Consider the following 288,358-nt stretch of genomic DNA (forward strand, 5'->3'; position numbering starts at 1 on the left):
CATTCCTGCCATCCTAGGTATCAGTCTGGTGAATCTTCGCTGCACTCCCTCCATGGCAAGAACATCCTTCCTCAGATAAGGCGACCAAAACTGCACACAATACTCAAGATGTGGTCTCACCAAGGCCCTGTACAACTGCAGTAAGACATCACTGCTCCTGTACTCGAATCCTCTCGCTATGAAGGCCAACATACCATTTGCCTTCTTAACCGCCTGCTGCACCTGCATGCTTACCTTCAGCGACTGGTGCACAAGGACACCCAGGTCTCGTTGCACATCCCCTTCTCCCAATCTATTGCTGTTCAGATAATAATCTGCCTTCCTGTTTCTGCCACCGAAGTGGATAACCTCGCATTTATCCACATTATACGCCATTTGCCATGCATCTGCCCAATCACCCAACCTGTCCAAATCATACTGGAGTTTCTTGGCATCCTCCTCACAGCACACACGCCCACCCAGCTTTGTGTCGTCTGCAAACTTGGAGATATTACGTCAGCGGACGAAATCTCGGCGGGAATCGCGGAGCGGTGGCAGTACAAAAGGCTCCAAGAGACCAGGTAGGCCTCAGAGCGTCAGCGGGCGAAATCTCGGCGGGAATCACGGAGCGGTGGCAGTACAAAAGGCTCCAAGAGACCAGGTAGGCCTCAGAGCGTCAGCGGGCGAAATCTCAGCGGGAATCGCAGAGCGGTGGCAGTACAAAATGCTCCCAGAGACCAGGTAGGCCTCAGAGCGTCAGCGGGCAAAATCTCAGCGGGAATCGCGGAGCGCCAACTATAAAAAGGCCCCAGAGGCTCAGGTAGGCCTCAGAGTTTACCAATCTCCAATCTCAGAGGGAAGAAGTAAAAAGTAATCTAAGTGTGACGTCACCAGAAAGCAGGTAAGTGATTGGTTGGTGTTGTGTCTCCTTGTGTTCTTATACTATAAATAATACAGACACTTTTAGCTCATTTTAGTTACTGCTTTTACTTGCTGTATTGCTGCTTTGTTTCTGTGCTGCCGCATGGTGTGGAGTGATACAAGATGTCCGACGCTGCACTGTGCACTGCCCGTGCACAGTGTTCCACATAGCAATATAACTACACCATACCAAAGTAGTTCCATACCAAAGTAGTTCCATTTAACGATGTGATACTATAACAATGTAACATCCCTCTTTCTCAAAAAACTAAAACATGAAATTTAACAATTTAAATTAACAAATATTATATCTAAACTATTATCATCAACTACAAAGAATCGTGAGTTTTTTTTTATTCGCGATATCGCTCAGGTGGTTGGATGTTGTCCCTCCACCTTGTGGATTTGGTGGTGACCATTCCTCTCTGCGGTGTTTTGGTGTGTTCCGCTCTCGTTGTTGTTGTTGCTGTCGCCTTTGGAGTTGGAGTGTGCATGCTCATGGTTGTTTGATTTGTAGCGCTTGTTTCTGGTGTTGTACTGCTTGTGGTAGCTGGTGTTGTCAATGTTGCTGATGTTGTCTGCTGCTTATCCAGTTCAGGTGAAGGTCTGATGTGGAGTCTGTTCCGTCTGTATTGGTTACCAGGTTCAGTCTCTACGAAGTAGGATCTTGGAGTATCAGCTTTTCCAATGACCTTGGCTGGATTCCAGGTTTTCAACACCGGGTCTTGCACATGCACTGATTGTCCATTCAGCAATTCTGGTAGCGTCTTTGCATGTTTATCATAATGTTTGCTTCCTACGATTTGTGCTTCTGCCAGCTTCTGTCTGAAGTCCTCCTGGTCCTGGGGAGGATGTATTTTTGCTGGTAGTGCTGTCTTAAACTTCCTCCCATTCAGCAATTCCTAGGTGATTTCATGTCTGCTTTCAGTGGTGTTGATCTGAGTGATAGGAGGGCAAGGTCTTGGTCTTCCCCCACCTCACTACTTTTGATGAGAGTTCTCTTGACAGTCTGGATCTGTCTTTCGATGAACCCGTGTCCCCTTGGGAAATGTGGGGATGAGGTTACTATTTTGAACCCATACTTTTCTGCCAGAGCTCTGAATTCACTCGATGTGAACTGGGTTCCATTGTCACAGATTACCTTTTCCGGGATTCCTTGTTCAGCAAACAAGCTCTTTGCAATCCTGGTGGTAGTTGTGGCTCTCAAGTCTTTCATCCTTCTCACAAAAGGAAACTTGGAATAGTAATCTGCCACTATGAGATACCATTCTTGATTGCATATGAAGAGATCTGCCCCAACAGTGTGCCATGGTCTTGACGGTATTTCACTAGGTATCATCTCCTCTTTCTGTTGTGCATTTCTGTATTTCTGGCATATACCACATGCAGAGACCATCTGTTCGATATTTTTGTACATGCCTATCCAGTATACAGCTGATCTGGCTCTCAGCTTGCATTTCTCCATTCCCATGTGGCCTTCATGTATGAGATGGAGAAGTTGTGTCTGCATCGTCTTTGGCACGATGATCCTCGATCCAGCAAGGAGAATACCGTCTTCTACTGCAATATCGTCTTTAATCGTCCAGTATTGACGAATTGTCGCCTGTACCTGCTGGATTCTCTCCGGCCACCCCTGTATTACTTGTTGTGTGAGCAGTTGCAATTCCTCGGCCTAGAAATTGAGTTTGCGCCGCGCCAGGGCTTTAGCGCCGGAAGTTAGCGCCGGCGCTAAGTCCCTTTGCGTGCGCCAAAAATTCAGTAGCGCCGCGCCCAAACGGCTGCCGGTGCTACTGAAGGGTTTTAGCGCCTGAAAACTGGCACAACGCGCCGCATTGCGGCGCTATTCCGGCGCTGCGGCACCCGCTGCGGTGCGGCAGGCTCGGGAAGTGCAGGCCTCCTCCTTCCGTTAAGGAGGAGCTGCCTGCACCCGGCCGCGGCCCGCGCAAATCTCTTCAAAAATGAGCCCGGCACCTCGGACAAGTGCCGGGCTTGCATCTGTTCCGGGGGGGGGGGGGGAGAAGTCCGGGGAGGGAGCTGCGGGCAGGCGGCCGGCGGGAAAGCGGCCGGCCGCCGCGCCTCCTTAAAGCGCCGGCGCAGACTCCGGCAACACTCGTTTGCCGGAGTCTTAGTTACGGCTGCCACTGGCGAGGCGGCCGCAACTGAATTTCGGCTTGGGGCCGGGTTACCACGGCAACCGGGACGCTGCGCACACCGATGACGTCATCGGTGCCGGCGCAGCGCTACCGGTCTACTGCCGCGGAAGGGCCCCAGGCAATTTAGGAACCGGCGCCAATTGCAGCGCTAGGCCCTCTAGCGCCGCAAAATCGGTGCTAAGGGCACTGAATTTCTAGGCCCTCATCTTTGCTAGTCTCATCTCTGATTTGACTGAGCTTTGTAGGGGTAACATTCACTAGGTGGTGGATTTTTACTGTTAGGCCCTCCACCTCGTGTTTCTCATATGGTGACAATCGAGACAACGCATCTGCTAGCACCATTTCCTTTCCTGGCTTATATTCAAGCGTGAAGTCATAGCTTTGGATCCTTAGAAGTAGTCTTTGCAGCCTTGCGGGTGCTTTGCACAGATTCTTCTTATAGATCTGTTCTAGTGGACGATGGTCACTCTCTATTGTAAATCGCCTGCCATACAGGTATGTATGGAATTTCTCGCATCCGTATACTACTGCTAATAGTTCTCTTTCTATGTTGGCGTATCTCGTCTCGGCTGACGTCAAGGCCTTTGATGCGAAAGCTATCGGCTTTCCTTCCTGCACCAGAGCTGCCCCATGTCCTCTGGTAGAAGCGTCTACTTGCAGAGTGACTGGTTTTCTTCTGTCATAATATGACAGGCTTGTTTCTTTGCACAACAGTTCTTTAAGTTGTTTGAAATTCCTTTCGTGTGATTCAGACCACTGGTATTCAGCATCTTCTTTCAATAGCTCTCTGAGATTTGTTGTATGTTCCGACATGTTTGGGATGAAAGAACTCATGTATTGGACCAAGCTGAGGTAACTCCTCAGCTCTTTCTTATCTTTGGGTGGTTTCATTTCAGCAATTGCCGCAATCTTCTCTGGACTTGGCTTGACTCCCTCTGGTGTATAAATCATACCGAAGAATTGGCATTCCTTGACTTTAACTATGCACTTAACTGCATTTAACTTGATGCCAGCCTTTCTGGTATGCTCCATGGCCTCATGTAGGTGCATATCATGGTCTCTTTCATCTGCTCCATAGATCTGAATATCATCAGCTATTCCTATAGCTCCTTCACAGCCTCTGTATGTCTCGTCTATTTTCTGTTGAAAGATATCTTGACTGACCTTTAACCCGAATGGTAGCCTCAGGAATTTGTAACGCCCAAATGGTGTGTTGAATGTTGTCAGTGTTGTTGATTCCACATCCAACTTCACGTTCCAATATCCATTTCTGGCATCTAGTTTTGAGAAAACCTTGGCTCCTGCCAGTGATGGCGTAATCTTCTCTAGCGTTGGGGTGGGATAGTGGTCCCTCTTTATCGCCTGGTTTAGATCTTTGGGGTCCAAACATATTCTGAGACGCCCGTTTGGCTTTTCTCGTACCACAATTGAGTTTACCCAGTCTGTGGGTTCAGTGACCTTTACGATCACTCTCTTTTCTTCCATCTCCTTTAGCTCTCTTTCAAGCTTTGTCTTCAGCTCGATGGGTACTTTTCGTGGAGCATGGATAACGGGCTTTACCTCTGGATCGATGGTGATGTGGTATTGGAAATCTCCAAAACATCCCACTGTATCATCGAAACATTCCGGATACATGTCTATCAAGTCTTTTTTACTCTTGATTTGTGGGCGGTTCTCCAGTGGGGTGTTGCTGTCTATCTTCAGTGACGTTTCCGTCAGCTCGTGATGCACTGAGATCAATCTTAACTTCTCGCAGCTGTTTAATCCCAGGATCGCTGGCCCCTCAGTGTCGGTGACATAGAACATGCAGTTGATGTTCTTTCTTTTATGTGTCCCTTTGATAAAGGTTATTCCGAGTTGTTTAATCTCACTCCCCCCGTATGCTGTCAGCGTGACATTACTTGCCTTTAAACAACCATTTTTCAGGTAGCCATCTTCTCTCAGGTTTTCGGGAAAGATCTGCTGGTACAGTCTCAATGGGAGAATGTTGCTCTGAGTCCCTATGTCCAGCTTCAACTTTGAGTTGATGGTTGTGGGCCGACCTTTGACTTTTTTTTATTTGGATGATGGTGTGCAATTCTCTCCTCAGAGTATTTTCCACTCTGGACATCTCGTGAAGCTGTATCTTTATGGTTTCGATGTTTAGTGCATTGTCATGATCATCATCATCATCCTGCTCATCCATGGCATGGATATTGTGTATCTTTCTCTGGTTCTGCTGTCCGCCTTTGTTTTTGATGTATGTTCCTTCTTTCTTCGTTCTACACCTCTTTTCCCAGTGGTTTAGTTTGCCACATGCATTGCAGCTTGTTCCATATGCTGGACATTTCCTCTTGTCTGTGTAATCGTGCGGTCTTCCACAGTTTCTGCACGTTTCCCCCATTGTCATGTGCATGTCTTTGTGTGTTGTACTTTTCTCTCACTGCATCCACTCTGTTGTCCGTCTCAGAAGCCGTCCGCATGTCAGCCGTTTGAGAAATCAGCATTTTCATTTGCTGCTTCATGGCTTCATGAGCTCTCGCAGTATCTATAGCCTCAGTTATTCCGAGCTTTTCTTTTCCTATCAGGGCTTTTTGTACCCCTACATGCACTGACCCCCATATCAGCTGGTCCACAAGCCTTTCCTCCATTTCCTTAAATTTACACTTGCTGGCTTCATTTCTCAGCCTTGTCAGGAAATTGTCAGCTGTTTCACCGGGTTCCAGTCTTAGACTCTGGAATTTGTATCTGTGTATACGGTGATTGGATTTAGGCTCTAGATGGTTGCTGAATTTATCAAAAATTGTCGCAGGGTTTTCTTTTTCCTCTTCAGCCAAACTCCAGCTATTATACAAATCGAGGCCTTTTTCTCCTGTCCACAACAGAATGTAACTAACCTTTTCCTCATTGGTAGTACCCTTCAGGAAGCTTTTGAATGTAAGCTCACATTTCTGTTTGAACTTGCGGAATGCTTCTACTATATCGTCGGCTTCCCAGTTCATGAGGGGTTGCATTTGCACAGTCAGTGCAGCGGCAGCCGTCATTTTACTTTCCCGTACGATTCAATCTCAATCAACACAGACACCGGAACTCACAATCAGCTCATAAAATCACTTTTCGTCTTATTCGTAGTTCGTTTAGCACAATTTGTACTCACTTATATCGCTGCCACCATGTTGTGTCTCCTTGTGTTCTTATACTATAAATAATACAGACACTTATAGCTCATTTTAGTTACTGCTTTTACTTGCTGTATTGCTGCTTTGTTTCTGTGCTGCCGCATGGTGTGGAGTGATACAAGATGTCCGACGCTGCACTGTGCACTGCCCGTGCACAGTGTTCCACATAGCAATATAACTACACCATACCAAAGTAGTTCCATACCAAAGTAGTTCCATTTAACGATGTGATACTATAACAATGTAACAGTTGGTGAGTATTTCTCTGTTTATAAACTCTAACTCTGTGGTTTATAGTTTCTAAAGTCTCTGTGGTGTAGCGGGGGCAGTTTATAAACCATGGCCCTCAGATATACTATTTAACAGTAGTGTAATTGGTGGGATTGATTTGATTTAATTTAATTGCAATTAATTAAAGGGTAAGTCATGGCAGGAGAGCCCGGCCCCATTGTATGCTCCTCCTGTGCTATGTGGGAACTCAGGGACACTTCCTGTGTCCCTGACAACTATGTGTGCAGAAAGTGTGTCCAGCTGCAGCTACTGGCAGACCGCATTGCAGCGCTGGAGCTGCGATTGGATTCATACTGGACCATTCGCGAGGCTGAAGAGATCGTGAATAGCACGTTTGATCAGTTGGTCACACCGCAGGCAAAGGTTGGACAGGCAGAAAGGGAATGGGTGACCAACAGACAGAGTACTAGGCACAGGCAGGTAGTGCAGGGGTCCCCTGTGGACATCCCCCTCTCAAACAGATACACCACTTTGAGTACTGTTGGGGGGGGTGGCTTACCAGAGGAAGGCAGCAGCAGCCAACTTCCTGGCACCAGGGGTGGCTCTGCTGCACAGGATGGGAGGAAAAAGAGGGGGAGAGCTATAGTAATAGGGGATTCTATTGTATGGGGAATAGATAGGCATTTCTGCGGCCGCAAACGAGACTCCAGGATGGTGTGTTGCCTCCCTGGTGCAAGGGTCAAGGATGTCTCAGAGCGGCTGCAGAACATCTTGGAAGGGGAGGGTGAACAGCCAGTTGTCGTGGTACATATAGGTACCAACGATATAGGTAAAAAGCTGGATGAGGTCCTAAAAGCGGAATATAGGGAGTTAGGAGGTAAATTTTAAAAAAGGACCTCAAAGGTAGTAATCTCAGGATTGCTACCAGTGCCACATGCTAGTCAGAGTAGAAATAGAAGGATATTTCAGATGAATATGTGGCTAGAGGAATGGTGCAAGGGGGAGGGATTCAAATTCCTGCAACATTGGAACTGGTTCTGGGGGAGGTGGGACCAGTTCAAACTGGACGGTTTGCACCTGGGCAGGGTCAGGACTGATGTCCTACGGGGAGTGTTTGCTAGTGCTGTGGGGGAGGGTTTAAACTAAAATGGCAGGGGGTTGGGAACCTGAGCAAGGGGACAGAGGAAAGGGAAACAAGGATAAAAGCAAATGAAAGGAAGGAGAAAAACAAAAGTGGCAGTCAGAGAAATCAATGGTTTAAATCAACCATGGCCACAGTAAATAATTATTCTAATAGGTGTAAGAGTGTTAAAAAAACAAGCCTGAAGGCTTTGTGTCTTAATGCGAGGAGCATTTGTAATAAGGTGGATGAATTGGCTGCGCAAATAGAGGTAAACGAATATGATTTGATTGGAATTACGGAAACATGGTTTCAGGGTGGCCAAGGCTGGGAACTCAACATCCAGGGGTATTCAATATTCAGGAAAGATAGGCAAAAAGGAGAAGGAGGTGGGGTAGCATTGCTGGTCAAAGAAGGGATTAACACAATTGTAAGGAAGGATATTAGCTCTGATGATGTGGAATCTGTATGGGTAGAACTGAGAAATACCAAGGGGCAGAAAACGTTAGTGGGAGTGGTATATAGACCTCCAAACAGTAATGCGAAAGTTGGGGACGGCATTAAAAGGGAAATTAGAGAAGCGTGCAATAAGGGCACAGCAGTCATCATGGGTGACTTTAATCTACATATAGATTGGGCTAACCAAATTAGTAACAATACTGTGGAGGAGGAATTCCTGGAGTCTTTAAGGGATGGTTTCCTGGACCAATATGTCGAGGAACCAACCAGAGATCAGGCCATCTTAGACTGGGTATTATGTAACGAGAAAGGATTAATTAGCAATCTTGTTGTACGAGGCCCCTTGGGTCGGAGCGATCATAATATGATTGAATTCTTCATTAAGATGGAGAATGAAGTAGTCGACTCAGAGACTAGGGTCCTAAATTTAAATAAAGGAAACTACGATGGTCTGAGGCGCGAGTTGGGTAGGATTGATTGGGGAATGTCACTCAAAGGGTTGACGGTGGATAGGAAATGGCAAACATTCAAAGACTGCATGGATGAACTACAGAATTTGTTCATCCCAGTTTGGCATAAAAATAAAACAAAAAAGGTGACTCAACCGTGGCTAACAAGGGAAATTAGGGACAGCATAAGATCCAAGGAGAGGACATATAAATTGGCCAGAAAAAACAGTAAACCTGAGGATTGGGAGCTGTTTAGGATTCAACAAATGAGGACAAAGGGATTAATTAAGAAAGGGAAAATAGAATATGAGAGTAAGCTTGTAGGGAACATAAAAAATGACTGTAAAAGCTTTTATAGATATGTGAAGAGAAAAAGATTGGTGAAGTCAAGCGTAGGTCCCTTGCAGTCAGAATCAGGGGAATTTATAATGAGGAACAAAGAAATGACAGACCAATTAAATACATATTTTGGTTCTGTCTTCACAAAGGAGGACACAAATAACCTCACAGAGATGTTGGGGAACATAGGGTCTGATGAAAGGGAGGAACTGAAAGAAATCAGTATTTGTAGGGAAATGGTGTTAGGGGATTTGATGGGATTGAAGGCCGATAAATCCCCAGGGCCTGATAATCTACATCCTAGGGTACTTAAGGAAGTGGCCCTAGAAATAGTTGATGCTTTGCTGATCATCTTCCAGCATTCGATGGAATCTGGAACAGTACCCATGGATTGGAGGGTAGCTAATGTTACCCCACTATTGAAAAAAGGTGGCAGAGAGAAAACAGGGAATTACAGAGCGGTAAGCCTGACATCGGTAGTGGGGAAAATGCTAGAGTCCATTATAAAAGATGTAATAGCAGAGCACTTGGAAAACAGTAACAGGTACGGACAAAGTCAACATGGATTTACAAAAGGTAAATCGTGCTTGACTAATCTACTGGAATTTTTTGAGGATGTAACTGGTAAAATAGATAAGGGAGAACCAGTGGATGTGGTGTATTTGGACTTTCAGAAGGCTTTTGATAAGGTCCCGCATAAGAGATTAGTGTGTAAAGTTAAGGCACATGGGATTGGGGGCAAGGTATTGACTTGGATAGAGAACTGGTTGGCAGAAAGAAAGCAAAGAGTTGGAATAAACGGGTCTTTTTCTGAGTGGCAAGCAGTGACTAGTGGGGTACCGCAGGGATCGGTCCTTGGGCCCCAGCTATTCACAATATATATTAATGATCTAGACAAGGGAACTAGATGTAATATCTCCAAATTTGCAGATGACACAAAGCTGGGTGGGCGTGTGTGCTGTGGGGAGGATGCCGAGAAACTCCAGGATGATTTGGATAGGTTGGGTGATTGGGCAAAAGCATGGCAGATGCAATATAACGTGGATAAATGCGAGGTTATCCACTTTGGTGGCAAAAACAGGAAGGCAGATTATTATCTGAATGGCAATAGATTGGGAGAAGGGGAAGTGCAACGAGACCTGGGTGTCCTTGTGCACCAGTCGCTGAAGGTATGCTTGCAGGTGCAGCAGGCAGTTTAGAAGGCAAATGGCATGTTGGCCTTCGTAGCGAGAGGGTTTGAGTACAGGAACAAGGATGTCTTGCTGCAGTTGTACAGGGCCTTGGTGAGACCATATCTTGAGTATTGTGTGCAGTTTTGGTCACCTTATCTGAGGAAGGATGTTCTTGCCATGTAAGGAGTTCAGCGAAGATTCACCAGGCGGATACCTGGGATGGCAGGAATGACGTACGAGGAGAGATTGGGTCGATTGGGCTTGTACTCGCTGGAGTTTAGAAGAATGAGAGGGGATCTCATTGAAACTTATAAAATTCTGACAGGACTGGACAGACTAGATGCAGGAAGGATGTTCCCGATGGTCGGGGAGTCCAGAACCAGGGGTCACATTCTAAGGATAAGGGGTAGGCCATTTAGGACAGAGATGAGGAGGAATTTCTTCACCCAGAGAGTGGTGAACCTGTGGAATTCTCTACCACAGAAGGCAGTAGAGGCCAATACATTAAATAGATTCAAGAAGGAGTTGGATATATTTCTTAAGGCTAAAGGGATCAAGGGGTATGAGGATAAAGCAGGGACCGGGTACTGAATTTGGATGATCAGCCATGATCTCATTGAATGGCGGAGCAGGCTCGAGGGGCCGAATGGTCTACTCCTGCTCCTATCTTCTATGTTTCTATCTAGTGCCCTTGTCTAGATCATTAATATATATTGTGAATAGCTGGGGTCATAGGAACGATCCCTGCGGTACCACACTAGTCACTGCCTGCCACTTGGAAAAAGACCCATTTATTCCAACTCTTTGCTTCCTGTCTGCCAACCAGTTCTCTATCCAAGTCAGTACCTTACCCCCAGTCCCATGTGCCTTAACTTTACACGCTAATCTCTTATGCGGGACCTTATTGAAAGCCTTCTGAAACTCCAAATACACCACATCCACTGGTTCTCCCTTATCTATTCTACCAGTTACATCCTCAAAAAATTCCAGTAGATTAGTCAAGCACGATTTACCTTTTGTAAATCCATGTTGACTTTGTCCGATCTTGTCGCTGTTTTCCAAGTGCTCTGCTATTACATCTTTTATAATGGACTCTAGCATTTTCCCCACTACCGATGTCAGGCTTACCGGTCTATAATTCCCTGTTTTCTCCCTACCACCTTTTTTGAACAGTGGGGTAACATTAGCTACCCTCCAATCCATGGGAACTGTTCCAGAATCTATAGAATTTTGGAAGATGACCAGCAATGCATCTACTATTTCTAGGGCCACTTCCTTAAGTACCCTAGGATGTAGATTATCAGGCCCTGGAGATTTATTGGCCTTCAATCCCCTCAATTTCCCTAAGACCATTTCCCAGAAATACTGATTTCATTCAGTTCCTCCCTCTCATTAGACCCTATGTTCTCCGACATCTCTGGGAGGTTATTTGTGTCCTCCTTTGTGAAGACAGAACCAAAGTATGTATTTAATTTGTCTGCCATTTCCTTGTACCCCATTATAAATTCCCCTGATTCTGACTGCAAGGGACCTATGCTTGACTTCACCAATCTTTTTCTCTTCACATATCTATAAAAGTTTTTACAGTCAGTTTTTTTTTGTTTCTTACTAATAAAACTTTAAATAATCCTTAGTAAATCAAATTAAAATTTGGTTATGCAATCCAATTATGCACTCCAGTCCCCGCGGCGCCCACCGGTCACGGAAGTGCTCGAGCGTGCCGGCGGACACCGCGTGCTCCATCTCCAGGGCCACCCGGGCGCGAACATGGCCGCGGAAGAGAGGGAGGTACAGTCAGTTTTTATGTTCTCTGCAAGCTTACTCTCATACTTTATTTTCCCCCTCTTAATTAATCCCTTTGTCCTCCTTTGCTGAATCCTAAACTGCTCCCAATCCTCAGGTTTACTGCTTTTTCTGGCCAATTTATATGTTCCCTCCCTAAACCTCTCCACCTCTCTATCCTCCTTTAAGACACTCCTTAAAACCTAACTCTGTGACCAAGCTTTTGGTTATCTGCCCTAATATCTCCTTATGTGGCTTGGTGTCAAATTTTGTTTGATAACGCTCCTGGGCAGCACCTTGGGACGTTTTACTATGTTAAAGGCGCTATATAAATACAACTTGTTGCTGTTCAGCCGTGGCTCAGTGGGTAGCATACTCAGCCTCTGAATCAGAAGGTTGTGGGTTCAAGTCCCACTCTCAGGGAGTTGAGCACATAAATCTAGCCTGGCACTCCAGTGCAGTGCTAATGGAAGCACTACACTGTCGGAGGGGCAGTACTGAGGGAGCGCTGCACTGTCGGAGGGGCAGTACTGAGGGAGCGCCGCGCTGTCGGAGGGGCAGTACTGAGGGAGCGCCGCGCTGTCGGAGGGGCAGTACTGAGGGAGCGCCGCGCTGTCGGAGGGGCAGTACTGAGGGAGCGCCGCGCTGTCGGAGGGGCAGTACTGAGGGAGTGCCGCACTGTCGGAGGAGCAGTACTGAGGGATCGCCGCACTGTCGGAGGGGCAGTACTGAGGGAGTGCCGCACTGTCGGAGGGGCAGTACTGAGGGATCGCCGCACTGTCGGAGGGGCAGTACTGAGGGATCGCCGCACTGTCGGAGGGGCAGTACTGAGGGAGCACCGCACTGTCGGAGGGGCAGTGCTGAGGGAGTGCTGCACTGTCGGAGGTGATTTCTTTCATATGAGACGTTAAACCGAGGCCCCGTCTGCCCTCTCAGGTGGACGTAAAAGACCCCATGGCACTATTTCGAAGAAGAGCAGGGGAGTTCGCCCAGGTGTCCTGGCCAATATTTATCCCTCAAGCAACATAACAAAACCAGATCATCTGGTCATTATCACATTGCTATTCATGGGAGCTTGCTGTGCGCAAATGAGCTACCGTGTTGCCCGGATTAGAAATCTGAAATAAAAACAGAAAATGCTGGAAACACTCAGCAGGTCCGGCAGCATCTGTGGAGAGAGAAACAGAGTTAACGCTTCAGGTCTGGGACCCTTCGTCACAACTTGGTGGATTGTGGACTGACGGTGGGCGGGGCCCTGGCTCCTGTTATTGCCCAATCACAGGGAAGTAGCCAATCAGAAGGCGAGTTCTCCAGTTTGATATTTTGATTGGTCCGCGACAGAGTCATGTGACGTCACCATGCGACTACGTAAATACGTCACGGGTTGACTGCCTCGGCTTCTCGGAACGGCGGCGATGGATGAGGACACGGAGCGAGCGGCAGGCGGCAGGCCGGCAACCGAGGACCCGGGGCCCGCCACCCCGGCAGCCGAGGGCCCGGGGCCCGCCACCCCGCCGTCCCCCGCGCAGTCCCCGGCCCCGGGCAGCCAGCGGCTGCTGTTTGTCGATGACCTGGTGTCCGGCACCTACAAGGGGGCCCTGCGGCACGGCATCGTGGGCCTGATTCACGGCGAGGTGAGCAGCGGCGAGAGCTCGGACACGGAGGAGGAGGGCGCGGGCCGCGAGCGGCCTCTCAAGAAGGGCTACGTCCGCGTGCAGTGGTACCCGGAGGGCGGCAAACAGGACGTGAAGGAGATCAAGGTGGGTCCGGGCGGGGTGGAGAGGCCCCGGGGCGGGTCCGGGCGGGGTGGAGAGGCCCCGGGGCGGGGCAGGGATTGATGCCCCGGGGCGGGTCCGGGCGGGGCAGAGGTTGCTCTCTTCACTGGCGAGATGGATTCTGTGGGGCTTCATGTCTGTTGGGGGGTTAATGTCCTTCAGGGATTGAGCGGCGAATGCTGATACTTGCACTGCACTCCCTGAATGATTGATTGGGGCTGTTTGGTCTGACACAGATGCCCTCTGAGCGATGTGGGCATGGAGAGGTTTCTGCTCGGAGGGGAGGAAGGGGTTGCTGTCCCCTGATTCTGGTGCGGGGAGTGGGGTTATCGTGTTGTCCTGGCTGTGTCGTAAGAAATGCGTTGTACATAGTTATCTCGGACGTAGATGGGAGTTGGGCTAATGATGCTAACTGGCCAATTTTCTGTAACAAGAATTGCATGGTGCAATAACGTGCGAGTAATATTGACTCGATCAGCTGGGTAACGGGAATGTCATCACCGGTTACCGTGCAATCTATCTCTACACCTTCCTGCTTTTCGCTGTGACCCTATTTCTCTCATTACTTGTGTCTCTTGTAAAGTATTTTCAATTCACGAGGCATATTTTTATTGCAGCTGTGTCATTTGGGCTAATGCATCCTACTGTCTGCCTGAAAGCAGAGGATTGGGTTTCCTTGTATTTGTGATTGGCCAGTGCATTGCAGTGAATCGAAGGGAAATGCAGGAGAGGGTTTGGGCTATAGCAGAGGCTGCAGCAGTGCCTTTTGTATGTGGGAAGTGGAGTGTTAGTCTGGCATTCTGATGTTACTGGCCTTTCAACAAGCCCCTCCATGTCTGGTGTTCGCCGCACATCTTTCAATCCTTATTGGTGCTTTGCAAGAAATGTGATTAGAGTTTAACCTAAAGCTTCCATTTGTATTTAGCATTTTGATGTCCTTGTAAGCCTTGCTTCTCTGCATTCCCATTAATCCTGAAATTTATGCACAACTTTGTTTGTTGCTGCTGTTTCACTAGATTTTGATAAATCAGAACAAGAAATTACATGACCGAAAGAGGCCATTCAGATTATGCTGGTGCTAGTTCTTCAGCTGGTGCTATCTAATCCAATTTCGCTACATCTTTGTCTTCCTTTTTCAAATACTTACCTAGTTCAACTTTAAATGATGTAGCCTGTCTCACTACTGGATTGTGGTAAAGCATTACATATTCTGATAACCTCTGGAAAAAAATTCCCCATACTTTACCCTTCACCCCTTTAATAATAGTGAGTCTACACATGCTTCATTGATTTAGCATCTCCAAATCCCTCCATCAACATCCTGGGGGGTCACCATTGACCAGAAACTCAACTGGTCCAGCTACATAAATGCAATGGCTACTAGAGCAGGTCAGAGGCTGGATATTCTGCAGCAAGTGACTCACCTCCTGACTCCCCAAAGCCTTTTCACCACCTACAAGACCGAAGTCAGGAGTATGATGGAATACTCTCTACTTGTCTGCATGCCAGTAACACTCGAAGCTTGACACCATCCAGGACAAAGCAGTCCGCTTGATTGGCAGCCCATCCGCCCCCTTAAACAGCCACTCCCTCCGCCAACGTCACACTGGCTGCAGTGTGTACTATCTACAAGATGCACTGCAGCAACTCACCAAGGTTTCTTTGACAGTCTCTCTCAAACTCCTGACCACCACCACCACTACCAAAGAAGGACATGGGCAGCAGTTGCATGGGAACACCATCACCGCCAAGGGCCCCTAAAATCGCACACCATCCTGACTTGGAAATATATCGCCGATCCTTCATCGCTAGGTCATAGGTCGGGAGTTCTAGGACTAACAGCCCTGGGAGTATCTTCACCACATGGACTGTAACAGTTCAAGAAGGCGGCCCATCACCACCTTCTCAAAGACAACTAGGGATGGGAACTCGATGCCGGCCTTTCCAGCAATGCCCACATCCCAAGAATTAATCTTTCACTATTTACCCTTGAAGAAAACCTTTCATAATTGAGAACACCTCTATTGGATAGCCTCCTCCCAAACCTTCTCTGTTCCAATGAAAAATAGCATCAATTTTTTAAAACCTTTCTTCAGTAAATAGGACCTCATTCTGGTGAAACGAGAAGCTGTTCCCTTTCCCAGAACTGCATGCTCTCGAGTGTTGCTGTTTAGACTTTGTTTCCTTTCACTTTTTAAATATATCACTTCACATTTCTCTGAATTGAACTGCAGTGTTGCCTATCTAGGTGCTGCACTAACCTGTTTCACTGGTCCTGTATTCTCACGCTTCTTTGTTTGCCCTGCCCCATATTTGATATCAGCATTCCAACACATCCCTGGGGGACACCACTGCTTGCGTTCGTCAATTCTGAAAAACACCCATTTACTCCTATCTTTTGATTTCTGTACCCTTCCCATCTCTCTCTCCATGCTGCTCATTTTTTATTATGTGCATTAATTTTTTAATGAGACTCTTGTGTGGCTTTTTATCAGATGCCTATGAAAATCCATACATGCAACATCAGCCACATTCCACAACCCCTGATCTCCTCAAAACATGGGCAAATTTGTCTAGTGCAACTTGTCCTTTTACACATCCATGCTGAATTACCTGTTGTCTTTCTTGTGTTCCCCAATTTCATCCCGTATAATTTGGAAATTTATTCACATTTGCATACAGCTAGCTGCCTTGTAATTGTCTAGCTTGTCCCTTTTTCCTTTTTTGAACACCGATTTCCTTTTATTTTGACTGCCAGTCTGCTGTCACACTCTGTTTTAGTTTTCCTAATCTGTGTTTCTATTAATTTGCAATGCTCCAGTCCTTTGGCACAATTCTCACCTCGAGTTTTGGAAAACATCTGGGATGGATACCATCTGAGATTGAAGACTTTCTGCTTTTAGGACCATTAACCTATTTAACCATTTCCTTTTGAATATTTATCTCCAGTAGGGGTACTTTCATGCCATCCTACAGTCTCTCTTTCACCATTCTCTGTAAAACTAACACCATATCGGGCACCTCTGCTGTTCCCTCAATCTCAGTACACGATTATACCCCTTATTTCGCTATCCTTTTACTTGCATGCTGATAAAAGCCTGGTTATTTCCTTTTTATCTTGACTACCAGTCTACTGTCACATTCTTTTAGTTTTCTTAATCTGTATTTCTATTAATTTTCCCGTTTATAACATGGTGCTAATGTTGCTTCCTGGCGCGCCTGGTTTGATGGTGTAGTGCTGGCTTGGTACTGTCAGAGTAGACATTAAGTGCTGCTGCTGAAGTCCTTGTGCTGGATATGTAAACTAAATTCTGAATTTCAGCAGGACAAGAGCAATACAGTTATTCCTTTAGCATCTCCATTAGCAAGGAGTCCTTGATATATTTGACTTAGTGTAACACTCTAAGATAAAAGCTTTGAAAATTCACACTGTGCCTTGAATGAAGATGACACTGCATCAGACGTATGTAAATGTATTTTGTGCACTACATTCCCTTTGCAATAATGGAGATAGTGCCAGGAGTGATGTAATGGGAAGTGCTCAGTCTATCTTGTAGTATCATCTTGATTGAGAGTTACTACTTGGAATGCTGATATTCTCTCCCTAAACCTCTCCACCTTCGGCCACGTTTTTGGCCACTGGTCCTAATATCTCCTCCTTTGCCTTGGTGTCAATTTTTGTCTGACTACGCTCTTGTGAAGCGCATTGGGATGGTTTTACTACATTAAAGGCACGGTGTAAATGTTGATCTGACTTGTGCTGTCCAAATTCCCTGTGTTCCCACACATTCTCTCATGAAAACTACAGACGCCCAAGTATTGAGGCGTGTATACGACAGGGTAACAGCATATCATGTTGTCCATTGTTGCATTCCCAGTTCAGTGCCGCTTGCTGGAGATCACGGGCTTAGCAATCTTGCACCATTTCAGGAAATATTCAAGAGTTAGGAAATAATGGCATTCAGTAAAAAGCAACATTTTGGGATAACAGTTTAAAGGCCCACTCCTGTGATACTCTTTAATGTAATCTGTTAAATTTTTAATTGCATTGCTGATTTCATTACTTAGAGTTTAATGTAATAGAGGTGGGACTTGTACAAGTCGGACGGTTTACACCTGAACCAGAGGGGAACCAATATCCTTGCGGGGAGGTTTGCTAGCACTGCTGGGGGGGGTTTAAACTAATTCGGCAGGGGGATGGGATACAGAGTGGAGCTATAGTAGGGGGTGATGTACAGCCAAATAAGGAGGAAAAAACAAGTCAGCAGGGAAGGCAAAAGGGAATATGGCAGGGCTGGAAGGCATTTATTTTAATGCAAGGAGTCTTGCAAATAAGGTGGATGAACTGAAGTTGTTGAACACATGGGAGTACGATATTGTTGCTATCACGGAGACATGGTTGAGGGAGGGTCAGGACTGGCAGCTAAATATTCCGGGGTATAGAATCTTCAGGCGAGACAGAGGGGGGTGTTGCAATATTAATTAAGGAGTCAATTACTGCTGTAAGGAGGGATGATATATTAGCGGGTTCCTCAAATGAGGCCATATGGGTAGAACTTAAAAACAAAAAGGGGGCAAGCACTTTGCTGGGAGTGTACTACAGGCCCCCAAACAGTCAGGGGGAGATAGAGGAACAGATATGTAGGCAAATCTCAGAGAAGTGCGAAAATAATAGGGTAATAATAGTGGGGGATTTCAACTTCCCCAATATAAATTGGGATAGTCAGAGTGTGAAAGGCTTAGAGGGTGCAGAATTCTTTAAGTGCATCCAGGAGAGCTTTTTGAGCCAACATGTAGAAAGTCCTACAAGAGAGGGGGCGGTACTGGACCTAATTCTAGGGAATGTAGCCGGGCAAGTGGTGGAAGTGTCAGTAGGAGAGCATTTTGGCGACAGTGACCATAATTCGGTGAGATTTAAGGTGGTCATGGAAAAAGACAAAGACGGCCCGGAAATAAGGGTTCTAAATTGGGGGAAGGCCGATTTTAATATGATAAGGCAGGATCTGGCCAAAGTGGACTGGGAGCAGCTACTTATAGGAAAATCCACATCAAAACAGTGGGAGACGTTCAGAAGGGAAATAGAGAGAGTACAACGCCAACATGTTCCTGTAAAGGTCAAGGGTGGGACCAACAAGCAAAGGGAACCTTGGATGACAAGGGATATACAAAAATGCATTAGAAATAAAAGGGGGGCTTTTGGCAGTTACAAAAGACTAAAGACGGAAGAAGCCCTAGAGGAGTATAAAAAGTGCAGGGGCATACTTAAAAAAAGAAATTAGGAGGGCGAGGAGGGGCCATGAAATAACACTGGCGAGCAAAATAAAGGAAAATCCTAAGATGCTTTATAAGTATATTAAGGGCAAGAGGATAACCAGGGAAAGGGTAGGGCCCATTAGGGACCAAAGTGGCAAGCTGTGTGTAGAGCCAGATGAAGTAGGTGGGGTTTTAAATGAATTTTTTGCCTCAGTGTTCACTATGGAGAAGGACGATGTAGACATAGAAGTCGGGCAAGGGGACTGTGACATACTTGAACATATTAGCATCGAGAGGGAGGAGGTACTAGCGGTTTTAGCAGGCCAAAAAGTGGATAAATCCCCAGGCCCGGACGAGATGTATCCCAGGCTGTTGTGTGAGGCAAAGGAGGAGATTGCAGGGGCTCTGACACAAATTTTCAGAACCTCTCTGGCCACAGGGGATGTACCAGAGGACTGGAGAACAGCTAATGTAGTACCATTATTCAAGAAGGGTAGCAGGGATAAACCAGGGAATTACAGGCCAGTGAGCCTAACATCTGTGGTAGGGAAATTATTGGAAAAAATTCTGAGGGACAAAATTAGTCTCCACTTGGAGAGGCAAGGATTAATCGGGGATAGTCAGCATGGCTTTGTCAAGGGTAAATCATGTCTGACCAATCTGATTGAATTTTTCGAGGGGGTGACTAGGTGTGTGGATGAGGGAAATGCTGTGGATGTGGTTTACATGGACTTCAGTAAAGCTTTTGACAAGGTCCCGCATAGGAGACTGGTCAAGAAGGTAAGAGCCCATGGGATCCAGGGGGCCTTGGCGCGTTGGATCCTAAACTGGCTGAGTGGCAGGAGGCAGAGGGTGATGGTCGAAGGTTGCTTTTGTGACTGGAAGCCTGTGTCCAGTGGGGTACCTCAGGGATCGGTGCTGGGTCCCTTGCTGTTTGTGATCTACATTAATGATTTGGATGAGAATGTAAAGGGTATGATCAGTAAGTTTGCGGATGACACGAAAATTGGTGGGGTGGTAAATTGCGAGGAGGAAAGCCTCAGGCTACAGGACAATATTAACGGGTTGGTCAGATGGGCGGAAAAGTGGCAAATGGAATTTAACCCGGAAAAGTGCGAGGTGATGCATTTTGGACGGACAAATAAGGCAAGGGAATACACAATGAGTGGTAGGACCCTAGGAAGTACAGAGGGTCAGAGGGACCTTGGTGTACATGTACATAGATCCCTGAAGGCAGCGGAACAGGTAGATAAGGTGGTTAAAAAGGCTTATGGGATACTTGCCTTCATTAGCAGAGGCATAGAATATAAGAGCAGGGAGGTTATGATGGAGCTGTACAAAACGCTGGTGAGGCCACAGCTGGAGTACTGTGTGCAGTTCTGGTCGCCTCACTATAGGAAGGATGTGATTGCTTTGGAGAGGGTGCAGAGAAGATTCACCAGGATGTTACCTGGGATGGAGCGCCTCAGCTATGAAGAAAGACTAAACAGGCTGGGGTTGTTTTCCTTGGAGCAGAGAAGGCTGAGGGGGGACCTGATTGAGGTGTACAAAATAATGAGGGGCATAGATAGGGTAGATAAAGAGGAACTTTTCCCCTTAGTGGGGGGGTCAATAACAAGGGGGCATAGATTCAGGGTAAGGGGCAGGAGATTTAGAGGGGATTTGAGGAGGAACTTTTTCACCCAGAGGGTGGTTGGAATGTGGAACTCAATGCCTGAAAGGGTGGTAGAGGCAGGAACCCTCACAACATTCAAGAAGCATTTGGATGAGCACTTGAAATGCCATTGCATACAAGGCTATGGACCAAATGCTGGAAAATGGGATTAGACTGGACAGGGAGGGATGGGCGGCGCAGACACGATGGGCCGAAGGGCCTCTTTCTGTGCTGTAAAACTCTATGACTCTATGAAATGTTTGTCCCCTTTCTGTACTTATAGGATAGGTTTGTGGAATAGTTTCCAAAAAATAACTACAGGTTTAAAAAAAAATCTAAATCACATTTTAAATCTCAGAATTGCTTGATTTGCAAATACTGTATGTGGAATTAATGGTCACTAAACTGTAATGCTCTGGGCCTTAGTCTACTAAAATAGCATCCTGTCCTCAAATGGGAAGTACAATGCATTCCTAGGACCCCAGCTATTCACAATATATATTAATGATCTAGACAAGGGAACTAGATGTGATATCTCCAAGTTTGCAGACGACGCAAAGCTGGGTGGGCGTGTGTGCTGTGAGGAGAATGCTGAGAAACTCCAGTATGATTTGGACAGGTTGGGTGATTGGGCAGAAGCAGTAAAATGTGGATGAATGTGAGGTTATCCACTTTGGTGGCAAAAACAGGAAGGCAGATTATTATCTGAACAGCAATAGACTGGGAGAAGGGGAAGTGCAACGAGACCTGGGTGTCCTTGTGCACCAGTCGCTGAAGGCAAGCATGCAGGTGCAGCAGGCGGTTAAGAAGGCAAATGATATGTTGGCCTTTGTAGCGAGAGGGTTTGAGTACAGGAACAAGGATGTCTTGCTGCAGTTGTAGAGGGCCTTGGTGAGACCACACCTTGCGTATTGTCTGCAGTTTTGGTCGTCTTATCTGAGGAAGGATGTTCTTGCCATGGAGGGAGTGCAGCGGAGATTCACCAGACTGATACCTGGGATGGCAGGAATGACGTATGAGGAGAGATTGGGTCGATTGGGCTTATACTCGCTGGAGTTTAGAAGAATGAGAGGGGATCTCATTGAAACTTATAAAATTCTAACAGGACTAGACAGACTAGATGCAGGAAGGATGTTCCTGATGGCGGGGGAGTCCAGAACCAGGGGTCACAGTCTAAAGATAAGGGATAAGCCATTTAGGACGGAGATGAGGAGGAATTTCTTCACTGAGAGTGGTGAGCCTGTGGAATTCTCTACCACAGAAGGCAGTTGAGGCCAATTCATTAAATATATTCAAGAAAGAGTTGGATATATTTTTTAAGGCTAAAGGGATATGGGGAGAAGGCAGGGACAGGGTACTGAGTTTGGATGATCAGTCATGATCACATTGAATGGCGGAGCAGGCTCGAGGGGCCAAATGGCCTACTCCTGCTCCTATCTTCTATGTTTAAAACTGTTGCTAATTCTTTGCTAATGTGATTTTCTGGCTGCGGACTCTATCTTGTCTGTACAACTGATGTGACCTGGTATTGTCTTAGTGAATGGGAGTCTGTCTGATTGCTGACTTGTTCCAGCAGCTTCTCGTATTGGTCTTTTCCCAACATGCATTCTGTTAAAGGCACCTGTGTCACTCACTAACACTTGGCCTACTTGCCTGATGAACCCCTAAACACATCCGTTTTTGAAAGTAACAGCCGTATACAGAATTGTTTAAAGTTTATATTCTAGAGAGCAAGATCATCTTAAACGGGTTAAGTGGTCATTTCCAAAGTAGTGGTGAGCATCCTTTCGTGACACTTTTGATGATGCCAATTTGAGACCCTGGCAGTGTCTGCCCAGCCCAGCAAGCACTGGGTTACCAGAACATTCACACAGAATCACAGAATCCCCACAGTGCAGATAGAGGCCATTTCGGCCCATCGAGCCTGCACCGACACATATCCCACCCTAGCCCCGTAACCCCACGTATTTAATCCCCTAACACTAAGGGTCAATTTATCTTAGCCAAATCAACCTAAACCGCACATCTTTGGACTGGGAGGAAACCGGAGCACCCGGAGGAAACCCACGCAGACACGGGGAGAATGTGCAAACTCCACACAGACAGTCGCCCGAGGCCGGATTTGAACCCGGGTCCCCGGTGCTGTGAGGCAACAGTGCTAACCACTATGCCACTGTGCCCCCCTTTTCTAGTGTTTGAGGAAAATTGCCAAACTGTTTGAGTATGTAATGCAGGTGCATACGGTGTAGGTGCTTCTTTGGAATTGCAGCCTTGTTCTAGAGATTGGGATGTATAAGGTACACTGAAATGAAGAATAGCATCATAGATGAAACCTGCCTTTAAATAGTGTCTGTGGTGCTGGGTTCACATTCTTTCATTTGTTGCTTTGCTTTTCACCATTGCAGTATCTTTGGTTTAAGCAATGAAACAACTGTTTGATTATGGGTGGAGATGGTGCGTGTCTTGCTGTATTTTGCCGTGTGCTGATGACCCAGCCCTGCTGCATTGTGGAGTGCTGCTGAGCAGATGTGCCACTATTATGCAGTGCAGGCTGGGGGAGGAGCCTCTCGTTCATGCCAGCAATCCCCCACTGTCTGTTGCTGGATGCTGCACTTACAGCTGCCGCAAGCAAAGGCATCCGACGTTTCTCATCTTGACTAAATGGCTTAGTTTATTCAATTGACATTTTCTTTGATCTTGTGCTATAGCAACGCCACATGCAGTTAGACTGAAGCTTTGTGTAACGGGACCCTTGGTGAAACACAGCTATCAAGTGCTATGTGACCCTGTTAAGCTACAGTGTGATGAATTAAAGAATCCAGTAAGACTGTAAAACATGGACAGATCTTGTAACAGTAATGCTTGTAGTACATGTGTAATAAAGGTGGTGATGCATAGGTTGAGTCTGCTATAGTGCTTAGAACATATATTGTGTGGAATCGTCCCCCATTCTGCAAAGTTCTTTATTAAACAACGTCGAATATTGTTCCAAAACTTAATTTGCCTGCAGCCATTTTCACCATTGCAGTCCACTCCGATCAATAAATACCCGATCGAACTGTATTGGGCTGATGATTTTAGCTCCTCCTTTTATCCATAGTTTATAGAAGCCTGTTATAAGCATCTTTGTTATAAACTTGAGGCATAAGGTCATGCAACAGGGGTAAGTTTTGATGTGCTGTATTGAATCCTATATTATCATTCAGTATCATCCAGAATAATGGAGGGGGAGTTGGCAGCACTGCCCCCAAGTAAAGGTGTGGGGGGATATAAACAGACAATGCTGGAAAGACTCAGCCGGTCAGACAGCATCTGTGGAGAGAGAAACAGAGTTAACATTTAGATTTCAGATTTCCAGCATCTGCAGTGTTTTGCCTTTTGTGTTAATGGAGTGGAGGGGTTGGTAGCTGAGTCACTGGGTAATGGAGTGGGGCTACGGGACGGGTGGGGGGAGGGGGCTTCATTGGGGAGGATGTTCCCGATGATGGGTGAAACTAGAACCAGGGGGCATAGTCTTAGAATAAGGGGCTGCTCTTTCAAAACTGAGATGAGGAGGAACTACTTCACTCAGAGGGTGGTAGGTCCATGGAATATGCTGCCCCAAAAAGCTGTAGAAGCTACATCATTACATAAATTTAAAACAGAAAGAGACAGTTTCCTAGAAGTAAAGGGTTACGGGGAGCGAGCAGGAATTTGGACATGAGTCTAGGTTCGGATCGGTCATGGCCCTGTGGGTAGCGGAGCGGGCCCAGGGGCCGTGTAGCCTGATCCTGCTCCTATTTCGTGTGTCTAATTCTGTTAGATTCAGGAGATGGTTCTGTGATAGTGGATTGGCGGTTAGGATCAGATCAGCCATGATCTTATTGAATGGCGGAGCAGGCTCGAGGGGCCGATTGGCCTACTCCTGCTCCTATTTCTTATGTTATTGTGTGGGGGGAAGGGGGCTGTGTGTGAAAGATCAATTACTGAAAGAGAAAGACGATGGAAAGCAGCTAACTTTTTTGAACCCTTTTGTCTGAATGGTATTCAATAAAACATTTTCCATTTTCTACGTGGCTGCGAAGATGCATTAGGTTAGCCTGATTTTTTTTTTCCCTGAACAACTATTTTTGGGGATTGAGGGCTTAATGCTGAAGTAATGCTGCATTGCACTTTATTGACTGACTGAAGTTGACAATACTTATATTTGTCATGAATTACTTCCTCTCAATTACACGCTGCTTATTAGCTGCAATCCAAGACTGCAGACGTATTGTAGCCTGTTCAGTTGCTCCTGTTTGCATTAGATGGGAGGCAAAATTTTGCAGGAGCATTCTATCATTTTGTTTTATAAAGCTCCTGTGAAGTGCCTTGTGACTTAAAGGCACTGTATAAATACAAGCAGTTGTTAACATGCACACAAGGTCTGCTGCTAAAGGGCAGCTATGTGTAATTTAGTTTGTCCCCTTAAGGTCATAAGATGAAATTGCTCTGCCCTCCTGGGTAAGTTAGTGTCTCATTGTCCTTTGCTGATCATCTCGGTCAAATAGAGGTCAGACTGGTATTTTAATTGGAAGTGTGACTCATAGCTAAGTTTCTTATGGGAAAGTTTCTCTATTGAAATGATTGGTCTACATGACACCTGAAGTGTGATGAGCATGTCTGTGTAAATGAATCTGATCATGTGGAACCCTGAAGTCTGAGTAACTTGGCACTGGCGCTGTCTGTATTGTACACTGAGCTGCGCACTAAGATGATGCCATTGTGATGTGAAGTTTATTGAACCATAAATGTAATGTTAACTGTCCAGTTACAACATGCTGCTTGGAGGAGAATAGATTTAAAAAAAAATTCATTCATGGGTTTGCTTAGCTCTGTCTATAACATGCTGCTTCTGCATTTTAGCATGCATGTAGTCCTGTGTTGCAGCTTCCCCAGGTTGGCACTGCATTTTTAGGTACACCTGGTGCTGCTCCTGGCATGCTCTTCTACACTTGACTATAGTATTTACTTGAACACTCGAGTTAAATCTACAACATCCTTTAATGTCCTTTATGGAAGGAAATCTGCCACCCTTACCCGATCTGGCCTATGTGTGACTCCAGACCCACAGCAATATGGTTGACTCTTAACTGTCCTCTGAAATGGCCTAGCAAGCCACTTAGTTGTAAAAAAAAAACCGCTATGAAAAACAATAAGAATAGAACCTGACGGACCACCTGGCACCGGCACACCCAGCCCAGTCGATCCTGCAAACTCCTCCTCACCAACATCTGGGGACTTGTGCCAAAATTGGGAGAGCTGTCCCACGAGCTAGTCATACTCACAATCATACCTTTCAGCCAATGTCCCAAACTCCTCCATCACCATCCCTGGGTATGTCCTGTTCCACTGGCAGGACAGACCCACCAGGGGTGGTGGCACCGTGGTATACAAGGGAAGGTGTGACCCTGGGAGGCCTCCGCATTGACTCCGGACCCTGTGAAGTCTCATGGCTTCAGGTCAAGCATGGCAAAGGAAACCTGCTGATTATCACCTACTGCCCTCCTTCAGCTGATGAATCAGTATTCCTCCATGTTGAACACCACTTGGAAGAAGCACTAAGTAGCAAGGGCACAGAAAGTACTCCGGGTGGGGGACTTCAATGTCCATCACCAAGAGTGGCTCGGTAGCACCACTACTGGCTGAGTCCTGAAGGACATAGCTGCCAGTCTGGGCCTGCAACAGGTGGTGAGAAAACCGACACGAGGGAAAAAACCTACTTGACCTCGTACACAACAATCTACCTGTCGCAGATGCATCTGTCCATGACAGCATTGGTAGCAGTGACCATCGCAGGGTCCTTTTGGAGACCTGGTAGCAGTGACCACTGCAGGGTCCTTGTGGAGACAAAGTCCCGTCTTCACAGTGAGGACACCCTCCACCGTGTTGTGTGGCACTACCACCGTGCTAAATGGGATAGATTCAGAACAGATCTAGCGGCTCAAAACTGGGCATTCATGAGCCGCTGTGGGCCATCAGCAGCAGAATTGTATTCCACCACAAATTTTAATCTCATGGCTTGGCATATCCCTCACTCTACCATTACCATCTAGCCAGATGACCTACCATTACCATCTAGCCAGACGACCAACCCTGGTTCAATGAGGAGTGTAGAAGAGGATGACTGGAGCAGCACCAGGCGTACCTAAAAATGAGGTGCCAACCCGGGGAAGCTGCAGCACAGGACTACATGCATACTAAACAGCGGAAGCAGCATTCTATAGGCAGAGCCAAGCGATCCCCCAGCCAACGGATCAGATCATAGCTCTGCAGTCCTGCCACATCCAGTCGTGAATGGTGGTGGACCATTAAACAACTGCGGGAGGATGAGGAGGCTCCATGCACATCCCTATCCTCAATGATGACGGAGCCCAGCACGCGAGTGCAAAAGACAAGGCTGAAGTGTTTGCAACCATCTTCAGCCAGAAGTGCCGAGTGGATGATCCATATCGGCCTCCTCCTGAGGTCCCCACCATCACAGAAGCCAGCCTTCAGCCAATTCAATTCACACTAATATCAAGAAACGGCTGAGTGCATTGGATACAGCAAAGACTATGGGCCCTGACAATATTCTGGCTGTCATGCTGAAGACTTGTACTCCAGAACTAGCTGTGCCTCTAGCCAAGCGTACAGCTACAACACTGGCATCTACCAGACCATGTAGCAAACTGACCAGGTATGTCCTAACCACAAGAAACAGGATAAATCCACTCTGGCCAATTACCACCCCATCAGTCTACTCTCAATCATCAGCCAAGTGATGGAAGGTGTTGTCGACAGTGCTATCAAGTGGCACTTAACCTGCTCATGTGCTCAGTTTGGGTTCAGCCAGGATGACTGCTCCAGACACAAGTGTCAGGCAATGACTATCTCCAAAAAGAGTGTCTAACCACCACCCCTTGACATTCAACGGCATTACCATCGCCTGATCCCCCACCATCAACATCCTGGGGGTCACCATTGACCAAAAACTTAACTGGACCAGCCACATAAATACTGTGGCTCCAAGAGCAGGTCAAAGGCTGGGCATTTTGCGGCAAGTGTCTCACCTCTTGACTCCCCAAAGTCATTCCACTATATACAAGGCACAAGTCAGGAGTGTCATGGAATACTTGCCACTTGCCTGGATGAGTGCAGCTCCAACACCACTCTGGAAGCTGAACACCATCCATGATGAAGCAGCCCGCTTGATTGGCACCCCATCCACCACTGGGGCACCATGGCTGCAGTGTGTATCATCTACAAGATGCACTGCAGCAACTTGCCAAGGCTTCTTCGACAGCATCTCCCAAGCCTGCGACCTCTACCACTTAGAAGGACAAGGGCAGCAGGCGCATGGGAACACCTCCAAGTCACACACCATCCTGACTTGGAAATATATCGACGTTCCTTCATCGTCGCTGGGCCAAAATCTTGGAACTCCCTCCCGAACAGCACTGTGGGAGTACCTTCACCACATGGACTGCAGCGGCTCACCACCATCTTCTCAAGGGCAATTAGGGATGGGCAATAAATGCTGGCCTTGCCAGCGATGCCCACATCCCAGGAATGAATAAAAAAAATCATACAGCGCAGATGGTGGTCATTCGCCCCATTGTACCCGTGCTGGCTCTTTGAAAGAGCTATCCAATTTGTCCCATTCGCATGCTTTTTCCCCATAGCCCTGTACATTTTTTCCCTTCAAGTATATATCCAATCCCTGTTGGAAAGTTACTATTGTATCTGCTTCCACCACCTTTTCAGGCAGTGCATTCCGGATCATAACTCACCATTAAAAAAAAAGTCTCCATCTTCCCTCTTGTTCTTTAGCCAATCACATTAAATCTGTCTCTTCTGGGTACCGACCCACAAGAACATAAGCAGGAGTCGGCCATTCGGCCCCTCAAGCCAGCTCTACCATTCAATAAGATCATGGCCGATCTTCGACATCAACTCCACTTTCCTGCCCGATCCCCATATCCCTTGATTCCCCTAGATTCCAAAAATCTATCTTATCTCGGCCTTGAATATACTCAACGACTGAGCATCAACAGTCCTTTGGGGCAGAGAATTCCAGAGATTCACGACCCTCAGTGAAGAAATTCCTCGTCATCTCAGTTTTAAAAGGCCGACCCCTTATCCTAAGACTATGCCCCCTAGTTCTGGACTCTCGAGCCACGGGAAACAATCTCTCAGCATCTACCCTGTCAATCCCCCTCAGAATCTGGGATGTTTCAATGATATTATGTCTCATTCTTCTAAACTTCAGAAAGTATAGGCCCAATCTACTCTCTCCATAGGACAGCTCCCTCATCCCAGGAATTAATTTAGTGAACCTTCACTGCTAAGCTTGAATAAAGGAGACTATGAAGGTATGAGAGCAGAATTGAGTAGTGGACTGGGAAAATAGATTAAAGGGTAAGACGATACATGATCAGTGGTGTACATTTAAGGAGTTATTTTACAACTTCCAAAAAGTATATATTCCACTGAGAAGAAAAGGGTGTAAAAGAAAAGACAGCCATCCGTGGCTAAGTAAAGAAATTAAGGATAGTATTCAACTAAAAACAAGGGCATACAAGGTAGCCAAATCTAGTGGGAGGGTAGAGGATTGGGAAAACTTTAAAAGGCAGCAAAAAATAACAAAAAGATTGATTAAGAAAGGGAAGATAGATTATGAAAGTAAATTAGCAAAAAATATAAAAACAGATAGTTAGAGTTTTTAGTTATATAAAAAGAAAAAGGGTGGCTAAAGTAAATGTTGGTCCCTTAGAGGATGAGACCGGGAAATTAATGGTGGGAAATATGGAGATGGCAAAAACACTGAATATTTTACATCAGTCTTTACAGTAGAAGACACTAAGAATATCCCAACACTGGACAAACAGGGGGCTAAAAGGGGGGGAGGAGCTAAACACGATCAAAATCACTAAGGAAGTGGTACTCGGTAAAATAATGGGACTCAAGGCGGATAAATCACCTGGACCTGATGGCTTACATCCTAGGGTCTTGAGGGAAGTGGCGGTAGGGATTGTGGATGCATTGGTAATTTTCCAAAACTCCCTGGACTCGGCAATGGTCCCGGCAGACTGGAAAACTGCTAATGTAACACCCTTATTTAAAAAGGGCAGTAGACAGAAGGCTGGAAACTATAGACCGGTTAGCCTAACATCTGTGGTAGGTAAAATTTTGGAGTCCATTATTAAGGAGACAGTAACAGGACATTTGGATAATCATAATTTAATAGGACAAAGTCAGCATGGTTTTATGAAGGGGAAGTCATGTTTGACAAATTTGCTGGAGTTCTTTGAGGAAGTAACATATAGGGTGGATAAAGGGGAACCAGTGGACGTAGTGTATTTAGACTTCCAAAAGGCATTTGACAAGGTTGCACACAAAAGATTATTGCTTAAGATAAAAAATCACGGGATTGGGGGTAATATTCTGGCATGGATAGAGGATTGGCTATCTAACAAGGCAGAGAGTTGGGATAAATGGTTCATTCTCAGACTGGCAATCAGTAACTAGTGGTGTTCCGCAGGGGTCAGTGCTGGGTCCCCAACTCTTTACAATCTATATTAACGATTTGGAGGAGGGGACCGAGTGTAACATATCAAAGTTTGCAGATGATACTAAGATGGGGGGGAAAGTAGTGAGTGAGGAGGACATAAAAAACCTGCAAGGGGACATAGACAGGCTAAGTAAGTGGGCAGAGATTTGGCAGATGGAATACAATACTGGAAAGTGTGAGGTTATGCACTTTGGCAGGAAAAATCGTAGAGCAAGTTATTATCTTGATGGCAAGAAACTGGAAAGTACTGAAGTACAAAGGGATCTGGGGGTCCTGGTGCACGAAACTCAAAAGGTTAGTATGCAGGTGCAGCAAGTGATTAAGAAGGCCAATGGAATGTTGGCTTTCATTGCTAGGGGGATAGAATATAAAAATAGGGAGGTATTGCTTCAGTTGTACAAGGTATTGGTGAGACCGCACCTGGAATACTACGTACAGTTTTGGTGTCCATACTTAAGAAAGGACATACTTGCTCTCGAGTCAGTACAAAGAAGGTTCACTCGGTTAATCCCGGGGATGAGGGGATGGACATATGAGGAGAGGTTGAGTAGATTGGGACTCTACTCATTGGAGTTCAGAAGAATGAGAGGCGATCTTATTGAAGCATATAAGATTGTGAAGGGGTTGGATCGGGTGGATGCAGGGAAGATGTTCCCGATGATGGGTGAAACTAGAACTAGGGGGCAGAGTCTTAGAATAAGGGGCTGCTCTTTCAAAACTGAGATGAGGAGGAACTACTTCACTGAGGGTGGTAGGTCCATGGAATATGCTGCCCCAAAAAACTGTAGAAGCTACATTACATAAATTTAAAACAGAAATAGACAGTTTCCTTGAAGTAAAGGGAATTAAGGGTTACGGGGAGCGGGCAGGAATTTGGACATGAGTCTAGGCTCGGATCGGTCATGGCCCTGTGGGTAGCGGAGTGGGCCCAGGGGCCGTGTAGCCTGATCCTGCTCCTATTTCGTGTGTCTAATTCTGTTAGATGCAGGAGATGGTTCTGTGATAGTAGATTGGCGGTTAGGATCAGATCAGCCATGATCTTATTGAATGGCGGAGCAGGCTCGAGGGGCCGATTGGCCGACTCCTGCTCCTATTTCTTATGTTCTTATGTTCATTGCACCGCCTCTAAGGCAAATATGCCTTTCCTCAGATTAGGAGACCAAAACTCTGCGCAGTACGCCAGGTGTGGTCACGCCAAAGCCCAATACAATTGTCAAGACTCCCTTATTCTTGTGCTCCAAACCCCTTGCAATAAAGGCCAACATGCCATTTACCTTCCTTATTGCTTGCTGTACCTACATGCTAGCCCTGTGTTTCTTGTACTAGGATGCCTAAATCTCTCTCAACACCAACATTTAATAGTATCTAACCATTTAAAAAAGATTGTTTTCCTATTCTTCCTACCAAGTTGAATAACCTCACATTTCCCCACATTATACTCCATCTGCCACCTTATTGCCCACTCAGTTAACCTGTTTATATCCCTTTGCAGGTTCTTTGTGTCCTCACAGCTTACTTTCCCACCTAGCTTTGTATCGTCAGCAAACCTGGATGCATTGCACTCGGTCCCTTCATCCAAGTCATTAATGTAGATGATAAATATCTGAGGCCTTCCTGCCAGTGGAAACAGTGTCGCCCTATCTACTCTATCAAAACCCCTCATAATCTTCAACACCTCTGAAATCTCCTCTTCACCACCTCCGCTCTAAGGAGAACAGCCCAGCTTCTCCAGTCTCCAGCAGGGAATGCATGCTATTTAGTTAGCACACCAGGGGATTCTTGCAGTAGGTGAATCAATGCAGAGAAGTGTGAGGCGATACATTTTGGTAGGAAGAATGAGAAGAGACCATACATACCAAATGGTACAATTTTACAGGGGGTGCAAGAACAAAGACCTGGGGGTGCTTGAGGTTATCAACGCAGTTAATAAAGCATATGGGATCTTGGGCTTTATAAATAGAGGCAGAGAACACAAAAGCCAGGTGGTTATACTAAACGTATGTAAAACACTAGTTCGGCCCCAGCTGGAGTATTATGCCCAATTCTGGGCACCACACTGTAAGAAGATCGTGATGGCTACAGAAGAGATTTACTAGAATGGTTCCAGAGATGGGGAATACAGTTACGTGGATAGACTAGAGAGACTGGGGTTGTCCTCGGAGTGGAGATTTGATAGAGTAAGTAAAGAAAAAATGTTTCCAATGGCTTAAGGGTCGATAATGAGACACAGATTTAAGGTGATTGGCAAAAGATCCAGAGGCGACATGAGGTTAAAAAGTTTTTTACGCGATATGTGGTTAGGATTTGGAATGCAATGCCTGATAGTGCGGTGGGTACAGGTTCAGTAGTAGCCTTCAAAAAGGAATTGGATAAATACTTGAAGGAGAAAAAATTGCAGGGATCTGGGGAAAGAGTGGGAAGTGGGACTAACTGGATTGCTCTACGAAAGAGCTGGCACAGACTCGATGAGGAATGGCAGCCTCCTGTGCTGTACTATTCTGTGATGTTATGAAATGTATTTCTGAAGAAACAGAAAACACTGGAAAAACTCAGCAGGCCAGGCAACATCCGTGGAGAGAAAGAGTTAACGCTTCAGGTCGAAACCCTTCAGAACTGAGAAAAAAGCAGGAAATAAGATAGATTGAAAAGCAGGTTAGGGGGCTGGGAAATTGGGGAGGGGATGAAAGAACAAAAGGGAAGGTCTGAGAGGTGAAGAGATGTTAAGATATTCAAGGTGAGATGAGATGGTAATCGGACAAGTAAAGCGACAAAGGATGTTGATTCATCCGTACACATGGCAGGTTCCACATATATGCTCTGCCTCACCACCACCTCTCTCGACCCCTCCACTGTCTCTAATTTGTCACACTGCCTGTCTGACATCCAGTACTGGCAGAGCAGAAATTTCCTCCAACGAAATATTGCTTAGACCGACATCATTGTCTTCCGTCCCTGCCGCAAACAACATTCCCTAGCCACCGACGCCATCCTTCTCCCTGGCAACTGCCAGAGGCTGAACCTTAGTGTTGTATTTGACCCTGCGATGAGCTTCCGACCACACATCTCCATCACCAAGACTGCCTACTTCCACCAACAGAACATCGCCCGACTCTGCCCCTGCCTCAGCTCATCTGCTGGAACTCTCATCCTTGCCTTTGTTACCTCTAGACTTGACTATTCCAACACTCTCCTGGCCAGCGTTCCAGCTTCCACCCTCATAAGCTGGAGCTCATTGAAAACTCCGCCAGTGTCCTAACTCACACCGAGTCCCGTTCACCCCTCACCCCTGTGCTCACTGCCCCGTGTCCTAACTCGCACCCTGTCCCGTTCACCCATCACCCCCTGTGCTCACTGCCCCGTGTCCTAACTCACACCCAGTCCCGTTCACCCATCACCCCCTGTGCTCACTGCCCCGTGTCCTAACTCACACCCAGTCCCGTTCACCCATCACCCCCTGTGCTCACTGCCCCGTGTCCTAACTCGCACCCAGTCCCGTTCACCCATCACCCCCTGTGCTCACCGCCCCGTGTCCTAACTCTCACCCAGTCCCGTTCACCCATCACCCCCTGTGCTCACCGCCCCGTGTCCTAACTCACACCCAGTCCCGTTCACCCATCACCCCCTTGGCTCACTGCCCCGTGTCCTAACTCTCACCCAGTCCCGTTCACCCATCACCCCCTGTGCTCACTGCCCCGTGTCCTAACTCGCACCCAGTCCCCTTCACCCATCACCCCCTGTGCTCACTGCCCGTGTCCTAACTCACACCCAGTCCCGTTCACCCATCACCCCCCTGTGCTCACTGCCCCGTGTCCTAACTCACACCTAGTCCTGTTCACCCATCACCCCCGTGCTCACTGCCCCGTGTCCTAACTCTCACCCAGTCCCGTTCACCCATCACCCCCTTGGCTCACTGCCCCGTGTCCTAACTCACACCCAGTCCCGTTCACCCATCACCCCCTGTGCTCACTGCCCCGTGTCCTAACTCACACCTAGTCCTGTTCACCCATCACCCCCGTGCTCACTGCCCCGTGTCCTAACTCTCACCCAGTCCCGTTCACCCATCACCCCCTTGGCTCACTGCCCCGTGTCCTAACTCACACCCAGTCCCGTTCACCCATCACCCCCTGTGCTCACTGCCCCGTGTCCTAACTCGCACCCAGTCCCGTTCACCCATCACCCCCTGTGCTCACTGCCCCGTGTCCTAACTCTCACCCAGTCCTGTTCACCCATCACCCCCTGTGCTCACTGCCCCCTGTCCTAACTCGCACCAAGTCCCATTCACCCATCGCCCCTGTGGTCGCTGACCTACATAGGAGTAGGACTACATGCATGCTAAAAAGCAGAAGCAGCATGCTATAAACAGGGCTAAACGGTCCCACAATCAATGGATCAGATCAAAGCTCTGCAGTCCTGCCACATCCAGTTGTGAATGGTGGTGGGCCATTAAACAACTAACGGGCGGAGGAGGCTCCATGAATATCCCCATCCTCAACGAAGGTGGAGCCCAGGACGTGAGTGCAAAAGACAAGCTGAAGTGTTTGCAACCATCTTCAGCCAGAAGTGCCGAGTGGATGATCCATATCGGCCTCCTCCTGAGGTCTCCACCATCATAGAAGCCAGTCTTCAGCCAATTCGATTCACTTTACGTGATATCAAGAAACTGCTGAGCGCACTGGGCGTAGCAAAGGCTATGGGCTCTGACAACATCCTGACTATTGTGCTCCAGAACAAGCCACGCCTCTAGCCAAGCTGTTCCAGTACAGCTACAACACTGGCATCTATCCGACCATGTGGAAAACTGCCCAGGTATGTCCTGTCCACAAAAAGCAGGACAAATCCAACCCGGCCAATTACTGCCACATCAGTCTACTCTCAATCATCAGTAAAGTGATGGAAGGTGTCATCGAAAGTGCTATCAAGCGACACTTACCAATAACCTGCTCACTGATGCCCAGTTTGGGTTCCGCCAAGACCACTCTGCTCCCAACCTCATTACAGCCTTGATCCAAACATCGACAAAGGAGCTGAGTTCTAGAGGTGAGGGTGACTGCCCTTGACATCAAGGCAGCATTTGACCGAGTGTGGCATCAAGGAGCCCTAGTAAAACTGAAATTGGTGGGAATCGGGGAAAACGCTCCACTGGCTGGAGTTAAACCTAGCACAAAGCAAGATGATTGTTGTGGTTGGAGGTCAATCATCACAGCCCCAGGACATCGCTGCAGGAGTTCCTCAGGGCAGTGTCCTAGGCCCAACCATCTTCAGCTGCTTCATCAATGACCTTCCCTCCAACAGAAGGTCAGAAGTGGGAATGTTCGCTGATGACTGCAGTGTTCAGCGCCATTCACAACTCCACAGATAATGAAGCCGTCCATGCCTGCATGCAACAAGACCTGGACGACGTTCAGGCTTGGGCTGATAAGTGGCAGGTAACATTCGCGCCACAGAAGTGTCGGGCAATGACTATCTCCAACAAGCGAGAGTCTAACCACCTCCATTTGACATTCAACGGTATTACCATTAGCGAATCCTCCACCATCAACATCCTGGGGGGTGTCACCATTGACCAGAAACTTAACTGGACCAGTGATGCGCTATCAATTACTGAGAAAAGACTGGAAGTTAAGAGAATAACAAAAAGGCTTTTATTAGCTAAAGAACGAAGGCATGCCTCTAGTGGTCGACCGGTCCTGTGTGCCTGGGGAACTGCAGAGCAGCCGCCTTTATACCAGGGCATATGGGTGGAGCCAGGGGCGGAGCCAGCTGAGGCATGCACAGACAGGTACAACAATGGGCAAGAGTGAACAACAGTGAAGTGAACAACAGTGGAGTGAACAACAGTGGTTTACCACATTCACCCCTTGCTTAAAAAATGAGTCCGACGGGGTGAAGTGTATTAAAAGTTCGTATAATTAAGTCTTTCTGGGGGGTCTTGTATGCCGTCGTGATCGTCGTGGCGACGGCTGAAGTGCAGCTTCCGACGCTGAGTCCCGCGTGGGCTGGAGCACTGGCGTGTCGTCCTCATGGGTGTTGAGTTGGTTGGTGATCAATGGCGGGCCACGGCGTGCCGTCTACAGGGGTTAGGTATGGGTCTGTTGCCGCCGGTGCATTGTGGGTAGCGGTGATGTTGGTTTCAGGGGCCCCCGAGGGTGCGAGGTCTCGTATGGAGACTGTGTCCTCCCGCCCGTCCGGGTACGCAATGTAAGCATACTGGGGGTTGGCGTGGAGGAGGTCGACCCTCTCGACCAGGGGGTCCATTTTATGGGTCCTCACGTGTCTTCTCAGTAGGACTGGCCCTGGGGACGTCGGCCATGGCGGTAGCGATGTCCCCGATGTGGACTTCCTTGGGAAGACAAACATTTTCTCATGAGGGGTGGCGTTAGTGGTCGTGCAGAGTAGTGACCGAATAGAGTGGAGCGCATCGGGGAGCACATCCTGCCAGCGGGAGGTCGGAAGGCTCCTAGACTTTAAGGCTAGCAGGGCAGCCTTCCAAACTAACAACAGAAAATGCTGGAAAAACTCAGCAGGTCAGGCAACATCCGTGGAGAGAAATTTGAGTTGACGTTTCAGGTTTGACCCTTCTTCAAAACTGGAGAGAAAAGGAACTAGATCGAAGGCAGGGCTGCGATCGGACAAAAGAATAAAAGAACCAAAAGAAGTAAAAGAGATTAGAAGCTAGACGAGATGGTAATAGGCTGGGATTAGGTGTAAAGTGTACTGGCAGGGCAAAAGATAGCTGCCAGGTGTGAGAGAGAAACAAAAGGAAAGGGCGGGGGGAGGAAAGGAGTGGAAAAATATAAGTAAAAATAGAATAGGGGCCGAGGTTATGATCTGAAATTGTTGAACTCGATATTGAGACCGGAAGGCTGCAGAGTGCCTAATCGGAAGATGAGGTGCTGTTCCTCGAGTTTACGTTGAGCTTCCGTGGAACAGTACAAGAGGCCAAGGACGGTGAGGTCCGAGTGGGAATGGAGCGGTGAATTGAAATGACAGGCGACCGGAAGCTCGGGGTCACCCTTACGGGCTGAACGGAGGTGTTCCGCAAAGCGGTCACCCAATCTGCGTTTGGTCTCCCCAATGTAGAGGAGACCGCATCGTGAGCAGCGAATACAGTATACTAGATTGCGAGAAGTACAAGTAAATCGCTGTTTCACCTGGAAGGGGTGTTTGGGGCCCTGGACAGTGGGGAGGGGGGAGGTATAGGGGCAGGTGTTACACCTCCTCCGCTTGCACGGGAAGGTGCCAGGCGAAGGGGAAGGGCTGTTTGGGGTGATAGAGGAGTGGACTAGGGTGTCTCGGAGAGAGCGGTCCCTGCGGAATGCTGAAAGGGGAGGGGAGGGGAAGATACGTTTGGTGGTGGGATCACTTTGGAGGTAGCGGAAATGCCGGAGGATGATCCGTTGAATGTGGAGGCTGGTGGGGTGAAAGGTGAGGACAAGGGGAACCCTATCGTGGTTCCGGGAGGGAGGGGCAGGGGTGAGGGCAGAGGTGCGGGAGATAGAACTGACACGGTCGAAGGCAGTGTCCACCACGGTAGAGGGGAATCCTCGGTTGCGGAAAAAGGAAGACATGTCTGAAGCACTGGTGTGGAAGGTGGCATCGTCGGAGCAGATACGGCGGAGGCGGAGAAACTGGGAGAATGGAATAGAGTCCTTACAGGAAGCGGGGTGGGAGGAAGTGTAGTCCAGGTAGCTGTGGGAGTCAGTGGGCTTGTAGTAAATATTGGTGGATAACCTATCCCCAGAGATGGAGACGGAGAAGTCGAGGAAGGGAAGGGAAGAGTCAGAGATGGACCATGTGAAGGTGAGGGAAGGGTGGAAATTGGACAGAGGCCCGACCAGTCCCCATCCACCACGACCCTCCTCCGCCTGGCTGAACTTGTTCTCACATTGAACAACTTCTCCTTTAACTCCACTCATTTCCTCCAAATCAAAGGCGTTGCCATGGGTACCCGCATGGGTCCTAGCTATGCCTGCCTTTTCGTGGGCTATGTGGAACAATCTTTGTTCCAGTCCTACTCGGGTCCCCTCCCTCACCTCTTTTTCCGATACATTGATGACTGTATCGGTGCCGTTTCCTGCTCTCGCCCCGAACTTGACAATTTCATTCACTTTGCCTCCAATTTCCACCCTTCCCTCACCTTCACATGGTCCATCTCTGACTCTTCCCTTCCCTTCCTCGACTTCTCCGTCTCCATCTCTGGGGATAGGTTATCGACCAATATTTACTACAAGCCCACTGACTCCCACAGCTACCTGGACTACACTTCCTCCCACCCCGCTTCCTGTAAGGACTCTATTCCATTCTCCCAGTTTCTCCGCCTCCGCCGTATCTGCTCCGACGATGCCACCTTCCACACCAGTGCTTCAGACATGTCTTCCTTTTTCCGCAACCGAGGATTCCCCTCTACCGTGGTGGACACTGCCCTCGACCGTGTCAGTTCTATCTCCCGCACCTCTGCCCTCACCCCTGCCCCTCCCTCCCGGAACCACGATAGGGTTCCCCTTGTCCTCACCTTTCACCCCACCAGCCTCCACATTCAACGGATCATCCTCCGGCATTTCCGCTACCTCCAAAGTGATCCCACCACCAAACGTATCTTCCCCTCCCCTCCCCTTTCAGCATTCCGCAGGGACCGCTCTCTCCGAGACACCCTAGTCCACTCCTCTATCACCCCAAACAGCCCTTCCCCTTCGCCTGGCACCTTCCCGTGCAAGCGGAGGAGGTGTAACACCTGCCCCTATACCTCCCCCCTCCCCGCTGTCCAGGGCCCCAAACACCCCTTCCAGGTGAAACAGCGATTTACTTGTACTTCTCGCAATCTAGTATACTGTATTCGCTGCTCACGATGCGGTCTCCTCTACATTGGGGAGACCAAACGCAGATTGGGTGACCGCTTTGCGGAACACCTCCGTTCAGCCCGTAAGGGTGACCCCGAGCTTCCGGTCGCCTGTCATTTCAATTCACCGCTCCATTCCCACTCGGACCTCACCGTCCTTGGCCTCTTGTACTGTTCCACGGAAGCTCAACGTAAACTCGAGGAACAGCACCTCATCTTCCGATTAGGCACTCTGCAGCCTTCCGGTCTCAATATCGAGTTCAACAATTTCAGATCATAACCTCGGCCCCTATTTCATTTTTACTTATATTTTTCCACTCCTTTCCTTCCCCCCCCCCTTTCCTTTTGTTTCTCTCTCACACCTGGCAGCTATCTTTTGCCCTGCCAGTACACTTTACACCTAATCACAGCCTATTACCATCTCGTCTAGCTTCTAATCTCTTTTACTTCTTTTGGTTCTTTTATTCTTTTGTCCGATCGCAGCCCTGCCTTCGATCTAGTTCCTTTTCTCTCCAGTTTTGAAGAAGGGTCAAACCCGAAACGTCAACTCAAATTTCTCTCCACGGATGTTGCCTGACCTGCTGAGTTTTTCCAGCATTTTCTGTTATTTCGGATTTCCAACATCTGCAGTATTTTGCTATCAGCCTTCCAAACTGTCGCGTTCTCTTTCTACCTGTCCGTTCCCCTGGGGGTTGTAGCTGGTGGTCCTGCTCGTGGCAATACCTCTCACGAGCAGGTACTGGTGGAGTTCGTCGCTCATAAACGATGAGCCCCGGTCGCTATGGATATAGCTGGGGAAACCGAACAAGGCGAAGAGGTCATTCAGGCATTCAATGACCGTAGCACTGGTCATGTCTGGGCAGGGGATGGCAAACGGAAAACGGGAGTACTCGTCGATGATAGTGAGGAAGTACACATTGCGGTCAGAGGAGGGGAGGGGCCCTTTAAAATCGACGCTCAGGCGCTCAAAGGGGCGAGTGGCTTTTATCAGGTGTGCTCTGTCTGGCCTATAAAAGTGCGGTTTGCACTCGGCACAGACTTGGCAGTTCCTGGTCATGGTCCTGACCTCCTCGATGGAGTAAGGCAGGTTGCGGGCCTTGATGAAATGGAAGAACCTGGTGACCCCCGGGTGGCAGAGGTCATTGTGGAGGGCCCGCAGTCTATCAACCTGTGCGTTGGCACATGTACCTCGCGATAGAGCATCCGGGAGCTCATTGAGTTTCCCGGGCCGGTACAAGATATCGTAATTGTAGGTAGAAAGTTCAATTCTCCACCTCAAAATCTTGTCGTTTTTGATTTTGCCCCTCTGCTTGTTATTAAACATAAAAGCAACTGAACGCTGGTCAGTGAGTAGGGTGAATCGTTTTCCGGCCAGGTAATGCCTCCAATGTCGCACAGCTTCCACAATGGCCTGGGCCTCCTTTTCGACAGAGGAGTGTCTGATTTCGGAGCCTTGGAGGGTTCGTGAAAAGAAGGCCACGGGCCTTCCCGCCTGGTTAAGGGTAGCAGCCAGGGCAAAGTCGGACGCATCGCTCTCCACCTGGAAGGGGATGGACTCGTCCACCGCGTGCATGGTGGCTTTAGCAATGTCCTCTTTGATACGGTGGAAGGCTAAGCAGGCCTCTGCCGCCAGGGGAAAAGAGGTGGACTTGATAAGTGGATGGGCTTTGTCCGCATAATTAGGGACCCACTGGGCGTAGTAGGAGAAAAACCCCAGGCATCTCTTCAGGGCCTTGAGGCAGTGGGGCAGGGGAAGGTCCATAAGGGGACGCATCCGGTCGGGGTCGGGGCCGATGACTCAGTGTTCCACAACACAGCCAAGGATAGCGAGGCGGGTTGTGCGGAATATGCACTTCTCGTTATACGTAAGGTTTAGGAGTTGGGCAGTGCGGAGGAATTTGTCGAGATTGGCGTCATGGTCCTGCAGGTCATGGCCGCAGATGGTCACATTGTCCAGGTAGGGAAAAGTGGCCTGCAACGCATTCTGGTCGATCATCCGGTCCATCTCCCTTTGGAAAACGGAGATCCCGTTGGTGACGCCGAAGGGAACCCGAAGGAAGTGGTAGAGGCGGCCGTTTGCCTCGAAGGCAGTATACTGGCGGTCCTCATAGCGGATAGGGAGTTGGTGATATGCTGACTTAAGGTCAATGGTGGAGAATATGCGTTATTGTGCGATCTGATTGACCATGTCAGATATGCGGGGGAGCGGGTATGCGTCCAGTTGGGTATATCGATTAATTGTTTGGCTGTAGTCAATGACCAGGCGCTGCTTCTCGCCGGTCTTGACGACCACAACCTGGGCTCGCCAGGGGCTGGTGCTAGCTTCAATAATCCCCTCCTTCAGGAGCCGCTCCACCTCAGATTTAATAAAAACTCTGTCACCAGCACTGTATCGCCTGCTTTTGGTGGTGATGGGCTTAGTCGTGGGCGAGGTTAGCGAACAACGGGGGGGGGGGGTGACTTTAAGCGTGGAGAGGTTGCAAAAGGTGCGCGGCGGGCAATTTGAAAACTGCTGGTTGCAGACTGAGAGTGGGGGAAGGGGTCCACCGTACGCCATCGTGACACTCTTAAGGTGGCATTGAAAATCCAACCCCAGTAGAACGGCAGCGCAGAGATGGGGCAGGACAAGCAGTTTAAAGTTTCTGTACTCTGTGCCCCTCACCGAAAGGGTCACCACGCAGTAGCCGCCGACGTCCGCTGAATGGGACTTGGAGGCCATAGAGACCCGGTGGCGCGCTGGCAGGACCGGGAGAGAGTAACGCCGCACCGTGTCGGGGTGGATAAAGCTCTCCGTGCTCCCGCAGTCGAAGAGGCAGGTCGTGGCGCGGCCGTTTACCTTAATGTCCATCATGGACCTGGCTAGTTGGTGAGGTCTAGATTGGTCCAGTGTAACTGAGGCCAGCGTAGGGTCAGGCGTGTCGCTGCAGTCATCAGGTGAGGCGGTGGGTGAGTCGGGGGCCCGTTGCAAAAATGGCGGCTGGAACGGATCACCCATGGTCGAAGGCGTCCAAGATGGCGGCGCCCATGATCCACACGCGGCTGGAGGCGTACAAGATGGCGGCCCACACGCGGCACTGCTGGAGTTTGGGGTAGGTTTAGCCTTGCAGGCGCTGGCGTAGTGCCCTTTCTTCCCACAACCAGAGCAAGTAGCGTTTTTCGCCGGGCAGCGCGCTCTGGGGTGTTTGGCTTGGCCACAGAAGTAACACTTCGGGCCCCGGGACATCGCTGCAGAAGTTGGGCCGGTGACGGGGGTGGCGCGGCGCCGGGTGGCGGTCCTACCGTGTCCCAGGATGGCGGTGCCCGCGCCATCCACGATGCGGCCGCGTGGTCAGGGGAGTAGGCGTCTAGCGAGAGTGCGAGGGCCGTGGCCGCCTTCAGGTCGAGTTCGCCCTGCTCCAATAGTCTCTGCCGGGTGTAGTTGGACCTGAGGCCCGCGACGAAGGCGTCCCGGACAAGTTCCTCCGTGTACACTCTTTACATTTGCAGGCCCGGCCGAGCACCTTCAGCGCCCGTAGGTATACCTCCATCGATTCCCCGGGTTGCTGTTTGCAGGACCCCAGGAGGTGCCTGGTGTAAACCTCATTTACCGGGCGTGCGTACTGTTCTTTAAGGAGGTCGAGAGCACCCTTGTAGGTAGTCGCATCTTGGATGAGCGAATAAGCTTGGTGGTTCACCTTGGAGGTCAGAACTCTTAGTTTGTCGCCATCTTTTTGAGCAGTTTCGACAGAGGCTTCTAGGAAAAATTCGAAGCATCGCAGCCAGTGTGCGAACTTGGTAGATGAATCCGCCTCTTGAGGGCCTAGTTCCAGGCGTGCTGGTTTGAGGATTTGCTCCATCGAAAAAAAAGTTTAGCTAATAAAATTGATGCGCTATCAATTACTGAGAAAAGACTGGAAGTTAAGAGTAACAAACAGGCTTTTATTAGCTAAAGAACAAAGGCATGCCTCTAGTGGTCGACCGGTCCTGAATGCCTGGGGAACTGCAGAGCAGCCGCCTTTATACCAGGGCATATGGGTGGAGCCAGCTGAGGCATGCACAGACAGGTACAACAATGGGCAAGAGTGAACAACAGTGAAGTGAACAACAGTGGAGTGAACAACAGTGGTTTACCACAACCAGCCACATAAATACTGTGGCTACAAAAGCAGGTCAGAGGCTGGGTATTCTGCGGTGAGTGTCTCGCCTCCTGACTCCCCAAAGCCTTTCCACCATCTACAAGGCACAAGTAAGGAGTGTGATGGAATACTCTCCACTTGTTTGGATGAGTGCAGCTCCAACAACACAAGCTTGACACCATCCAGGACAAAGCAGCCCGCTTGATTGGCACCCCAAACACCACCTTAAACATTCACTTCCTCCACCACCGGCGTACCGTGGCTGCAGTGTGTACCATCTACAAGGTGCACTGCAGCAACTCACTAAGGCTTCTTCAGTAGCACCTCCCAAACCCGCAACCTCTTCCACCTAGAAGGACAAGGGCAGCAGGCACATGGGAACACCACCACCTCCAGGTTCCCCCTCCAAGTCACACACCGTCCTGACTAAGTATATCGCCGATCCTTCATCGTCGCTGGGTCAAAAAACCTGGAACTCCCTCCCTAACTGGGAGTACCTTCACATGGACTGCAGCGGTTGAAGAAGGCAGCTCACCGCCACCTTCTCGAGGGCAATTAGGGATGGGCAATAAATGCTGGCCTTGCCAGCGACGCCCACATCCCATAAACAGATTTTAAAAAGTCATTCAGGTCCTCGAGCCTTTTCTGCCTTGGGTCCCGGTCCAGCAATGCATTGATTTTAACATTCCCATTACCACCCATGGCCTCGCCTCTCCCTATCTCTAACCCCCTCCAGCCTTACAAACCTCAAAACTCTATGTTCCTTCAACTCTGCCCTCTTGTTCATCCCCCACTTCCTTCATCATCGCCTTTGCTTTGGTGTCTTGGCCCTAAACTCTAGAATTCCCTTCCTAAACCTCTCCTTTAAAGCCCACCTCCTTGAAGGAAAGACTGACTTGCATTTATACACAGTATACCAAATAATGGATGTTAATGTAAATTTAACAATTAAAGTAGTACCTCATTGGGGTACATTCTCCTAGTTCTAACTATAGCTGTTGCTGTATTTAGAGATGTAATCTTGTACTGTGAAATAATAACTGTTAGTGATGCAAATCTCTAGCCTGCATTAATCCTGAACTATACTAACCCATTCATTCCACAAACAAGGTTATAGGTTTTGTTATTTGTTCGATGAGCATGAATTGTCAAAAGGGAGGTTAGACCTGATGGACATGCTGTGCTCTGTTAACATTGAAGGGCTTCAGATACCCTGGGTGGGATGAAATTCAAATGGTGAAACTTACACTGTGGTGTGAATGAATGATGCTGATGGAGCAGGACAGTCTGTGCAAGCTGGTACATAAAATCTGAATGTGCAGCAGATTTCATTGTCGGTGAGTGTTTGGTTAACTGCATGTGCTCAAAATGTGTTTGTGTCAATAGATAAGTAAAATCTAGAATTCTTCTGTTAATAGCTATTCAATCCTTTTGGAGACTGCCATGTTGCAAGAATATACAAAAAGTATCTGTCAGCAGAGTGGAAAATGATGTGGCTGAAACCAATTGCTGATGTATACCTGGTACCATATCCTGTTTAATCGGGACATGTTTAATGTTGGGTAGAGTAGTGTTGGAGAAAATAGGTTTCCAACATAATGGTGCTTTTTAGATGCAGCATTAATGAAGCTGGAAATGATGGGAAGACATGGCTGAATGTGTACGTCACCTAGCGGTCTGAATGGGTAGATAGCCCCACTGACTTACTGCCCTTTGAGGTGAGGCAAGATCATCCGCCAATACCCATTGTATTCCTTGTTTTCATTGGTAAGATTTGAGTGTTTTATCCGAAACACCATAATTCGTTCCAATAATTCTAGGTATCTTGTGCAGTCCACTTGCCATCTTGAACAATGGGCTAAAGTGTCTGGTCTCTTTCTTCCCCACTCCCTTTTGCCCCCATTATAGTTTGCATGCCTTCATGGAATCTCTATTTTTAAATAATAATGCCTCAGCCCAATTGCTGATTTTTATCAGTGCTTGGGAGTTCTGCTGGATCCCAACTTTTGCCTTGATACAGTTCAGGATGGTACTAAGTGAGGAGAGATTGGGTCGATTGGGCTTACACTCGCTGGAGTTTAGAAGAATGAGAGGGGATCTCATTGAAACTTATAAAATTCTGACAGGACTGGACAGACTGGATGCAGGAAGGATGTTCCCGATGGTCGGGGAGTCCAGAACCAGGGGTCACAGTCTAAGGATAAAGGGGTAAGCCATTTAGGATAGATGAGGAATTTCTTCACCCAGAGAGTGGTGAACCTGTGGAATTCTCTACCACAGAAGGCAGTAGAGGCCAATTCATTCTTAAATATATTCAAGAAGGAGTTGGATATATTTCTTCAGGCTAATGGGATCAAGGGATATGGGGCGAAGGCAGGGACAGGGTACTGAATTTGGATGATCAGCCATGATCTCATTGAATGGCGGAGCAGGCTGAACTAATGCAAGAGATGCAAATTGTATTGCCGATTACACCTCGAAACAATCTTGGCAGTTCCTCTGAAAACTAAACATTTTTAAATTAAGTTTCTTGAAATATTTCACTCTTTGCTGACTGTGAACAGCACACCAGAGTTTACTGATGCTGTTGTGCTCGTACAACCAATTATAGCCCCACAATTCAATAGAACAGACATGTTCTTTCAATTGAAAATAATCTCCTGTAACTGCTATGGGGTGTGATGCTTGATTTGGGGAAGCTGATTTTCTATTGCCTACTAACTGGCAAATGGCATTGTGGATGAGAAAGGATGGTGTATTCCAACGTTCCCCTGGCTGGCCTCCCACCTTGCACTCTCTGTAAACTTCAGCTCATCCAAAACTCTGCTGCCCGTGTCCTAACCCGCACCACGTCCTGTTCACCCATCACCCCTGTGCTCACTGCCCGTGTCCTAACCCGCACCACGTCCTGCTCACCCATCACCCCTGTGCTCACTGCCCGTGTCCTAACCCGCACCACGTCCTGTTCACCCATCACCCCTGTGCTCACTGCCCGTGTCCTAACCCGCACCACGTCCTGTTCACCCATCACCCCTGTGCTCACTGCCCGTGTCCTAACCCGCACCACGTCCTGCTCACCCATCACCCCTGTGCTCACTGCCCGTGTCCTAACCCGCACCACGTCCTGTTCACCCATCACCCCTGTGCTCACTGCCCGTGTCCTAACCCGCACCACGTCCTGCTCACCCATCACCCCTGTGCTTGCTGACCTACATTGGCTCCCGGTCCAGCAACACCTCGATTTTTAAAATTCTCACCCTTGTTTTCCAATGTCTCGATGGTCTCGCCCCTCAGCTCTGTCAGTGTCGGCTGTGGTTCAGTTGGTAGCACTCTCACCCCTTGGGTTGTGGGTTCAAGTCCCACTTCAGGGACTTGAGCACATAAAGCTAGGCTGACACTCCAGTGCAGAGTTGAGGAATCGAGTCATCATAGTTATACAGCACAGAAAGAGGCCCATCGTGTCCGCGCCGTCCATCAAGCCCTGTCTATTCTAATCCCATTTTCCAGCACTTGGTCCGTAGCCTTGTGTGCTATGGCGTTTCAAGTGCTCATCTAAATGCTTCTTGAATGTTGAGGGTTCCTACCTCTACCACCCTTTCAGGCAGTGAGTTCCAGATTCCAACCACCCTCTGGGTGAAAAAGTTTTCCCTCAAATCCCCTCTTAAACCCCCTGCCCCTTGCCTTGAAACTATGCCCCCTGGTTATTGACCCCTCTACTAAGGGGAAAAGTTCCTTTCTATCTACCCTATCTATGCCCCTCATAATTTTGTACATCTCAATCAGGTCCCCCCATAGCTTTCTCTGCTCTAAGGAAAACAACTCCAGCCTGTCCAGTCTTTCTTCATAGCTGAAGCGCTCCAGCTCCAGCCCAGGTAACATCCTGGTGAATCTCCTCTGCACCCTCTCCAATGCAATCACATCCTTCCTATAGTGTGGCGACCAGAACTGCACACAGTACTCCAACTGTGGCCTAACTAGCGTTTTGTACAGCTCCATCATAACCTCCCTGCTCTTGCCTTCATTAGCCGAGGCATAGAATATAAGTATCCCATATGCCTTTTTAACCACCTTATCCACCTGTCCTGCTGCCTTCAGGGATCTATGTACATACACACCAAGGTCCCTCTGATCTTCTGTCCTTCCTAGGGTCCTACCATTCATTGTGTATTCCCTTGCCTTGTTAGTCCTCCCAAAATGCATCACCTCACACTTTTCAGGGTTAAATTCCATTTGCCACCGTTCTGCCCATCTAACCATCCCATCTATCGTCCTGTAGCCTGAGGCTTCCCTCCTTGCTATTTACCACTCCACCAATTTTCATGTCATCTGCGAACTAACTGATCATACCTCCTACATTCATATCTAAATCATTCATGTACACTACAAACAGCAAAGGACCCAGCACCGATCCCTGCGGTACACCACTGGACACAGACTTCCAGTCACAAAAACAACCTTTGACCATCACCCTCTGCCTCCTGCCACGAAGCCAATTTTGGATCCAATGTGCCAAATTGCCCTGGATCCCATGGGCTCTTACCTTCTTGACCAGTGCCCCATGTGGGACTTTGTCAAAAGCCTTACTGAAGTCCATGTAGACGACATCAACTGCACTTCCCTCATCCACACACCTAGTCACCCCCTCTCAAAATTCAATCAAATTGGTCAGACAAGATCTCTCCCTGACAAAGCCATGCTGACTATCCTTGATTAATCCCTGCCTCTCCAAGTGGAGACTAATTCTGTTGCTCGGAATTTTTTCTAATAATTTCCCTACCACTGATAGGCTCACTGGCCTGTAATTCCCTGGTTTATCCCTACTGCCTTTCATGAACAATGGTACTACGTTAGCTGTTCTCCGGCCCTCTGGTAACCCCCTGTGGCCAGAGGTTCTGAAAATTTGTGTCCAAGCCCCTGCAATCGCCTCCCTTGCCTCACACAGCAGCCTGGGATACATCCCATTAAGGCCTGGGGATTTATCCACTGTTACGCCCGCTAAAACCGCTAGTACCTCTTCCCCCTCAATACTAATTTGTTCAAGTATATCACAATCCCCCTGCCTGATTTCTATGCCTACATCGTCCTTCTCCACAGTGAACACAAATGCTGCAAAAATATTCATTTAAAACCTCACCCACATCTTCTGGCTCTACACACAGATTGCCACTTTGGTCCCTAATGGGCCCTTCTCTTTCCCTGGTTATCCTCATGCCCTTAATCTATATATATAAATCGGCACATTTCTGTCTGTCATTCTGTCTGTCATTCTGTCTGTCATTCTGTCTGTCATTCTGTCTGTCATTCTGTCTGTCATTCTGTCTGTCATTCTGTCTGTCATTCTGTCTGTCATTCTGTCTGTCATTCTGTCTGTCATTCTGTCTGTCATTCTGTCTGTCATTCTGTCTGTCATTCTGTCTGTCATTCTGTCTGTCATTCTGTCTGTCATTCTGTCTGTCATTCTGTCTGTCATTCTGTCTGTCATTCTGTCTGTCATTCTGTCTGTCATTCTGTCTGTCATTCTGTCTGTCATTCTGTCTGTCATTCTGTCTGTCATTCTGTCTGTCATTCTGTCTGTCATTCTCTCTGTCATTCTCTCTGTCATTCTCTCTGTCATTCTCTCTGTCATTCTCTCTGTCATTCTCTCTGTCATTCTCTCTGTCATTCTCTCTGTCATTCTCTCTGTCATTCTCTCTGTCATTCTCTCTGTCATTCTCTCTGTCATTCTCTCTGTCATTCTCTCTGTCATTCTCTCTGTCATTCTCTCTGTCATTCTCTCTGTCATTCTCTCTGTCATTCTCTCTGTCATTCTCTCTGTCATTCTCTCTGTCATTCTCTCTGTCATTCTCTCTGTCATTCTCTCTGTCATTCTCTCTGTCATTCTCTCTGTCATTCTCTCTGTCATTCTCTCTGTCATTCTCTCTGTCATTCTCTCTGTCATTCTCTCTGTCATTCTCTCTGTCATTCTCTCTGTCATTCTCTCTGTCATTCTCTCTGTCATTCTCTCTGTCATTCTCTCTGTCATTCTCTCTGTCATTCTCTCTGTCATTCTCTCTGTCATTCTCTCTGTCATTCTCTCTGTCATTCTCTCTGTCATTCTCTCTGTCATTCTCTCTGTCATTCTCTCTGTCATTCTCTCTGTCATTCTCTCTGTCATTCTCTCTGTCATTCTCTCTGTCATTCTCTCTGTCATTCTCTCTGTCATTCTCTCTGTCATTCTCTCTGTCATTCTCTCTGTCATTCTCTCTGTCATTCTCTCTGTCATTCTCTCTGTCATTCTCTCTGTCATTCTCTCTGTCATTCTCTCTGTCATTCTCTCTGTCATTCTCTCTGTCATTCTCTCTGTCATTCTCTCTGTCCACTTGAAAGTTATAGGGCGTACCTACGCGCGCGTTACCTCCAAAGAAAGCTTGCGCTTCCGAGACGGTTTTAAGCGTATTTACGTTTCGGCCGGGCTAAAATCGCGCCCGCGGTATCCCAAAAACCTTCAACGTTCCGCTCATTAGCATCTCATTATCCGCTCATTAGCGACAGTGACCTCGAGCTCGACCAATCGTGTTCCGCCGGGCCAATCGGTGCGTGTGTGGCTGGGCTTTATCGTTCTGAACCGAGGTGAGTTGCCGCCATCTTGATTCCAAACTTTTCCTTTTTCCCGCTTTCTGCATCTTTAAAAAAAAACGTTGCTTTTAAAACACATTGTTTTTTTAAAAAATGATTTAGAAAGTAATTAACTTATCTAATCTCATTAATTTTCCTACCTTTCCCCGTTTTTCCAGGTAGGCCTAGAAGCCTCGGCGTCTCCTCCGCACCCACGCCCGAGCTAGGCACCTCCTGGCCCCACTCGAAGGCTGGAGGGCCGAGCCTCAGCCCAGCGCCGCTAGGGTGCGCGCGCAGCAGGAGCTGAGACGCGGCGTCTCTCTCTGGCTTGGCCGGGGGGCGGGGCTTGCTGAGCGTCAAGCGTCACCCTTGCAACCGGCCCCCCCGGCCGTCTCGCACAGCCGCAATCGGCGGTCTTCCGCTCGGGCCGGGGGGGGGGGGGGGCCCTCCCCCTCCCCCGCCCTCCCTTCCCCTCCCCCGCCCGCCCCCCCTGAAAAAGCCTCGGCACCGCCGGGCACTTCAGCTAGTCTATATATATATAAACGACCTCTGTCTGTCTGTCCTCTATACATTTGCAAGTTATAGAGCGTACCTACACGCGCGTCAAGTCAAAAGAAAGCTTACGATTACGGACCGGTCATAGGCGTATTTACGTTTCAGCCGGACAAAAATTGCACCCGCGGTATCCAAAAAACGTTCAACATTCCGCTCATTAGCATCTCATTAGCGATAGAGTGACATCGAGGTCGACCAATCGTACGGCGGGTTCCTGGCGCGTGCGGCCGGGCCCTCCTACGGTCGAGTGACGGGACGATTGACCAATCCTACGCTTCGGTGACCTGACGGTCGACCAATCGGTGCGTGTGTGGGTGGGCCTTATCGTTCTGAACCGAGGTGAGTCGCTGCCATCTTGATTCCAAACTTTTCCTTTTTTCCCGCTTTCTGCGTCTTTAAAAAAAAGAAAAAAAACCTTGCTTTTAAAACACACATTCTTTTTAAAAAAAAAAAGTTAATTACTTTCTAAATCTTTTATCTAATCTCATTAATTTTCCTACCTTTCCCCGTTTTTCCAGGTAGGCCTCGAAGCCTCGGCCTCTCCTCCGCACCCACGCCCGAGCTAGGCACCTCCCGGCCCCAGTCAACAAGCGGCCCCCGATCGCCGCCATCTTTGTGAAGGCTGCAGGGGCAGGCCTCAGCCGAGCGCCGCTACCGCCGCCATCTTAGTAAAGGCGGGTGCGGCGGCGTCTAACTCGCCCCCCCCCCCCACAGTCTGTCTGTCTCTCCCCCCTCCCCCCGCGCCTCCTGAATGCGCGGGGGAAGAGGCCCGGGGCACCGTGGCCGCTTTCGGAGACTTCAACTCCGTGACAGGTGAGGAGGGCCTTTGAAGGTGAATTGAAGGTGTTGAGGGAGGGGCAGGACTGGCAGCTCAATATTCTGGGGTATAGAACCTTCAGGCGAGACAGATGGGGGGATGTCACAATATTAATCAAGGAGTCAATTACTGCTGTAAGGAGGGATGATATCTTAGCAGGTTCCTCTAATGAGGCCATATGGGTACAACTTAAAAACAAAAAGGGGGCAAGCACGTTGCTGGGAATGTACTATAGGCCCCCAAACAGTCGGGGAGATAGAGGAACAGATATGTAGGCAAATCTCAGAAATAATAGGGGATTTCAACTTCCCCAATATTAACTGGGATAGTCAGAGTGTGAAAGGCTTAGAGGGTGCAGAATTCTTAAAGTTCATCCAGGAGAGCTTTTTGAGCCAGCACGTAGAAAGTCCTACAAGAGAGGGGGTGGTACTGGACCTAATTCTAGGGAATGTAGCCAGGCAAGTGGTAGAAGTGTCAGTAGGAGAGCATTTTGGTGACAGTGACCATAATTCGGTGCGATTTAAGGTAGTCATGGAAAAGGACAAAGATGGACCGGAAATAAAGGTTCTAAATTGGGGGAAGGCCGATTTTAATATAATGCAGGATCTGGACAAAGTGGACTGGGATCAGATACTTGTAGGAAAATCCACATCAGAGCAGTGGGAGTCTTTCAGAAATAAAATAGAGTACAACGCCAACATGTTCCCGTAAAGGTCAAGGGTGGGACCAACAATCCCAGGGAACCCTGGATGTCAAGGGATATACAAGAATGGATTAGGAAAAAAAGGGAGGCTTTTGGCAGATACAAAGGACTAAAAACAGTGGAAGCCCTAGAGGAGTATAGAAAGCGCAGGGAGGTACTTAAAGAAATTAGGAGATCGAAGAGGGGGCATGAAAAACACTGGCAGCCAAAATACAGGAAAATCTCAAGGTGTTTTATTATTATTATTAAGGGCAAGAGGATAACCAGGGAAAGAGTAGGGCCAATTAGGGACCAAAGTGACAATCTGTGTGTAGAGCTGGAAGATGTAGGTGAGGTTTTAAATGCATATTTTGCATCTGTGTTCACTATGGAGAAGGACAACGTAGGCATAGAAATCAGGCAGGGGGATTGTGATATACTTGAACAAATTAGTATTGAGAGGGAGGAAGTACTAGCGGTTTTAACAAGTTGAAAAGTGGATAAATCCCCAAGCCCAGGCTGCTGTGAGGCAAGGGAGGAGATTGCAGGGGCTCTGACACAAATTGAACCTCTCTGGCCACAGGGGAGGTGCCAGAGGACTGGAGGACAGCTAACGTAATACCATTATTCAAGAAGGGTAGTAGGGATAAACCAGGGAATTACAGGCCGGTGAGCCTAACATCAGTGGTAGGGAAATTATTGGAAAAAATTCTGAGACAGAATTAGTCTCCACTTGGAGAGGCAAGGATTAATCAAGAATAGTCAGCATGGCTTTGTCAGGGGGCGATCATGTCTAACCAATTTGATTGAATTTTTCGAGGGGGTGACTAGGTGTGTGGATGAGGGAAGTGCAGTTGATGTAGTCTACATTGACTTCAGTAAGGCTTTTGACAGTCCCGCATGGGAGACTGGTCAAGAAGGTAAGAGCCCATGGGATCCAGGGCAATTTGGCACATTGGATCCAAAATTGGCTTAGTGGCAGAAGGTGATGGTCGATGGTTGTTTTTGTGACTGGAAGCCTGTGTCCAGTGGTGTACTGCAGGGATCGGTGCTGGGTCCTTTGTTGTTTGTAGTGTACATGAATGATTTAGATGTGAATGTAGGAGGTATGATCAGTAAGTTCGCAGATGACATGAAAATTGTTGGCGTGGTAAATAGCGAGGAGGGAAGCCTCAGGCTACAGGATGATATAGATGGGTTGGTCAGATGGGCAGAACAGTGGCAAATGGAATTTAACCCTGAAAAGTGTGAGGTGATGCATTTTGGGAGGACTAACAAGGCAAGGGAATACACAATGAATGGTAGGACCCTAGGAAGGACAGGATCAGAGGGACCTTGGTGTGCATGTACATAGATCCCTGAAGGCAGCAGGACAGGTAGATAAGGTGGTTAAAAAGGCATATGGGATACTTGCCTTCATTAACCGAGGCATAGAATATAAGAGCAGGGAGGTTATGATGAAGCTGTACAAAACGCTAGTTAGGCCACAGCTGGAGTACTGTGTGCAGTTCTGGTCGCCACACTATAGGAGGGATGTGATTGCATTGCAGAGGAGATTCACCAGGATGTTACCTGGTCTGGAGTGCTTCAGCTATGAAGAGAGACTGGACAGGCTGGGGTTGTTTTCCTTAGAGCAGAGAAGGCTGAGGGGGGACCTGATTGAGGTGTACAAAATTATGAGGGGCATAGATAGGGTAGATAGAAAGGAACTTTTCCCTTTAGTAGAGGGGTCAATAACCAGGGGGCATAGTTTCAAGATAAGCAGGAGGTTTAGAGGGGATTGGAAGAAAATCTTTTTCACCCAGAGGGTGGTTGGAATCTGGAACTCACTGCCTGAAAGGGTGGTAGAGGCAAGAACCCTCAACATTCAAGAAGCATTTAGATGAGCACTTGAAACGCCATAGCAAACAAGGCTACGGACCAAGTGCTGGAAAATGGGATTAGAATAGACAGGACTTGATGGCCGGTGTGGTCATGATGGGCCGAAGGGCCTCTTTCTGTGCTGTACACGAAACTCTTGTTTAAACGACACCTAAATATCCAAAATTCTCTATTAACTGGCAAAATTCATACTCCAATAACAACACCAATAACCAGAAATGTTGCCGAGTCTGAGTCTCCCGTGGTGGCTGAGTCAGTCAGTGGGGGTAGTTCTCCAAACTGCCACTATTCGGCTTCTTGGCGCTGTCGGAAGTCCGAACACCTCAATAACAGGAGCCTGACTCCTGCGCTGCCGGATGTCTCTTCCGATCCGCCAATTACTGTATACTGCACATTTCTTGATTTTCTAAATTTTTGTTTGTTAAAAATAGCCTTGATAGATAACCTTCTCAGTCATCCGGAATTTTTATATTCCGGCACCATCCCGGTCCCGTCGGTGCCGGATAACAAAGAGTTTCCTGTATAACTCTGACTCTAATATTAAGTGCCCAGTCCTCACTGTTATTAAACCACGTTTCCATTACTGCCACAACATCATATTGCCACACAGCTAATTGTGCTTGTAGCTCACCAACCTTATTCACCACACTTTGTGCGTTTACGTACATGCATTCTAAACCCATTGTTGAATTTTTCGTAGTCATCCTTAGTCTGCTCCTATCTAATATGGTACTACTTCCGCCTCCAGCACTACCTTCCTCTCCAGTACCATCCAACACACTCACTCTTCCATGCACCCCATTCCTCCCTTCCACTCGTACATGTTGGTGACCATCCCCCTGCCAAGTTAGTTTAAACCCCCCCTCCTGAAAAGCACTAGCAAACCTCCCCGCAAGAATATTGGTCCTGGCTCTGTTGAGGTCCCGTACAGGTCCCGCTTTCCCCAGAAATGGTCCCAATGCCTCAGGAATCTAAAGCCCTCCCTCCTGCCACTCATTCATCTGTTCTATCCTCCTATTCTTGTACTCACTAGCATGTGGCATTGGGAGTAATCCGGAGAATACTACTTTTTGAGGTCCTACTTTTTAATCCCTGCTAGCTCCCTATATGCTGCCTGCAGGACCTAATCCCTCTTTTTGCCTGTGTCGTTGGTACCGATATGGACAACGACTTCTGGCTGTTCAACCCCCCCCCCCCCCCCCCCCCACCACCTGTGTCCTGCAGCCACTCAGTGACATCTTTGACCCTTGCACCAGGGAGGCAACATACCATCCTGGAATCACGTCTGCATCCACAGAAATGCCTGTCTGTTCCCCTAACCAATGAATCCCCAATCACTATTGTTCTTCCACTCTTCTTCCTCCCCCCCCCCCCCCCCCCCCCCAGTGCAGCTGAGCCACCCGTGGTGCCGGGGCCTTGGCTCTGGCTGCTCTCCCCAGAGGAGCCATCACCCCCACCAGTTTCCAGAACTGTGAACCGGCTAGCGAGCGAGATGCACTCTGGGGATTCCTGCCCTACCTGCCTTGTCCTCCTCCTCTGTCTGGTGGTCACCCATTCCCTCTCTGCCTGCACATTCTGAGGCTGTGGGGTGACCACTCCTAGAAATGTACTTTCCAAGTATTTCTCAGTCTCGTAGATGCACTGTAGTGACTCCAGCTACTGCTCAAGCTCCGAAACCCGGAGCTCGAGTTGCTGCAGTTGGTGACACTTCCTGCACACGTGGTCGTCCAGGCCGCAAGAAGCACCCTGGATATCCCACATGACACAGGATGTTCAAATCACGGGACTGAGCTACCCTGCCATGCCTCTATTTACCAGACTATGGAGGTAATTTAGCAGAAATAAACTTAAAACACTCAACAGCTACCCACCAATCAGCACCTCCCTCTATTAGATAGGCTAGGAACTACTTAGCAGAAATATACTGAAAACAAGAACAAAAAAAAACTTACCACAAATACTCACCCTATACTCACCTTGAGCTCCCTTGTGCCAGCGACACCTTTGAATTCTGACGTCACTCCTTCGTTGCCGACTGTCTCCCTTGCAGGTAGTCCGCTCGCTCAGGCTTATGACCTACAACCTGGCACCAGGGAGGCATCACACCATTTGGGACTCATGGTCACTGCTGCAAAAAGGCCGTGTATCCCTTTAATAACTGAATCTCCCACCACTGACACTCGCCTATTCTGTTTTTCTCTTTGTTCCTCTGGTCCACACTGCTACGCTGTTGCTTCTGGTTCCCCTCCCTGTATCTCCAATCTTGTACCCATCACAGACTCCGATGTACGAGGTTTCCTGCTCCTCTCTGCTTTCCCTTCCTGGTCTACAACTGTTGCCTGTTTCTTCAGCTCATGACTCCTCTCTGCCTTTTGAATATTTACTTTCCTTGTTGCAGGTTTCCTGGGTGATGTGTTTGGTTAATTACTCTCAGAAGAAGAGAAATGCTTATGTTAAAGTACTAAGGCAGCAATTGCTCGTCACTCGATCAGAATTTGGGGTTTTCTGCTTGCAATGTACTGGTTTCAATTGGTCTTTACCAACAGCTTGTCAACTTTGTTCAAGGACTGATTCTGGGATGAGAACATGTAGTGTTTATGCATTAGGTTAAAGTAGAGGCTAAATTTTTATTACCAGTTCATTTCTAGCGTTATCTGGAGTGAATGCTCCATCTTTCTTTTCCACTCCCCTCACATGGCACTGACCTGTAATGTTTGCTGTTACACTTGCATTGCACATAATTAATCACTTTAGATAAATGCTCACCTTAGCTGCATTGCTGCGTGATATCCAGAGTTGCCAAGTGAGACGTGATTTTGAATGAAAATAAAGACCAACTCGCGATCTCAAGACTTGACTCTTAAACAAAAAAAGTTGTGATTTTTTTTTTTTCGACTTCAGGGCGTTTGCCAAAAATACACTGTACTCACTTTCACCATCCAAACAGCAATTTGACCTCCACTTCCGGCCACCATCTCCTTACCCTGGCCGTGCATGCGAAGTGGTAAATGCAGCAGCCCTGCATATGTTTGTCTGCTTTCTCGGCCTGTATGCAGTGTGTTAGCAGATTAGTGGCACTGGAGCTGGACAGCAGCCCTTGAAGGAGCAGGTAGCACAAGCGAGGAGGGCTTCAGTGAAACGGTTCGGTGCTTCGCTTAAGTTCGAGATCGCAAATGCCATGCTCCTCGGTGCCCGGTATTTGGCACTTTGAGCCGCAGGCGATTGGGCCACGCTCTCGGCAGGGACCCGGTTTTTTTTATAACATGGGCGGGGGGGCGCCTCTGAAGCAAGAGGCCCGAGGATCAATAGAAATTGGTCCTGGGGGCGAGCTGCCGCCACTGGTTGTGCCTCCTGTCTCCATGGGAGGGTGTTGTTCATTATTTTTCCCAAACTTATCTTTGGTTGGCAGCTGCAGTGACTGCATTGCGTGGTGGTTGTGTTAGGCACCGGGTGAAGGGTGGTGATAACGGGTAGGATTTTTAAAAAGGTTTTTTGTAAAGCACTTTCAGATGCATTAATATAGTTTTTGTCAAGAGCGGTGACCTGTTGAAGATTAAATAAAGCCACTAATGAGGTTTATATACCAACTGTCTGTCAGTCTATATTGCTTTATGTTTTGGGGGGGGGGGGGGGTGGGGGGAAGCAACTCATAATTTCTTACCAAATCTCATTATTTTTAAAGTGTCTCATGATTTGAGATGGTGAGTTTGGCATTACTGTATCTACCTTCTTGAGGGCAGTTAGGGATGGCAATAAATGCTGGCCATGCCAGCAACGCCCACATCCCATAAACGAATAAAATAATTTAAAAAATTCCATTGGCTGTCATTGCCGGCTCAAAGGCGGTGCATTGTTTTGGTCAGTTTTATTGGCTTGAAATGTGATTTCTGTAATGCAGTATGGATTAATCTGTACAGGTTCAGTTACACGTGATGTTCAGTGCAGTAAATTTCTTTAGTTTTTCCTTTATAGCTGAAACTAGAAGACCGCTCGCTGATGCCTCGTGACTTGGTGCGGTGTATGGGCCCAAATGCTGTAAGTTTCTTGTCGTGTGCATCATATTGTTTTCTCCAGTGCGGCCTGGAGCATTACTAACCTCCTTCCTCTTGCAGGTGTTCACATAAGGACATAAGACCAGGAGTCGGCCATACGGCCCCTCGAGCCTGCTCCGCCATTCAATAAGATCATGGCTGATCATCGACTTCAACTCTACTTTCCCGCCCGATCTCCATATCCCTTGATTCCTGGATCACTGGGTCTGCTTCTGGGGAGGGTGGGACCTGTACAAGTCGGACGGATTGCACCTGAACCGGAACGGGACCAACATCCTTGCGGGGAGGTTTGCTAGTACTGTTGGGGGGGGGGGGGGGAAGTTTAAACTAACTTGGCAGGGCGATGGGATACGGAGTGGAGCTATAGGGGGTGATGCACAGCCAAATATAGAGGAAAAACCAAGTCAGCCTGGAAGGCAGCAAATATGTAACGGCACAAGGGAGTATGGCAAGGCTGGATGGTATTTATTTTAATGCAAGGAGTCTTGCGAGTAAGGCAGATGAATTGAAGGTATGATATTGTTGCTATCACAGACATGGTTGAGGGAGGGGCAGGACTGGCAGCTTAATATTCTGGGGTATAGAACCTTCAGGCGAGACAGAGGGGGGTGTAAAAGAGGAGGGGGTGTTGCACTATTAATCAAGGAGTCAATTACTGCTGTAAGGAGGGATGATATCTTAGCAGGTTCCTCTAATGAGGCCATATGGGTAGAACTTAAAAACAAAAAGGGGGCAAGCACTTTGTTGGGAGTGTACTCTAGGCCCGTGTCAGGGGGAGATAGAGGAACAGATATGTAGGCAAATCTCAGAAGTGTACAAATAATAGGGGATTTCAACCTCCCCAATATTAACTGGGATAGTCAAAGAGTGTGAAAGGCTTAGAGGGTGAGGAATTCTTAAGTGCATCCAGGAGAGCTTTTTGAGCCAGCATGTAGAAAGTCCTACAAGAGAGGGGGTGGTACTGGACCTAATTCTAGGGAATGTAGCCAGGCAAGTGGTAGAAGTGTCAGTAGGAGAGCATTTTGGTGACAGTGACCATAATTTGGTGAGATTTAAGGTAGTCATGGAAAAGAACAAAGATGGACCGGAAAGAAAGGTTCTAATTGGGGGAAGGCCGATTTTAATATGATAAGGCAGGATCTGGCCAAAGTGGACTGGGATCAGATACTTGTAGGAAAATCCACATCGGAGCAGTGGGAGTCTTTCAGAAAGAAAATAGAGTACAACGCCAACGTGTTCCCGTAAAGGTCCAGGGTGGGACCAACAATCCCAGGGAACCCTGGATGTCAAGGGATATACAAGAATAGATTAGGGGAAAAAAGGGAGGCTTTTGGCAGATACAAAGGACTAAACAGTGGAAGCCCTAGAGGAGTATAGAAAGTGCAGGGGGGTACTTAAAAAAAAAAAAAAAAAAAAAAAAAAAAAAAAAATTAGGAGATCGAAGAGGGGGCATGAAAAAGCACTGGCGGGCAAAATAAAGGAAAATCCCATGGTGTTTTATAAGTATATTAAGGGCAAAAGGTTAACCAGGGAAAGAGTAGGGACCAAAGTGGCAATCTGTGTGTAGAGCCAGAAGTAGGTGATGTTTTAAATGAATATTTTGCATCTGTGTTCACTATGGAGAAGGACGATGTAGGCATAGAAATCAGGCAGGGGGATTGAGATATACTTGAACAAATTAGTATTGAGAGGGAGGAGGTACGTACTAGCAGTTTTAGCGGGCTTAAAAGTGGATAAATTCCCAGGCCCACAAGATGTATCCCACTGTGTGAGGCAAGAGAGGAGATTGCAGGGGCTCTGACACAAATTTTCAGAACCTCTCTGGCCACAGGGGAGGTGCCAGAGGACAGCTAACGTACCATTATTCAAGAAGGGTAGTAGGGATAAACCAGGGAATTACAGGCCAGTGAGCCTAACATCAGTGGTAGGGAAATTATTGGAAAAAATTCTGAAGGCCAGAATTAGTCTCTACTTGGAGAGGCAAGGATAGCCAGCATGGCTTTGTCGGGGAGATCATGTCTAACCAATTTGATTGAATTTTGAGAGGGGGTGACTAGGTGTGTGGATGAGGGAAGTGCAGGGAATTTTGGTATATTGCAACCAATGCAGCCATTTCTTTTAAGACCCTGGGATGCAGGCCATCTGGTCCAGGGGACTTGTCATCTTTTAGTCCCATTATTTTACCAACTACTAGTTCCATAGTGATTGTCTTTAGTTCCCCCCTCCCTGTGGCCCCTTGATTATCCATTATTGGGATGTTGTTAGTGCCTTCTACCGTGAAGACTGATACAAAATATTTGTTCAGAGTCTCTGCCATTTCCCCGTTCCACATTATTCATTCCCCAGTCTCCTCCTCTAAGGGACCAACGTTTACTTCAGCTACCCTCATCCGATAGTCCAATTCTGGCTAATGAGAAGTTAAAGATGGTCTTAGAGTAAAGGAAGAGGCTTTAATGTGGCCAAAGAGTAGTAAGCTTGAGGATTGGGAGGATCTTGGAATTCAGTAAAGGAGGGTTCGATGAGGGTAGTGCATTTGATGTAGTCGACATGGATTTTAGCAAGGCCTTTGGCAAGGTCCCACATGGCAGGTTGGTCAAAAAAGTAAAAGCTCATGTGATTCAAGAAAGTGGCAAGTTGGAAGCAAAGTGTAATGGTTGGGTGTTTCTGTGACTGGAAGGCTGTTTCCAGTGGGGCTCGACAGGGTGCAGTACTAGGTCCCTTGCTTTTTGTGGTATAAACCAATGATTTAGACTTCAATGTAAGGGGCATGATGCAGATGATACAAAAATTGGCCGTGTGGTTGATAGTGAAGGAAGATAGTTGTGGACTCCAGGAAGGTATCAATGGGCTGGCAGGTGGGCAGAAAAATGGCAAATGGGAGCTGGGAAGTGGGATTAGGCTGGATAGCTCTTCGTTGGCCGGCGCAGACACGATGTGCGAAATGGCCTCTTTCCGTGCTGTAACTTTCTATCTATGAAATGGCCTCCTGTGCCGTAGATTTCTATGGTTCCTTGGCCTAGAAATTGATCGAGGAAAAAATAGAATGAGAGTAAACTACAGGAGAAGTTATAATGGGGAGAGTAAGGAAACTGCATACAGTAAAGAAATACTCAAAATTTCCAGAAATAGTCGGGAACCAAGGGTGAGAGTGAGGAACTTAAAGAAATTAGTATTAGTGAAGAAATAGTACCAGAGAAATTAATGGAACTAAAAGCCGCCAAATCCCCTGGACCTGATGGCCTACATCCTGGGGTTTTAAGAGGTGGCTACAGAGATAGTGGATGCATTGGTTTTGATCTTCCAGAATTCCCCAGATTCTAGAACGGTCCCCACGGATTGGAAGGTAGCAAATGTAATCCTGCTATTCAAGAAAGGTAGGAGAGAGAGAGAAAACGGGGAACTATAGACCAGTTAGCCTGATATCTATGATTAGGGATGTGGTAACAAGGCACTTAGAAAATCATACAGGTTGAGCACCCAAAATCGGGAATCCGGACTCCAGGACGATTGGTGGCAGGGTCGTCTGGAATCCGTAAAAATGTTCCGGAATCCGGATACCCTGTTTCCGCTGCCAGCCGGGCCCAGGCATTTCCGGACTCAATGTGTTTCTGATGTCCGAAGTCCAGAAATGCCCGAGCCCAGGTTGCAATATTTCCAGACTTCGGACATCAGAAACACGTTCTGAAGTCCGGAAAAACCCGAAAACCGGCTCTGCCTCGGTCCCGAGGTCGCCGGATTCGGGACATTCAACCTGTAATAGATTGAGCAGAGTCAACTTGGATTTATGAAGGGAAATTTTGTTTGGCAAATTTGTTTTTTGAGGTTGTAACTAGCAGGGTAGATCAGGGGGAACCAGTGGATGTAATATATTTGGATTTTCAGAAAGTATTCAACAAGGTGCCACACAGGTTATTACACAAAATTAGGGCTCATGGAATTGGGGGTAATATATTAGCATGGATTGCGGATTGGTTAACGGACAGAAAACAGAGTAGGAATAAACGGGTCATTTTCGGGCTGGCAGCCTGTAACTAGTAGGGTACCGCAAGGATCAGTGATTGGGCTTCAGCTATTTGCAATCTATATTAATGACTTGGATGAGGGGACCGAGTGTAATCTATCCAAGTTTGCTGACTATGCAAAGCTAGGTGGGAAAGTAAGTTGCGAGGAGGATGCAGAGAGGCTGCAAAGGGATATAGACAGGTTAATTGAGTGGGCAAGAACATTGCAGATGGAATATACTGTAATGTGAAGTGTGATGTTATCCACTTTGGTAGGAAAAATAAAAACAGAATTTTTTTAAAATGATGAGATTGGGAAATGTTGGTATTCATGGACCTGAGTGTCCTTGTACACGAATCACTCTGTTAACATGCAGGTGCAGCAAGCAATTAGGAAAGCAAATGGTATTTTAGCCTTTATTACAAAGGGATTGGAGTATAAGAGTAAAGAAGTCTGTCTTACAATTATATAAGGCCTTGGTGAGACCACACCTAGAGTACTGTGTAAAGTCTTGGTATCGTCACCTAAGGAAGGATATACTTGCCTTAGAGGGAGTGCAACAAAGGTTCACCAGACTGATTCCTGGGATGGGGGGATTGTCCTATGAGGAGAGATTGAGGAAACTAGGCCTATATTCCCTAGAATTTAGAAGAATAAGAGGTGATCTCGTTGAAACATAAAATTCCTACAGGGCTTGAACGGATGTTTCCCCTGGCTGGGGAGTCTAGAATAAGGGGTCAGCCATTTAGGACTGAGATGAGAACATTTCTTCACTCAAAGGGTTGTGAATCTTTGGAATTCTCTATCCCAGAGGGCTGTGGATTCCCAGTCGTTGAGTATATTCAAGCCAGAGATGGATAGATTTTTGGATAATAATCAACTTTATTGTCATTGTTAGTGCACAAGTGCAGTACAACGAAATGTAGGCTTGCGGCTCCCGAGAGTGTACATTTAGATTAAGACATTTAAACATATTAAGGGATATGGGGATAGTGTGGGAAGATGGAGTTGCGTTAGAACATGAATGGCGGAGCAGGCTCGAAGGGTCGAATGGCTTAATCCTGCTCCTATTTCTTGTGTTATTTTGAAAACGTGTACTAGACACGGGCACGATGGGCCAAATGGCCTCCTTCGGTGCTGTATCATTCTGATTCTAGACTGGAAGGTCCCATGTTTGATCCCTGGTCTGTACCGAGTGAATTGATTTGCTCTGAGACGGGGATAGGACATTATAACCAGCCTTAGTGTTGATGGGCTACAGAAGGAAATCCTGTGGCAGGACCCCACTCCTGATCACTATGAAGACTCTCTGGTTTGCAAAGGGTCCATTTTCTTCTTACTCTGAAACTTTCCAGTTGTGGAGCTAGTAGTGTTAGGCTTAATTAATTTGCAATGCTAGGATTAGCTGCCTTCCTGAAAACACAAACTGGGCTTGTAAGCATTGCATGATTTTTATTTTTATGAAATGAGATCATTGAAATAGCAGTTAATGTTTTCTCATGTTGCTCATTATGGCTTCTGTTCGATTGCAGAGATCTGCACCCAGCATGACTAAACATTTTGGACAAATAAAATGTTACAATGGTGTGGACTTTATTCAATCTGTGTCTGCATCTTTTATAGGATAATCAGTGTGGAACAGTGATTGATGTGAATATGGAGTGCACCTTGAAGATTCTGGGAACAAATTACATTCTTCACCCGGTCAACAGCAGAGACTTGCAGCATATTTGGGTGCGTGATTGGGCAGCTGTGAGATTTTTTTTTTTGGTGCTAATATTTGTGTTGCTTTGTATTTCTAGAAATGAGGATTTCCCCTCACACTGCTTTTAGGAGGAAGCTTTTCAGATAATTGTTTCGCCTGTGGGTAGAACAGCCCTTCACTTAATAACTAGGCGCGTGCAAGAAGTCATTAGTTGTGATGTATAATGTTGAATTGATGCAGCACAATATGTTTAAATTTACAGTGTGAATTATATTAAATTCACAGCACCAAAACAGGCCATTTGGCCCAGTTGGTCTATGCCGGTGTTTATGCTCCTTCAGGAAATAATGTCAACCATTCTGTTTAGTTTACTGATTATTTTAGATTCACATTATGATTTTCTTCATCTTTTATCTGAAATAGATGGCTTGGGCAAGAATTTTAATGTATCAAACTTTGTTTCTTGTTCCATTAAACAAAAATATATTTGCATTTTACAGAAAAATGTCCAGGAATCAAAATAGCAAAGCCGGTGTCTGTGGGTTCTGAAGAGCCTTTCCGCAAACTGAGCCAGCGTTCTGATTTCCATTCCGATTGGCCGTTAACCTTTGAATGAACTCATCCAATGTTTCCTCATCTGTTAAACTTTGTAGCCTTAAGGAGCATACACTGACATTAGCAGAATTATATATGCACATTGAAATGTCACCGTGTGAAACTTTCCACCCTTTTCTCACTTGATTAAACTCACTTAATCCATTTCTTCAGCTGATTTCTCGAAGGTAAGTGTCACTGTTGCCATTCTTCTGGAATCTCCCCATTCCATTTCTAGGAGACATCCACAGAACCACGCTGTTTGGAGCTGCTAAAGTTAGGCCTGTGGCCCAATGCTGGTTATCCCCCACTGCAGTCTTGCTGCACCACTCCAACCTCTGCACACCGTGTTGAGCCAAGCAGAGTCCTGCCCAATGGCCCAACCCAAACATCTGCCTCTGCGATTGTCCTGAGCCCCAAAGCTCAGCCCCAGTGGAACAAAGCTGTGTTACTGGAATGCATTTAGAATTCCTTCAGCACCAAGTGCTTCTTAAAAAAAATCCTGTGCAGGAGAAGAAAATATAGGGAAGGCTGTATAAGATGTATACTGCTGCCAGTGCATTTTTAAATAATGGAGTTCCTGCCCCTCTCCCCACGGTCTTCATCTGGACCTTGAGGTCCCAGTCCCACTGTCAAACACTGTTTTGTTGAGGAAGGGAAAGATTGCTTGTTTCTCAGCAATGATCTGGGGGAATGGTGTTCATCATCTCACTACCCCAAGCCACTGCTCCAAAAATGCTTTGAAGAATTATTTTTCCTCCCCCCCCCCCCCCCCCCCCAACCCCCCACAAAACTGCCATGAACACCAGCATCACCCCTCCAGCCACTGCCACTTTGACTTATCGGTGCCTGCCCCCACCCCTGAGAAATCCCTCTTCATTGTGCTTTAGTCATGAACGTTTCACAACCATTCTCTCCCTCCCCTTATATTCTCTCACTTAGCAACCCTTCTTTCCCCCCTGCCCCCAAAGTGCACCCTCACCCCCAGAACCATTCTAATTGCTTCCAAACCCACATCTTCCTCTCCCATTGGAGGAACTTTTCTTAAATGTGTATTTTTCTCTGCCTCTTCCTCCTCCTGAACCTATAGTTTTTAGTTTTGTGGAGCTTCTAGTCATGATCAGTCAGAGCCCCTTCTCTGCTGTTTCATATAGCACCGAAGGAGGTCATTCGGTCCATTGTGCCTGTCGGCTCTTTGAACGCGCTATCCCCTGCTCTTTACCCACAGCCCTGCAAATGTTTTCCTTTTCTGCTCTAACTTTAATCTTTCTGGTCTTGCGCTGCAGGCATTTCTTATGCTGTTTGTGTAGCCCCTTCCTGCTAACCCCAGTGCTTGCAAATTCCAAGACCCCTCGGTGCTGTCACTGAGTTTGCAGAAGCTATGCCACGAGCTGAACATCTGTTTGTATGCGAACGCATGCTTTCGTATAACATTGGTGACCCAGCAAATTACTTTTGGAATGCACAATTGTTTCTCTGTTGCAAAATGCATTTAAAAAAAAAAAACAGGTTTTAATGCTAAGCCAGAGCTGACTCCTTATTTAAATGTAACTATTTAATACCAAATGTTCTTTCTCAGCCATTTGTCTATGGTGACTACATAGCCTTCGATTGCTGGCTAGGAAAAGTTGACAACATCGTGGCCCAGCTTATCTTAAAACTATCAAATGGAGCCAGGTATCACTTCATCCGTTTCATTTGAATTGCGTACATTATATGGGGGTGTAAAATGGGACTATGGGAAGAGTGACTTGTCCCTGGATTTGATTTTATAATGAGCCTAATTACTTACTAGAAATGTTATCCAGTTAGTTCTGAGCTGTGCCGACAGTAACGTCAGATTCAATCTCTGGTCTGTGCTGTATTTGCAGCTCTCGACTGGGGTAGCAATAGAAATATTTCAGGTTTCCTGCTCCTAATCTGTAGCCAATGACCCATTCTGGTCAAGTGCACGTGTGAATATCTGACTTGACTGATGTCAATAGAATAGAACCACTTTAATCAATTAAAAGTTAATTCTCAGGATATAGGCATCACTTGCAAGGCCAGCATATATTGCCCCTCCTTGCCCATCCCTAGTTGCCCTTGAGAAAGTGATGAGCCTTCTTGAACCGCTGCAGTCCGTGTGATGAAGGTGCTCTCTCAGTGCTGTTAGGTAGTAAGTTGAACTAAGTATTGGAGGGCATCCGGCACTTACTGAACACAGCAAGGAGTTTGATCCCTTTGGCAGTGAGAAGGGAGAATTTTTGCAAATTTTTTTTTTTTTTAAAGTTGCACTATTTTCTGTTTAAAACGGCACACTTTGAGGAGCTCCGATGTATCTAGTAGCCTATGAACTTCCAATTGTATATCTTTGACACCATGCTATCACTGTCCTGGAGGTGTGAATAAATGTTTCACTTAGTGGGATTTTTATCTTTCCTTTCAATTAACCCTTAAAATGTGGGAGGTTGAGGAAATCTATTTTCTATAATTCCCCACTCAATGCAGCAGAGTTGCATGTCGCATAATCAAAGACTGTAAGATGTGGGAAATACTTTACAGAAATATTTAGAATTTGTAACCAACAAACTTGCATTTCTGTAGTGCCTTTCATGATCTCAGGGCATCCCAAAGCACTTCACAGCCAGTGAAATACTTCTGACGTGTAGTTACTGTTGTAATGTAGGAAACATGGCAACCAATTTGCACACAGCAAGATCCCACAAGCAGTAATAAGATAAATGACCAGATAATCTGTTAGTGATGTTGGTTGAGGGTTAAGTATTGGCCAGGATACTGGAGAGAACTCCCCTGTTCTTCAAAATAATGCCGTGGGATCTTTTACATCCATCTGAGGGGGCAGACGGGGCCCTCGTAACGTCTCAACGGAAAGACGAAATCACCGACCGTGCATCTTTCCCTCAGTACAGTACTACACTGGGAGTGTCAGCCTGGATTATGGGCTTGAATCTCGAGTGGGACATGAACTCACGACCTTCTGACTCAGAGGCAAGAGTGCTACCCACTGAGCCACAACTGGTGCTTGTTATGTTTTTATATCTGATTTATTCTGTTTTACTTCCTCTTCCCCACCACCCCATGTTGCCAGTATCTCCTGCCTTTAACTGTACAACATTTACAAATACACCAATATACTGTGTTGCCATATTTTTAGATCGGGTATATTGTGTGGGTCCCCCTTGTACCAATACAGTCCATGCTGAATGTATTGAATGACAGTCTTTTCCTCTCTCAGGTGTTCAATGAGTACCAGTGATGGCAGTAAGCTGATTGATCTTTGTCCCCATGTCAGCGACTCGGTAAGTTTGTAGTTGTCGCCTGTATGGGCAGTGGGAATGCTCATGCTAACATGTTTATTAGACAAAATTTTGTGGATTTGATGGTTTCTAAATGAATATTGACAAACTAGTGAGCTTAACCAGCATCGAGAAGTGTTTGTGATTAGAGTGGTTGTGTACGTGTATTTTAATTCTTTTGCTGCCCATGCCTTCTAACAATTTACCCCCTTCCCTTAAGCCTGAAAACTTGTAGGTTCTTGAATTCCCACATCTGGAGGATTGGTAAAGATTGTTCTCTAGTTGGTCATATTTTCCCAGTCTGGAGCAGTCTTTTTCAGTTGTCTAGGCCCAAGAATTTTAAAGATCTGGAGTCCAAAGCTGTTGAAGTTGTCTTTGTGCATGGAACTTGTGTGCCAGAGCGAAGGAGCTCCAGGCTGCTTTATGGACTCCCTACTCCCTCCCCAATTTGAATTTAAATGGAGCTCTTACGAAGGCGAAGCTACAGCTCCCATTCTAATGGGATGTTCTGGTAATTCTCAGCCAATATGTCCCCTAAGTCCATGTTAATTCTTTATAATGTGTACAAGTTATCATTACATTAATCCCACTTGGGAGTTTGCAAAGAATGGCCCAGGGTTTATTACGCTTTTCACATCCCTTTTTATATCTGATGATCTGGAATTGGTATCCTGATGGTTTCGTGGATTCCAGTGCACTGGGCTCAGCTGGTCTGTGATTGAATTTTGCCCAGTGTGTCACCTGTCGCAGACCCACAAACGCACGTGAGTGGGCTTCATGTCTCTCTCAGCATTAACGATGATTAGTCCTTGCTGCCTTCAGGTAGTAAATAAGTTGCCAACTTTTAGCCTCCTCTTTAAACTTCTTAGGCCTCGAGGGTTTGAAAAAGCAGTGCCGTCTTGTGGATTTAGAGCAATGAGAGTGTAGCTGTTTTGCATTAATCAGGTTTCCGCTGTTGCGTCCTCCCTCCCAGAAAGTTTAAAAAGCTGAAGCTGAAGTTTTCAAACTTCCAGACATGGAAGTGGCCAAAGAAGAAAAAGCAGCGGAGGAGACCACTGTAGAGAGATGGAGCAGACCAAGGGGCTGTGTTTGTCAATAGAGCGGACCGGGGGTGGGTTGGGGGTGCAGTTTATGGCAATAGAGCAGTCCAGGGGTTGGGGGGGGTGGCAGTGTATGTGTGGTAAACCACTGTTATTGTTTTCACTGTCGTTCACTACTGTTATCGTTATTGCACATTGTTACCTCTTGCTACTCACTGTACCAATGCATGCCTCAGCTGGCTCCGCCTACATGACCTGGTATAAAGGTGGCTGCCCGGCAACCCACTTCCTTCTTGGAACCAGTCGTCCACGAGAGGCATGCTCTGTTCTTTAGTTAATAAAAACCTTTTCATTACTTTCCTAATTCATCGCCTTTTATGGAGTAATTGATAAGCGTATCAATTTTATTAACTAAAAGTAAAATGTCCGGAACTGAGCAGCAACAACAGCAGGCGTTGCTGCGAGCCCTCAGACCAGCAGGCGTTGCTGCGAGCCCTCAGACCAGCATGCCTGGACCTCGACCCTCAAGCGGCGGGTTCATCTACCAATTTCGAACACTGGCTGAGCTGCTTTGAATCCTTCCTAGAAGCCTCTGCCGTGACATTGGAGGAGAACAAATTAAAAGTTCTGACCGCCCAGGTGAGCCCTCAAGTATATACACTCATCCGGGACGCTACTACGTACACGGCGGCCCTCGGCCTACTAAAAGGGCAATACAAGCGCCCAGTGAATACGATTTACGCCAGACACCTCCTGGGATCCCGCAGGCAGCAACCGGGGGAATCGGTAGATGCATTTTTACGGGTGTTACAGACACTCTGCAGGGACTGCGACTGTAAGGCGGTAACGGCTGCGGTGCACGCGGAGGGACTTATCTGTGATGCCTTCGTTAAGGGCCTCCAGTCCGACTACTCCCGGCAGAGACTGCTCGAAAGCAAGGAGCTCGACCTGAAGACGGCCGTAGCCCTCGCGCTATCGCTAGATGCAGCCCACCGAAACCTCGAAGCATATGCACGTAACGGGGCCGCGCCATGGTCATCGCGACCTTGGGACATGGGACCGCCGCCCCCGGTACCAACTACTGCAGCGATGTCCTGAAAGCAACTGGGACCGCCGCCCCCAGTACCAACTACTGCAACGACGTCCCGTAACCAGGCCCAAAAATGCTATTTCTGTGGCCAGTTAAAACACCCTAGAGCGCGCTGCCCTGCGAAGACCGCTACCTGCTCTGGCTGCGGGAAGAAAGGCCATTACACCAACGCCAGCAGCGTCGCGTGTGAACCGTGGGGGCAGCCATCTTCTCCGCCATTTTGTGCACCTCCGACCGCGTGGGGATCAGAATCATGGCCGCCGCCATTTTGCCCGCCGCACTCAACCGCCAATCTGTCCCCGGACTCGACCACTGTCTCGTCGGACGACCATAGCAGCTCACTCAGCCATACACTGGCCTCCGTCACGCTGGATCAAGCCCTCCCTCATCATCTGTCCAGGTCCATGATGGACATTACGGTAAACGGCCGCGCCACTACTTGCCTGTTTGACAGCGGGAGCACGGAGAGTTTTATTCACCCCGACACGGTGCGTAGCCACTCCCTCACGGTCCTGCCAACGCGCCATCGGATTTCTATGGCGTCCAAGTCCCATTCAACGGACGTCGGCGGCTACTGTGTGGTGACCCTTTCGGTTAGGGGCACCGAATATAAAAATTTTAAACTTCTTGTCCTGCCCCGTCTTTGCGCTGCCGTTCTGCTAGGGTTGGATTTTCAGTGCCACATCAAAAGTGTCACATTGGCATACGGTGGACCCCTTCCCCCACTCAGTCTGCAACCAACAGCTTTTAAATCGCCCGCCGCGCACCACTTGCAGCCTTTCCACACTCAAAGTCCCCCCCCTCCCTTGTTCGCTAACCTCACCCGCGACTGTAAACCCATCGCTACCAAGAGCAGGCGGTACAGCGCCGGGGACAGAGCTTTTATTAGCGCTGAGGTGGAGCGACTCCTGAAGGAGGGCATTATCGAAGGGAGCACCAGCCCATGGCGAGCCCAGGTTGTAGTCGTTAAGACCGCCGATAAACGCCGCCTGGTCATCGACTACAGCCAAACCATAAACCGGTACACCCAGCTGGACGCACACCCCCTTCCCCGCATATCTGATATGGTCAACCAGATCGCGCAATACAGGGTATTCTCCACCATTGACCTTAAGTCAGCATACCACCAACTCCCTATCCGCCATGAGGACCGCCAGTATACTGCCTTCGAGGCAAACGGCCGCCTCTACCACTTCCTTAGGGCCCCCTTCGGCATCACCAACGGGGTTTCGGTCTTCCAAAGGGAGATGGACCGGATGGTTCACCAGAACGCGCTGCAGGCCACCTTTCCCTATCTGGATAACGTCACCATCTGCGGCCACGACCAGCAGGACCACGACGTTAATCTAGTGAAATTCCTCCGTATGGCCCAGCGGCTGAATCTAACATACAATAAAGAGAAATGTATGTTTCGCACCAAGCGCCTTGCCATCCTCGGCTGCATAGTGGAGAACGGAGTCATCGGGCCCGACCCCGACAGAATGCGCCCCCTTATGGAGCTCCCCCTCCCCCACTGCCTAAAAGCACTCGAGATGCCTGGGGTTTTTCTCTTGCTATGCTCAGTGGGTGCCCAACTATGCGGACAAAGCCAGACCCCTCATCAAGTCCACCTCCTTCCCCCTGACACAGGCATGTGCAGCCTTCACTCTTACCAAGAGTGATATTGCGAAGGCCACAATGCACGCAGTGGATGAGTCCATCCCTTTCCAAGTGGAGAGCGATGCATCCGACTTCGCCCTAGCTGCAACCCTTAACCAGGCGGGGAGACCCGTGGCCTTTTTCTCAAGGACCCTCCAGGGCCCCGAGATTCGACACTCCTCTGTCGAAAAGGAGGCCCAGGCTATTGTGGAAGCGGTGCGACACTGGAGGCATTACCTGGCCGGAAAATGATTTACCCTTCTCACTGACCAGCGTTCAGTTGCTTTTATGTTCAATAATAAGCAGAGGGGCAAAATCAAGAAAGACAAGATCTTGAGGTGGAGAATTGAACTCTCCACCTACAATTACGATATCTTGTACCGGCCCGGGAAACTCTGAGTCCCCAGATGTCCTATCACGAGGTACATGTGCCAACGCGCAAGTTGATAGACTGCGGACCCTCCACAACGACCTCTGCCACCCCGGGGTCACCAGATTCTGCCACTTCATTAAGTCCCGCAACCTGCCCTACTCCATCGAGGCGGTCAGGACTATGACCAGGAACTGCCAAACCTGTGCCGAATGCAAACCGCATTTTTATAGGCCAGACACAGCAAGCCTGATCAAGGCCACTCGCCCCTTCGAGCGCTTGAGCATCGACTTTAAGGGCCCCCTCCCTTCCTCTGACCGCAACGTGTACTTCCTCAACATTGTTGATGAGTATTCCCGTTTGCCATCCCTTGCCCAGACATGACCAGTACCACGGTCATCAAATGTCTGAATGACCTCTTCGCCTTGTTCGGGTTCCCTAGCTATATACATAGCGACCGGGGCTCATCTTTCATGAGCGACGAACTTCGTCAGTACCTGCTCGCGAGAGGTATTGCTACGAGCAGGACCACCAGCTACAACCCCCGGGGGAACAGCCAGGTGGAAAGAGAGAACGCGACGGTTTGGAAGGCCGTCCTCTTAGCCTTAAAATCTAAGGGCCTTCCGACCTCTCGCTGGCAGGAGGCCCTCCCTGCGGTGCTCCACTCCATCCGGTCACTGCTTTGTACTGCCACTAATGCCACCCCTCATGAGCAAATGTTCGTTTTCCCCAGGAAGTCCACATCGGGAACCTCGCTACCGACATGGCTGACTTCTCCTGGGCCCGTCCTACTGCGGAGGCACGTGAGGACCCATAAAACGGACCCCCTGGTCGAGAGGGTGAACCTCCTACACGCCAACCCCCAGTATGCCTACGTGGCATACCCAGACGGGCGGGAGGACGCGGTCTCCATACGAGACCTCGCACCCTCGGGCGCCCCTGAATCACCACCGTTACTATCCACCACTTCTCCCAACCCAACCCCTGTAGACGGCATGCCGGAGCCCCAGGACCCTTCGTCGACCACTCAGACACCAGACTCGACGTTGGATACTGCACCACCGCCGCCGCTGCTACGACGATCAGGACGGCATACAAGGCCTCCTGATAGACTTACCTACACGAACTTTTAGTACACTTCACCCCGCCGGACTCTATTTTAAACAAGGGGTGAATGTGGTAAACCACTGTTATTGTTTTCACTGTCGTTCACTACTGTTATCGTTATTGCACATTGTTACCTCTTGCTACTCACTGTACCAATGCATGCCTCAGCTGGCTCCGCCTACATGACCTGGTATAAAAGTGGCTGCCCGGCAACCCACTTCCTTCTTGGAACCAGTCGTCCACGAGAGGCATGCTCTGTTCTTTAGTTAATAAAAACCTTTTCATTACTTTCCTAATTCATCGCCTTTTATGGAGTAATTGATAAGCGTATCAGTATGGCAATAGAGAAGGCCGGGGGTGGGTGGGGGGCAGTGTATGGCAATAGAGCAGACCAGGCTAGAAAATGCAGAGGAATCTTTGCAGCACATGTTTGGATTATCTATGTTGGTTGAGGGGGGGTGATTTGAGGGAGGACTGGATTGATTATTTATGGGAAGAACATTTCTGTGCGATTGTGGCCCACTCACTGCGTAGCACATGTAACCTCCCCTAAAAATATCATCCCGAGAACCGTGGAATTTAACAGCACAGGAGGAAGCAATTTAGCCCATGTCTGTACCAGTTCTTGGCTAATCCCACTGGCCTGGTTTATCCCCAAAACTTGCACCTTCCTCTGCTCCAAATATTTATCTAATTTTCCTTTGACACTGGCCTTTATTCAACCAAACCCTGTTGCAAGGCGCTCTATGCAGCAGCAACCCAGCATAAAGAAATTTCTCTTAATCGCTCTTGGTGATCACCTCTCGTCACTAACATCCTAACCAGAGGAAATAGTGAATGGGGAAAGACTATCAAAAGCCTTTATAATTTTAAAAATCTTTATTAAATCTCTCTACCTTCTCTGCTCCAGTGGAAGTGGTCTTTGTATCTCCACATAACTAGAGTTTGAGCTCGGGCACAGCGCACTAAGTTAACTGAGTGCATTGTAAACAGTGGGAATTTGGTGAGAGTGGGAATTCATAAGAACATAAGACCATAGGAGCAGGAGTAGGTATTTCGGCCCCTTGAGCCTGCTCCGCCATTCAATAAGATCATGGCTGATCTGATCTTGGCCTCAACTCCACTTCCCTGCCTGCTCCCCATAACCCTTGCCTCCCTTACCTTTCAAAAATCTGTCGATCTCCACCTTAAATATATTCAATGACCCAACCTCCACAGCTCTCTGGGGAAGAGAATTCCAAAGATTCACTCTGAGAAGAAATTTCTCCATTTCTGTTTTAAATGGGTGCCTCCTTATTCTGAAATTATGTCCCCTAGTTCTAGATTCCCCCACGAGGGGAAACATCCTCTCTGCATCTACCCTGTCAAGCCCCTTCAGAATCTTCTGTTTCAGTAAGATCCTCATTCTTCTAAACTCCAATAAGTATAGGCCCAACCTGCTCAACCTTTCTTCATAAGACAACCCCTTCATTTCTGGAATCAACCTCGTGAACCTTCTCTGAACTGCCTCCAATGCAAGTATACCCCTCCTTAAATAAGGAGACCAAAACTGTACGCAGTACTCCAGGTGTGGTCTCACCAACGCCCTGTACAGTTGTAACAAGACTTCCCTACTTTTATACTCCATTCCCTCTGCAATAAAGGCCAACATTCTATTTGCCTTCCTAATTACTTGCTGGACCTGTTGGCTAACTTTTTGATTCATGTACAAGGACCCCCAGATCCCTCTGTACCTCAGCATTTTGTAATCTCTCCCCATTTTAAATAATTTGCTTTTTTATTTATCCTACCAAAGTGGATAACTTCACATTATGCTCCATCTGCCAGATTTTTGCCCACTCACTTAGCCTATCTATATCCCTTTGGAGATTCTTTGCATCCTCCACACAATTTGATTTATCCAACTTGAGTTTTGATAGATTAAATATTTACTGGTATTTATAGTTTTTTAATCCATTGTTTATCTGTATAGGATGGTTATAAATTGTCAAATTATTAGTTGTCACCCAGAACTGAGATCTTCAGTTGCTCAAGGATATCATGTTTGATACTGTACCTGACGGAGTAAAAGACAATGGGTATGTTTGGCACTGTACCTCGAACCATGTTCACAGACTGATGGGTTCAATGTCTGGCTGAGTCAAAAATGAAAATATTTTGTGCAGTCTCTATCCAATTCATAGTGGGATGAGCCCAGTGCAATCTACCTTCAATTCAGAACTAAATTGGCAATCTGAGGGGTACAAAGCTGATAGTGTTGGAAATAATTGTAGAATAAGGTATTCGAGAGATAGAGGGCTAAGGTGCATTGTAGAAGATTTCTTCTGTGAAGCAGAATTGTAAAGCAGTTCTTTGTACTTGAACAATGGATAAAATTTAATTTGTGTATAATGTGAATTTATTTATAAAGGGACAGTGTAGAGGGAGCTTTACACTGTATCTAACCCGTGCTGTACCTGCCCTGGGAGTGTTTCTGTTCACTCGCACTAACATCAACGAATTGGCTGCCTTAATGTCTATTGTTCTATCGCTGCAATCTGAGTTGCAGGCAGTGACTAGTGGGGTACCGCAGGGATCGGTCCTTGGACCCCAGCTATTCACAATATATATTAATGATCTGGACGAGGGAACTAGATGTAATATCTCCAAGTTTGGAGATGACACAAAGCTGGGTGGGTGTGTGTGCTGTGAGGAGGATGCTGAAAAACTCCAGTATGATTTGGACAGGTTGGGTGATTGGGCAGAAGCATGGCAGATGCAATATAACGTGGATAAATGCGAGGTTATCCACTTTGGTGTCAAAAACAAGAAAGCAGATTATTATCTGAATGGCAATAGATTGGGAGAAGGGGAAGTGCAACGAGACCTGGGCGTCCTTGACAACCAGTCGCTGAAGGTAAGCATGCAGGTGCAGCAGGCGTTAAGGCAAATGGTATGTTGGCCTTCGTAGCGAGAGGGTTTGAGTACAGGAACAAGGATGTCTTGCTGCAGTTGTACAGGGCCTTGGTGAGACCACATCGAGTATTGTGTGCAGCTTTGGTCGCCTTATCTGAGGAAGGATGTTCTTGCCATGGAAGGAGTGCAGCGAAGATTCACCAGGCTGATACCTGGGATGGCAGGAATGACGTATGAGGAGAGATTGGGTCGATTGGGCTTGTACTCGCTGGAGTTTAGAAGAATGAGAGGGGATCTCATTGAAACTTATAAAATTCTGACAGGGCTGGACAGACTAGATGCGGGAAGGATGGTCGGGGTGTCCAGAACCAGGGGTCACAGTCTAAGGATAAGGGGTAGGCTATTTAGGACAGAAATGAGGAGGAATTTCTTCACCCAGAGAGTGATGAACCTGTGGAATTCTCTACCACAGAAGGCAGTAGAGGCCAATTCATTAAATATATTCAAGAAGGAGTTGGATATATTTCTTGAGGCTAAAGGGATCAAGGGATATGGGGAGAAAGCAGGGACAGGGTACTGAATTTGGATGATCAGCCATGGTCGCATTGAATGGCGTAGCAGGCTCGAGGGGCCGAATGGCCTACTCCTGCTCCTATCTTCTATGTTTCTATGAGTTGAGTACAGGGTGCAGTTGCAATCCGGGCGAGTGTTGGCAGTGGATGAGACGTGCAGCTGAAAATGTTATTTTTCGACTGCTGGGATTCTGAGTTTCAATTGATGGCCATGCAGCTTGTTAGGGGCACTGCTGGCTGCGGCACCACTCAGTCCTGAGTTTGAGTGTTAATTCATAGCTGGATTTTTCAATAAATCTGAATTTAACCCAATTTAAATAAAGCTCTACTGGATTAGAAATGGTTTGTGAAATATTCATTGCAATTTGATTGAATATAATTCTTTAAGACATTTGTATTCTTCTAATCATTTTTCAGATTTGGGAAGGAGGAATTCCTAGCTGCACAGCCTAGGTTTCTCGCAGTCAGTTTAATTTAATATCTGGTTGCCGCCAACAGAACTAATGTCTGCTGCAGGAAGGGTTACTGTAAATTGCAGCCATCCATATCTTTCTGTTCTAGGGGCAGTTCTTTGATGAATCCTATGGGTTTTATCCAGGACAGATGTTATTTGGAGCAGCTAAGGTTTTCACCAATGTGCAGTGGCTGTCTGGTGTCCGACCCGTGCTGAGCAAGAAGAGCAAGTTCAAAGCGGTTGTTGAAGAGGCAAGTTTTTTTTTAAACAGCAAATGAAACAAAGTGCACAGTGTGTGTTTCAGTACAAAGTCCTGCCTGTCTAATCTCCACGCATACATCATGTCTGCAGGTGATTTTATTAGAATGGAAACACATTTTATATCTCTGGATTATGGGTGTGTCCCAATAGGACCATCCTAACCCTGAGCAGGAGAAAGGAACGAATCCCAGGGCAACCATGAGAAATGGAATAAACATGAAAATGTCACCGACAGGAAGAAGTGATCAGTTCTTCTTTGAAATTGAGTGGCTGGGAAACTTCATAAGGAAAGAGCTTCTGCACTCATATTTAAACTGAGGGCCCTTGCTACAATATACATGCATGCTATGACACGTTTATTTAAAGGACTGCTCCAGGAAAGGCTCCAATTTGTAAAGCCTGCCCTGATCTCTAGCAGTTGCTAAAATTACCCATACTGTACTAACTAAAGAAAATGTTGTAAAGTGCCATGTTCCCCACAGGCAGACCTGTTGCACTTTTCATGAGATGTGGCAGCTGCATATGTGTAACTAGCTGAAGTGCCCGGCGGTGCCGAGGCTTTTTCGAGGGAATGTTGTTGGAAGAGAGAGAGAGAGCGACTGGGGGGGGCGAGAGAGAGAGCGACTGGGGGGAAGAGAGAGCGCGACTGGGGGGAAGAGAGCGAGCGACTGGGGGAGGGAAGAGGGGGGAGGGAAGAGGGGGGAGGGGGAAGGGAGGAGGGGAGGGAGGGGGAGGGGGGGGAAGGGAGGGAGGAAGGCAGGGGGGGCGGAGGGAGGGGGGGAAAAGGGAGGGCGGGGGGGGAGGGAGGGCGGGGGGGCGCTCCCCCCCCCCCCCCCAAAAGGTGAAGACCGCCGATTGCGGCTGTGCGAGACGTCCGGCGGGCCCGGTTGCCAGGGTAACGCTGGACGCTCAGCAAGCCCCGCCCCCCCGGCCGAGCCAGAGACGTCTCAGCTCCTGCTGCGCGCGCACCCTAGCGGCGCTGGGCTGAGGCTCGGCCCTCCAGCCTTCGAGTGGGGCCAGGAGGTGCCTAGCTCGGGCGTGGGTGCGGAGGAGACGCCGAGGCTTCTAGGCCTACCTGGAGAAACGGGAAAGGTAGGAAAATTAATGAGATTAGATAAGTTAATTACTTTCTAAATCATTTTTTTTAAAAACAATGTGTTTTAAAAGCAACGTTTTTTTTTTTTAAGACGCCGAAAGCGGGAAAAAGAAAGGAAAAGTTTGGAATCGAGATGGCGGCGACTCACCTCGGTTCAGAACGATAAAGCCCGGCCACACGCGCACCGATTGGCCTGGCGGCACACGCCAGCAACCCGGCGTACGATTGGTCGAGCTCGAGGTCACTGTCGCTAATGAGCGGATAATGAGATGCTAATGAGCGGAACGTTGAAGGTTTTTGGGATACCGCGGGCGGGATTTTAGCCCGGCCGAAACGTAAATACGCTTAAAACTGTCTCGGAAGCGTAAGCTTTCTTTGGAGGTAACGCGCGCGTAGGTACGCCCTGTAACTTTCGAGTGCATACCCATAAGCACACGCGATGACAGACAGATAGAATAACAGAAGTACCGATTTATATATATAGATACAGGAAACTTTGGTTTATCCGGAGGTTAACTGTCCGGAATGCTCGAGCCACCGGCAAAAATCAGGAGCTGTTTCGTTAGGTTTTTTTTCTTTTCGTTGCTTTTTTTTCACCTGTCAGGCTCTGCAAGATCTCGCTGAAGCTGTTGCTAAGCTACAGAGATGCTTGCAAGGTACGGCCGACTGTTTAGAAGCTGTTGCTAAGCAACAGGGTTTGTTGCCAGATACGGAACTCAAAATCTCTTTCAACATTAGCGCTGGTTTGTCCGGCAGTTTTGATGATGGGACGGCAACAGCTCGGTGCTGGATGGCACAAAGTTTCCTATACTGGAACTGCAGCAGATTATGGGTGAGCGGTTCTTTTGGGGGCGGGGGGGGTTAGTTCTGGGGCCGTGCGGTTGTGGGGGGTTAGCTCTGGGGCCGTGTGGTGATGAAGGGGGGGGGGGGGGTTTAGCTCTGGGGCCGTGAAGGGGGGGGGCCTCGGGCTGTGCGGTGGAGGGGGGGAGCCTCGGGCCGTGCGGTGAAGTTGGGGGCCTCTGGGGCCGTGCGGTGGTGAAGGTAGGGGGCATTTGGGGGTGAGGGGGGCTGGTGGGGGTGCTCTAATGTCTGGGGGTGGGTTCAGGGGGCGCTCTGGGATCGGGAAGTGTGTCTGGCTGAAGTATTTCCTTTTTCTAAATTGATACAAGCTGTTCTTAAATCCTGTTGAAATATCTAAAGTATTTACAGGCTGTGCAGACACCCCTCGGAGTCTCTTGCCTGTGGGCAGCCCCTGATTCTCCTGCAGTGGGTACTAAGCAGAGGCCATGCTGGCATTTTGCTGAGTGCTGGATACGGTGCAACATCAGCACGTTGGGCGCAGGTTCTCTCATCATCCCTTCCACTTAATAAAATGCTGCATAGAAAGCTAGCTAGGCCTCTGGACTGAAGTGCGAGAACTTCCATGGTATGAGAATACAAGTATTACAAAGTATTTACAGCACAACTGATCCATGCCAGTGCTTGTGATCCACATGAGCCTCCTCCCACCCCTCTTCATCTAACCCCATCACCATATCCTTCTATTCCTTTCTCCCTCGTGCTTATCTAGCTTCCTCTTAAATGCATCTATTCTATTTGCCTCAACCACTCCTTGTGGTAGCGAGTTCCACATTCTCATCACACTCTGGATTAAGAAGTATTTCCTGAATTCCCTATTGGATTTATTAGTGACTATCTTGTACAGGAGACTTTGGTTTACCCGAAGGTTGTATGTCCGGAAACCTCGATCTACCGGCAGAAATCAGGAGCCGTTTTGTTAGGTTTTTTTTCTTCTCGTGGCTTTTTTTTCCCCCAACAGTCAGGCTCTGGAAAGTCTCTCTAAAGCTGTTGCTAAGCTACAGAGACGCTTCCAAGGTACGGGCCGACTGTTTGAAGCTGTTGCTAAGCAACAGTGTTTTGTCAGATACGGAGATGAAAACCTCCGTATGCTTCAACATTAACGCTGGTATGTCCGGCAGTTTTGATAGATCGGCAACAGCTCGGTCCTGTCGGTGCCGGATATAACAAAGTTTCCTGTATTTAGGAACATGCAACAGGAGAAGGCCATTTAGCCCTTCGAGCCTGTAACGCCATTCAATGAGATCATAGCTGATCAGTGACCTAACTCCATACACTGGCCTTTGCCCCTTACTACCTTTGGTTAATAAAAATCTATCAATCACAGATTTAAAATTAACAATTGACCTAGCATCAGTTGCTGTTTGCGGAAGAGAGTTCCAAACTTCTACCACCCTTTTTGTGAAGAAGTGATTCCTAACTTCACTCCTGCAAGGTCTGGCTCTAATTTTTTGACTATGCTTCCGAGTCCTAGACTCCCCGAGCCAACGGAAATAGTTTCTCTCTCTCTACCCTATCAGTTCCCCTTAATATCTTTAACTTTAATCAAATCACCCCTTAAGTGTCTAAATTCCAGGGAATAAGAACATAAGAATTAGGAGCAGGAATAGGCCATACGGCCCCTCGAGCCTGCTCCGCCATTCAATAAGATCATGGCTGATCTTTGACTTCAGCTCCACTTTCCCGCACAATCTCCATATCCCTTGATTTCCCCTAGAGTCCAAAAATCTATCTATCTCAGCCTTCAATATACTCAATGCTTCAGCATCCACAGCCCTTTGAGATGAGGAGGAATCTTTGAAATTCTGTACCCCAGTCTTAAAGGCTGACCCCTTATCCTTAGCCTATGCCCCCTTGTTCTAGACTCCAGCCAGGAGAAACAACCTCTCAGCATCCATCCTGTCAATCCCTCTCAGAATCTTATATGCTTCAATGAGCTCACCTCTCATTCTTTTAAACTCCAGAGCGTATAGGCTCAATCTCTCCTCATAGGACAACCCTCTCATCCCAGGAATGAATCTAGTGAACCATCGTTGCACCACCTCTAAGGCAAGTATATCCTTCCTCAGATAAGGAGACCAAAATAAAACTCTAGTTTGTGTAATCGCTCCTTGTAATTTAACCCTTGGAGTCCTGGTAAATCTACGCTGCACTCCCTTCAAAGCCAACATATTCTTCCTAAGGTGTGGTGCCCAGAATTGCTCACGGTACTCCAGGTATGGTCTAACCAGAACTTTGTATAGCTGTAGCATAACTTCTACACCCTTGTAGTCCAGCCGTCTAGATATAAAGGCCAGCATTCCTTTAGCCTTTTTGATTATTTTCTGTACCTGTTCATGACATTTTAATGATCTATGTACATGGACCCCCAAGTCTCTTTGGACCTCCACTGTTTCTAGCTTTTCACCATTTAGAAAGTACTCTCTTCTATCGTTTTTAGGTCCAAAGTGGATGATCTCACACTTGCCTACATTGAAATCCATTTGCCACAGTTTTGTCCATTCACTTAAAATTACAGAGATATTGATAGATTATGCTTCTATCTACACTGCTTACAATGCCGCCTATCTTTGTTATTGGCAAACTTGGATATGTGGCTTTCTATCCCATCATCTTGTGTCGTTAATAAATGTGAATAGTTGAGGTCCGAACACCAATTCCTGTGGGCCACCACTAGTTATAACCTGCCAATTAGAATACCTACCCATTATCCCTACTTTCTGTCTCTTGCAGCTCAGCCAATTTCCTAACTAGGTCAATAATTTGCCTTCAATTCCATGAGCTTCAACTTTAGCTAACAGGCTCTTATGAGGGACTTTATCAAATGCCTTCTGGAAGTCCATATAAATAACATCCATAGACATTCCCCTGTCCACTACTTTAGTCACCTTTTTTTTTTAAAGAATTAATCGGGTGTGTCAGGCATAACCTACCCATTAAAAATCCATGCTGGCTTTCTCTGATCAGCTGAAAATTTTCAAGGTGTTCAGTCACCCTATGCTTAATTATAGAAGACTCTAGTAATTTCCTGACAACAGATGTTAGCCTAACTAGTCTATAATACCCTGGTTTCCCTCTCCCCTTTCTTAAATAGCGGACCCTATGTGGTAAACCACTGTCGTTCACTATTGTTGTTGTTGTTGTCGTTCACTCTTGTTTCACTGTTATACCTGACTATGCCTCAGCTGACTCCGCCCTTGGCTACCTGGTATAAGGACGGCTGCACGGCAGCTCTCTGCCATTCGGTTGTCCACTAGAGGCATAGTCCTGATCTGTTTGTAGCTGCATTCAGTAGTTAATAAAAGCCTGTTGTTCTGAACTCTACTCGGCCTTTTATTAGAATCGATAGCGCATCACCCTAGTTCTAGTCTCGCTTGATTTGATGTCTTAAGAAATGAGCCCCAGTTGGTACAAGTGACCTGGTGTGTGTGATGTCTGTTCTAGGTGCAAGTGGTGGAGCTTAGAGTTTCATGGATAACAAAGAGCTTTTGTCTTGGTGGGAGTGAGAGCGTTTATCCTCCGTCTCCAGTTATTACACAGGACAATTTGCCCAGGTAATGTGCTCATTTGATTCCTTTATTTTTTTTAAATCTAAGAGGAAACTGAACGATATGAGAGGTGTGCAGAAATCTATAGTGTTCCTGTTCCATATTCCTGTTAACATTAATTTTTCAATTCAATTTTATTTGTCATATATGCAGCAGACGTGTGTACTGCACAATGAAATGTTGATTTTTACGAGTCCTCCCAATTATAGTCATCATTATAGAATGATGCAGGGCTGCTTGGAGGCCATTTGGCCCATCGAGCCTGTGCTGGTTCTTTGAAAGAGCTCTCCAATTCGTCCCACTCCCTGCTCTTTCCCCATAACTCTGCAAATTTTTCCTTTTCAAATATATATCCAATCCCCTTTTGAAAGTCAGTATTAAATCTGCTTCCAACACCGTTTCAGGCAGCGCATTCCAGATCATAACATTAGGAACAGGAGGAGGCCTTTCAGCCACTCGAGTCTGTTTCACCATTCAATTAGATCATGGCTAACCTGCGTATTAACTCAATTTACCCACCTTTGCTCCATATCCCTAGATACCCTTATCTAACAAAACTCTTATCAGTCTTGAAAGCTCCAATTGACCCCTGGCATCCACAGCCTTTTGGGGGAGCAAGTTCCAGATTTCCACTACCCTTTGTATGGAAAAAGTGCTTCTTGATTTCACTCCTAAACAGCCTAGCTCTAATTTATGCCCCCTTATTCTTGATTCCCCCACCAAAGGAAATAGCTTTTCTGTATCTACCCTTTTGAATGCTCTTAACATTTAAAATCTCTCAATCTATTATACTTGAGGGAAAACAAGCCAAGTTTATGCAACCTGTCCTCAGAATTTAACTCCCGTTTCCACCATGTCCCGTCTCCCTATATTACAGGAAGGACAGGCACAGATTCTAGTGATGTACAGTGTGATCCATGTCATGTGAAACCAGTTCATAGTTTACAAAGCACCAGTATTGCAGCAGATAAGCACAAATGAAATGTAAATGTCTGGGTGAGACTTTAAACTAATCTTTGTAATCAGTAAAGCTTAGAACTTAAGAACATAAGAAATAGGAGCAGGAATAGGCCACTTGGCCCCTCGAGCCTGCTCTGCCATTCAATAAGATCATGGCTGATCTTGGGCTCAAAGCCACTTCCTTGCCTGCTCCCCATAACCATTCACTCCCTTATCTTGCAAAAATCTGTCTATCTCCACCTTAAATGTATTTAATGACCCAGCCTCCACAGCTCTCTGGGGCAGAGAATTCCACAGATTTACGACTCGGAGAAGAAATTCCTCCTCATCTCAGTTCTAAAAGGGCGACCCTTTACTCTGAAACTGTGCCCCCGTGTTCTAGAATTCCCCACGAGGGGAAACATCCTCTCTGCATCTACCTTGTCGAGCCCCCTCAGTATCTTATGTTTCAATAAGATCACCTCTCATTCTTCTAAACTCCAATGAGTATAGGCCCAGCCTGCTCAACCTTTCCTCATAAGTCAACCCCCTCATCTCTGGAATTAACCGAGTGAATCGTCTCTGAACTGCCTCCAATGCAAGTATATCCTTCCTTAAATAAGGAGACCAAAACTGTACGCAGTACTCAAGGTGTGGTTTCCCCAATACTCTGTACAGTTGTAGCAGGACTTCCCTGCTTTTATACTTCAACTCCCTTGCAATAAAGGCCAACATTCCATTTGCCTTTTTGATTACTTGCTGTACCTGCATGCTAACTTTTTGTTTCATGCGCAAGGACTCCCAGGTCCCTCTGAACTGGAGAATTTTGTAAAATCTCGCCATTTTAAATAATTTGCTTTTTTATTTTTCCTGCCAAAGTTGATAACCTCGCACTTTCCCACATTATAGTCCATCTGCCAAATGTTTGCCCACTCACTTAGCCTGTCTATATCCCTTTGCAGATTCTTTGAGTCCTCTGCACAACTTGCATTCCCACCCATCTTTGTATCATCTGCAAATTTGGCTGCATTACACTCGGTCCCTTCATCCAAGTCATTAATGTAGATTGTAAATAGTTGAGGCCCCAGCACCGATCCCTGTGGCACCCCACTAGTTACCATTTGCCAACTGGAAAATGACCCATTTATCCCGACTCTCTGCTTTCTGTTAGTTAGCCAATTCTCTATCAATGCCAATATATTACCCCCTACTCCGTGAGCTCTTACCTTATGCAGTAACCTTTTATGTGGCACCTTATCGAATGCCTTCTGGAAATCCAAATACCACCGCATCCACTGGCTCACCTTTATTGACCCTGCTTGTTGCATCAAAGAACTCCAACAAATTTGTTAAACATGATTTCCCTTTCATAAAACCATGCTGACTCTGCTTGACTGCATTATGATTTTCCAAATGCCCTGCTACTGCTTCCTTAATGAAGGACTCCAGCATTTTCCCAACGACAGATGTGATAGCAGTGTTTAAGGCCCATACAACCACAGAAGCAGCAAACAGCATCACGTGAGCATGCCAACATAGATCATGTGTGATTATCATTAAATATTTTAGCTGGAGCCCCAGAGGAAGCGCTTAGTCTGGGCCCAATTCTCCAAACTGGGGAGGGATAAGTAATTAAATGCACAGGTTCCCATGATCTGTAGATACTGGAATAGAAACTCCCATAATTGAGTTCACCCACCCTATACACCTGTATATTATTATTCTCTGTTGTCTGTGTTGCAGTGTAGATTAAATAACTGATCTGTGACCACAGTGCCTGCTAACCTCTTTGGGAAATGTTAACCTAACCCTAACACATTATTCCCACTTTGGGATTCAAAGCTGGGTGTTTTCTTCCCACAGTAAGCAGTTTTAAGAGGGTTTACATTGCACAATTCCAATCTACATACAAAGTGAGACAGTTTGAATAAATTTATTGTATATGGACATCTTTGCTAAGGGTGACACAACTCTTAATGGCAAGACATTTTTCTAATTGAAGGGCACATTATCCATTTAAAAAATCTTGCATATGCGCACACTTCCTTTCCAAAAACCTTACTTCCTGTAGTCAAGTATTTTCGTAATGCTTTGTCAATATTGAACATGAAAATTTCCAATGTTAACATTTGCCTGTGGTGGTTTATTGACTAACAAATTAAATCATAGAATAGTATAGCACAGGAGGCCATTTGGCCCATCGAGTCTGTGCCGGCTCTTTTGAAGAGCAATCCAGTTAGCCCCACACCCCTGCTCTTTCCCCATATCCTGCAATTTTATCCAATTCCCTTTTGAAAGCTACTATTAAATAAATCTGGAATAATTACTAGCATCAGTAATGGTAACCATGCAACTATCAATTGACGTAAAACCCATCTGGTTCACTAATGTCCTTTAGGGAAGGAAATCTGCCGTCCTTACCTGGTCTGGCCTACATGTGACTCCAGACCCACACCAGTGTAGTTGACTCTTAACTGCCCTCTGAAATGGCCTAGCAAGTCACTCAGTTGTAATAAACAGCTACGAAAAACAGTAAGAATAAAACCGGATGGACCACCTGGCACCGGACATGGCAACGGCACACCCAGCCCAATTGACCCTGCAAGGTCCTCCTCACCAACATTTGAGGACTTGTGCCAAAATTGGGAGAGCTGTCCCACAGACTAGTCTGACATAGTCATCCCCAAAGCCTTTCCACCATCTACAAGGCACAAGTAAGGAGTGTGATCTCTTTATAATGAAAAAAGCCTTCATCAGTTGATGTTTCACTCAGTGCTGAACCTCCTGCGCCATGCTGCCCAATCCAAGATTTTTACCTCCATCTTGCTGTATATTCTAAACTTTAAAACTTGTATGGGAATAATTAAATGCATACAAGAGTATATATATATTAAAAAAAAATGCCTATTTGCAATTTTTAAATAATGGACACATGGAATCCAGTCCCCAAATCACCTGTAAAAATCCCTTCTACCAATTAGTGAAAATGGTATTTGACTCTGATAATCTGTGCATGATCTAAACACTCATTATAAAAAGCTGCTCCCTCTATACTCATTGTGGCCAGCGCTTCTGAAGATAGGCTAGTATCTAATTTTTCTGTGTACATTGCGTGTACTTCCTCCAAGAAGAATGCTTTAAATTTTCATGACATTACCTCTATCATACCTGTCCAAGCTTAAACTTTCTTCTTTCTAATAATTGACAGTCCTGCCAGCTGTCTCCAGGGCAATTGGTGATCTCCACAGCCCACCTGCTTGATGCCTGTAAATATTAATCCAGCAATGGCTTTCCTGGCACTGAGCCAAACCCAGCCTTTCGTTATTCACATCACTTAAGTGCACTTTGCAGAATAAGTGCATAAAAATAACTAAAATGTGGCTCATTGGGAAAGAATAGTTGTAGAACTAATGGGAGTGGGATGAATTCTTTCTACTTGCTCCCCACTCTCTCCTGTTGTTGCCCAGAAAAAAGGCTAATTGTTGAAATCCTGGCTGTAACCAAGGAGCCTGCTTTAAATTCTGCTTACTGTGATTTTACTAAGATACTAAAAGGGCAGTTAACACCCTTTAGTTTGTGGATTGCAGCCAGGAAAGAATGAATGTGTGCATTTATATAGCACCTTTCACAATCTTAATGTCCCAGAGTGCTTCACAACCATAGAATTACTTTGGTAGTGCAGTCAGTGTAATGTTGGTAAACACAACCTCTTTCTCTTTCAAATGCCCTCGTCTGAGTAGAACAAGGCTTTAAGTACAGCTGAAAAAATCACAGCCTCTTGTGGCTGTGCACAGTGATATCTTGAGCAGATAGCATTGCTACCTTTTGTATGGGATAGTTTGTGAACTGTTGGAGGATGAGAACCTACAGTCTCTGTTATAACTGCAATGAGATCAGTTTCAATTTAATTTTTGAATCTTTCTCTGCCTTTTCCTCTTGGGTATTGATTCATGAAGTGTATATTTTGACTTCATTGTATCAGGGGATGTGTCCATTTTATGTGTGACTGATTCTGTGTCTGATCTGTGGGTGAGTGAAAGGACTGTAAGCAGATGATGTATCCATTTGTGTTTTTTCTTTAGGGTGAAACGGTTGAACTGTTATGACCATGCTCGCATGGTCCTGGCAGAGCGGGCAGTGTACGTGCTCCCGGGAGATCCTGAATGTACTGCTATTTCTTCAGAGGGTCCAGAAGGAAATTCCATCATTGCTGTGAATTCTGTTGTCAGAAAGGTAACTTCAGTATGGAGATACTGTTCCTAAGGCAGGTAACTAATCAAGGGTAGCTACTCCTTTAAGGACAGCATAGTAACTCTTGTCTATTTGGCAAATGAGCTTCAATATAGATAAGTGTGCGGTGTTACAATTTGGTAGGAAGAATAAAGAGGCCACCTACTGCTTGGATAATAAGTGTCTAAATGGGGTAGAAGGGGGAAAGAGATCTAGGAGTACAGATTCACAAAGTAGCAACGCAGGTTAATAAGGCCATTAAAAAAAAACAAGCATAGCACTGGGGTTCATTTCTAGAAGGATAGAATTGAAAAGCAGAAAAGTTACCTTAAACTTGTACAGAACCTTGGTTAGACCACACTGGGAGTACTGTGAACAGTTCTGGTCTCCGTATACCTTGGTTAGACCACACTGGGAGTACTGTGAACAGTTCTGGTCTCCGTATACCTTGGTTAGACCACACTGGGAGTACTGTGAGCAGTTCTGGTCTCTGTATACCTTGGTTAGACCACACTGGGAGCACTGTGAGCAGTTCTGGTCTCCGTATACCTTGGTTAGACCACACTGGGAGTACTGTGAACAGTTCTGGTCTCCGTATACCTTGGTTAGACCACACTGGGAGTACTGTGAGCAGTTCTGGTCTCTGTATACCTTGGTTAGACCACACTGGGAGCACTGTGAGCAGTTCTGGTCTCCATATTATAAAAATGATAGAGGCACCGGAGAGGCTGCAAAAAAGATTTACAAGGATTATACCAGAACTGAGAGGTTATCGAGAAAGGCTGAACATGCTGGGGCTCTTTTCTCTAGAAAAGAGAAGGCTGAGGGATCTTTAAGATTATGAAAGAGTTTGATAGGGTAGATGTAGAGAAGATGTTTCCACTTGAGGAGACCAAAACTAGGGGCCATAAAGATAAGAGTCGTTAATAAATCTAATAGGGAATTTAGGAGAAACTTCTTTACCCAGAGAGCGGTGAGAATGTGGAACTCGCTACCACAAGGAGTGGTTGAGGCAAAAAGCATAGATGCATTTAAGGGGAAGCTAGATAAGTACACGAGGGAGAAAGGAATAGAAGGATATGTTGATGGGATGAGATAAAGAGGGGTGGGAGGAGGCTCGTGTGGAGCATAAATGCTGGCACAGACCAGTTGGGCCGAATGGCCTGTTTCTGTGCTGTAATTCTATCTTGAAATAGCACTTTTTCATCTCTAGACATCTAAATTCTAAGTATCACTTAAAAACACAACATTTTTGCAGATATAAAATAATTTACCTTGTTTAAAACTTTGCCTCAGAGGGTTAAGGTAAGCACATTCTTTGTTTGAAATTAGTGATGAGGGATCACCTGGAAGTATTGGTAGGAATGTCTGGCTGAGTTCCAGACTTCATTCAGAAATCAGTTTGTCAACATGCTATGCTTTGTGTTTGTATTTGGGCAGCTGTATGACTGTACCTGCTGCAGCTTGTCCTTCTGTCTTTTGATTAGGTTAAACGGCTCTTTGACAAGGAGATAGTGAAGAAAATCCTGAATAACTTGGACACCCGCGAAGTGGATCACTCCGACAGGTTCACCGTTGCCTTGGGAGATGGCTCTGTCATGGTCACCTCCACTGTTTTTGGACTCAGCAGCTCTAAACCAAGATTAGGTTGGGAAGGCACAGCTCAACTGGCCATAGGATTGCAATCCCAGTCTTTAAATGGGGCTGTAGAGAAGGAACCTGTTGTGAGCAATGGTCCAGTCCCTACTAGTGCTGCGGATGCTCGGAAGCAGTTGGAACAAAGAGTGAAAGTGGGGAGCTGGCAGCCTCCAGTGATTGTGGAAGGTGACTTGCTGGAAAGTAGCCAGACTGTGAAGCTGCAGCTCGCAGAACAGGACGCAGATGACGAAGGTGCGGAGGACACCGATGAAACCAGCTCCATTTCTTCCTCTGCAAGTTCAACTGCGTCATCGCAAAGTGGCGGACAAGGGCGCAAAAAAAGTATCCCACTTTCTATAAAAAACTTGAAGAAGAAACACAAGAAGAAAAAGAACAAGCCTTCCAGAGAATTCAAACCAGGTGACAGGTGAGATATTGGCCTTTAATGGAGGGAATGCAACTAGTTATGGATCAGAGATCTGCCTTGTTTCATTCTTTAGAGCTGCACTAATATATACACATGTCACATCTTCAGGTGATGCGTAGTTACAAGGTGGATTAGTGCATGCAGAAGTAACTTTTTATATTTCTATTAATTCCTATTTTCATACTTAGAATGGGAACTACATATGTAAACTTGTGCTGTAATTAGCTTTTAGGAACAATAATCCAGGAGAAAATTAACAGCCACTTGGACAAGCATGGACTAATAAAGCAGAGCCAGCACGGATTTGTTAAGGGCAAATCATGTTTGACTAACTTGATTGAGATTTTTGATGAGGTAGCAGAGAAGGTGGACGAGGGCAGTGCAGTTGATGTGTATATGGTCTTTCAAAAAGTGTTTGATAAAATACCACATAACAGGCTTGTTAGCAAAAATGAAGCCCATGTGATAAAAGGGGCATAGAAACATAGAAGATAGGAGCAGGAGTAGGCCATTCGGCCCGTCGAGCCTGCTCCGCCATTCAATGAGATCATGGCTGATCATCCAAATTCACTACCCTGTCCCTGCTTTCTCCCCATATCCCTTGATCCCTTTAGCCTCAAGAAATATATCCAATTCTTTCTTGAATATATTTAATGAACTGACCTCCACCGCCCACTGTGGTAGAGAATTCCACAGGTTCACCACTCTCTGGGTGAAGAAATCCTCCTCATTTCAGTCCTAAATGGCTTACTCCTTATCCTTAGACTGACCCCTGGTTCTCGACTCCCCGGCCATCAGAAACATCCTTCCTGCATCTAGTCTGTCCAGACCTGACAGAATTTTATCGGTTTCGATGGGATCCCCTCTCAATCTTCTAAACTCCAGTGAGTATAAGCCCAATCGAGACAATCTCTCCTCATACGTCATTCCTGCCATCCCAGGTATCAGCCTGGTGAATCTTCGCTGCACTCCCTCCATGGCAAGAACGTCCTTCCACAGGTAAGGTGACCAAAACTGCGCACACTACTCAAGGTGCGGTCTCACCAAGGCCCTGTACAACTGTAGCAAGACATCCTTGTTCCTGCATGCGAACCCTCTTGCTACGAAGGCCAACATACCATTTGCCGCCTTAACCGCCTGCTGCACCTGCATGCTTACCTTCAGCGACTGGTGCACAATAACACCCAGGTCTCTTTGCACTTCCCCTTCTCCCAATCTATTGCCATTCAAATAATAATCTGCCTTCCTGTTTTTGCCACCAAAGTAGATAACCTCACATTTATCCACATTATAGTGCATTTGCCATGTTTCTGCTCAATCACCCAATCTGTCCAAATCGTACTGGAGTTTCACGACATCCTCCTCACAGCATACCCTCCCACCCAGCTTTGTGTCGTCTGCAAATTTGGAGATATTACATCCAATTCCCTCGTCCAGATCATTAATATATATTGTGAACAGCTGGGGTCCTAGGACCGATCCTTGCGGTACCCCACTAGTCACTGCCTGCCACTCGGAAAACGACCCATTTATTCCCTTCAAAAGGGAATTGGATAAATACTTGAAGGGGAAAGAATTGCAGGGATCTGGGGAAGTGAGACTAACTGGATTGTTCTTCGAGAGAGCCGGCGCAGACTCGATGGGCTGAATGACGGCCTCCTGTGCTGTACTATTGAATGATTCTAATTCCACCTCTCACCATTGGTGGTGATGCAGTATTTCCACTAGTGTACATTAGAAATGTGGAGATATGAATTTATCAAGGAAAAAGTTGACAGGCAATGTGTGCCGACATAATGAGAGCTTGTTTGTGCTGGTCTTTTGGTTATTGCTCTAAGCACATTTGGAATATGCACATCTATGGCTCTAGGGAGGCAGGATCAGAGTCGGTCATTTTAACTCCTTGAGCTGTCCTGCCACTCAATTAGAATCGGGCTGAGTTTGAGTGTATTTTTTCTGTCTTAATTATATACGAGGACTGCACACTGCGTGCGGGAGAGAAAATCCTTGGAACCTTCAGTTATTCACGAGTTCCTGCAGCTGGCTGGCTAATTTAAGTTGCAATTGTTTGAAAAGTTCTACCAGTCTGAGAAGGGGAGGGCTGTTGCAATGGGAACGTGCATGCGCACAGAGAAAACTAACAGCTTCCTACTTTTTTTTTTTTTGTACTGCTTGGAAGAAGACAAACGTGACTGAGTAAAGCCGTTCACCAAGAACACAAGTATTTTTAAAGTATTTGAGAGCTGCCAAAACATTCATTCTTCCTTTGAAAGCTAGTGGGATTACCTGAGGTTTTCGAATCGAGTGAAAGCTGTTTTAAGGGCAGTTTCTCAGTGGGTGGACATTTGGTGCTGGTGTCCCACATAATTCTGTTGAGATCGCTTCTGTTCACTGTACATTAATGATTTGGATATGGCGCTAGAGGGAGTGGTGTCTAAATTTGAAGATATCAAAAGAAGAGGCACGGTAAATAATTGAGGGCCAAAGGGAGCTGCAGGGGATTTTGATAAGATGGTGCAATGGGCAAAAAAGTGACGGATGGGAATTTAATGTCAGTAAATGTGAGGTGGTTCTTTTATATAAATAAAAATAAACATATTTACAGTAATTCTAATTTGGGTGAATGGGTTGGGTGATGTGGAGGAGCAGAGGGATTTTGGGGTTCTGGTTCACAGGACTTTAAAAACAGCACCTCAAGTGGCTAAGGCAATTAAAATGCTAATGAAATACTGGGTTTTATGGTAAGAGGTATAGAATATAATAGTTGAAATGTAATGAATCTATATAAAACCTTCGTAAGATCACAGTTCGAGTAGTGTGTGCAGTATTGGGCTCCATACTATAGGAGGGATTTTGAGGCTTTGGAGAAGGGCAGCATAGATTCACTGGCATGCGGTCTGGTATGAAGAAAGACTTTGGGAGGGGGGGGAGCTGTTTTCTTGGAACAGTGGAGATTAAGGGTGATTTGATAGTGTTTAAATTGGTGAAGGGGTGGGACAGATTGGATAGAAACAGACTGTTTTCAATGGTTGAGATTTAGGACAGAGTAGGAGAAAATCTTACACAGGGCTGTGGAGGCAGAAGACATGGGTATGGTTCTCATGAATACTTTGCGTCTCCTCACGAGAGGGAACGATGCAGACATTGTAGGAGGAAGAGTATAAAATATTAGATGAGATAAACATAGTGAGAGGGGATAATAAGGGGTTTAGCATCTTTGATAAATCACCAGGCCCAAATGAAATGTATCCCAGGCTGTTCAGAGAAGCAAGGGAGGAAATAGTGGAGGCTCTGACCATCATTTCCCAATCTTCTCTGGCTACAGATGTGGTGCCAGAGGACTGCTAACATTGTACCATTATTTAAAAAGGGAGAAAGGGATAAACCGAGTAATTCAAGGCCAGTCAGCTTAACCTCGGGGGGCAAATTATTGGAAGAAATTCTGAGGGACAGTATTACTCGTTATTTAGAAAGGCATGGATTAATCAAGGGCAACCAACATTAATTTGTTACGGGAAGGTCAGTCTGACTAACTTGATTGAATTTTATGAGGAGGCAAGAAGGAGGGTCATTGAGGGGTAGCGTGTTTGATGTAGTCTACATGGATTTCATCAAGGCTTTTAACAAGGTCCCACATGGCAGACTGGTCAGAAATGTAAAAGCCCATGGGATCCAAGGGAAAGTGGCAAGTTGCATCCAAAATTGGCTGTGGCAGGAAGCAAAGGATAATGGCTGACGGATGTTTGTAACTGGAAAGCTGTTTCCAGTGGGGTTCCGCAGGGCTCCGTACTGGGTCCCTAGCTTTTTATGGTATATATCGATGATTTAGACTTCAGTGTAGGTGGCATGATTAAGAAGCTTGCCGATGATACAAAAATTGGCCGTGTGGTTGATAGTGGAGGAAGAAAGCTGTAGACTGCAGAATGGACTGGTCAGGTGGGCAGAAAAGTGGCAAATGGAATTCAATCCAGAGAAGTGAGAGATAATGCATTTGAGGAGGGCTAACAAGGCAGGGAAATACACAATAAATGGTAGGATACTGAGAAGTGTAGAGGAACAGAGGGATCTTGGAGTACATGTCCACTGATAGATAAGGTGGTTAAGAAGGCGTACGGGATACAGACGAGGCATATAATATAAGAGCAGGGAGGTTATGTTAGAACTGTATAAAACACGAGATAGGCCACAGCTAGAGTACTGTGTACAGTTCTAGTCACCACATTACAGGGAAGATGTGATTGCACTAGAGAGGGTACAGAGGAGATTTACAAGGTTGCCAGGACTGGGGAATTTTAGCTATGAGGAAAGATTAGATCGGCTGAGGTTGAGGCTGCGCATTTGCTTGAGTTTAGGTGAGCACTATTGCAGCAGTGCCGTGATGGGTGGACTAGAATGTTTTGCCACTCTTTCTCCATGGTCAATAAGAACAAGAAGATTTGTAGCCTTGTTCCAATAAGTAGGGCTTAGAAAAGTGTCTATTTTTGTTTTAAAAACTTGTCAGCATGGGTTTTTCCATACTGTGAAGGTAAGCATGTTTAAAGTGGGGGCGTGGGAGAGAGAACATAGTGTGCAGAGGGAGAGGCTACCAGTTTTTGGGGGTCAGGGTTGAAGAGGATTTTAGTTCAGGGCTTAAAGGGTTAAATTGAAGAGAAGCTGTATAAACTTGGCTTATATTCACTTGACTTGAGGAGATTGAGGGGTGGTCTAATGGAGGTATTTAAAATGAACAGATTAGATAGAATAGATAAACTATTTCCTCTGGTGGGGGAATATAGAACAAGGGGGAAAAATGTTATAATTCGAGCTAGGCCATTCAGGAGTGAAATCAGGAAGCACTTTTTCCACATACAGGGCATTGGAAATCTGGACCATTCTCCTGAAAGACTTGATACTGGAGGACAATTGGCGCTTTTAAGACTGAGATGGATGGTTTTTTGTTGGGTAAGGTTATCGAGGAAGATTGGGAAAAGGCAGGTAAATGGAGTTGAGGTATAGATCACCCACGATCTAATTGAATGGTGGAACAGACTAGAGGGGCTGAATGGCCTCCCTGTTCCTGCATTGTCTCCTCATGGCTTTTAGTGTAGCGTCTACTGGCACTGTGGAGTTGATCAACTATTAATTTTTATTCTCCTTGCCAATTGGTTGTTTTCCACTTTGTTGGCCAATATAATTCTCCAAGATACCGTTGCCATGTCCGATCTTGCCTCGCCCTGTGCGGCACATACTAGTAAAGGTAACATCTCTAACTTAAACCAGAAACAAACTCTCCCAGCTGCTCTTTCTTTCAACAAGTCCTTTATGCCAACCCCCCATGGCTGCACAGTCTCTTGGCCTCATTAAATCCCCCAAGGTGGTAACTCCTACCTACCGTGGGCCAAGCAGCTGTAACCCAACTCATCAAGCTGCCATGTGGCCCAGCCTCCTTCACTAAGTGTATAGTTGTATTGGTTATTTCAACATAACCAAGCAAACACACTGCAGCCACTAAGCCCACCAAGCCCCCACGGTCCACAAGCTGTAGATTAGGTCTGGGCTCAACTGTGAGTTCTCTGCTTCTAGTTTTTCCTTGTATATGGCAACCAAGATCTATAAATCAAAACCTGCTGTTGTTCCCTGACATGAGTCAGCCTCTTGCTCTCAACTTGGAGCCCCTGCTATCATTATCCCGCCCCCGCTGCCATTGTGTGAATTGGTTAATTCCAAATTCTAATTCTCAATCCTCTCCTAGAATTGCTGTGGAGATTCTGAAAACCAGCACCAGTGTGGATGTGATGTGGCAGGATGGTTCAGTTGAGAAAAATATTCGATCTAATGACTTGCTGCCAGTCCATCATGTGGATAATAACGAGTTCTGCCCTGGCGACTTCGTGCTGGATAAACGTGGTAAGTGTCTAGTGTAGTTTGAGAGTTCACTCTTTAAAATTAATGGGTAAATAAATGGACAAAAAAGCACCTTTAACACTGAATAGCTGTCAATTTGACTGTTAGGACTTTCTCCTCAGTCAGGTGTGGTTTCCAACCTCACTCCAGAATTTAAACAGGTAATCTCGGCTGGCACTCCAGTGCAGTGCTCAGAGAGCGCTGCGTTGATGGAGGTGCTACTTTTTTTGGATAGTTGTTAAACAGAGGTCGATCGGTCCACCTGTTGAGGGAACTATATTCCAGCAAGTTGCAACCATCGTGAAAAGAGGAGGAATGTTAAGTTTCAAAGGAGAAGGTATTTTAAGGAAACCGTGACGTAGGAATACTGGCGACAGGGGTGAGGTCAAAACTAATAGTTTATCTTTCTCTCTTCCCCTCCCCCCCCCCCCCCCCCCCCCCCCCCCCACTGCGTCTCTTTTTTTCTCCTCCTCCTCTTTTGGTTTGACATTGAATCTCTGGAGCTTGTAATTGGCTGGTAGCTTCATAATTCAGCAGCTTCTGATGTGTATATGGAACAGGGTATACAAACGATGGCCCATGGCTCACATGCAGTCCCAAGCCCTGAAAGTCCAGCTATGTTGCCTCCTTAGTAGATTGCACCCAAATCAGACACCAAGATGAATTTTAGTATCAGCAATTTGAGATTATGCAAATTAATGGGAAAATGAAGTTAAACCTTGTATATGGCCCATGAGGCTCTTCCAAAACAAAAGTTTGGGCATCCCTGATAGAGGAAACAAAATTCCATGAACAGATTGTAGTTGATACTGAGGAGGACTGCGAGAAAATACAAGACATCAATAAACTTGCAGAAGGGGTGCGTAAATGGCAAATTAATTTCAAATATAGATGTGAGGTAGTGCATTTTGGTAGGAATAAGGAGGCTACCTACTTGAAAAATAAGACTAAATGGGGTAGAGGTGTAAAAGGATCTAGGGATACACATCACAAAATAGCGACGCAGGTTAATAAGGCCATAAGTGCAAACAAAGCATGAGGGATAGAATTCAAAAGCAGAGAAGTTATGTTAAACTTGTGTCGAACCATGGTTAGATCACACTTAGTGCTGTGCACAGTTCTGGTATCCTTATTATAAAAAGTATATAGAGGCACTGGAGAAAGTTCAAAAAAGATTTACAAGAATGATACCAGAACTGAGGGGATATACTTATCAGAACAGGCTGGGGCTCTTTCCTCTAGAAAAGAGAAGATGGAGGTGACTTGATAGGGCATCAAGTTTGCCCTATCAACAACACCAAAGACTACGAGTTGAACTTATACGAAGTAGGCTTTTATTGACTAAGAACTGGAGCATGCCTCTGCTAGTGGATCCATCCTAAGAGCTCCCGGGGGAAGGGCGGTGAGTCACCTTTATACCCGGGCTTAGGGGTGGAGCCAGGGGCAGAGACATGCCTGGACCTGTAGAGTTAACAGTGGTTTACCACACAGACATGTACAGAGTTAGCAGTGGTTTACCACATTCACCCCTCGTTTAAAAAAGAGTCCGGCGGGGTGAAGTGTTTCAAAAGTTCGTATACGAAAGTCTCTCCGGGGGTCTTGTCTGCCGTAATGATCTTCGTGGTGCCGGTTGCGGCGGTTCTTTGCCCGCGGCCGCTTCTCGCGTGGGACGGAGCACTGGCGTGTCATCCTCTCGGGGTAGGGATGGCACCGGCATGTCGTCAGTTCGTGGTAGACACCCCGGTGGTGCGTCGTGGGTAGTGGTGGTGGGTAGAGGTAGTGGATGGTGATCGATGGTGTTTCGGGTGGTACCTGAGGGTGCGAGGTCTCGAATTGAGACTCTGTCCTCCCGCCCGTCAGGATACGCCACGTAGGCGTACTGTGGGTTGGCGTGGAGGTGAACCTTTTCGACCGGGGGTCCGTCTTATGGCTCCTCACGTGTTTCCTGAGCAGGACGGGTCCCGGAGACGTCAGCCATGGCGGTAGTGATGTCCCCGAGGTGGATTTCCTGGGGAAGACGAACATCATCTCGAGGGGTGGCGTTTGTGGCAGTACAGAGCAGTGATCGTATGGAGTGGAGCGCATCGGGGAGGACATCTTGCCAGCGGGAGATTGGGAGGCCCTTGGATTTTAGGGCGAGCATGGCGGTCTTCCACACCGTTGCGTTCTCCCTCTCTACCTGTCCGTTACCCCGGGGGTTGTAGCTGGTAGTCCTGCTCGTGGCTATGCCCTTCTCGAGCAGGTACTGGCGCAGCTCGTCGCTCATGAACGACGAGCCCCTGTCGCTGTGGATGTAATTGGGGAAGCCAAATATGGCGAACAGGTCGTTGAGGCACCTGATGACTGTGGCGCTGGTCATGTCCGGGCAGGGGATGGCGAAGGGGAAACTGGAGTACTCGCCAATAATATTGAGGAAGTACGTGTTGCGGTCAGAGGAGGGAAGGGGCCCCTTGAAATCGACGCTGAGACGTTCGAAGGGGCGGGTGGCTTTAATCAGGTGTGCCCTGTCTGGCCTATAAAAATGCGGTTTGCATTCGGCGCAGACCTGGCAGTTCCTGGTCATGGTCCTGACCTCCTCGATGGAGTAAGGCAGGTTGCGAGCTTTAATAAAGTGGAAGAACCTGGTGACCCCCGGGTGGCAGAGATCATTGTGGAGGGTCCGTAGCCTATCGACTTGTGCGTTGGCACATGTCCCACGGGATAGGGCATCTGGGGGCTCATTAAGTTTCCCGGGCCGGTATAAGATATCGTAGTTGTAGGTGGATAACTCGATCCTCCACCGCAATATCTTATTTTTGATTTTCCCCCTTTGTCTGTTGTTAAACATAAATGCTACTGACCGTTGGTCAGTGAGCAGGGTGAAACGTTTACTGGCCAGGTAATGCCTCCAGTGCCGTACCGCCTCCACTATCGCCTGGGCCTCCTTCTCAACTGAGGAGTGTCGAATTTCGGGGCCCTGGAGGGTCCGTGAAAAGAAGGCCAAGGGTCTCCCCGCCTGGTTAAGGGTTGTGGCTAGGGCGAAGTCGGATGCATCGCTCTCCACTTGGAAAGGGATGGACTCATCCACTGCGTGCATTGTGGCCTTCGCAATGTCCTCTTTTATGAGGGTGAAGGCCGCACGGGCCTCTGCCGTCAGGGGGAAGGAGGTTGACTTGATGAGGGGCCGGGCTTTGTCTGCATAGTTGGGCACCCACTGGGCATAGTAAGAGAAGAACCCTAGGCATCTCTTCAGGGCTTTTAGGCAGTGGGGGAGGGGTAGTTCCAGGAGGGGGCGCATTCGGTCGGGGCCGATGACTCCGTTTTCCACCACGCAGCCAAGAATAGCGAGGCGCGTGGTGCGGAACATACATTTTTCTCTGTTGTATGTCAGATTCAGCCGTTGGGCCGTATGGAGGAATTTTTCTAGGTTGGCGTCGTGGTCATGCCGGTCATGGCCGCAGATGGTGACGTTGTCTAGATAGGGGAAGGTGGCCTGCAGCGCGTTCTGGTCAACCATCCGGTCCATCTCCCTTTGGAAGACCGAGACCCCGTTGGTGACGCCGAAGGAGACTCGGAGGAAGTGGTAGAGGCGACCGTCAGCCTCGAAGGCCGTGTACTGGCGGTCCTCAGCCCTGATGGGGAGCTGGTGGTATGCCGACTTCAGATCAATCGTTGAGAATACCCGGTATTGTGCTATCTGGTTGACCATGTCAGATATGCGGGGAAGTGGGTATGCGTCTAATTGCGTGTATCGATTGATCGTCTGGCTGTAATCAATAACCAGGCGCTGTTTTTCGCCGGTCTTCACTACCACCACTTGGGCTCACCATGGGCTGGTGCTGCCCTCGATAATCCCTTCCCTCAGGAGTCTTTCTACTTCTGATTTAATAAAGCTCCTATCCCCGGCACTGTACCGCCTGCTTTTAGTAGCAATTGGCTTGCAGTCTTTGGCGAGGTTAGCGAACAACGGGGGGGGGGTGGTTTGACCTTCAGGGTGGACAGGCTGCATACTTTGTGCGGCGCTGTTTAAATTCTGCCGGCTGCAGACTAAGTGGGGGCAGGGGCCCGCCATATGCCATCGTGACGCTCTCCAGATGGCACTGGAAGTCTAATCCTAGCAGTACAGGAGCGCAGAGCTGTGGCAGGACGAGGAATTTAAAATCTCTGTACTCCACGCCGTTCACTGTCAGAGTCGCTACACAGTAGCCGCCGCCGTCCGCCGTATGGGACATTGAAGCCATAAAGACCTGGTGGCGTGTGTGCATAACCGATTGGGAGTAGCGTCGCACCGTGTCGGGGTGGATGAAGCTCTCCGTGCTTCCGCAGTCGAAAAGGCAATTTGTGGCATGGCCATTTACCTTTACGTTCATCATGGACCTGGCTAGTTGATGGGGCCTAGATTGGTCCAGGGTGATGGAGGCCATCGTCGAGGTCGGTGGGTCGCTGTAGTATTCGCCCGCGCCGGGGGCCTGGTCCCGAAATGGTGTCCAAGATGGCGGCTCCCCCGCGGCTGGTGGTGCCCAAAGTGGCGGCCCGCACGGCTCTCACGTGGTTGGTGGGGTCCAAAATGGCGGCCTGCACGGTTCACACGCGGCGCTGCTGGAATTGGGGGTCGATTTCGCCCTGCACACTCTCGCGTAGTGGCCTTTCTTGCCGCATTTGGAGCAGGTCGCGTCCTTTGGGCATTGCTGTCTGGGGTGCTTGGCCTGGCCGCAGAAGTAGCATTTCTGGCCTCTGGTCATTGCAGCTGTAGTTGGGCTGCTGGCGGCTTGTGGCCTTACTGGGTCCCAAGATGGCTGCTCCCGTGACATCCACGTGGCCATCCGGTCAGGGGGGTAGGCGTCCATGTTCTGGAGGGCCACGTCTAACGAGTTAGCGAGGGCCACCGTCTTCTGCAGGTCGAGCCCCCTCTGTTCCAGCAGCCTCTGCCGAGTATAGTTGGACCTGATGCCGGCTACGTAGGCGTCTCGGATCAGGTCTTCCGTGCATTCCTTGGCCGTCACCGCTTTGCAATTACAGGCCCGGCCGAGGACTCTCCGTGCCAGTAAATATTCGGCGCCCGATTCCCCGGGGCGCTGTTTTCGGGTAGCCAGGAGGTGTCTGGCGTAGACATCGTTAAGAGGCCTCACGTATTCCTTTAGCGTCGCGATGGCGGCCGTGTAAGTTGTGGCGTCTCGGATGATCGAGTAGACTCGGTGGCTCACCCGTGAGTTCAAGACAAGCCGTTTCGTGTCATCTGTAGTGACGGTAGTGCTGGAGGCCTCCAGGAAGGCTTCGAAACAGCTCAGCCAGTGTTCAAAGTTATTGGCTGCATCTGGTCTAAACGTTCCGGCTTCAAGATTTGCTCCATGTCGAAAATTTAGTCAATAAAATTGATGCACTATCAACAACACCAAAGACTACGAGTTGAACTTATACGAAGTAGGCTTTTATTGACTAAGAACTGGAGCATGCCTCTGCTAGTGGATCCATCCTAAGAGCTCCCGGGGGAAGGGTGGTGAGTCACCTTTATACCCGGGCTTAGGGGTGCAGCCAGGGGCGGAGACATGCCCGGACCTGTACAGAGTTAGCAGTGGTTTACCACAAAACTTAAAAATGTTTCCACTTGTGGGGAGGTCCAAAACTAGGGGCCATAAATATAAGAGAGTCACTAATAATTCCATTGCGCTGGAGAAGTAGGACCTGGAGGTAATAAGTGGAGAGGTGTGATGGTGACGGTAGAGGTTGGTTAAGAGCCGAGATGGCCAATACAATGAATTCACCGAAACACAATTACTAGTATCGGTGAACGTGGCAGCCATTTTGAAAACAGCAAATTCCGCAGACAGCAATGTGATGATAGCTAATCTATTTTGAGATATTAGTTGAGTGAGGAATATTGGCCAAGACATCTGGAGAACTTCCAGCTCTTTGAATGCTGCCAGGGTATTTGATATGCATCTTGTAGGCAGACAGTGTCTTGGTTTAATCTATCACCATGCAACACTCCCTTAATGCAACTGGTGTCTGCCTAGTCACTATTTTGTGCAGCATTGGTTGAGGCTCTAGAGCCTCCCCTCAGCCTGCATATGTACACCAAACAAAATTTACATAAATTGGAAGATATGTACTTTAATGTTGATTTGCACCACAGCGCGACCCTGCCATGAACTGTATGAAAGGATGTGTCTTGCCGTGGATTTCTATTTTCTGTATGATGGCAGCCTATTCTAAATATTGCAATCGGCTGTTTGGAAGTTGGGGCAATTAAATCATATTAGTGGAGCAGGCTTAAAGGACCCTATTGCCTACTCCTCCTAATTATTGTGTTCTTATATCCTGTGCACAAGTACAAAATGACCTCTGATCTGAGCAAATGCTGTGGTGATTTTGCAAGTGGGGTTTTGTTCAGAATACTAACTAGAAATAAAAAACTCACTGTTTCCTATAAGCTCAAGGTCCTCAGGAAGTCGGTGTGTATGGAGTTGTACAGTCAGTGGACCACATTGGCCGGACGTGCTCAGTGAAGTGGTTCAAACCAAAGGCAAATGGCACCGAGATCGAGGTGAGTAATTTGTGTCGCACTTATATTGTAACTCTGCACGTGTGTTTTGTTGCTGGTCCTTGGTTGTTGGATAAAGATTAGCTATTAACAAAGACTTTGAGGATGCTGAAAGTTTTAGAAATCTAGGAAGTGCTAAAAGATGTTGCAGATTGAGATTGCACATATTGGTACTTTAAAACTCAATGGAAATAAAAGCAAGCAAATAGAAAGAAACCTTGCCCGGTCTATGTCGATAGTTGCTCAGTGGAGTCCTGGGGTGTAGGGATTGAGACACTGCTGTTCATGAGAGAGACCTGTGGAGTTTAGTCCTGGAGATCCAACACTTGCAGTGTTAATTAATTTACTTTGTACTATTGTTTTAATACATATGATTCATCAGGATAGAAATGAAGGAAGAGAAAAATCCTGACCCCTTTCCCTAATAAAATTGAATGCACTCCCAAGTACAGCATGGGTTAGATACAAAGCTCTTTACACTGCAACATCCACCACTTGTTCATTTACGACATTTCCCTTCTCCACGTTCCCAATTGCACTCTAAACTGAGGTATCAAGTCTTTTTAGCATATAGGGCAAAGGTGGGTATATGGAGTTAGTTAGGTTGCAGATCAGCCATGATCTCATTGAATGGCAGAACAGGCTCGAGGGGCTAAAGCATGAAAGGCAAGATTGCAGTCTGCAAATTGTTCATGTTGGCAGGAGTCATCTGGGGCTGTAAATTGATGTAGCAATCAGACAAAGTGATAATGCCAGGGATATAGATGAAAGCCCCCTTGACACTGCCCAACAATGTCCCTTACTCTTCAGAGGGATACCCTGCTGTGTCGGTAACACGTCAGTCCTCCTCCGGCTGCGATTGGCAGCACAGTGACATTTTAGGAACATGGGAACAGGAGTAGGCAATTTAGCCCCTCGTGCCTGTTCTGCCATTCAATGAGATCATGGCTGATCTGCAACCTAACTCTCTACCCCTGCCTTTGCCCCATATTCCTTAATACCTTTGGTTAACAAAAAGCTATCGATCTCAGATTTAAAATTAACAATTGATTCCGCATTAATTGCCGTTTGCGGAAGAGAGTTCTAAACTTTTACCACCCTTTGTGTGTAGAAGTGTTTCCTAACTTCACTCCTGAAAGGTCTGGCTCTAATTTTTAGACTATACCCCCAATCCTACATTCCCTAACCAGCGGAAATAGTTTCTCTACCCTATCTGTTCCCCATAATATCTTGAAAACTTCAATCAAATCACCCCTTGACCGTCTAACTTCCAGGGAATACAACCCTAGTTTGTGTAATCTCCTCTTGTAATTTAATCCTTGGAGTCTGGGTATCATTCTGGTAAACCTCCAAGGCCAATATATCCTTCCTAAGCTGTGGTGCCCAGAACAGCTCACAGTGCTCCAGGTGTGGTCTAACCAGGTCTTTGTATCGCTGTAACATAACTTCTTCTGCTGTGGATGTTTGCTGCTGGTAACTGTTGCAACAGGCTAACTATATAGAGTTTAGAGCAGACTGGGAGAGGTACAAACTGAAAACTGAGATGGAAAAAGGATGCTCGAGTTCCATTCGCTCAAATAAACTTTGTTTAAAATTGCAGTTGTTGGGCCACGAGGAGGATATTAGTGTTTACGACATTGCTGATCATCCGGATTTCCACTTCCGCATCACCGATATCGTGATCCGCATTGGGAATGTGGAAGAGGGGCGAGCCACGCTGAAGGACAATGAGGTAATGTAGAAATTATTCCCTATTCTCGAGTGGCAGCATGTGTTTTGATGAGACTAATTGGAACAGTGTGTATTTTTAATTGGATTTCTTATTTTCAAAATAATGGTGACTTCAAATCCTGCAAAATAAGGAATGCTGAGCTGGGTAGCTAGTATTTGTTTATATATCTAGTGCCCTTTGTCTATTCATATAAAAAGTATTCCTACTGTAATTAGAGGAGTCAGTGAGGCTTGAGATGCTGAAGTCGATGGTGCATAATATTAGCATTCGTGCATTACCTATTCTAGTTGAACCCTGTTGAGAAAAGCGGCATTTTACTAGCTACTACTTCAAATGGAGAAAGCAGCAAATTCAAATACGGCTACAGGAAGCCATTTGGATTAGTGACGGAGACCCTGTTTGACAGACGTGGTCCTGCTCGGACATGAAATCAACAGCACTCCAGGGTGCTGTGATCCTGAATTTCCTGAGGCTGCGCCTGAACAACGTTCTAAAATTTTAATTAATTAAAGTGGTCCATGTGTTGTAGATTAAGCTCCTGGATTGATGGTATGGTTCACAAAGCAGAGGTTTGTGCCACTGCTGTTCCTGGGTTAACTGGCTACAATACAGAAAACCAAAAGTAGGGGGTTAAAGGTAGTTAATCAGGCTGACGGAAGATGGGAAGTGATGTTCCACAGGGATCAGTGCTGGGACCACTATTGTTCAACATTTGTAGAAATGATTTGGACTCAACAGAAGTACAATATCAAAATTTGCAGACAACTCCAAATTGGGAGGTGTAGTTAATACTGAGGAGCACTGCGACAAAATACAAGATATTAATAAATTTGCAGAATGGGGGGGTAATTGGCAAAATAATTTCAATGTCGATAGGTGTGAGGTGTTGCATTTTGATAGGAAGAATAAAGAGGCCACATACTCGGAAAATAGAATCTAAACTGGATAGATGCGCAAAGGGATCGAGGGGTACAGATACGGGAACGGTAGCATAGTAGTTGTTACTGGACCAGTAATCCAGAGGCCTAGACTAATGTTCCGGAGACCAGAGTTCAAATCCCACCACGGCAGCTGGGGAATTTAAATTCAGTTAATTAAATAAATCTGGAATAAAAAGCTAGTGTCAGTAATGGTGACCATGAGACTATCGGATTGTCATAAAAACCCATCTGGTTCACTAATGTCCTTTTAGTGAAGGAAATTTGCCATCCTTACCTGGTCTAGCCTATATGTGACTCCAGACTCTCAGCAATGTGGTTGACTCTTGACTGCCCTCTGGAATGGCCCAGCAAGCCACCCGGTTGTAAAAAACTGCTACGAAAAACAGTAAGAATAAAACCGGACGGACAACCCGGCATCGAACTTGGCACCGGCTATGGGCACAACAACGGCACACCAGCCCAATCAACTCTGCAAAGTCCTCCTCACCAACATCTGGGGATTTGTACCAAAATTGGGAGAGCTGTCCCACAGGCTAGTCATACTCACAGAATCATACCTTTCAACCAATGTCCCAAACTCCTCCATCACCATCCCTGGGTATGTCCAGACCCACCGGCAGGACAGACCCACCAGGGATGGCGGCACAGTGGTATACAGTCAGGAAGGAGTGGCCCTGGGAATCCTCAACATTGACTCCGGACCCCATGAAGTCTCATGGCTTCAGGTCAAGCATGAGTAAGAAAACCTCCTGCTGATTAACACCTACTGCCCTCCTTCAGCTGATGAATCAATACTCCTACATGTTGAACACTACTTGGAAGAAACACTGAGAGTCGCAAAGACACACAATGTACTCTGGGTGGGGGACTTCAATGTCCATCACCAAGAGTGGCTCGATAGCACCACTACTGACCGAGCTGGCCGAGTCCTGAAGGACATAACTGCCAGTCTGGGCCTGCGACAGGTGGTGAGTGAACCAACACGAGGGGACAAACCTACTTGACCTCGTCCTTCTTGTATCCGTGTGTTAATGGAGACACGGAATGCAGGAGTTGGTTTAACAGGTGTTTACTGAACAAAGTCTGGAGGTGAACTAAAAGATACAAGACACTATACAGGCTTATATAGCCCAAGTGGCCATTACCGGCATTACAGTACACGGGCTCTTACAGGCACATACACCACAATTCCTCCCCTTTTAGACAACCAGTACATTAATTAACATGTTTACAAGAACAATAATCTACACATTTGCTGCAGTTAATCAATTATAAGTCAGTCTCTCTGGAGGCTTCCTGACTCGGTCCGGATAACGCCTCGGTGGTGTAGTAGTTTTCGGTGGTGTAGTAGGTTCTTTTGGCAAGGTCGATTCGGCTTGAATGCCAGTGTCGGGTTCATCTGGTTCCAGTATCACCGGATCGGAGGTAGATACTATGGGTATCTCTGCTTCATCATTAGGCGTATAGAGTTGTGGTGTAGGTTGTCCCTTTTCGGATGACTCTATGATCTGGTCAGCATGGCGCCTTATTATGCTTTCTCCAATATCCACGGTATACATCAGCGGCCCTAGTCGTGTGCAAATAGTTCCAGGCTACCATTTCTCGGTACGGTAGTCCCGGGCCAAAACTTGTTGACGTATCTGGAAGGTTCTCGTTGGCCTTTCATTCATGCCTTGAAATTGCCGGTTCTCTACGTCCCTTCTGATGTTTGGCTTGATCAAATCCAGCCGGCATCTTAGTCTTCTATTGAAAAACATCACGGTGGGAGTTTGGTTTGTAACCACATGTGTTGCATTCCTGTATGCAAACAAGAAGTTATCTACCTTATGCTGTAGATTTATGTCTTCATTACCCATGGCCTTTATGGCCTTGAAGGTCTGGACAAACCTTTCAGCCAATCCATTGGTGGCGGGATGGTATGGGGCGGACGTGTAGTGCTTAACCCCATTGTTTTTTAAGAACTTCCTGAATTCTTCGGACACAAATTGCGGTCCGTTATCAGAACAGATCTGTTCAGGCAGCCCATTCCTGGCAAATATGGTCCTTAATACTGTGGTTTTTTCCGTGGTGGTGGAGGACATCTTTATTACCTCCGGCCACTTGGAGTGTGCGTCAACCGCGATTAAGAACATTGAGTCCATAAATGGACCAGCAAAGTCGATATGTACCCTTTGCCATGGAGATGAGGGCCACTCCCATGGATGTAGAGGGGCTTGTGGTGGGGCGTTTTGGACCTTCTGGCATCCTAGACAGCCCTTGGTCATTTCTTCGATGTCTCCATCGATACCTGGCCACCACACAAACGCTCTGGCTAGGTTCTTCATTTTCACTCCACCCAGATGCCCCTCGTGAAGCTCCTTTAGCACTTTATCCTGGAGTTTGGGTGGAATCACCACTCTGGATCCACACATCAAGGTTCCTCGGCACACTGACAGCTGTTCTCCTCTTTGCGAGAATGCTGGCAACAGTGGTTCGCCATGTGCTGGCCATCCCTTCACCGTTAAATCGGAGACTCGTGAGAGTCGGGTCATTTCTCGTTTCCTTTTCAATGGTAGAATTTGTTACTGGTAGACATTCCACTATGGTTGAGTGGAACATCTCCACTGGGTCCACTGTAGGTGCCTCTTCTACCGTTGGCAACGGTAGACGTGATAAGCCGTCAGCATTTCCATGCTGTTTTGATCCTTTGTATTCTATGTCCTATTGGTGTGCCCCTAGGAAAAGGGACCACCTCTGTAGCCTTTGCGCTGTCATAATGGGAACGCCCTTTTTAGGGTTGAATATGGAGACGAGGGGTTGATGGCCAGTCAACAAGGTAAATTTTTGTCCGTGTAGGTAATGGTTGAATTTCTTCACTCCCCATACCAGGCTGACTGCTTCCCTGTCGATCTGGGCATAGTTACGCTCAGCTGAGTTCAATGAGCGTGACGCATAAGCTATCGGCCGCTCCGAGCCATCAGGGAATCTATGCGATAATACCGCTCCTACGCCGTAAGGGGATGCATCGCACGCCAGTCTGATTGGCAGTGATGGGTTGTAATGAGCCAAAACTTCCTTGGACGTGATCAAGCCTTTGCATTTATGGAAGGCACGTTTACAGTCTTCGCTCCATTTCCAAATTACTCCCGTTTAGAGGGTGCAGAACAGTTAACAAGTTCGGTAAAAATTTATGATAGTAATTTATTAGTCCCAGGAATGACCTTAATTGTGAGACATTTTCAGGTGCTGGGGCTTTTATGACCGCTTCAATTTTTTCAGGTGACTTATGCAACCCTTCTTCGTTAATTATGTGGCCACAATATGATATTTGTTTCTGGAAAAATTCGCACTTGGGGCGATTTGCTCGTAGGCCCTGTTCTCTCAGCCTGGTGAGCACCTGCTCCAAATTGGCAAGGTGCTCGTTGTCGTTTTCTCCTGTTACAAGGATGTCGTCTAGGTAGCATTGAGTCCCCGGAATCCCTTGCAGGACTTGCTCCATAGCTCTTTGCCAGATAGCTGGAGCTGATGCTATTCTGAAAACCAGTCGATTGTACTGGTACAGGCCTTTGTGCGTGTTTATCGTGAGATACTTTTTAGAGGCCTCCTCAACCTCCATCTGTAGATATGCCTGTGCCAAGTCAATTTTGGTGAAACGTTTCCCTCCGGGTAGTGAGGTGAAAATATCTTGGATACTGTACCGTGTGAAGGACCGGGTTTACAGTCACCTTGAAGTCCCCACAGATGTGAATTTTTCTCTGTTCAGATTTATCATTATTCAACGTTTTCTTCATGACCGGGACAATGGGTGTTGCCCACTCGCTCCAGTCTATCTTGGATAACACGCCTGCCTTTTCCAAATTCTCCAGCTCTGCCTCGACTGCTGGACGAATTGCGTATGGCACCGGCCTTGCCTTAAAAAACTTGGGAATTGCCACATCTTCCACTTTTATTGAGGCGGTGACGCCTTTCAAGGTTCCTAGTTCCTGTTGAAACACTTCTTTGGCGTTGGCCAAGATGTCTTTTAATCGTTCAGGTATGACGTCATCATCATTTTTTTTCTTACTGGTCACCGTCAGTGCTTGAATGGAGTGCCAGTCTAAACGTATCTTCCTGATCCATTCACGTCCCAACAGCGGTGGACCACCATCTTGCAGAACGTATAAATACAACTTCTGTATTTCCTTGCTGTTGTATACAACAGGCACCCTTATTTTCCCTCTGGGGTATACTTTCTGCCCCATATATGTTTTCAAGATAATGGATGTGTCTTTCAAAGGTATATGCGGAAATAGCCGCTCGTAATCCCGTCGACTTATGACGGTCAGAGCTGATCCTGTATCTAGCTCCATTTTAACTGGGGACCCCGCTATCGTGATGGTAACCCAAATGGTCTGGTAATCTTCTTTGGCAATTACATTATGTAATTTGAGACAGCTTAGTCTCTTGTTTCCGGAGTCGCTATCGCTCTTCTGGTCTTCGGAGCTACTGTCCGTCATCATTTGTACCTTTCTGTACTTTTCCTTATTGATTTTTTTTCTGTCAGTGGATTTTTTGTTTCCAGATCGGCATACACGTGCAATGTGTCCCATCTTTCCGCATTGCCTGCATGCTTTGTCCTTGAACCAGCAGTTCATCTGGTCATGGGTGAATCTGCCGCAGCGATAACATCTCTCGAAACCCTGTGTCATTTCATGGGTGCCGAAGTCCTGTGGCTTTTGTTGTATCTCTGCAGCTCCTCTTACTGCTGCTTCGTATGATACAGCCACACTGAAAGCCTTGTCCAGTGTTAAATCTTTCTCAGAAAGTAGCCTTTTCTGTGTTCCTTCACTTCGGAGACCGCAGACGAATTTGTCTCGAAGAGAATCTGCCAGTCCTGCCCCGAATTGGCAGTGCTTTGACAGCTTCCTTAATTCGGTGAGGTAATCAGCGTTACTTTCATTCTTGTGCTGATTCCTCCTGAAGAATTTGAATCGTTCTGCTATCAGCAGCGGTGTTGGGTTTAAGTGCTCCTGTAGGGTATCAACAATCTCCTTAAAATTCTTGTCCATTGGTTTGGCTGGAGTGATTCAGTTTCGTAATAGCCCGTATGTCCTTGCGCCCATTAGATTTAGAAGTACCGATGCCTTTTTATCATCCTCTATTTCATTCGCTGTGCAATATACCTCCACTCTTTCCACATATGTGGTCCAATCCTCTACATCAGTATCGAAAGCAGTAATATTGCCAGTCTTAGGCATCCTGAAAAAAAAATGGCGCCTCCCGCGCTTTCCTTTCTTCCCTGCCGAGAAAAAATGGCGCCTCCCGCGCTTTCCCGCCGCTGCTGACAACGCTGTTCTCCGCGGTTTTTATTTATACAGATATTTTTAATAGTTGGAGACTCGTTCCCGCCGGACTCTCTGGGACATTTCCCTCCCTTTGCTTGGTCCGAACGCTGACCTGCTTTGCAGCGCTGGCCGTCTCCCGAGTGCTCCACCCTCCGTCTCTGTTTGCCGCCGCCTTCGCTGCTCGGCCCCGCTGCAGAGCCAGCCGATCGAGCCCCAGCCCGCCGCCCAGGAAGGATTATTGCAGAACCTGCCACCAGCCCGGCTAGCTGGTGAAACCACAGTTTTTTCTTTTTTTTTCTTCGACCTTCGTCTGAGGAATCGATCTCCTTGAGGTGCTGCCGAATTGCAGGTAAGTCCGTTTCCAATTCGTCACCACTGTTGTACCCGTGTGTTAATGGAGACACGGAATGCAGGAGTTGGCTTAACAGGTGTTTACTGAACAAAGTCTGGAGGTGAACTAAAAGATACAAGACACTATACAGGCTTATATAGCCCAAGTGGCTCACAGGGGCTATTAAAGGCACATACCACAGTCCTCACCAACCTACCTGTCGCAGATGCATCTGTCCATGACAGCATTGGTAACTGTGACCACTGCACAGTCATTCTGGAGACGAAGTCTGGTCTTCACACTGAGGGCATCCTCCATCGTGTTGTGTGGCACTACCACCGTGCTAAATGGGATAGATTTAGAACAGATCTAGCAGCTCAAAACTGGGCATCCATGAGGTGCTGTGGGCCATCAGCAGAATTGTATTCCACCACAATCTCTAACCACATGGCCTGGCATATCCCTCACTCTACCATTGCCATTACCATCAAGTCAGGGGACCCAACCCTGGTTCGATAAGGAGTCTAGAAGAGCATGCCAGAGCAGCACCAGGCATACCTAAAAATGCAGTGCCTACCTAGGGAAGCTGCAACACAGGACTACATGCATGCTAAAAAGCAGAATCAGCATGCTATAGACAGAGCCAAGTGATCTCTCAATCAATGGATCAGATCAAAGCTCTGCAGTCCTACCGCATCCAGTTGTGAATGGTGGTGGACCATTAAACAACTGTGATGGAAGGTGACGTCGACAGTGCTATCGAGCAGCACTTGCTCACCAATAACCTGCTCACAGATGCTCAGTTTGGGTTCCGCCAGGACCACTTGGATCCAGACCTCATTACTGCCTTGGCCTAAACATGGACAAAAGAGCTGAATACCAGAGGTGAGCTGAGAGTGACTGCCCTTAACATCAAGGCAGCATTTGACTGTAGCATCAAGGAGCCCTAGTAAAACTGAAGTCAATGGGAATCGGGGTGGGGGGGGGGGGGAACTCCACTGGCTGGAGTCCTACCTAGCACAAAGGAAGATGGTTGTTGGAGGTCAATCATTGCAGCCCCAGGACATCGCTGCAGGAGTTTCTCAGGGCAGTGTCTTGGGCCCAACCATCTTCAGCTGCTTAATCAATGACCTTCCCTCCATCATAAGGTCAGAAGTGGGGATGTTTGCTGATGACTGCAGTGTTCAGTGCCATTTGCAACTCCTCAGATAATGAAGCAGTCCATGCCTGCATGCAGCAAGACCGAGACGACATTCAGGCTTGGGCTGAAAAGTGGCAGGTAACATTCGCGCCACAGAAGTGCCAGGCAATGACTATCTCCAACAAGCGAGTGTCTAGCCACCGCCCCTTGACATTCAACGGCATTACCATCGTCTAATCCCCCACCATCAATATCCTGGGGGGTCACCATTGAGCAGAAACTTAACTGGACCAGCCACATAAATACTGTGGCAACAAGAACAGGTCAGAGGTTGGGTATTCTGCGGCGAGTGTCTCACCTCCTGACTCCCCAAAGCCTTTCCACCATCTACAAAACACAAGTCAGGAGTGTGATGGAATACTCTCCACTTGCTTGGATGAGTGCAGCTCCAACAACACTCAAGAAGCTCGACACCATCCAAGACAAAGCAGCCCGCTTGATTGGCACCCCATCCACCACCTTAAACATTCACTCCCTCCACCACCGGTGTACCGTGGCTGCAGTGTGTACCATCTACACGATGCACTGCAGCAACTCGCCATGGCTTCTTCGGCAGCACCTCCCAAACCTGCGGCCTCTACCACCTAGAAGGACAAGGGCAGCAGGCGCATGGGAACACCACCACCTCCAAGTTCCTCTCCCAAGTCACACACCATCCTGACTTGGAAGTATATCGCCGATCCTTCATCGCTGGGTCAAAATCCTGGAACTCCCTCCCTAACAGCACTGTGGGAGCACCTTCACCACACGGACTACAGCGGTTCAAGAAGGTGGCTCACCACCACCTTAAAGGCAACTAGGGATGGGCAATAAATGCCGGCCCTGCCAGCGACGCCCACATCCCATGAACGAATAAAAAAAGTAGCAACACAGGTCAACAAAGCCATTAAAAAAAACAAGCGAAACAAAGCACTGGGGTTCATTTCTAGAGGGATAGAATTCAAAAGCCGAGAATTTATGTTAAACTTGTATAGAACTTTGGTTAGACCACATTTGGAGTACTCTGTACTGGTCTGATCTCCATATTACAAAAAGGATATAGAGGCACTGGAGAAAGTGTAATAGATTTACAAGGATAATGCCAGAACATTAAAAGGTATAACTCAGGAAAGACTGAACAGGCTGGGGCTCTTCTAGAAAAGAGAAGGCTGAGGGGGTGACCTGACGGAAGTCTTTAAAATTATGAAGGGCTTCTATAGGGTAGATGTAGAGAAGATGTTTCCACTTGCAGGTGAGACCAGAACTAAGGGCCATAAATATAAGATGGTCACTAATAATAGGGAATTTAGGAGAAACTTCTTTACCCAGAGTGGTGCGAATGCTGAACTTACTACCACAGCGAGTATTGAGGTGAACAGCATAGATGCATTTAAGGGGAAACTGGGTAAACACATGAGGGAGACAGGAATAGAAGGATCTGTTAATAAGGTGAGATGAAGTAAGGTATGAGGAGGCTTGTGTGGAGCACTGACCAGTTGGGCCAAATGGTCTGTTTCCCTGCTGTAAATTCTATAGTAGTGACTGTGAAATATGTGGGCTATTTTCCAAACATGCATGTTTTTTTAAATGGTGAAATAATGAAGGAAGCTGTTGGCTGAAGGGAGTGCAGAGGCTTTGGTTGATCCTGGGAAGTGATGGAGCAGTCCATTGCCCTCTAGCCTGCAATTTTTCACGAAACTAGGTAGTGTTTGATTTGAAAAGCAGGATTTAGACTGAACAATTCTCTCCTCCTTTAGGAACCTTCTGTTGGTCAGGTGTCTCGTGTTGATGTTAGTGGCAAGGTTGAAGTAGTCTGGGCTGATAACTCGAAATCCAGCATACTACCTCAGGTAAGAAACGGTCCAGTGCCAGTTGGATTGGTATAAGGGGAGGAAGGAATATCCGTGCTCGTTCTAGCTTGAGAGTATAGGTTATATTGACTCACTCTGCTGCCTGTTTTGAAACTATGTAGTAGTAGGTTTTGATAAGTGTGGGCTTGAGTGGGACTGGAAAAGCAAATCATTTTAATAAGTTCACTAATATTTCCCCAAGTAGTGTAAGTCTGGACCCGAGTTATGCACCTAGTTGGGCCTAGCTGGCATATGTTGAGCTTTACAGCCTCAATATATGAATCATCGAATCAGATTTACAGCACAGAAGGAGGCCATTCGGTCCATCGTGCCTGTGCTGGCTCTTTGAAAGAGCAGTCATACTCAGTCCCCCACCCCTGTTTTTTGTCCGTAACCCTGTAAGTTCCTCATACTCAAGTACCTGTCCAACTCCCTTTTTTAAAAATTATGGAATCAGTTTCCACCACGTTTTCAGGTAGAGCGTCCCAGATCTCGACAACTGAGTGGAAAAAATTTCTCCCCATCTCACTTCTAGATCTTTTGCCAATGATTTTAAATCTATCACCTCTGTTTATTGACCCACTCGTCAGAGGGCATATTCTTTCTCTCTCTACTCTATCAAAACCTCTTGTCATCCTGAAAACCTCTATTAGGTCACCTCTTAACTTTCTCTGTTCAAAGGAGAAAGTCCTAACTTTTACAACCCCTCCTCATAACTGAAGTCCCTCATTCCTGGTAACATCCTCCCCTGTCTTTATATCTTTCCTGAAGTGTGGTTCCAGAATTGTCCACAATACTTTAGCTGAGGCCTAACACCAAGGTCTCTCTAATACGATAGCAAAATACTGACGAAAGGTCATCGACCTGGAACGTTAACTGTTTCTCTCTCCACCGATGCTGCCTGGCCTGCTGAGTTTTTCCAGCGTTTCCTGTTGTTATTACCAAGGTGTCTCTGCTCAGCTACACTTTGCAAAATTGTGCCATGTTCGAGATGGATCCAAGTTCCTTTTGGTTTTCGTTCCAACATAACCTGATGGAGTATAATTGGTGCTCAGTATTTCACCAGTCAGAGTCTCTGTTTTGGTAATTAATTAAATCTGGAATAAAAAGCTAGTATCGTGACCATGAAACTACCGGATTGTCGTAAAACCCATCGGGTTCACTAATGTCCTTCAGGGAAGGAAATCTGCCGTCCTGACCCAGTCTGGCCTACATGTGACTCCAGACCCACAGCAATGTGGTTGATTCTAACTGCCCTCTGAAATGGCCCAGCGAGCTGCACCACCACCTTCTCGAGGAAATTAGGGATAGACAATAAATGTCAGTGAGGCCCACATCCCATGAACATTTTATTTTAATTACTAAAACTTAATGTCACACATTGATTTGGAATTGAGGGGGGGGGGGGGCGATGATCCTCTAACACTCTCAGGAATAATTTCATGCTGTAGCTTTGCATTGCAGAGTCCCAAGTATTTGCTGCTTGCAGTGTTCAGACTGCACTTTGCTTGAATCTAGTGGCTGATATTTGCACAAATAATAACGGCAATGTTGGAGTTACACACAGCTTAATAGATCTCTGGGTTATTAGTCCATTTCCTCCCAGTCTGAGTTCAGAGCCCACCATTTTGTAAATTTGAATTGTTAGTTGTGACCATGAAGCTGTCAGATTGTTGTAAAAACCCAACTGGTTCATTAATGTCCTTTTGGGGAAGGAAACCTTACCTGGTCTGGCCTATATGTGACTCCAGACTCTCAGCAACATGGTTGACTCTTAACTGCCCTCTGAAATGGCCCAGCAAGCCACTCGGTTGTAAAAAAAAAACACTACGAGAAACAGTAAGAATAAAACAGGACGGACCACCTGGCATCGACCTAGTCACCGGCCATGGACACGACAACAGCACACCAGCCCAGTCGGCCCTGCAAAGTCCTCCTCACCAACATCTGGGGGACTTGTGCCAAAATTGGGAGAGCTGTCCCACAGACTAGTCATACTTACAGAATCATACCTTTCAACCAATGTCCCAAACTCCTCCCATCACCATCCCTGGGTATGTCCTGTTCCACTGGCAGGACAGACCCACCAGGGGTAGCGACAGTGGTATACAGTCAGGAAGGAGTGGCCCTGGGAATCCTCAACATTCAAGAGTACAATAAGAATAAAACTGGATGCACGACTTTGCATCGGATTTGGACACGACCTGATGGCCTACATCCTAGGGTTCTAAGAGGTGGCTGCAGAGATAATGGATGCATTGGTTGTGATTTTCCAAACTTCCCTAGATTCTAGAACTGTTCCCTGTGGATTTGGAGGTAGCAAATGAAACACTGCTATTCAAGAAAGGAGGGAGGGAGAGAGAAAACCGGGAACTACTAGCCAGTTAGCCAGACATTAGTACAGGAAACTTTGTGCTATCTGGAAGTTGAATGTCCGGCAACTTTGATCGAACGGCAGAAATCAGCAGCCGTTTTGGTTAGGTTTTTTTTCTGCTTTTCACAGGCAGGCTCTGGAAAGCGTCTTTGTCACTTAGCAACAGCTTCAGAGACGCTTCCAAGCTACTGGGCCGAGTGTTTACAAGCTGTTGCTGAGCAACAGTGTTTGTGGTCAGATACGGCAGGCTCGAGAAAGCGTCTCTGTATCTTAGCAACAGCTTCAGAGACGCTTCCAAGCCACGGGCCGAGTGTTTACAAGCTGTTGCTGAGCAACAGTGTTTGTGGTCAGTTACTGCGATGAAAAGCTCCTATCTGATCACATTGACGCTGGTCTATCCGGAGCTTTTAAAAAAACGGCAGTAGCTCGGTCCCATGGGTGCCGGATAGCGCACAGTTTCCTGTAGTCAGGAAAATTCTGGAATCCATTATTAAGGAAGTGGTAACAAGGCACTTAGAAAATTGTAATGGCCCAGAAATTCGGGTCCCCATGGGTGAGTATGCGCTGGGTACTCACGCGTAGGCCCAATGAAAGTGCCGGTTTTGTGCATGCGCGGGAAACCGGAACTTCCGTTCCCTTCAAGGAAGGGGTTCACAGGTCGAACGCGTGCGCCGGAGGCAGCACTTACGCCTGGAACTTCTGTTTTTTTCCCGGGAGGGTAAGTCTCCAGCAACTACGCTTATAAAATGCAGTCGCAAGGCCTGCTTTTAACAAGGTAAGTGGTGAATTAAGTAAAATTAAAACATTTTTTCCGCAGGTTTATTATTTTTAAATACTTTAAAGAAAGGTAAGTTTATTTTTAACCCCGATAGAAACTGTAATTAATTTTTTCAAAAATTTAAATTATTGTTTAAAAGTTATTTTATGTAATTTAGTTATTTTAAAAATGTGATTTTTTAAAAAACTTTATTTCAAGTTTGTTATGTTTTGGGGCTGAATTGTATTCATAGATTTGACAGGTCTCTGTCAAATCTATGAATGCAAATTCCCTGCTGCCATTGGCTCTCCATGGCCCACGTGATCCCAGGGGACGCTTCGAACTAACTGCGTCCCTGGGATACGCAAGCACTGCGCGCCGGCAGTTGGAGCAGGTCCAGGGTCAGAATCCCACACGGGCCCACAGCACAACAGCCGGCGTGCTCGGTAAGTGCAGGCCGGAGGCTTGCACCCGCGGGAAGCTTCCGACCCGAATTTCTGGGCCATTATGATTAGGCAGCGTCAACACAGTTTTATGAAAAGGAAATCATGTTTACCAAATCTTAGTTTTTTTGAGGATGTAACTAGCAGGGTAAATAAAGGGGAACCAGTGAATGTAGTATATTTGACTTTCCAAAAGGCATTTGATAAGATGTCACACAAAAGGTTGTTGCACAAGATGAGGGCTCATGAGGTTGGAGGGAATATATTTGTATGGATAAAGATTGGTTAAAGGACAGAAAATTGAGTAGGAATAAACGGCTCATTTTCAGGTTGGGAGGCTGCAAGGATCAGTGCTTGGACCTCAGCTATTTATAGTCTATATTAACTTAGCTGAAGGCGCCAAGTGCAATCTATCCAAGTTTGCTGACGATACAAAGCTAAGTGAGAAAGTAAGCTGTGAGGAGGACAGTCTGCAAAGAGATATAGACAGGTGGGCAAGAAGGAGTATAATGTGGGGAAATGTGAGGTTATTCACTTTGGTAAGAATAGCAAAACAATATTTTTTAAATGGTGAGAGACTAGAAAATATTGGTGTTAAGAGGAATTTGGGTGTCCTTGTACATGAAACACAAAGTTAACATACAGGTACAATTAATTAGGTACAATTAATATGCAATTTGAAGGCAAAAGTAGTATGTTGGCCTTTATTGTAAGGGGCTTGGAGTATGAGAGTCATAGTCATAACGGCACAGGAGGCGGCCATTTGGCCTATCATGTCTGTGCCAGCTCTTTAGAGCAATCCAGTCAGTCCCATTCTCCCACTCTATCCCCGTATCCCTGCAAGTTTATTTCCCTCAAGTGCCTATCCAGCCTCCCCTTGAAAGCATTGAGTGTCTCCGCTTCCACCACGTCCGTCGGCAGCGAGTTCCAGGTCTTCACCACTCGCTGCATAAAAAAGTTTTTCCTCACATCCCCTCTCTATCTCTTGCCCAAAACCTTAAATCTGTGTCCCCTAGTCCTTGTACCATCAACTAGTGGGAACAGCCTTTCCCCGTCTAGCCTATCCAAACCCGTCATAATCTTGTACACCTCGATCAAATCACCCCTCAACCTCCTTTGCTCTAATGAAAACAAATCCAGCTTCTCCAACCTGTCCTTGTAGCTAAGATCCCCCATCCCCGGAACCATTCTGGTAAATCTCCTCTGCACCCTCAAGGGCTTTCACATCCTTCCTAAAGTGTGGTGACCAGAACTGGACACAATACTCCAGTTGTGGCCTAACCAGCGCTTTATAAAGGTTCAGCATAACTTCTCTACTTTTGTACTTAATACCTCTATTTATGAAGCCCAAGATCCCATATGCTTTGTTAACCACTCTCTCACTATGTCCTGCCATCTTCAGGGACCAATGCACATTAACTCCCAGGTCCCTCTGTCCCTGCACGTTCTTTAAAACTGTGCCATTAAGTGTATATTGTCTCTCCCTGTTCCTTCTGCCAAAATGCATCAGCTTCCACTTCTCTATTAAATTCCATCTGCCACTTGTCTGCCCATTCTGCTAGCCTTTCTATGTCCTGTTGCAGTTGATTGATATCGTCCTCACTTTTTGCCACACCCCCAAGTTTGGTGTCATCGGCAAATTTGGAAATTCTACACTCTATTCCAAAATCAAGGTCATTTATTTATTTAAAATAACAACAGAAAATGCTGGAAATACTCAGCAGGCCAGGCAGCATCCGTGGAGAGAGAAACAGAGTTAACGTTTCAGGTCTGTTTCTCCACGGATGTTGCCTGGCCTGCTGAGTATTTCCAGCACTTTCTGTTATTTCAGATTTCCAGCATCTGCAGTATTTTGCTATTTCATTTATTTATATAAATTTTGTGAACCAGCCTTCTGTGTGGTACTTTGTCAAACGCCTTCCAAAAATCCATGTAGACAACATCCATTGCATTCCCTTCATCAATCCTCTGTTACTTCATCAAAAAATTCAATTACATTAGTCAAACATGATCTTCCTTTTACAAACCCATGTTGGTTCTCCTTAATGAGCTTAAACCCCTCTATGCCTGTTAATTTTTTTTCTTGATTATTGCTTCTAAAACTTTACCCACCACTGATAAACTGACCGGCCTGTAGTTACTAGGATTGTCCTTGCACCCTTCCTTGAACAATGGTGTCACATTTGCCACTTTCCAATCCTCAGGCACCTCCCCCGCATCTAGGGAAGATTGGAAAATTATGGCAAGCCCTTCCGCTATCTCCTCCCCCAATTCCCTTAGCAACCTGGGATGCAAGCCATCTGGACCAGGCAACTTGTCCACTCTAAGCATACCCAGCCTTTCTAGTACATCATGTCTATCAATTTTCACCCCTTCCATTGCTTCTACCTTTTCCGCTTCTACTGATATTTTGTCAGCATCCACCTCCTTAATAAACTCCGATACAAAGTACTCATTGAGTATTCTAGCCTTGCCCTGCGCCTCTAAGCATATATCACCACCTTTGTCCCCAATAGGTCCCACCCCGCCTCTTACTACCCGCTTACTGTTCACATGCCGGTAGATTTTTGGGTTCCCTTTTATGTTAACCGCCATTCTACTCTCATTCTCTCTTTGCCAATCTTATTTTCATCTTCATATCCCCTCTCAACTTACTGTATTTGGTCTGGTTCTCCCTTGAATTCACTTTTTTGTTTCACCCTCTTTATCTCCCTTGTCATCCAAGAGGAGCCCTTGCTTTGGTTTCCTTACCCTTCCCTCTTGTTGGAATGTACCTAGCCTGTACTTGGAACATCTCCTCCTTAAAGATCATCCATTGTTCCATTACAGTTTTTCCTGTCCATCTTTGGTTCCATTTTACCCTGGCTAAATACTTTGACATCCCATTGAAGTTAGCCCTATTCCAGTTTAGAAGTTCCACTCTAGATTGTTCCTTGCTCCTCTCCATTGCTAATCTAAATCTTGTATGATCACTCGTACCCAAGTGTTCTCTCACAGACACTTGGTCGACCTGGCCCACCTCATTCCCCAGCACCAGATCCAGCAGTACCTCCTTCCTAGTTGGGCCAAGAACATATTGGTCAAGGAAATACTCCTGAACACATTTCATAAATTCCTTTCCCTTTACCGTAGCATTATCCCAATCAATATTTGGGTAATTAAAGTCCCCCAATATCGCCACTCTAAAGCTCTTGCATATCTCCTGTGATTTCCCTGCAGATTTGCTCCTCTACCTCCCTCTCACTATTTGGAGGCCTGTAGAATACCCCCAATAGCATGATCATACCCTTTTTGCTCCTCAACTCTAACCAAATTGATTCTGTCCTTGTCCCCTCAAGAACATCCTCCCTTTCCAACACTACAATGTCTTCCTTAATCAGCAGTGCCACCCCACCTCCATTTTTTTCCTTCCCTATCTTTTCTGAATACCTTGTACCCTTGAATATTAAGTGCCCAGTCCTCACCGTTTTTAAGTCACATTTCCGTTATTGCCACAACATCATATTGCCACACAGCTAATTGTGCTTGTAGCTCACCAACCTTATTCACCACACTGTGCGTTTACGTACATGCATTCTAAATGCACTTTTGAATTTTTCGTAGTCTTTTTTAGTCTGCTCCTATCTAATATGGTACCACTACCACCTCTAGTACTATCTTCTCTAGTAGTATCCAACACACTCACTCTTTCATGCACCTTATTCCTCTTTTCTACTCCTATATGCTGGTGCCCATCCCCCTGCCAAGTTAGTTTAAAACCTCCCCGCGAGAATATTGGTCCCGGCTCTGTTGAGGTGTAACCTGTCCAGTTTGTACAGGTCCCACCTTCCCCAGAAACAGTCCCAATGCCTCCCGAATCTAAAGCCTTCCCTCCTGCACCATCTCTCCAGCCACGCATTCATCTGTTCTATCCTCCTATTCCTGTACTCACTAGCACGTGGCACTGTACCTTTTGAGGTCCTGCTTTTTAATCTCTCTCCTAGCTCCCTATAGTCTGCCTGCAGGACATCATCCCTCTTTCTGCCTATGTCGTTGGTACCGATATGGACAATGACATCTGGCTGTTCACCCTCCCCCCTCAGTGTCCTGCAGCTGCTCAGTGACATCCTTGGTCCTGGCACCAGGGAGGCAACATACCATCCTGGAGTCACGTCTACAGCCGCAGAAACACCTGTCTGATCCCCTACCACTATTGCTCTTCCATTCTTTCTCATCGTCTCTGTGCAGCTGAGCCAACCCTGGTGCCGTTGACTTGACTCTGGCTGCGTTCCCCAGAGGAACTATTGCTGTCACCGGTACTCGGAACAGAATACTGGTTGGAGAACACGATGCACTCCGGGGCTCCTGCGCTACCTGCCTGGTCTTCCTCTGCTGTCTGGCGGTCACCCATTCCCTCTCTGCCTGCATACTCTTAAGCTGCGGGTGACCACCTCTAGAAATGTGCTATCCACGGCACATAATGTACTCTGGGTGGGGGCATCACCAAGAGTGGCTCGGTAGTACCATTACTGACCAAGCTGTCCAAGTCCTGAAGGACATAGCCGCCAGACTGGGCCTGGTGGTGAGAACCAACACGAGGGGAAAAACCGACTTGACCTCGTCCTCTCCAATCTCCTGGTCACACATGCATCTGCCCATGACAGTGTTGGTAGCAGTGACCACCGCACAGTCATTATGGAGACACAGTCTCGTTTTCACACTGAGGTCACCTTCCATCGTGTTGTGTGACACTACCACTGTGCTAATCTGGATGGATTAAGAGCAGATCTACCAGCTTAAAACTTGGCATTCATGTGGCGCTGTGGGCCATCAGCAGCAGCAGAATTGTATTCCACCACAATCTGTAACTTCATGGCCCAGCATATCCCTCACCACCATTACCATCAAGCCAGGCGACCAACCCTGGTTCAATGAGAAGTGAAGAGCATCACCAGGTGTACATGAAAATGAGGTATCAATCTGGTGCTACAACACAGGGCTACATGCATGCTAAACAGCGGAGACAGCATGCTATAGACAGAGCTAAGCAATCCCACAACCAACTGATCAGATTAAAGCTCTGTAGTCCTGCCACTTCCAATTGTGAATGGTGGTGGACAATTAAAACTTTTTTTATTGATTCACGGGATGTGAGCGTCGTTGGTAAGGCCAGCATTTTATTGCCTGTCCCTAATTGCCCTCGAAGGTGGTGATGAGCCGCTACCTTGAACCGTTGCAGTCCATAGTGCTGTTAGGGAGGGAGTTCCAGGATTTTGACTGGGCGACTATGAAGGAACGGTAATGTATTTCCAAGTCAGAATTGTGAGAGACTTGGAGGTGATGGTGTTCCCATGTGCCCGCTGCCCATATCCTTCTAGGTGGTAGAGGCTGTGGGTTTGGGAGGTGCTGTAGTGCATTTTGTAGCAAGTATGTCCTGCCCACAAAAAGCAGGACAATCCAATCCAGCCAATTATTGCCCCATCAGCCTACTCTATCATCAGCAAAGTGATGGAAGGTGCAGTCGACAGTGCTATCAAGCAGCACTTACTCACCAATAACCTGCTCACTGATGCCCAGTTTGGGTTTTGCCAGGGCCACTCGGCTCCAGACCTCTACTGCCTTGGTCCAAACATGGACAAAAGAGCTGAATTCAAGGCAGCATTTGACAGTGTGTGGCACCAAGGAGCCCTAGTAAAACTGAAGTCAATGGGGATCAGGGGAAAACTCTCCACTGGCTGGAGTCGTACCTAGCACAAAGCAAGATGGTTGTGGTTGTTGGAGGCCAATCATCTCAGCCCCAGTGTCCTAGACCCAACCATCTTTCAGCTGTTTTATCAATGACCTTCCCTCCATCATAAGGTCAGAACTGTGGATGTTTGCTGATGACTGCAGTGTTCAGTTCCATTTGTAATTCCTCAGACAATGAAGCAGTCTGTGCCCGCATGCAGCAAGACCTGGACAACATTCAGCCTTGGGCTGAAGTGGCAAGTCACATTTGCGCCACACATGCGCCAGGCAATGGCTGTTTCCAACAAGAGAGTCTAACCATCTCCACATGACATTCAATGGCATTACCATCATTGAATCCCCCACCATCAACACCCTTGGGGTCACCATTGACCAGCAACTTAACTGGAGCAGTCACATAAATACTGTGGCTACAAGAGCAGGTCAGAGGCTGGGTATTCTGCGCCGAGTGTCTCGCTTTCTTACTCTCCAAAGCCTTTCCACCACTTACAAGGCACAAGTCAGGAGTGTGATGGAATACTTTCCACTTGCCTGGATAGTGCAGCTCCAATAACACAAGAAGCTCGACACCATCTAGGACAAAGCAGCCCATCCACCACCATAAGTAACCACTCCCTCCATCACTGGCGCACCTTGGCTGTAGTGTGCACTATCTACAGGATACACTGCAGCAACTTGCCAAGGCTTCTTCAACAGAACCTCCCAAACCCGCAACACCTACCACTTAGAAAGACATGGGCAGCAGGCGCATGGGAACACCACCACCTCCAAGTCACATACTTTCCTGAGTTGGAAATATATCGCCATTCCTTCGTCATTGCTTGGTCAAAATCTGCAGTGGGCCAAGAAGGCGGCTCACCACCACCTTTGCAAAGCTACTATAGGGATGTCCATATCCCGTGAATGAATAAGTAAAAAAATATTTAAAAATTGGACAGACTCTGTCCCATCAATTCTGAGACTTGGTTTTGAATCAAGCTCAGGCCATTGGGGTCTCTAATGAGTTGCTATGGCCTCCTCCCAGGTTCTTGGTATGTGCAGACCCACAGTACACAACTGCCCATAATTTAACAAGTTAGCAATCTGTCCCAACGGTCAGAAGGATGCTTGTTGGGGTGAAAAAAGATCACAGATGTATTTTGGAGTTGGTAATTAAGGCATCTCATTGGGGATGCTGCACCTCACCTGGGCGTGCTTGATGGAGCAGTGTAGAGAGAGAGAGCGAGCGAGCTTTGCTCCATCTTAAGTTGTGAGTAAATTGCATCAGTTTTGAATGCCAAAAGTCTTCCATTACTCAGCATCACCTTACTGAAAACACCAAAACCGAGCAGGATGGAGAAAGTGCCACCAAGTACATGTGGAGGGCTTGCATCCTGGAGATGTCCTTAATATTACTTTTGCTGCATTTACACTGTAGTACAGGTACCAGCCAGACAGTGCCTTGTTTACACTGTAGCTGCAAGTCTTCTCCCAGGAGAGAGCTGCACACAAATGGAATTACATACATGCAAAGAGCTTCTCTCCCAGTAGTATAAATTTGAGAGTGCAGACTGGGAAGTATACATTCCAATAAATTCCAGGGTGGCTTAAGATGCTATGCTGGAATTGTACTCCACATGGTGCCAAACCCAAATGGTGACTCAACTTTATTCTTTAATTAGTAACTCCTTTTCTTCCTCTTTCTATCCCTCCAAGGTAGGACTCCAGCATAACTCCTCTCCCCTTGCATTCATTAGAAATGCTAATAACCAGATGGGCCATCCTTTAACTGGAGTTGGAATTGGAAGCAAGTGATGAGATTGCTATGGGAGGCTGTTAGCACCCAGTTAATCAAATGTGATTTCAACAGAATTTGGCTGCTTCCAAACAAACTATTCTAACCTTGTATCGACAAATGGTGAGGCCACTTTTGGAATGTTCTGGGCATCTGACAGTCAAAAGGACATTGAAGCATTGGGTGAATCCTGAGAAGATCAATAAATTGATTCTTCACATCTAAGTTGAGAGACTAATAAAACTGAATTACTTTTCGTTGGATAAAAGATGATTTAAAGGAGACCCAGCCCAGGTCTTTGAGATGCTGAAAGGCAGAGATGTTGTAGATGTGCACATGATATTTGACTTGGACTGTGAGCAAAGAACTAAGTGCTGCTTACAATTATTGAGCCTCCAATACCACAGATATTTAAAACTCCCCCTTCCCAATCCAGTAATGGATGTGTGGGTACAGACTCCCAGCAAAATCAACTGAGATTGATTAAACTAGCACCTTCAGCAATGTGCTGGATACATATCTGGTTGTAAATGGGACTGGACATTTTAATAGGGAAAGAAATAAATTGAAATGATCAAATAGTAGGATATAACTTTTGCTCCTGGAATCAGGGAGAGGGATATTCTCTGGATGGTAACAGGCCAGAACTCCGTGTTCTGGAGTTTCTACTTGATAACCTTCAAGAACAATGGTGTATTTCTGCAGTGCCTTCCTTCAGGAGATTAGATGGAGGGGGAAGATTGCACAAAGTGTATTGAAGGACTGGGCATGATGGGGCCAAATTACCTTTTCTCTTTCTAGTTTTCTACTGTTAATACTCCTAGTGGAGTGTTAGAAAGCATCGAGTTATCTTTAAATTTGAGTAACCTCTTCTGCATTTTTTGCTAGCATCTGTATAATGTCGAGTCTGACATTGAAGAATCTGACCTGGACTCTCTGGATGGGACCTCCACTGGAGCAACATCTGATGAGTGGGAAGATGAGAGTGACAGTTGGGAAACTGATGATGGTGTGCCTGAGGATGAGAATGTAAAGGGCAGTGAGGCACTTGAAGTTGGAATAGAGGTAGCAGCACAATCGGAAGAAAATAAGACTGAGGCAGAGCAGGCTCAGGCAGCTGGAGCAGCTTCAAGTAGCACAAGTCTTGAGAAAGTTACAAAGGATGGATCTCCCAAAGGCTTCCATGAGATAAAAGAAGCCATCAAGATTTTGGAAAGTCTAAAGAATATGACAGTGGAACAGCTGTTGACTGGTTATCCTACCGCCCCAACAGTAGAGCCAGAAAAGCAAACCAAGGATAAGAAATTCAGAGATGATATCAAGAAACTGCAGGAAACTCTCCAGAAGACGCTAGACAGTGTGGCCATAGTAGAGGAAGAGAAGATGGAGGCTGTTGTAGAAACAGAGAACAAAGAAGAAAAGCTGGAGGTGCAGACCCCCATGAAGTCAGAGTGGTCCAGCGATACGCCCGTACTTTGCCAACAGAGCAGCAAACCTGGTGTGACTTTCACTAGTGCAAAGGGCGAAGTCTTCTCTGTTCTCGAGTCAGTGCCTGGTAAGAAGATTCAAAATCATGGACAATCTGTAGGTTTTTTGTTTTGCCCCAACTAAACCCAGATGACAATTTGTAAAAGCAGAAAGTCCGGGCAGTACCTTTTGACAGTACCAGTTTATCGCAGTGGGTGCATCAGTTGTACCTACACTGGGCTGCATGATCGAGGGCAGCTGCTCTTTTAAGAACTGGACCTCAGCTCGTCTTCTGGGCTGACCACTGTCCTTCCTCAACACAGCAGGGTGGGAGAGCCAGTTCCACTTATATTTAAGTAATAACATGAGTTTTGTCCTTGGAGGAGGTGCAGTATCGATTCATCAGAACGATACTGTGGCTTAAAGAGTTACATTATCAGGACAGGTTGCCTAAACTTGGTTTGTATTCCCTGAGTTTAGAAGATTGAGTGGTGATCTGATTGAGGTGTTTAAAATGTTAAAAGGATTTAGTAGGTTAGGTAAAGAAACACTTTTTCCTTTTGGTGGGAGAGTCCAGAACAAGGGGGCATAACCTTAAAATTAGAGCCAGGTCATTCAGGGGTGATGTCGGGAAGCACGTCGTGGAAATTTTTAACTTTTGTTGGGTAAAAGTATCGAGGGATATGGAGAAAAGTCGGGTTGAGGTACAGATCAGCTATGTGCTGAATGAATAGCGGAACAGGCTGGTTGTGGGGGGCTGAATGGCCTCCTGCTGTTCCTGTGTTTCTATGGATGGTAGCCATGCGTTCAACATTTTGTGGTGAGCTTTTATTCTGAATATATGTTGGCACTCTAATAAATCTGTAGGATTTTTGTCTAATTACAGTTCTATGAAGCTCCTTGGGATGTTTTTCCAAGTTAATGCTGCTTAATAAAGCAAGTTCTTGCTTTCTTCATCAATCACAAACAAAATCCTGAAGGATTTGGTATGATACAGAAAGTGTTTGTGTGTGTCTCTCCTATTCTGTTTTTTCATTTACAGAGAGCCATGCATTCAAAAAAATGGAATTCCAGCCAGCAGATTCAAAGAAATTTTTCAGCACTGTGAGGAAAGAGATGGCACTGCTAGCTACAGCACTTCCTGATGGCATCATGGTCAAAACCTTCGAGGACAGAATGGCAAGTCTGAGCCAGGCTGCCAAAGGGTTTCACTCTTGTGTGGCAATAGCCATCTCAATCTACAATGCCTTAAACACCAGTCTTGGCTATTTTAAATAAAAATAGAAAATGCTGGAAATACTCAGCAGGTCAGGCAGCTTCTGTAGAGACTGAAACAGAGTTAACATTTCAGGTCGATGGCCTTCCATCAGAACTGGAAAAAGTTAGAGATATAACCGGTTTTAAGCAAGTACAGAGGCAGGGAAAGGGGGTGGGGGCAGAAGAACAAAAGGGGTGATGGTGCAAGACAAACGGGGACGGAGTTGTTCCACAAAGCGACCACCCAATCTGCATTTGGTCCCCCCAGTGTAGAGACCTCCTCTCTCCACAGATGCTGCCTGACCTGAGCATTTTCTGTTTTTATTTCTGATTTCCAGCATCCGCAATATTTTTGTATTGGTTATGTTAATATTGATTAAAGTTGGGGGAGTGGGTGGGGAGAGACTTATTTATTGAGTGAATATTTTCCCCACAGTTGTATCCACTGCATAGATATTCACGGGAAGTTGTCTGGTGAATGTCAGGCCAATAACTTAATTTCTTTTCATAGGATCTGTTCTCAGCACTAATCAGAGGCCCAACACGCACTCCCTATGATGATGGGCTGTTTCTCTTCGATATCCAGCTTCCCAATGTTTATCCGGCAGTCCCTCCACTTTTCCGTTATATTTCTCAGTGCAGTGGTCGTCTCAACCCTAACCTGTACGATAATGGCAAAGTGTGCGTGAGTTTGCTGGGCACATGGATTGGAAAGGTATGCAACTGATGATGATCCAGATGTTTGTTAGCAATGTTCGATATGGTTTTACTGGAGGATGCTCAGAAATTGTGGAAAGGTGCCAGTTGGAAGTAATGGATATTCTGGTCCCATGGACTGTGGAGAGACTAGAGAAGCTGGGGTAGTTCTCCTTGGAGCAGAGAAGGTTAAGGGGAGATTTAATGGAGGCGATCAAAATCATGAAGGGTTTTGATGGAGTAAATCAGGACAAACTGTTTCTACTGGGAGGAGGGCCGGTAACCAGAGGAGACAGATTGAAGGTAATTGGCAGAGCCAGAGGGGAGAGGAGCAGAATTTTTTTTAGGTATGGAGTTCTGATCTGGAATGAACTGCCTGAAAAGGTGGTGGAACCATTCAATAGGAACTTTCAAAAGGGAATTGGATAAATACTTGAAGGGGGAAAAGAATTACAGGGCTATGGGGAAAGAGCAGGAGGGTGTGGGACCAATTGGAAAGCTCTTTCAAAGAGCTGGCACAGGCACGATGGGCCGACTCGCCTCCTTCATATACCAGGAACTTGAGTGTAGCTGTGTATAACTAGTAATGGATCTATTCACTGGGGTACTTCACCCTACTGGTGACCTGATAATAGTCAGCTTCACTTGTCCTGATATTGTATTGTGATACAGCTTCTGACATTTATAACAAGAATAGTAGAAACTTTTGGTGCACAGTATATCTGAGCATCTGAAAGAAGAAAATACATGTTAAGGTTTTTGGCAGAGAGCATTTGTCAGAACTTAAATTTTCTATAATATCTATAGATATCCTAACTTGTATTACAAAGAAGCAGATTGTTATACTGTAGCACTAATTGATCTCAGATGATCAGACAAAACTTATCTTCCTGCAATTGTCTTTGTGTGTCCCCACTTTCTAGAATCATGGAATATTACAGCACAAATAGGCCCATCAGGTACTCCCTGCTGTTTATTTTCATCTCCTTTAATCCCACTCTCTCTGCTCCCCGTAACCTTTAATGTTCCTTTATTTTTCAAGTAGCTGCCTAATTCCCTTAGAAAGATTACGGATTATGCTTCAGCAATGACTTGTGGCAGATTCTAACTACCATCTGTGCCAAGAAGTGTTTTCAAATCTTTTTCACCCTTTTTGTGATTATTGCCCCTTCATTGTCATCTGACCAGCCAGTGAAAACAGTCCATCACTCTACCTTTTAACCATCATAATCTTTAAAACCTTTATCGGGTCACCCCTTAATCTTTGAAGCACGAGTGAAAATAACCCTAACTTCTCCAGTCTGTCTTTATAACTAGGGACAAAAATTAAGCAATTTTGTCTGATGTGTTATCCTGTCACTGGATATATGGGATTAAAATACCAAGTTCAGTTTCCGGGACTGCTGTGCATGTGTTGTGGTATTCGCGATGCACATGTGTAAATGCCTAGATTGCAACTCAGTTTACCTGATTGTTTTTATTTTGTTGCGTTCAAAATGATTTTACTAATGGGCAGCAGTTGAATTGTTCAAGCAAGCTATTAAGTAGGTGTTTTTAGATGGGGATAATATCTCTTGGGTCAAAGCTAGTGTTTAAAGCTAGGTTCTTCCAGGAATGGGTCAAACAATTCCATTCAATACAAATATCCAGTGTTTTTCTGTAAAAGTATGTTTGATTGGCAGCTCTACTTGAATTTAAGCGACACACTCTTTAGTTTCCTTTTGTTCCCATCATATCTTTGCTTTGAAGATGTATCTTAGTCTGACCAGTTCTTCAACCAGTGGAGCAGGTGAGTAATAGGTTGGAGAGACTGGGAGATTAGCAGCAAGCAGCTACAGACAGGGACCTTGTTTCCACTCCAGTTTTTTTTAAAATAATTTGTTTATGGGATGTGGGCGTCGCTGGCAACGCCAGCTATTGCCCATCCCTAGTTGCCCGTGAGAAGGTGGTGGTGAGCTGCCGCCTTGAATCGCTGCAGTCCGTGTGGTGAAGGTACTCCCACAGTGCTGTTAGGGAGGGGCCCCCCACCCCTCCCCCCGGCTCTCTCGCGCCCCCTCCCCCTCGCCCCGGCTCTCTGGCCCCCTCCCCCTTGCGCCCCCCCCTCCCCCTTGCGCCCCCCCCTCCCCCTTGCGCGCCCCCCCCTCCCCCTTGCGCTCCCCCTTGCGCCTGTAGTGGGTTCTGTGGGCAGGCGCCGAAGCCCGCTCCTGTGGGTCAAAAGGACGAACCTGTAGGAAGTGATTGAAAAGAGCGGGACTGCGCGGTCTGCATCACCTGGTGTGTACAGTAGGCTCGAGGTAACTGCGTGGGCGCTCCGCAACGCAGCTTAGGCGGAACAGTGCACATGTCCCTACAGGGAGAGTGTATTCCATATTGAGCAAACAAGCTATTAGCTGTGTAGTTTGCTCAGTAGTTTGGTTTGAAAACTCAAAAATGGTGATGGGTTTATATGCATGTCAGACACCAAAGGAAATCTAATTCTTGTGCCTTCTCAAGAGTTCAACTTTTACCTTTTTGTGTATACCTTCCGTGCCAAAATCCAAAAAGAACAAATTGCATTTGTATAGAGCCACATGAGATATTGGGGCAGGTGACCAAAAGCTTGGTCAAACAAGTAGGTTTTAAGGAGCGAAAATGAGGCTGAAGTGTTTAGGGAGGGAGTTCCAGAGCATAGGACCTCGGCAGCTGAAGGCACGACACGTGCACGCGCCGCTCGCCCCAGGAACAGAGTCATCTGCCCTCGGGTAGGACTGAGTTTATGCATTTTTAATTGATCAAGACATCCTAATGACACCACGAACATTTCTAATTTGATGAATATGTGCTTGTTGCCAGCAGTAGTGATGGTGTAATGGGAGCCTGTCCTTTTTTTATTTGGCAGGATTATAATTAAAGAATGAAATTTAAATGAAGTCGTCATTTCCCCACCCACATAGTATGTAACGTGCACTTGGATTTACGCTTCTACTGCTTGCTTCATCCAAGAATCACTTTCATTTGTCTCTTTCCCATCATTTAATAATTTACCTTGTTTTTGGTCTAGGGAACCGAGAGGTGGACAAGTAAATCCAGTCTTCTCCAAGTGCTGATATCAATACAAGGTTAGTGCTGAGAAAAGTATTGAACTTGTTGTATTTGGACAGTTTGCTTACGGGAACGCAGCAGATCCTGTACTGCCAGTTCTTTGGATTTTGCTGAATACCGGAAACTATTCCCAGATTTCCTGATCCATTTCTCTTGGTTAGTTCATGATTTTGACCCAAATTAAAGAAAGATTTGCATTTATATAGTGCCTTTCACGACCACCGGACGTCCCAAAGCGCTTTACAACCAATGAAGTATTGGCCAGGATACCGGGGATAACTCCCCTGCTCCTCTTCGAAATAGTGCCATGGGATCTTTTACATCCACCTGAGAGCAGACCGGGCCTCGGTTTAATGTCTGTCTCTCATCCGAAAGACAGCACCTCCAACAATGCAGCACTCCCTCAGTACTGCACTGGAGTGTCAGCCTAGATTTTCATGCTCAAGTCTCTGGAGTCGGACTTGAACCCACAACCTTCTGACCCCGAGGCGAGGGTGCTACCCACTCAGCCACAGCTGACACACTCCATAAATTGTGATGTGGCTTTGAATGTCTTCTCCTCCAAGCCATGCACTTTCTATTGAGTGTCTGACAGTGTCTTGCAGTCTCGCATGTTGATCACAATCGCCCCCTGTCCACCTGCCAAATTTTCTGACTAAGTGGGGTTTTGCTCCACAGGAACCAGTCGCCCTCTGGTATCTCATCTATAACTACATAAGAAATAGGAGCAGGAGTAGGCCATACAGCCCATCATGCCTGCTCTGCCATTCAATTAGATTACAGCTGATCATCTGCATCAACTCCTTTCCCAACTTCAGAACCAGGCCATTCAAGAGAGAAGTTAGGAAACAATTCTTCACGCAAAGGGTGGTAAAAGTATGGAACACTCCCACAAAAAGCAGTAGATGCTAGCTGAATTAATTTTAAATCTGGGATCGGTGGATTGTTGCAGGCCAAAGTGTATTATGGGATATGGAGCCAAGGTGAGAGGATGGAGTTAGGATATAGATCAGGCGAGAGGGGCTGGATGGCCTACTCCTGTTCCTATGTTTCACCTGCAGTTACGAATGGAGGCAAGGAACTAGTTTGAATTAAAATTGTCCGGCTGGTGACACTTGCACATGTTGAAACCATAGCCTCATTTTTGCCCCTGAAAATGACTGTTGGGCAATCAGGCAACAGATCCAATTACCCAAACCCCATTGGCTGCCTCCACGGCTCTGCACAACCCACAGAGCCTCAGAAAATCCACCTTCATTGATGCAAGGGTCGACTGCAAGAGGAACTGAGGAGGGTTTTTGAAAGTGGAAAAGGATGTCTGTCATCAGCCAGTGACAAAGCAAGGACCTGTCCTGCTATGAGCATCACTCAATATGAAGATTTTGATCTGTGTGTGCAACTAAGGAATCGTGACCAAATGTACCCAGTTTCTGACTCTTTTCCCAAATAACTAATTTGGCAGGGGATGGGGCACCAGGATAAAGCATTAGAAAGGAGATACAAGGTGCACAGAAGACTGGGATAGAATAAGGAGTAAGTTCAGAAATAGGGATAGACAGTGGGGCAATTCGAGACAGACTAAGATGGTTTTAGAGTATACGTGTAAATCCCCGGAGTGTGGTGGAGAAGATTGGTGAGGTGCAGGCATGGGATTATTATATAGTGGCTATAACAGTGACCTGGCTCAAACAAGGGGAGCAATTGGCACTTATATGCCTGGCTACAATGCATTCAGGAAAGATGGGGAAGGAGAAAAAGGAGCGGGAGTTGGTAGTATTGATGAAAGATACTGTTGCAGTACTGGGATAGTAATAGTGTAAAGGGCAGAGAGGGGGAAGAATTTCTGAAGTGTGTTCAGGAGAACTTCCTTGATCAGTACGTTTCCGGCACAATGAGGAAGGAGGTATTGCTGGATCTGGTTCTGGGGAATGAGGTGGGTCAAGTAGGGCAAGTGTCCGTAGGGGAACATTTAGGGAACAGTGATCACAGTATCACAAGGTTTAGATTAGCTATGGAAAAGGACAATCTAGACTAAAAATACTTAATTGGAGAAAGGCCAATTTCAGTGGGATGAGAACGGATCTGGCCCAGGTAAATTTGAATCAAAGATTAGCAAGCAAAACTGATCGCACAATGGACTGCCTTTTAAAGAGATGGTTCAGGTCGAGGTACATTCTCACGAGGGGGAAAGGTAGGGCAACTAAAATCAGAACTCCCTGGATGACGAAAGAGATAGAGTAAGGTGAAGCAGAAAAAAGGGGCGTATGACTGATTTCCCAATAGTCACTTTCAGGGGCAAAAATTAGGCTATGGTTCCAACACGTGCAAGTGTCACCAGCCGGACGATTTTAATTCAAACTAGTTCCTCGCCTCCGTTCGTAACTACAGGTGAAACATAGGAACAGGAGTAGGCCATCCAGCCCCTCGCGCCTGATCTGTATCCTAACTCCATCCTCCCACCTTGGTTCCATATCTTGTAATACCCTTGGCCAGCAAAAGTCCACCGATCCCAAATTTAAAATTAGTAATTCAGCTAGCATCTATTGAGAATACAAGTGAGAACCAGACTGAATATAGAAAGTTCAGGGGGGAAGTGAAAAAGGAAATAAGAGGGGCAAAGAGAGAGTATGAGAATAGATTGCCAGCTAACAAAAGGGAATCCAAAAGTCGTCTTATAGGCATATAAATAGTGAACAATGGTAGTAGGAGGGGGGGTGGGACCAAAAAGGACCTACGCATGGAGACAGAGGGCATGGCTGAGGTACTAAACGAGTGCTTTGCATCTGTCTTTACCAAGGAAGAAGATGCTGCCAAAGTCAGTGAAAGAGGAGGTAGTTGAGATACTGGATTGGATAAAAATTGATAGAGGTACTAGAAAGGCTGATGTAATAGCAAAATACTGCAGATGCTGGAAATCTGAAATAACAGCAGAAAATGCTGGAAACACTCAGCATGTCAGGCAGCATCATGGAGACAAACAGTTAACGTTTCATGTTGATGACCCTTTGTCAGAGCTGGAAAAAGTCAGATATAACATTTTTAAGCAAGTGTAGGGGCAGGGAAAGGGAGATGGGGAGGAAAGAACAAAAGGGGGAAGGTCTGAGATGGGATGGAAGGCTGGAGAGATTAAAAGACAAAAGGGAGGATGGTGCCATGCAAAAGGAGACGGTAATGGGACAAGTTGGGGAAACAGAAGATGGCTCTAGATGAGGTGCAAATGGCAATGGCACAATCATCAATAGCTGCCATGTGAGAGGGAAAAAAAAAAAATAGGGGCCGAGGTTATAGTCTGAAATTGTTGAACTCTTAGAGGCCAGAAGGCTGTAAAGTGCCTAATCGAAAGATGAGGTGCTGTTCCTCAAGCTTGCGTTGAGCTTCATTGGAACAGTGCAAGAGGCTGAGGACTGAGATCAGAGTGGAGCGGAAAATTAAATTGACGGGCGACCAGAAGCTCAGAGTCATGCTTACGGACTGAACGGAGGTGTTCCGCAAAGCAGTCACCCAATCTGCGTCTGGTCTCCCCAATGTAGAGGAGACCACATCGTGAGCAGAGAATACAGTAATACTAAATTGCAATAAGTACAAGTAAATCGCTGTTTCACCTGGAAGGAGTGCTTGGGGCCCTGGACTGTGGGAAGGGAGGAGGTGAAAGGGCAGGTGTTGCATCTCCTGCGCTTGCAGGGGAAGGGGTATTGGAGGGGTGGACCAGGGTGTCACTGAGTGAGCGGTCCCTTCGGAATGCTGAAAGGGGAGGGGAGGGAAGATGTGTTTGGTGGTGGGATCCCGCTGGAAATGGCGGAGGATGATCTGTTGAATGTGGAGGCTGGTGGAGTGAAAGGTGAGGACAAAGGGAACCCTGTCGTGGTTCTGGGAGGGAGGGGAAGGTGAGAGCAGAAGTGCGGGAAATGGAACGGGCATGGTTGAGGTGAATCCTCGGTTGAAGAAAAAGGAAGACATATCGTTTTGCATGGCACCATCCTCCCTTTTTGTCTTTTAATCTCTCCTGCTTTCCACCATATCAGAGACCTTCCCTTTTGTTCTTTTCTCCCCTCCTCCCTTTCCCTACCCCTACACTTAAAAATTTGACACATCTGACTTTTTCCAGTTCTGACAAAGGGTCATCAACCGGAAACGTTAACTCTGTTTCTCTCTCCACGATGCTGCCTGACCTGCTGAGTGTTTCCAGCATTTTCTGTTATACTGGAAAGGCTGGCTGTACTTAAAGTAGATACGTCACCAGGACCAGATGGGATGCATCCTAGGATGATGAGGGAAGTAAAGGTGGATATTGCGGAGGTACTGGCCATAATCTTCCAATCCTCCTTGGATACCGGGGGTGGTGCCATAGGACTGGAGAATTGAAAATGTTACACCCTTTTTCAAAAAAGGGTGCAAGGATAAACCCAGCAACTACAAGCCAGTCAGTTTAACCTCAGTAGTGGGGAAGCTTTTTAGAAATGATAATCCAGGACAAAATTAAGTCACTTGGACAAGAGTGGATTAATTAAGGAAAGCCAGCACGGATTTGTTAAAGGCAAGTTGTGTTTAACTACTTGGGATATGCTGGGCCATGAGGTTGTAGATTGTGGTGGAATACAATTCTACTGCTGCTGATGGCCCACAGCGCCTCAGGGATGCCCAGTTTTGTGCTGCTACATCTGCTCTGAATCTATTCCATTTAACGGTGGTAGTGCCACACAACACTGGAGGGTGTCCTCAGTGTGAAGACAGGACTTTGTCTCCACAATGACTCTGCGGTGGTCACTGTTACCAATACTGTCACAGACAGATGCATCTGCAACAGGTAGATTGTTGTGTACGAGGTCAAGTAGGTTTTTCCCCCTCGTGTTGGTTCTCTCCACCTGTTGCAGGCCCAGACTGGCAGCTATGAATGATAGAATCATAGAAAGTTACAGCACGGAAGGAGGCCATTTCGGCCCATCGTGTCCACGCCAGCCAACAAAGAGCTATCCAGCCTAATCCCACTTCCCAGCTCTTGGTCCGTAGCCCTGCAGGTTACAGCACATTCAAGTACTTTTTAAATGTGGTTAGGGTTCCTGCATCTACCACCTTTTCAGGCAGAGTTCCAGACCCCCTCAATCCTCTGGGTGAAGAAATTTCCCCTCAAATCCCCTCTAAACTTTCCACCAATTACTTTAAATCTGTTGACCCCTCTGCTAAGGGAAATAGGTCCTTTCTATCCACTTTATCTATGCCCCTCATAATTTTATACACCTCTAAGGTCTCCCCTCAACCTCCTCTGTTCCAAAGAAAACAGACCCAGCCTATCCAGTCTTTCCTCATAGCTAAGATTCTCTACTCCCAGCAACATCCTTGTAAATCTCCTCTGCACCCTCTCTAGTGCAATCACATCTTTCCTGTAATGTGACCAGAACTGCACGCAGTACTCTAGCTGAGGCCTAACTAGTGTTTTATACAGTTGAAGCATAACCCCCCTGCTCTTGTATTCTATGCCACGGCTAATAAAGGCAAGCATTCCGTATGCCTTCTTAACCACCTTATCTACCTGGCCTGCTACCTTCAGGGATCTGTGGACATGTACTCCAAGGTCCCTTTGTTCCTCTACACTACTGTGTCCTACCATTTAATCACAGAAACCCCACAGTGCAGATAGAGGCCATTTCGGCCCATCGAGCCTGCACCGACACATATCCCACCCGATCCCCGTAACCCCTACACCAACACATATCCCACCCTATCCCCACGTATTTAATCCCCCTAACACTAAGGGTCAATTTATCATAGCCAATCAACCTAACAAGCACATCTTTGGACTGTGGGAGGAAACCGGAGCACCCGGAGGAAACCCACGCAAACACGGGGAGAATGTGCAAACTCCACACCAATTTATTTATCTTCCTGCAGTCTACAGCTTCCTTCTTCAGTATCAACCACACAGCCGATTTTAGTATCATCTGCAAACCTCTTAATCATACCCCCTATATTCAAGTCAAGATCGTTGATATATACCACAAAAAGCAAGGGACCTAGTACTGAGCCCTGCGGAACCCCACTGGAAACAGCCTTCCAGTCACAAAAACACCCATCAACCATTACCCTCTGCTTCCTGTCTCCGAGCCAGTTTTGAATCCAACTTGACACTTTGCCCTGAATCCCATGGGCTTTTAACTTCGTGACCAGTCTGCCATGTGGAACCTTATCAAAAGCCTTGCTAAAGTCCATATAAACTACATCAAATGCTTACCCTCATCTACCCGCCTTGTCACCTCCTCAAAAAATTCAATCAAGTTTGTCAGACACGACCTTCCCTTAACAAATCCGTGCTGACTATCCTTGATTAATCCGTGTCTTTCTAAATGAAGATTTATCCTGTCCTTCAGAATTCTTTCCAATCATTTTCCCACCACCGAGGTTAGGCTGACTGGCCTGTAATTACTCGGTCTATCCTTTTCTCCCTTTTTAAACAAGGGTACCACATTAGCAGTCCTCCGGCACCACACCTGAAGCCAGAGAGGATTGAAAAATGATAGTCAGGGCCTCTGCTGTTTCCTCTTTTGCTTCGCATAACGGCCTGGGATACATTTCATCCGGGCCTGGGGATTTATCCACTTTTAAAGCTGCTAAACCCCTTCATACTTCCTCTCTCACTATGTTTATTTCATCTAATATTTCACACTCCTCCCTCCCTGATAGCAATGTCTGCTTCGCCCCTCCTTTGTGAAAACAGACGCAAAGTATTCATTAAGAACCCTACCGACATCTCCCGCCTCCACACACATTACCCTCATGATCTCTAATAGGCACTACCCTTTCTTTAGTTATCCTCTTACTCATAATATATTTATAAAACATCTTTGGGTTTTCCTTGATTTTACTTGCCAAGAATTTTTCATGCTCTCTCTTTGCTTTCCTAATACCATTAATTGCACCCCTGCACTTTCTGTACTCCTCTAAAGATTCTGGAGTATTTAGCCCTCGGTATCTGTCATGCGCCTCCCTTTTTTTCTTTATCCAACCCTGTATGTTCCTGGATATCCAGGGAGCTGTAGATTTGTTAGTCCCACCTTTTTTCTTTAAGGGCACATATTTGGTCTGACCCTCCGGATCTCCTCCTTGAATGCCTCCCACTGCTCTGACACTGATTTACTTTCCAGTCCACTATGGCTAAATGCCCTCTGAGCTTAGCAAAATTTGCTTTTCCCCAATTTAGAATTTTTATCTCTGGTCTATATCCTCAGGCTCCGCTCTCCCCCTCAGGTCCGCTGCCTCCGCTCTCTGGCCTCGCGCTGCCGCACTCTTTATATCCTCAGGCTCCGCTCTCGCTCCCTCTCTAGTCTGCTGCCTCCGCAAGACTCGGCCAGTTCGGTCAGTAGTGGTGCTGCCGAACCACTCTTGGTGATGGGTATTGAAGTCCCCCACCCAGAGTACATTCTGTGCTCTTGCTACTCTCAGTGATGCTTCCAAGTAGTGTTCAACATGGAGGAGTACTGACTCATCAGCTGAGGGAGGGCGGTAAGTGGTGATCAGCGGGAGGTTTCCTTGCCCATGTTTCACCTGAAGCTAAGAGACTTCATGGGGTCCGGAGTCAATGTTGAGGACTCCCGGGGCCACTCCTTCCCGACTGCATACCACTGTGCCACCACCCCTGGTGGGTCTGTCCTGCCGTTGGGACAGGACATACCCAGGGATTGTGATGGAGGAGTTCGGGACATTGGCTGAAAGGTATGATTCTGTGAGTATGATCATGTCAGGCTGTTGCTTGACTAGTCTGTGGGACAGCTCTCCCAATTTTGGCACAAGTCCCCAGATGTTGGAGAGGGTGACTTTGCAGGGTCGACTGGGCTGGGTGTGCCCTTGTCGTGTCCGTAGCCAAGGTCGATGCCGGGTGGTTTGTCCGCTTTTTTCTTACTGTTTTTCAAAGCGGTTTATTACAACTCTGGCTTGCTAGGCCATTTCAGAGGACAGTTAAAAGTCAACCACATTGCTGTGGGTCTGGAGTCACATATAGGCCAGACCAGGTAAGGCTGGCAGATTTCCTTCCCTAAAAGACATTAGTGAACCAGATGGGATTTTACAACAATCTGGTAGTTTCATGGTCACCATTACAGATGCTAGCTTTTTATTCCAGAGGCGCTCTGGGGCAGCAGCAGAATTGTATCCCACCACAATCTGTAACCTGGCATATCCCTCACTCTACCATTACCATCAAGCCAGGGGACCAACCCTGGTTCGATAAGGAGTGTAGAAGAGCATGTCAGGAGCAGCACCAGGTGTAACTAAAAATGAGGTGCCAACCTGGGGAAGCTGCAACACAGGACTACATGCATGCTAAAAAGCAGAAGCAGCATCCTATAGACAGAGCTAAGCGATCCCACAATCAACGGATCAGATCAAAGCTCTGCAGTCCTGTCACATCAGTCGTGAATGGTGGTGGACCATCGAACAACTAACGGAGGAGGAGGCTCCATGAATATCCCCATCCTCCATGATGGTGGAGCCCAGCACGAGTGCAAAAGACAAGGCTGAAGCGTTTGCCACCATCTTCAGCCAGAAATGCAGAGTTGATGATCCATATCCCACCATCACAGAAGCCGGTCTTCAGCCAATTCGATTCACTCCACATGATCTCAAGAAACAGCTGAGCGCAATGGATACAGCAAAGTCTATGGGCCCCGACAACATCCCGGCTATCGTGCTGAAGAATTGTGCTTCAGAACTAGCTGCACCTCTAGCTAAGCTGTTCCAGTACAGCTACAACACTGACATCTATCCGACAATGTGGAAAACTGCCCAGGTATGTCTTGTCCATAAAAAGCAGGACAAATCCAATCCGGCCAGTTACCACCCCATCAATCTACTCTTAATCATCAGCAAAGTGATGGAAGGTGTCATCGACAGTGCTATCAAGTGGCACTTACTCATCAATAACCTCACTGATGCCCAGTTTGGGTTCTGCCAAGACCACTCAGTTCCTGACCTCATTACAGCCTTGGCCCAAACATGGACAAAACAGCTGAATTCCAGAAGTGAGGTGAGAGTGACTGCCCTTGACATCAAGGCAGCATTTGACCGAGTGTGGCACCAAGGAGCCCTAATAAAACTGAAGTCAATGGGAATCGGGGAGAACTCTCTACTGGCTGGAGTCATACCCAGCACAAAGGAAGATGGTTGTGGTGGCTGGAGGTCAGACATCGCTGCAGGAGTTCCGCAGGGCAGTGTCCTCGGCCAAACCATCTTCAGCTGCTTCGTCAATGACCTTCCCTCCATCATAAGGTCAGAAATGGGGATGTTTGCTGATGACTGCAGTGTTCAGTGCCATTCACAACACCTCAGATTATGAAACAGTCCATGCCTGCATGCAGCAAGACAGAGACGACGTTCAGGTTTGGGCTGATAAGTGGCGGGTAACTTTGCGCCACACAAGTGCCAGGCAATGACTATCTCCAACAAGCGAGAGTCTAACCACCGCCCGTTGACGGTCAACAGCATAACCATCGCCGAATCCCCCACCATCAACATCCTGGGGGTCACCATTGACCAGAAACTTAACTGGACCAGCCACATAAATACTGTGGCAACAAGAGCAGGTCAGAGGTTAGGTATTCTGTGGTGAGTGTCTCGCCTCCTGACTCCACAAAGCCTATCCACCATCTACAAGGCACAAGTAAGAATACTTTCCACTTGCCTGGATGAGTGCAGGTCCAACAACACAAGATACTCGACAGCATCCAGGACAAAGCAGCCTGGTGTACCGTGGCTGCAGTGTACACCATCTACAAGATGCATTGCAGCAACTTGCCAAGGCTCCTTCGACATGACCGCCTAAACCCGCGACCTCTTCCACCTAGGAGGACAAGGGCAGCAGGTGCATAGGAACACCACCACCTCCAAGTCACACGCTATCCTGATGGAAGCATATCGCCGTTCCTTCAATGTCGATGGGTCAAAATCCTGGAACTCCCTCCCTAAGCACTGTAGGAGTACCTTCACCACACGGACTGCAGCGGTTCAAGAAGGTGGCTCACCACCACCTTCTTGGGGGCTATTAGGGATGCGCAGTAAAGGTTGGCCTTGCCAGCAACGCCCACATCCCATGAAAGAATTTTTTTTAAACTAACTTGATTGAGTTTTTTGACGAGGTAACAGAGGGTTGATGTATATATGGACTTCCAAAAGGCTTTTGATAAAGTGCCACATAATAGGCTTGCCAGCAAAGTTGAAGCCCCTGGAATAAAAGGGACAGTGGCAGCATGGATACAGAATTGACTAAGTGGCAGGAAGCAGAGAGTAGTGGTGAACGCTTGTTTATCGGACTGGAGGAAGGTACACAGTGGGGTTCCCCAGGGGTCAGTACTAGGACCACTGCTTTTCTTGATCTATGACTTAGAGTTGGGTGTACAGGGCACAACTTCGAAATTTGCAAATGACCTAAAACTTGGAAGTATGGTGAACAGTGAGGAGGATAGTGATTGACTTCAAGACAGACAAACAAGCTGGTGGAATGGGCAGACGTGGCAGATGAAATTTAATGCAGAAAAGTGCGAAGTGATACATTTTAGTAAGGAGGAGGAGAGACAATATAAACTAAAGGGTACAATTCTAAAGGGGTGCAATAACAGACACCTGAGGGTATATGTACACAAATCGTTGAAGGTGGCAGGGCAGGTTGAGAAAGTGGTAAAAATGCATACGGGATCCTGGGCTTCATGAATAGAGGTATAAGAGTACAAAAGTAAGGAAGTTATGATGAGCCTTTATAAAACACTGGTTCGGCCTCAACTGGAGTATTGTGTCCCATTCTGGGCACCGCACCTTAGGAAGGATGTGAAGGCCTTGGAGAGGGTGCAGAAAAGATTTACAAGAATGGTTCCAGGGATGAGGGACTTCAATTACGTGGATAGACTGGAGAAGCTGGGGTTGTTCTCCTTAGAGCAGAGAAGGTTGAGAAGATTTGATAGAGGTGTTCAAAATCATGAGGGGCTCTAGACAGAGTAGATAGAGAGAAACTGTTCCCATTGGCGGAAGGTTCGAGTACCAGAGGGCACAGATTTAAGGTGATTGGCAGAAGAACCAAAGGCAACATGAGGGAAAACTTTTTACGCAGCACGTGGTTAGGATCTGGAATGCACTGCCTGAAAGGGTGATGGAGGCAGATTCAATCATGGCTTTCAAAAGGGAATTGGATAAGTACTTGAAGGAAAAAATTTTGCAGGGCTACGGAGAAAGGGCGGGGGAGTGGGATTAGCTGAAGTTTACTTGCAGAGAGCTGGGATAGGCCGAATGGCCGCCTTCTGTGCTGTAACCATTCTACGATTCTAAAGCGGGATGATGTACTTGAGGGTTCAAAGACAGAATCTAATTGGTATTCGGGGATATGGAGCCAAGGTGGATGGTGTTAGGATACAGATCAGCCATGATCTCATTGAATGATAGTACAGAAAAAGGTGGGACTAACAAATCTAGAGCCCCTTGGATGTCTAGAGACATGCAGGGTAAGATAAAGAAAAAAAGGGAGGCGTATGACATACCGAGGGCTAAATACTCCAGAATCTTTAGAGGAGTACAGAAAGTGTAGGGGTGCAATTAAAAATGATATTAGGAAAGCAAACCGAGCATGAAAAATTTTTGGCAAGTAAAATCAAGGAAAACCCAAAGATGTTTTATATAAATATATTAAAAGAGGTTAACTAAAGAAAGGGTATGGCCTATTAGAGATCATGAGGGTAATCTGTGTGTGGAGGCGGGAGACGTCGGTAGAGTTCTTAATGAATACTTTGCGTCTGTTTTCACAAAGGAGAGGGGCGAAGCAGACATTGCTATTGGGGGAGGAGTATGAAATATTAGATGAAATAAACATAGTGAGAGGGGAAGTAAACATAGTGAGAGGGGAAGTATTGAGGGGTTTAGCAGCTTTAAAAGTGGATAAATCCCCAGGCCCGGATGAAATATATCCCAGTCTGTTAAGCGAAGCAAAAGAGGAAGTAGCAGAGGCCCTGACCATCATTTTTCAATCCTCTCTGGCTTCAGGTGTGGTGCCGGAGGACTGCTAATGTGGTACCCTTGTTTAAAAGGGGAGAAAGGGATAGACCGAGTAATTACAGGCCAGTCAGCCTAACCTCGGTGGTGGGAAAATGATTGGAAAGAATTCTGAAGGCTGAAAGACAGGATAAATCTTCATTTAGAAAGACACGGATTAATCAAGGATAGTCAGCACGGATTTGTTAAGGGAAGGTCGTATCTGACAAACTTGATTGAATTTTTTGAGGAGGTAACAAGGCGGGTAGATGAGGGTAAGCGTTTGATGTAGTTTATATGGACTTTAGCAAGGCTTTTGATAAGGTTCCACATGGCAGACTGGTCACGAAGTTAAAAGCCCATGGGATCCAGGGCAAAGTGTCAAGTTGGATTCAAAACTGGCTCGGAGACAGGAAGCAGAGGGTAATGGTTGATGGGTGTTTTTGTGACTGGAAGGCTGTTTCCAGTGGGGTTCCGCAGGGCTCAGTACTAGGTCCCTTGCTTTTTGTGGTATATATCAACAATCTAGACTTGAATATAGGGGGTATGATTAAGTTGTTTGCAGATGATACTAAAATCGGCGGTGTGGTTGATACTGAAGAAGGAAGCTGTAGACTGCAGGAAGATAAATAAATTGGTCAGGTGGGCAGAACAGCGGCAAATGGAATTCAATCCGGAGAAGTGTGAGGTAATGCATTTGGGGAGGGCTAACAAGGAAAGGGAATACACATTAAATGGTAGGACACTGAGTAGTGTAGGTAGCAGGCCAAGTAGATAAGGTGGTTAAGAAGGCATACGGAATGCTTGCTTTTATTAGCCGTGGCATAGAATACAAGAGCAGGGGGGTTGTGCTTCATCAACTGTATAAAACACTAGTTAGGCCTCAGCTAGAGTACTGCGTGCAGTTCTGGTCACCACATTACAGGAAAGATGTGATTGCACTAGAGAGGGTACAGAGGAGATTTACAAGGATGTTGCCAGGAGTAGAGAATCTTAGCTATGAGGAAAGACTCGATAGGCTGGGTCTGTTTTCCTTGGAACAGAGGAGGCTGAAGGGAGACCTTATTGAGGTGTATAAAATTACGAGGGGCCTAGATAAAGTAGATAGAAAGGACCTATTTCCCTCAGCAGAGGGGTCAAAAACCAGGGGGCACGGATTTAAAGTAATTGGGGGAAGGTTTAGAGGGGATTTGAGATGAAATTTTTTCACCGAGGGTTGTGGGGGGTCTGGAACTCACTGCCTGAAAGGGTGGTAGAGGCAGGAACCCTAATCACATTTAAAAAGTACTTGGATGTGCACTTGGGATGCTCGAACCTGCAGGGCTACGGACCAAGGGCTGGGAAGTGGGATTAGGCTGGAGAGCTCTTTGTTGGCCGGCGCGGACACGATGGGCTGAAATGGCCTCCTTCCGTGCTGTAACTTTCTATGATTCTAGGCTCAAGGGACTGAATGGCCTCCTCCTATACCTATGAAAAGAAAGACCTGCATTTATATAGCGCCTTTCACGACCACCGGACGTCTCAAAGCGCTTTACAGTCAATGAAGTACTTTTTTTTTTTGAAGTGAAGTCACTGTTGTAATGTGGGACATGCAGCAGCCAATTTGCGCACAGCAAGGTCCCACAAACAGCATTGTGATAATGACCAGATAATCTGTTTTTGTTATGTTGGTTGAGGGATAAATATTGGCCAGGACACCGGGGATAACTCCCCTGCTCTTCTTCGCAATGACCACAATTATATGATGATGGTAAGGGTTGGTCTCTTACTGTTTTTAAAGAAACATATATAAAAGTTCAGCGAGGTAACGGATACTGTGACTTGATTTATTCTCAGCCTATTGGTAACAAAGTTTTAGAACAAAATTGAGGTGGACTAACTATGTAACTAAGGTGAAAGCTGTGTACAGGAAACTTTGTGCTATCCGGCACCGAGCTGTTGCCGTCCCGTCAAAACTGCCGGACAAACCAATGCTAATGTTGAAACAGAGATTTTGAGCTCCGTATCTGGCAACAAATCCTGTTGCTTAGCAACAGCTTCTAAACAGTCGGCCGTATCTTGCAAGCGTCTCTAGCTTAGCAACAGCTTCAGCGAGACCTTGCAGAGCCTGACTGGTGGGGAAAAAAAGCAACGAGAAGAAAAAAAACCTAATGAAACGGCTCCTGATTTTTGCCGGTGGCTCGAGCATTCCGGACAGTTAACCTCCGGATAAACCAAAGTTTCCTGTATTTCTGCTAGGGGATATTGGAGAAGCACACTGTCAAACTAAGGTATCAGTCAGCAGTTTACATTCTCTGCTGTTAATCTGTGCAATGTTTGTAAACTTGATATTGGAATCTTTAATACCTGATGCAGCAACTGTATGTAGTTGGTCATTTCATGTTCAAATTTACTGTTTTGCCATCTCCACTTAATTCTAAATATTCCCTGATTGATTTTCCAGGGCTGATCCTTGTGAATGAACCTTATTACAATGAGGCTGGGTTTGACAGTGACCGTGGCCTTCAGGAGGGCTATGAGAACAGTCGCTGCTACAATGAGATGGCTCTTATAAAACTGGTGCAATCTATGACTCAGCTCATTCGGAAACCTGTGGAAATATTTGAACAGGAAATAAAAGAGCACTTCTACACCAATGGGTGGCGACTTGTGTACAGAATGGAGTCTTGGCTGGAAATCAACGAAATGATCCAACGAAGCACCGAACTTTGTAATAGTGCTGAAGACATGTCTGTTCATATCTGCTCTTCTGATACAGCGGACAGTCAGGTGGAGCATCTCTCGCCGTCTGTGGCACAGATGGTTGCTGAATCTGTTCAGGCCACTATAGAGTCTGGAGTGGAAAATTCTGAAGTTTATGTGAGCAATGTGCAGCAGAGGTCGTTAGCAGAAGCTGGTTCGGATGAAAATATATGTCTAGAGACTGATTCTACTGAGCAACTGCAGGCTGCAGCTGAAACCTGCTCCCTAACTTCGGAACAGAAGGGTTCATCGCAGGCTATTGTCAAGCCAAAAAGAAGGCGAAAGAGTTATAGGAGCTTCCTCCCTGAGAAGCGTGGTTACCCTGACATAGGTTTCCCACTGTTCCCCCTCTCCAAAGGGTTTGTAAAAAGCATCTGTGGCTGCCTACGGAGGTACAAGGCAACCTTAATCGAATCTGGAATTCCAGAGAGAAGAGAGGAGAGATGAGCACTGCATCTATGCCACAGGTTTACAAAGTTTTCTAGACTTTTGATAATTGTGTAATAAAGCAAAAGGAGAGTGAGGAGATCAAGGCTGCTCACTTTTTGTATATGGAGTGGAGTAGGATTAATGAGCATCAAGTGGGGAGGGCGGGGGGTGGAAGAAGCCTCCAGCCTGAGCATTTTAAAGCATGATCCATATGGTAAACTGCATCCCTGGCCTCAGAATGGCTGCAAAATGAGACCACAAGAGATGTAAAAAATACATTGATAAATGTTTCTCCCAATAACATTAAACCTGAGTTTGTAGCTTGAGATGTAAACAATATAATCCAGATTTAAATGTCTACAGATGTGGGCTTGTATTAAGTTCAGAATGCTTGGTTGCTTCCTATTTATGTAGAAATTGTTCGTGTGAGTGTGCTTTTCTAAAATTTATTTTTGGTTGCCTTATACTAGTGTAATATAAGACTTTACAATTAAATTGGCCTTAAAGATGTCACTGGATAAGGGTTTCCACATCTTGACTTCATTTTTTTACTACGCTTACAGATTACTACAACGAACACTGCCCATTGGGTCTTCCAGTAACATAATGAGTAAGAGCGGGCCTATTGCATGGTGTAACACACATTTTGGTAATTGAAATTGAACACTGTTTTATCTGAGTTGTAATGCCCTCCCAACATTGCTGTCTTTTGGGGTCGAACCCTGTTAAACTTGTGCTGGAAATGTGCAGTAGTTGGGTGGGTACAAAGCTATTTGTTGGGTTGTATGGTGATTTTACTGTTCTTGTCTCTTGCACATGGTTATTTGGAGTTGTAAAGCAGGAGATTCCCATCAGGTTATCCATGAATATGTCATGTTTGTTAATGTGACTGTACAGAATTGAATTAACTTCCATATGGAGTTAAATCAAAATCTCCTATTGACGGGCTTGCAGTGGTTCCTCAAGGGGTGTGAATGCATTAAATGGGGCATCTACCCAAGGCAGTTTCTATTCTAACAATGTCGCCCTTGCTTGGTTCCACTCCTATTTAATATATAACCAGCACATCCCCAGAATATTGGCTTCTCTTCTCATCCTTTGAGTGCCCCAACTTTCCATTCTGGGTCCCTTTTTCTCATTTACCTGCTGCCCTTAAGACCCTTTCCATGGGCATGAGGTCAGGTTCCATATGTATGCTGATGACACTCCGCTTTACCCCTCTTCCACTGCCCTTGTTTCCATGACCAGGGTGCTATCTGACATTGCCAGAGATGAGCCAAACTTTTCTCCAATTGAACATTGGGAAAACCAAAGCCATACAATTTGGCTCTTGCTTAACATTTCTTCCTCCCCAGCTGCTCACTTAAGCTGGACATGGTGATTAACCTTGGTCTCAAACTCTGAACTAAGCTTCAAACCCCATGTCTAATCCATCACACAAACTGCTTAATTCCACCTCACTGTCATTGAAGATGGCAGGACAAGTTGAGAAGACTGTTAAGGCATCCTTAGCTTTTTTAAATAGAGGCATAGAGTACAAAAGCAAGGAAGTTATGCTAAGCCTTTATAAAACACTGGTTAGGCCCCAGCTGGAGTATTGTAGCCATTTCTGGGCCCCACACTTTAGGAAGGATGTCAAGGCCTTGGAGAGGGTGCAGCGATTTACCACAATGGTACCAGGGATGAGGGACTTCTGTTACATGGAGAGAATAGAGAAGCTGGGATTGTTCTCCTTAGAGCAGAGAAGGTTAAGGGGAGATTTAATAGAGGTGTTCAAAATCTTGAAGGGTTTTGATAGAGTAAATAAGGAGAAACTGTTTCCAGTGGCAGGAGGGTCGGTAACCAGAGGACACAGTTATTGGCAAAAGAGCCTGAGGCAATGAGGGAAAAATGTTAAGCAGCGAGTTGTTGTGATCTGGAATGCATTATCTGAAAGGGTGGTGGTGGAAGCCAATTTAATAACAACTTTCAAAAGGGAATTGGATCTCATGTAAAAAGGAAAAATTTGCAGGGCTATGGGGGAAGAGCAGTGGAGTGGGACTAATTGGAGAGCTCAACCAAAAAGCCGGCACAGACACAGTGGGCGGAATGGCCTCCTTCTGTGCTGTATCATAACATTAAAGTGTTTTTTTTTTAAAGATTTGGTACATAATTTCTACTGTGTAGGAAAGAAATATAAAGCACATGAGCAGAAATGAGCCAGTGATATTGCTGTGCCAAGCGTTAGGTACAGTGATCCCAGGGTGCCAAGTGTGATTTTTATTTTAAATACCTTGTACATATTCTGGCCACTATACAGAAAAGAAAGTACCTTTTTTTAAATGTACAAGGTGCTAACCATCTACAGACCCAATACACACACTGTACTCCTCACTAATCATACAGCTGCCAATCTACACCCATGTAGACATCTTTCCTATACTCACACCAGGCCCTGTGTAGTGTCTGACTCTGATTCCACGTTGAAACTAAACAGCAAGAAAAATAGTGAGAGTAACTGGCCAAAATGTCACCCGCTTCATCAGCTAACATCCAGCTAGAAAACGTGCCTAGAATTATACCACCCAAACGCATCCCAAAAAGTAGTTGACAAATAAGCCAACATTCAACAGCTCATTTGCATAATTTAAATAGGAGTCATGAGGGTAATCTTTTTGGTGATCGTGTAAAACGAGTGATATTGGATTGGCCTCGTTATACAGCTCGTCTGATTTTCCTGTCTGTGGACTGCCCATGGAAACGAAAATCAGGAGGTGTAACCGGGAGGGCGGTGAAACGGGCGCGGGGGGGTGATAACGGGCGGCTGATCAGATATCATCCATTTTACAGCATCACCAGAGGTCAAAGGTACTCTCGAGTGGAAGGTGAGGGCAGTTGAGTGATTGGTCGCCTTAATTGCAGGATTACCCTGATTTAAGAGTTGATGAATATGGAGATTATGCAGGAATTTCTCAGGGCAGTGTACTAGGCTAGAAGTGGGGATGTTCGTTGATGATTGCAGTGTTCACTTCCATTCGCAACTCATAATATAGCTGTCTGTGCCCGCATGTAGCGAGACCTGGACAACATTCAGGCTTGGGCTGATAAATAGTAAGTAACATTTGTGCCACACAAGTGCCAGGCAATGACCATCTCCAACAAGAGAGTCTAACCACCTCCCCATGGTTTTCAATGGCATTACCATTTTTGATTCTCTCACCAACACCCTGGCGTCACCATTGACCAGAAACCCAACTGGACCAGCCACATAAATACTGTCTACAAGAGCAGGTCAGAGGCTGGGTATTCTGCAGCAAGTGATTCACCTCCTGATTCCCCAAAGCCTTTCCACCACCTACAAGGCACAAGTAAGGAGTGTGATGGAATACTCTCCACTTGCTTGGATGAGTGCAGCTCCAACAACACAAGAAGCTCGACACCATCCAGGACAAAGCAGCCCGCTTGATCAGCCACCCATCCACCACCTTAAACATTCACTCCCTCCACCGTGGCTGCACTGCAGCAACTCGCCAAGGCTTCTTCGGCAGCACCTCCCAAACCCACGACCTCTACCACCAAGTTCCCCTTCAAGTCACACACCATCCTGACTTGACTATATCGCTGTTCCTTCATAGTCACTGGGTCAAAATCTTGGAACTCCCTCCCTAACAGCACTGTGGGAGTACCTTCACCACACGGACTGCAGCGGTTCAAGAAGGTCCACCACCACCTTTACAGCAATTCGAGATGGGCAACAAATGCTGGCCTTGCCAGTGATGCCCACAACCTGGGAATGAATAAAAAAGATTTAAAACTTGGCAATACAATAACTTTCATAAATTACAATGAGCAGCCAATGACACCACCTTATGTTGTATGAATTGTATGTAACAGATGTAAGGACCACAAGGCAGTGATACATTGACAAATGTTTATTTATATTTGACAGTGCACTCAACCTACAGGAAGCAATATGTTTATATCCTCACCTGTGCAAGGCCCATCAGGGTCATACAAACCCACTCAGCCTACAGTAAGCAATATGTTCATATCCTCACCTGTGCGAGGCCCATCAGGGTCATACAAACCCACTCAGCCTACAGTAAGCAATATGTTCATATCCTCACCTGTGCGAGGCCCATCAGGGTCATACAAACCAGCTCCTGTCAGTTTGCAGCACTGGGCCTCAACTTGTTACAAATTATTCATAGATTAGCAAACAAGCAAAGCTGAGCCAAGTTATCTTTAACTCCCTCTCAACTGCTGCCTTTGTCTCCCTCCTTGTTCTAACCTCATCAGTACCAGATAGTTCTAGTTCCCTTATCTCAAGGTCCCTCTTGCCTGTTTTCTTGCATAGCCTCGATGCGCTCTTTGTTGTACTTTTCCATCATCCCTAAACTAGTTTGTCCCATAGTAACCTTAGCAATTCTCAAGGCATTCACCCATAATGATTTCTGCTCATGTCAAGTTATCCTATTTTTGCCACTTTCTATATACATCTAACAGGCTACCTGTGGTTTTAGTTCTGATGAAAGATAAACATTGAGGTTTAAGGAAGAAAGTTTTGCCCAATTCATAAATCAAGTGAAGGGTATTTGGCTTGAAGGACTGGTGGTTCTGAAGAGACACGGCACCTAGAGTGAGAAACAGTCTGATTCTTGCTAGTGGGATTGTACTAACTCTCTGCTTTTTTAGGTCAGATGGACAGATACAGGGCTGCTATTGCAGAGAACCCTTGTGGCTGGAATCATGATAGAGGTCAGGTTGTCTCAGTCTAATCACCTTACTTAGCTCCACAACATTGCTGAAGCATCCTTGGCCCAATCATCAGCTACATCAATGACCTTCTTTGTCAAAAGTGAGCTATTCACTAATGATTCTAGTGTTTGGCTCCATTCACAAACTCCTTAAAGAGTGAAGCAGGTCATATCTGCCTTTCAGTGGCACCACAATTGCTGAGTAACGTGCGGCGAGTCTCTCACCTCCCGACTCCTCACAGCCTTTCCACCATCTACAAGGCACAAGTAAGGAGTGTGATGGAATACTCTCCACTTACCTGGATGAGTGCAGCTGCAACAACACTCAAGAAGCTTGACACCATCCAGGAAAAAGCAGCACCTCCCAAACCTGTGACCTCTTCCATCTAGAAGGACAAGGGCAGCTGGCACACGGGAACACCACCAGCTCCAAGTCACACACCAGCCTGACTTAATATATCGCCGATCCTTCATCGTTGCTGGGTCAAAATCCTGGAACTCCCTACCTAACAGCACTGTGGGAGTACCTTCACCACACAGACTGCAGCGGTTCAAGAAAGTGGCTCACCACCTTCTCAAGGGCAACTAGGGATGGGCAATAAATCCTGGCCTTGCCAGTGATGCCCAGATTCTATAAGCAAATTTAAAAAAAAACCATCAACAGCCATGAGGTCACCCTTAATCAGAAGCTTAACTGAATCAGCCATCACACCATAGCTGCAAGTGCAGGGTAGAGTTTGGATATGTTGAGATGTGTAGCTCACTTGACCCCTCACTGCCTTCATATTGAATGGCAGAGCAGGCTCGAAGGGCCGACTGGCCTACTCCTCCTATTTTTCTATGTTTCACCATTTACAAGGGTTGGTGAAAGTGTAATGAATGTGTTATTCACCTGGATAGATGCAGCTGCAACAACTTGTGCTAAACATTAGTTTGATTAATTGGCACCTCTGCCATTGGATTCAGCATCCACTCCCTCCAACCCACTGACTGTAGTGTGAACTTTCTACAGGATGCACTGCAGCAACTCGCCAAGCTTACTTCAACAGAATCGCTCAGTCCTGCGCCCTCTACAACTAAAAGCACACAAGTAACAATTGCATTTTATGCTCACATCCTGAACATATAACCACCATCAGCACTCAATCAAAAACCTTAATACCATTGTGGTGCAGAGGTCAACATCACCTTTTCAGGGTAACTAGTGATGCTTGATAAATACAGCCTCGCTTGTGTCACCCATGTCCTGAGAACAAATATAATTCATGGTGTGGAGAGGAATATGTGGCCATCGTGGATCCACGGGTAGATTTGCTCTGTCGGGAAAATATGAGAATTCACTTTATAAATGCAAGTTCCTCCTTTGGGTGAGCATGTATCATTCATTGTTCACGCACCTCACACTTTATTAATGATCCTACTGTTCCTATATCTATAAATCACAAAGATATTAAAGGGGAAAAAAATCAGCAAAACCTTGCCTAATTTTTCCAGTTAAGAGAATTTGTTTAAAACCAGAGGCACAATTTTCTCAGTTACAAGAAAACTGAAATCCACTTGTGGAAGTGCGGGGTGGGGGAATGGTTTGATAGAGATGATAGTCGTATTGTTGCTGCTGTTTAATAGCAGAAGCTGCTGAATACGATAGTTTGAGTTCTCAGTAACTTCATCATTGGACAGCTTCAGAAAGGCAGGTCAAGTATTAACTAAGAATTTATATGCAGAAGCAGCCAAAAATAAATTATATAATATTTTTGTTAGTCACTGTTTAATTATTTTTCTGCACACCTATTACAGTAGACACTCCACTGTGCACTTGACCTTGGATTGGTCCACAATCAACCAATTCTCCATCCACAGTGAGAATGCCTGTGTCTGGTTCCAACCGAAATGCCTTGACTTGGAGATGAGTAAGATAGGGGCAGTGATAACGGAGATGTGTTCCCTTTTCCATAGCACAGAAGAGGCGGAGAAGGGAGATCCTGGAAATCCCTGATTTAATGTAAAAAAGATGGATGACTCCATCATTCAGGCTAGCGGAAGGAGCGGTAAAGAGGTCCGCTCCAAGGTGAGATTGGTAAATGGCAAGTACAAGAACAAACTCCGCCTCCACGATTGTCCAGTTGCTGGGGACTCGTTGACCCAGGGGAGGCAGAAGAGTATCTATTGGTCCACAGATTGTCTCTCTTCTGCCAACTGATGGATTTGCCTGGGTATCACTAGCACTGCACTGCACACAGTTATTAGAGTTGTAGAAATTGTAAACTGTCTGCACAGAGTTACATTCTGATGAGCTTTTCGTGGTTGCAACTTGATTTTCTCTTAATCCTCCTTTTTCCAAATTTTGTTTTGCCATTTTTAGACCCTGGCTTGTTTCCTGTTTCTTTAGCGGACTCATCACTTGGTTCACCAAGTGTTCATCCGTATCCTCGTTCTGCAGAGGCTCGCTCTTCCCTTCTGCTGGCAGAAACGAGAGGGTACCTTTGTAAACGCGGAGTGGCACCAACAGACGCAGAGTTCCCACTGTGAAACGGATAGATCCCATAGAACGATATTTCTCACTTTTCACATCAACATCAGAAATGAAGCCCCATGCCACACTCAAAAAGGAGAAAATTTGTTTGTTTGAAATTGTTAAGGAAACGAGGTCCATTGGAACAAACAGACCTTTGCAGATGAGATAGGTACAATTTATCAGGAGCTCCTCATTCATCACTGCATCAAACCTGTGGAATAAAAGAGCAAAGGTCAGTACTCAAAGGCAGCAAACTCGGCAGAGATTAATTGAGGTCTCACTTTGGACTGTGTGTGTACATTAAACTCACATCAAAACATTGCTTCTCATAAAATGTCCTAACATCCCTTGAAATGTGTCAGAATGGAACAAGTGGTCCTGATCCCTACTTGTACTTGCCCTTTGGCACATTATTGTGCAGACACTGTCCCATCCATTCCATTGGGGACAGAAAGTGGTGTGGCTACAGGAAACCTACAGCAATACTTAAGTCTTAAAATGGTTTTCATGATGTTGCTCAGATTGAGGCTGTGATGCTTTACAAGGTGAGTCCACCACGACCACACACATGCAAACCCTACAATTGCCAGGGGAAACCAGATAAACCTTAAAAAGTGTGAACAAAAAGCACCAAAACAGATTCTGGAAATCTGAAACAAAACAGAAAATGCTGGAAACACTCAGCAGGTCAGGTAGCACCTGTGGAGAGAGAAAGAGTTAACGGTTCAGGTGCAAACCCTATCAGATGAACAGCACTTAAACTGGAACAGACAGAGGGAAAGAAATAGAATGAGCCATAAAATAGGAGGTGGCCACATGGGAGATGTGATATTCACATGAAACAATAGGAGGCACAATGAGAAATGAGTGTGTGTGAATGGTTGAAGGTGAGGGTTAGGGGAGATGGCAATGGAAGCAACAAAACCCAATAATTTGGAGCATGTTCCAGTGGCCTAAGAACCTGGTAGAAGAAAAAAAGCAGGTGGACACCAAGGTTGGAGAGTAGTGTGTCAGACAGAGGCCCCTTCCCAAGCATCAACCTGCTCCTCCCCAGAAACATTGGCACACCCATTCCACTTCATAAGCATGTATTGCCGAAAAGTACGTGAGTGTTTTAGTTAACGATCTGAACATATGAAAATAGATATTGGGGATTACAGATCCTTTTTTTGCTTCCCCTCTCTTTCCCCCAGCATCCCATTTACAGTGCTGGACTTGCCTCTGAAAGCCCATGGGACAGAGATCCCCACCCACAATGAAGTTATGACATCCAGGTATGGGATTCCCAATGGGAATTCTTTTGTTTGTCATTATAGTGGAGGAGAGGCAGCAGGAGAAAATGGAAGAAAGATTAATGAGGCAACATATAAAAGGAGGACATGCCCTCAAGTTATAACCCTCATCCTCCACAAAGAATTTACAGGCAAAATAGATCTTAAGGCGACGTTAGTAAGGAGTTGTGTGTTAGAAGAATGCACTTCACCAAAGAGGCAATAGGAAGCTGCGCTAATTCCATGAATACCTGCAGCCACGGTGATCTTCCCAGCGAGCTCTGCCTACGGCAGTGAAGCTCAGGCAGCCACAGGGCACCGGCAAGATTAGCCTGGGTGTTGTCCAGGATAGTTTTCTGCAACAATATGTCCTAGAACCAATGAGGGGGCAGGCCATAATAGATTTAGTAATGAGCCAGATTTAGTTAACAGCTTAACAGTGCATGAACATTTATCTAGTAGTGGCCATAATATGATTGAGTTAAATGTTGTGTTTGAAAGGGAGAAATGCGAAACCGCTACTAAGGTTCCAGATTTAGGTAAGGCCGACTTCAACGGGATGAGACAGAGACTGTAAACTGGGCAAATCTGTTAATGGGTAAAAAGTCAGAAGATCAATGGGAGATGTTCAAAAAAGAATTTAACAGAACCAGTTTATACCCCTAAGGGGTAGAGCTCTACTTAACCCCCCAAAAAAGCCATGGACGACTAAAGAGGTAAGGGACAACATTAAACTAAAAGAAAAAGCATACAAGAATGCAAAAACTAGCACAGATCCTGGCAACTGGGAGAGATACAAAGAACAACAAAAGGTGACAAAACAGATAGTAAGAGCTACAAAAAGGAGTACAGTATGAAAAGAAGCTTAAGGGATATTAAAATCAATTTTTTTTTCACAAATATTTTAGGAAAAAGAGTGGTCAGGAGCAATGTAGGCCCCTTGAAAACTGACTGGCGATACTGTAAATGAATAAGGAAATGGTGGACACGTTGAATAATTACTTTGCATCAGTATTTACAGTAAACGAAGAGGATAGTTTGCCAGACAACCCAGGGAAACCAATATTGAATCAGGGATGGGGACTCTCCAACATTAACATAAGCAAACTAACAGTAATGAAGAAAATAATGGCACTAAAGAGTGACTAATCCTCAGGACCAGATGGTTTCCTTCCCAGGGTTTTAAAGAAAGTAGGTAAGAACATTGGAAACCATAATTCGGGCATCTGCAAAATTCTCTCGATTCAGGAACCGTTCCATTAGATTGGAAAATTGCACATGCCACTCCACTATTTAAGAAAGGAGAGACCGGGAAACCAGGGAATTATAAACCAGTTAGTCTAACATCTGTTGGGAAATTACAAGAGTCTATAATTAAGGATAGACTGACTGATCAACTGAAAATTTTCAACATGTTTAGAGAGAGCCAGCATGTATTTGTAAAAGGCAGGTCATGCCTGACAAACCTGATTGAATTTTTTGAAGAGGTGACTAAAGTAGTGGACAGGGGAATGTCTACAAATGTTGTTTATATGGACTTCCAGCAGGCATTTGATAAAGTCCCTCATCAGAGACTGTTAGCTAAAGTTGAAGCTCATGGAATTGAAGGCAAATTATTGACCAGGTTAGGAAATTGCCTGAGCGACAGGAGGGATGACAGGTGCACTAAGTGGCAGGATGTGACTAGTCATGTCCCACAGGGATCGGTGTTGAGGCCTCAACTATTCATTGTATTTATTAATGATTTAGAAGATGGGTTAGAAATTCACAAATGCAAGTTTGTTGATGACACAAAGATAGGGTCATAGAATTATACAGCACAGAAAGAGGCCCATCGTGTCCGTGCCGGCCATCAAGCCCTGGCTATTCTAATCCCATTTTCCAGCACTTGGTCCGTAGCCTTGTATGCTATGGCGTTTCAATTGTTCATCTAAATGCTTCTTGAATGTTGTGAGGGTTCCTGCCTCTACCACCCTTTCAGGCAGTGAGTTCCAGGTTCCAACCACCCTCTGGATGAAAATGTTTTTCCTCAAATTCCCTCTAAACCTCCTGCCCCTTATCTTGAAACTATGCCCCCTGGTTATTGACCCCTCTACTAAAGGGGAAAAGTTCCTTTCTATCTACCCTATCTATGCCCCTCATAATTTTGTACACCTCAATCAGGTCCCCCCTTAGCCTGCTCTGCTCTAAGGAAAACAACCCCAGCCTGTTTGCTAGACATAGAAGCAGAAAAATAGGAGCAGGAGTAGGCCATTCGGCCCTTCGAGCTTGCTCCGCCATTCAATATGATCATGGCTGATCCTCTATCTCAATACCATATTCCCGCTCTCTCCCCATACCCCTTGATGCCTTTTGTGTCTAGAAATCTATCTATCTATCTCCTTTTAAATATATTCCGTGACTTGGCCTCCACAGCCTTCTGTGGAAGAGAATTCCACAGGTTCACCACCCTCTGAGTGAAGAAATTTCTCCTCATCTCAGTCCTAAATGTCCTACCCCGTATCCCGAGACTGTGACCCTCGTTCTAGACCCCCCAGCCAGGGGAAACATCCTCCCTGCAGCCAGCCCCGTCAGAATTTTATACATTTCAATGAGATCCCCTCTCATTCTTCTAAACTCTAGTGAATACAGGCCTAGTCGACCCAATCTCTCCTCGTGCGACAGTCCTACCATCCCAGGAATCAGTCTGGTGAACCTTCGCTGCACTCCCTCTATGGTAGTATATCCTTTCTTGGGTAAGGAGACCAAAACTGTACACAATACTCCGGGTGTGGTCTCACCAAGGCCCTGTATAACTATAGTAAGACATCCTTGCTCCTGTACTCTCATCCTCTTGCAATGAAGGCCAACATACCAGTTGCCTTCCTAACTGCTTGCTTTCAGTGACAGCATTGTAAGCAGTGTAGATGGAAGCATAACATTTACGAAGAGATATTAATAGATTAAGTGAATGGGCAAAACTGTGGCAAATGGATTTCAATGTAGATAAGTGTGAAGTCATCCCTAAAGTATAGATCAGAGTACTTTCTAAATGGTGACAAGCTAGAAACAATGGAGGTCCAAAGAGACTTTTGGGGGGGTGGGGGGTCCAGGTACATAGATCATTAAAATGTCATGAACAGGTACAGAAAATAATCAAAAAGGCTAATGGAATGCTGGGCTTTGAGGACTAGAATACAAGGGGGCAGAAGTTATGCTACAGCTATACAAAGCCCTAATTAGACCACACCTTGAGCACTGTAGATGAACAAGGTAAAAGCGACAAACGGAAATCCCGTCTGAGAGAAAAGGAGGTAGTGAGTGAGGGGAAGCAGAGTGCTGTGTTCAGTTCTGGGCACCATACCATAGGAAGGATATATTGGCCTTGGAGGGAGTGAAGCGTAGATTCACCAGAAGACTACTTGGACTCCAAGAGTTAATTACGAGGAGAGATTACACAAACTAGGGTTGTATTCCCTAGAATTTAGAAGGTTATGGGGTGATTTGATCAAAGTTTTCAAGACATTAAGGGGAACAGATAGGGAAGATAGAGAGAAACTATTTCTGCTGGTTGGGGAGTCTAGGACTAGGGGGCATAGTCTAAAAATTAGAGCCAGATCTTTCAGGAGTGAAGTTAGGAAACACTTCTACACACAAAGGGTGGTCGAAGTTTGGAACTCCTCTTCCGCAAACGGCAGTTGATGCTGGATCAATTGTTGATTTTAAATCTGAGATTGATAGATTTTTGTTAACCAGAAGTATTAAGGGATATGGAGCAAAGGTGGGTACATGGAGGTAGGCCACAGATCAGCCATGATCTCACTGAATGGCAGAACAGGCTTGAGGGGCTAAATGGCCTCCTCCTGTTCCTATATTCCTAACCCAACCCTACTCTTTCTTCACACCGTGATTCTCCTGGCTGTTGAAATGTGCCCCCCTTTATCAGGTTCTACTGATTTCGCCAAGGGGCAGCCATGGGCCAGTCTGTGGGGGATTGGCTGCTCCTCTGGTACAAAAAGCGCATGGAATGGAAGTGGTCTTTCTCCTAGGCAAGCGAGCCCCTGGGAGGAAGGTGTTCTGGCTGCATCTCTCTAGCTTGTTTCTGGGCAGCCTGGTGTCATCACCTACGTGCCTCTGGGTGATGCTGAGATTGGGAAGGCCAAATGTGGCATGTGCAGCTGTCCTGAGAGAGGCCAGACTCAGGCATGTTAATTGGCAAATGAAGTTCAACACAGATAAATGTGAGGAATTACATTTTGGTCGGAAGAATAGGGAGGTCACATCACTTGGCGGGTGCGAGTCTAGGTGGGGTAGAGGAACAAAGGGATCTCGGAGTACAAATACACAAATCACAAAGTTGCGACACAGGCTAGCAAGGCCATAAAAAAAGCAAACCAAGCACGGGTTTATTTCTAGAGGGATAGAATTGAAAAGTAGGGAAGTTATGCTAAACCTGTATCGAACCTTGGTTAGACCACACTTGGGGTACTGCGTACAGTTCTGGTCGCCATATTATAAAAAGGATATAGAGGCACTGGAGAGGGTGCAGAGAAGATTTACAAGGATGATACCAGAAATGCGAGGGTGTACATATCAGGATAGGGTGAACAGGCTGGGTCTCTCTACTCTTGAAAAAAGGCAGAGGGGTGACCCAAAAGAGGTCACGGAGTGGTTGAAGTGAATAGTATAGATGCATTTAAGGGAAGGCTAGACAAGCATACGAGGGAGAAGGGAATAGATGGTTATGCTTGACAAAGGGTTTTGACCCGAAACGTTGACTCTATTTTCTCTCCACGGATGTTGCCTGGCCTGCTGAGTTTTTCCAGCATTTTCTGTTATTTTGGATTTCCAGCATCTGCAGTCTTTTGCTATTGTAGATGGTTATGCTGATAGATTTAGATGAGGAAAGATGGGAAGAGGCTCGAGTGAAGCATAAACACCAGCATGGACTGGTTGGCCTGTTTCTGTGCTGTATATCTTATGTAATCCTATGTTCACTCCAGACACTATCCTATCTCTATCCCCACTGATCAGTGGGATGGCTGGTCTCGGACCTGGAAAGCCCCAAGTGACAGCCTGTGTTCTTGCCTCAGTCACAAAGCTTGTACACAGGGTATTGTCTAATTAAATATTAAGAATGTAGCACTGTGTGATTCACAAAGCACTAGGGAACCGGAGGAATGGGGAGGGGGTGAAAATATGCCACCTTTCCAGCGACAGCTGCACATAGCTTGGGAGATCTAGATCTCATGGGAACTTGCCTGAAAAGCAGGATGTCTGGAGACTGAAGAGTATTTTCTTTCTTTCTTCTCATCAATAGACCCCAATGGCGGCCTCCTGTGCTGTAAATTTCTATGATTTTGTATGAAGAGAGATGGAGCTTGTGGCAAGGGGAGTGGAGTCAATTTCTCTGATCTTCCCAATGTAGAGCTAGTGGAAGTTTTGACTCGGACTGGAAGTTAGACAAGTAGTCAAATGGTCGCGAGGTAGAGATGGTGCCAGTGTACATGCAGAAGGTGACCCCCTTGTCTGTGCCAAGGGGCAGCATGAGGAGGGGCCCCAATAATAGACCCTTGGGGGACCAGAGGTGATGGGGCAGGGAAGGGAAGTCATTGCTGGAGATATACTGCCTATGTTTGGGCAGGTGCGAATGGAGGGCTTGTTAACCATGTTGAATGTTGCAGAGAGGTTGAGACAGAAGGACTTTATCTGGATTAATTACCTAATTAATTGCTGCTGCTTCTTATTGTGTCCACGGACAGTCTATACATGGCCCAGCCAGAACTGGACACATTTTTGCGCCTTGTTGAATTCGGCAAGATCTGCAACAGTGCAGGGTTCCTCTCACGATGGGCATTGCAGGAGATGTTGCATAGTCTGTGCCTCAGTTCCACATTCACAAGTTGTCGGGCTGGTTGAATATCCCCATTTGCTTAGTGACACCTTTGAGCAACCTACACCGGTCCTAAGTCTGTTAAGGCACTTCCAGGTTGCCCAGTTGCAATTAGCTTCTGGGGGAAGGCTTTCGTCAAGTAAAATTTCCATCGCTGGGGGTTGTTCAAGACTGGCGAGCCGGTCTTTCCACAAGGCGATGCGAGCTTCAGATGAGGTTGATTGTAATGGAACAACACTGTTCATGAAGCTCTTTCTTGACTTTAGGCGGCTGGGTGTAGGTGTATGACAATGCAGAGGGTGTCTCTCATCTGATGTTTGACGGAATCGCTCTTTCTTGCTGGCTATCGTTCTTATATCAGGGGGAGTGATACCCGCCAGGATATATAGGCTGTTGGTGTTTGTTGGTTTTAAGCAACCTGTGATAAATCGGCAGCTTGCATTTAGAATGGCATCCATCTTCTTGGCATGAGTAGACCTTTCCCATACAGGGCAGGCGTATTCGGCAGTGGAATAGCAAAGAGCAAGTGCACTGTTTTCGGGCTTGTTCCCCATCTTGTGTTAGTGAGCTTATTCAGGATGTTGTTTCGTACGCTCACTTTTGCCTTTGTCTTCTCGATGTGGTTCGTGAAGGTGAGGCATCGGTCAAGGGTGACTCCTAAGTAGATAGGGTGCTCGCAATGCGTCAGTGTTGCTCCACACCAGGTTACTTTCAGCTGGCGTTTGGCTTCACGGTCTCTGAGGTGGAATGCACAAACTTGCGTCTTTGATGGGTTTGCGCGAAGGTGGTTTTCTTCATAGTAGGATTTTAGTCCCTCCAAGGCCTCAAAGCGTTTTCTCCACGGTGTTAAAATCAGTGCTTTGGGCAGTGACACAAGTCGTCATCAGCATATATAAAACGGCGTGTAAGTCTATAGGTTGGTCATTCGTGTAGATGTTGTACATCAGCGGTGCAAGCACGCTTCCCTGAGGAAGACCATTCTTCTGAATACGCCACCTGCTGCGCTTCCCACCTAGTTCAACATAGAACCGGCGATTCTGAAGCATGCTTTCTAACAGCTCTGTTAAGTGAATCTCTTTTGTCATCTCTAGAATCTTGCAGAGGAGACGTCTGTGGTTCACTATCGTATGCTGCTGACAGGTCTACAAAAACAGCACCTGTTACCATCCCTTGCTCAAAACCATCTTCGATGTGTTGTGTGAGGTTGAGCAGTTGGCTTGTTGTTGATTTGCCGGGGCGGAAACCTGCTTGCTCTGGAATGATCTCATCTGCAGTTGGTGCTATCCTATTGAGTATCAGGCGTTCAAACAGCTTATAGGTGTGGCAAAGCAGTGAAATTGGCCAAAAACTCTTAGGATCTGAGGGATCTTTTCCAGGCTTTAATAGTGCTATTACATGTGCCTTCTGCCAGATATTAGGTAGCTTGTGTGTTGCCAGACAGTGGTTGAACAATTGTAGGAGCTATTTCTTTGCTTTCTGTCCAAAATGCTTTATCTGCTCCGTTGCTATGTTGTCAAGACCAATTGCTTTCCCGTGTTTTAGACTAGATATACAGTTGCTAAAGGAGCAGTTTGGTTAAAAGAACAGTTAAACTAGCTGTTCAAGACAGCATGCTGGGAAGGTTGACCAAACTCAGTGTTCTGCAAACTGTCTGGAAGGTCACATAAGGAGGCCTTGAGCGACTGGGAAACTGTCAAACACCAGGTGCTGTTTGGTAGTGTCAATCTGTGTAACCACAGGATAAGAGAATTGAAAATTACTGAGCGGTTATGATCGTCAGCAAAAATGGTACAAGAGACAGTCCACGAGACATCCCAGGGCTCGGGCCACAGGACCGACCAGAAGAATGTAACGCAGGAAGTCGCTGGATTATTAACCCTTCAGTGTCCACAACGCAGCTGAATCGGCCATTCTGAGTTTCGAATTGTATTACAGATTTAAAGCTTGTATGCATCTGTAAACCTGTTCTGTTTTAATGTTAATAAAACCATTCTAACCAGGGTAAAGGACATCACTGAACAGGTGAAGAACATTTTAAGGCAGAGGGAGGAGGAACAGCCAGAACTGGTGGTCCATGTGGGAACCAATGACATAGGAAGGAAAAGGGTTGAGGTCCTGCAGTCAGAGTTCCAGGAGTTAGGAAAGACGTTAAAAAGCAAAATGTCAGAGGTAGTAATCGCTGTAGTAAACAGAGACCTGGCTCAAAGAAGGGCAGTGTAATGTAGCCAAATTTGCTGATGATACAAAGATAGGTGGGAAAGCAAATTGTGGGGCGGACACAAAGAATCTCCAAAGGGATATAGATAGGCTGAGTGAGTGGGCAAAAATCTGGCAGATGGAGTTTAATGTGGGAAAATGTGAGGTTATCCACCTTCGTAGGAAAAATAAAAAAGCAAATTGAGGTACAGAGGGATCTGGGGGGTCCTTGTACATGAATCACAAAAAGTTAGCATGCAGGTACAGCAAGTAATTAGGAAAGCAAATGGAATGTTGGCCTTTATTGCAAAGGGAATAGAGTATAAAAGCAGGGAGGTCCTGCTACAACTGTACGGGGCGTTGGTGAGACCACACCTGGAGTACTGCGTACAGTTTTGGTCTCATTTAAGGAGGGATATACTTGCATTGGAGGCAGTTCAGAGAAGGTTCACAAGGTTGATTCCGGAGATAAGGGGATGGTCTTACGAAGAAAGGTTGAGCAGGTTGGGCCTATACTCACTGGAGTTTAGAAGAATGAGAGGGGATCTCATTGAAACATACAAGATTCTGAGGGGGCTTGACAGGGTAGATGCGGAGAGGGTGTTTCCCCTCGTGGGGGAATCTAGAACTAGAGGGCATAATTTCAGAATAAGGGGGCGCCACTTAAAACGGAAATGAGGAATTTCTTTGAGGGGCATGAATCTTTGGAATTCTCTTCCCAAGAGAGCTGTGGCGGCTGGGTCATTGAATATATTTAAGGTGGAGATACAGATTTTTGAAAGGTTAGGGAGTCCAGGGTTATGGGAAGCGGGCAGGGAAGTGGAGTTGAGGCCAAGATCATATTGAATGGCGGAGCAGTCTTCTGTTCAAGACCGAGATTGCTAGGTTTTTGGGCACTAAGGGAATCGAGGGATCGGGCAGGAAAGTGAAGTTGAGGTTGAATCAGCCATGATCGCATTGAATGGCAGAGCAGGCTCGAGGGGCCGAATGGCCTACTCCTGCTTCTAGTTCTTATGTTCACTGCTTACTGGGAGTCACCATGCAGCTGCTACTCAATCTAGAGATAGCTTTTTGATTGATCGGATGTGTGTTGCTCAGCACAATAAGAAAGGCCAGGCAGAATGGACAAGACCTGTCCGAGCCCGTATACTCTGCAATCTGCTTTTATAATGGGCAGCCCGTCCCTTACACCAGCCCTTCAGACCCTCAATAGACGTCTATTCCCTGAAACATGTTAGCATTTCTGCACATCATTCAGGGAATTGCTAGAATTTTCCAGTCTGAATCATTTGAAAACAATTACCACAAAATTAGTTTAAAAATACAGAGAACTGTTGTTACAGTAACTGCACAAAGCAGCCAGTACACAGGATTATCCAAGGTTTCTGAACTGGGAACTCTGACCAGCCAGTCCTGTGCTTCAATGGCTTTCAAAAGGGAATTGGATAAGTACCTGAAGGAAAAATTTTTGCAGGGCTATGGGGAAAGGACGGAGGAGTGGGACTAGCTGAAGTGCTCTTGCAGAGAGCCGGCCCGGGCTTGACTGGCCAAATAGCCGCCTACTGTGCTGTAACCATTCTATGATTCTATGCCTGGGAGAAATCATCCTGGTCTGAGAACCTGATGGCAGATTTCATTCCAATTACAAACTGTTATATCTATTAGTGAAGATTGGTATGAAATTAGCTGATAAATTCAGTGAGCTACCTTGTAAAACCAGGGATCTGTGTCTGCAAACCAAGAAACTGCAATGATATCGCACTATGGTTATTGTTAATAGCATATTCTACTTTTAATGTAGTTGCCAATCCCATCTAAAGTAAAAGACATGTTTTCATGGACACAGCCTTTCCTCAAGTTGCTCATTGCAGCGAAACCAAGCAGTGAACAAGGGGATACAGGTACCGGAAACGGTGAAACTCCCAGAATGTGCCAGGGAAGAATGGTGTCCTCATTTTGAGGCATTTTTCTCCTTTTTTAGATTCTCTCTGATGTACATTCCTATTCCAAGCATTAATAATGCATGAAACAGTGTCATGACCTCAACACTCTGTAACCCATCTCAACAGAATCAACCAGCAGGACAGCAACTTCACTCTGCAGTTAATTTTAATTGTATTATGGTGCTAGGGACAGTCTCTAAATGGAGTTACCCTGCTTGATAGTTGACGGATGCAGCCAGTGCGTTCCCAGATCCTGCAGGAAGAATACCGAGTGGTTTCTTGATCGCAGACTTCCAATCAGAACGTGCCATTAGACCGTTCACCACCTAATGAGGAAAAACTCAAGTTCAGGTTTATTGCAAAGTGTCATCACTAGCTAAAGTGTTGTGACTTCATTATTGTGGACCACAACTTTCCATCTCCCTCTCTTCTTCCCACCCTCCATTCATATACTCAGTTTCTCTCACACCATCACCACAAGCACAGCAGCAGTTCAAGGTAATAAAAACAAAAAATGCTGGAGGAACTCAGCAGGTCAGGCAGCATCTGTGAAGAGAGAAACAGAGTTAACGTTTCAGGTCGATGACCTTTCGTTCTGACGACCTGAAGCGTTAACTCTGTTTCTCTCTTCACAGATGCTGCCTGACCTGCTGAGTATTTCCAGCATTTTCTGTTTTTATTTCAGATTTCCAGCATCTGCCGTATTTTCTTTTTGTATTAGCAATTCAAGGTGCTGGGTGATTAATACCACCTTGCCACAGTTGCTCAAATCCCAGGGTCAAATGAAAAGAAGCCACAATCTCACACTTTTCACTCAATCTCTCAGTGGAAGCCAGGATTCTTCGTACACAAGCTAACGGAGAGGTTGGCCCTCGCTGGACAAGCAGTAGAAAGCCGGGTTTTAGCCGACTAATCTGCAGCAATATTAATGGGCATACTTGTGGGTCACTAACACAATCTGTACCTCAATTCTCCGACCGAGGTAAGCTGATTGCCCTGGAGAGGAATGAGCGCACATGTAGATTGCCTTGTAGCTTGGCCTCCGATCTGCAAAATTTCTACAAAGGTACCTGGTGACCCGGGAAGAATGGCGGCTTGTGCTCCGGGGCCGCGCAGGCAGAGCCCCGCGTATCCCAGGGGTGCATGTGGTTGGTAGGCGCTCCTGGGATCACCTGGGCCGGTCCAACCAATAAAAGAAGAGAATCCCCATTCATACTTTTGACAGGTCCGTACATACAGAACTGTCAAAAGTATGAATGGGGATCACTTAAAAATACACCAACACATGAAATAATTTTTTTTTTAATTACATACTTAAAATTAATTAAAATGCCATTTAATTAAATATTTCACAAAAAAATTTAATGTTTTTTACAGGGCTAAAAAGAAACTTACATTTTTGAAGAATAGTTTTAATTTATAAATGTGATAAATTTTATTTTTCTAAAACTCTTATGCTGGTAAAAGCAGGCCTTACCAGGCGTAAGAATTTGACAAGCTTTCAGCGGGCGGAAGTTGTGCAAATAGCGCAACTCTCCACCCGCAGAGGCACTTTTCTTGGGCATGCGGTGGATCGGTGAAGAGAATTCCCCGAAATAACAACAGAAAATGCTGGAAAAACTCAGGTCAGGCAACATCCGTGGAGAGAAATTTGAGTTGACGTTTCGGGTTGGACCCTTCTTCAAAACTGGAAAGAAAAGAAACTAGATTGGAGGCAGGGCTGCGATCGGACAAAAGAATAAAAGAAAAAGAAGTAAAAGAGATTAGAAGCTAGACGAGATAGTAATAGGCTGGGATTAGGTGTAAAGTGTACTGGCAGGGCAAAAGATAGCTGCCAGGTGTGAGAGAGAAACAAAAAGGGGGGGGGGGGTGGAAAGGAGTGGAACAATTACAAGAGAAAATGAAATGGGGGCCGAGCTTATGATCTGAAATTGTTGAACTCGATATTGAGTCCGGAAGGCTGCAGAGTGCCTAATCGGAAGATGAGGTGCTGAGCGGGGCAGCGGGAGGAGAAGGGGCGACAGCGCCGCTCCCCCAGGCCACAGCAGTCGGGGGGTGCATCGTGGGCCAGGCCAGGCACAGCACGCTAGTTTTATTACTTTTAGGTTTCCTGGTGGGCCGGGATGAGCAGGATTCTCCTCCGGACCTCAGGAGTAAGCCTTAGGCCTCCCTTGCCCCGGGCTCCTTCCACCTACCTCCCCCCAGCTATGGTTTGCAGGGGTGGATGAGGATCAGGCTGTGGTTTGGAGAGGTGGATGAGAATCAGATCAAGTTATGGTGAGAGGGCAGAAGGGGGGATTGAGTTATGATGTGGGGAGAGGAGATAAGGATTGCATCATGCTGGGTGGGAAATGCGGATCAGTGCAATTGTTGAGAGAGATGCACAAACTACAGAAACAAGCAAAATGAAAATGTGATTGTGGTGCAGTGATCTTGTAACATGCTATGTACATTCCATGAAACAGCAAAGATGATACGACTATTTCTCCCTACACATACCTCATACATGAGCCCATCTCCCGACATGACGACAATTCCGTTCCACTTGGACAAGTCTTTTTGTACCAATTCGCGAGCGTGGTTTTGATGTTCTAAAAAATAATGGTTAAACTTTACTGGCTGCGGATCAGACAGAAACTGACCCTCCCTGCCCGGCAATGAGTCACGACCACTTCACTGAACTGCTCAATCTGGTTTTGACTGCCTGCCAGTTAATTTTGATGATTGACAAATAGACAGAAAATGAGCCTCTGAAAGGTGGCAACCATGAACCCAGTCCATGAGCGTGGGAATGAGATAAGTGCCTAGGCTGGATTGTTTCAGGACTTCATCGAAAGCCTGTAAACAATCAAAGAAAACACTCAGCAGGTCAGGCAGCATCTGTGGAGAGAGGTGGGGTTAACACTTCAGCTCATTTGAATTGGGACACATTACTGATGAACAGTTTATCAGGAGGAACAGAGCCAGGGAAAAAGAGGATGAGGAGATTTATTTTTTAACTGGTCTGTGATTGGGTGGAGGACAGGAAATGATTAAATGACAGAAGTGATAATCGTGCAAGACAAAAGGAAGAGACCAGGAGAGAAATTAGAAGAAATAAAAGATGTATCTGAAACCTAGAGGGTGTTCGAATGGTCACAGCAGAAGAGGTGGGGGAAGTAGTAAAAATCTGGCAAAGTGAAGAAGACTCCCATGGCCTGGGAATGTGATGGAAGAAAATGGCAGGTGGACACTAGGGGTGCAGACCATCTCCCCCCATGTACTGATGGGGGAATTCCAACCCCTCCCACCAAACCCCACCCCAAACACAAACCCACCCCCTCCCACCAAACCCAACACCAACCCTCCCCCAAACCCCAACACCATCCCTCCCCTCACCCCAAACCCCACCCCCGACCCACCAACAACCCTCCCCTCCTCCCAAACCCCAATACAAACCCACCCCAATACAAACCCTCCCCTCAAACCCCCACCCCAATAAACCCACCCCCTCCCCAACACCATCCCTCCCCTCCCCTCAAACCCCCACCCCAATACAAACCCACCCCCTCCCCCAACACCAACCCTCCCCTCCCCCAATACAAACCCACCCCCTCCCCCAACACCAACCCTCCCCTCCCCCCCAAACCCCCACCCCAATAAACCGGTGGTAAACCACTGTTTGTATTCCACTGTGTACATGTCTGTACATGCCTCGGCTGACTCCTCCCACGAGTCCAGGTATAAAGGTGACTGCTCCACAGTCCCTCTGTATTCTGGACTGGTCGACCACTCGAGGCACACCTTCATTCTCTTGTTAATAAAAGCCTGTTAGTTACTCACTTAACCTCAGTCTTTTGAGTGATTGATAGCGCATCAATTTTATTAACAAGATTTTTTATAATGGAGAAGATCCTCACACCAGCATGCCTAGACTTAGACCATCAGGAGGCGGACGCATCCACCAAGTTTACTCACTGGCTTAGGTGCTTTGAAAAATTCCTGACCGACTCCGCTGCAACGGTCAAATCGGATGAGGACAAACTGGATGTCCTGACCTCCAAAGTGAACCACCGAGCGTACTCGGTCATCCAGGACGCGACCTCGTACACGGCTGCTATCAAGCTCCTCAAGGACCAGTACACGCGCCCAGTGAACGAGGTGTACGCCAGGCACCTCCTGGGGAGTCGTAAACAACAACCTGGGGAATTGACCGAGGAATACCTTCAGGCACTGTCTGTGCTTGGCCGGGCCTGTGGTTGTAGGGATGTAAAGGCCGTCGTGTACACAGAGGAACTTATCCGGGACGCTTTTGTAGCGGGCCACAGGTCCAATTACACCCGACAGCGACTGTTGGAGCAGAGTGACCTTGACCTCAACAAGGCCTCTGAACTCGCACTATCATTGGACGCAGCCTACCGGGGCATGGATGCCTACTCCTCTGTGATGCGCTATCAACAATACCAAAGACTACGAGATGGACTTATATGAAGTAGGCTTTTATTGACTAAGAACTAGAGCATGCCTCTGCTAGTGAATCCATCCTAAGAGCTCCGGGGGAAGGGTGGTGAGTCACCTTTATACCCGGGCTTAGGGGTGGAGCCAGGGGCTGAGACATGCCTGGACTTGTACAGGGTTAACAGTGGTTTACCACACAGGCATGTACAGGTTAACAGTGGTTTACCACACTCTGCACCGTGGACGCCGCGGGGAACGACAGCCTGGGACACGGTAGGACCGTCTCATAGCGCCGTGCCACCCCAGCCACATCCCAGCAACGGCCCAACTACCGCAGCAGTGTCCCAAGGCCAGAAATGCTACTTCTGTGGCCAGGCCAAACACCCCAGAGCGCGCTGCCCGGCGAAAAATGCGATCTGCTCGGGCTGCGGGAAGAAGGGACACTACACCAGCGTCTGCAGGGCCAAAGCCACCCCGAACCCCAGCAGCGCTGCATGTGGGCCGTGCGGGCCGCCAGCTTGGGCCTCCCCAGCCATGTGCGAACCACCGGAACAGCAGACATTTTGGACGCCTCCAGCCACATGGGGATCATGGACGCCGCCATCTTGGACGCCAGCCGGGACGCAGCAGGCCCCCAACACCGCCTCATCTGATACCCGCAACGACACACCGACCCCTACGCTGGCCTCCGTTACGCTGGACCAAGCGAGACCGCACCAACTGGCCCGGTCCACAATGGACATTAAGGTAAATGGTCATGAAACAATCTGCCTTTTTGACTCTGGGAGCACGGAGAGCTTCATCCACCCCGACACGGTGCGGCGTTGCTCTCTCCCAGTCCTGCCTGCGCACCAGCGGATTTCTATGGCCTCCGAGTCCCAGTCGGCGGACATTGGCGGCTACTGCGTGGTGACACTCTTAGTAGACGGGACTGTGTACGATAATTTTAAACTTCTGATCCTGCCCCACCTCTGTGCTGCCGTTCTACTGGGGTTAGATTTTCAGTGCCACCTTAAAAGTGTTACGATGGCGTACGGTGGACCCCTCCCCCCACTCACAGTCCGCAGCCAGCAGCTTCCAAATTGCCCGCCGCGCACCAGGTGCAACCTCTCCACACTCAGAGTCACCGCCCCCCCCCCCCACTGTTTGCTAACCTCACCCCCGACTGTAAGCCCATCGCCACAAAGAGCAGGCGATACAGTGCCGGGGACAGGGTTTTCATTAAAACCGAAGTGGAGCGGCTCCTGAAGGAGGGGATTATTGAGGGCAGCACCAGCCCCTGGCGAGCCCAGGTTGTGGTCGTTAAGACCGGCGAGAAGCAGCGCCTGGTCATCGACTACAGCCAGACAATAAATCGCTACACCCTGCTGGACGCTTACCCACTCCCCCGCATAGCTGATATGGTCAACCAGATCGCGCAGTACCGCGTCTTCTCGACCATTGACCTGAAATCAGCGTACCACCAGCTCCCTATCCGCCCTGAGGACCGCCAGTATACTGCCTTTGAGGCAAACGGCCGCCTCTATCACTTCCTTAGGGTTCCCTTTGGCGTCACCAACGGGGTCTCCGTCTTCCAAAGGGAGATGGACCGGATGGTCAATCAAAATGCGTTGCAGGCCACTTTCCCATATCTGGACAATGTGACCATCTGCGGCCATGACTTGCAGGACCATGACGCAAACCTCAAAAAATTCCTCTGCACCGCCCAACTCCTGAACCTGACGTATAACAAGGAGAAGTGCATATTCCGCACAACCCGCCTCGCCATCCTTGGCTGTGTTGTGGAACACGGAGTGAGGAGGTCAGGACCATGACCAGGAACTGCCAAGTCTGCGCTGAGTGCAAACCGCACTTTTATAGACCAGACAGGGCTCACCTGATAAAAGCCACTCGCCCCTTCGAGCGCCTGAGCGTTGATTTTAAAGGGCCTCTCCCCTCCTCCGACCGTAATGTGTACTTCCTCAACATTATTGATGAGTACTCCCGTTTCCCGTTCGCCATCCCCTGCCCGGACATGACCAGTGCCACGGTCATTAAATGTCTGAACGACCTCTTCACCCTGTTCGGTTTCCCCAGCTATATCCATAGCGACCGGGGCTCATCGTTTATGAGCGACGAACTCCGCCAGTACCTGCTCGCTAGGGGTATTGCCACAAGCAGGACCACCAGTTACAACCCCCGGGGGAACGGACAGATGGAAAGAGAGAATGCGACAGTTTGGAAGGCCGCCCTGCTAGCCTTAAAGTCTAGGGGCCTTCCGACCTCCTGCTGGCAGGATGTGCTCCCCGATGCGCTCCACTCTATTCGGTCACTGCTCTGCACTGCCACTAACGCCACCCCTCATGAGAAAATGTTTGTCTTCCCAAGGAAGTCCACATCGGGGACATCGCTACCGCCATGGCTGACGTCCCCAGGGCCGGTCCTACTGAGAAGACACGTGAGGACCCATAAAACAGACCCCCTGGTCGAGAGGGTCGACCTCCTCCATGCCAACCCCCAGTACGCTTACATTGCATACCCGGACGGGCGGGAGGACACGGTCTCCATACGAGACCTCGCACCCTCGGGGGCCCCAGTAACCCACTACCCACTACCACCCCCCCCACGATCCAATATCCAACCCCAGCAGATGGCACGCCTGGGCCTCGCGACCCGCTCGACACCCACGAGGACTACACACCAGTGCCCCAGCCTACGCGGAACTCGACGCCGGAAGCTTCGCTACCCCTGCCGTCGCCACGTCGATCACAGCGGCAGACAAGACCTCCGGAGAGACTCCAAGACACAAACTTTTAATACACTTCACCCCGCCGGACTCATTTTTAAACAAGGGGTGAATGTGGTAAACCACTGTTTGTATTCCACTGTGTACATGTCTGTACATGCCTCGGCTGACTCCTCCCACGAGTCCAGGTATAAAGGTGACTGCTCCACAGACCCTCTGTATTCTGGACTGGTCGACCACTCGAGGCACACGTTCATTCTCTTGTTAATAAAAGCCTGTTAGTTACTCGCTTAACCTCAGTCTTTTGAGTGATTGATAACGCATCAAAACCCACCCCCTCCCCAACACCATCCCGCCCCTCACCCCAAACCCCACCCCCAAAACAAACCTACCCCCTCCCCCCAAACACCAACCCTCCCCCCGACCCACCAACAACCCTCCCCTCCTCCCAAACCCCAATACAAACCCACCCCCTCCCCCAAACCCCCAACACCAACCCTCCCCACCCAACACCAACCCTCCCCTCACCCATCCCAAACCACTCACCCCAACACCAACCCTCCCCTCCCCTCCCCTCACCCCAACCACTAAACCACTCCCTCCCCATTGCTGGCTGGTCCATCTGTCCTACATTTCCGGCACCTGCTGTCGGAGAGAAAATGGGAACTGTGGTTAAAGTTAATGTAGAGGCCAGAAGGTTGTAAAGTGCCTTGTTATAAGAACATAAGAAATAGGAGCAGGAGTAGGCCAATCGGCCCCTCGAGCCTGCTCCGCCATTCAATAAGATCATGGCTGATCTGATCCTAACTGCCAATCTACTATCACGGAACCATCTCCTGAATCTAACAGAATTAGACACATGAAATAGGAGCAGGATCAGGCTACCTGGGCCCGCTCCGCTACCCACAGGGCCATGAGTGATCTGAACCTAGACTCACGTCCAAATTCCTGCCCGCTCCCCGTAACCCTTAATTCCCTTTACTTCTAGGAAACTGTCTATTTCTGTTTTAAATTTATGTAATGATGTAGCTTCTACAGCTTTTTGGGGCAGCATATTCCATGGACCTACCACCCTCTGAGTGAAGTAGTTCCTCCTCATCTCAGTTTTGAAAGAGCAGCCCCTTATTCTAAGACTATGCCCCCTAGTTCTAGTTTCACCCATCATCGGGAACATCCTCCCTGCATCCACCCGATCCAACCCCTTCACAATCTTATATGTTTCAATAAGATCGCCTCTCATTCTTCTGAACTCCAATGAGTAGAGTCCCAATCTACTCAACCTCTCCTCATATGTCCATCCCCTCATCCCCAGGATTAACCGAGTGAACCTTCTTTGTACTGACTCGAGAGCAAGTGTGTCTTTTCTTAAGTATGGACACCAAAACTGTATGCAGTATTCCAGGTGCGGTCTCACCAATACCTTGTACAACTGAAGCAATACCTTCCTATTTTTATATTCTATCCCCCTAGCAATGAAAGCCAACATTCCATTGGCCTTCTTAATCACTTGCTGCACCTGCATACTAACCTTTTGAGTTTCATGCCCCAGGACCCCCAGATCCCTTTGTACTTCAGTACTTTCCAGTTTCTTGCCATTAAGATAATAACTTGCTCTACGATTTTTCCTGCCAAAGTGCATAACCTCACACTTTCCAGTATTGTATTCCATCTGCCAAATCTCTGCCCACTTACTTAGCCTGTCTATGTCCCCTTGAAGGTTTTTTATGTCCTCCTCACTCACTACTTTCCCCCCCATCTTAGTATCATCTGCAAACTTTGATATATTACACTGGGTCCCCTCCTCCAAATCGTAAATATAGATTGTAAAGAGTTGGGGACCCAGCACTGACCCCTGCGGAACACCACTAGTTACTGATTGCCAGTCTGAGAATGAACCATTTATCCCAACTCTCTGCCTTCTGTTAGATGTTGAAAGAGGAGGTGCAGTTTCTCGAGCAACCCTGGGTCTAGGAGCTTCTTGTTGCCTGATCATCCAGCAACACTTATTGAAAAGAACGTGAGTAGGTCATCAGGTGAGGACAGGATTGGGGACCATCCGTGATGACTCCACAGCTGAATAGTGTGTTGGTGCACAAGATGAAGAATGGCCACTTGATCAAAAAAGTTTGCAGGGCTGTGGGGAAAGAGCAGGGGAGTGGGAGTAATTGGACAGCCCTTTCAAAGAGCCAGTACAGGCATGATGGGCCAAATGTGCGGTATGATTCTATGAAATTGCTCTTATAACTAACTGGTAACACTCAAATTTCCCTATTAACTAACAGGAGAACAATAACTCATTGATGTAACTGGTATAAATAGGTTTAACGGCCCGATAACCTATTGTAACTTGTAGTAATCCTATAACCTGCTGCTATTCATCCTGAAACTACAGCCAGAATCCCCCAGCACTGCATAAGGTGCGGTCAGACTCCCCAGTCGATGCCACTTTAACAGGCGCCGTCTCTTTCCCAATCGCCTTGGTTCCGTGTGAAGGTGACGACTCTGAGCTAGGAGCCTCAGTGTGTCAGAGCCAATCTGTACTTGGACTTCACACGTCAAAACTGAACCAACCAGAGAGATCACACAAAGGGCAGTGGGCTCGGTGTTTGGGGCACTTTCAGACGACACATTGTCCGAAATCCAGCTCAGCACCAACTTAGTTCAATTTTAAAAATACTGCACTCTGAGCATATTGTGTGAAAACTCTGCAATCAAATAATCAGCCCAGTGTCTACCTTCCCCGGCCCAGGGCCCAGCAACTGCTCTGCACCACATTCAGTTTTAAAAATGTACACTTTTTTTCCCCCTTGAGAGAAAATGCAAAAGAATATTTATGGTAAACAACTTCTCTTACCTGTAACAACCATGTCCACACTGATCTCCGCCTCAGTCAGCATTGGTAGAACCAGTGTTTGGTAGAGATGTAGGGCCTGACCTTTGCCACATAGGGGGTTCACCAACAAAAGTAGGCAGCAGGGTATTGGCAAGAGGTGATGAGCTCCAACTGTGGTAGAGAAAAAATAAACTTCAAATATCACATGCAAGCAAAATGAAATCTCAAAACCAAGGAACAAAAGTGCCAGAACACCGAGGGACCATCAGTCACTTTGCTCATGAACAGCAGTCAGTCACAGAAGCACATAAATCAGCAGCTACATTTGGATTCCAGTGGTGGAGAGCCCAGGAACTCATCTCAAACCTAGTTAACCCTTCTTCTCTTTTAGGCAGTCCCTCGGAACCGAGGATGACTTGCTTCCACATTAAAAATGAGCTCGCAGGTGACTGAGGAGTCCAATGCTGGACCTACAGTCTCTGTCACAGGTGGGGCAGACGGTGGTTGAAGGGGCGGGTGGGTGGGGTGCTTGGGTTAACATGCACTCCTTGCGCTGCCTGCGCTTGGCTTCTGTTTGCTCCCGGCGAAGAGACTCGAGGTGTTCGGTGCCTTCCCGGATGCTTCTCCTCCACTTTGTGCGGTCTTGGGCCAGGGATTCCCAGGTGTTGGTGGGGATGTTACACTTTTTCAAGGAGGCTTTGAGGGTGTCCTTGAAGCATTTCCTCTGCCCACCTGGGGCTCTCTTGCCGTGTCGGAGCTCCGAGTAGAGCGCTTGTTTTGGGAGTCTCGTATCGGGCATGCGGACAATGTGACCCGTCCATCGGAGCTGATTGAGCGTGGCCAAAGCTTCGATGCTGGGGATGTTGGCCTGAGCAAGAACACTGGCGTTGGTGCGCCTATCCTGCCAATGAATTTGCAGGATCTTGCAGAGGCAGCGTTGGTGGTACCTCTCCAGTGCTTTGAGGTGCCCGAGAGGTTAACCCTTGTAGCATAGACAGTGCCCTGCGATAAGTGTACATGATTATATAAAATACAATTAAAACAAGATTCTTTATAAACACATAGCCTGAAATGGGTGATTTTTACCAGTATTCCCTGGAGCAGCTCAAATCTTAGGAGACCACACTCAAGAGTGGCTCCAGTGGAGCTTAAAGTTCACTAGGTCCATGTTCAAGGCCAATGGCAATTTTGGGCCATTATGAACATCAATGGTGCCATGCTTCAAACTTTGATTTTAGTCCTTAAAAAATATTCATATAGTTTCCTCCTCCCCTCATCAGGCCAGGGTTTCATTAGTGTTCTAGGGCAGCCGTTAACATCCATTAATGGGGAGTCTCTGCCTCTGCTGGTCTAATCGGCACCAATCTCTCCATTTGTCTAATCAGCACCAATGGGCTCCAGCATCAATTGAAGTACTCTACAGCAAACAATTAAAAGGTAATATGTTTGCTTTCAGATTTCATTTTGAAAATTTCAAAGCATCCCTAGCCCCAAAATGCGCTCCTGGCCAATTCAGCTCCAATCCTCCTTCTACCCTCCCAGTCCTTTCAAATAACTTTTTTATTCTCACCTTTCCTTTGCCTCCAATATCAGCTGAGCCTCTGATAGATCCCACGACCAATCAACTTCAGAAACATTTATTCAGACGAAATATTTAAAAAAAAATACTGCTGGTATTTTATCGAGTGCAAACTTTCCACAGTAACACCATGAAAACAATTAAAACACAATATCCATTGAAACATGCTCCACAAGGGATACAATATATAGGCCCGGATTTTGCAGTCAGTATGACAGCATGCTGTCAGAGTATGCCGTTGTACCACCTTTGAAATGGACAGCAAGTTCGGGATTTCCGTTTGCGCGTGCACTAAATCCCGAACTTGTGATCAGTCAAGTTCCGACTTGACAGATCATCCGAACAGACATGGAAATCCTAATTGCTGGTGCAGAGTTAGGCTAATTGCATATTAAAATGCTATGGCTGGTGCAAACAGGCGCAGGAGCCTGTTTGCATAGCGGAAGGGGTGTTCTGAAGCATAGCTCCAAGTGGAACAGCAATTAATATTGAATACGATTGCCATCTGAAATACTCTGATAGATATGGATTTATAGTCCATATCTAAAGTCATTCCGATTGATTTGCTGCAATAGGTTCCCCCCCCCCCCATTAGATGACATCCAGGAAGGTGTAAAGTTGTAGAATCCGAGTGTCTCATTTGGGACGGCACCTGGAGAAAATGTGGAATATTAGCACAAATATTAATTAACAAACATACAAACAGAATCATCTAATAACTTATAGTGAATGTTATTTTGTCTCCAATTTGTGTTTCTTTAAAAGAAATGGGAATGTCACAGGTGTTAGTTTAACTGAATTTCACCCGGATTCTCCAGAGTGCCATTAAACTACTGCAAAGAATTGTAGTTCTGATAAAAGATCAATTTCATTTCTCCAAATAACATGTTGCTTCTGTTTCCTGATTGGAGCATTGGCCCACGTGATCCCAAGTACGCTTACGCACACGATGCGTCTGAGATCTGTGGGCCACTGTGCTGCGCTCAACTCCGCAGCGTCATAGAGCCAGAGTTATACAACACAGAAAGAGGCCCTTCGGCCCATCGTGTCTGCACCGGCCATCAAGCCCTGTCTATTCTAATCCCATTTTCCAGCACTTGGTCCGTAGCCTTGTATGCTATGGCATTTCAAGTGCTCATCTAAATGCTTCTTGAATGTTGTGAGGGTTCCTGCCTCTACCACCCTTTCAGGCAGTGAGTTCCAGATTCCAACCACCCCCTGGGTGAAAATTTTTTTCCTCAAATCCCCTCTAAACCTCCTGCCCCTTACCTTGAAACTATGCCCCCTGGTTATTGACCCCTCTACTAAGGGGAAAAGTTCCTTTCGATCTAACCGATCTATGCCCCTCATAATTTTGTACACCTCAATCAGGTCCCCCCTCAGCCTTCTCTGCTCCAAGGAAAACAACCCCAGCCTGTCCAGTCTCTCTTCACAGCTGAAGCGCTCCAGCCCAGGTAACATCCTGGTGAATCTCCTCTGCACCCTCTCCAATGCAATCACATCCTTCCTATAGTGTGGCAACCAGAACTGCACACAGTATTCCAGCTGTGGCCTAACTAGCGTTTTGTACAGCTCCATCATAACCTCCCTGCTCTTATATTCTATGCCTCGGCTAATGAAGGCAAGTGTCCCATATGCCTTTTTAACCACCTTATCTACCTGTCCTGCTGCCTTCAGGGATCTATGTACATGCACACCAAGGTCCCTCTGATCCTGTCCTTCCTAGGGTCCTACCATTCATTGTGTATTCCCTTGCCTTGTTAGTCCTCCCAAAATGCATCACCTCACACTTTTCAGGGTTAAATTCCATTTGCCACTGTTTTGCCCATCTGACCAACCCGTCTATATCATCCTGTAGCCTGAGGCTTCCCTCCTCACTATTTACCACTCCACCAATTTTCATGTCATCTGCGAACTTACTGATCATACCTCCTATATTCATATCTAAATCATTAATGTACACTACAAACAGCAAAGGACCCAGCACCGATCCCTGCAGTACACCACTGGACACAGGCTTCCAGTCACAAAAACAACCTTCGACCATCACCTTCTGCCTCCTGCCACTAAGCCAATTTTGGATCCAATGTGCCAAATTTCTAAGATGGGAGGGAAAGTAGTGAGTGAGGAGGACATAAAAAACCTGCAAGGGGACATCGACAGGCTAAGTAAGTGGGCAGAGATTTGGCAGATGGAATACAATACTGGAAAGTGTGAGGTTATGCACTTTGGCAGGAAAAATCGTAGAGCAAGTTATTGGGGCAGAAATTCAGATCGGGGGCTTGCCGTGCGTGTAAGCCCCCGATATGCACTTACCCGACGCGCCAGCCGTTGACCTCCAGGGACGCCTGGAATTCGATTTTGAAAAAGAAGAATCCCGGGCAGCGTCTGACGTCACGCTGCCCAGGAGTGCAGCCAGCGCGAAGCCTGTAGCGCGCTGTGCAACTGAGACATGCCCCTTGAGGTCTCAGTTTAACAGGACACGCCCCCAATGTTTCTGACAAGCTAAGCATTTTTACATGCAAAGCAGCAGTTTAAATAGGTTTTTGGAAGTTTTTTGAAGATTTTGGTAACTTTTATAAACTTTTAAAAACGTTTACATTATTTTGAAGAATCTGAAGTAGTTTTAAACAGAATTAAAGCAATTTAAAGACTTTTAAAAGCCCTAAAAGAATTTTTTAAATTCCATTTATTTATTTAGCAATGTCGTCGTCATACGTGTCTTCACACTGTTCCCTTTGGGGAACTGTATGAAGTGGTGGAAGGATTTATGTCCATGATTAACGCTCATTCCGTGACCGTAACCATCTTTGAACCAGCCATTAGGGCGGTTAGTCCTATGGCGGCAGGGTTTTACGGGCTCCCACATGCTATACAAGGAGGGGGGGCCACCCACACCCACGGACGCAAATATCCCACTGGATGTCAACCCAGAATTTAGAGCCGGAGCTCCGACTCCACTTGCCGGGACTGTCTGGAGCGGGGTTCGAAACCCTACCCTGTCTGGCCCAGCGGCGGGGACCCTACCGCTATGCCAAAGGCCCAATCCGATTAGCAACGTGAAATGGCTGGAATGAGCACAATTCACGGCATTAAAAGAACTCACAATTGAACTGATGATGACCTCAGCAATCTCCTCAACGAGGTGGAGGCGCAGCGCCTGCTCATCATTGGTAATGAGAAGTCAAAGGCGCCGCAAAAAGGGCAGATGATAGCTTGGTCTTTCAAGTGGCAGCATAGGGCTCCAGTCACGGGGAGGGAAAAGGCGCAGGAAACGTATGGGTGTCACCTTTTGCGCGGAGTGGGCCTTTTGCGTAGCAGTAAGCATCCCCGCCGCTGGGCCAGAAGGAGTAGGGTTTCGAACCCCACTCCAGACAGTCCCGGCAAGTGGAGTCGGAGCTCCAACTATAAATTCTGGGTGGACATCCAGCGGGATACTTGCGTCCGTGGGTGTGGGTGGCCCCCCCCCTCAGATGGGTTGTGGGAGCCCGTAAAACCCTCACGCCATAGGACTAACCACCCTAATGGCTGGTTCAAAGATGGTTACGGTCACGGAATGAGCGTTAATCACGGCCATAAATCCTTCCACCACTTCATACAGTTCCCGAAAGGGAACAGTGTGAGGATACGTATGACGATGACCTCTTGCGCAATGCACCTCCTTGGACCCTCAGTCGCAGATGCGAGGGGGCAAATCGTGCAATTGTTAAATTTTTCATTTTATTGACATGTAAAATGTTGGCCCAGTAATTCCCTTCCAAACCCGCGAGTACGGTCGGGGTACTTACGCGTCTGGCCGGAGGAAATGCCGGTTTTCAGCATGCACAGTGCATGTGGGGAAAACCGGCATTTCCTGTCCTCTGAACGAAGGGGTTCAGAGGCAGAACGCGTGTGACTGTACAGGCAGCGTGTGCGCAGTAAAATTCTCCGCTTTCATTCATGCTTTCAGTGAGGTCAAGTCCTTACAACTTACACATGAAAAAAGCATGGGTACAGTTGCTCCAGAGGCTGCGGAGGAAGATATTTCTTATTGTGGAGCTTCTGAAAGTATGTATGTCTGTATATATTCCTTTGCGTGTTATGTATATATTCCTTTACTTATGTGTATGAATGTATTATTTAATTATGACTTTCAGAGAAAGTAACTTATTGGAAAATCATAATTAAAAACATATTCATACACATAAGTAAAGGAATATAAAACATACATACATATACGTAAAGGAATATATGCGGACATACATACATAATTACTTATTACTGATGAAAAGTTTCTTTCTTAAAAGTGCTGGAAATGTTACATTACTCATTTTAGAACACTCATTTTCACATTCAATTCACACAGCCACAATTGCTCCTTCTACCTACCGTACTGAAAACCCGTTTAAAAAAAAAAAATTTAAACTTTAAAACTTACTTAAAATTTCTTAAAATAACTTCCCTCCCTTTCCCAAACAAAAATATTTCCTTTCAGAAGCTCCACGATAAAATATATCTTCCTCCGCAGCCTTGGTGCAACTTTACACATGCTTTTTTCAAGTGTAACTTGTAAGGACTTACCCTCACTGAATCCATGAATGAAATCGACGAAGTTCACTGTGCAAGCACTGCCTGTGCAGTCGCACGCGCTGTGCCTCTGAACCCCTTTGTTCAGTGGACTGGAAATGCCGGCGTTCCCCGCATGCGCTGTGCACGCTGAACGCCGGCATTTCCACCGGCCAGATGCGCGAGTACCCAGACCGTACTCACGCATTTGGACCCGAATTACTGGCCCATTATCTTAATGGCAAGAAACTTGAAAGTACTGAAGTACAAAGGGATCTGGGGGTCCTGGTGCACGAAACTCAAAAGGTTAGTATGCAGGTGCAGCAAGTGATTAAGAAGGCCAATGGAATGTTGGCTTTCATTGCTAGGGGGATAGAATATAAAAATAGGGAGGTATTGCTTCAGTTGTACAAGGTATTGGTGAGACAGCACCTGGAATACTGCGTACAGTTTTGGTGTCCATACTTAAGAAAGGACATACTTGCTCTCGAGTCAGTACAAAGAAGGTTCACTCGGTTAATCCCGGGGATGAGGGGATGGACATATGAGGAGAGGTTGAGTAGATTGGGACTCTACTCATTGGAGTTCAGAAGAATGAGAGGCGATCTTATTGAAACATATAAGATTGTGAAGGGGTTGGATCGGGTGGATGCGGGGAGGATGTTCCCGATGATGGGTGAAACTAGAACTAGGGGGCATAGTCTTAGAATAAGGGGCTGCTCTTTCAAAACTGAGATGAGGAGGAACTACTTCACTCAGAGGGTGGTAGGTCCATGGAATATGCTGCCCCAAAAAGCTGTAGAAGCTACATCATTACATAAATTTAAAACAGAAATAGACAGTTTCCTAGAAGTAAAGGGAATTAAGGGTTACGGGGAGCGGGCAGGAATTTGGACATGAGTCTAGGTTCGAATCGGTCATGGCCCTGTGGGTAGCAGAGTGGGCCCAGGGGCCGTGTAGCCTGATCCTGCTCCTATTTTGTGTGTCTAATTCTGTTAGATTCAGGAGATGGTTCTGTGATAGTGGATTGGCGGTTAGGATCAGATCAGCCATGATCTTATTGAATGGCGGAGCAGGCTCGAGGGGCCGATTGGCCTACTCCTGCTCCTATTTCTTATGTTCTTATGTTCTTATGTAAATTTCCCTGGATCCCATGGGCTCTTACCTTCTTGACCAGTCTCCCATGCATCTGACAGCAGCTTTTCGTTTGGGGTCTATCAACAGGTAAGTGCACACTTGGTTCGGATGCCAGCGGCGTAATCCTTAATTATGCCGCTGACCGCAAATTCCGAGCTATTGTTTCATTACTGATCATTTCAAATTACTTTGATAAGTTACCACATGGTCGGCTGAAGACAAAGTTAGGGCATGTGGAGTCAGGGAACAAGTGGATAGCAAATTGGCTAAAAAAATAGAAAGCAGGGAGTGGGGGTAAAGGGCAATTACTCAGATTGGAGGAAGGTAGAAAGTGGTGTTCCACAGGTATCAGAGCTGGCATCACTGTTATTCATAATTTACATTAATGATTTGGACTTAGGAACAAATATATCAAAATTTGCAGATGATACCAAACTGGGGGGTATAGCGAACACTGAGGAAGAATGCAACATAATACAAGAAAACTTGCAGACTGGGCAGTTAAGTGGCAAATGAACTTTAACAGATAAATGTGAGGTGATGCACTTTGGTAGGAAAAACAGAAACATCACCTACACCTTAGAAAATAAGAAACTGAATGGGGTAGAAGAGCAAAGGGATCTAGGGATACAGGTGGTAGATCATTAAAAGCAGCATTGCAGGTGAGTAATTCTAGGGGTATAGAATTTAAAAGTAGTGAAGTTATGTCAAACTTGTATAGGACCTTGGCACTTGAGTACTGTGCACAGTTTGGTCTCCATACTCTAAAGGACATAGAACCACCGGAAAAAGTGCAAAAAAGATTTACCAGAACTGAGAGTTTACAGCTATCGGGAAAGATTGAACAGGTTGGGGCTTTTTAAGAAAAAAAGAGAATTCTTGGGGGGATGACTTGATATGGGTCTTTACAGGAAACTTTCGATTTACCGGCACCTAAATAACCGGAAATCTCAGTTAACCGGCAAAATTCAGGAGTAGGTTCAGGTAAGTTTTACTTCATATTACTTGCCTTCCTCGATCTGTTGGTGTGGCTGCAGCTGTTGCTAAGCTACAGAGACACTTGGAACTTGTGGCCATTGTTCTGCATCTGTTGCTAAGCAACAGGGTTTGTTGCTTTATACGGAGCTCTCAGCTCTCCGTATCTTTTACTATAGCTCTCGGTTATCCGGAATTTTTGATGAACCGGCACCACGTCGGTGCCAGATAAAAAAAAGTTTCCTGTAACATGATGAATGGGTTGGACAGGGTAGATGTGGAGAGAATGTTTCCACTTGTGGAAGAATCCAAAACTAGGGGCCATAAATACAAGATCGTTACTAATAAATCCAAGAGTGGTATAAGGAGAAATTTCTTTCCTCAGAGAGTGGTTAGAATGTGGAACTCACTACCACAGAAAGTGGTTGAGGCGAATAGCTTAGATGCTTTCAAAAGGAAACTAGACGAGTGCATGAGAGAAGGGAATAGAAAGATCTGCTGATAGGCTGAGAAGAGGCAGATGGAATGGGAGGAGCCTAGTGTGGAGTATAAACACCAGCACAGACTAGTTTGGCCCAATGGCCTGTTTCAGTCACGTATATTCTCTGTAATTCTATGCATCTTGCATCATTGCTTGTTTGGGCAAACACCGGGTGGAAGATTGAATCTTGATCCTCTCACCATATCCACAAACAACTATTTTAAAACAAAAAATTAACTACAAAGAATCTTGTGTTCAATAAAAATGCTTAGGGGGGAATTTTAACATGAAAAAACAGGTGGGTTGGACGCGGGGGTGGGGGGACGAAGTTAAAGTTTTAAAAATCTCAATCCCGACCCCAACCCTCCTCCAACCCGCCCACTTTCAACTTTCAGTTAGGTGGGGGCGGGGCAGCCAACCCAGTGCCAGGAGGCGGGTTGGCATTTTAAATATGATAGAGGCCTGAAGCCTCTGCTTCAACCTGTTGTGCAGGTTTAACTGCAGGCAGTCGGGGATCCCGGGTCTCGGCATTCCCAGTAGCTGCAGCGAGGAGAGCACAGCCTCGGGGAGCAATCCTTGTGGGCCGGGAGGAGCAGGAGTGCTTCCTCCCAGCCCCCCAAGCTCACCCACCAGCAGCCCGCCCCATACAAAACATCCCCCTCAGAAGCAGGGCCATTTCTTGAGCTGAGCCCGTGTTTTTCAGAACGTACCAAAGTCCATTGAGTCAGACCATGGGGGCAGGGAAAGGAAAAGAAAACTATTCAAATTGTCTGGCTACACAGTCACAAAATTCTGATTTTAAAAGAATTAATTCTTGGAATGTGGACGTCGCTGGCAAGGCCAGCATTTATTGCCCATCGCTAATTGCCCTTGAGAAGGTGGTGGTGGTGAGCCGCCTTCTTGAACCGCTGCAGTCCGTGTGGTGAAGGTACTCCCACAGTGCTGTTAGGGAGGGAGTTCCAGGATTTTGACCCAGCGACGATATATTTCCAAGTCAGGATGGTGTGTGACTTGGAGGGGAACTTGGAGGTGGTGGTGTTCCCATGCGCCTGCTGCCCTTATCCTTCTAGATGGTAGAGGTCACGGGTTTGGGAGGTGCTGCCGAAGAAGCCTTGGTGAGTTGCTGCAGTACATCTTGTAGCTGGTACACACTGCAGCCACGGTACGCTGGTGGTGGAGGGAGTGAATGTTTAAGGTGGTGGATGGGGTGCCAATCAAGCGGGCTGCTTTGTCTTGGATGGTATCGAGCTTCTTCAGTGTTGTTGGAGCTGCACTCATCCAGGCAAGTGGAGAGTATTCCATCACACTCCTGACTTGTGCCTTGTAGATGGTGGAAAGGGTTTGGGGAGTGTGGTAAACCACTGTTTGTATTCCTGTTTGTCCTGTTTGTATTCCACTGTGTACATGCCTGGACATGCCTCGGCTGACTCCTCCCACAGGTCCTAGTATAAAGGTGACTGCTCCCCAGCCCTTGTATCCTGGACCGGTCGACCACTCGAGGCAGACCTCCATTCTGTTGTTAACAAAAGCCTTTAGTTACTCTTCTAACTCTCAGTCTTTTATGAGTAATTGATAGCGCATCAATTTTATTGACAACATTTTTATAATGGAGAAGATCCTCACACCAGCATGCCTGGACTTAGATCATCGGGAGGCGGACTCATCCACCAAGTTTACTCACTGGCTTAAGTGTTTCGAAAAATTCCTGACCGCCTCCGAAGCAATCAAATCGGACGAGGACAAGCTGGATGTCCTGACCTCCAAAGTGAACCACCGAGTGTACTCGGTCATCCAAGACGCGACCTCGTACACGGACGCTATCAAGCTCCTCAAGGACCAGTACATGCGCCCAGTGAACGAAGTGTACGCCAGGCACCTTCTGGGGAGTCGTAAACAACAACCTGGGGAATCGACCGTGGAATACCTTCAGGCACTGTCTGTGCTTGGCCGGGCCTGTGGTTGTAAGGATGTAAAGGCCGCCGTGTACACAGAGGAACTTATCCGGGACGCTTTTGTAGCGGGCCACAGATCCAATTAGACCCGACAGCGACTGTTGGAGCAGAGTAACCTCGACCTCAACAAGGCCTCTGAACTCGCACTGTCGTTGGATGCAGCCTACCAGGGCATGGATGCCTACTCCTCTGCACCGTGGACGCCGCGGGGAATGACAGCCTGGGACACGGTAGGACCGCCTCATAGCGCCGTGCCACCCCAGCCACACCCCAACAACGGCCCAACTACCGCAGCAGTGTCCCAAGGCCAGACAGCAGTGCCCCAAGGCCAGAAATGCTACTTCTGTGGCCAGGCAAAACACCCCAGAGCGCGCTGCCCGGCGAAAAACGCGATCTGCTCGGGCTGCGGGAAGAAGGGACACTACGCTAGCATCTGCAGGGCCAAAGCCACCCCGAACCCCAGCAGCGCCGCGTGTGGGCCATGCGGGCCGCCATCTTGGACCTCCCCGGCCATGTGCGAATCACCGGTACAGCAGCCATTTTGGACGCCTCCAGCCACATGGGGATCATGGACGCCGCCATCTTGGATGACAGCCGGGACGCAGCAGGCCCCCGACACCGCCTCATCGGATACCCGCAGCGACACACCGACCCCTACGCTGGCATCCGTTACACTGGACCAAGCGAGACCGCACCAACTGGCCAGTTCCACAATGGACATTAAGGTAAATGGTCACGATACAATCTGCCTTTTTGACTCTGGGAGCACGGAGAGCTTCATCCACCCCGACACAGTGCGGCGTTGCTCTCTCCCAGTCCTGCCTGCGCAACAGCGGATTTCTATGGCCTCCGAGTCCCAGTCGGCGGACATCGGCGGCTACTGCGTGGTGACACTCGTTGTAGACGGGACCGTGTACGATCATTTTAAACTTCTGGTCCTGCCTGACCTCTGCGCTGCCGTCCTGCTGGGGTTAGATTTTCAGTGCCACCTTAAAAGTGTTACGATGGCGTACGGTGGACCCCTACCCCCACTCACAGTCCGCAGCCAGCAGCTTCCAAATTGCCCGCCGCGCACCAGGTGCAACCTCTCCACACTCAGAGTCACCCCCCCACCACTGTTTGCTAACCTCACCCCCGACTGTAAGCCCATCGCCACAAAGAGCAGGCGATACAGTGCCGGGGACAGGGTTTTCATTAAAACCGAAGTGGAGCGGCTCCTGAAAGAAGGGATTATTGAGGGCAGCACCAGCCCCTGGCGAGCCCAGGTTGTGGTCGTTAAGACCGGCGAGAAGCAGCGCCTGGTCATCGACTACAGCCAGACAATAAATCGCTACACCCTGCTGGACGCCTACCCACTCCCCCGTATAGCTGATATGGTCAACCAGATCGCGCAGTACCGCGTCTTCTCGACCATTGACCTGAAATCAGCGTACCACCAGCTCCCCATCCGCCCTGAGGACCGCCAGTACACTGCCTTTGAGGCAAACGGCCGCCTCTATCACTTCCTTAGGGTTCCCTTTGGCGTCACCAACGGGGTCTCCGTCTTCCAAAGGGAGATGGACCGGATGGTAGATCAAAATGCGTTGCAGGCCACTTTCCCATACCTGGACAATGTGACCATCTGCGGCCGTGACTTGCAGGATCATGACGCAAACCTCGAAAAATTCCTCCGCACCGCCCAACTCCTAAACCTGACATATAACAAGGAGAAGTGCATATTCCGCACAAACCGCCTCGCCATCCTTGGCTGTGTTGTGGAACACGGAGTCATCGGCCCCGACCCCGACCGGATGCGTCCCTTATGGAACTTCCACTGCCCCACTGCCTCAAGGCCCTGAAGAGGTGCCTAGGGTTTTTCTCCTATTACGCCCAGTGGGTCCCCTACTATGCGGACAAGGCCCGTCCGCTGATCAAGTCCACCTCTTTTCCCTTGACGGCAGAGGCCCGCTTAGCCTTCCACCGTATCAAGGAGGACATTGCCAAAGCCACCATGCACGCAGTGGACGAATCCATCCCCTTCCAGGTGGAAAGCGACGCGTCCGACTTTGCCCTGGCCGCTACCCTCAATCAGGCGGGGAGACCCGTGGCCTTCTTTTCACGAACCCTCCAAGGCCCGGAGACCAGACACTCCGCTGTTGAGAAGGAGGCCCAGGCGATTGTGGAGGCTGTGCGTCATTGGAGGCACTACCTGGCCGGAAAACGATTTACCCTGCTCACTGACCAGCGTTTAGTTGCTTTTATGTTTAACAACAAGCAGAGGGGCAAAATCAAAAATGACAAGATCTTGAGGTGGAGAATCGAACTTTCCACCTACAACTACGAGATCTTGTACCGGCCCGGGAAGCTAAATGAACCCCCGGATGCGCTATCGCGTGGCACCTGTGCCAGCGCGCAGATCGATAGACTACGGGCCCTCCACAATGACCTCTGCCACCCGGGGGTCACCAGGTTCTTCCACCTCATCAAGGCCCGCAACCTGCCTTACTCTATTGAGGAGGTCAGGACCATGACCAGGAACTGCCAAGTCTGCGCTGAGTGCAAACCGCACTTTTATAGACCAGACAGGGCCCACCTGATAAAAGCCACTCGCCCCTTTGAGCGCCTGAGCGTTGATTTTAAAGGGCCTCTCCCCTCCTCCGACCGCAATGTGTACTTCCTCAACATTATTGATGAGTACTCCCGTTTCCCGTTCGCCTTCCCCTGCCCGGACATGACCAGTGCCACGGTCATTAAATGTCTGAACAACCTCTTCACCCTGTTCGGCTTCCCCAGCTATATCCATAGCGACCGGGGCTCATCGTTTATGAGCGACGAACTCCGTCAGTACCTGCTAACTAGGGGTATTGCCACAAGCAGGACCACCAGTTACAACCCCCGGGGGAACGGACAGGTGGAAAGAGAAAATGCGACAGTTTGGAAGGCCGTCCTGCTAGCCTTAAAGTCTAGGGGCCTTCCAACCTCCCGCTGGCAGGATGTGCTCCCCGATGCGCTCCACTCTATTCGGTCACTGCTCTGCACTGCCACTAACGCCACCCCTCATGAGAAAATGTTTGTCTTCCCAAGGAAGTCCACATCGGGGACATCGCTACCGCCATGGCTGACGTCCCCAGGGCCGGTCCTACTGAGAAGACACGTGAGGACCCATAAAACGGACCCCCTGGTCGAGAGGGTCGACCTCCTCCACGCCAACCCCCAGTATGCTTACATCGCATACCCGGATGGGCGGGAGGACACAGTCTCCATAAGAGACCTTGCACCCTCGGGGGCCGCAGTAACCCACTACCCACTACCACCCCCCCCCACGATCCGATATCCAGCCCCAGCAGACGGCAGGCCTGGGCCCCGCGACCCGCTCGACATCTACGAGGACGACACGCCTGTGCCACAGCCTACGCTGGACTCGACGCCGGAAGCTTCACTACCCCTGCCGTCGCCACGCCGATCACAGCGGCAGACAAGACCTCCGGAGAGACTCCAATACACTAACTTTTAATACACTTCACCCCGCCGGACTCAATTTTAAACAAGGGGTGAATGTGGTAAACCACTGTTTGTATTCCTGTTTGTCCTGTTTGTATTCCACTGTGTACATGCCTGGACATGCCTCGGCTGACTCCTCCCACAGGTCCTAGTATAAAGGTGACTGCTCCCCAGCCCTTGTATCCTGGACCGGTCGACCACTCGAGGCAGACCTCCATTCTGTTGTTAATAAAAGCCTTTAGTTACTCTTCTAACTCTCAGTCTTTTATGAGTAATTGATAGCGCATCAGGGAGTCAGGAGGTGAGACACTCGCCGCAGAATACCTAGCCTCTGACCTGCTCTTGTTGCCATACTATTTATGTGGCTGGTCCAGTTAAGTTTCTGGTCAATGGTGACCCCCAGGATATTGATGGTGGGGGATTCGGCGATGGTAATGCTGTTGACTGTCAAGGGGCGGTGGTTAGACGCTCGCTTGTTTAAGATAGTCATTGCCTGGATCTTATGTGGCACGAATGTTACCTGCCACTTATCAGCCCAAGCCCGAATGCCATCCAGGTCTTGCTGCATGCGGGCATGGACTACTTCATTATCTGAGGAATTGTGAATAGCACTGAACACTGTGCAGTCATCAGTGAACATTCCCACTTCTAACCTTCTGTTGGAGGGAAGGTCATTGATGAAGCAGCTGAAGATGGTTGGGCCTAGGACACTGCCCTGAGGGACTCCTGCAGCGATGTCCTGGGGCTGTGATGATTGACCTCCAACTACAACAACCATCTTGCTTTGTGCTAGGTATGACTCCAGCCAGAGGAGTACTGATTCATCAGCTGAGGGAGGGCGGTAGGTGGTAATCAGCAGGAGGTTTCCTTGCCCATGCTTGACTTGAAGCCATGAGACTTCATGGGGTCCAGAGTCAATGTTGCGGACTCCCAGGGCCACTCCTTCCCGACTGTATACCACTGTGCCACCACCCCTGGTGGGTCTGTCTTGCCGCTGGGACAGGGCATACCCAGGGATGGTGATGGAAGAGTTCGGGACATTGGCTGAAAGGTATGATTCTGTGAGTATGACTATGTCAGGCTGTTGCTTGACTAGTCTGTGGGACAGTTCTCCCAATTTTGGCACAAGCCCCCAGATGTTGGTGAGGAGTATTTTGCAGAGTTGACTGGACTGGGTGTGCCGTTGTCGTGTCCATAGCCGGTGGTCCACCTGGTTTTATTCTTATTGTTTTTCATAGTGGTTTTTTACATTGAGTGGCCATTTCAGAGGGCAGTGGGCACATTGATGTGGCTCTGGATTCACACATAGGCCAGACCAGGTAAGGACGGCAGATTTCCTTCCCTAAAGGACATTAGTGAACCAGATGGGTTTTTATGACAATCCGGTAGTTTCATGATCACCATTATTGATACTAGCTTTTTATTCCAGATTTATTTAATTAACTGAATTTAAATTCTCCAGCTGCTGTGGTGGGATTTGAACTCACGTTTACTGGATCATTAGTCCAGGCCTCTGGATTACTAGCCCAGTGACATTACCACTGTGCTACCATTCCCGAACTCATCTAGGCACGTGGAGAGTATTCCATCACACTCCTGACTTGTGCCTCGCCACAGAATACCCAGCCTCTGACTTGCTCTAGTAGCCACATTATTTACGTAGCTAGTCCAGTTAAGTTTCTGGTCGGGATTGAATGGTGGTAATGCCATTGAATGTCAAGGGCAGGTGGTCAGACTTTCTCTTGTTGAAGATGGCCATTGCCTGGCACTTGTGGGATGTGAATGCTACTGGTCACTTACCTGCCCAAACCTGGCTGTTGTCCAGATCTTGCTGCCTGTCTCAGCTTTTACCAAAGAGACATGTTAACTTATTTGCACTGGGTTGTGATACTTGTGGAAGAGCTGTGCAAATTTAAGGCAAATAAATCTCAGGAGTCGGATGAGATCCATCCAAAAATTCTTAAGAAACTAAGGGATGAAATTGCTGGAACTCTATCACAAATCTTCCAGAAATCACTGAGTACTGGAGAAAGGCAGATGTTACTCCTATTTTTAAAAAAGGTAGCAAAAGTGACCCCGGAAACCACCAGTGAGTTTGACATCCATTGTGGGTAAAGTTGTGGAAACTCTTAAGGATAAAATCTCAAAACTATGGAACTTCACCCCTCTCTTCCCATGTAGAATGTACAAGCTTGATGTCATCTAGTCACTATTTCCAGATTTACCTCAATTTTTCAATCAAATTTTTAAAACATTTTCAAAATCAGTTATTCGTGCTGACTTTGCTGTTAACACTGATTAAAGTGATTTGTAAAATAGTGTTGGCTATTGTAAATCTAATTTAAAATGCTTTATTGCCTCACAACAATCTCCTCTAAATTCACTTCCAGAGTTAGTGGTTGAGGCAAAAACTGTCAACATTCAAGATTAGATTGAATAGGAGGGTGAAGGGAGATGGGAACAGGGTGGGTAAATGTGATTAGAATTATTTGCTCGTGTGAAGGGTAAACATTGACAGACTGGTTGGGCCGAATGGCCTGCTTCCATGTTGTATTTCTATACACACACAAGCACAGGTGTGGAGTTCAGGTGCAGATTTGGCTGTGATATCCCAATAGTGAACAGCCTGCCAATATTCACTGTCTAAGCTTACACAAGAAGATTGGCCATTTAGACAAGGTAGTGCGCAATTGGCAGCAGTTGCCACCTTATGAATCTATATCGCAGTAAGAACCTTCAAGGGAGCAGGTGAGAAAATTATAATGGAAAAAGTATTTAAATAAGGATGTCCTGCAACCTAGCTTTGTGTATGTGGTGATTATTCCTTGATTAGTAAAAGTATTGTGATTCGTTGTTTGTTAACTGCCTTGGGATATGTGTTGTAATCTCATTGGTAGTTGATGATCACATGATGTGTTGTGGCTACCTTAAATTCAGTCCTTTTCTAGCTTTAGTTGGGACTGGATGCGGAAAGATATGCTGCTGATTTTAAAGTTAATAAAGCCTAGCTTTGGAAGGCCAATCTATTCTTTATTTCAATTTATTAACTTTATGTTAGAATGGAGCGATATCTTCAACCAGAACGATTCAAGGCTGACCCCAATTCTGCTGGAGTGGATGATAAATGGAGACATTGGTATTGTACATTTAAAAACTTTTTTGGCGTGTTGGATCAAGAGGCTCTAAATAAGCTGAATATGCTGATCAACTACATTGACCTGGATGTATATAAATATATTTTGCACTGTAAAACTTATGAAGAGGCTATTTCTACATTGGAAAAGATTTTTGTTAAACCAAAGAATGAGGTATTTGCACGTCATCTTCTATCTGCCCGTAGGCAGCAGGTGGGAGAATCTTTGGATACTTATTTACAAGCACTTCGGCGCCTTAGTGCTAACTGTAATTATAAGGCTGTGACAGCTGAAGAATATAAGGACGAATCGGTACGGGATGCTTTTATTAATGGATTACTGTCTAGATCAATTCGTCAGCGGTTGTTAGAAAATAAGACTCTGGATCTTAAAAGTGCTTTTGAGCAAGCTTCTACATTGGATGTGGCTCAGAGAAGTTCGGATTCTTATGCTCTTTTTAATCGGCCTGCGACTATGGTTTCAGCAGTTTCGGATGAAAAGGAATTATGTGGACTTAATGGGAGTGGTTTACTAGATTTTGAAACAGTTTCTACTTCGGCGGCCGTTGCCTCTAGGATTCAGAAGTGTTATTTTTGTGGGAATATCTGGCACCCTCGTCTGAAGTGTCCTGCTCGGGAGGCTGTGTGTAGTAAATGCGGCAAGAGAGGTCATTATGCACGTGTGTGCAAATCATCAGGTTCAATTACCTTCCCTTCTCCTGGTGTGGGAGGGTCTTCCTCCACTACCTCTTCTGTGACTATTCAGCCTTTAGATAGGGCGTTTATTGCATCAATTTCTGCTGCATTTGCTCATGGCCTAAACAAAGCTATAGTTACGGCTCAAGTTAATGGGTTGGAAGTGAAGGCCCTTATAGATACGGGCAGTACTGAGAGTTTTATAAGTCTTCAGTTTGCGAAGGAGAAGCATTTGAAAATTTTGCCTGTTACGTATCAGGTGTGTATGGCTCAGACGACCCTTACTTCACAAATAGCTGGTTGTTGCTTTGTGAAAATGGTTCTTCTGGGTAATACGTATACTGATATACGCCTATCTGTTTTGCCTAATCTCTGTGCGGATATTTTGATTGGACATGATGTGCTTCAGTTACACGAGTCTCTTAGTCTTTCATTTGGAGGGACTAAGCCACCTTTATCTATTTGTGGATTAACCTCTTTGTCTATTCCTCCATTATCACTTTTTTCCAATTTGATGTCGGATTGTAAGCCAATTGCTACCAAGTCAAGAAGATATAGTAGTCAGGATAGAGAATTTATTAATTCTGAAGTTCAACGTCTCTTATTGGAAGGAATCATTGAACCTAGTTGTTCGCCTTGGCGAGCACAGGTAGTTGTCATGACTAATGAGAGACACAAGAAACGAATGGTGATAGACTATTCCCAAACTATTAATAGGTATACTCAATTAGATGCGTACCCTTTGCCTAAGATTGATGAGCTTATCAATAAAGTATCTCAGTATAAAGTTTTTAGCACTATTGATTTAAAGAGTGCTTATCATCAGATTCCTATTGTTAAGAAGGATCAACCATATACGGCCTTTGAGGCTGGTGGAAAGCTGTATCAGTTTTGCCGAATACCATTTGGTGTTACTAATGGTGTTGCTTGTTTTCAACGGGCAATGGATGCTTTTATAAGTGATAACTCCCTCTCTGACACCTTTTCATACTTAGATGACATCACAGTGTGTGGCAAATCAAGGGTGGAGCATGATTCTAATTTAAAAAGATTCCTTCAAGCTGCGGAAAAAGTTGGTTTAACTTTTAACAAAGAGAAATGTATCTTTTCGACTACTGAGGTAAATCTATTGGGGTATATTATTTCAGGAAATAAGATTAAACCAGATCCAGAATGTCTGCGACCATTGATCGATTCACCTTGTCCTACTAATTCTAAGGCTTTGCAACGAGTTGTTGGACTGTTTTCTTATTATTCTAATTGGATTGCAAATTTTTCACGGAAGATCCGGCCTCTTATTTGGGTTACGACATATCCTCTATCATGGGAGGCCAAGACATGTTTTGAGAATTTTAAAAAGGATATTTTAGGAGCAGTTGTGCATTCCATTGATGAGCAGGTTCCCTTTGTGATTGAGACGGATGCTTCGGATTTTGCAATTGGGGCTACTTTGAACCAAAATGGAAGACCTGTGGCCGTTTTCTCACGTACTTTGAATAATAGTGAAAAAAGACATTCCTCAATAGAAAAAGAGGCATACGCAATAGTAGAAGCATTGCGTAAATGGAGACATTATTTATCGGGGCGACATTTCACGTTGGTAACTGATCAAAAATCTGTGTCCTTTATGTTTGATGTTAAACATTTTGGAAAGATTAAAAATGATAAAATAATGAGATGGAGGATTGAGTTGGCATGTTACCATTTTGACATAGTTTAGCGTCCGGGGAAGGATAATGTTGCTGCTGATGCACTGTCGAGGGCTTATTGTTCTGTGATTCACGGAGATACGCTTATTAATCTTCACAATGCCTTATGTCATCCTGGGGTTACGAGGATGATACACTTTGTACGCAGTAAGAACTTGCCTTTTTCAGTTGAAGACGTCAAGCGGATGACTTCATCATGTTCTATCTGTGCTCGGTGTAAACCGAATTTCTTTAAGCCTCAACGAGCTCATCTTATAAAGGCTACTTGTCCTTTTGAACGTTTGAGTGTTGATTTTAAGGGACCTCTTCCTTCAACTACTCAAAACCGATATATATTTACTGTTGTGGATGAGTTTTCAAGGTTCCCTTTTGCTTTTCCTTGTGCAGATGTATCAGCTGCTACAGTTATTAAACATTTGACTCAACTTTTTGTCATCTTTGGGATGCCTGCGTATATCCATTCGGATCAGGGAAGTTCTTTTATGTCTTCCCAGTTGAAGGAATACCTTCAGAGTCGGGGAATTTCTACTAGTAGAACTACCCCGTATAATCCCCAGGGTAATGGACAGTGCGAACGATACAATGGGGTGATCTGGAAGGCAGTTATGTTGGCGTTGACATCCCAGAACCTTAAGAATACACAGTGGGAAATGGTGCTGCCTGATGCCCTGCATTCCATTAGATCATTGCTTTCAACGGCTACTAATGTGACCCCCCATGAAAGGCTCTTTAACTATCCGCGGAGATCTACTACGGGATATTCGGTACCTTCATGGCTTACTATGCAGGGACCTGTGTTGCTTCGACGCCATGTTAGATTGTCAAAATATGACCCCTTGGTGGAGGAGGTGGAGCTGTTGGAGGCAAATTCCCAATATGCTCATATTCGATTCCAAGATGGGAAAGAAAGTACTGTTTCAATTAAAGACTTGGCTCCTTGTGGGGGCCAGCCCTCTTCTGAGGATATTAATAATGGTCATGATTCGGATAATGTGGATGCTGTTACAGATACTACGAATATTTCCAATCCGATTGCAGATAATCATACTTCTATTAGTCAGCCTTTGATAGATGTTTATGACCGTCCCAGTTCATCTTCTGATGGGATTTTTAATCCGGAAACTGTTGAGAATCGGGATATGGATAGCCTTCCTGTTGAAGATACTTGTGTGCCTTCTGGCGTGGGAGGGCAAGGAATTTCACCAAGGTTAAGAAGGTCGACACGAACAAGATATCCGGTCGACCGATTGAAAATGGACTTTTAAATTGATAGTAATGTTTTAAAAATTGTTGAAATATTATAGTATATTGTTTTAGTTGAGAGATATTTAATACTTATGCGTAATGTTATTATTTGTTGTTCATTTAGTATTGTGTTATGTAAATAGTTTTATTCTCGTGCATAGTTTAGTTGTAAATAATTAATTGTAAATTGTAAAAATTATTCGGTTGGAGTATATTTTAAAAGGAGGGATGAATATGGTGATTATTCCTTGATTAGTAAAAGTATTGTGATTCGTTGTTTGTTAACTGCCTTGGGATATGTGTTGTAATCTCATTGGTAGTTGATGATCACATGATGTGTTGTGGCTACCTTAAATTCAGTCCTTTTCTAGCTTTAGTTGGGACTGGATGCGGAAAGATATGCTGCTGATTTTAAAGTTAATAAAGCCTAGCTTTGGAAGGCCAATCTATTCTTTATTTCAGTGTATAAAAAGTTATTCTGCGGTGATAGTGTTTGACTGAAATTCTCTGCAAGCAGCAGCTCTGGGCTCCATCCCATTCTGAGTGTTCTTAATGCAACAGAAATGTAAAAACATGGGGCTGAAATTCCACGCTGGTATGCTAGAAATTCCAGCTCCAACAGATTTCCATGAATTAACACAACTGAACACGAATTACAGGAAAGATCTCTGAAGGAAGATGCTAACTAATCCAAATTCATTTTCTTTGAAGCTTCATACATGAATAAGATTAAAGATTTGAACTAAACTCACCCTTGTGTTCATTTTAAAATAGCTTCCCTGAAGAAAGAGTCCAACTAATTAGAAGTGTTTTCTGTAAACATTAAGGTTTGGGTTTCATTTAACAGAGTTCCCAGTGAACACGGAAGTATTAGACCTCCAGTAATTGCACTGTGACCTCCTTTATAGTTTTAAGTATTCTGGGTGCAGAACACTGAACGTACGTTGATACAGCAAGACTGTACAGAACCAGTCGTACGCGAGCACAGAATGAGGTGCGGTACAATTTAAACCAGTGTATGGGGGGGGGGGGGGGGGCGCGCTTTGAGGCAAGGCTCAGTTAGTGCACGCGGGAGGGTTGTGCCACATTTAGGTGATTGTTTCCCTCATGGAAGGCCACCAAGCTGTGGATGCTACCTTATAGTAGTTTGGCTGCTCTGGAATTTCTTTCACTATGTGGACCCCCTTTTCTGTGGGCTGCTACCTTTCCTATGAAGCAGGGCTGGGATCATTGTTTAAGGTATGACCAGGGCCTTACCTTCTATTGTACGGTAGTCATTTTTGTGGTATAGGGGCAAGGAGAGCATGGTGTTTATAGCATAGGCACTATCGGACCAAATATTCACGGGTCTAGCTGAGGTTTCTTTCACGGTGGTTAGAAGTGCGGCGATTTCTGCATATTGTGAGGATTGTCAGTTGCATCGTCGCTGGATGGTTCTCCCTGGCAATACCACCGCATACCCGGTGTGGGGGGATCCCTTGATGTGATAGGAGGACCCATCGATGTCGACATCTGGGGCTCCCTGTATGGGCTCTTTCTGCACAGGATGGGTCTCGAAGTTAATCAGGGGTAGCGGACATTCATGCGGTTCCCCCTCATAAACCAGAAATTGTGGCAGCAATGTGGTGGGTTTGGAAATTATATCAATGTCTCTTTCCATAAATTCCAATGTCCATTTGCTGAGCTGCTGCGAGGAAACGAGCGAATCTCCAGGTTTCATCAGTAGGTTCAGAGGCGAGTGAGCGCCGTGAAGGATGGTCGCTTGTAGCCCAGAAGACGGCCAGCAGGTGGCGCTCGCACGCGGTGTACCTCTCTCCTGCCCCCTGCAGGATTCGAGACGCATATGCAATGGGCTGCAGGCGATCAGCTCGCGTTTGGCACAGGACTGCGGCGAGGCTTTGTTCTGTGGCCCCGACCTCTATGGAAGGGCTGCGTGGGAGCCGGAGGACTCAGACTCTATCATTGCAGTTTTTAATTTGGCCACGGACTGGGTGTGAGCATCAGTCCATGCCGGGCGTATGTCATCACCCTGCAGTTTTATCAAATCATACAGAGACTTTGCGCACTCTGCAAAGCCTGGGATAAAGTTCCTTTGGTGCCCCACCAAACCGAAGAATGATCGTAGGGCTGCTTTGGAAGTGGGTAATGGTAGCTGCTGTATTATCTGCACCTTGTGGGAGTGGGGGACGATCCCTCTGGAGAAATGGACACTCCCAGAAAGGTGACCTGTTCTTTTACCAACTGAGCCTTAGTAACAATACTGTGGAGGAGGAATTCCTGGAGTGTTTACGGGATGGTTTCCTGGACCAATATGTCGAGGAACCAACCAGAGATCAGGCCATCTTAGACTGGGTATTATGTAACAAGAAAGGATTAATTAGCAATCTTGTTGTACGAGGCCCCTTGGGTCGGAGCGATCATAATATGATCGAATTCTTCATTAAGATGGAGAATGAGGTAGTTGACTCGGAGACAAGGGTCCTCAATTTAAATAAAGGAAACTACGATGGTCTGAGGAGCGAGTTGGGTAGGATTGATTGGGGAATGGCACTCAAAGGGTTGATGGTGGATAGGCAATGGCAAACATTCAAAGACCGAATGGATGAACTACAGAATTTGTTCATAAAAATAAAACAAAAAAGGTGACCCAACCGTGGCTAACAAGGGAAATTAGGGATAGCATAAGGTCCAAGGAGAGGGCATATAAATTGGCCAGAAAAAGCAATAATCCTGAGGATTGGGAGCAGTTTAGGATTCAACAAAGGAGGACAAAGGGATTAATTAAGAAAGGGAAAATAGAATATGAGAGTAAGCTAGCAGGGAACATAAAAACTGACTGTAAAAGCTTTTATAGATATGTGAAGAGAAAAAGATTGGTGAAGTCAAGCGTAGGTCCCTTGCAGTCAGAATCGGGGGAATTTATAATAGGGAACAAAGAAATGGCAGACCAACTAAATACATATTTTGGTTCTGTCTTCACAAAGGAGGACACAAATAACCTCCCAGAGATGCCGGGGAACATAGGGGCCTAGAAATTCACTGGCCTTAGCGCCGCTTTTGAGGCGCTAGAGGGCCTAGCGCCGAAGTTATGGCCAGTTTAGAAATTGACAGGGGCCCTAAATCGGCGTTAGGCCGGTAGCGCTGCGCCGGCACCGATGACGTCATCGGTGTGCGCAGCGTCCCGGTTGCCATGGTAACCCGCCCGAACTCGGAAATTGAGTTGCGGCCGCCTCGCCCGTGGCAGCCGCAAGCAACGTTCTGGCAGAGGTGCCTTACAGAACTTTGCGCCGGCGCATTAAAGGCCCCGCGGCGGCCTGGCCGCAGCTCCCTCCCCGGACTTCCCCCCCCCCCCCGGAACAGAAGCAAGCCCGGCACTTGTCCGAGGTGCCGGGCTCATTTTTAAAAAGCTTATCGCGGCCGGGTGCAGGCAGCTCTTCCTTAACGGAAGGAGGAGGCCTGCACTTCCCGAGCCTGCCGCACCGCAGCGGGCGCCGGAATAGCGCCGCAATGTGGCGCGTGGCGCCAGTTTTGAGGCGCTGAGACCCCTCAGTAGCGCCGGCAGCCGTTTGGGCGCGGCACTACTGAATTTTTGGCGCGCGCAGGGGGACTTAGCGCCGGCACTAACTTCCGGCGCTAAAGCCCTCGCTGCGCCAAAACCGAATTTCTAGGCCAGGGTCTGATGAAAGGGAGGAACTGAAAGAAATCAGTATTTGTAGGGAAATGGTGTTAGGAAAATTGATGGGACTGAAGGCCAATAAATCCCCAGGGCCTGATAATCTACATCCCAGGGTACTTAAGGAAGTGGCCCTAGAAATAGTGTGATGCATTGCTGGTCATCTTCCAGAACTCGATAGACTCTGGAACGGTACCCATGGATTGGCGGGTAGCTAATGTTACCCCACTATTCAAAAAAGGTGGTAGAGAAAAGGCGGGGAATTATAGACCGGTAAGCTTGACATCGGTAGTGGGGAAAATGCTAGAGTCCATCATAAAAGATGTAATAGCAGAGCACTTGGAAAGTAGTGACTGGATCGGACAAAGTCAGCATGGATTTACAAAAGGTAAATTATGCTTGACTAATCTACTGGAATTTTTTGAGGATGTAACTGGTAAAATAGATAAGGGAGAACCAGTGGATGTGGTGTATTTGGACTTTCAGAAGGCTTTCGATAAGGTCCCGCATAAGAGATTAGCGTGCAAAATTAAGGCACATGGGATTGGGGGCAAGGTATTGACTTGGATAGAGAACTGGTTGGCGGACAGAAAGCAAAGAGTTGGAATAAACGGGTCATTTTCCGAGTGGCAGGCAGTGACTAGTGGGGTACCACAAGGATCGGTCCTAGGACCCCAGCTGTTCACAATATATATTAATGATCTGGACGAGGGAATTGGATGTAATATCTCCAAATTTGCAGACGACACAAAGCTGGGTGGGAGGGTATGCTGTGAGGAGGATGTCGTGAAACTCCAGTACGATTTGGACAGGTTGGGTGATTGGGCAGAAACATGGCAAATGCACTATAATGTGGATAAATGTGAGGTTATCCACTTTGGTGGCAAAAACAGGAAGGCAGATTATTATTTGAATGGCAATAGATTGGGAGAAGGGGAAGTGCAAAGAGACCTGGGTGTTCTTGTGCACCAGTCGCTGAAGGTAAGCATGCAGGTGCAGCAGGCGGTTAAGAAGGCAAATGGTATGTTGGCCTTCGTAGCAAGAGGGTTCGAGTACAAGAACAAGGATGTCTTGCTACAGTTGTACAGGGCCTTGGTGAGACCACACCTTGAGTATTGTGTGCAGTTTTGGTCGCCTTACCTGAGGAAGGACGTTCTTGCCATGGAAGGAGTGCAGCGAAGATTCACCAGGCTGATACCTGGGATGGCAGGAATGACGTACGAGGAGAGATTGTGTCGATTGGGCTTATACTCACTGGAGTTTAGAAGATTGAGAGGGGATCTCATCGAAACCTATAAAATTCTGTCAGGCCTGGACAGACTAGATGCAGGAAGGATGTTTCTGATGGCCGGGGTGTCCAGAACCAGGGGTCATAGTCTAAGGATAAGGGGTAAGCCATTTAGGACTGAAATGAGGAATTTCTTCACCCAGAGAGTGGTGAACCTATGGAATTCTCTGCCACAGAGGGCGGTGGAGGCCAGTTCATTAAGTATATTCAAGAAAGAGTTGGATATATTTCTTAAGGCTAAAGGGATCAAGGGATATGGGGAGAAGGCAGGGACAGGGTACTGAATTTGGATGATCAGCCATGATCTCATCGAATGGCGGAGCAGGCTCGAATGGCCGAATGGCCTACTCCTGCTCCTATCTTCTATGTTTCTATGGATTCACCTTTAGTCCCACCTGAACCAACAATGTCAACAGTTCGTGCAAAAGGGACAGATGCTCCTCCAAGCTATCGGTTGCCAGCAGTAGATCGTCTCCGTACTGTAGCAAACAGGTAGGGCGGGAAAAGTCTTTTAAAACTGCAGCCATTCTTTTGTGGAAGATCGTGGGGGCATTGTGGAACCCCTGAGGCAGACATGTCCAGGTGTGGCTCTGGTCCTCAAATGTGAACGCGAATTTGTACTGGTCCTCCCTTTTAACAGGGATACTCCAGAATCCATTGGCGATGTTGAGGGTCGAGAAGTTCTTGGAACCAGCAGGAATTTGAGATAATATGGTGGGAGCTTCTCTTATTACCGGTGAGCGAGCTGGCGTTACAGAATTTAACTTTCTTTAATCAATAGTCAGTCGCCAGCTGCTATCGGGCTTTTTAACTGGCCATGTGGGTGAATTGGTTGTGTAAGTGCCTGTCCTAACAACACCCTGCTCGACTAGGGATTTTATGGTGTCTCGGATGTAAGAGTGACTCTCCCTTGGGATGGGGTACTGTTTAGTGAAATGAGTGGGGGGTCCCTCAGTAGACTCTTCACCTGCCATTTTTCCACAATCGTGCTTGCACGTGGCAAACACCACTAGGTGTTCCTGCATTCGTTTTGCCACCGCTTCATTTTCACTCCCCGGAGGGTCATGTTCGGATGGCTTTTTAATAGAAATTTCAGATGCTCACTCGGTTTTTGCTATCACTTTTGCATTATTTCTCAATCCCATCCAAACACAGTCCTGATTGCAATCTATTACCGCGCCATACTGATCCAACACCTCAGTCCCTAAAATTCCCCTTCCATTGGGGGTGGTCATCAGCATCGGCGCTGGGACCTTACAGGTGAGGCCTCCCAACTGATGTCTCTGTGGGGGGTTATCCTGTTATGCAGGTTTCCTTTGTCGAGTTTTACGCCATTGCCTTACCCAGGGGATATCTATACACATCAAATTTACCTTTATCTTATATTAATAGTCTCGAGTCCATCACATATACAAAACATATATTTTTATTCTTACAGTATGCTGGCCTTTATTACAAGAGGATTTGAGTGTAAGAGTAAAGATATCTTACTGCAATTATATAGGGCCCTGGCGAGACCACACCTGGAGTATTGTGTACAGTTTTGGTCTCCTTACCTAAGGAAGGATAGACTTGCCATAGAGGGAGTGCAACGAAGGTTCACCAGACTGGTTCCTGGGATGGGGGGATTGTCCTGTGAGGACAGATTGAGTAGACTAGGCCTATATTCTCTAGAGTTTAGAAGAATGAGAGGTGATCTCATTGAAACATACAACATTCTTACAGGGCTTGACAGGGTAGATGCAGGGGGGATGTTCCCCCTGGCTGGGGAGTCTAGAACCAGGGGTCACAGTCTCAGAATAAGGGGTCGGCCATTTAGGACTGAGATAAAGAGAAATTTTTTGACTCAGAGGGTGGTGAATCTTTGGAATTCTCTACCCCAGAGGGCTGTGGAGGCTCCATCATTGAGTATATTCAAGACAGAGATCAATAGATTTTTGAATATTAAGGGAATCAAGGGATATGGGGATAGTTCAGGAAAGTGGAGATGAGGTAGAAGATCTGCCATGATCTCATTGAATGGTGGAGCAGGCTCGAAGGGCCAAATGGCCGACTCCTACTCCTATTTCTTATGTTTCATTTGCCAGTATGCTCTGCCTTCTGTATCCTTGCCATGATGGACAGCTGCCAACAGTCCTCTCATACATCATCGTGTAGTTATTATTCATTGCAGAAGCTTTGACAGAGTGGTGGCTGTTTATTCAACTGTGTGACAAATCAGAGCTGACTCCAACATTAACATGCATATACTTTCAGCACGGGTCTCTGAATATGGTTCAGGAGTGGGAACCATGACTGGTTTTCCTCTTTCTAACCCAGGCATACAGACTTGCCAGTATCTGGGGCTGCAGCAATGCCGTAAACCATTTTGGGGTACATTGAGATTTTAGGAATCTGGGACTTTGAACCCAATTGTAGCATCGCTACTCATTGCCACCTGAGCTCCGATCTGGTAACTCTGCATAGGCCAGTGATTGAACCCAGGCACCCCTCCTGCTCGGACATTTTGGGCTGGATTTTGCCAGCCCTGGGGAGGCGGATTTGGAGGCGGGACTGCCGAGAAAATGGCAGAATCTAGGGGCGGGTACCCATCCCGCTCCCAACCCACCTTCATGCCATCTTCCCAGGAGGTGGGTAGCCGACCCGCACCGGGACCCGTCTCCTGGAGGCGGGAAGGTTGGCGGACAGGAAGCAACGAGTTGGAAGTAACTGGTCTTTTTCCGAGTGGCAGGCTGTGACTAGTAGGGTACTGCAGGGATCAGTGCTAGGACCCCAGCTATTCACAATATAAATGATCTAGACGAGGGAACTAGATGTAATATCTTCAGGTTTGCAGACGACACAAAGCTGGGTGGGCGTGTGTGCTGTGAGGAGGATGCCAAGAAACTCCAGGATGATTTGGACAGGTTGGGTGATTGGGCAGATGCAGTATAATGTGGATAAATGTGAGGTTATCCACTTTGGTGGCAAAAACAGGAAAGCAGATTATTATCTGAACGGCAATAGATTGGGAAAAGGGGAAGTGCAACGAGACCTGGGTGTCCTTGTGCACCAGTCACTGAAGGTAAGCATGCAGGTGCAGCAGACGGTTAAGAAGGCAAATGGTATGTTACATAGAAACATAGAAGATAGGAGCAGGAGTAGGCCATTCGGCCCTTCGAGCCTGCTCCGCCATTCAATGAGATCATGGCTGATCATCCAAATTCAGTACCCTGTCCCTGCCTTCTCCCCATATCCCTTGATCCCTTTAGCCTCAAGAAATATATCCAACTCTTTCTTGAATATATTTAATGAACTGGCCTCCACCGCCCTCTGTGGCAGAGAATTCCACAGGTTCACCACTCTCTGGGTGAAGAAGTTCCTCCTCATTTCAGTCCTAAATGGCTTACCCCTTATCCTTAGACTATGACCCCTGGTTCTGGACTCCCCGGCCATCAGAAACATCCTTCCTGCATCTAGTCTGTCCAGACCTGACAGAATTTTATAGGTTTCGATGAGATCCCCTCTCAATCTTCTAAACTCCAGTGAGTATAAGCCCAATCGACACAATCTCTCCTCGTACGTCATTCCTGCCATCCCAGGTATTAGCCTGGTGAATCTTCGCTGCACTCCCTCCATGGCAAGAACGTCCTTCCTCAGGTAAAGTGACCAAAACTGCACACAATACTCGAGGTGCGGTCTCACCAAGGCCCTGTACAACTGTAGCAAGACATCCTTGTTCCTGTACTCGAACCCTCTTGCTACGAAGGCCAACATACCATTTGCCTTCTTAACCGCCTGCTGCACCTGCATACTTACCTTCAGCGACTGGTGCACAATAACACCCAGGTCTCTTTGCACTTCCCCTTCTCCCAATCTATTGCCATTCAAATAATAATCTGGCCTTTGTAGCGAGAGGGTTTGAATACAGGAACAAGGATGTCTTGCTGCAGTTGTACAAGGCCTTGGTGAGACCACATCTGAGTATTGTGTGCAGTTTTGGTCGCCTTATCTGAGGAAGGATGTTCTTGCCATGGAGGGAGTGCAGTGAAGATTCACCAGACTGATGCCTGGGATGGCAGGAATGACATATCAGGAGAGATTGGGTCAATTGGGCTTATACTCGCTGGAGTTTAGAAGAATGAGAGGGGATCTCATTGAAACTTATAAAATTCTGACAGGACTGGACAGACTTGATGCAGGAAGGATGTTCCCAATGGTCGGGGAGTCCAGAACCAGGGGTCAGTCTAAGGATAAGGGCTAAGCCATTTAGGACAGAGATGAGGAATTTCTTCACCCAGAGAGTGGTGAACCTGTGGAATTCTCTACCACAAAAGGCAGTTGAGGCCAATTCATTAAATATATTAAAGAAGGAGTTAGATATATTTCTTAAGGCTAAAAGGATCAAGGGAAATGGGGAGAAGGCAGGGACAGGGTACTGAATTTGGATGATCAGCCATGATCGCATTAAATGGCGGAGCAGGCTTGAGGGGCCGAATGGCCTACTCCTGCTCCTATCTTCTATGTTTCTATGAAGGGGATTACAGCCAGTTATTATCTGAACGGCAATAGATTGGGAGAAGGGGATGTGCAACGAGACCTGGGTGTCCTTGTGCAGCAGAGGCACAGGCTTCCCGACGTCGGGGGAAACCCCGCCAGGGTCACCGAGGCGAGCAGGGGTCAGAGGGGTGCAAAAGTGCGCTGTGGAAGTAAGTGATGGGTGCAAGTATGGAGAGGTAAGTATGTGAAATGAGCGAAAAGTGGTAGAAACTGTTTACTTACCTTTGTTTCTTCCTGCAGGCTTCAACAGTTGGGGAACCGGAGACTTCTCGTCTCACCGGCAGAGATGACAGATGGCCGCTGCATTCTCCAATGCAACAACCATCTGATTTCTGCTCACGAGGTTTGCAGAGTCTTGAATACAAGAACTCCTCAAACAACAGGGAATGTCAGTGTTTGACAACTGTCATATGCTGACGTTCTCTGTAACCGGCTTCCCCTTAATTGGCCTGCTAAACCCGCTGGGCGGGCTTAACAAGGTCAATCAAGGGAAAATAGCGTGGGTTGGCCACAAGTCGATGGAGGCGGGACTAAAACCCGACAAGCAGCAGTCCCGCCCCCAACACGTCCCCATTGGCAAAATCACCCCCTAAGTAAGTAAAACAAAAATAATAATAAATATATATGCTTAATTGTATAACTAATTTTTATTCAGAAAAAATACTCATTGTGTTACAAGGGGTCCCCGAATTTTTTTTATAACCCGGGAGGGAGGCCCCGGAAGCAAGAGGCCTGAGGATCGATAGAACTTGGTCCACGGGACACATCTGCATACTGGGGGCGAGCTGCCGACACTGGTCGTGATTCCTGTCTCCATGGGAAAGCGTTTTTGATTTTTTTTTTCCAAAACTTGCCTTTGGTTGGCAGCTGCAGTGACTGCATTGCGTGGTGGTTGTGTTAGGCACCGGGTGAAGGGTGGTGATAACGGGTTAGGATTTTAAAAACGTTTTTTGTGAAGCATTTTCAGATGCAGTAAATAGTTTTTGTCAAGAGCGGTGACCTGTTCGGGATTAAATAAAGCCACTAATGAGGTTTATAAATGAACTGTCAATCTATATTGGTTTATGTTTGAAAAAATAGCAACTCATGATTTCTTACCAAATCTCTGTGATTTTTAGGAGTTTGTCTCATGATTTGAGGTGGTGGGGGATTGGCGTTTGTACGCCCCCTAAAGGAACTGCCCCTGCCACACAATCCCAAAGCTTTAAAAAGGTGCCTGGGATTTTTTTCGTATTATGCCCAATGGGTGCCCAATTACTCTGATAAGGCCCGACCCCTCATTAAATCGACGTCCTTCCCACTATCAGCTGAAGCTCGGGAGGCTTTCACCAGTATCAAACAGGACATTGAAAGGGCTGCACTGTGTGCAGTGGACGAAAGCATTCCCTTTCAAGTCGAAAGCGATGCGTCAGACTTTGCTTTAGCTGCGACCCTCAATCAGGTTGGGAGACCTGTGGCCTTCTTCTCCTGAACCCTTCAGGGACCTGAAATCAGGCACTCTTCTGTCGAGAAGGAGGCACAGGCTATAGTGGAGGCAGTGCGGCACTGGAGACACTACCTAGCCGGCAAACGTTTCACCCTGCTCACCGACCAGCGGTCGGTGGCTTTCATGTTTAATAACACACACAGACAGAGCGCCCCACACACACACACAGACAGAGCGCCCCACACACACAGAGACAGAGCGCCCCACACACACACAGACAGAGCGCCCCACACACACACAGACAGAGCGCCCCACACACACAGAGACAGAGCGCCCCACACACAGAGACAGAGCGCCCCACACACACACAGAGACAGAGAGCCCCACACACACACAGAGTGCCCCACACACACACAGACAGAGCGCCCCACACACACACAGAGACAGAGAGCCCCACACACACACAGAGTGCCCCACACACACACAGAGCGCCCCACACACACACAGAGACAGAGCGCCCCACACACACAGAGACAGAGCGCCCCACACACAGAGACAGAGCGCCCCACACACAGAGACAGAGCGCCCCACACACACACAGAGACAGAGCGCCCCACACACACACAGAGACAGAGCGCCCCACACACACAGAGACAGAGCGCCCCACACACAGAGACAGAGCGCCCCACACACACAGAGACAGAGCGCCCCACACACACAGAGACAGAGCGCCCCACACACACACAGAGACAGAGAGCCCCACACACACAGAGTGCCCCACACACACACAGAGCGCCCCACACACACACAGAGACAGAGCGCCCCACACACAGAGACAGAGCGCCCCACACACACAGAGACAGAGCGCCCCACACACACACAGAGACAGAGCGCCCCACACACACACAGAGCGCCCCACACACACACAGAGACAGAGCGCCCCACACACAGAGACAGAGCGCCCCACACACACAGAGACAGAGCGCCCCACACACACACAGAGACAGAGCGCCCCACACACAGAGACAGAGCGCCCCACACACACAGAGACAGAGCGCCCCACACACACACAGAGACAGAGCGCCCCACACACAGAGACAGAGCGCCCCACACACACAGAGACAGAGCGCCCCACACACAGAGACAGAGCGCCCCACACACACAGAGACAGAGCGCCCCACACACACACAGAGACAGAGCGCCCCACACACAGAGACAGAGCGCCCCACACACACAGAGACAGAGCGCCCCACACACAGAGACAGAGCGCCCCACACACACAGAGACAGAGCGCCCCACACACACAGAGACAGAGCGCCCCACACACACACACAGAGACAGAGAGCCCCACACACACAGACAGAGCGCCCCACACACACACAGAGACAGAGCGCCCCACACACACACAGAGCGCCCCACACACACACAGAGACAGAGAGCCCCACACACACAGACAGAGAGCCCCACACACACAGAGACAGAGCGCCCCACACACACAGAGACAGAGCGCCCCACACACACACACACAGAGACAGAGAGCCCCACACACACACAGAGACAGAGCGCCCCACACACACACAGACAGAGACAGGCAGCCACACAGAGACAGAGACAGACACAGAGACAGACCTCCCTCCTTGAAAAAAAGACTTGCACTTATATAGCGCCTTTCACAACCTTCGCACATCCCAAAGCGCTTTACAGCCAATGAAATACTTTTTGAAGTGGATTCACTGTTGTCATGCAGGAAATGTGGCAGCCAATTTGCAAGTAGCAAGCTCCCACAGACAGCAATGTGATAATGACCAGATCATCTGTTTTAATGATGTTGGTTGAGGGATAAATATTGGCCCGGACACCAGGGATAACTCCTCTACTCTCCCTTGAAATATGTTTTACTTCCGCCTGAGGGGGCAGACGGGGCCTCGGTTGAAAGACGGCACCTCTGAGTGCAGCACTCCACTGGACTGTCAGCCTAGATTTTTGCGCTCAAGTCCTGGAGTTTGACTTGAACCCAAAACCTTCTGACTTAGAGGCGAGGGGGCTACCAACTGAGCCACTGGCTGTCACCTTGCAACCATTTTCTTCCACAATTTCATCTCAGCTTGGTCCTAGATCTCATGCATGGGCAATAATACACCCTTGTGCTGCATGATTAGGAGTTCTGAACAGAGGACTGTTTGGGCAAGCTTCATACACTCCCAGCTTAATCTGTATTGAGAGTGAAGAAAGACAAGGAAAACAATGACAGAAAAGCACCCTTTATCCCTTCTCAGCACAGTTCTGACAAAGGCTGTGTCCAGGCTAGGCATTGGCAATAAATGTTGGCCTTGCTGGTGATGCTCATATCACAAGAATGAATTTTTTTTAAAGGCTGGAGTTGCCATCAATCAGGATCCCCAAACACACATGAATCATATTTGGGATATGCACCCTTTCTATTTGCTAATCAAACCCTTTGAGATTCCCTCGAGCCTTACTGCAGTGGATGGCACCTATACTGTGATCCATGTATGAAATTTAAATAATGCTAAAACCCTCCCACTTTAGCTGATTATTTATGAACCATTCCAAAGAGAAAGGACGGTTATGATGTAAATGGCAAACACTTGTAAGCTACAAAAAGGAATTTAAAATAATAAAATTGCTTCCCAACATTAGCGGTCACATACAGGCAATAGGTGAGAAATGCTATAAGACCCCCACACACTGCATGTTTAGCAATCCTGTTGATGAATGATGGGCTGTTTACTCAAGTCGCAGAACTCGCACACAGACTAATGAACAAGTACAGTTTGAAGATTGTGCCCTGTATCTCTGATATCAGGGTGCGTTCTCATCTGTCCTTTATCATATGTTTACCAGCAACATAAGGCAGCTCTGACGCAGCAGGACCTCCCTCTCTGGCTAGGACATGTGGCACCCTTGTGGTTTTCTTTTAGTTCCTTAATGATGCAATACTTTGCACGACCCAAAATGACAGCAGCTTTTATCAGTTGTATCCTTTGCAATGCTCGGACTGTGGATCTGGGTAAGCAGATATCTAGGGAGAATCCCAACACCCAATGCAGAGTCTCGCGAACATCACATCTCCTTCCCCAACTGTATGGTAATTCAAAAGTGCTCATTCCATTAGGCACAATTTCACATTGAAAAAGTTGCAAAGCCCTTTTCAGTTGTTAACATTCCATGTGAAAAACCAATGTTATTGAAAATGAACCAAGTTAGTTGAAAATATACTCAACTCAACTCAACGAAACATCAACTCAAATTTCTCTCCACGGATGTTGCCTGACCTGCTGAGTTTTTCCAGCATTTTCTGTTGTTATAGTTGAAAATATAACTGGATGAAAAATAATTTCAAAATCACAGATCCATGGAATATGAAATTCAATCCATTAAAAGGCTTTAATACTTGTGTGAAAACCTCAGGCATCATGTGTTGGGTAGCCAGAATGATATGGGATTTGATCACCATCTCAACACATTTTGGGAAGTGAAGAAACGTCTCCATTTAAATGGGTGATAAATTATTGAGTAAAACTCCAGGCTGCTGGTCCTTTCTGGTATTCATTTTTAAAAAGCTTATCTTGCTGAATAAATGGTTTTGATGTTATTAAGAAGTTGGCCAATTGAACTGGCATGACCAGCCACGCCTTAATTTCTCAGTCACAATGTTGAAACAAACAACTGAATATTAGAAGTTTCCATCATTTACCTTTGGAAGTACAGGGTCTTTGGCTGGCGCCCAAAAGCATAAGCTCAGTCAAAGACTCCCCACATCACCATTCCAGAGTCTAGACATAGACTTTAGTGTTATAACACGGCTGTTGAACAACAACTTGTATTTATATAGCACCTTTAACATAGTAAAACGTCTCAAAGCACTTCACAGGAGTGTTATCAAACAAAGTTTGACACAGAGCTACACATGGAAATATTACAACAGATGACCAAAAGCTTGGTCAAAGAGGTAAAGAAGCTTTCACAGTTTCAAATATGGCTACTGTGTGTTATGGTTTTCAAATCCAATTGGTCCCTGCTAACTACATTTAAAACAATATTGATTTAGATTATATCCCCCTTCAGTAAACCATGCAAGAGCCCTTCAGCTAGTCCCACTCCCCCGCCCTTTGCCCGTAGCCCTGCAAATTTTTTCCCTTCAGGTACTTATCCAATTCCCTTTTGAAAGCCGTGATTGAATCTGCCTCCACCGCCCTCAGGCAGTGCTTCCCAGATCCTAACCACTCGCTGCGTTAAAAAGTTTTCCCCCATGTTGCCGTTGGTTCTTCTGCCAATCACCTTAAATTTGTGTCCTCTGTTCCCAACCTGTCCACCAATGGGAACAGTTTTTCTCTACTCTGTCTAGACCCATCATGATTCTGAACACCTCTATAAAATCTCCTTTCAACCTTCTCTGCTCTAAGGAAAACAACCCCAGTTTCTCCAGTCTATCCACATAACTGAAGTCCCTTATCCCTGGAATCATTCTCGTAAATCTTTTCTGCACCCTCTCTAAGGCCTTCACATCCTTCCTAAAGTACGGTGCCCAGAATTGGACACAATACTCCAGTTGAGGCCAAACCAGTGTTTTATAAATGTTCATCATAACTTCCTTGCTTTTGTACTCTATGGGCTCGATTTTGCCATTGGGGTCGGGCTGGGGCGTGTCAGGTGGTTTTCGTGTCAGGACCCCACTCCGATGTGAAGTGGGAAAAAAAGTGCGATTTCCCCCTAATTGGGCACTTGATTTCCAGCGTGTGGGAACCCCTGGCCCAATTAGTCTTTCCATCCTGAAAGTCGCCTCCGATGATGTCATCAGTGCTGCTGGATTTAAGGCCTGCAAGCAGCCTTGCTTCTTCTGGAGACTGGAAACGCTTTGGACATTGTATGAAGGACTTCATTTACCGACCATGTCCACCAGCAAGCAAAAGTGTGCACCTTGCTTTGATGAGCCCTCCCTCCAAGCTCTGGTGCAGGGAGCAAAATCTAATAAAGGAGGTGCTCTTCCTTTCCTCAGGGAGAAAGAAGCCACCACAACAGACTAAAGCTGTGTGGCTGCAAGTGGCCCAGGAGGTCAATGCCATCTCTATGTGCCGCAGAACCTGGCTGCAGTGCAGGAAGAGGTTTCATGACCTTCTCCACACAGGAAAAGTGAGTATGACTTTCTCATCAACCTCAATCTCATCCCCATCGCCTCTCCTCACCAGCACTCTGCTTTGCCAACCTCTTCCTCCACATCCCACTTGACACTGACATCCCTGCACCCTTACCCATTCTCCCTCTCGCTATGGTCACATTCACTTAACTATTCGACCATGCAGCCCTCACACTCCCTATCACTGTGATGCAATGACAGCAACTTACAACACACAGGGAGGGCCCTTTGTCTCCTTTTAAGTATTTATACTATGGATTCTCTACACTCACTCCTTCATTCTCACTCAAACTCCACTTGTGTCCCTCATTGCAGGAAAAGAGAGCCCACAATAAGAGGGAAAGAGCGAGGACAGGAGGAGGGCCACCCTCTGTAGCCCAGCTCACCACCTCGGAAGAGGCGGCCCTGGAAATTGCCAGGATCGAGGAGGATTCCCAAGTGGGGGATGGACAGGCGGGCGCATCACAGCAAGCTGGTGACAGAATAGTTTGGCATCTCTCTCAGTGACTGATGGGATTAAAGAGGCACTTAACTGGTTGTTAAGGGCCTATCCCGCCTCTTGGAGGTGGGATGGAAACGGGGTCAGAAAACACACATTTAGGAAAATTGCTCAGAGGTGGGATCGAGGCGGGATCGGGCCTGCCTGCCATTTTTTGCGATTTTACCACCTCACACGTCTCCAATCCCGTCTCCTCGGGCCTGGCAAAAATCGAGCCCTATGCCTCTATTTATGAAGCCCACAATCCCGTATTCTTTTTTAATCACTTTCTCAACCTGCCCTGCCATCTTCAATGATTTGTGCACATATACCCCCAGGTCTCTCTGTTCATGCACCCCCTTCAGAATTGTACCCTTTAGTTTATATTGTCTCTTCTCGTTCTTCCCACCAAAATGTATCACTTCGCACTTTTCTGCATTAAATTTCATCTGCCACGTGTCCGCCCATTCCACCAGCCTGTCTATGTCCTCTTGAAGTCTATCACTCTCCTCCTCACTGTTCACTATACTTCCAAGTTTTGTGTCATCTGCAGATTTTGAAATTGTGCCCTGTACACTCAAGTCCAAGTCATTAATATATATCAAGAAAAATAGTGGTCCTAATACCGACCCCTGGGGAACACCACTGTATACCTTCCTCCAGTCCGAAAAACAACCGTTCACCACTACTCTCTGTCTCCTGTCACTTAGCCAATTTCGTATCCATGCTGCCACTGTCCCTTTTATTCCATGTTTCAACTTTGCTGGCAAGCCTATTATATAGCACTTTATCAAACGTCTTTTGGAAGTCCATGTACACTACATCAACCGCATTGCCCTCATCAACCCTCTCCATTACCTCATCAAAAAACTCAATCAAGTTAAACACAATTTGCCTTTAACAAATCTCTGCTGGCTTTCCTTAATTAATCCACACTTGTCCAAGTGACTGTTAATTTTACCCGATTATCATTTCTAAAAGCTTCCCCACTACAGAGGTTAAACTAACTGGCCTGTAGTTTCTGGGTTTATCCGTACACCCTTTTTTGAACAAGGGTGTAACATTTGCAATTCTCCAGTCCTCTGGCACCAGCCCCGTATCCAAGGAGGATTGGAAGATTGTTGTATCCGTGTGTTAATGGAGACACGGAATGCAGGAGTTGGTTTAACAGGTGTTTACTGAACAAAGTCTGGAGGTGAACTAAAAGATACAAGACACTATACAGGCTTATATACCCGAGTGGTCACTACCGGTATTACAGTACACAGGGGCTCTTAAAAGGTACACACACTACAATTCCTCCCCTTTTAGATAATTAGTACATAACATTTTAAGTAATCATTAATTAACATGTTTACAAGAACAATAATCTACACATTTGCTGCAGTTAATCAATTATAAGTCAGTCTCTCTGGAGGCTTCCTGACTCGGTCCGGATAACGCCTCAGTGGTGTAGTAGTTTTCGGTGGTGCAGTAGGTTCTTTTGGCAAGGTCGATTCGGCTTAAATGCCAGTGTCGGGTTCATCTGGTTCCAGTATCACCGGATCGGAGGTAGATACTATGGATATCTCTGCTTCATCATTAGGCGTATAGAGTTGTGGTGTAGGTTGTCCCTTTTCGGATGACTCTCTGATCTGGTCAGCATGGCGCCTTATTATGCTTTCACCAATGTCCACGGTATACAACAGCGGTCCTAGTCATGTGCAAATAGTTCCAGGCTGCCATTTCTCGGTACGGTAGTCCCGGGCCAAAACTTGTTGACGTATCTGGAAGGTTCTAGTTGGCCTTTCATTCATGCCTTGAAATTGCCGGTTCTCTACGTCCCTTCTGATGTTTGGCTTGATCAAATCCAGCCGGCATCTTAGTCTTCTATTGAAAAACATCATGGCGGGAGTTTGGTTTGTAACCACGTGTTGCATTCCTGTACGCAAACAAGAAGTTATCTACCTTATGTTGTAGATTTATGTCTTCATTACCCATGGCCTTTATGGGCTTCTTGAAGGTCTGGACAAACCTTTCAGCTAATCCATTGGTAGCGGGATGGTATGGGGCGGACGTGTAGTGCTTAACCCCGTTGTTTTTTTTAATTTTTTTTAAAGAACTTCCTGAATTCTTCGGACACAAATTGCAGTCCATTATCAGAACAGATCTGCTCAGGCAGCCCATTCCTGGCAAATATGGTCCTTAATACTGTGATGGTTTTTTCCGTGGTGGTGGAGGACATCTTTATTACCTCCGGCCACTTGGAGTGTGCGTCAACCGCGATTAAGAACATTGAGTCCATAAATGGACCAGCAAAGTCGATATGTACCCTTTGCCATGGAGATGAGGGCCACTCCCTCAGGGGAGGGGCTTGTGGTGGGGCGTTTTGGACCTTCTGGCATCCTAGACAGCTCTTGGTCATTTCTTCGATGTCTCCATCGATACCTGGCCACCACACAAACGCTCTGGCTAGGTTCTTCATTTTCACTCCACCCAGATGCCCCTCGTGAAGCTCCTTTAGTACTTTATCCTGGAGTTTGGGTGGAATCACCACTCTGGATCCACACATTAAGGTTCCTCAGCACACTGACAGCTGTTCTCCTCTTTGCGAGAATGCTGGCAACAGTGGTTCGCCATGTGCTGGCCATCCCTTCACCGTTAAATCGTAGACTCGAGAGAGAGTCGGGTCATTTCTCGTTTCCTTTTCAATGGTAGAATTTGTTACTGGTAGACATTCCACTATGGTTGAGTGGAACATCTCCACTGGGTCCACTGTAGGTGCCTCTTCTACCATTGGCAACGGTAGACGCGATAACCCATCAGCATTCCCATGCTGTTTTGATCCTTTGTATTCTATGTCATATTGGTGTGCCCCTAGGAAAAGGGACCACCTCTGTAGCCTTTGCGCTGTCATAATGGGAACGCCTTTTTTAGGGTTGAATATGGAGACGAGGGGTTGATGGTCAGTCAACAAGGTAAATTTTTGTCCGTGTAGGTAATGGTTGAATTTCTTCACTCCCCACACCAGGCTGGGTGCTTCCCTGTCGATCTGGGCATAGTTATGCTCAGCTGAGTTCAATGAGTGTGACGCAAAAGCTATCGGCCGCTCCGAGCCATCAGGGAATCTATGCGATAATACCGCTCCTACGCCGTAAGGGGATGCATCGCACGCCAGTCTGATTGGCAGCGATGGGTTGTAATGAGCCAACACTTCCTTGGACGTGATCAAGCCTTTGCATTTATGGAAGGCACGCTTACAGTCTTCGCTCCACTTCCAAATTACTCCCGTTTGTAGCAGTGCATTAAGAGGGTGCAGAATAGTTGACAAATTACTATCATAAATTTTTACCGAACTTATCAATCCCAGGAACGACCTTAATTGTGAGACATTTTCAGGTGCTGGGGCTTTTATGACCGCTTCAATTTTTTCAGGTGACTTATGCAACCCTTCTTCGTTAATTATATGGCCACAATATGATATTTGTTTCTGGAAAAATTCGCACTTGGGGTGATTTGCTCGTAGGCCCAGTTCTCTCAACCTAGTGAGCACCTGCTCCAAATTGGCAAGGTGCTCGTTGTCATTTTCTCCTGTTACAAGGATGTCGTCTAGGTAGCATTGAGTCCCCGGAATCCCTTGCAGGACTTGCTCCATAGCTCTTTGCCAGATAGCTGGAGCTGATGCTACTCCGAAAACCAGTCGATTGTACTGGTACAGGCCTCGGTGTGTGTGTATCGTGAGATACTTTTTAGAGGCCTCCTCAACCTCCATCTGTAGATATGCCTGTGCCAAGTCAATTTTGGTGAAACGTTTCCCTCCGGATAGTGAGGCAAAAATATCTTCTATCCTCGGAAGAGGACACTGTATCGTGTGAAGGACTGGGTTTACAGTCACCTTGAAGTCCCCACAGATGCGAATTTTTCTCTGTTCTTCAAATTTATTATTCAACGATTTCTTCATGACCGGGACGATGGGTGTTGCCCACTCGCTCCAATCTACCTTGGATAACACGCCTGCTTTTTCCAAATTCTCCAGCTCTGCCTCGACTGCTGGACGAATTGCGTATGGCACCGGCCTTGCCTTAAAAAACTTGGGAATTGCCGCATCTTCCACTTTTATTGAGGCAGTGACGCCTTTCAAGGTTCCTAGTTCCTGTTGAAACACTTCTTTGGCGTTAGCCAAGATGTCTTTTAATCGTTCAGGTATGACATCATTTTTTTTCTTACTGGTCACCGTCAGTGCCTGAATGGAGTGCCAGTCTAAACGTATCTTCCTGATCCATTCACGTCCCAACAACGGTGGACCACCATCTTGCAGAACGTATAAATACAACTTCTGTATTTCCTTGCTGTTGTATACAACAGGCACCCTTATTTTCCCTCTGGGGTATACTTTCTGCCCCGTATATGTCTTCAAGATAATGGATGTGTCTTTCAAAGGTATATGCGGAAATAGCCGCTCGTAATCCCGTCGATTTATGACGGTCAGAGCTGATCCTGTATCTAGCTCCATTTTAACTGGGGACCCCGCTATCGTGAGGGTAACCCAAATGGTCTGGTAATCTTCTTTGGCAATTACATTATGTAATTTGAGACAGCTTAGTCTCTTGTTTCTGGAGTCGCTATCACTCTTCTGGTCTTCGGAGCTAATGTCCGTCATCATTTGTACCTTTCTGTACTTTTCCTTATTGATTTTTTTTCTGTCAGTGGATTTTTTTGCTTCCAGATTGGCATACACATGCAATGTGTCCCATCTTTCCGCATTGCCTGCATGCTTTGTCCTTGAACCAGCAGTCCTTCTGGTCATGGGTGGATCTGCCGCAGCGATAACATCTCTCAAAACCCCCGTGTCATTTCATGGGTGCCGAAGTCCTGTGGCTTTTGCTGTATCTCTGCAGCTCCTCTTGCTGCTGCTTCGTATGATACAGCTACACTGAAAGCCTTGTCCAGTGTCAAATCTTTCTCAGAAAGTAGCCTTTTCTGTGTTCCTTCACTTAGGAGACCGCAGACGAATTTGTCTCGTAGAGAATCTGCCAGTCCTGCCCCAAATTGGTAGTGCTTGGACAGCTTTCTTAATTCGGTGAGGTAATCAGCGTTACTTTCATTCTTGTGTGGATTCCTCCTGAAGAATTTGAATCGTTCCGCTATCAGCAGCAGTGTTGGGTTTAAGTGCTCCTGTAGGGTATCAACAATCTCCTTAAAATTCTTGTCCATCGGTTTGGCTGGAGTGATTAAGTTTTGTAACAGCCCGTATGTCCTTGCGCCCATCAGATTTAGAAGTACCGATGCCTTTTTATCATCCTCTACTTCATTCGCTGTGCAATATACCTCCACTCTTTCCACATATGTGGTCCAAACCTCTATATCACTATCGAAAGCAGTAATATTGCCAGTCTTAGGCATCCTGAAAATCAAAAATGGCGCCTCCCGCGCTTTCCTTTCTTCCCTGCCGAGAAAAAATGGCGTCTCCCGCGCTTTCCCGCCGCTGCTGACAACGCTGTTCTCCGCAGTTTTTATTTACACAGATATTTTTAATAGTTGGAGACTCGTTCCCGCCGGACTCTCTGGGACTTTTCCCTCCCTCTGCTTGGTCCGAACGCCGACCTGCTTTGCAGCGCCGGCCGTCTCCCGAGTGCTCCACCCTCCATCTCCGTCCGCCTTCTGACTCGCTGCTCAGCCCCGCTGCAGAGCCACCCGATCGAGCCCCAGCCCGCCGCCCAGGAAGAATTAGTGCAGTACCTGCCACCAGCCCGGCTAGCTGGTGAAACCACAGTTTTTTTTTTTTCCTCCTTCGACCTTCGTCCGAGGAATCGATCTCCTTGAGGTGCTGCCGAATTGCAGGTAAGTCCGTTTCCAATTCGTCGCCACTGTTGTATCCGTGTGTTAATGGAGACACAGAATGCAGGAGTTGGTTTAACAGGTGTTTACTGAACAAAGTCTGAAGGTGAACTAAAAGATACAAGACGCTATACAGGCTTATATACCCGAGTGGTCACTACCGGTATTACAGTACACAGGGGCTCTTAAAGGTACATACACTACAAAGATTATGGCCAGTACCTCCGCAATTTCTACCTTAACTTCCCTCATCATCCGAGGATGCAGCCAATCCGGTCCTGGTGACTTATCTACTTAAGTACAGCCAGCCTTTCTAGTGCCTTTCTCTATCAATTTTTATTCCATCCAGTATCTCAACTACCTCCTCTTTCACTATGACTTTGGCAGCATCTTCTTGCTTGGTAAAGACAGATGCAAAGTACTCAGCCATGCCCTCTGCCTCTGGCATCAACGCCAGATTCATCAGCCGCACTCACAAGACAGTCCAGAATGTCACCCGAGCACAACGCAACGCCATCCACGCTCTCAAGACCAACCGCAACATCGTCATCAAACCAGTAGACAAAGGAGGTGCCATCGTCATACAGAACAGAACGGACTATTGCAAAGAAGTATACCGACAACTGGACAACCAGGAACACTACAGACAGTTACCCGCAGATCCGACCAAAGAACACACCCGCCAACTCAACAGACTGATCAAATCCTTCGATCCAGACCTTCAAAGCATCCTACATGCTCTCATCCCACGTACTCCCCGCGTGGGAGACTTCTACTGCCTCCCAAAGATACACAAAGCCAACACACCTGGACGTCCTATCGCATCAGGCAACAGAACCCTGTGTGAGAACCTCTCTGGATATGTCGAGGGCATCCTGAAACCCATCGTACAGGGAACCCCCAGCTTCTGTTGCGACACTACAGACTTCTTACAGAAACACAGCACCCACGGACCAGTTGAACCAGGAACACTTCTCGCCACGATGGACGTCTCGGCACTCTACACCAGTATCCCCCACGATGACGGCATCGCTGCGACAGCCTCAGTACTCAACACCAACAGCCAATCTCCAGACGCCATCTGATATACCTATCAATTCATCCAATGAAAAGCGACGAGTTAAGAAAGTAACTATAGGTTTTTATTGGCTAAATAACAGAGCCCACCCTCGTGGGTGATCGGATCCAACAAGGAGGAATACCAGCCAGTCGACCACCTTTATACCTGGGCAGGTAGGTGGAGCCATGGGCGGAGTCAGCAGTGTTCAGCCCAGGTATAACAGCGTGACAAGAGGCGACCTCGTATAGTGATACAACAGTGTGAACAGTGATAACGATATAACAGTGATAACTATAGTGTAACGATAGTGAACGACAAAAGTGGTTTACCACATTCACCCCTTGTTTAGATTTGAGTCCGGCGGGGTGAAGTGTACTACCAGTTCTGGTAAGTCAGTCTGTCCGGAGGCCTCGTAAGCCTTTCTGATCGTCGCAGCGGCGGTGTTGCATTCTCCGGTGTTGATGCTGGTGTCTGCGTGGTCGGCGAAGGCTCGTGGGGTTCCGGCGTGCCGTCTACCGGAGCTGGAATTGGGGGTGGGGGGTGGTGGGGGTAAAGGTGGTGTCTCTGGAATGCCCGAGGGTGCGAGGTCCCGTAAGGAGACTGTGTCCTCCCGCCCGTCTGGGTAAGCCACATAGGCGTACTGGGGGTTGGCGTGCAGGAGGTTCACCTTCTCGACCAGGGGGTCCGTTTTATGGGCCCTCACGTGCTTTCGCAGCAGGACGGGCCCCGGGGAGGTCAGCCAGGTTGGTAGTGTGGTTCCCGTAGTCGACTTCCTGGGGAAAACAAACATTCGTTCATGGGGGGTGGCGTTAATGGCAGTGCAGAGTAGTGACCGGATGGAATGCAGCGCTGTCGGGAGGACTTCCTGCCAGCGGGAGGTTGGGAGGCCCTTAGACTTAAAGGCTAAGAGGACGGCCTTCCATACCATCGTGTTCTCTCTTTCCACCTGGCCGTTCCCTCGGGGGTTGTAGCTGGTGGTCCTGCTTGCAGCAATACCTCTCGCTAGTAGGAACTGACGGAGTTCCTCGCTCATGAAGGAGGAGCCCCGGTCACTATGTATATAGTTTGGGAACCCGAACAAGGCGAAGAGGTCGTTCAGGCATTTAATGACTGTGGTACTGGTCATGTCTGGGCAGGGGAAGGCAAAGGGGAAACGAGAGTACTCATCAACGATGTTGAGGAAGTACACATTACGGTCAGAGGATGGGAGGGGCCCCTTAAAGTCGATGCTCAGGCGCTCGAAGGGGCGGGTGGCCTTGATCAGGCTTGCTCTGTCCGGCCTAAAGAAGTGTGGTTTGCACTCGGCACAGGTCTGGCAGTTCCTAGTCATGGTCCTGACCTCCTCGATGGAGTATGGCAGGTTGCGGGCCTTAATGAAGTGGTAAAGTCTGGTGACCCCGGGGTGGCAGAGGTCGCTGTGGAGGGTCTGAAGTCTATCACTTTGCGCGCTGGTGCATGTAATTCGTGACAGAGCATCAGGGGGATCGTTCAGCTTACCTGGCCGGTACAAGATATCATAATCATAGGTGGATAGTTCGATTTTCCACCTCAATATCTTGTCATTCTTGATTTTGCCCCTCAGCTTGTTATTAAACATAAAAGCGACCGAACGCTGGTCGGTGAGGAGGGTAAATCGTTTGCCTGCCAGGTAATGCTTCCAGCGTCGTACCGCCTCCACAATCGCTTGGGCCTCCTTCTCGACCGACGAGTGTCGGATCTCAGGGCCCTGTAGGGTCCTTGAGAAGAAGGCCACTGTTCTCCCCTCCTGGTTAAGGGTAGCGGTTAGGGCGAAGTCGGATGCATCGCTCTCCACTTGGAAGGGGATGGACTCATCCACTGCGTGCATTGTGGCCTTGGCGATGTCTCCCTTAATGAGGGAGAAGGCTGCGCACGCTTCCTCCGTAAGGGGGAAGGATGTGGACTTCATGAGGGGTCTGGCTTTGTCTGCATAATTGGGCACCCATTGGGCATAGTAGGCGAAGAGCCCCAGGGTTCTCTTCAGAGCCTTTGGACAGTGGGGGAGGGGTAACTCCATGAGGGGACGCATTCTTTCGGGGTCGGGGCCGATGACTCCGTTCTCTACTACACAGCCGAGGATGGCAAGGCGCGAGGTGTTAAACACACATTTCTCCTTATTGTAGGTGAGGTTCAGCCGTTGGGCCGTACGGAGGAATCTCTCCAGGTTAACGTCATGGTCCTGCCGGTCGCGGCCGCAGATGGTGACATTATCTAGGTAGGAGAACGTGGCGTGCAGCCCGTTCTGGTCAACCATCCGGTCCATCTCCCTTTGGAAGACCGAAACCCCGTTGGTGACGCCGAAGGGAACCCTAAGGAAGTGGTAGAGGCGGCCATTCGCCTCGAAGGCGGTATACTGGCGGTCCTCAGGGTGGATAGGGAGTTGGTGGTAGGCCGACTTAAGGTCGATGGTAGAGAATACTCGGTATTGTGCGATCTGATTGACCATATCACATATGCGGGGAAGGGGGTATGCGTCCAGCTGGGTGTACCTGTTTATGGTCTGGCTGTAGTCGATGACCAGGCGGTTCTTATTGCCCGTCTTAACTGCCACGACCTGGGCACGCCAGGGGCTGGTGCTCCCTTCGATGATGCCCTCCTTCAGGAGACGCTGCACCTCAGAGCTAATGAAAGCTCTGTCCCCGGCGCTGTACCGCCTGCTCTTGGTCGCGATGGGTTTGCAGTCGGGGGTGAGGTTAGCGAACCGGGAAGGTGGCGGGACCTTGAGGGTGGATAGGCCGGTGTTACACGGTGGGCAGTTTAAAATCTGTTGGTTGTCGACTGTGAGTGGGGGGGGGGGAGGGGTCCGCCGTATGCTAGCGTGACGCTTTGGAGGTGGGATTGGAAGTCTAGCCCTAGTAGGATGGCGGCGCATAGCTGGGGGAGGACGAGGAGTTTAAAATTTTTATACTCCGTACCCTTAACCGATAGGGTCACAACACAGTAGCCGCTGATGTCTGTGGCGTGGGATCTCGATGCCATTGAGATCCGGTTGCGCGTTGGCAGGACAGGGAGGGAGTAGTGGCTCACCGTGTCTGGGTGGATGAAACTCCGTGCTTCCGCTGTCGAACAGGCAGGTCGTGGCGTGGCCGTTTACTCTGATGTCCATCATTGACTTGGACAGGTGATGCGGTCGGGGTCGGTCCCAAGTCCCAGGGTCGCGAGTTACAGTACCTTGAGTATGCCTCGAGGTCCCGATGGGCCACCTCTAGAGAGAGAGCGAGGGCTGCAGCTTTGTCCAGGTCGAGGTCCCTTGCTTCCAGTAGTCTTTGCCGTGAGTAGTCGGACCGCAGGCCTTTCACGAAGGCATCGCGGACATTGTCTTCAGTATTTTCTGCCGCCGTTACTGCTTTAAAGTTACAGTCTCTGCCGAGTGCTTGTAGCACCCGTAAAAATTCCTCCACGGGCTCTCCTGGCTGTTGCGGGCGGGATCTTAGGAGGTGTCTGGCATACATGGAATTTACCAGGGTTTGGTACTGTCTTTTCAGCCGGTTGATGGCGTCCTCGTATGTTTTAAGGTCCCGGATGAGTGCGAATACTTTAGGGCTCACTTGGGCGTTCAGAACTCTTAGCATGGATTTCTGAGGCACGCCGGATTCTCCCAGGTAGGCTTCGAAGCAGCTCAGCCAGTGTTCGAAGTCGAGGGCTGAGTTTGCTGCCTGTGGGTTTAGGTCCAGGTACGGTGGTCTGAGGGCTCGCAGCCAGGCCAGCTGCTGTGGCTGTTGTAGCTGGGCGTCTGGCTGGTCGCTTGGCTGGTTGTCTGGCTGGTCGCTTGGCTGGTTGTTTGACTGCTCAGGTGTCGACATTTTAAAATTTAGCCAATAAAATTGATATACCTATCAATTCATCCAATGAAAAGCGACGAGTTAAGGAAGTAACTATAGGTTTTTATTGGCTAAATAACAGAGCCCACCCTCGTGGGTGATCGGATCCAACAAGGAGGAATACCAGCCAGTCGACCACCTTTATACCTGGGCAGGTAGGTGGAGCCATGGGCGGAGTCAGCAGTGTTCAGCCCAGGTATAACAGCGTGACAAGAGGCGACCTCGTATAGTGATACAACAGTGTGAACAGTGATAATGATATAACAGTGATAACGATAGTGTAACGATAGTGAACGACAAAAGTGGTTTACCACACCATCCTACAACTCATCCGCTTCATCCTTGACCACAATGTCTTCACCTTCGACAACCAGTTCTTTACCCAAACACATGGAACAGCCATGGGGACCAAATTCGCACCCCAATACGCAAACATCTTCATGCACAAGTTCAAGCAAGACTTCTTCGCTGCACAGGATCTCCAACCAACGCTATACACCAGATACATCGACGACATTTTCTTCCTATGGACCCACGGCGAAGAATCACTGAAAAGACTACACGATAACATCAACAAGTTCCATCCCACCATCAAACTCACCATGGACTACTCCTCAGAATCGGTCTCATTCCTGGACACACGAATCTCCATCAAAGACGGACACCTCAGCACTTCACTCTACCACAAGCCCACGGACAACCTCATGATGCTTCACTTCTCCAGCTTCCACCCTAACCACGTTAAAGAAGCCATCCCCTATGGACAAGCCCTGCGAATACACAGGATCTGCTCAGACGAGGAGGAACGCGATGGACACCTACAGACACTGAAAGACGCCCTTGTAAGAACGGGATATGACGCTCGACTCGTCGATCAACAGTTCCGACGGGCCACAGCGAAAAATCGCATAGGCCTCCTCAGAAGACAAACACGGGACACAACCAACAGAGTACCCTTCGTCGTCCAGTACTTCCCCGGAGCGGAGAAACTACGCCATGTTCTTCGCAGCCTTCAACATGTCATCGATGATGATGAACACCTCGCTAAGGCCATCCCCACGCCTCCACTACTCGCTTTCAAACAGCCGCCTAACCTCAAACAGACCATCGTTCGCAGCAAATTACCCAGCTTTCAGGAGAACAGCGACCACGACACCACACAACCCTGCCACAGCAACCTCTGCAAGGCATGCCAGGTCATCAACACAGATACCATCATCACACGTGAGGACACCACCCACCAGGTACATGGTACATACTCATGTGACTCGGCCAACGTTGTCTACCTCATACGTTGCAGGAAAGGATGCCCCGGAGCATGGTACATTGGCGAGACCATGCAGACACTGCGATAACGGATGAACGGACACCGCGCAACAATCACCAGGCAGGAGTGTTCCCTCCCAGTCGGGGAACACTTCAGCAGTCAAGGACATTCAGCCTTCGATCTTCGGGTAAGCATTCTCCAAGGCGGCCTTCGAGACACACGACAACGCAAAATCGTCGAGCAGAAACTGATAGCCAAGTTCCGCACCCATGAGGACGGCCTCAACCGAGATCTTGGGTTCATGTCACGCTACATGTAACCCCACCTGACGCAGGGTCATCCAGACTTGAGTCGACATTGGCTTGTTCTCTCTACACAGATGCGGCCAGACCTGCTGTGATTTCCAGCCAAAAAAAATGTTTTGTGTCTGTTTTTTTGTTTTTCATACAGACCCCAGCATCTGCAATATTTGACCCCTTGTGACCCCACCTCATTGTTCTTTGATGTAATGTTTCCCTGACTGACCTGTTTGGACACCATTCACACCTTTGACTGCTGTGATTATCTCTCTGCCGAGGTGTGATAAATGGCAGTTGGAAAGGTTACCTGTAAACATCTGACATGATTCTCTGACTATATAAGCTGTGTCTTTATGCATTTCTCCACTTCACCTGAAGAAGGAGCAGCGCTCCGAAAGCTTGTGATTTCAAATAAAGCTGTTGGACTATAACCTGGTGTTGTGTGACTTCTTACGTTCCTCCATGTGTAGGTCTCCTTTTGGTCTCTAATCAGCCCCACCCCTCCTCTTACTACTCATTTACTATTTACATGCCTATAGAAGACTTTTGGATTCCCTTTTCTGTTAGCTGCCAATCTATTCTCTTACTCTCTCTTTGCCCCTCTTATTTTCTTTTCACTTCCCCTCTGAACTTTCTATATTCAGCCTGGTTTCACTTGTATTCTAACACCAGTTGAGTGTGGGGATCATTCCACCTCGTTTTTATAATTAAGTAATTACTGGCACAGATATTCTAACAATTCTGTCGTCACCAGTGATTCACTCTCACTTGAGACGTGAGGAATATTTCCGTTCTGCTCCACTTACAACTCCTCAATAGACAGAGTTGCTCAGTAACTGCTTGTACAAAATGAACACTGATGCCAGCCAGAGAAGCGATGGTCAGTTGGCTTTGGGTGACTAATAAGTCAGCTAATTTTCACAACCATTTCCCCTCCCTCAATGCAACCCGAACCCTGCAGTCTCCTCCCCACCGCCCCTCTCCCTAAACCTTCCTCAGCCCAATGAAAGAGGGAGGAAATATCAGCCATCCTGGTGTGGGGCAGGCTCCATGGGCCAACTGGCCTTTTCCTGCCCATCAATTTTGTATGTTCCTATGTTCGGAGCGTTAACTCCAACACCGGAATTAAGTTTTCACTACCTGTTAGCACACCCCGTATTCTACCATCGAGTTCATGCCATTTTAGGTTAAATACTTTGGAGTAAATCTTGCCTTGTGTAAAACAGGTGAGCCAGCGGCCACATTTCCCCTAGTTTTTATTTCCATTCATCTTTAGTAATCGATGACATTCTAGCCCAATTTTTATGTATTCTGTGAAACAAACAGGCCTAATTTAGTTGGGCCAATAAGGGTGGCACTGGGCACCGCTAACGAAACGATCCAACCAAATTAAAGTGTAGCATGAAACTAAATGGGGATTTGCTTGTTGTGGTCAATTATACAGGTTCAGTCCGGTGGGCGAGCCGAGACTAAAACTCCAAACTGAGCACAGAACGGGGATTGACTGGACCTCCTGTTCGCCACCCTCGGAGGGTAGTTATAGTGTTAAAGGAATGTCTGTTTATTCCCAGATAACTTTCATCTTGTGAAGTAATCCATTAAAGGTAGAGTCAATTCGTGCTGTGGAAAGGATGGGAAATTAGAGAAAACCCCTCGCTCATTTAAATATGAATCCCGCCTTTCCCGGTGTCGGGAATGTGGTTGCAATGGAATATCAAGCACAGCAGCAGTCTGGGCACCGGAGGGACTGGAGTGCATCATTAAGGGGGCACCAGGTTGACTTTTAAATCGGCAGTTGCCGGCAGGTCGAAAAGGTTAACGGAGATGTCACCAGCGCAAACTGCTCCAACAATTCATCAGCTAAAGTTCCTGCAGGATCAAGACAAGTGTGGGAGGAGGTTACAGAGAAAAATGACACTGGAACCTGTTGACTCATTTATAGAGCAGCAGCATTGACTAAGGAAAGAGGAATGAGAACCATTTCTTCATAACCGACTCAGCTCCAACACAATTCAAGCTCAAATGTCGGACGTCAATTCCACTCACTTTTAACCCCGCGGCTGTTCATGATCCTAGGACAGGAAGACTTGGGTCAGCCACCAGTTAAATCACCATTTTTGCAGCTTTACACATGTGGAACGGGATTAAATTTGAACCTTTATTCACTCACCTTCCCCGGGACTGCGAGTTGCGATCCGGGAAAGGTCCTTAATCGTCGCCGTCCACCTTTCAGCCTCTTCCCGGTTCTCCGAGTAGTTTCGGGATGTGTCCACACGGAATGTCTTGAAGACTCTTTCCCGGGCCGGGACCGATCCACGCGCTTTCTTTTTAAACGGATAGGCATAGACGGTGAAGTAGGCGGCAGTGTCGGACTCGGAGTCGGGTTCGTGGCACCGGCAGCCAATGCAGTCCGTTAAAGGCAACAGTAAGCGGCGGCTCCAAGGCAGAGGGCGGATCCTCTGGGCACGGAGCTCGGTGCTCGTTAAACTCACCACGAACTGCACTTTCTTATTGGGCCAAATAGCAAAATCCCCGCCGAGCAGAACTCGAGAAGCTGCTGCCGGTTCCATGGTTCCCGGGACTCTGGCCAGAGTCAGCAACAGCTGGGAGACCCTCCCACACGCTCGGCCCAACAGCGAACTCCAACCCCCTTTCATTAAAGACAAGGGGGTGGTTTTCCCAGTGGAGGTGGGTTCCAAACCCGCCTCCACTGAGGTGGGAAAAAATTGCAATTTCCCTCTAATTGGCCAGTTGATTTCAGAGGTGTGGGTTCCTCTGGGCCTATTTAAAAGGGCTATTGGTTTTTTGTCAGTTTATTTGTGAACTTGTTTTTGGTTGAATAAAAAGAGAGGGTTCCTCTGGGCCAATTAATGTTTTGGGACGGAAGCCTCTGCTGAGCTCGAGCTCTTTCATGACCGGTGGGCGCCGCGGGGACTGGAGTGCATTGTTAATCGGGACAACCAAATTTTAATTTGATTGGTCAAGATTTTGTTTAGGGGTTTATTGGGCTTTTGTCACAGTTTATTTGGTTAATGTCTGTTTTTTTTTGGGTTATACAAAAAAAGGGGGGGGGGGGAAGCCTCTGCTGACATCACTTACCCAGCTTCATTTAAGGGCTGCTTGCTGCCTTGGCTCATTCCACTGGCTTTGGTCGATGGTGCACCACCTCCAGCATTTTTTCTGCTTCAACAATGGCCAACTCCAAGGCAAAGGCCTCCTCGAGGTGCTGGGAATGCTGGTTGAGGGGGCGAGAACTAGCAGGGAGGTGCTCTTCCCCTCATCTGGGAGAAAGAGGCCTCCCAAAGAAACCAAGGCTGTCTGGGTGCAGCTGGCAAGGGATATAACCTCCAGATCAGTGTGCAGCAGAACATGGCTGCAGTGCCGTAAAAGGTTCAATGACGTTGTAAGATCAGGCAAAGTGAGAATACCTTCAGCTTGACCCTCCTTCTGCTCCCCTTCTCCTCTCACCAGCACTCTGCATTGTCAACCTCTCCTCCACATCCCACTTTACCCTTACAACCCTTGCACCCTTCGCCATCCCTCTCACTCTATGAACCCAATCACTTGACTATTCGACTATGCTGCCCTCACACTCCCTTTCAATGTTGTGCAATGACAATGACTAACAACGCACAGGGAGGGCCCTTGGACATGGAACCTCACTCCAGCTTTGTCTCCTTCTGAGCATCTATGCTCTGGACTCCCTACACTCACTCCATCATTCTCACTCAAACTCCACTTGTCTCCCTCACTGCAGGAAAAGAGAGCCCACAATAGAAGGGAAAGGGCGAAGACAGGAGGAGGGCCACCTTCCCTCGCCCTCCTCACCCAGGCTGAAGAGACTGCCCTGGACATCACCGGCACAGAGGTGGAAGTGGAAATGGGAGATGGATGAGGCAGTGCAAGCTGGTGACAGAATAGTTTTGCCACTCTCATTTACACTGCTTGAGTGACTGAAATGGCTGCTGGTGTACATTATTAGAATGCCACTTGAGCATCTGCACTATTGCATGTGCATGCCAGACTTCTGTCAAATGTCTAACCCATGCCTTTACTCCCCCACAGGCCCATCCACAGAGCACCCCCCCCCCGACGAGGAAGAGGCTGAGCAGCAAGACTCCTCATGGGAACCTGCAACCTCTGAGGATGGAGCATCAGCAGAATTAAGCACACCCAGCACCAGCGCAGATACGCACACCTGGCTGGGACCTTCGGGAGATAGATTAGTGTTGTCACCATGTGTATCACACCTCACAGGTGAGCATCAGCAGGTGGTGGAGACAGGGACAACAGTGGAGAGTCCTCGGCGGAGGGCGCAGGACTCTCCTAGCTCTGCTCTGCTGCATGTGTACCCTGTGCCTCTGGGTCCATCCAGAAGGAGAGCGATGCTGGAACTCCAGGAGCAGGTGCAGGTGCAGGAGTCTCTGACAGGTCTTGTTTCCAGGGTCACTGCGAGTGTGGAGAGGATGGAGGAGTCCAACTCTAACCTGAGCAATGCCATTGGGGAGGCAATGGCGCATATACGCAGCACCACGGAAAGGATGGCAACCTCCGTGGAAAGGCTGACTATGGCCATGGAGGCAATAAGTCGCCAGAGTCAGGAAAACATGGTGATTGTTCCGGATAGACTGACATCTCTGGAGGAGCAATGGGCAGCTACTGAACAGAGAAACCAGAGCTTCATGGAAGTCCTTTTGAGTAGGACAGCCAGTACAGAGACGGGTCCCCATGGCCCCCCTGATGTGCAGCAAGGTGCTCTCAAGCCACTTGCAAGCGCTGAGGTGGACCTGACCCATGAGAGGGAAGTTGGTGGCAGGCAACAAGGAAGTGGGGGCTCCTCTCCAAGCACTCACACTTCCATGCCACTGTGTAGCCCTCAGTCAGAGCCACACCAGAGTCCGTACCCAACTGAGATGGGCGTCTCAGCCCCTGCACTGCAGCAGGAGAAGCAGACGTTTGGTGAGCCCTCACCGGTTCATAAACCCAGAGGACGCCCACCAAAGGTGTCAAAGCAGGAGCAGCATGAAAGTGAGCAAGCGGCCTCCACTTCTGCTGGAGCCACAGGGGGAACACCATGTAGGAGCACACGTAACAGAAAAATAAAGCACTATTAGTCACAGGGGTAGCCACTTGGGTGAATGTTTATGTGTATTGACGAAATGCCATCCCTGTTTGAAAGTATAAAAATGATTTGACAGCAAACTGTTGGCGTGATGGCAACTGTTATTTCGCTTTAGGCAGCTCCACATTGTGGGCCCCGCGACACTTGTGTGGTCAAGTTGGTGGCCAGAGTGAATGGAGGCAAGAGAGTCATTTCCATTGTCTATCATGTCTTAAGATGGAGCCAAGGACATGTGCCAACATGAGCAACCTATGCAAATCTGGCCAGGATAAGTGCATGCCTTGCACTCGCGTGCTGCCACTGCTGCTGGTCGATAGGCCGGCGTTCGGTCCTGCTCCTGCTCCTCCTCCTCTTCCTCCTCATCCTAATCCTTATCTGAGCCACTTGCTCATCAGGAATCTGCAAGCCATGACGCTGTGCCATGTTGCGCAGTGCACAGCAGACCACGACCATTCTGGAGATCCTGGCTGTTGAATACTGCAGAGCTCCACCTGATCTGTCAAGGCATCGGAATCGCATCTTCAACAAGCCAATGGTTTGCTCGATGATGGACCTAGTCAAAATGTGGCTGGCATTGTAGCGCTCTTCAGCCTCGTTAGCTGGCCTCCTGATCGGCGTCATTAGCCACTTCTTCACGGGGTAACCCTTGTCACCAAGGATCCATCCGTTAAGTTGGTTTGGCGGATTGAACAGCAGAGGAACACTAGAGTTCCACAGGATGAAAGAGTCATGGCAACTACCACAGAACTTGGCACAAACATGCAACATCTTCTGTGGTTACACACCAGCTGTATGTTGTGGGAATGGAAGCCCTTGCGGTTGACAAAGATGGCTGGGTTGTGATGGGGGGCCCTAAGGGCCACGTGTGGGCAGTCTATGACGCCCTGCACCATTGACAAGCCTGCCATATTTGCAAAGCCAACTGAATGCATGGTTATACTTGCTTGGTCCCTTGAGAAGTGAATGTAATTGTGGGCCTTTGCGAAAAGGGCATTGGTAACCTGCATGATGCAACTGTGAGATGCTGCTGATGTCTGCTGATGATCCCTGAAGGAGCCTGAGGCAAAAAAGTTGCGTGCGGTGGTGACTTTGACTGCCACTGGTAAGGGGTGTCCACCCATTCCTCTGGGCTCCAAGTGTTGGTGCAGCAGTGCTCAGATGTCTCCGACAACCTCTTGCAAAAGTCTCAGCCTCCTTTGGCACTGCTGCTCACTCATGTTGAGGTAGCTCATTCTCTGTCTGTAAACCCTGAGAGGGGGGTATCTCCTGCGGCGACCTGCTTCCATGCACTGGTGCCTTCTGCACTGTGCAGCATCAGGTGGGTGAGCAGGAGGTTGGAGCTCCTGCTGATGTTGCTGCTGAGCTGCCTGGTTCTGCTGCTGCCATGGCTGCCCCTCATCCGAATCTGAGCTCCATGGTGAAAGGAAATAAATGGTTCCCATGCTGCTGGCAGATACCTCCTTTGGGGAAGCGCTCAGCCCAAGTGGGGAGAGGGTCTTCCAAGAAGGTCCCACAGTTGAGAGATAGAAGCTGCAGCACCTCTGACTTTGGTAGGCCTGCTAAAATTGCTGAAAGACCTGTGGAACAAAAGTTCTGCCACCTGCAACTGCTCCCTGATGAAAGCTCCGTTTTAATGGTGGAGCTGCAGCTGTGAGGAGGCCACCCACTTGTCAACCCACCAGGTTTAGCTGGCGTGGTTTTGGAGGGATGTGGAACATGCTGAAAATGTGGTAAAATAACAAGGGCCTGTCAAAATAGAATTATAGAGGCCCTTAACTATTATTTAAGGGTCTTAACTACCTCTCTGGACTGATGGAGGTGGGACCGAATCGCACCCATCAAAACCGCCTCCGGCAAAATTGCGCAGCGGCGGCGGGTTCTGAACCCACTCTCAGTTTTTGCCATTTTGCCAACTGTCCTGCCTCCAAACTCGCCTCCTCATGCCTGGAAAAATCACCCCCCACATGTCCCACTTAAAGGTAATTAATATAAGTAGAGAAAAAGTTTTAGAGACACTAATGGGACTAAAAGCCGACAAATCCCCTGGACCTGATGGTCTACATCCTAGGGTTCTAAAAGAGGTGGCTGAAGAGATGGTGGATGCATTGGTTTTGATCTTCCAAAATTCCTTAGATTCTGGAATGGTCCCAGCGGATTGGAAGGTCGCAAATGTAAGACCGCTATTCAAGAAAGGAGGGAGAGAAAAAACAGAGATCTACAAGCCAGTTAGCCTGACATAAGTCGTCGGGAAAATGCTGGAATCCATTGTTAAGGAAGTGGTATCAAGTCATTTAGAAAATCATAACCTGATCAGGCAGAGTCAGCATGGTTTTATGAAAGGGAAATCGTGTTTGACAAATTTATTAGAGTTTTTTGAGGATGCAACTAGTAGGGTAGATAAAGGGGAACCAGTGGATGTAGTATATTTGGATTTCCAAAAGGCATTCGATAAGGTGCCACATAAGGTTATTACACAAGATTAGGGCTCATGGGGGTTGGGGGTAATATAGTAGCATGGATAGAGGATTGCTTAACGGACAGAAAAGAGAGAGTGGGAATAAGGATAAATGGATCTTTTTCAGGTTGGCAGGCTGTAACTAGTGGGGTGCTGCAAGGATCAGTGTTGGGGCCTCAGCTATTTACAATCTATCAAAATCAAATCAAATCAAATCAAATCAACTTTTATTGTCATTGTTAGTGCACAAGTGCAGTACAACGAAATGTAGGCTTGCGGCTCCCGAGAGTGTACAATTTGGATTAGGACACTTAAACATTTCAACATACATTTGTACATATATATTAGCATAAATATGACCATAATAAAGTGCATCGGCAGATGTGCAGGCTTTAGTGTTTATTTGTGGAGTTCAGTAGGATGACAGCCCTGGGAAAGAAGCTGTTCCTAAATCTGGTCGTACGGGTGCGAATGCATCTGTAGCGTCTTCCAGATGGTAGGAGGGCGAACAGACTGTGGCTGGGGTGGGTAGGGTCTTTGATGATGGACCGTGCCCTCCGTAGGCAGCGTTTCTGATATATATGTTCTATGGTCGGTAGCCGGGTGCCGGTAATGCGTTGGGCAGTTTTGACTATATTAATGACCTAGATGAAGGGACTGAGTGTAATGTATCCAAGTTTGTAGATGATGCAAAGCTAGGTGGGACAGTAAGCTGTGAGTAGAACACAAAGGTCACGATTTTCCGAGTGGAGTCTGGTTCGATGTTTGGTGGGTTCCGGTCCCGCTGCCAGTTTAATCTGCTCTAAAATAATGATTTTTGCCTTAAGTGGACTGATTGGGCCAGGTAGCACGCATGATGGGCTTAATCAGTGGGTTCAAGTCTGCTGCTCACCTCTGCTGACGTCTTTCATCCAGCTGCATTTAAGGGGCCCATGCAGCCTTGTTGTTCATTCCTATTCTGCTGCTTCACGGTGTGGCACATATCGAAATAACTGCTTCAAGACCAAAGGCATCTCCAAGATTTGATGATGACTCCCTCCAAGCTCTTGTGGAGGGAGTGAGAGGGTGCCAAGAGGTTCTGTTCCCCTCATGTTTGTCTCCACTCATGTTTGTCTCCACTTGTCCTATTACCATCTCGTCTGGTTTTGAATATCTCTTAAATGTCTCTTTACTTCTTTTGTTCTATCGCAGCCCTGCCTTCGATCTATTTCATTTCCTTTCCAGTTTTGAAAAAGGGTTTTGACCCGAAACGTCGACTCTAATTTCTCTCCACGGATGTTGCCTGGCCTGCTGAGTTTTTCCAGCATTTTCTATTGTTATTTCTGTTCCCCTCAAATGGACGGAGCAAGCCTCCTCAGCAAACCAAGCAGACTGGCTGCAAATTGCTGAGAAGGTTAGTGCCAGGTCTTTGTGTGCACGCACCTGGGTTCAGTGCAGGAAAAGGTTCAATGACCTGCTACGTACAGCAAAAGTGAGTATAACATCACACTTATCTTCAATCTGCTCCCCATCTCTTCTCATCACCAGCACTCTGCATTGTCAACCTACTCCTGCACATCCCAATTTACCCTTACATCCCTTGCACCCTTATGTTCTTAACCATCCCTCTTTCTCGGGTCAATTTTCATTCAGCAGTCGGGAAGGAGGCGGGACTACAACTTTCGGGTTTTAGTCCCGCCTCCATCCAGATGCGGCCAATCAGCGCGATTTTCCCTTTATTGACCTTGTTGAGCCCGCCCAGCGGGCTCAGCAGGCCAATTAAGGGCCATCCGGCAACAGGTGATGTCACAGACTGAAATTTCATCTGTCAAGAGGTGTTGACAGATGAAATATCAGTGTTTCACAGCTGTTTGAAGCTGTCAAGCACTGACAGTCTGACTTCTAACCTGAGTCCTTCTACACAGACTCAGTTAGAAATCTCACCGGCAATGAAAGCTGAAGGCTGTCACTTTTGACAGCTCGCAGCCATTTTGCTTTCAGTGCCGGCTGAGTGATGGACTCCCGGCTTGAAAACCGGCGGCAGCTACAAGGCCCGGCCAGTTCGGGGGAGAGCAGCAGCGGAGGAGGAGCCCGGCTTGAAAACTGGCGGCAGCTACAAGGCCCGACCAGTTCGGGGGAGAGCAGCAGCGGAGGAGGAGCCCGGCTTGAAAACCGGCGGCAGCTACAAGGCCCGACCAGTTCGGGGGAGAGCAGCAGCGGAGGAGGAGCCCGGCTTGAAAACCGGCGGCAGCTACAAGGCGTACCAACTCAGCAGCGGGGAGAGAGGTAAAAAGTAATCAGTGTGTGACGTCACCAGGGAGCAGGTAAGTGATTGGTTGGTGAGTATTTCTCTTTTTTAAACTTTAACTCTGTAGTTTAGAGTTATTAGGGTCTTTTCTGGTGTAGCAGGGACTGTTGGTAGACTACAAGCGCCTTAGAGATAATTTTAATTGGTGATAGTAAATAAATTTAAATTAAGTAAAGGGAAGGTCATGCCAGGTGAGCCCAGCCCCGTGATATGCTCCTCTTGCTCTATGTGGGAATTCAGGGACCCCGGTGCCCCTGATGACCACGTGTGCCAGAGATGCATCCATCTGCAGCTACTAGCAGACCGCATTGAGGCGCTGGAGCTGCGGGTGGATGGGTTGTGGAGCATTCACGATGCTGAGAGGGTCGTGGATAGCATGTTTAGTGAGTTGGTCACACCGCAGGGAAGGGCTGCACAGGAAGACAGGAAATGGGTGACCACCAGGCGGAGCAATAGAAGCAGGCAGGTAGTGCAGGAGACCCCTGTGACCATTCCCCTCTCAAACAAGTATACCGCTTTGGATACTGTTGAGGGGGATGACTCACCAGGGGAAGGCAGCAGCAGCCAACTTCCTGGCACTGGGGGTGCTCCTGCTGCCCAGGAAGGGGGGAAAAAGAGTGGGAGAGCAATAGTGGTAGGGGATTCTATAGTAAGGGGAACAGACAGGCGTTTCTGTGGCCGTAGACGTGAATCCAGGATGGTTTGTTGCCTCCCTGGTGCCAGGGTCAAGGATATCACTGAGCGGCTGCAGGGCATTCTGGAGCGGGAGGGTGAACAGCCAGAGGTCGTGGTCCACATTGGTACCAACGACATAGGTAAAAAGAGGGATGAGGTCCTGCAGCAAGAATTTAGGGAGCTAGGTGAAGGATTAAAGAGCAGGACCTCAAAGGTTGTAATCTCTGGATTACTCCCGGTGCCACGTGCTAGTGAGTATAGAAATAGGAAGATAGAACAGATGAATGCGTGGCTAAAGGGATGGTGCAGGAGGGAGGGCTTTCGTTTCCTGGATCACTGGGTCTGCTTCTGGGAAAGGTGGGACTTGTACAAGTCGGACGGTTTACACCTGAACCAGAGGGGAACTAATATCCTTGCGGGGAGGTTTGCTAGCATTGCTGGGGGGGGTTTAAACTAACTTGGCAGGGGGATGGGGTACAGAGTGGAGCTATAGTAGGGGGTGATTTACAGCCAAATACAGAGGAAAAAACAAGTCAGCTGGGAAGGCAGAGCAAATATGTGAAGGCAAAAGGGAATATGGCAGGGCTGGAAGGCATTTACTTTAATGCAAGGAGTCTTGCAAATAAGGTGGATGAACTGAAGTTGTTGTTGAACACATGGGAGTACGATATTGTTGCCATCACGGAGACATGGTTGAGGGAGGGTCAGGACTGGCAGCTCAATATTCCGGGGTATAGAATCTTCAGGCGAGACAGAGGGGGGTGTAAAAGGGGAGGGGGTGTTGCAATATTAATTAAGGAGTCAATTACTGCTGTAAGGAGGGATGATATATTAGCGGGTTCCTCAAATGAGGCCATATGGGTAGAACTTAAAAACAAAAAGGGGGCAAGCACTTTGCTGGGAGTGTACTATAGGCCCCCAAACAGTCAGGGGGAGATAGAGGAACAGATATGTAGGCAAATCTCAGAGAAGTGTGAAAATAATAGGGTAATAATAGTGGGGGATTTCAACTTCCCCAATATAAATTGGGATAGTCAGAGTGTGAAAGGCTTAGAGGGTGCAGAATTCCTAAAGTGCATCCAGGAGAGCTTTTTGAGCCAACATGTAGAAAGTCCTACAAGAGAGGGGGCGGTACTGGACCTAATTCTGGGGAATGTAGCCGGGCAAGTGGTGGAAGTATCAGTAGGAGAGCATTTTGGCGACAGTGACCATAATTCGGTGAAATTTAAGGTGGTCATGGAAAAAGACAAAGACGGCCCGGAAATAAGGGTTCTAAATTGGAGGAAGGCCGATTTTAATATGATAAGGCAGGATCTGGCCAAAGTGGACTGGGAGCAGCTACTTATAGGAAAATCCACATCAAAACAGTGGGAGACTTTCAGAAGGGAAATAGAGAGAGTACAGCGCCAACATGTTCCTGTAAAGGTCAAGGGTGGGACCAACAAGCAAAGGGAACCTTGGATGACAAGGGAGATACAAAAATGCATTAGAAATAAAAGGGGGGCTTTTGGCAGTTACAAAAGACTAAAGACGGAAGAAGCCCTAGAGGAGTATAAAAAGTGCAGGGGCATACTTAAAAAAGAAATTAGGAGGGCGAGGAGGGGCCATGAAATAACACTGGCGAGTAAAATAAAGGAAAATCCTAAGATGTTTTATAAGTATATTAAGGGCAAGAGGATAACCAGGGAAAGGGTAGGGCCCATTAGGGACCAAAGTGGCAATCTGTGTGTAGAGCCAGATGATGTAGGCGGGGTTTTAAATGAATTTTTTGCATCTGTGTTCACTATGGAGAAAGACGATGCAGACATAGAAATCGGGCAAGGGGACTGTGACATACTTGAACATATTAGCATCGAGAGGGAGGAGGTGCTAGCGGTTTTAGCAGGCCAAAAAGTGGATAAATCCCCAGGCCCGGACGAGATGTATCCCAGGCTGCTGTGGGAGGCAAAGGAGGAGATTGCAGGGGCTCTGACACAAATTTTCAGAACCTCTCTGGCCACAGGGGATGTACCAGAGGAACCTAGAGGAAGAAAGGCTGTTGAGGTAAGTACAGGTAATTTAAACTTCTTTACACACTTTAGACACACCAAACACACTTACCTTTGCACTCATGCACCCATCACTCACCTGAACACCGACATCGCGACCCCTCCAAGTCCTTTAACCCGACGGCCCACCTGCTCTAACCTGGTGTGGTTTGGAGCCATCGGGAATCTCACACGACACCCCTCAAAATAGGGATTAGGCTAAAAACTGCCTGTTAATTACCTGTTAACAGGCAGTTAATTGGCACTAATCGCTTCCCACCTCGGGTCAGTGGGTCCCAGTGCGGGGCGGGTACCCGCCTCCTTTGAAACTTACGTGAAGGCGGGTTTTGGGCGGGATGGCGTCGGGACCCCCGAATTCAGGATTTTAGCCCCCCGCACGCCTAAAAGCCCGCTTCACGGCACACTGAAAATTGACCCCTCTATGTACAGAATCACTTCACCATTCTACTATGCACCCCTCGCACTCGCTATCACTGTTATGCAATGACAACAACTAACAACGCACAGGGAGGGCCCTTGGTATTGGCACCTCACTCCATCTTTGTCTCCCTATAAGCATCAATGCTGTGGATTCTCTACACTCACTCCAACATTCTCACTCAAACTCCACTTGTGTTCCTCATTGTGGGCTCGGAGGTCGAACTCCAAACCATCGTCAACACCTTCACCAAAGCGTACGAGAGCATGGGCCTTACACTAAACATCTGTAAGACAAAGGTCCTCTACCAACCTGCCCCCGTCACACAGTACTGCACCCTGATTATCAAAATCCATGACAAGGACTTGGGCAATGTGGACCACTTTCCATACCTCGGGAGCCTACCGTCAACAAAGGCAGATGTCGACGATGAAGTCCAACACCACTTTCAGCGTGCCAGTGCAGCCTTCGGTCACCTGAGCAAGAGAGTGTTTGAAGACCAGGACCTCAAACCCGCACTAAGCTCATGCTCTACAGAGCAATAGTGATACCCGCCCTGCTGTATGCCTCAGGCACCGACCATGTACAGCAGGCACCTCAAAGCACTGGAGAGGTACCACCAACGCTGCCTCCGCAAGATCCTGCAAATCCATTGGCAGGATAGGCGCACCAACGTCCGTGTTCTTGCTCAGGCCAACATCATCAACAGCAGCAGAATTGTATCCTTCCACAATCTGTAACCTCATGGCTAAGCAGATCCCTCACTCCTCCATCACCATCAAGCCAGATGACCAATGCTGGTTCAATGAGGAGTGTAGAGGAGCATGACAGGAGCAGTGTACCTGAAAATGAGGTGCCAATCTGGTGAAGCTACAACACAATACTACATGACAAACGCCAGAAGCAGCATGCTATAGACAGAGATAAACGATCGCACAACCAACGGATCAGATCAAACCCTTGCATTCCTGCCACAGTCATGAATGGTGATGGATAATTAAGTAACTAATGGAGGGAGGAGACTCCCTGAACATCCCTAACCTCAATGATGGTGGATTCCAGCACATGAGTGAAAAAGACATGGCTAAAGCATTTGCAACCATCTTCAGCCAGAAGTGCGACTTCAGCAGGGAGTGACGTCTGCAGAGCGTGTAAGTCTCTATCTGGGAGTTGTGACTGAGGGAGTTAGGACAAGTGGGAGTAAATTCCATAACTTCTTCTTCTGCTTGTGTTTTTCTCCTTTTCTTCACAGAATTTCAGTACGTAAGGATGGCAAACCCTGGGTCCCAAAGGCAGGCAGGGTGACTTCATTGTGAGGTGTGTTCCATGTACACCTTTAAGTTAACATTACACCAAGAGGGTGTTGAGGTTAAGCATTGTGGGGCTTTCACCTGCACCAAATGTGTTCAGGTTTTGTCTCTGCAACTGGAGCTTGTCTGCTTAAAGCAGCAGATTGACCAACTGACATACCTGGTGGATTGTGATGACTTCCTGACCAGGATGAAAAGTAAGTAATTGTCTGAATCGATGGGGGCAATTTTGCCAATGGGGCGCATTGGAGGCGGAACTGCTGCTTGTATTGCCGCCTCCATCGACTTCTGGCCAACCCACGCTATTTTCCTTTGATTGACCTTGTTAAGCCCACCCAGCGGGCTTAGCAGGCCAATTAAGGGGAAGCCGGTTACAGAGAACTTCAGCATATGACGTTTCATCTGTCAAAAATGTTTGAGTCCTTGTATTCAAAACCTCATCAAACCTCTTTTGTCAGCAGAAATTAGATGGTTGTTGCATCGGAGAATGCAGCAGCCATCTGCCATCTCTGCCGGTGAGATGCGAGAGTCTCCGCATCCCCAACTGTTGAAGTCTGCTGGAAGAAACAAAGGTAAGTAAACATTTTCTATCACTTTCCACTCACCTCACATTCTTACCTCTCCACACTTGCACCCATCACTTACCTTCACAGTGCACTTTTGCACCCTTCCGACCCCCGCAGACCCACTGCTCGCCTCGGTGACCTTGGCGGGGTTTCCCGACGTCGGGAAGCCCGCACCTCTCCTGGAAAAATGGGGATAATCCTCTTAACTGCCTGTTAACTACCTGTTAACCTGCCAAAGACTCCTGCATCTGTTCCTGGAGTTCCAGGCAGTTAAGTGGCTGTAATCCCCTTCCCGCCTCCAGGAGACGGGACCCAGCGCGGGTCGACTACCTGCCTCCTGGAAAGATGGCTTGGGGGGCGGGATGGGAACCCGCCCCCCAGATTCTGTCATTTTCCCGGCAGTCCTGCCTCCATACCCACCTCCCCAGGGCTGGCAAGATCATGCCCCATATTATCGGATCCTTCACCACTCTGGATTCTTTTGTTACTCCAAATAGGTTTGCCACGCTTCTTGATTTGGAGGACACAACAGGCAGTGAGCTCAGCAGCAGTGAGACCAATTAACCACAATGCTTACATAAACTGATACCTGGGATGGCAGGAATGACGTATGAGCAGAGATTGGGTCGATTGGGCTTATACTCGCTAGAGCTTAGAAGAATGAGAGGGGATCTCATTGAAACTTATAAAATTCTAACAGGACTAGACAGACTAGATCCTGGAAGGATGTTTCTGATGGCGGGGGGGTCCAGATCCAGGGGTCACAGTCTAAGGATAAGGGGTAAGCCATTTAGGACTGAGATGAGGAGGAATTTCTTCACCCAGAGAGTGGTGAACCTATGGAATTTTTTGCCACACAGGGCAGTTGAGGCCAATTCATTAAATATATTCAAGAAGGAGTTGGATATATTTCTTGAGGCTCAAGGGATATGGGGAGAAAGCAGGGACAGGGTACTGAATTTGGATGATCAGCCATGATCTCATTAAATGGTGGAGCAGGCTCGAGAGGCCAAATGGCCTACTCCTGCTCCTATCTTCTATGTACTGTATGTTTATTACGATTACTTATTTTGATCTAGCTAGTGTATTGTTTAGTTCGCATCCCGTATCCCAAGATTTTGCATGAGCCAGACATGGACTGGATGAGTTCAAGGATCAATATGTCACCAGTCCCATGTGCTTTTGACTGATTCCCTATTCTTTGCATTTTCCTCTTTGCTACTTAGTTCCGTATCTTCAACTGCCATTATCCCAACACTTCACTACTCCTCTAGTTTTCCATTCCCCTGCATTTCTAGGATTGAGTCATTCGTGAACAAGTCCACAGTGACCTTCTGTGCCTCTGCTAGCATTCTCCGAAACACCCATCGAGAGCTCTGTCAATCGTTTCATATGAGCAGCAATACCAACTCCTCTTTCTCTGTTGCTGATCTTCACACCCTTCGTTCCTGCTGAGGCCTAACCTCACAATCTATTTATCTGAACCAGTCAAGTAATCATCCACTACAGCCTTATATTCCTCAGTGAATCAACCAGCACCCCAAGCAATTTCCATCCAGAATGATGGTTCATTATTATATATGTGTGTATATATAAATAGTGGGAAGTAGATGTATATAAATGGAACAACCTACATAAGTGGAATAAGGATGCCACTTACTACTCAGAAATTAAGAACCTATATGGGGTAGAGGAACAGAGGAATCTGGGGGTACAGGCACACAAATCACTAAATGTTGAGACGCAGATTAATAAGGCCATAACAAAGCTGGGTAGAGTTTGCCAGCGTTTTCTGTTATTTTGGATTTCCAGCATCCGCAGTATTTTGCTATCGACAAAGCTGGGTAGGTTGGGCTTATTTCCTTTGAAACAGAGAAGGCTGAGGGGAGACTTGACTGAGGTGTATAAAATTATGAGGGGCCTAAGGTGGATAGGATGGACCTATTTCTCAACTGAGGTCAATAACCAGGGGGCAAAAATGAAAATAATTGATACAAGGATTAGAGAGGAGTTGAGTAGAAGTTTTTTCACTGAGAGGGTGGTGGAGTTTGGAACTCACTGCCTGAAAGAGTGATATAGGCAAAAACACTCGTCGCATTTAAAAAGTACGTGGATATGCACTTCAAGTGCCGTCACCTGTAAGGCTACGGACCAAGAGCCCAAAAGTGGGATTAGGCTGGCTAGCTCTTCCTCAGCCATCACAGATACGATGGGTCGAATGGCCTCCTTCTGTGCCATCAATTTCTATAATTTCTATTTCTATGAAACATGCTGGAAAAGGTAAGGGAAAGGCTGCAAAGTTCAAGAGAACATTGTCAGGGGAACAACCAAGGAAGAGCTTGAAGCAGCATGCAATCCTTATAGGTGACTCTTATTATCAGGCATACAGACAGCACCCTATATAGAGCTAAGGCTCAGTTATCTGTTCTAATGGTACTGAGGTGCCCTGTAAGCCTGGTTCTTAAAGTGTTCCCTGTTTCCCCTATATATAAGATGTGGCACTGTTTGCATTGGAGTGCGTAGATCGGGGTTCTCAACCGGGGATCTGTGGCGTGGGGGGTGGGGGGTGTCCTCGAGAAGGTTACAAGGGATCTGCCAAAAATGTGTAGATAAAAGATTGACGTGAGAGCAGACCAATCAGAATCGGAGTTGGGACAAGCAGTGGCTGAGATGCTTTGTCAATCAAAGGTTGTTGCCCAAGGAGAGTGAATGAGAACCGGAGTATCTGGGCTCGATTTTTGCCAGGCCCGAGGAGGTGGATTTGGAGGCGTGTGAGTTGTCAAAATCGCAAAAAATGGCGGGTGGGTCCGATCCCGCCTCCATCCGCCTCTGAGCAATTTTCCCACATTCGTGATTCAGATCCTGTTTCCATCCCACCTCCAAGAGGCGGGATAGGCCCTTAAGGCCCTTAACCAGTTAATTGCCTCTATAATCCCATTTTGAGAGGCCTTTCTGATTTTTAACACATTTCCCCGTCCTGCACGTCTCCTCTGGAACATGCCAGTTAATCCTGGCGGCCTCACGTGGATTGCTTACTAACAGCTGCAGCTCCACCATTAAAAAGGAGTTTTCACCAATGATCATTTGCAGGTGGCAGAACTTTGTTGTCTCAGGTCTGGGGGAACCTTTAGCAGGCCTACTCATTGTTGTGGGAGTTTGGAGCCTGACACCCATCTCCAGTGTGACCTCCTGGGAAACCCCTCGCCTCATCTTGACTGAGCGCTTCCTCAACTGAGGTATATACCAGAAGCATGGGAACCATTTATTTCCTTTCCTCCTGGACATCAGATTCAGATGAAGACCAGCCGCGGCAGCAGCAGAACCTTGAACAACAGCAGCACCAACTGCAGGAGCATCAACAGGAGCACCAAGCTGCTGCTCACCCACCTGAAGCTGCACAGGCCAGAAGGCGCCAGCGCACGACCACATTGCTGCACGGGATGCAAGGGACGCACTCACGTTGGCCAGATTTGCTTAGCCTGCACAATCAAACACTTTTGCCTCGCACCTTCTTACCAGAGCATCGACAATGGACAAGAACCTGCGGATTCCTATCACTCTGACCACCATACTGACAATTGCAAGTCGCCCTAGGCCCTCAATGTGGAAGTCCCATTTGTGAAATGACACAGGCCGCAACTTCAACAGTTTGCCATCAAATCTGTTTATCATAACAATTCAAGGATGGCTTCTCAAAAATCAATACAACAGAACACCCAAGTGACTACCCTTGTGACTACTTGTGCTTTACCTTCCTCTTACGTGTGCTCCTACTTGGTGCTTCCCCTGTGGCTTCAGCAGATGTGAAGGCCCCTTGCTCACTTTCTTGCTGCTCCTGTCTCGACACCTTTGGCGGGCGTCCTCTGGGGTTGTGAACCTGTGAGGGCTCGGCAACAGTCTGCTGCTCCTGCGGCTGTGCAGCGGTTGAGACGCCCATCTCAGTTGGGTGAGGACTCTGGTGGGGTTCTGACCGAGGGCTTTGCAGTGGCATGGTCGTGTGAACGCTTGGAGAGGAGCCCCCACTTCCTTGTTGTCTGCCCCCAACATCCCTCTCATGGGTCAGCCCCACTTCAGAGCTAGCAAGTGGTTTGACAGCACCTTGCTGCACTTCAGGGGGGCCATGAGGATCCATTTCTGCACTGGAAGTCCTACTCCAGAGGACTTCTGTTAGATCCGTGTATCTTGATGTTGTGTCCTTCAATAATTAGACAACCAGACTGCAGGGAACGATTCAACAGGTGTTTACTGAATGAGTGTTACTCTAGAACTAATTGTACAGATCACTCCTCAGGGTTTATATACAGGTGTGGTCACTGTAAAGTCTGTGGGTTGTACTGTTAATAAATACACAGACTTCAGGAGTAACAAACAAACAGGTCTTTACTATTCGAAAGTTGGGGCGAATCTGCCCCAGCAATCCTGCCACAACACTTATATACTGGTGTGGTCACCATCGGTATTACAGTATACAGAAGCCAAACAAATAGTGCCACACCGAAAGTAGTCCTCTTAAAGGTGAACGGTTACATTCAATAGTTCCCTTAAAGGTAGACGGGTACATACACTACAATCCTCCCTTTTTAGCTTATTACTTACTAAGTCCATAGTGAACATACATTCTAACATATATACAGGTTTATGTAAGACAGTTCATAGATTCAGTCTTTCCGGGGGTTTCCGGATAACGCCGCAGTGGTGTCGTCATTTCAGGCGGGCTAGGAGGTGCTTCTGGCAAGGTCGATTCGGCTTGAAAAGCCGTGTCAGGTTCAGCTGACTCCAGTATCACTAGATCGGAAGTAGGTGTTCTGGGTATCTCAGTCTCAACATTACCCGGATAAGGTGGTGAAGTCGGTTGCCCATTTGTGGCGGACCCTATGATTTGGTCAACATGGCGCCTTATTATATTGTCTCCAATGTCCACGGTGTACATCAATGGCCCCAGCCTTTTCCCAATAGTTCCAGGCTGCCATTTCTCAGTACGGTAGTCCCGGGCCAAAACTCGTTGACCGATCTGGAAAGATCTAGTGACCCTGTCGTTCATGCCCTGGAATTGCCGGTTCTCTACGTCTCTTCTGACGTTTGGTTTTAGTAAATCCAGCCGGCATCTTAGGCGTCTATTACAGAACATCATTGCGGGAGTTTGATTTGTGACCGCATGTGTCGCATTTCGGTATGCCAACAAAAAGCTATCCACCTTATGTTGCAGACTTATGTTTTCATTACTCATGGCCTTTACGGCCTTCTTGAAGGTCTGGACAAACCTTTCAGCCAATCCATTGGAGGCGGGATGGTATGGGGCTGACGTGTAATGTTTAACCCCATTGCTCTTTAAGAATTTCTTGAATTCTTCGGACACAAATTGTGGTCCATTATCAGAACAGATCTGTTCCGGCAGGCCATTCCTAGCAAGCATAGTCCTTAACACTGTGATGGTTTTTTCCGTCGTGGTGGTGGTCATCTTAATTACTTCCGGCCACTTGGAGTGGGCATCCACCGCTATTAGAAACATCGAGCCCATAAATGGACCAGCAAAGTCGATGTGTACTCTTTGCCAAGGCGATGAGGGCCACTCCCATGGATGCAGAGGAGCCTGGGGTGGCGCGTTCTGAACCTTCTGACATCCTAGGCAGTTCTTCGTGATCTCCTCTATGTCTCCATCAATGCCTGGCCACCACACAAACGCTCTTGCTAGATTCTTCATCTTTACTCCCCCCAGATGTCCTTCGTGCAGCTCCTTTAGCACCTTCTTTTGGAGTTTGGGTGGAATCACCACTCTAGATCCACACATCAGGGTTCCTCGACACACTGACAGTTGTTCTTTCCTCTGTGCAAATGCTTGCAGTGTTGGCTCGCTCTGTGCTGGCCATCCCTCCACCGTTACATCATAGACTCGTGAAAGAGTCGGGTCATTCCTTGTCTCATTCTCAATCATTGAGTTTGTTATCGGTAGACACTCCACTATGGATGAGTGGAACAACTCTACTGGGTCCACTATACTCGCTTCTTCTACCATCGGCAATGGCAAGCGTGACAACCCATCAGCATTTCCATGCTGTTTAGACCTTTTGTACTCAATTTCGTATTGGTGTGCCCCAAGTAACACGGACCACCTTTGTAACCTTTGTGCTGTCATGGTGGAAACGGCCTTATTTGGGTTGAATATGGACACCAACGGCTGGTGGTCTGTCAGCAATGTGAACTTTTTACATTGTAGGTAATGGTTGAATTTCTTCACGCCCCACACAAGACTGAGGGCCTCCCTATCTATTTGGGCGTAATTTCGCTCCGCGGGTGTCAATGATCGGGACGCGAAAGCCACTGGCCTTTCCGAGCCATTTGGTAGCCTGTGCGAGAGTACTGCCCCAATTCCGTACGGGGAAGCATCGCAAGCTAGACGAAGGGGTAATGCTGGGTTGAAATGAGCCAACACTTCTTCAGAGGTAATCAACTCCTTGCTTCTGCGAAAAGCCTTTTTGCATTCTTCACTCCACTTCCATGGTGTTTCTTTCCACAACAGGTCATTCAGCGGATGCAGCACCGTGGATAAATTTGGCAGAAACTTGTGATAGTAATTAATCAACCCCAAGAATGATCTTAACTGTGATACGTTTCCTGGAGCGGGGGCCTTCACGACCGCTTCTATCTTTTCAGGTGACTTATGCAGTCCCTCTCGGTCAATGACATGACCGCAGTATGAGATCCGTTTTTGGAAGAACTCACACTTCTTGCGATTAACCCGAAGGCCATACTCCTTCAACCTGGTGAGTACCCGTTTCAAATTCGTGAGGTGTTCTTCTTCATCTTTTCCCGTGATTAAAATGTCATCTAAGTAGCACTGCGTGCTTGGAATTCCTTGTAACACCTGTTCCATGGCCCTCTGCCAAATTGCTGGCGCCGAAGCTACCCCAAAGACCAGTCTATTGTAGCGATACAAGCCTCTGTGAGTGTTGATGGTGAGGTACTGGCGTGACTCTTCCTCGACCTCCATCTGTAGATATGCTTGAGCCAGATCTATTTTCGTGAAATGCTTCCCTCCAGCCAGCGAAGCAAAGATATCTTCAATCCGCGGAAGCGGGTATTGTACCGTGTGAAGCACCGGATTCACAGTAATCTTGAAATCTCCGCAGATACGGACCTTCCCCGGTCCCCCTGGCTTATTACTTGGTGAGGACTTCATGACGGGAACAACGGGCGTGGCCCACTCACTCCAGTCCACTTTTGACAGAACCCCTGATCGTTCAAGTTCTTCCAGTTCTACCTCCACAGCTGGTCGTATTGCGTAAGGTACCGATCTGGCCTTAAAAAACTTTGGGCTTGCATTTTCTGCAATCTTAACCTTTGCTTTAATACCTCGCAGTGTTCCCAGTCCTTGCTGGAATACCTCCTTAGCTTCGTCCAATATTCTGGACAACCGTTCAGGTTTGACATCCTCTTTTTTGGAATCCACCGTCATGGTGTTTAGTGACTGCCAGTCCAACTTTATTTTTCGGATCCACTCCCGTCCCAGAAGTGGTGGTCCTCCCTCAGGCAATACATACAGGTCCAACCGGTGATGATCTTTATCCTTGTATCTCACCTTGACTTCTATCTTTCCGATGGGGAATACTTTGTGCCCCGTGTATGTCTGTAGTACTAGTTTCGTATCCCGTAGTGGAATATGCTTGAAATTTTTTTTATAGTCATGCTTATTCATGACCGTCAACGCCGATCCGGTGTCCACTTCCATTTTTACTTGGACCTTTGCAATCTGTAGCGTTATCCAGATAGTTTGTCGGTCAGCTTCATTGCTCACGTTGTGAATTCTCAGACTGTCCAGTCCTTTGCATTTGGAGTGTGAAACCGACTTCTGTTCCCTCAGACTCTTCTTAGTCACCTCTTGTACCTTTCCGTACTATTTTTGTGGTGACTTCTTATTGTTGTACGTTGCTCCTGACCGGCATACCTTAGCTATGTGCCCGATCTTGCCACATTTCCTGCATTCTTGGTTTTTAACCCAGCATTGATTCTGGTCGTGTGTTGTCTTCCCATAACGGTAGCATTTTGTTGTGCTCGAAGTAATTTGGTCCACCCCTAGTGCCGCCGCCTTTAGCTGCATTTCCGCCGTTCCTTTCGCTGCGGCTTCGTGCGATGCAGCTATGAGGACAGCCCTGTCCAGTGTGAGGTCATTTTCTTCCAGTAGTCGCTTCTGCGTTCCTTCTTTGGACAATCCGCATACGAACTTGTCATGCAGTGCCTCTGTCAGATTCCCTCCAAACTGGCAGTATTTCGCTAGCCTACGCAGTTCGACCAAGTATTCCGCATTGCTTTCGTCTTTCCTCTGCGTTCTTGCGTAGAATTTGAATCGTTCAGCCAGCATCAACGGTGTGGGGTTCAAGTGATCCTTCAGCACTGCTACATCATCGAAAGTCTGATCTGCCGGTTTAGCTGGTGAGAGAAGATGCTTCAACAACCCGAATGTTTTCGCACCCATCATGTTAAGTAAGGTTAAAGCTTTTTCCTCCTTAGCTATTTTGTTAGCCTTACAATGTATCTCAATACGTTCTACGTACGTGGCCCAGTCTTCTATCTCTGAATTGAACTCGTTGATGTCCGCCCGCTTTGGCATCTTCCTTTCCTTGGGTACAACACAAGTATTTCTTCAAGTATTCTTATTTATTTGTTTATTTCTAAGATGGCGGTTTTCCCGCGAAAATGGCGGTTTCCCGCTCTTTCCTTCTCGCCCCGCCCACTTCAATCGTCTTCTCCGCCTAATGGCGGCTTCCCGCGTTTCTTCCCTGGTGGAAGGGGTACGCTTTCCCCACAGCGGACAGGTTCAGCCGCTGGGCTGGCTTCCGCACAGCTCCCCTTACTCGGCTCTGTCTTTTCCTCCCGCCCGCACGGCTCTACCAGCGCTGGGGACACCCCGTTAACGGAGGACAGTTCAGCCGCTGGACTGGCTCTCGCGCAGTCTCTCTCTCCGTACCCGGCTCTGTCGCTCTCTCTCCCGCACGTTCGGTTCTACCGGCCCTGGGTACCCCGTTGGTGGAGAACAGTTCAGCCGCTGGACTGGCTCTCGCACAGTCTCTCTCCCCTTGCTCGGCTCTGTCTCTCTCTCCCACCCGCACGGTTCCTGTTCGCCTCCCAGCCCTCTCGCAGACCGGTGTTTCCCTCCCCGGCTGCGGCTGGGTTTCTCTTCCCGCGCCTACTCCCAGTCTCAGCGCTTCGTGGCTGCGGTCGCTGCCCAGCTTTTCCCGCCGATCGCGGTCCGGCTGTCACCCGACGCCGTTGGACCCGGCTTCTGACCGGCTCAGCTCCCCCTCGCGAGTGCTCTGCCCTTATCCTCCGGATACTTCTACACCTTCCCCTACTCACAGTCTCTTCGGCCGCCTTGTTCCCTGCTGATCGGCTCACTCCGTACCGTGGTAGAAGGGTAGTCAGTGCCTGTTGCAGACGGAAGCTTTTGTTGCTAAAGTCTTCCACCTTTCTCCTGCTGCAGCCTCGTGTTTTCTTCCAGCAGCACGACGAGGGCGGTTGCCTCTCTTCGACGCTCTTCTTGCTTTGGTAGTCTTGCCGCAGGGTACGATCGGACTCGCGCCACTGTAAAGTCTGTGGGTTGTACTGTTAATAAATACACAGACTTCAGGAGTAACAAACAAACAGGTCTTTACTATTCGAAGGTCGGGGCGAATCTGCCCCAGCAATCCTGCCACAACACTTATATACTGGTGTGGTCACCATCGGTATTACAGTATACAGAAGCCAAACAAATAGTGCCACACCGAAAGTAGTCCTCTTAAAGGTGAACGGTTACATTCAATAGTTCCCTTAAAGGTAGACGGGTACATACACTACAGTCACTGCTGGTACTACAGTATACAGGAGCTGTAAAAAGTAGTTCTCCCCTTAAAGGTACATAAATTACAATTCCTCCCCTTTTAGATTAACAGTCCATAACACTCATTTAACAATTAAATATCAAACTAATTACAATTAACACTTTTAACATGCAACATTAGCTGAAAATAGTCTATTTATAAATTCAGTCTTTGGGGAGGCTTCCTGACCCTTTCTGGATAGCGCCTTTCCCGAGTGTCTTGCTCTTGGTGCGGAGGCGATTCTGGCCCCCTGTTGTCGGTTGGTTCATCTGCTTCCGATGCTACTGTTTCTGGGGTAGATGCTACCTGTATATCGGGTTCATCACCAGGTACGTATGGGCGAGACATGGGGTTGACTCGTTCCTGTGACTCTAGGATCTGGTCAGCATGGCATCTCACAATGTTCTCCCCAACATCCACTGTGTACATTAATGGCCCCTGCCATGTGCATATCGTTCCTGGTTGCCATTTCTCTGTTCGGTAGTCACGGGCCAAGACTGGTTGCCCTACATTGAAACTCCTTGTCGGCTTTTCATTGATGTGCTGGAATTGCTTATTCTCAACATCTCTTTGTACATTTGGTCTGAGCAAATCCAGACGAGATCTCAACCTTCGGTTAAAGAACATCATGGCCGGGGCCTGGTTGGTGACTGCATGTGTCGCATTTCTGTAGGCTAACAGGAAATTGTCCACCTTATGCTGCAGTGGAATGTCGTCATCGCACATGGCCTTTACTGCTTTTTTAAAGGTTTGTACGAACCTCTCGGCCAATCTATTTGTGGCTGGATGATACGGGGCGGATGTGTAATGCCTTACCCCATTCCTTTTCATAAATCTTCGAAACTCTTCGGACACAAACTGTGGTCCGTTATCAGAGCAAATCTGCTCTGGCAAGCCATTCCTGGCAAAAATGGCCCGTAGGACTGCAATAGTTTTCTCCGTGGTGGTGGAGGACATTTTGATCACCTCAGGCCATTTCGAGTGTGCATCCACGGCTATTAAAAACATTGAGTCCATGAATGGACCAGCAAAATCAATATACACCCATTGCCATGGAGATGAGGGCCACTCCCATGGGTGTAGAGGGGCATGTGGTGGTGCATTTTGGACCTTCTGGCATCCTGAGCAGCTCTTTGTCAGGTCCTCGATTTGCTGATCGATCCCCGGCCACCACACATAAGCCCCAGCAAGGCTTTTCATTTTCACCCCTCCCAGATGACCTTCGTGAAGCTCATTGAGCACTCTCTCCCTTAACTTGGGTGAAATTACCACTCGGGATCCACACGTCAAGGTCCCCTGGCATACTGACAGCTGTTCTCTTCTGGATGAGAATGCTGGCAACAGTGAGTCGCCATGTGCTGGCCATCCCTTCACCGTCAAATCATATACCCGAGACAGTGTCGGGTCATTTCGGGTCTCCTTCTCTATACCAGCGTTAGTTACTGGCAAGCATTCAATTATAGTCGAATGAAATATTTTGACAGGATCCACTGCTGGTGCTTCCTCCGCAGTAGGCAGTGGCAGGCGTGATAGCCCATCAGCGTTTCCATGCTGTTTCGTGCCCTTATACTCGATTTCATATTGGTGCGCCCCTAGAAAAAGGGACCATCTTTGTAGCCGTTGCGCAGTCATCACCGGAACGCCCTTCTTTGGATTAAAGATGGAGACAAGTGGTTGGTGGCCAGTCAGCAAGGTGAACTTCTGCCCGTGCAGATAGTGATTGAACTTTTTCACTCCCCACACTAGGCTGAGGGCCTCCCTGTCAATCTGGGCGTAGTTACGCTCGGCTGAGGTTAGTGACCGAGACGCAAAAGCTACTGGCCTCTCTGAGCCGTCCGGGAATTTGTGTGACAGCACCGCTCCAATGCCATAGGGTGATGCATCACACGCCAACTGAATTGGTAGTGCTGGGTTGAAATGAGCCAACACCTCTTTTGATGTGATCAATGCTTTGCTCTTCTGGAAAGCTCGTTTACATTCATCACTCCACTTCCATGGTACCCCCGTTTGCAGTAGGGTGTTCAGTGGGTGTAGTACGTGTAGTGTATGTGCCTTTAAGAGCCCCAGGTGTGCTGTAATGCTGGTAATGGCCACTCGGGCTATATAAGCCTGTATATTGTGTATATCCGTTAGAACCCCCCCAGACTTTGCTTAGTAAACACCTATGAACCAACTCCTGTCTTCAGTGTCTTTATCAACACACGGACACTACAGTGGCGACGAAGTGGAAACGGACTTACCTGCAATTCGGCAGCACCTCCAGGACATCGATTCCTCGGGCGTCCAGAAGACTCAAGAAAGTGAGAGAAGCTGTGGTTTCACCAGCTGGCCAAGCTGGTGGCAGGTACTGCGCTAATCCTTCCTGGGCGTCAGGCTGGGGCTCCAGCGGCTGGCTCTACAGCTGAGACAGGCAGCGAAATTGGAGGCAAGCAATAACGGACTGGGAGGGAGCACTCGGGAGACGGCCGGCGCGGCAAGCAGGTCAGCGTTCAGACCTGCAGAGAAAGTCCGGCGGGAACAAGTCTCCAACTGTAAACAAATAAAATTTAAAAAAACCAACAAAGAACGGAAACCTCGGGAAACAGCGTTGTCATCGGCAGCAGCTGCGGGAAAGCGCGGGAAGCGCCATATCTTTGCTGCTGAAAAGAAAGAAAAGCGCGGGAAGCGCCATATCTTTTCTGAAATGCCTAAGTCTGGCAATATTGATGCTTTTGATAGCGAAATAGAGGATTGGACCACATACGTGGAAAGAGTAGAGGTATATTGCACTGCAAATGGAATAGAAGATGAAAAAAAAGCTTCAGTACTGCTGAACCCAATGGGCGCAAAGGTATACGGGCTGTTACAAAATTTAATCACTCCAGCCAAACCAAAGGACAAGAATTTTAAAGAAATTGTTGATACCCTGCAGGAGCACTTGGACCCAACACTGCTGCTGATAGCGGAACGATTCAAATTCTTCAAGAGAAATCAACACAAGAATGAAAGTAACGCTGATTACCTAACCGAATTAAGAAAGCTATCAAAGTACTGCCAATTCGGGGCAGGACTAGCAGATTATCTTCGAGACAAATTCGTTTGCGGTCTCTTAAGTGAAGGAACACAAAAAAGGTTGCTTTCTGAAAAAGATTTAACATTGGACAAAGCTTTCAGTATGGCTGTATCATATGAAGCAGCAGCAAGAGTAGCTGCAGAGATACAACAAAAGACACAGGACTTCGGCACCCATGAAATGACATAGGGTTTCGAAAGATGTTATCGCTGCGGCAGATCCACCCATAACCAGAAGGACTGCTGGTTCAAGGACAAAGCATGCAGGCAATGCGGAAAGATTGGACACATTGCACGGGTATGCCGATCTGGACAAAATAAATCCACAGACAGAAAAAAAAAATCAATAAAGGAAAGTACAGGAAGGTACAAATGATGACGGACAGTAGCTCCGAAGACCAGAAGAGCAATAGCGACTCCGAAAACAAGAGACTAAGCTGTCTCAAATTACATAATGTACTTGCCAAAGATGATTACCAAACCATTTGGGTTACCCTCACGATAGCAGGGTCCCCTGTTAAAATGGAGCTAGATACAGGATCAGCTCTAACCGTAATAAATCGACGGGATTACGAGAGGCTATTTTCGCATATACCTCTAAAAGACACATCCATTATCTTAAAAACATATACGGGGCAGAAAGTATACCCCAAAGGAAAAATAAGGGTGCCTGTTGTATACAACGGCAAAGAAATACAAAAGCTGTATTTATACATTCTACAAGATGGTGGTCCACCGTTGTTGGGACGTGAATGGATCAGAAAGATACATTTAGACTGGCACTCCATTCAGGCACTGACGGTGACCAGTAAGAAAATAAACAATGATGACATCATACCTAAACGATTAAAAGACATCTTGGCCAACGCCAAAGAAGTGTTTCAAGAGAAACTAGGAACCTTGAAAGGCATCACCGCCTCAATAAAAGTGGAAGATGCAGCAATTCCAAAAATTTTTAAGGCAAGACCGGTGCCATACGCAATTCGTCCAGCAGTTGAGGCAGAGCTGGAGAATTTGGAAAAGGCAGGCGTATTATCCAAAATAGATTGGAGCGAGTGGGCAACACCCATCGTTCCAGTCATGAAAAAAGCATTAAATAATGATAAACCTGAAGAACAGAGAAAAATTCACATCTGTGGAGACTTCAAGGTGACTGTAAACCCGGTCCTTCACACAGTACAGTATCCTCTTCCGAGGATAGAAGATATTTTCGCCTCACTATCCGGAGGGAAAGGTTTCACCAAAATTGACTTGGCACAGGCATATCTACAGATGGAGGTTGAGGAGGCCTCTAAAAAGTATCTCATGATAAACACACACAAAGGCCTGTACCAGTACAATCGACTGGTTTTTGGAGTAGCATCAGCTCCAGCTATCTGGCAAAGAGCTATGGAGCAAGTCCTACAAGGGATTCTGGGGACTCAATGCTACCTAGACGACATCCTTGTAACAGGAGAAAACGACAACGAGCACCTTGCCAATTTGGAGCAGGTGCTCACTAGGCTGATCAAATCGAGCAAATCGCCCCAAGTGTGAATTTTTCCAAAATCAGATATCATATTGTGGCCACATAATTAATAAGGAAGGGTTGCATAAGTCACCTGAAAAAATTGAAGTGGTCATAAAAGCCCCAGCACCTGAAAATATTTCACAATTAAGGTCGTTCCTGGGATTAATAAATTACTATCATAAATTTTTACCGAACTTATCAACTCTTCTACACCCTCTTAATGAACTTCTACAAACAGGAGTGATTTGGAAATGGAACGAAGACTGTAAACGTGCCTTCCATAAATGCAAAGACTGAATCACATCCGAAGAAGTTTTGGCTCATTACAACCCATCACTGCCAATCAGACTGGCGTGCGATGCATCCCCTTATGGCATAGGAGCGGTATTATCCCATAAATTCCCTGATGGCTCAGAACGGCCGATAGCTTTTGCGTCACGCTCATTAAACTCAGCTGAGCGTAACTATGCCCAAATCGACAGGGAAGCACTCAGCCTAGTATGGGAAGTGAAGAAATTCAACCATTACCTACGCGGACAAAAATTTACCTTGTTGACTGACCATCAACCCCTCATCTCCATATTCAACCCTAAAAAGGGTGTTCCCATTATGACAGCGCAAAGGCTACAGAGGTGGTCCCTTTTTCTAGGGGCACACCAATACAACGTAGAATACAAAGGATCAAAACAGCATGGGAATGCTGACGGTTTATCACGCCTACCATTGCCAACGGTAGAAGAGGCACCCACAGTAGACCCAGTAGAGATGTTCCACTCTACCATAGTGGAATGTCTACCAGTAACAAATTCTGCCATTGAAAGGGAGACGAGAAATGACCCGACTCTCTCATGGGTCTACGATTTAACAGTGAAGGGATGGCCAGCACATGGCGAACCACTGTTGCCAGCATTCTCGCAAAGAAGAGAACAGCTGTCAGTGTGCCGAGGAACCTTGATGTGTGGATCCAGAGTGGTGATTCAACCCAAACTCCAGGATAAAGTGCTAAAGGAGCTTCACGAGGGGCATCTGGGTGGAGTGAAAATGAAGAACCTAGCTAGGGCATTTGTATGGTGGCCAGGTATCGATGGAGACATCGAAGAAATGACCAAGAGCTGCCTAGGATGCCAGAAGGTCCAAAATGCTCCACCACAAGCCCCTCTACATCCATGGGAGTGGCCCTCATCTCCCTGGCAAAGGGTGCACATCGACTTTGCTGGTCCATTTATGGACTCAATGTTCTTAATCGCGGTTGATGCACACCCCAAGTGGCCGGAGGTAATAAAGATGTCCTCTACCACCACGGAAAAAACCATCACAGTATTAAGGACCATATTTGCCAGGAATGGGCTGCTGGAACAGATATGTTCTGATAATAGACCGCAATTTGTGTCCGAAGAATTCAGAAAGTTCTTATAAAACAATGGGGTTAAGCACTACACGTCCGCCCCATACCATCCCGCCACCAATGGATTGGCTGAAAGGTTTGTCCAGACCTTCAAGAAGGCCATAAAGGCCATGGGTAATGAAGACATAAAACTTCAGCACAAGGTGGATAACTTCTTATTCGCATACAGGAATGCAACACATATGGTTACCAAACAAACTCCCGCCATGATGTTCTTCAATAGAAACCTAAGATGCCGGCTGGATTTGGTCAAACCCAACATCAGAAGGGACGTGGAGAACCGGCAATTTCAAGGCATGAATGAAAGGCCAACTAGAACCTTCCAGATAGGTCAACAAGTTTTGGCCCGGGACTACCGTACCGAGAAATGGCAGCCTGGAACTATCTGCACATGACTAGGACCACTGATGTATACCGTGGATATCGGAGAAAGCATAATAAGGTGACATGCTGACCAAATCATAAAGTCATCCGAAAAGGGACAACCTACACCACAACTCTATACGTCTAACGATGAAGTAGAGATACCCATATCTACCTCCGATCCGGTGATACTGGAACCCGATGAACCCGACACTGGCATTCAAGCCGAATCAGCCTTGCTAAAAGAACCTACTACACCACCAGAAACTACTACACCCCCGAGGCGTTATCCGGACTGAGTCAGGAAGCCTCCTGAGAGACTGACTTATAATTAATTAACTACAGCAATGTGTATATTATTTTTCTTATAACATGTAATTAATAATTACTTAAAATATGATGTACTGGTTAGCTAAAAGGGGAGGAATTGTAGTGTATGTGCCTTTAAGAGCCCCGGGTGTGCTGTAATGCTGGTAATGGCCACTCGGGCTATATAAGCCTGTATATTGTGTATATCCGTTAGAACCCCCCCCAGACTTTGCTTAGTAAACACCTATGAACCAACTCCTGTCTTCAGTGTCTTTATCAACACACGGACACTACAGTACGGTAGACAAATTCGGCAAGAACTTATGGTAGTAGTTCACCAGCCCGAGGAACGACCTCAGTTGTGACACATTTTCCGGTGCTGGAGCCTTGACTACTGCCTCAATCTTTTCAGGGGACTTATGTAACCCCTCTTTATCAATAACGTGGCCACAATACGAGATCTGCTTCTGGAAAAGCTCGCATTTGTGGCGATTAGCTCAGAGCCCATATTCCTTCAATCTAGTGAGCACCTGCTCCAGGTTGGCGAGGTGATCACTGTCATTTTCGCCCGTGACCAGGATGTCGTCCAAATAACACTGGGTCCCTGGAATCCCTTGCAGGACTTGTTCCATTGCCCTTTGCCAAATAGCCGGAGCTGATGCTACCCCAAACACCAGCCGGTTGTATTGGTAGAGACATTTATGAGTGTTGATCGTGAGGTACTGTTTCGAGGCTTCTTCTACCTCCATTTGCAGGTACGCCTGGGCCAGATCAATCTTAGTGAAGCGTTTCCCTCCCGATAGCGAGGCGAAAATATCTTCAAGCTGCGGAAGCGGATATTGTACAGTGTGAAGGACTGGGTTCACTGTCACCTTAAAGTCCCCACAGATGCGAGCCTTCTTTGGTTCCCCAGGCATATTACTCAACGACCTCTTCATTACAGGAACAATGGGTGTAGCCCACTCACTCCAGTCCACTTTGGACAGTACTCCTGAATGTTCCAAACCTTCCAGCTCTGCTTCGACGGCTGGGTGGATCACATAAGGTACCGGTCTGGCCTTAAAAAACTTTGGGCTTGCATTTTCCTTTATTTTGATTGTCGCTGTTATGCCTTTTAGTGTTCCAAGTCCCTGCTGGAACACTTCTTGTGTGTCAGTTAGCATTTTTGACAGTCGTCCAGGTGTGATGTCGTCATCCTTTTTGGCATCTACAGTCAGTGCTTGTATGGAATGCCAATCTAGCTGTATCTTCCAGATCCATTCACGTCCTAGTAGTGGTGGTCCTCCATCTGGCAATACATATAGGTCCATTTTTGGTGTTTCCTTGCCGTTATATATAACGTTCACCCTTATTTTTCCTTTGGGGTAGACTTTTTGCCCTGTGTCCGTCTTCAAGACAATCTTTGTATCTCTCAAGGGTATATGTGAGAATAGCCGCTTGTAGTCCCTTCGGTTTATGACTGTTAGGGCTGATCCTGTGTCCAATTCCATTTTCACTTGGACTCCTGCTATCTTGAGCATGACCCAGATAGTTTGGTGATCCTCCATTTTGATCACATTATGTAGTTTCAGACAACCCAGCTCCTTGCTTCCGGAGTCTGTATCACTTTTCTGTTCGCCTGAACTACTCTCCGTCACCTTATGTACCTTCTTGTACTTCTCCTGTGGAGATTTCTTGCTGCTGGTTTTCTTTCCCGACCTGCAGACTCTTGCTATGTGTCCTACTTTTCCACACTGTCTGCACACTTTGTCCTTGAACCAGCAATCCGTATGGTCGTGTGTTGTTCTGCCGCAGCGATAGCACTTCCATATGACATTTCATTTGTGCCATATTCTTGCGGTCTCCGTTGTATCTCTGCCGCGCCCCGTGCTGCTGCTTCGTGTGATACTGCAATGCTGAAAGCCTTGTCCAGTGTAAGATCCTTTTCTGATAGGAGCCGTTTCTGGGTTCCTTCACTTTGAAGCCCACACACAAACTTGTCCCTTAAAATATCTGCTAGTCCCGTTCCAAACTGGCAGTGTTTATATAGCTTGCGCAGTTCCGTTAAATACTCAGCATTACTTTCATCTTTATGCTGGTTCCTTTTGTGAAACTTAAATCTTTCTGCTATCAGCAGCGGTGTGGGGTTTATGTGGTCCTGTAGGATTGACACTATGTTTTCAAAATCCTTTTCTACTGGCTTCTCTGGGGTTACTAGGTTTCGTAGTAAGCCATACGTTTTTGCACCCATTGAATTCAACAATACCAGCGCTTTCTTGTCATCTGGCACTTCATTCGCCTTGCAGTATACTTCTATGCGTTCGACATATGTCGTCCAATCTTCGACTTCATTGTCGAACGCTGTGATACTGCCACTCTTCGGCATTTTTGAGTGTGGTTAGACTGGCTTAAAATGGCGTCTCCCGCGCTTTCCTTTCTTCCCCGCTGCGGCTTAAAATGGCGTCTCCCGCGCTTTCCTTTCTTCCCCGCTGACGCTGCTCGGCCCTTGAACACCGGCTGCGCTCTGCGCGTTTTCCTGCGCGCCTCTCTTCCCCCGTTGACGCTGCTCGGCCCTTGAACACCGGCTGCGCTCTGCTCTTTCTTGCCCTCTCCCCCGTTGACGCCGCTCGGACCTGAACACCAGCTGCGCCCTGTGCGCTCTACCCTCTCTCTCTCCCCCGTCGACGCTGCTCGGCCTTTTTCTGTGCCGTCGGTCGGCTCTAGCCGCCGCTGTCCGGGAAGGGTCTGTGCAGTACCTGTTGCCAGCCCGTTTCGCTGGACCACCGTGACTGGAAAGCCAAGCCTGGCTCTCGACAGCCTCCCCTGCGATGCTCAAATCTCCGCTGGATGACTGGGTGGTTTCCCATGGTCGACGCCCGTGCTTCTGGACTCGGCCTTCTTCCACTGTTCTCCAGGAGCGAATCCCTGGGAGGTGATGCAGAGTTGCAGGTAGGTTTGAATCTGCTCGTCGCCAATGTTAGATCCATGTATCTTGATGTTGTGTCCTTCAATAATTAGACAACCAGACTGCAGGGAACGATTCAACAGGTGTTTACTGAATGAGGGTTACTCTAGAACTAATTGTACAGATCACTACTCAGGGTTTATATACAGGTGTGGTCACTGCCGGTACTACAGTATACAGGAGCTGTAAAAAGTAGTTCTCCCCTTAAAGGTACATACATTACAACTTCCATGAAGGTCTGGTTTCTACGCTCAATAGCTGACCGTCGCTCCTCAAGAGATGTCAGTCTATTCTGAACAATGACCATGTTTTCAATACCCTGGCGACTAAGCTCCTCCCTGGCAGTAGCCATCCTCTCCTCTATGGTAGCCAGCCTTACCACGGAGGTAGCCATCCTTTCCACGAAGTTTGCCATCTTTTCTGTTGTGATGCACCAATGCCTCCACAAAGGCTCTGCTCATGTTCGCGATTGACTCCTCCATTTGCTCCACTTGCAGCGACCCTGGAGACAAAACCTGCCAGAGACTCCTGCACTTGTTCCTGGAGTTCCAACACCGCTCTCCTTCTGGATGGACCCGGAGGACAGGGTCGACATGCAGCTGAGATGAGCTGGCAGAGTCAGCTCTCCAACGAGGACTCTCCACTGCTGTCCCTGTCTCCACCATCTGCTGATGCTCACTTGTGAGCTGTGATACACCAGGTGACAACACTACTCTATCTCGCGAAGGTCCCACCGAGGTGTGAGTGTCTGCGTTGGCGCTGGGTGTGCTGAATTCTGCTGATGCTGCGCCCTCAGAGGTTGCAGCTTCCTCTGAAGAGGCTTGAGGCTCAGGCTGTTCCTCCTGGACAGTGGGGACGAGGGCTCTCGATGGTCCTGTGGGGGAGTAAAGGAAAGAGTCAGAGATGTGAGGTCAAGGTTACATGAACATTGAATTGTGCAGATGATCATAAGTCAATCTGTTAGAGCATCAGAATCATTATCAGTCACTCATGCAATGTCAATGAGAGAGATGCTAAACTATTCTGTCACCAGCTTGTTGTGATGCGCCCGTCTGTCCGTCCCCCTCTTGCGAATCATCCTCCACTCCGGCGATCTCCAGGATCGCCTCCTCCCAGGGGGTGAGCTGGGCTACTGAATGTGGCCCTCCTCCTGTCCTCGCTCTTTCCCTCTTATTGTGGGCTCTCTTTTCCTGCAATGAGGGAGACAAGTGGTGTTTGAGTGAGAATGAAGGAGTGAGTGTAGAGAATTCACAGCATAGATGCTTAGGAGACAAAGGGCCCTCCCTGTGTGTTGTAAGTTGTTGTCATTGCATCACAGTGATAGGGAGTGTGAGGGCTGCACGGTCGAATAGTTAAGTGAATGTGACCATAGAGAGGGAATGGGTAAGGGTGCAGGTATGTAAGGGCCAAATGGGATGTGGAGAAAGAGGTTGGCAAAGCAGAGTGCTGGTGATGAGAGGTGATGGGGATCAGATTGAGGGTGATGGGAAAGTCATACTCACTTTTCCTGTGCGGAGGAGGTCATGAAACCTCTTCTTGCACTGCAGCCAGGTTCTGCTGCACAAAGAAATTGCGTTTACCTCTTGGGCCACTTGCAGCCACGCAGCTTTAGTCTGCTGGGGAGGTGTTTTCCTCCCTGAGGAAGGGATGAGCACCTCCTTATTTGCTCTTGCTCCCTCCACCAGAGCTTGGAGGGAGGCCTCATCGAATCTTAGAACACACTTTGGTCTACTGGTGGACATAATTGGTGAAGGAAGCGCTCAGAACAATGGGCATAGAAACATAGAAGATAGGAGCAGGAGTAGGCCATTCGGCCCTTCAAGCCTGCTCCGCCATTCAATGAGATCATGGCTGATCATCCAAATTCAGTACCCTGTCCCTGCCTTCTCCCCATATCCCTTGATCCTTTCAGCCTCAAGAAATATATCCAACTCTTTCTTGAATATATTTAATGAACTTAATGAAAATAATAAAGTTTAAAGGCTGAAAAAGAAGCAAGGCTGCTTGCAGGCCTTAAATCCAGCAGCATTAATGATGCCATCAGAGGCGACTTTCTGTATGAAAAGGCTCATTGGGCCAGGGGTTTCCACACGCTGGAAATCAAGTGCCCAATTAGGGCAAAATCGCACTTTTGTCCCACTTCACATCGGAGTCAGGATCCTGACACGACGACCACCTGACATGCCCCCAGTCCGCCCCCAATGGCAAAATCCAGCCCATAGAGTCATAGTGGGGAATTTTGCCAGCTCTGGGGAGATGGGTATGGAGGCGGGACTGCCGGGAAAATGGCAGAAACTGGGAGTGGGTACCGAACCCGCTCCCAACCTGCCATCTTCCCGGGAGGCATCTCCTCGAGTCGGGAAGGCGATCACAGCCAATTAACTGCCTGTTTACAGGTAGTTAACAGGCAGTTAAGAGGCTTATCCCCATTTTACCCCTTCAAGTACGGGCTTCCTGACGTCGGGGAAACCCCACCAGGGTCAGCGAAGAGAGCAGTGGGTCTGCGGGGGTGAGAGGGGTCGAAAGGTCCATTGTGGAGGTGAGTGATGGGTGCAAGTGTGGAGAGGTAAGTATGAGAGGTGAGTGTAAAGTGTTAGAGTAAGTTTACTTACCTTTGTTTCTTTCTGCAGGCTTCAACCCTTGGGGATCCGGAGGTGCCTCATCTCAACAGCAGAGATGACAGAATGGCTGCTGCATTCTCCGGTGCAACAGCCATCTGATTTCTGCGGAGGAAATAGGTTTGTTGAGCCTTCAGTAAGGGCTCACCATAAAACAGATTGTCAGTGTTTGGCTGCTTCTCACTATATTCACTTCAACCTCTCTCTACATTCCACTGCTACGGACCAAGTGCTGGAAAATGGGATTAGAATAGGCAGGGCTTGATGGGCGGCGCAGACACGATGGGCCGAAGGGCCTCTTTCTGTGCTGTATGACTCTGACTCATTCTGGTAAATCTCCTCTGTAGCCTCTCAAGGGCCTTCACATCCTTCCTAAAGTGTGGTGACCAGAACTGGACGCAATATTCCAGTTGTGGGCTAACTGGCGCTTTATAAAGGTTCAACATAACTTCTCTACTTTTGTACTCAATACCTCTATTTATGAAGCCCAAGATCCCATATGCTTTGTTAACCACTCTGTCAATATGTCCTGCCACCTTCAGGGGCCTATGCACATTAACTCCTAGGTCCCTCTATCCTTGCACGCTCTTCAAAACTGTGCCATTAATTGTATATTGCCTCTCCCTGTTCCTTCTGCCAAAATGCATCACCTCACACTTCTCTGTATTAAATTCCATCTGCCACTTGCCTGCCCATTCTGCCAGCCATCATTGAATGTGAAGGGCTTTAAAACGTCATGAAGAAGAGATCAATTTTATATTAACGCAATTTCTCAAGTTCCTCAATGTACATCACAATGTGGTTCTGCAATTTTCTACATGGGCAATGGTAGATTGCGGCTGCATGTGTAGACATTCTGGGGGAGAAATTGGGTATAGCCCTGTTTGGGGCGTTAGAATTGGCGCTGCGCAAATTTTATCGCCAGGCGCAACTTATCGCCACCTCGAGCGATATTGGGTTGCTGCGCCCCTAAAGGTGATTGTGGCGTTGATTCAGGCGCTGCACGGGAGTCTTAAGGCGCTAACCCGGCGGCGCTACTCAATATGTCGGCGGCCGGGCGCAGCGCAGTTGCTGTCAATAATCGAATACCCCGAGACATGCTGGCGCCAGCCAGCTCTTAAAGGGGCGGGTCAATTAGAAGCAGCAGCCACACTCTGCGCATTGTAGGCCTCAAAATCGGCGCTGTGCTTTCTGTGGCGTTCCAAACTTTGAACATATGGAGAGGGTGAGGCAGAGAGCGGAGTGTTTTACCGATGGGGCATTGGATGCTTTGGTTGGCGAAGTGGAGCGCTGGTGAGCTGTGCTGTACCCCGACAATGGCAGGAGGCCTCATCAGAGCGAGTACCGCAGGGCTTGGAGGGAAGTTTGTCAAAGAGTCACCTCAATCAGCGTGGTGGCCAGGACTCCTGTGTAATGCAGGAAGAAGTTCAACGACCTCACTCGGGTCGTTAGGGTGAGTGCCTTTTTCGCCATCTTCTTCATCCCTCCATCTGCTCCTGACATTATGGCCAGAGGGTGCGCGAAGCCCCAATGGCCATCTGTCAGCCAGCACCCATGGCCCTTTCTGGAAACACACACACACATTCAGCTCAATGCATAATGGAAGGCCTATTCTACCATGGGGGGCATGTGATGTCAGCTCAGGCCAGCATGTTTCATCACTTCCCGTCCTTTCTCCTGCAGGCCAAGCTGGCCAGGAACCGGAGGGAGCAGCTTCACACAGGAGGAGGCCCTCCTCAGCTGCAGACACTGACGGACCTGGAGGAACGAGTCCACCAGATTGTTGGAGGCCGGATGACTGGTCCTGTCACCACTGGAACTGCCGACCCCATTGTGCACAGCGATGGTAAGGTCATCACCTTTTTGAACTCTCTCCTTCCACTTCTTCCCCCCACCAGCATGCTTTTTCACTCTGGACCCATGTCAGAGCATTGCAGCACTCATGCATCCCTTGCTGCCACCCTGTCCTTTCGCTAAAGCCACTCTTCAACCTCCCTGCTTTCAGATGCTGCATCACCAGCTCAGGAGCCGGGCCCTCAAGCTGCCACTGCCACTGACTCCGGAGGTGACGAGCAGGAGGAAGCTGGACCATCCCTGCCACCCGCAGGCAAGCCAGCCCCTCTGCAGACTGGGGAGGCTACTTCCCTGGAGGGGAGCGGGGGAGAATGCTCTGAGGAGGAAACAGTTCCAGTAACCAGCGGGCTGCAGCAATGCAAGGAGGGTAGGGAAGCTCGGGGGCCGTATCACCGGAGGCCGAGTCAGGCTGCGAGTACTGCTGCACAGAGCGCAGAAGAGGTGCGTTCCCTCGCAGAAATGAACGCCCAGGCTCGGCTCAGGCACACTGAGCTCATGGCTGCAGTGGCAAGGATGCCTGAATCCACCGAGACACTGGCAAGGAGTGTGCAGGACTTCGGGGCAGCACAGGCAAGGAGTGCGCAGGACTTTGGGGCAGCACTGGAAAGGACTGTCCAGGACTTTGGGGCAGCACTGGAAAGGACTGTCCAGGGCTTCACCGAAGCACTGGCACCTGCCACGCAAGTGCTGAGTGCTGCCATGCAGTCACTCGCTGGTCTCATGCAGACGCATATTGAGGCCACGCGACCAATGACTGCTGCCACCCTCGCTGGATCAGGCGGGATTACCCGGGGCCCTTGCAGCACCACAGCAGGCCATCAATCTGTGGACCAGCCGATTGGTGAGTGTGCTGCCCTGTCAGAGTGCCAGTGTGTCGGTCGACCAGGGAGCTGCTGTCCACTCTCAGGATGTCAGCATTCCTGATGCCACCACTGGCACGTCTCCACTGCAGCTGCCACCACCTGCAGGACAGACTACTTCCACCCATGCACAGTTGGAGCAGTCAGCATCCAGGCCCTCCAAGGCCAGAGGTCGTCCAGGACGTCCCTCAGGGGCATCTGCGCTTTCGGACAGCCAGCAGGCCTCCCCCAGCCTTGATGCAGCCACTGGGGTCCCATTACGGAGGAGCTACAGGGAGGGAAGGGGCCGACCTCTCAAGAGAAGTAGATCACCATCAAGGGGGAAAGAGTAGAAGGTGCAGCTGAGACGTCTTATTTGTAGAAATCAAGGCCGTGGATGCTGGTCTGCATGTTAGTAATGTTTTGGATAGTCTCCCGGGTGTGCGAGTCACTTATGTGTTACTGTGTTAGTTTTGCTTTCTGCTGCCATTGCTTTGTCATGTTGGAAGGAAGCACATTTTTTTAAATTTACATTGGCCATGTCTGATATTTACATTCACTGTCCTTCATAGGCTTTGGGTTATCCGGACGGTTCCATTCCTCCTCATCGAATGGCACCAAGCATTCCATCAGAGGGGCCTAGAAGCGACTTCTGATCAGCCTCTGACGGACGACCCTTCCAGTTTGTACCTCCCTCCCGTCTTGGTCCTCCTCCTCCTCCTCCGCTGGTGCTTCAATGGCTGGTGGCATTGGCTGAGTGCGTAGGATGGCGAGGTTATGCAGCATGCAACAGACTACGACGAAGTGGGAGACTCGCTCTGGTGAGTACTGCAAGGCGCCTCCGGAATGGTCCAGACAGCGGAACCGCTGCTTCAGCACACCGATTGTGTGCTCCACAATGTTCCTCGTCGCCTGATGGCTCGCATTGAAGCGCTCTTCAGCAGGAGTGCTGGGCGAACGGAGTGGCGTCATCAGCCATGGGCACAGAGGATAGCCCTTGTCACTGAGAAGCCAGCCTTCTGGGTGAGCCGGGGCCTCGAATAGGTCTGCAACTGAAGTCTGGCGCAGGATGAAGGCGTCGTGGCTGCTGCCAGGGAACTGCGCATTGACTGCGAGGATCAGCTGTCGGTGGTCACAGACCAGCTGAACATTCAAGGAATGGAACCCCTTGCGGTTGCGGAACTCCTCCGGATTCAAAACAGGCACCCGCAAAGCCACGTGCATGCAGTCAATGGCACCCTGCACCATGGGGAAGTCCGCTATTGCTGCAAAGCCCTCTGTGCGCTCCCGCTGCTTCTCCAGTGTCACAGGGAAGGAGATGTACTGCCACCTCCTTTTTAACTAGGGCATCTGTTACTTGACGGATGCAGCAATGCACCGCAAACTGCGATATGTTAGCGATGTCCCCAGTTGCGGCCTGGAAGGAGCCGCTCGCATAGAAATTCAGGGCAACAGTCATCTTGACAGCCACCGACAGAGAGGTCCTGCACCTTATCTGAGGCTGCAGATCTGGCTGAAGCAGGTGGCACAGCTCCGTCACCACCTCCTTTCTGAAGCGCAGCCTTCTAAGGCACTGCTCCTCTGACATGTTCAAGTAAGAGAACTGCTGTCGGAAAACCCTGGCAGCGTAAGGTCTGGTGTGGCGACGTCTGCTGGCCATTCCTGCCCCTCTGTCCCTGCGTCTCTGTGCCCTTTCTAGATGGTTCAGCAGCAGGACGTTCCCCTCCAATGCAGCCCCCATAATAATAGCGCACAAGAAATTGTAAACGTTGTAAATGCTCACCAGCAGCAAGGTGATGGTCAGAAGGCTGAAGTTCCTCTGACCAGCGCTGGCTCACTGGTGCACTGGCTCTTGTAATGTATGTACCTTTAAGGGGGAGAACTACTTTTTACAGCTCCTGTATCCTGTAGTACCGGCAGTGACCACACCTGTATATAAACCCTGAATAGTGATCTGTACAGTCAGTTGCAGTTTGAACCCTCATTCAGTAAACACCTGTTGATCGTTCCCTGCAGTCTGTTGTCTGATTATTGAAGGACACAACATTAAGATACACGGATATAACAGCTCTGAGTGCAGCTCAGCAGCTCTGTGAAAGTCTTGAGGAAGTTGTGCTCCCAAAATGGCTGCCGCTTTTATACCAGTGCAGTCCCCTTTAAAGAGCACCCCCCTAGCCCGAGAGCGACTGGGGAACGTTCCAGGTAAGCAGCCCTTATTAGCGCCAGGCGGAATGGAGGGGCGCAACACTGAATTTCCGGTCCGGGGCACCCAAAAGGCGTTGCACACTGAAATGATGTCATGATCTGCCTGCGCCCGCGAGCGGGTGTTAAGGTTTAGCACCGGCGCAAAATGCCCACTCAATATGGGAGTAGGCGCTGGGTTCACTGCGCCCGGCCGATAATTGGCTAACGCCCCACTTCTTGGCCTCTTTAGGCACTAATTGGAGGCGCTGCCAACCGAATTTCTCCCCCTCTGAATCATTGAGGACACATTCAGTACAAATCTACAGTGACAAATACTCTCAGTAATACATGGCCACTGGAGTCAGGTGCTCCACGCCGGTTCGTGACTCACACTCAGTACAATTCTACAGTGAAAGATACTTCCAGAAATACCAGTGAGTTGTCATCACTGAGAGCTGCTGCAATATCAGAAGACGTTCTGCCAAAGACAATAATTTGTTCATAAACTTGCCTGTGAGATTCAAACAGACTTATATTTTTGGTTAAGACAATGGGATAAAAAGGGTAGTGGAACTGAGGGATATCAATTTATTGCAATTATATCACGAATTTGATAATTGTGTAACAAGCATCACCAGGCACCAGAATCTAACGTAGTTAATTACAGAGCAAAACCAGAGACCAGTTCTCGCATACACATTTACACAACATATATGGTTATAGTCTCTCTTACCAAGAACACGAATGACTTCAAGGATCGTGTAGAATAGTTTTGTAATAGTATGAAATGTTTCAATCATTTTCTATGTGAATCGATCTGTCCCTTCGTGCTGCGTGCAATCTCTCTGAATTAAACTCAAGTTGATATATTCCCAGAACCTTTCATTTATACCAAGTGGAATCTCCACTGGGACAGACAGGTTTCCAACATCGTTTAAATTAGTTCTAGTTGTCTGAACAAATTGATTACGACAGCCGATTTCAGTCCCTGATGTGAGAGAGCATATTTAAATAAGCATTGCCGAGATTTAAGGAAAAACCTCAAAAGTGTACAATTCTTATATTTATAAATGAATGAAAATTGGAAGCTGTATTCTCACAGCAATGGTGTTGTTCCTTTAAACAGCAACAGGCCCATCTCTAGATCTTGTATTGTTTCGGTGACGTTATCATGATAAACTACATCTTAACTCTCTATCCACTTATTATATATTAATATAAACTACATCTTAACTCTCAGTATCCACTTATTAGATACTTAATATAAACTACATCTTAACTCTCGATATCCACTTATTAGATACTTAATATAAACTACATCTTAACTCTCCGTATCCACTTATTGTGACAGGTTTTACTCTGACTGTCTGACCTGCACGTGGAGCAAAGGGTCAACCTGTCAATCAAAATAACCGAAGGCCCTCAACAAAATGGCTGGTTTTCAGATGGGGAGCGTCTCGTGCTGCAACCCAGGTAGGGAAATCTCGGGATAAATATTAGATTAACGAAGTGGAAATGTTCGGAACCAGGTCTGTGCTCAGATCAGTTGTTTTTTAAAATTATTTAACTCCTTTAACAATAAAGGTAAACAGATATTTCACTGCGCTTTTGAACTGCGTCACGCCATAAATAAAAGTGTTTGTGCAGCAACTTCGATTCTGAAGCATAGCTCCGGCACAGGCGAATATATACAAAGAATCGTTGTAATCTGTGGGATTTGCCTCTGCAATGTTATAATAAAAGAATTCTATAACATATGTCAGCCACAGAAGTATGAAGCGCAAAATCACAGACTTCCTTCTGCTCTCCATCTCTGGGTCACTGCAAATCTCTCCCTTGCTCTGACCCCTCAGGCCCTTACGGAGTCGACTGTCCACTAAGATGTGTGTCTGACTGTCAGGGTGTTGAACAACAACAATTGAAGCGAATGGGAGCAATGGGGTTAAAACCGTATCAAACCAGTCAAATCCCACCCACCTGGGCTCAGTAAAATAACTTGGGTTTTACATCACAAAACCATGATACGTTGTTCATTATCTCCACAGATTCAAATATAAAGTAGAAGGGGACATTTTTCAAAGAAAGCAAAATGCAGGTTGTTGCTAGAACCACAGCCGCAGTTTTCTCGGTGCAATATTGGCCCAGAACTTGGTGTCGGGGGCGATGTGCGCTCACCCTGCGCGCCGACATCTGAAACCTGGCCCGCAGTGGATTTCCTTTCAGTGGCCAGGTTCTCATGTCAGCGCGCTGTGCTAACCTGACCCAGTGGCGTAGTTAGTGCGATGCGCCGGCTGGGATCAGGTGAGCACTGTTCAGCCAATCAGGGGAGGGGAAACTTCATTCATAAATTTGAGAGTAAGAACTGTCAAACTCATGAGAAGTACTGCACCCCAAAACACTACTTAAACTTTAAATAAAATTTTAAAAAACATCCCAATCATTAAATTAAGTATAAATAAGTTAAAAAAAATAATTTAAACAAGAATTTTTTTTTGAAAAAAATAAATTTTTAATAAAAAGGGTCTAAAACTAAACTTACCTTATTGTAGATTCTTTAAAATAATAAACCTGTGGAAAAAAAAATTCTAAATTGCACTAAAACACCACTTACCTGTAAAAATAAATACTTACGTGTGCTTTTTACAAGCGTAAAGGCCGGAGGCCTTTACACATGCGCAAATCCCCCAAAACAGAGGAAATCCAAGACGCACGCGCTGCCCCCTACAGCGCACGCGCTAGCCTCTTCAACTCTTGGGTGAGAGGAGAGGAAATGCCGGTTTTCAGCGCATGCGCTGTGCATGCTGAAAACCGGCATTTCCTCCAGCCAGACGCGTGAGTACCCCTTCCGTACTCGCGCGTTTGGGGAGGAATTAGTGCCCCATTGAGTTTTCAGCTTCTAGCAACAAATGGCCACAAATTGATCAAAGAAGAAAGTGACTGTTAGCCAGACTGAACAGTCTGTTGATGTGTGACTTAGGACAAAAATAACATTACACACAGGGGTGATGTCCAGAAAGGATCCCGGGAAATGATAAGAACTGATCCGAGTCAATATGACATCAGTGATAATGACCAGTAGATCCGCCATTGCCATGGCCACCAGGTAGCGAATGGTGCAGGTGGAGAGCCCGCACTTTCCTCGGGACAGGATCAAAATCGCCACTAAATGAACTGTAAGGAAGAAAAAAAAGATCAAATGCAACAGAACGATATCGCATCCCTGAGCCTAGACAGTAAGCTAGCAAATTCTGTCATTTTTTTCAGTTCTCCTTAAATATGTAAAATGTGTCGTGGAACTGTGAATCAGAAGAAGTAGACGAAGGAGAAGGAGAAGGTGAAGTCTGAAGGGTGAATCAGAAGAAGCAGAAGAAGGAGAAGGAGAAGGTGAAGCCTGGAGGGTGAATCAGAAGAAGTAGAAGAAGGAGAAGGAGAAGGTGAAGTCTGGAGGGTGAATCAGAAGAAGCAGAAGAAGGAGAAGGAGATGGTGAAGTCTGGAGGGTGAATCAGAAGAAGCAGAAGAAGTAGAAGGAGAAGGTGAAGTCTGGAGGGTGAATCAGAAGAAGTAGACGAAGGAGAAGGAGAAGGTGAAGTCTGGAAGGGTGAATCAGAAGAAGCAGAAGAAGGAGAAGGAGAAGGTGAAGTCTGGAGGGTGAATCAAAAGAAGTAGAAGAAGGAGAAGGGGAAGGTGAAGTCTGGAGGGTGAATCACAAGAAGCAGAAGAAGGAGAAGGAGAAGGTGAAGTCTGGGGGATGAATCAGAAGAAGTAGAAGAAGGAGAAGGAGAAGGTGTAGTCTGGAGGGTGAATCAGCAGAGGTAGACGAAGGAGAAGGAGAAGATGAAGTCTGGAGGGTGAATCAGAAGAAGCAGAAGAAGGAGAAGGAGAAGGTGAAGTCTGGAGGGTGAATCAGAAGAAGTAGAAGAAGGAGAAGGAGAAGGTGAAGTCTGGAGGGCGACGCAGAAGAAATAGAAGAAGGAGAAGGAGAAGGTGAAGTCAGGAGGGTGAATCAGAAGAAGTAGAAGAAGGAGAAGGATAAGGTGAAGTCAGGAGGGTGAATCAGAGGAAGCAGAAGAAGGAGAAGGAGAAGGTGAAGTCTGGAGGGTGAATCAGAAGAAGCAGAAGAAAGAGAAGGAGAAGGTGAAGTCTGGAGGGTGAAGCAGAAGAAGCAGAAGAAGGAGAAGGAGAAGGTGAAGACTTGAGGGTGAATCAGAAGAAGTAGAAGAAGGAGAAGGAGAAGGTGAAGTATGGAGGGTGAATCAGAAGAAGTAGAAGAAGGAGAAGGAGAAGGTGAAGTCTGGAGGGTGAATCAGAAGAAGTAGAAGAAGGAGAAGGAGAAGGTGAAGTCTGGAGGATGAATCAGAAGAAGTAGAAGAAGGAGAAGTAGAAGGTGAAGTCTGGAGGGTGAATCAGAAGAAGCAGAAGAAGGAGAAGGAGAAGGTGAAGTCTGGAGGGTGATTCAGAAGAAGTAGAAGAAGGAGAAGGAGAAGGTGTAGTCTGGAGGGTGAATCAGAAGAAGTGGACGAAGGAGAAGGAGAAGGTGAAGTCTGGAGGGTGAATCAGAAGAAGCAGAAGAAAGAGAAGGAGAAGGTGAAGTTTGGAGGGTGAAGCAGAAGAAGCAGAAGAAGGAGAAGGAGAAGGTGAAGACTTGAGGGTGAATCAGAGGAAGTAGAAGAAGGAGAAGGAGAAGGTGAAGTCTGGATGGTGAAGCAGAAGAAGCAGAAGAAGGAGAAGGAGATGGTGAAGTCAGGAGGGTGAATCAGAAGAAGTAGAAGAAGGAGAAGGAGAAGGTGAAGTCTGGAGGGTGAATCAGAAGAAGTAGAAGAAGGAGAAGGAGAAGGTGAAGTCTGGAGGGTGAATCAGAAGAAGTAGAAGAAGGAGAAGGAGAAGGTGAAGTCTGGAGGGTGAATCAGAAGAAGCAGAAGAAGGAGAAGGAGAAGGTGAAGTCTGGAGGGAGAAGCAGAAGAAGTGTAAGAAGGAGAAGGAGAAGGTGAAGTCTGGAGGGTGAATCAGAAGAAGTAGAAGAAGGAGAAGGAGAAGGTGAAGTCTGGAGTGTGAATCAGAAGAAGTAGAAGAAGGAGAAGGAGAAGGTGAAGTCTGGAGGGTGAATCAGACGAAGCAGAAGAAGGAGAAGGAGAAGGTGAAGTCTGGAGGGCGAATCAGAAGAAGTAGAAGAAGGAGAAGGAGAAGGTGTAGTCTGGAGGGTGAATCAGAAGAAGTAGACGAAGGAGAATGTGAAGGTGAAGTCTGGAGGGTGAATCAGAAGAAGCAGAAGAAGGAGAAGGAGAAGGTAAAGTCTGGAGGGTGAATCAGAAGAAGTAGAAGAAGGAGAAGGTGAAGTCTGGAGGGTGAATCAGAAGAAGCAGAAGAAGGAGAAGGAGAAGGTGAAGTCTGGAGGGTGAATCAGAAGAAGCAGAAGAAGGAGAAGGAGAAGGTGAAGTCTGGAGGGTGAATCAGAAGAAGCAGAAGAAGGAGAAGGAGAAGGTGAAGTCTGGAGGGTGAATCAGAAGAAGCAGAAGAAGTAGAAGGAGAAGGTGAAGTCTGGAGGGTGAATCAGAAGAAGTAGACGAAGGAGAAGGAGAAGGTGAAGTCTGGAGGGTGAATCAGAAGATGCAGAAGAAGAAGGAGAAGGTGAAGTCTGGAGGGTGAATCAGAAGAATTAGAAGAAGGAGAAGGTGAAGTCTGGAGGGTGAATCAGAAGAAGCAGAAGAAGGAGCAGGAGAATGTGAAGTCTGGAGGGTGAATCAGAAGAAGCAGAAGAAGGAGAAGGAGAAGGTGAAGTCTGGAGGGTGAATCAGAAGAAGCAGAAGAAGGAGAAGGAGAAGGTGAAGTCTGGAGGGTGAATCAGAAGAAGTAGAAGAAGGAGAAGGAGAAGGTGATGTCTGGAGGGTGAATCAGAAGAAGCCGAAGAAGGGGAAGGAGAAGGTGAAGTCTGGAGGGTGAATCAGAAGAAGTAGAAGAAGGAGAATGAGAAGGTGAAGTCTGGAGGGTGAATCAGAAGAAGTAGAAGAAGGAGAAGGAGAAGGTGAAGTCTGGAGGGTGAATCAGAAGAAGCAGAAGAAGGAGAAGGAGAAGGTGAAATCTGGAGGGTGAATCAGAAGAAGCAGAAGAAGGAGAAGGAGAAGATGAAGTCTGGAGGGTGAATCAGAAGAAGTAGAAGAAGGAGAAGGAGAAGGTGAAGTCTGGAGGGTGAATCAGAAGAAGCAGAAGAAGGAGAAGGAAAAGGTGAAGTCTGGAGGATGAATCAGAAGAAGCAGAAGAAGGAGAAGGAGAAGGTGAAGTCTGGAGGGTGAATCAGAAGAAGCAGAATAAGGAGAAGGAGAAGGTGAAGTCTGGAGGGTGAATCAGAAGAAGCAGAAGAAGGAGAAGGAGAAGGTGAAGTCTGGAGGGTGAATCAGAAGAAGTAGAAGAAGGAGAAGGAGAAGGTGAAGTCTGGAGGGTGACGCAGAAGAAGTAGAAGAAGGAGAAGGAGAAGGTGAAGTCAGGAGGGTGAATCAGAAGAAGTAGAAGAAGGAGAAGGAGAAGGTGAAGTCAGGAGGGTGAATCAGAAGAAGCAGAAGAAGGAGAAGGAGAAGGTGAAGTCTGGAGGGTGAATCAGAAGAAGCAGAAGAAAGAGAAGGAGAAGGTGAAGTCTGGAGGGTGAAGCAGAAGAAGCAGAAGAAGGAGAAGGAGAAGGTGAAGACTTGAGGGTGAATCAGAAGAAGCAGAAGAAGGAGAAGGAGAAGGTGAAGTCTGAGGGTGAATCAGAAGAAGTAGAAGAAGGAAAAGGAGAAGGTGAAGTCTGGAGGGTGAATCAGAAGCAGCAGCAGAAGGAGAAGGAGAAGGTGAAGTTTGGAGGGTGAATCAGAAGAAGAAGAAGAAGGAGAAGGAGAAGGTGAAGTCTGCAGGGTGAATCAGAAGAAGCAGAAGAAGGAGAAGGAGAAGGTGAAGTCTGGAGGGTGAATCAGAAGAAGTAGAAGAAGGAGATGGTGTAGTCTGGAGGGTGAATCAGAAGAAGTAGACGAAGGAGAAGGAGAAGGTGAAGTCTGGAGGGTGAGTCAGAAGAAGCAGGAGAAGGAGAAGGTGAAGTCTGGAGGGTGAATCAGAAGAAGCAGAAGAAGGAGAAGGAGAAGGTGAAGTCTGAAGGGTGAATCAGAAGAAGCAGAAGGAGAAGGAGAAGGTGTAGACTGGAGGGTGAATCAGAAGAAGCAGAAGAAGGAGAAGGAGAAGGTGAAGTCTGGAGGGTGAATCAGAAGAAGCAGAAGAAGGAGAAGGAGAAGGTGAAGTCTGGAGGGTGAATCAGAAGAAGTAGAAGAAGGAGAAGGAGAAGGTGAAATCTGGAGGGTGAATCAGAAGAAGTAGAAGAAGGAGAAGGAGAAGGTGAAGTCTGGAGGGTGAATCAGAAGAAGCAGAAGAAGGAGAAGGAGAAGGTGAAGTCTGGAGGGTGAATCAGAAGAAGCAGAAGAAGGAGAAGGAGAAGATGAAGTCTGGAGGGTGAATCAGAAGAAGTAGAAGAAGGAGACGGAGAAGTTGAAGTCTGGAGGGTGAATCAGAAGAAGCAGAAGAAGGAGAAGGAGAAGGTGAAGTCTGGAGGGTGAATCAGAAGAAGCAGAAGAAGGAGAACGAGAAGGTGAAGTCTGGAGGGTGAATCAGAAGAAGTAGAAGAAGGAGAAGGAGAAGGTGAAGTCTGGAGGGTGACGCAGAAGAAGTAGAAGAAGGAGAAGGAGAAGGTGAAGTCAGGAGGGTGAATCAGAAGAAGTAGAAGAAGGAGAAGGATAAGGTGAAGTCAGGAGGGTGAATCAGAGGAAGCAGAAGAAGGAGAAGGAGAAGGTGAAGTCTGGAGGGTGAATCAGAAGAAGCAGAAGAAAGAGAAGGAGAAGGTGAAGTCTGGAGGGTGAAGCAGAAGAAGCAGAAGAAGGAGAAGGAGAAGGTGAAGACTTGAGGGTGAATCAGAAGAAGTAGAAGAAGGAGAAGGAGAAGGTGAAGTCTGGAGGGTGAATCAGAAGAAGTAGAAGGAGAAGGAGAAGGTGTAGTCTGGAGGGTGAATCAGAAGAAGTGGACGAAGGAGAAGGAGAAGGTGAAGTCTGGAGGGTGAATCAGAAGAAGCAGAAGAAAGAGAAGGAGAAGGTGAAGTCTGGAGGGTGAAGCAGAAGAAGCAGAAGAAGGAGAAGGAGAAGGTGAAGACTTGAGGGTGAATCAGAGGAAGTAGAAGAAGGAGAAGGAGAAGGTTAAGTCTGGAGGGTGAAGCAGAAGAAGCAGAAGAAGGAGAAGGAGATGGTGAAGTCAGGAGGGTGAATCAGAAGAAGTAGAAGAAGGAGAAGGAGAAGGTGAAGTCTGGAGGGTGAATCAGAAGAAGTAGAAGAAGGAGAAGGAGAAGGTGAAGTCTGGAGGGTGAATCAGAAGAAGTAGAAGAAGGAGAAGGAGAAGGTGAAGTCTGGAGGGTGAATCAGAAGAAGCAGAAGAAGGAGAAGGAGAAGGTGAAGTCTGGAGGGAGAAGCAGAAGAAGTATAAGAAGGAGAAGGAGAAGGTGAAGTCTGGAGGGTGAATCAGAAGAAGTAGAAGAAGGAGAAGGAGAAGGTGAAGTCTGGAGGGTGAATCAGAAGAAGTAGACGAAGGAGAAGGAGAAGGTGAAGTCTGGAGGGTGAATCAGAAGAAGTAGACGAAGGAGAAGGAGAAGGTGAAGTCTGGAGGGTGAATCAGAAGAAGCAGAAGAAGGAGAAGGAGAAGGTGAAGTCTGGAGGGTGAATCAGAAGATGTAGAAGAAGGAGAAGGAGATGGTGAAGTCTGGAGGGTGAATCAGAAGAAGCAGAAGAAGGAGAAGGAGAAGTTGAAGTCTGGAGGATGAATCAGAAGAAGCAGAAGAAGGAGAAGGAGAAGGTGAAGTCTGGAGGGTGAATCAGAAGAAGCAGAAGAAGGAGAAGGAGAAGTTGAAGTCTGGAGGGTGAATCAGAAGAAGCAGAAGAAGTAGAAGGAGAAGGTGAAGTCTGGAGGGTGAATCAGAAGAAGTAGAAGAAGGAGAAGGTGAAGTCTGGAGGGTGAATCAGAAGAAGGAGAAGAAGGAGAAGGAGAAGGTGAAGTCAGGAGGGTGAATCAGAAGAAGCAGAAGAAGGAGAAGGAGAAGGTGAAGTCTGGAGGGTGAATCAGAAGAAACAGAAGAAGGAGAAGGAGAAGGTGACGACTGGAGGGTGAATCAGAAGAAGTAGAAGAAGGAGAAGGAGAAGGTGAAGTCTGGAGGGTGAATCAGAAGAAGTAGAAGAAGGAGAAGGAGAAGGCGAAGTCTGGAGGGTGAATCAGAAGAAGCAGAAGAAAGAGGAGGAGAAGGTGAAGTCTGGAGGGTGAATCAGAAGAAGCAGAAGAAGGAGAAGGAGAAGATGAAGTCTGGATGGTGAATCAGAAGAAGTAGAAGAAGGAGAAGGAGAAGGTGAGGTCTGGAGGGTGAATCAGAAGAAGCAGAAGAAGGAGAAGGAGAAGGTGAAGTCTGAAGGGTGAATCAGAAGAAGCAGAAGAAGGAGAAGGAGAAGGTGAAGACTGGAGGGTGAATCAGAAGAAGCAGAAGAAGGAGAAGGAGAAGGTGAAGTCTGGAGGGTGAATCAGAAGAAGGAGAAGGAGAAGGTGAAGTCTGGAGGGTGAATCAGAAGAAGTAGAAGAAGGAGAAGGAGAAGGTGAAGTCTGGAGGGTGAATCAGAAGAAGTAGAAGAAGGAGAAGGAGAAGGTGAAATCTGGAGGGTGAATCAGAAGAAGCAGAAGAAGGAGAAGGAGAAGGTGAAGTCTGGAGGGTGAATCAGAAGAAGCAGGAGAAGGAGAAGATGAAGTCTGGAGGGTGAATCAGAAGAAGTAGAAGAAGGAGACGGAGAAGGTGAAGTCTGGAGGGTGAATCAGAAGAAGCAGAAGAAGGAGGAGTAGAAGGTGAAGTCTGGAGGGTGAATCAGAAGAAGCAGAAGAAGGAGAACGAGAAGGTGAAGTCTGGAGGGTGAATCAGAAGAAGTAGAAGAAGGAGAAGGAGAAGGTGAAGTCTGGAGGGTGACGCAGAAGAAGTAGAAGAAGGAGAAGGAGAAGGTGAAGTCAGGAGGGTGAATCAGAAGAAGTAGAAGAAGGAGAAGGATGAGGTGAAGTCAGGAGGGAGAATCAGAGGAAGCAGAAGAAGGAGAAGGAGAAGGTGAAGTCTGGAGGGTGAATCAGAGAAAGCAGAAGAAAGAGAAGGAGAAGGTGAAGTCTGGAGGGTGAAGCAGAAGAAGCAGAAGAAGGAGATGGAGAAGGTGAAGACTTGAGGGTGAATCAGAAGAAGTAGAAGAAGGAGAAGGAGAAGGTGAAGTCTGGAGGGTGAATCAGAAGAAGTAGAAGAAGGAGAAGGAGAAGGTGTAGTCTGAAGGGTGAATCAGAAGAAGTGGACGAAGGAGAAGGAGAAGGTTAAGTCTGGAGGGTGAATCAGAAGAAGCAGAAGAAGGAGAAGGAGAAGGTGAAGTCTGGAGGGTGAATCAGAAGAAGTAGAAGAAGGAGAAGGAGAAGGTGTAGGCTGAAGGGTGAATCAGAAGAAGTGGACGAAGGAGAAGGAGAAGGTTAAGTCTGGAGGGTGAATCAGAAGAAGCAGAAGAAGGAGAAGGAGAAGGTGAAGTCTGGAGGGTGAATCAGAAGAAGCAGAAGAAGGAGAAGGAGAAGGTGATGTCTGGAGGTGAATCAGAAGAAGTAGAAGAAGGAGAAGGAGAAGGTGAAGTCTGGAGGGTGAATCAGAAGAAGTAGAAGAAGGAGAAGGAGAAGGTGAAGTCTGGAGGGTGAATCAGAAGAAGCAGAAGAAGGAGAAGGAGAAGGTGAAGTCTGGAGGGTGTATCAGAAGAAGCAGAAGAAGGAGAAGTAGAAGGTGTAGACTGGAGGGTGAATCAGAAGAAGCAGAAGAAGGAGAAGGAGAAGGTGAAGTCTGGAGGGTGAATCAGAAGAAGCAGAAGAAGGAGAAGGAGAAGGTGAAGTCTGGAGGGTGAATCAGAAGAAGTAGAAGAAGGAGAAGGAGAAGGTGAAATCTGGAGGGTGAATCAGAAGAAGTAGAAGAAGGAGAAGGAGAAGGTGAAGTCTGGAGGGTGAATCAGAAGAAGCAGAAGAAGGAGAAGGAGAAGGTGAAGTCTGGAGGGTGAATCAGAAGAAGCAGAAGAAGGAGAAGGAGAAGATGAAGTCTGGAGGGTGAATCAGAAGAAGTAGAAGAAGGAGACGGAGAAGTTGAAGTCTGGAGGGTGAATCAGAAGAAGCAGAAGAAGGAGAAGGAGAAGGTGAAGTCTGGAGGGTGAATCAGAAGAAGCAGAAGAAGGAGAACGAGAAGGTGAAGTCTGGAGGGTGAATCAGAAGAAGTAGAAGAAGGAGAAGGAGAAGGTGAAGTCTGGAGGGTGACGCAGAAGAAGTAGAAGAAGGAGAAGGAGAAGGTGAAGTCAGGAGGGTGAATCAGAAGAAGTAGAAGAAGGAGAAGGATAAGGTGAAGTCAGGAGGGTGAATCAGAGGAAGCAGAAGAAGGAGAAGGAGAAGGTGAAGTCTGGAGGGTGAATCAGAAGAAGCAGAAGAAAGAGAAGGAGAAGGTGAAGTCTGGAGGGTGAAGCAGAAGAAGCAGAAGAAGGAGAAGGAGAAGGTGAAGACTTGAGGGTGAATCAGAAGAAGTAGAAGAAGGAGAAGGAGAAGGTGAAGTCTGGAGGGTGAATCAGAAGAAGTAGAAGAAGGAGAAGGAGAAGGTGAAGTCAGGAGGGTGAATCAGAAGAAGTAGAAGGAGAAGGAGAAGGTGTAGTCTGGAGGGTGAATCAGAAGAAGTGGACGAAGGAGAAGGAGAAGGTGAAGTCTGGAGGGTGAATCAGAAGAAGCAGAAGAAAGAGAAGGAGAAGGTGAAGTCTGGAGGGTGAAGCAGAAGAAGCAGAAGAAGGAGAAGGAGAAGGTGAAGACTTGAGGGTGAATCAGAGGAAGTAGAAGAAGGAGAAGGAGAAGGTTAAGTCTGGAGGGTGAAGCAGAAGAAGCAGAAGAAGGAGAAGGAGATGGTGAAGTCAGGAGGGTGAATCAGAAGAAGTAGAAGAAGGAGAAGGAGAAGGTGAAGTCTGGAGGGTGAATCAGAAGAAGTAGAAGAAGGAGAAGGAGAAGGTGAAGTCTGGAGGGTGAATCAGAAGAAGTAGAAGAAGGAAAAGGAGAAGGTGAAGTCTGGAGGGTGAATCAGAAGAAGCAGAAGAAGGAGAAGGAGAAGGTGAAGTCTGGAGGGAGAAGCAGAAGAAGTATAAGAAGGAGAAGGAGAAGGTGAAGTCTGGAGGGTGAATCAGAAGAAGTAGAAGAAGGAGAAGGAGAAGGTGAAGTCTGGAGGGTGAATCAGAAGAAGTAGACGAAGGAGAAGGAGAAGGTGAAGTCTGGAGGGTGAATCAGAAGAAGTAGACGAAGGAGAAGGAGAAGGTGAAGTCTGGAGGGTGAATCAGAAGAAGCAGAAGAAGGAGAAGGAGAAGGTGAAGTCTGGAGGGTGAATCAGAAGATGTAGAAGAAGGAGAAGGAGAAGGTGAAGTCTGGAGGGTGAATCAGAAGAAGCAGAAGAAGGAGAAGGAGAAGTTGAAGTCTGGAGGATGAATCAGAAGAAGCAGAAGAAGGAGAAGGAGAAGGTGAAGTCTGGAGGGTGAATCAGAAGAAGCAGAAGAAGGAGAAGGAGAAGGTGAAGTCTGGAGGGTGAATCAGAAGAAGCAGAAGAAGTAGAAGGAGAAGGTGAAGTCTGGAGGGTGAATCAGAAGAAGTAGAAGAAGGAGAAGGTGAAGTCTGGAGGGTGAATCAGAAGAAGGAGAAGAAGGAGAAGGAGAAGGTGAAGTCAGGAGGGTGAATCAGAAGAAGCAGAAGAAGGAGAAGGAGAAGGTGAAGTCTGGAGGGTGAATCAGAAGAAGCAGAAGAAGGAGAAGGAGAAGGTGACGACTGGAGGGTGAATCAGAAGAAGTAGAAGAAGGAGAAGGAGAAGGTGAAGTCTGGAGGGTGAATCAGAAGAAGTAGAAGAAGGAGAAGGAGAAGGCGAAGTCTGGAGGGTGAATCAGAAGAAGCAGAAGAAAGAGGAGGAGAAGGTGAAGTCTGGAGGGTGAATCAGAAGAAGCAGAAGAAGGAGAAGGAGAAGATGAAGTCTGGATGGTGAATCAGAAGAAGTAGAAGAAGGAGAAGGAGAAGGTGAGGTCTGGAGGGTGAATCAGAAGAAGCAGAAGAAGGAGAAGGAGAAGGTGAAGTCTGAAGGGTGAATCAGAAGAAGCAGAAGAAGGAGAAGGAGAAGGTGAAGACTGGAGGGTGAATCAGAAGAAGCAGAAGAAGGAGAAGGAGAAGGTGAAGTCTGGAGGGTGAATCAGAAGAAGGAGAAGGAGAAGGTGAAGTCTGGAGGGTGAATCAGAAGAAGTAGAAGAAGGAGAAGGAGAAGGTGAAGTCTGGAGGGTGAATCAGAAGAAGTAGAAGAAGGAGAAGGAGAAGGTGAAATCTGGAGGGTGAATCAGAAGAAGCAGAAGAAGGAGAAGGAGAAGGTGAAGTCTGGAGGGTGAATCAGAAGAAGCAGGAGAAGGAGAAGATGAAGTCTGGAGGGTGAATCAGAAGAAGTAGAAGAAGGAGACGGAGAAGGTGAAGTCTGGAGGGTGAATCAGAAGAAGCAGAAGAAGGAGGAGTAGAAGGTGAAGTCTGGAGGGTGAATCAGAAGAAGCAGAAGAAGGAGAACGAGAAGGTGAAGTCTGGAGGGTGAATCAGAAGAAGTAGAAGAAGGAGAAGGAGAAGGTGAAGTCTGGAGGGTGACGCAGAAGAAGTAGAAGAAGGAGAAGGAGAAGGTGAAGTCAGGAGGGTGAATCAGAAGAAGTAGAAGAAGGAGAAGGATGAGGTGAAGTCAGGAGGGAGAATCAGAGGAAGCAGAAGAAGGAGAAGGAGAAGGTGAAGTCTGGAGGGTGAATCAGAGAAAGCAGAAGAAAGAGAAGGAGAAGGTGAAGTCTGGAGGGTGAAGCAGCAGAAGCAGAAGAAGGAGAAGGAGAAGGTGAAGACTTGAGGGTGAATCAGAAGAAGTAGAAGAAGGAGAAGGAGAAGGTGAAGTCTGGAGGGTGAATCAGAAGAAGTAGAAGAAGGAGAAGGAGAAGGTGAAGTCTGGAGGGTGAATCAGAAGAAGTAGAAGAAGGAGAAGGAGAAGGTGAAGTCTGGAGGGTGAATCAGAAGAAGTAGAAGAAGGAGAAGGAGCAGGTGAAGTCTGGAGGGTGAATCAGAAGAAGCAGAAGAAGGAGAAGGAGAAGGTGAAGTCTGGAGGGTGAATCAGAAGAAGTAGAAGAAGGAGAAGGAGAAGGTGTAGTCTGAAGGGTGAATCAGAAGAAGTGGACGAAGGAGAAGGAGAAGGTTAAGTCTGGAGGGTGAATCAGAAGAAGCAGAAGAAGGAGAAGGAGAAGGTGAAGTCTGGAGGGTGAATCAGAAGAAGCAGAAGAAGGAGAAGGAGAAGGTGATGTCTGGAGGTGAATCAGAAGAAGTAGAAGAAGGAGAAGGAGAAGGTGAAGTCTGGAGGGTGAATCAGAAGAAGTAGAAGAAGGAGAAGGAGAAGGTGAAGTCTGGAGGGTGAATCAGAAGAAGCAGAAGAAGGAGAAGGAGAAGGTGAAGTCTGGAGGGTGTATCAGAAGAAGCAGAAGAAGGAGAAGTAGAAGATGAAGTCTGGAGGGTGAATCAGAAGAAGTAGAAGAAGGAGAAGGAGAAGGTGAAGTCTGGAGGGTGAATCAGAAGAAGCAGAAGAAGGAGAAGGAGAAGGTGAAGTCTGGAGGGTGAATCAGAAGAAGCAGAAGAAGGAGAAGGAGAAGGTGAAGTCTGGGGGGTGAATCAGAAGAAGTAGAAGAAGGAGAAGGAGAAGGTGTAGTCTGGAGGGTGAATCAGAAGAAGTAGACGAAAGAGAAGGAGAAGTTGAAGTCTGGAGGGTGAATCAGAAGAAGCAGAAGAAGGAGAAGGAGAAGGTGAAGTCTGGAGGGTGAATCAGAAGAAGTAGAAGAAGCAGAAGGAGAAGGTGAGGTCTGGAGGGTGAATCAGAAGAAGCAGAAGAAGGAGAAGGAGAAGGTGAAGTCTGGAGGGTGAATCAGAAGAAGCAGAAGAAGGAGAAGGAGAAGGTGAAGTATGGAGGGTGAATCAGAAGAAGCAGAAGAAGGAGAAGGAGAAGGTGAAGTCTGGAGGGTGAATCAGAAGAAGCAGAAGAAGTAGAAGGAGAAGGTGAAGTCTGGAGGGTGAATCAGAAGAAGTAGAAGAAGGAGAAGGAGAAGGTGAAGTCTGGAGGGTGAATCAGAAGAAGCAGAAGAAGGAGAAGGAGAAGGTGAAGTCAGGAGGGTGAATCAGAAGAAGCAGAAGAAGGAGAAGGAGAAGGTGAAGTCTGGAGGGTGAATCAGAAGAAGCGGAAGAAGGAGAAGGAGAAGGTGAAGACTGGAGGGTGAATCAGAAGAAGTAGAAGAAGGAGAAGGAGAAGGTGAAATCTGGAGGGTGAATCAGAAGAAGTAGAAGAAGGAGAAGGAGAAGACGAAGTCTGGAGGGTGAATCAGAAGAAGCAGAAGAAAGAGAAGGAGAAGGTGAAATCTGGAGGGTGAATCAGAAGAAGCAGAAGAAGGAGAAGGAGAAGATGAAGTCTGGAGGGTGAATCAGAAGACGTAGAAGAAGGAGAAGGAGAAGGTGAGGTCTGGAGGGTGAATCAAAAGAAGCAGAAGAAGGAGAAGGAGAAGGTGAAGTCTGAAGGGTGAATCAGAAGAAGCAGAAGAAGGAGAAGGAGAAGGTGAAGTCTGGAGGGTGAATCAGAAGAAGCAGAAGAAGGAGAAGGAGAAGGTGAAGTCTGGAGGGTGAATCAGAAGAAGCAGAAGAATGAGAAGGAGAAGGTGAAGTCCGGAGGGTGAATCAGAAGAAGTAGAAGAAGGAGAAGGAGAAGGTGAAGTCTGGAGGGTGAATCAGAAGAAGTAGAAGAAGGAGAAGGAGAAGGTGAAGACTGGAGGGTGAATCAGAAGAAGTAGAAGAAGGAGAAAGAGAAGGTGAAGTCTGGAGGGTGAATCAGAAGAAGCAGAAGAAGGAGAAGGAGAAGATGAAGTCTGGAGGGGGAATCAGAAGAAGTAGAAGAAGGAGAAGGAGAAGGTGAAGTCTGGAGGGTGAATCAGAAGAAGCAGAAGAAGGAGAAGAGAAGATGAAGTCTGGAGGGTGAATCAGAAGAAGCAGAAGAAGGAGAAGGAGAAGGTGAAGTCTGGAGGGTGAATCAGAAGAAGCAGAATAAGGAGAAGGAGAAGGTGAATTCTGGAGGGTGAATCAGAAGAATCAGAAGAAGGAGAAGGAGAAGGTGAAGTCTGGAGGGTGAATCAGAAGAAGTAGAAGAAGGAGAAGTAGAAGGTGAAGTCTGGAGGGTGAAGCAGAAGAAGTAGAAGAAGGAGAAGGAGAAGGTGAAGTCAGGAGGGTGAATCAGAAGAAGCAGAAGAAGGAGAAGGAGAAGGTGAAGTCTGGAGGGTGAATCAGAAGAAGCAGAAGAAGGAGAAGGAGAAGGTGAAGTCTGGAGGGTGAATCAGAAGAAGCAGAAGAAGGAGAAGGAGAAGATGAAGTCTGGAGGGTGAATCAGAAGAAGTAGAAGAAGGAGAAGGAGAAGGTGAGGTCTGGAGGGTGAATCAGAAGAAGCAGAAGAAGGAGAAGGAGAAGGTGAAGTCTGGAGGGTGGATCAGAAGAAGCAGAAGAAGGAGAAGGAGAAGGTGAAGTCAGGAGGGTGAATCAGAAGAAGCAGAAGAAGGAGAAGGAGAAGGTGAAGTCAGGGGGGTGAAGCAGAAGAAGTAGAAGAAGGAGAAGGAGAAGATGAAGTCAGGAGGGTGAAGCAGAAGAAGCAGAAGAAGGAGAAGGAGAAGGTCAAGTCTGGAGGGCGCAGCAGAAGAAGCAGAAGAAGGAGAAGGAGAAGGTGAAGTCTGGAGGGTGAAGCAGAAGAAGCAGAAGAAGGAGAAGGTGAAGTCTGGAGGGTGAGTCAGAAGAAGTAGAAGAAGGAGAAGGAGAAGGTGAAGTCAGGAGGGTGAAGCAGAAGAAGCAGAAGAAGGAGAAGGAGAAGGTGAAGTCTGGAGGGTGAAGCAGAAGAAGCAGAAGAAGGAGAAGGAGAAGGTGAAGTCTGGAGGGCGAAGCAGAAGAAGGAGAAGGAGAAGGTGAAGTCTGGAGGGTGAAGCAGAAAAAGCAGAAGAAGGAGAAGGAGAAGGTGAAGTCTGGAGGGTGAATCAGAAGAAGTAGAAGAAGGAGAAGCAGAAGGTGAAGTCAGGAGGGTGAAGCAGAAGAAGCAGAAGAAGGAGAAGGAGAAGGTGAAGTCTGGAGGGTGAAGCAGAAGAAGCAGAAGAAGGAGAAGGAGAAGGTGAAGTCTGGAGGGTGAAGCAGAAGAAGCAGAAGAAGGAGAAGGAGAAGGTGAAGTCAGGAGGGTGAATCAGAAGAAGTAGAAGAAGGAGAAGGAGAAGGTGAAGTCTGGAGGGTGAATCAGAAGAAGTAGAAGAAGGAGAAGGAGAAGGTGAAGTCTGGAGGGTGAATCAAAAGAAGCAGAAGAAGGAGAAGGAGAAGGTGAAGTCTGGAGGGAGAAGCAGAAGAAGTAGAAGAAGGAGAAGGAGAAGGTGAAGTCTGGAGGGTGAATCAGAAGAAGCAGAAGAAGGAGAAGGAGAAGGTGAAGTCTGGAGGGTGAATCAGAAGAAGTAGAAGAAGGAGAAGGAGAAGGGGTAGTCTGGAGGGTGAATCAGAAGAATTAGACGAAGGAGAAGGAGAAGGTGATGTCTGGAGGGTGAATCAGAAGAAGCAGAAGCAGGAGAAGGAGAAGGTGAAGTCTGGAGGGTGAATCAGAAGAAGTAGAAGAAGGAGAAGGAGAAGGTGAAGTCTGGAGGGTGAATCAGAAGAAGCAGAAGAAGGAGAAGGAGAAGGTGAATTCTGGAGGGTGAATCAGAAGAAGCAGAAGAAGGAGAAGGAGGTGGGGAAGTCTGGAGGGTGAATCAGAAGAAGCAGAAGAAGGAGAAGGAGAAGGTGAAGTCTGGAGGGTGAATCAGAAGAAGCAGAAGAAGTAGAAGGAGAAGGTGAAGTCTGGAGGGTGAATCAGAAGAAGTAGAAGAAGGAGAAGGAGATGGTGAAGTCTGGAGGGTGAATGAAGAAGGAGAAGGAGAAGGTGAAGTCAGGAGGGTGAATCAGAAGAAGCAGAAGAAGGAGAAGGAGAAGGTGAAGTCTGGAGGGTCAATCAGAAGAAGCAGAAGAAGGAGAAGGAGAAGGTGAAGACTGGAGGGTGAATCAGAAGAAGTAGAAGAAGGAGAAGGAGAAGGTGAAGTCTGGAGGGTGAATCAGAAGAAGTAGAAGAAGGAGAAGGCGAAGTCTGGAGGGTGAATCAGAAGAAGCAGAAGAAGGAGAAGGAGAAGGTGAAGTCTGGAGGGTGAATCAGAAGAAGCACAAGAAGGAGAAGGAGAAGATGAAGTCTGGAGGGTGAATCAGAAGAAGTATAAGAAGGAGAAGGAGAAGGTGAGGTCTGGAGGGTGAATCAGAAGAAGCATAAGAAGGAGAAGGAGATGGTGAAGTCTGAAGGGTGAATCAGAAGAAGCAGAAGAAGGAGAAGGGGAAGGTGAAGTCTGGAGGGTGAATCAGAAGAAGCAGAAGAAGGAGAAGAAGGAGAAGGAGAAGGTGAAGTCTGGAGGGTGAATCAAAAGAAGTAGAAGAAGGAGAAGGAGAAGGTGAAGTCTGGAGGGTGAATCAGAAGAAGTAGAAGAAGGAGAAGGAGAAGGTGAAGTCTGGAGGGTGAATCAAAAGAAGCAGAAGAAGGAGAAGGAGAAGGTGAAGTCTGGAGGGAGAAGCAGAAGAAGTAGAAGAAGGAGAAGGAGAAGGTGAAGTCTGGAGGGTGAATCAGAAGAAGTAGAAGAAGGAGAAGGAGAAGGTGAAGTTTGGAGGGTGAATCAGAAGAAGTAGAAGAAGGAGAAGGAGAAGGTGAAGTCTGGAGGGTGAATCAGAAGAAGCAGAAGAAGGAGAAGGAGAAGGTGAAGTCTGGAGGGTGAATCAGAAGAAGTAGAAGAAGGACAAGGAGAAGGTGTAGTCTGGAGGGTGAATCAGAAGAATTAGACGAAGGAGAAGGAGAAGGTGATGTCTGGAGGGTGAATCAGAAGAAGCAGAAGCAGGAGAAGGAGAAGGTGAAGTCTGGAGGGTGAATCAGAAGAAGTAGAAGAAGGAGAAGGAGAAGGTGAAGTCTGGAGGGTGAATCAGAAGAAGCAGAAGAAGGAGAAGGAGAAGGTGAATTCTGGAGGGTGAATCAGAAGAAGCAGAAGAAGGAGAAGGAGGTGGGGAAGTCTGGAGGGTGAATCAGAAGAAGCAGAAGAAGGAGAAGGAGAAGGTGAAGTCTGGAGGGTGAATCAGAAGAAGCAGAAGAAGTAGAAGGAGAAGGTGAAGTCTGGAGGGTGAATCAGAAGAAGTAGAAGAAGGAGAAGGAGATGGTGAAGTCTGGAGGGTGAATGAAGCAGAAGAAGGAGAAGGAGAAGGTGAAGTCAGGAGGGTGAATCAGAAGAAGCAGAAGAAGGAGAAGGAGAAGGTGAAGTCTGGAGGGTCAATCAGAAGAAGCAGAAGAAGGAGAAGGAGAAGGTGAAGACTGGAGGGTGAATCAGAAGAAGTAGAAGAAGGAGAAGGAGAAGGTGAAGTCTGGAGGGTGAATCAGAAGAAGTAGAAGAAGGAGAAGGCGAAGTCTGGAGGGTGAATCAGAAGAAGCAGAAGAAGGAGAAGGAGAAGGTGAAGTCTGGAGGGTGAATCAGAAGAAGCACAAGAAGGAGAAGGAGAAGATGAAGTCTGGAGGGTGAATCAGAAGAAGTATAAGAAGGAGAAGGAGAAGGTGAGGTCTGGAGGGTGAATCAGAAGAAGCATAAGAAGGAGAAGGAGATGGTGAAGTCTGAAGGGTGAATCAGAAGAAGCAGAAGAAGGAGAAGGGGAAGGTGAAGTCTGGAGGGTGAATCAGAAGAAGCAGAAGAAGGAGAAGAAGGAGAAGGAGAAGGTGAAGTCTGGAGGGTGAATCAAAAGAAGTAGAAGAAGGAGAAGGAGAAGGTGAAGTCTGGAGGGTGAATCAGAAGAAGTAGAAGAAGGAGAAGGAGAAGGTGAAGTCTGGAGGGTGAATCAAAAGAAGCAGAAGAAGGAGAAGGAGAAGGTGAAGTCTGGAGGGAGAAGCAGAAGAAGTAGAAGAAGGAGAAGGAGAAGGTGAAGTCTGGAGGGTGAATCAGAAGAAGTAGAAGAAGGAGAAGGAGAAGGTGAAGTTTGGAGGGTGAATCAGAAGAAGTAGAAGAAGGAGAAGGAGAAGGTGAAGTCTGGAGGGTGAATCAGAAGAAGCAGAAGAAGGAGAAGGAGAAGGTGAAGTCTGGAGGGTGAATCAGAAGAAGTAGAAGAAGGAGAAGGAGAAGGTGTAGTCTGGAGGGTCAATCAGAAGAATTAGACGAAGGAGAAGGAGAAGGTGATGTCTGGAGGGTGAATCAGAAGAAGCAGAAGCAGGAGAAGGAGAAGGTGAAGTCTGGAGGGTGAATCAGAAGAAGTAGAAGAAGGAGAAGGAGAAGGTGAAGTCTGGAGGGTGAATCAGAAGAAGCAGAAGAAGGAGAAGGAGAAGGTGAATTCTGGAGGGTGAATCAGAAGAAGCAGAAGAAGGAGAAGGAGGTGGGGAAGTCTGGAGGGTGAATCAGAAGAAGCAGAAGAAGGAGAAGGAGAAGGTGAAGTCTGGAGGGTGAATCAGAAGAAGCAGAAGAAGTAGAAGGAGAAGGTGAAGTCTGGAGGGTGAATCAGAAGAAGTAGAAGAAGGAGAAGGAGATGGTGAAGTCTGGAGGGTGAATGAAGCAGAAGAAGGAGAAGGAGAAGGTGAAGTCAGGAGGGTGAATCAGAAGAAGCAGAAGAAGGAGAAGGAGAAGGTGAAGTCTGGAGGGTCAATCAGAAGAAGCAGAAGAAGGAGAAGGAGAAGGTGAAGACTGGAGGGTGAATCAGAAGAAGTAGAAGAAGGAGAAGGAGAAGGTGAAGTCTGGAGGGTGAATCAGAAGAAGTAGAAGAAGGAGAAGGCGAAGTCTGGAGGGTGAATCAGAAGAAGCAGAAGAAGGAGAAGGAGAAGGTGAAGTCTGGAGGGTGAATCAGAAGAAGCACAAGAAGGAGAAGGAGAAGATGAAGTCTGGAGGGTGAATCAGAAGAAGTATAAGAAGGAGAAGGAGAAGGTGAGGTCTGGAGGGTGAATCAGAAGAAGCATAAGAAGGAGAAGGAGATGGTGAAGTCTGAAGGGTGAATCAGAAGAAGCAGAAGAAGGAGAAGGGGAAGGTGAAGTCTGGAGGGTGAATCAGAAGAAGCAGAAGAAGGAGAAGGAGAAGGTGAAGACTGGAGGGTGAATCAGAAGAAGTAGAAGAAGGAGAAGGAGAAGGTGAAGTCTGGAGGGTGAATCAGAAGAAGTAGAAGAAGGAGAAGGAGAAGGCGAAGTCTGGAGGGTGAATCAGAAGAAGCAGAAGAAGGAGAAGGAGAAGGTGAAGTCTGAAGGGTGAATCAGAAGAAGCAGAAGAAGGAGAAGGAGAAGGTGAAGTCTGGAGGGTGAATCAGAAGAAGCAGAAGAAGGAGAAGGAGAAGGTGAAGTCTGGAGGGTCAATCAGAAGAAGCAGAAGAAGGAGAAGGAGAAGATGAAGTCTGGAGGGTGAATCAGAAGAAGTAGAAGAAGGAGAAGGAGAAGGTGAGGTCTGGAGGGTGAATCAGAAGAAGCAGAAGAAGGAGAAGGAGAAGGTGAAGTCTGAAGGGTGAATCAGAAGAAGCAGAAGAAGGAGAAGGAGAAGGTGAAGTCTGGAGGGTGAACCAGAAGAAGCAGAAGAAGGAGAAGGAGAAGGTGAAGTCTGGAGGGTGAATCAGAAGAAGCAGAAGAAGGAGAAGGAGAAGGTGAAGTCCGGAGGGTGAATCAGAAGAAGTAGAAGAAGGAGAAGGAGAAGGTGAAGTCTGGAGGGTGAATCAGAAGAAGTAGAAGAAGGAGAAGGAGAAGGTGAAGTCTGGAGGGTGAATCAGAAGAAGCAGAAGAAGGAGAAGGAGAAGATGAAGTCTGGAGGGTGAATCAGAAGAAGTAGAAGAAGGAGAAGGAGAAGGTGAAGTCAGGAGGGTGAAGCAGAAGAAGCAGAAGAAGGAGAAGGAGAAGGTGAAGTCTGGAGGGTGAATCAGAAGAAGCAGAAGAAGGAGAACGAGAAGGTGAGGTCTGGAGGGTGAATCAGAAGAAGCAGAATAAGGAGAAGGAGAAGGTGAAGTCTGGAGGGTGACTCAGAAGAAGCAGAAGAAGGAGAAGGAGAAGGTGAAGTCTGGAGGGTGAATCAGAAGAAGTAGAAGAAGGAGAAGGAGAAGGTGAAGTCTGGAGGGTGAAGCAGAAGAAGTAGAAGAAGGAGAAGGAGAAGGTGAAGTCAGGAGGGTAAATCAGAAGAAGTAGAAGAAGGAGAAGGAGAAGGTGAAGTCAGGAGGGTGAATCAGAAGAAGCAGAAGAAGGAGAAGGAGAAGGTGAAGTCTGGAGGGTGAACCAGAAGAATA

General features: G+C 47.4%; 2 protein-coding genes across 6 annotated transcripts; one reads left to right on the forward strand and one right to left on the reverse strand.

The window, feature by feature from the left end:
* Positions 1-13,153: 13,153 nt before the first annotated feature.
* On the forward strand, positions 13,154-146,321 carry ube2o (ubiquitin-conjugating enzyme E2O). Of its 5 annotated transcripts, none has more exons than XM_085964047.1 (18): positions 13,154-13,523; positions 57,469-57,531; positions 63,174-63,284; positions 65,429-65,526; positions 67,088-67,151; positions 76,422-76,565; positions 81,974-82,083; positions 87,099-87,249; positions 88,734-89,311; positions 95,043-95,197; positions 101,605-101,717; positions 103,315-103,446; positions 112,959-113,051; positions 125,015-125,681; positions 126,636-126,772; positions 127,362-127,565; positions 128,470-128,505; positions 130,587-130,644. In XM_085964047.1, exons 1-17 carry the CDS (start codon positions 13,179-13,181, stop codon positions 128,494-128,496), a joined length of 3,192 nt encoding a protein of 1,063 aa, XP_085820173.1. In that variant the 5' UTR covers positions 13,154-13,178; the 3' UTR covers positions 128,497-128,505; positions 130,587-130,644. The 5 variants fall into 5 exon arrangements, with proteins under 5 accessions (XP_085820173.1, XP_085820171.1, XP_085820169.1 ...); XM_085964043.1 differs by lacking the exon at positions 128,470-128,505 and adding an exon at positions 145,068-146,321 and having other exon boundaries at positions 13,155-13,523; XM_085964044.1 differs by lacking the exon at positions 128,470-128,505 and adding an exon at positions 145,068-146,321 and having other exon boundaries at positions 13,155-13,397.
* A 4,795-nt stretch (positions 146,322-151,116) lies between these two features.
* Positions 151,117-226,786, reverse strand: LOC147103015 (sphingosine kinase 1-like). The gene is made up of 5 exons (XM_085964048.1): positions 226,270-226,786; positions 174,345-174,494; positions 166,828-166,919; positions 164,539-164,654; positions 151,117-153,257 (listed from the first exon to the last, which is right to left on the reverse strand). Exons 1-5 carry the CDS (start codon positions 226,754-226,756, stop codon positions 152,300-152,302), a joined length of 1,803 nt encoding a protein of 600 aa, XP_085820174.1. The 5' UTR covers positions 226,757-226,786; the 3' UTR covers positions 151,117-152,299.
* Positions 226,787-288,358: the final 61,572 nt, after the last annotated feature.

The sequence above is a fragment of the Somniosus microcephalus genome, chromosome 21, assembly GCF_052327205.1.
Source record: "Somniosus microcephalus isolate GS21.2 chromosome 21, FLI_Smic_1.0, whole genome shotgun sequence".
NCBI classification, from domain to species: Eukaryota; Metazoa; Chordata; class Chondrichthyes; order Squaliformes; family Somniosidae; genus Somniosus; species Somniosus microcephalus.

What these genes read in the sequence shown, in the direction of transcription:
- LOC147103015 (XM_085964048.1), bottom strand. Translation starts at nt 226,756, where the DNA reads ATGAAAGGGGGTTGGAGTTCGCTGTTGGGCCGAGCGTGTGGGAGGGTC. An exon ending in TGTGGACATGGTTGTTACAG is followed by an intron (nt 166,920 to 174,344) that starts GTAAGAGAAGTT and finishes ATTATTTTTTAG; the next exon opens with AACATCAAAACCACGCTCGC. An exon ending in TCCGTCAACTATCAAGCAGG is followed by an intron (nt 153,258 to 164,538) that starts GTAACTCCATTT and finishes TTTATTCCACAG; the next exon opens with GTTTGATGCAGTGATGAATG.
- ube2o (XM_085964043.1), top strand. Translation starts at nt 13,179, where the DNA reads ATGGATGAGGACACGGAGCGAGCGGCAGGCGGCAGGCCGGCAACCGAG. An exon ending in ACACAGGACAATTTGCCCAG is followed by an intron (nt 82,084 to 87,098) that starts GTAATGTGCTCA and finishes TTTTTTCTTTAG; the next exon opens with GGTGAAACGGTTGAACTGTT. An exon ending in AATCCAGCATACTACCTCAG is followed by an intron (nt 113,052 to 125,014) that starts GTAAGAAACGGT and finishes ATTTTTTGCTAG; the next exon opens with CATCTGTATAATGTCGAGTC.